The 288,358-nt window shown below is 36.8% G+C and overlaps 1 protein-coding gene across 1 annotated transcript; it reads left to right on the top strand.

Annotated features, from left to right (window-relative positions):
* Positions 1-66,058: 66,058 nt before the first annotated feature.
* On the top strand, positions 66,059-266,266 carry KCNH8 (potassium voltage-gated channel subfamily H member 8). Its single transcript, XM_072851445.1, has 16 exons — positions 66,059-66,134; positions 129,500-129,733; positions 145,376-145,507; positions 161,963-162,090; positions 164,780-165,020; positions 186,139-186,296; positions 191,997-192,204; positions 217,835-218,032; positions 222,592-222,791; positions 224,801-225,050; positions 229,557-229,771; positions 245,019-245,057; positions 246,795-247,150; positions 251,676-251,782; positions 252,854-252,930; positions 265,556-266,266. Exons 1-16 carry the CDS (start codon positions 66,059-66,061, stop codon positions 266,264-266,266), a joined length of 3,330 nt encoding a protein of 1,109 aa, XP_072707546.1.
* The last annotated feature ends 22,092 nt before the right edge of the window (positions 266,267-288,358 follow it).

Genomic DNA, 288,358 nt, shown 5'->3' with positions numbered 1-288,358 from the left:
AGAGCTGACTATGAAATCACTGCAGTTTAAGGCCATTAATAAGGTCAGTCTAGCAACATTTAAGAACTGATCTGTTAGTTCTTTGCTGACATCTGTGTTCATGAACCAATTGCCATTTAAAGATCCCATCTGACATTTTCAGCTGATAACCATTATGCCATTATGATGAGTCCTATGAGAAAGTTCTCTAGCCACTGTATTTATTATATTTTTGTCTTTCCCACTCGTTAAAAAAAGCCTTCAGGTTCATTATTTCATTGTTGTAAGGGTTGAGGAGAAAAAAATTTTTTTTTTTGGACCATGAATCTATCTTTCTTTCTAGGGCTTCTATTTCCCTTCAGAAAATAAAATGACCCCTCATCTGTAACTTGTTATAAGATACTATATTTTTTTTGAATCTGTTGGCTGGCATACACAGTGTTTCTAAATAAGGAATAGGAGATAAGGACTTTTGGACTTACTATAGTCAAAGTTTTCTTACAGGTTACACAGAGATGTTTTAAATGAAGCAAAATCAAATCCAATATAATAAAAGGCTGTCCTTTTATAAATCACACATAAAAATACAAATAAAGTAATTTGTAATACATATCTGCATATAACAGCATTATGTCCGCAAACTGCCTTTAGTAAAAAGCTATCTACTCTCAACTGCAGTAGAAGTATTAACTCTTTCTCTATCATTTTCCAGGAATAAGAACTAAAAAGCGAATAAAGTCTGCTGTATTTGGCTCATAGTATGTAACAGCAGTAACAATATTTATTAAAGAAGCAAAATCTATATTAGCCAGTTTATCCAAGAACGAATCTTTAAGCTGTTTGCCCTCTGATGAGTATCTGGAGTTCCAGCTGAACTGTCTGGGAACTAAGAGCACAATTCTGCAGGCAGGTGATAAGTTATGAATGCAAGAATACCACAGCTGGGCAAAAAGAAATCTACCACAAGGTCATCTGGTGAAAGTGAATACAAATGCACGAACTCTGATTAATGCAAGATAGAGCATGTCTTTGTGACAAGCTGCCTATGTTTAATATGTAGTATGAGATGTTTCTAAAAAAAGAGCCTTCACCAAGCATTTGCTTCATGTCGCAGATAGAAAGGATAATACAAAGTGTTATTTGAGTTTGTTTAGTGGTAAAGGGGAAGATGGCACACCACCTTGTCTTGAACGTTACACTGAATTAACGCATCTCCACCCTACCACTCATCCCACATTGCTTTCTATATATATTGTCTCTATTGACTGCACGCTATGGGTATTATCTCACATCTGCGGTAGAACATGCATTTATCCTACCGTTCATATGTGGTAACAAGAGTTTTGTACAGAATTCAGTACTTGCTTTCTGAGATTATATATCTTAGAGTGCTGAATGCTGGTTCACACCAAGTCTGTGAGGAGGCTTGGAGTCATACCCGTGATTTACGAAGACTGCAGCCTACGCACACCTACAATTTACCCATACTTAGAGAGATCATAGAAACCTAAGTAGATGGCACAGTAACCTAAATGTGTAGCACCTGGGGTTTTGCACGTTTTCTCAGGCCCTTTTAACTCTGCTCCTATACATTTTTTTTGCCATTCTATGGGTTGGCTGACCAATGTATGCATAAAACTGTGAGATGTGCTTATCATTTGTATCAGGGCCAGTATCTCACACGCACACCTACATAACCAGCAATGACCTACATAAATCCTCACATAAGTTGATTTAAATATGTGTCAAGCTGCAGGTGTTTCTGTACTAGTCAATAAAGGTTGTTTTTTCAACAAAGCTTGTTGTTTTCCTGATTCTTTCAGTTAAGAAAGCTTGATGAAAAAAATGTCTCTATGAATTTGCAGAAATAAAGGTTTTGTGATCCACTGTTTTTTATGGAAGTTGAGAATGTGCCGGTTCCTGATGGTGTGATGGCATGCCTTAATTATTTTTAAGCAAAATTGAGGGCAGGTTGTTGCTGCCAAAATTGATTTGCTAATACTGCTCCTCTTAACAACTTAAAGTACAGAGCTGAGTAGCTCAGTGCTGGGATTTTTGCGACAATAATTCTAGACCACAGCTCAAAGTGTTCTTTGAATCTTGCTTTTTTTAAAAAGAATTACTTTTTAGATAGGCATTGCATTGGTTGTTTTAAACTTTTAAAAACCTTTCTGTATTCAGATGTGTTCTTTAGTGCCTGTGAGAGTGTTGACACTAGGTCTGTCTTTGACTTGCATAGCCTGATTGGACTGCAGAAGAACTCAGAAAGAGGAATTACCCTTGGACACTAGGCAATATGGTGTGAAAGTGCATAGTAAATATAAAAAACAGCTTCCTAATAGCATGCAAACTTTTTTTTTTACACCAGTCTCACCACACTCGCTCTCAGGCAATGTGTGTTCTGTCATTTGAACTTGTCTCAGAGGTTAAATGCAAAAGAATAAAAAATAATTGTTCAACAGAAACTTCCTTTAAAGTTGTGCAGAGCCTTATACACAGGAAAAAAGGTAGGAATGACCAAAATAACCCACCACCCATTGACAGAGATGAAAATATTTCAGCTAGTGTTCTTTCAGATGCACTAGTTAAAAGTAAAAATCCAGCATATTTCCGTGCTGTTCCCTGAGGCTGATCTTGAATACCAATGAATTAATGTGCTGTACTCAGGTTCACATTATAAAACTGATTTTTATCATGGGCTTTAGTGGAGTTGGGAGCAAGAGTACAGTTGCCTTGAGTCAGATAATAACCAAAGAGCTTAAAAGTGAAAGCATACGTTATTTCAAAAGAGCATTGCCAGGCATGAATTTTCCTGCTCAACAAACAAAGGAATAACAGCTTGGGCCTAAACCCCTTCCCTGTAAAGTTGATGGGAGTTTGGGCCCTAGAGTCTGTTTTAGCAGTTTATATTATTTGAAAAGAAATGTGACAGACAGTAAAATTATCCTCCCTGACTAAACACTCGTAAAACAAAATTCTTTTGAGGGAAGGGAGAGATGAGATGAGGACAGGAATTTCAGTGCTTGTTGTGCACTGAAGTATTTTCTTATTTGAAACCCTTGCTCCATTTTGAGGTTAAAAATGTCATTCCATCATTGCTTTGTATATCAAGCAGGATACCCTCAGACAGCTGTCTTTTGATGGACCATGAGAACAGCAGGATACACATAGAAAGGTATTGCTCCATTGTAAATTTGCATGTTCTCCATGAAAAATTTCACTTGCCCTGGTACTTCATCTCTTCTCTCTACCAAAAGATTGCTTTTTCCCTTCCAATAAAGATGTTTTATAATGGCAATAAGGGGCTGTAACTCTAGAAGGTGGTATTGCTCATCTTTTCTTTGTGTCATGCAACTCCCACTGTATTATGATAGCATATGTTACCTCTCTGTCATGAGTTATTGGTAAGTGCAGGAAATTTTTATCTATATTTAGAAAACAACCTTCTCTCACAAAGAACCATGAGCAATGCTAGGTTGACCATATTGCATAATGGTTTCTATACTATGTAAAATAATTCCATTTGGTACTTCCTACTTGGGTTTTACTTCCTAAATCCTTAATTGGCAAATATAATCCTTAAGTTCTATGGGCATTTGAGGCATTTTTCCATGCTGTGTTGAAAGAACTATTCAGGCTGTCTTTGTACGTATGAGATTCGTAATAAGAAAATTTATTTTCAGTCCACCAGGAAAATAGCTGAGGTCAAATAATAGCAATTCCAGAAAAAATAGAAACATTAATTTCAGTTGTCTACTCCTCCACTCTTCCACAAACACTGAAAAAGGAACTATCAAAATGGCCTATCCTCAGTATTTTTAGATAAATTTTTGTAATCCCACTATAAAGAAGTTAAAGAAAATGGGGAAAGACATAGTATTGATTTGCCGCAATGAAAGTTCTACAGATTCTGAATCTGTGTTTTGTGTTATATATAACACTGAAACTAGCAATTTTTATGTAGGGTGTTTTGTATTTTCTAAATATAAGGACTCTTCACAGACAACAGGTGTGTGTTTATTTATTATCAGACTTCTGCCTGAGAAGGCTATAGTGTCTTAGAGTCTTTTCTTTTTTCTTAATTTAAAATTAACCTGGAGTAGAATATTTAAAATTTGTTAATGAAGAGACTTAAACCCCACCCCTGCAGTCTCAACATTGCAGGATGTAGAAGCAGAATTATTACCTAAAGCTAAGATGTTTGAATGCACACTTTGACCTCCTCTAACACCAGGGTTCTTACTCAAGTTTTTCTCCCAGGCAGTCACTACACCCTGACTGTGTTTTTAGAAAGTTCTTCCACATTGTATTTTCTTTTTTTTTTTTGCCTTCTACAAAGTTAAGAATATCACTGGTAAATAATTTGAGGCATCAAACTCTTAAGTTACTTATGACAGCAAGCCTCTTGTCATACAATAAATGCTCCTGTTCTCCTGGATGACTGTTGAGGTGACTGAATCTGAACATGTAGCTAAACACACTGACTGTGAGTTAAACTGTGTTGATGCAAGCCTGCACTGGGGTACAAGATTTAGATAAGCTTCAGAGCTTGAAAACAGGGAGAAACCCTCATCCCGTTCCATGCTGAATGAGAATTTTCACTACCTGGAAATGTGTCTACCTGGAACATAAATTTACCAGCTTCATTATGCTTGGCATGACCACAGCCATGCTTTTTTTCTACTCTTGCAATGCATCTGTCCTTGTAGGTTGTGTCAGAACTGAAACTTTGTGAGATTTGCTGTTCACTGAGTAGGGATTTTTGTTTAAATCATTTTGAAGCTGAAGAAGTTTATAAGTCATAGTAATTAAAACCAAGAAATACAAAAGACCTTGGGCAGTAATAATTAATTTCAGATATCTATAAACAGAGCAAACATTTTTGCAATTGGCAAGCAAGAAAAAGAGGTTCCCATCTCAAGAGTGGAAATTAACTGTAAATATTCTGGATACAAAGGAAAGTCAGAAGTCTGTTCAGAGGGAAGGTGCACTATATGTAGCCGAAGAGAAGGGGTTTTTTATCACAAAATAGATTTCTGGATACAGGTAGAACAAGCAAAGGAAAACCTACTGGCTGGTAAAATTAAGAAATTGTGAGAAATTAATGGAGATAACAGATTTTGCACAAGGTAGGTTTCTGATGAAGTACATATGGATTTGACTTACTGCGTGGAAACAAGATCAGCAGAAAAACATTAAGCTGGTTCTCATAAACTAGGACTGTATGAAATATAATGCCTGCATGATATACCTTTAATTTCCAGAAATAGTGACAGAAGTGTAATAAGAATGCATGCTCTCATTCTTCCAGATGATAAGTAAAACAGAGTAATCTTGCTTTGTGAGTAGAAACATTATGAAGAGCAAAACAGTAACATTTTTGAAAAGTCAGTCTGTAAAGCTTGGCAGGTCAAAGGTGATACAAAAAGGAAATTAGGGTAAATTTTCAGGCTAGACATGCTGCAATGTGTACTGAAATGTCTGCAGGCTTATATGTAGCTGATGCTTCCTATAATATATTGGTGTGATAATCAATGAGCTCATAGAGAGGTAAGCTTTTAACTCAAGTCCTGACAAAATGTCACTGTTAAAAGATAAATAACCACAAAAATGAAGTCAACTGGCTTGAATTTAGTACTACACTTAGTTATTAAATAGCATTGGCTTGTCATTGGTATATAGCATTTACCAACATTTTTCTTTGTGTTTTAGGAAAATCAAGTATATTTAGTCGTGTTCCCAGTAGTATCATATATGGTTATGGATTAATAGGTTCCCACTTTTGGGATACATACCATTGACTTCTATATTTTTCTTGGGGAAAAAATATCAGATGTTTGGAACATAATAACCACAAATAACCTTTCAGCATCTTCTGCAGAGGCCTCAAAAGTCTGACTACTTATAGAATTGAACCGACACAGTCCCAGCCAATTCACCAGGGGTCATTCATAAATATATAATCTAGTAATAAAGGCATTAATTAAAAAAAATCACAATTGTAAACTGCAATTTTTTCCATAATTGTAAACCATGATGAATGAGTATTTTTAGCTATTAAGAAAAATAAAATACCACTTAAAGTGCTGCAGTCTTTATATGTTCATTTTCTTCCTTTTAATTAGCAGCAGTTGTATGATACGAGAAGTCTAATTCCAATCTAGCAGAAATGCGTTACAACCACCATTGTATTCTTGTATTTCTAGGTAGGTTTCCAAGACACATGGTAACTTTAAGCCCTGATGCAGAGACAAATATATTCTATTTGGTTTGAAGTGATAAAGCTCGTAAATTTATGTAAAGTGTAATAAAAAGGAAAAGTTGTTGCCATTATCATTAAAAGTAGATTTACCAGATTGAGCTGAACCGATTGCTTTTGACAGCCCAGAGGATATTTATATTTTCAGTGAACTTTTTATATCAATTTTTCATCACTAAACTATTTACTCTTGCTGGTTTAGCTAGATTTTGACTCCCTTGATTGTTCATATGGGAAGTAGATGATGACGTTATATTTAATTTTCATTACTCCTGTGAGTGTATACAGTTTGAGATGCTTGGTGTGATGTATTCTATTCATATCATATTACTTTAATTCCTTCTTATCCCTCAGTTTGTACTTATATATTTTTATTAAAAGGAAGAAACCTTCCCAACAAGACAAAAAGTAAGGCATTAGGAAAAAAAATTGACGCAGATATGAAGAAAGGGAGTTTTAGCTAATAGAAGATGCCTTTTCTGTTCTGCTGGGTGATATTAAGCCTTGATCCAACACGCAATCAGTACTCTAAGTTCCTAATAACTGCTATGAAATTCCTTTGCAAACTCAGCAGACATCCAGGATAAGGAACTTAAAAGTGGATGCATATGCTAAAGAGAAGCTGAGCATACTGCAATACATTTTAAGCAGAGATTTTGTAGACCTTTTTAACAAATTTCATTTGGCTATACTCCATTCACTGTTCCATTTATTTTCCCCAAAGCTATTTCTCACACAGAAGAGTCAGGGAAAGATTGTATATTAGAGAAAATCTAGCTATTAACAAAACTGAATTTTAAATTTCAAGATACAAACATACATACCAAAAATAGTTACATAGTCATTCAATCAGAAGTTATAATAGTATCAGTGATTTTAAATGACCAGTGCAGCTGATTGGATGATAAACTTCAAAGGCAATACAACCAGAAGAGCTATATGACAGCATGCAAAACTATTCTGCCAGTCCTATTGTGGGAGAGTATGAGAGTATTTTTTATACCAATTTCACAGGAACTCCTAATTATACTCCTCATCAGCTTTGCCTTCAAAAGTGATCACTGTTGACCAATGACTTGTGATAAAAAAGATGAGATGGAAGAAAACCCAGAGCCCCAGAGAGAAAGATGTCCTCATCTGAGTCCAGATATGACTTTTAATATTCAAACAAAATTTGAGTTCAGTGGTTCAGACTCAGGGAAACAACATAAAAATCTGAAGAATACGTACTCTTTTCTGAAGGAATTTAGCCAAAGTTGCTTGAGGAATACTGTCAGAGAATGTTTCAGCTAGTGTTTAGAGAGTGGTTTCATACCATCCTAGCTAGAAGAAGGTTGACTCCTTACCAATAGCCCAGATAATATTATGAGAGGTGGATAGTAGGTGTTCTCTAGAAGAAACAGAAGATATTTCTCAAGAGCAAACTCTTACGGCCATTCTATTTACTACCTTGAATATCCAAAACAATCTATCCGTACTGCACGTGCTATGAGCAGTTGCCAATTTCTCTGGAACACATAACCTGCTTATGTTTAAAGAGAAGATATTCTATATATATGTCATGTGGAAAGTCATCAGTAAAGATAGCTCAGACGTATGTATAGCAAGAATAACCTTTTAAAAACGTCTGTGATGATTGAGACACCAAGATACCTATAGGAAATACACAAATATGAGTGTTACCTTTTAGTGCCATAGTTGTGAAGCTCAGATTCTGAGGAAGAATGAGGGAGACCAAAGTATGTCTCAAAGTCTCTCTTCAGGCACTGGAAAGAAGTCCGGGGAAGATAGATGAAGGACTGGGCATAACACCTGAATGAAATAGCGGTGCTCACTGCAGAAGGACTGCCAACATGCAGGAGAAAATCCAGATAAAACAATATTTATAGCCTGTTGAAGCAAAGCAGAGTGAGAATTTTGGCAAGAGATAAATGGTTCATGCTTTAGGCAATGATTTACAGTGTGAGGGATAGGAAAAGGATTATTTAGCCAGGGACAGATGTAAGGTTCAGTACAGGAAGTAAAGAAAAATAACTCCCAATCTTTTATTTTTTATGTCATGCTTATGATGTTCTCATTCCTGATTTTGAAACATATGCAGGTGGCAATACAGCCCTTAAAAGCATCAGTCTGGTATTTCTGGAGAGGACTGAAACCTTCTTTCTGCTGTATCAATAAGGAAGAACTTATGAGAAAAGGATACTGCCTGCTACAAAATTAATCCAATCCCTTCAGGACTGAGTAGGACTGAAGTAACCCTTTACGATAATGACATGTATCCAAGGTCTTTGTGATGTTTCTGGACAATAAGAGGTCCAATAAAATGGGGAGATAAACTTGGGTTAGTTCAGATCTACAGATTAGACATGTGGACTGTTGGACCAATCCACATTGTTTTTAAGAACAGATCTGTTACTTTACTGGGTCCAGTCATCTAGCAATGACAAAATGTGAACATTTGGAAAGGAGGCCTGATGGGCTAAGTGTCCTCTACCTCTTTACAAAAGGAAAAAAATAATGGTGACAGAAGAAAGCAAAATCCTCTTTACTTAATGTGGACCTCTGTCTCTGGTGTGTAAGTCCTCCGTGTCCAAAGATAATTAGCACTTTATAATGCTAATTATTATAATTATGTCTGAGAAAAAAATCATTAGGGGGTAGGCCTGTTCAATGATTTTCAATTGCCCCCTCTATTAAAAAATAAGGTCATTTTTCGATTAGCTAGTTTTAGAAGCTCAAAGCTGGAAACTGTGTTACAGAAAATCCTTTGATTGTTTCTTTCCTCATTTAAGATATTTTGTAAAGACTCAAAAAAGAAAAAAAATAAAATAATGTCATAAAATATGGCTGTCATAAAATTACCTCAAAACTTTCTGGCTTCATGCTACCAATATAAAAAAAATAAAAAGTATATATTTTTGTCATTTTTTGGCATGAGTATGTGAATCGTGTACTGAAAGAAGCTAAGAAAAGTCACCTTAGAGTTTCTTCTGTCACATATTTATTTGAAATACCAAAGGCAGTAGCTGGAAATTGAAAGGTATATGTTGTAGAACATTAATTGGAAATATAGATATGGATCAAAAGCAAAAAATTCAAAATGAGACATTATACTGGGAGTGATAACAACCAGCTGAATAGAAATTCCTTGGGTTTTTTGCTCTCACTCAGCATAACATTTGTACAAAGATAGTTTAGTTGTCAAAAATGATGATTTTCAAACTATTTTTAGGTGTACTTTGAAAGCATCGTAGAATAATATTCTGACCAGTACTTAAACTCTCAATGATGTTATGTGTTATGTTTGTTCCTGAATATAGTGAATTCATTTTAATGGGGAGCTAGAAAGAGAGTTTGCTGTGAATAAATTTGGCTTAGTTTGATTGTAGAGCAGGGAACCAAGTTGGGGGTTATTTTTCCAAGAGTATAAAGCGTTATGAGAGAAGGAATATGGTGAGGCTGAATAGGCGGTACTGCAAATGGAGTGAAAGAGGTGCTGATTTTAAAAATTTTGGTGAATAGGTGACTTCTAGAAGGCAACATAACTTAGTTGTCAATCCAATAAGCAAAATAATTTGTTAAGATAGTTTTGTAATACAGTATAATCAACTAGACATAGGGGCTAAAAGAAGATATGGTTCGTTATTTATACAAGATCAGATTAGAGAATTACACTAAAATGCAGCTTCCGTTTCTGACAAACCACAATTTTTTTTCTCATTTGGGCTGATATATCATGTTGTCTTAAGTATTTAAGGGTAGAGAAGAAATACGATATGACTTCTGCCATATGGCTTTACTAATGTTTTGTGACAAAAGTTGCTTAACCATATATACCATATACCATAAAAAACTGGCTGATAATTTTCCCACATAAAAATGTGTTGTGAAAACTCAGAAACGCCCTGAGGGAATTCTCAAATATTCAGAGAACATGAACAAACCACTTTTGCAGATTTGTTTTAAAGTGGAACCTAGGATGAGTGCAAATGCTTTTGCAGCCTGGATCAGACAGTTCCTTACAGCTTTAGAGGCTGGCCCCGATTTAAAAAAAAAAAAAAAAAAAAAAAGTTATTCAAGAGGAAAACATTTCCTTCCCAAGGTTGTGAAGAAGAAAGATCCTCACTGATAAGGTCTCCAGATGGAAATTAGCCCTTCACATGTAATTTGACATCTTAAAAGGAAAAGCTTCCCAGGAGAAAGCAAGATATTTGTTGCATAGATTGAACACTTTGAAAGGGAGAGCCTTGAATGAATTTTGAGAAGATGGCCACTTCACATTTTCAGAAGATTGGCACTGTCAAAAAAAGAAATGTAATGGAAAAAGCCCACTAAAAAATATTTTTTAAAAAAATCTCTTAAGGCCCTCCTTCCAAACACATATGCCAAATTTTGTTTTGATGTAGTAATAAAATATGCTCCGCTGCAGATGTGCTATATTTCTTTTTTAAAAAAATAAAACATAAGAACACTGGGTTAAGAATTATTTCAGAGAACAGTTTAAAAAAAGTAAATATCAAGTTAAAGTACGATAAAGCTGGTAAATCTTCTATCCTTCTCCCCCCTTTCAGAATTTCCATTATTATGACTTTGGAGAACCATCAGCAATTCTCTGTTGAAATCCATTTTAGTAAAGAACTCAATCATTGAACACCAATGAAAGCAATGGAATTACCTGCATACTTAAAGTTAAGCACACTCGCAAGTACTTGCTCCACCCAGAGCAGCATCCCTTCATCCCTGATGAAGTCAAAAGAGTCTCTTATGCCTAAAAATAAGATGCTATTCCTTGTATTAGTATCCTGGGGAGACTGAGGTCAAAAACTGGTGTAAATGCACCAGGCAGTCAGGCATTCCAAACTGCCTAGAGCTACCCCTGATTCTAGGGCGCCTCACTTTTAAACAGCAATAGAAAGTAAAAGTAAGGATGCTTTTTCCTTATCTGTTTTCTTATTGTCCTTGGCACTTCTGATTTGTCTTTGCTAGTGACCTTTTTTCCCAATGCACAACTCTATAGAAAGAGAATAAGACCTCAGCACAAGCACTCCAACCATATGTGATGTCAGTTGCCATCACAAAGGTATTTGACAGGTATCAGCTTTAAGCCACAAAGTTTTATCATTTAAGTGACTTTAGTTCACCTAGCTTATCAGTCTGGAGTACCTAAATGATTATGATATTCATTCTTTGCATCAGAGAAACAAGATGGACAAGAATGGTTTCTTTCAGTTAAATTATAGCCATGACAGGGACTATTCTCAGAGCTGAAGAGTGATTCATGGACCACTAGTATGGATGAGACCGTGGCAGGTAAGTCTACACCAGTCCGCAGATTTAGTGTGAACCTTCAACATTTATAGTTCAGCTGACAAATGGATGATAAAGTTACTTGTTTGCCTGTGAAGAACTGACAGGGATCTCTTGATCCAAAGAGGGAGCCTAAGGCAATCAATTTGTTCCACTACAGGCAGACTTTAGCATGCAATCACAGACTCACGGAATCACAGAATGGTTGAGGCTGGCAGGCATCTCTGGAGGTCATCTGGTCCAACCCCCCCTGTTCAAGCAGGGCCACCTACAGCCAGTTGCTCAGGACCATGTCTAGATGGTTTTTTAGTATCTCCAAGTATGGAGACTCCACAACCTCTCTGGACAACCTGTTCCAGAGTTCAGTTACCCTCACAGTAAAAAAGATTTTTCTTATGTTTAGATGGAGCCTCCTGTGCCCATTGCCTCTTTTCCTGTCACTGGGCACCACTGAAAAGAGCCTGGCTTCATCCTGTTTGCACCGTCCCTTCAGGTATTTATATACATTAATAAGATCCCCCACTTGAGCCTTCTCTTCACTAGGCTAAACAGTCCCAGTTCTCTCAGTCTTTCCTTATGTGTGTGGTGCTCCAGTCCCTTAATCATCCTTGTGGCCCTTCATTGAACTTCATAGAACATTGAATAAAGATAAATTTTCTGTTGACAGAAACATTGGTACCTTTACATGCCACAAAGGAAAAGAAAAAGTAGATTTTCAAAAGAAATGTCCATATACTTTGCTGTAAAGTACTCAACTCCAAGAAATTATTGGAAAGAACCATTTCATACCTGAATTGAATTTTGGGAAACATACAGTTCCAGTCATAATCAACCATCTCTTATTGGAAATACGATGTAGAGGACACAGCCAACCTTTTTTAGAACCTTGTATTTGTGGACAGATCCTGACCATTATTTTGATCACTGTTGCTCATTAAGCAAAGAAGGACTACATAAAGAGGTAAGAACTTCTAATACAGGCAGATGGTAGCTAGTCTGAAGAAAATATTTATTCATTTTTTTTTTCTTTGCTTCATACAGTGATTCTGCTATTGCAGGCTGGGTGCCAATAATTCAGGGTGGTGACACATGGGACTAATACAAAATGTGTTCAGTTTATAGCTAGGTTAAAATAGAAGCAAAGTTGAAAACAAGCAAAGTTGAAGTCAGGCAGTTTCAACTTTATAAACTTCCCTGCACTAGTTTAGAAAGATTACTTGTGATGAAGCAAATCTGTTGGTTCTGGTGGGTGTAGAGCCCCCAGTGCAAGCTGTGAGATCTCTAGCCCAAAGAATCAATAAATCTTCTAATTGTGTCATGCCACGTCTGTGATTTAGACTGGAATATATTCTGTGATTTGTTTAATAAACTTGCAAGCTTAAATACCATGCGTTTGTGGGATGCTCCCCTGGGATTCATCGTTAAGGTTGCCCAAATGTATCTCCTCTTCCAGTGACCTACGTAGGAAGTGACATGAGACATGTGGTGGTTTAATTAGCAAAATGTTGGCATCAGATTAATAAAGAAGAGAATATCCTTTTCTAGAGTTTCTGTTTCATATAAATATCTCTCTCAGAGCTCTAGTTCCATATGGCAATTAGAAGTACTTGTTAACATAGTTGTTTAGGTATATGAATAATGAAGGTGGGTTTTCTCCAAGCCTGTAAGAACTAGGGATGGACAGACTTGTTCAGATAAAATTCAAACTCACCCATCTATGTATAAATATTCATCCATTTTTTAAAACCCAAACTTAAATTGGAAGCTTCTGATATTCTCATTTCTTGTTGGGTTTTTTTAGTTATTATTTTTAATTAGTTTTTATTTCTTTCTGCATTGCTAAGGCTTGCTTGGAAATGAAAGCTATGATTCCATGAGAAAATCGCCGTTTCAAAGAAATACTCAAATACTAATGGCAGACTTGATTACCTGCATAAGTTGAGTACAGTTTTTAAATATAGTGAAACACTGGGTACTGGGTTTTAAATAACCCACAACATATAACTGTAGGTTCTTTGTTCAATAAAATTATCTTCTGCCTTTGGAACATCCATCAGAACATTAAAAAATTCTTGAATTTACATATTTTCAGTATCTTTCAAATAAGTTTTTTCAGTGTTCTTACTGTTTGATAGGTGTATTGCAAAAGTCTGCATTTCATACATGGTATTCAATGCTTTATTGATGACAGCAGAAGCCATAGAAATAACACGACTGTGCACATTTAGATGGACTAGAACTGCAAGAGGAAAATTCTTTAGGGAAACTTCAGTGTAGAGAAACCATGAATTAAGATTGCTCATGTATAATTTTTAACATTTCTTCCTGATTTGGCAAAAACCAAATTCTTAAGCTTTTTTGGGTCTGGAAAAGTATAGTCATGTTTTATATAGTTGACACTAAGGCTGCTAGGATAAAGGACAATAGAGGTGAACCTATGATGAAATTTTTTCACTTTCTCATTAGCCTGAAAGTGGAGTTTGGGAGTATCGCAGTCCTCACTCCATTAAGCTTTAAATTATCCTTTGCTCTTCCTTTTCTCATTGCAACTTATTCTTAAAAGACAGGAATAGCTCTGGTGTTTGTATGTCTTCCAAAGAGCAACTTTTGGCAACAGAAAAAGAGGACCTAAACAAATCGGAGACAGATCTTGACAAATTTATGAGACTGAATAGCCAGGCAGATGACTGAAATTCATGACAGAAACGAAGTCCTTTACTCTCCCCTATCCCCATAAAAGGACTGCCTCATTTCATTGGAGAAGTTCCATAATCCTCATAAAGTAATGGGCTAAAAATTTTGGTATCTTTCTGACTGAATTATTCCATATTTCTTTTTGATTCTTACATGATTATCATGTAAATAAATTTTACCTAGTACTGTTTTGTGTTACTTCAAGCCTTAATTCAGAATTATATTCTTTTTTGACATTCATCTTTTGATTATAGACATCTTATTATCAGACTTACTTGTGGTTGAAAGCTCCTCAATTTTATTTATTTGTTTTCTTGTTTGTTTACTGTGAGAGTGGTTGCATGGCTTTTGCAGAATTTCAAATTGCTTGAGCGATGTGTCAAATGCTCTTTGCATGCAATGAAATTGTTTTATTCTGCAAAGACTGTGCCCCAAAAAAGGGGAGGAAGCCCACTTTCTCTGTTCTTAAATGTATGTAGGTTAGCAAAAGTGTTCTTCAAAGGATTTGAGTGAGACTGATAGGACATGTGCGACTAAATTGTGATACTTGCAGAATCTTTCAAAGATTGTGCAACAGGATATGGTCTATATTGTTATCTATGTAAAACCGTAAACTCAAAGAACAACAGATCTGCAAGAATGGTTTTCTCAGAGAACGTCACTTACACGAGTTAGAAATTTGAAGCTTAAACATTGATTTAAAATACTTGGGGTTAGATTTAATGAAAAAAATAATAAAGAGTCCTAGTGTTGGTTAGTACAGACAGGCATAACATACACTTCCACAATTTTTATGTCTATTCACCTTGTCCTTCTGTGTTACACCACTGCTGTTCCAATTTTGAGCTTTGTGAACAGAGGCTTTTCTGTGTTCTGAACTCTACTGGTTTATAGAATAGTGATCCTGTTACAAAGGTAAAAGGAGAATAAAATAATCAGATTTTCTTTTTTCCCTTGTAACCTCAGTCCAAGTTTGAAACCAAATTCCAGAAATGGAGAGGTTAGTATCGTCTTCTTCCAAAGAGGTCTTCATGGACCGACTCCCTTTGAAATCAATGGGACTTTGTGAGAATCATAAATGGCATTTGCAGGGAGTAATTGCAGGGTCAAGGAACAGTGTATCAGAGCACTTACCTCTGATATATTTCTCTGTGCCTATCTGTTAGCAGCAACAAAAAGTATTTCTTTCTTTTTCTTCCAGCAACTGTGCCTTTTTAAATAGATGAAGAAAAATAAAACATTAATTCATTCTTACTCAGATTTGAATTGAATGAATAGAACTAATGTATAATCTTCTTTCTGCAAAGTGATAAATATTTACAGTGTATAATGAGATTTCATGTCAAAAATTGATGGTATTTATTGTGTTTTAATAAAAGCAGATTTGAAAATGTTAGTTTTATTAAAGAAAAGAAGTGTTGAAAATATTGCCATTTTCACGTTTGCTTTTTCTATGGAGACCTTATATGCAAAGACAGATTTTGAGCTAACTATATTACTATGGAAATCAGTTACAACAGAATAGAAATAGTATGAAATAATGAAAACATTAATACTTTTTTACACCTTGTTTCATTTATTTATCAGTTACACTCCCTATTTTTTTTTTCTTTGCTATTAAGGCTCACACATTTCAATATTAAAAAGCTTTTCCTTCTTTTTTCATAATTTCTTTCCTTGATTCAAATTTCCTGAAATTACAACAGGAAATAGGCATTTCATACTTGGCAGAAATCTGGAAGTTAAGGCCACTGCCGTGTGCAGTGTCCAAGTTAAGTGCTACACAGATATTTGTGTCTCAATGAAGAAATTATTTTCAAGGACTTATTGTTGCTAGAAAGAGGCTGTATCTTCTCTCCTCAATGATGAGTCCAGTCATCAGTTACTTCCAAACTGACTTATGGCAGTACCTTAACATATACTGCCATTAAGTAATCTGCTAAGTCTATAGAGCTCAGCTTTCTTGGGGATTTAAGACACATTAGTCAAAATATCAGTGCACAGGTGCTGAGTGCTTGAAAATATCTATGTGGTTCCTTCCATTTGTATCAAACTTTTAATCATTTAATGTTTCACAAATAGATGAAGCAGGTGATCAGACTTGCTTTTAAAAGGGTAAAAACTCTGAGCGAACTCTAAACTAGTTCAATAATATTTAGTTTCCAGGTCATGTAGCTGTAAAACCCATGTTAGCTGGTAAGGCAACAGTATTTATGTTAAATTAGTAAACCATTTTCAAAAGGATAAATACATGAGAACAGGAGTTTTTAATGTAAGTTAAAAAAAAAAAGGAGGAAAAGTTAGGGCAAAAGAGAGCAAGAGGTGTGAAATCTAGCCTATTTTACAAAATAATAATTTTTTCGATTGCATGCATGTACATGCATGTGTGTATGTGCATGTGTAACTCTTTAGATAGGCATTTTTGCTTCAGGCAAACAGAAGAAAACCTCTTACTGCATCCCTTTAACTGGCATGAAGCCAGCCTTGCTCATTTTCTGCAGCTGGCATGAAAATAAACTCATTTTTCCAGAAGTGACCCCCATTATTTCATTTTTCCTAGCTCCCAACAAGTTGATGAGCTATAATACAAAGCAAAGCAATTAATTGTTATATGGCATCTTTGTTAGAGCAGTAGTGGTGATCAGCAGTTGGGGAGGAGGAAATAGTCTTGAGCATGTGGTAAAATAAAGATTTTCAGCAGAATAAATGAGTAAAATGGCCTCAGATAGAAGTTATGTACTATTTAGTTATGGGTGGAGAAGGGAAGGGAGGTCTTATGTAAAGTGGACTAGAAATTTCTCAATGAATTGAGAAAGCTTTTAGGAGCTTTTTGGTTTTGCTTTTATGTTTGTTTGCTTTTTGCTTTCTAAATCTTCCTTCTTCACTTGAAATGCAATTTTCAGTTTTGGTAAGGATGGACTTCTCTTCTAAGAGGAGGTGTTGCTCTACAGTCCTGCTCTGTAACTGAAAATAACAAAACAGAGCAGGTAGTCACCCAATCAATCGAAATTAAAACTCATATAGACTGACACCAGACATAGCTTGAACTTCTGTCTTCAGGGGAGCTCCACCAAGCCAGTGGATATAAAGGGCAGATTTTTGTTGTATTTCCTGTTGAAACTTGTTCCACTCTATATCAGTAATTAAATATTGATTGGAATTGTACTTGAAGTTCAGTCTCTCATCCTGTTTCAGTATTGCAAACATGGGTCACTGGCTGTTCTGTTGGTAGCTAAGGTCTCTTCTCTCTTTGTGTCTCTCTTTTTCTCTGTATTTCCCATACTAAAAATGCACAGAACTTCCAGGAAATTTTAACTTAAGATCTTACAGCACTAGAGTCCAACATAACTCTAGTCTTGAACTGTGGACAGTTCATGGGAGGCCAAAATAGGAAGATCAAGTTAAAAGATAGGCAATATAAAGCAAGTAAGTGAGGTAATAACACAAAACTGCATAAACTTTGGAAGCAGAGATTACAACTCTGTTGTAGACTATTGCAGAAGCTGGGAAAGATGAAGGGAGGGATTTTATGGCAATGAATGACTAATAAGACAGACAGTGCTTCCTAGACAGAAAATAAGAGTAGGAGATCATTAAATTAAAAATTGAATAGTGCAGATAACACATTTTGACACCTGACATTTGTTAATGTGAATAGAAGAGAAGAGAAGAGCAGCAAGATGGAGGACTGTTGAGGAAGGTAGTAAGAGGCAATTGTGATCTGGATCATCTTCTGGATTCCATGGAAATAACTACAAATTAAGTCCACTCTCTAGGTTTCTTTAGAGGACACAGCAGAAAAGGGGCAGAGCCTGAGGAAGCAGGAATGTCACCTGAGACATTCTTTTTAGCAGCAGTATGACTAACAGAGTCAGGTTAAACCAAATTGGTTTTAGCAGGTTATTTTTAATCCTTGTCAGTTCATCACATTCCCCTGCTACTGGGCGCACAGCTGGAGGTAGAAATGGTGTGGGAGCGTTAAGCCAGGGACCAGAAGGACGAGAGGGAAGAGTCAGGCTGTTTAAAATGGTGCTGCTACCAAGATCAGTGCTCATCAGACTATGACTTTTCTAAGCGCCATGATGCAGTCCACATTTCTTTCCATGATCAAACAGCTAAAAACTGTTCCTTCCCTGTACCTACACAGAGGGACAGAGGATCAGTTTGGAGTTTGGATAAGTCACTTGATAGGAACTCTGGGTCCAAAACATCTCTCCAGTTAAGAATATTTATTTTACTGATTAACTGTAGGTCTTTGGAAGCTCATCAAAAGCTCTTAATACAAATTATATGTTAATGTTTCTCTTGGTACTTGTGGAAGGAGTTATCTTAAGCAGCAGTGATTTTCTCTATCTGAAGACCTTTCTTAATCTTCAGAATGAGCAAAGCTTCTCTATAACTGTATCTTGAACCTGGGCTAGAAAGACCCTACTACAGGCATAGAGAAGGTAGTTTGGTGTCTACCTGCATTCAAGGTTCTCATTACCTGAGATGGCTGAACTGTAGCAGATGTGGTGGTACGTACCATGTTTGGAACACCTGCCTTCTACAAGGTCACCTAAGAATGAGGTTTTTTCCCTTTTCCTACTATATCTTTTGATATATGTGGCAAACACAACAACTCTGAACCATGAACAGCTTGAATGGTATGTGTACTTGTTTCCCATAAGTGACAACGTTCTCCGTCTTGCTGACAACTGTTTGAACTACCCCACCTCACTACAGAAACATGCAAGTTTGTAAGAAATGTGTAAACTGTTTGATATCGGTGCATGAATGTAAGAATGACAGTAACTATGTTCAAGTGCATCAGTGAAGAAGCACCACAGCAGCAACAAGCAAATAATCTCTCTTTGGTCCTTTATCTTGTGGTAGAAACCACCTTCCTAAGGAAATCAATAAACATGTTGAGTGACAGGAACAAATGGAAAGACTGACCTGTTGGTTAGTCTCTGATGGGAAACAGTTGTTCCCTCCTATTACAGAGAAGAGCAGGAGTCTTGAAAGAGAAAGGAGGGGAGGGGAGATAAAGTGGTACATAAACAAAATGCTGATGAAGGGACAGTGATGCAGCTTCTTCCCTGTAACATGGCACACAAGAGGGAGGAAAGACCTACAGTACTTCTCTATCAGTAAATCCACTTACGAGAGAAGCAGTAGCATGGAAAGCAACAATTATTCAGATGAAAACCCATAACAAGAACTCAGTTAATGGTTACCCAATGGGATGGCACCAGAAATATTGACTGTGACCTTCTGCTTTAAGGGAGAAAGGAAGAAAGCCTGCTCTAATTGGAACAGTAATGCCTATTAAAATCTTATTAAAAATTTGTTAGCATTGCTATTATATTTAATAACAGCAACCTAGATGATAGGACTTTTACAACACTACTGAGACAGACTACCTATCTTAAGGCTATACCGTTGCAAACAGTTACTAAGGAGAATATATGTGACTAGTCCCCATACAGTCAATTCACAGTCTTGTGAACCATCACAAGAGTAAGTTACCCATATTCATAGGATTAGTAGGTCAGAAAAAACATAGCAGAAGGACATGACAATGCAATGGCAAGTGTAGAAGAAGGAGCGCACATAAAGAACATGGTATTTGTGAAAATATTGGATGGAGTCTGAGGGTTACATTGTATGTAAGTCAATAAAGTAGGAAGCTTTAAATTGTTTCTATGGTTTTAAAATATCTACTGATACTGAAATGATTTTCCGTGTTATTGAAGAACATTACCAGAACTAGTCAAGACTTCATAACTGTCAAACTTGTTTTTATGAAACTATATTTGTAAACAGATGCAGGAAAGTGTCTGAATAAATTATGTTAAAGGATCCATAACAACTCTTTTTTACGTTCTCTGCAAAATACAGTTGATGTTGACCATAGTCTGGGTAGCAGTGGGAAACTGTTTCAAGGTATTTTGCATGTGGCTTTGCTCTCATAAGTGATAAACCCATCCTAAGTTCAAGTGACAAAATTTCAAGTATGGAAATATTGCAAAGAAAAGATTGTGAAAACTCTAGCCCACCAATGAGATAGCTGACCTACATAAATCATATTCTACCAAGTTTCCCCTCCTTTGTTATCAACCTGAGATTTGCCACTGGATCAGAGCATTGATCCATCAAGCCTATAATCTTTTAACTGTGGGAGCAGCTAATACCCAATAAACAGTTAAAACTAGCCAAACAAAAGGCCATTAATTTAGTTAGTAGTGCTCCCTGTAGTGATTCTGTTCTGACCTTTCTTCTGATCATCTTATCTTATCATACAAAGGTTACATATTTTGTTCTGATCTCTGGTGTAAATCAAGCGTAAGTCCATTTCAGTAAAGAACGATGCAAACAAGATCAGTGCTATGTGCTGAGACAGACAGTCAGCCTGTCTCAGCTGGCATAAACTGGTGTAGTTGCAGGAGGGCTAAGTTATTTTACCCCAGATGAGAATCTCTTTATTGTGTCTCTCAGAATAAGCCTTTATTGAACCAAGCCCAAGGGGAGGAAGGGAGAGAAGAATGATGCAAAGAAGGAGACCAAAAGGTATGCAGGGCAGAAGTACACAAAACCCTCTTCCCCTATCACTGATTACAAATTATTATACAAGCTGAGCCCCATATTGTATACTTCATTTACAGTAATTGTACAACAGCTGTATAATAGGTGTAGTTTAAGGTATGAGTGTTGCTCAGAGTGTAGCTTAAATGTCCACAGTGAGATGTGAATATGAATATGAATGGTCCTGACTGCATAGTAATTGGTGGTATTATGGGAGTGAATGGAAAAGCTACATATGGATGAATGGGTGGGGCTAGGGAAGGGTGCAGCACAAGAGACTAATGGTAGATTTTATTTTCTCACATAGATGCCTTTTCCTTTAAATAATTAGCCAGCGGCAGTCGAAGCAAATGAAAAGAAAGAGAAGGAGACCAGTTTGGCACACAGAAGCTCTATACTCATTATATTAAATCATTCCAATTTCCCTCTCTTCACCCCACCTACCTACCTATTGATCCATCCACATTAAACTTATAACATGAACAACGGAAAAGTTCCAACCTGCAGGGGAAAAAAAAAAGATTTTGAGAATATGATAGCATTAAAACAAAAATGTGGTTGTGCAAAATGCCCTAGCACTCAGAAAAGAAAAAAACAAACCTGGAATGGAATAATTCTTTTCCTTTTGCCCACGTTACTGGCTTGTGTGTGTTGCTGTTAGGGTGTTACAAAATGAGAAGTGTATGCTGCTGTGAGGGAATGGTGAGTTAGGAGTCAGAGCTAAGAAGCAATTCATGTTGTATTTGTTACCATAAAATTTGGAAAGCATTGTTCTGGGTTTTGGGTTTTTTTTTTCCCCGCCTCGTCCTTATTTCTTTATCATTTTTGTGAATTCAAGTGCATGGTAATCTGTCCCTTTGATGGGGATATGTAGTTATCAGGCTGGATATGTAGTTATCAGGCAAATTATGAAATTTGGATTACTTGGGTGATTTGAGCAGTTTATTGCTATACCCGAAATTCTCTAAGTGCAAAGCAAGAATTAAACTTCAGGACAGGAAAATGACTTAAAAAGCATTGTGAATTATTTTGCATATCACAGATAGCCAATTATATTGACAGTTCATATGAACTCAGAGGTTGATCCTGCAGATGTTAACACTTCAGAGAACTTGAGTTCAGTGTGATTTGCTCACCCAGTACATGTACTTATGTCCACAAGTGTTTGTAGGTTCTAGCTCCAGCCAAACTGTATGAATCTGATTTTGCATTATAGGTTGTAGTGCAAAGCTGTATACTAAGAAGTAACAAATTATAAAGCAATTGAAACTCATCGTATATCACATTAAGACAGGAAATATATTTTGTGTTAAAAACTTGACAAATTGGTGTTATGTGTATCACTGATCCTCCAAATCTTTGTCGTTTTGATAATAATTTTTTGTTTTACCAAAGACAATTTCCTAAAGAAGACATTAAAACCAGAAAGCCTAGTATTGCATCATGCTACCTATTTATAAATTCTAAGGAATAAACACAGCAAAAATTAATTACAATTATTCATGTTCTTGAAAATGACAGTACATGACAAGAAAGAAGGGTCACTATTGCTCACTTCTTTTTTAAGACAATCTTTGTTTACCTAGTTCCCAAGTGTTAAGAGCCTGTACGGTACATTTGCATAGGATAACTAACATATACCACACCATTTTCACGTCTGCAAGTACACGTGAGTAACCGTAATTACACGTGACACCAATTACTCTATTACTTTGTATTAAATTATAATGGAAAATTCCACTAGAGAATTGAAGCCTAATTGCATCTTAATTTGCATAATTTTGCATATTAATTACATCTCAGATGAATAATAAATTTCAGCAGATTTTTAATTTATGCATAGACACAAAAACAAGTGGAGAAATGATTTACAAAAAAATACCAGCAACTATTACTTAGGGCATTCAACTAATTTTGCTTAGTTTAGCAAAACAAAACTTGGTTTGTTTAATATAGCATCTTTAGGCTGATTGCTGTTTATTGCACAATATGTCAGTTTTGAAGCACAGAGAGAAGCTGAGCCTTTTTAATACAAAAAATAAATGTTAATTCACAGCATTTTAAGTTGAGGGATTTTACATTTTTGAACAAAATGTTTGGAGGACACTGCTATTTAATTAATTTGAGAATGGGCTTAATTGTGATATTTTTTTTACTTATAAGACATCTTATTTCATTGCATTTTTTTAATGAAGGAATAAAAAATGGAATATTAAAAGAAAAAATTCTTGATGAGGAGGTTTCTCTGTTAATCAAATGCGGAATGTTTTCTTGTTTAAAGACAGCGGTTAAGCAACTGCAATTTTGATGACTATTAGTTTCAGACAAAGGGCAAAATTAAGGCCAGGAAATATGTGGAATTTTAAATCAACATATATTTAAATAATTCTGGAGGTATTGTGTTTATTTCAGAGTCATTTTATATACCAGAAAAATAGCTGCATTATCAAAATGCACAAAAACTGTAACTTGAAACTGCAAAGCTTTTCTTAACTTTAGAGGCAAGATAATACGAGTTACCCCCATTATATTCAGCTGGACTACTCACATATATGAAGTTAGGCAGACAGGAAAGAGCAGAGTCTATAACCTTCTTTCCTCTTTTTTGCTTACCAATTTACCTATCAATGTTAGTAAAAAAAATATATATTTTATATGTATATGTATATATTATATATTTATATGTATATCTATAGTTTATTTAATTAAAAAATTTAACAGTACAAATCTCACAAAAATGTGTGATTTTTGTGAGATTTGTGGCATGAATTTCAGACACATTATCAAACTACTTACTGCTTTTCAATCTAGTCTGTAAAACAGACCTCCCTTTACGCTGTCAATTCATCCCAGACGCTAATCTGGTATTATGCCTTTTGTACCTGCTGCCACGGTCAATCTGAGACTGCCTGCACGAAGGATAATTCTATTGATCATTTGCCAAATTGTACAAAAGGAATGGACGTCAACGCTCTAATAAATCAGGAAGTTGTCAAGATGAATGAACATATTCGTCTTCTCCTTTGCTCCAAAAAAAGAACCCCTAAAGAAGCCTATATTTTTCCAACTTGTTTTGTAGTTCTGCCACTGTAGGGGCTGGGCAGAATCCAGCAGGAGACCGTGTAATCTCCAAGAGTCCACTCTACATATCTTCTATTGCAGTAGTCTGAATTTTGCCAGTTGCAATGGTGTGGGAGATTGTAGAAAAGAACCCTTCAGAGCGTATGTTTGCATCATACAAGTTACAGATCATTATTTTTACTTGTCAAGCAGGAATCTGATCTGATGAATACCGAGCTATTCTTTTTATTTCTTTATTTTACAGTGACATGTTTTAAAATTAATATATCCCTGGGAAAAGTTTTCTTTTTCCTTAGAAAGCACTGAACGCAGCAAATGTGTTCTTGTTATGATGTCTATTGCTATCATGTCTCTCGTTTGGTATCAGGCGCCTGTCACTTGGTTCCATCTGCACAGCACACCAAATCCCATTAGTAGCACCATCTTTAGTGCCCTTCTTGTTAAAAGTTAAAACAGTTTAGCTTTCAAAAATAGCATTCTAATGAGGATCGAGATTGTCCTTTTACTTTCTGAACATCCCATTTGGCAGGGTTCAGATAAGCAGAGGGAAATTGCACTGAATGAACTGAAGAGGGGCTATGAATCTTCAACTGTTAAACAATAGTTCCCTCTCATGGACGATGTGGGCTACCACAGTTTGTGAAACGCATCTGGAGAGTCAGAGCATTTTTGAAAAAATTTATTTTACTTCTTCCACGTACCAGCCACGAGATATTTGCTTATAGAGGGGAGAAGCAGGGGTCCCTACAAAACTCACCGTTATCAAAATCTTGTTGCAAATGCAACTGGGAATGCAAGGTCTTTTCCACAACACTTTGCAAGGAGATGCACTTTTTCTTTTCTTTTTCTTTAAGGTATTTAAACTCTGAGACTAGATACTTATCAGGAAGTTTATAATAATATGTGTTGTTTGAAATATTTTATTCAGTCCTGATTCTAACTTAAAAACCTAGCATTTCATTTCAGTAAAGTACAAGTTAACATAAGAAACTTGGTCAAATGAGATTATGATGGATCATGTATTTTGTAGTTATACTTACAATCAGCCTTTGACATCTTGAGATGGTGTTTGATCAAGACAGAAAAACATGGATCCCCGTTTGGGATTTGGAAGTGGAAAGTAATTCCTATTCTCTGCACTGGGTGTGGGAATTCTATTCCCACAGTACCTTCCTTCTCCCTTGAATGCCCACTGCTATATTTTGGGAAAAGCTTACCTACTTTTATCTTCCTTAAAGTGGTGTTATTTAGGTCTCATGCTGACTACCTCTGTAAAATCATGTTGCTTCGTCCCTCTCCAGTCAGCTCAGTACCACACAGGACTCTACATAAGTAGAAGTGAACTTATCAGTATATTTTCTTTATCTGCTTGTCTTAAATGAATTCCTTTTAATCTTCTACAAATCTGTTTGAGCTCTGAGTGTTAACATTCTCTGGCTTTGTTTTGGAAATCAAGACTGGGTTGGAACTGCATTCTTGGAGAGGTGCATTTCAAAAGCCCTGCATTATCTCTCTTCTAGAAAGCTTAGATCAAGTTGACCAGTTAGCAAATGCATATACAAAAGACTGAGGACAGATGACAAATGGCATTTTTCCTGGATATAATTTTCAGTATTTGACCTTACATCAAGACAGATAAGATATGCTATTCATTACATTCAATTTTATCATGGTACAAGACATTCTTGCACATATGTCAACAAAATCAGTCTTGATTTCAGGTTTGCAAAGGTCATAATTAAATTTTTAGAATTAGGTTTGAAATCTAAAATATTTATCTAATGATTTTAGTATAATTTAGCATCTTTAAATGTCTTGTAAAGATTCTGCAGATGGAAGACTATGGAAATGCTAATGAAATGTTTAGACTACTACATAAAAAAAACCTGTTTCGGGGTTAAGAAATAGAAAACAAAGATTCCTGGAAGTTGAAGGAGCACCCTGTGAAGTGCTATTGCATGCTTACCCTATCCTTACAGGTTTCCTGGGCTTGTGTTACTGACTACTGTTAGAGACAAGATCCTGTGCTAAATGTTCTTTCAGTCTGGAGCATAACGATCAGACTTTTTAGAAAAATGAGTAAAATTCAAGAAATTAAATCCTCGGCATTTATCAAAAAAGGTTTAAACTATTAAAGATCCAATGCAGCTATTAAAATGAATGTAACACTGTTTGCGAGGGGGGAATTCCATTCTGACATATTGTCAAATATTTTGTTAATTTTCAAAACTGTAAGAAATTTGCACAAAAAAATTAAGGTGTGATTTTTAATGTAAATTTCAAAATTCAGGTAATGGACATTATTTTAAAATTAGTCACTAGTGCTTTTGACATTTTTAATATAATGTCATTATCAAATTAATGTAATGTTCGTAAAAATTTATTGCATGTACAAAATAAGAAAATAATAGTGCAAAAGCCATGATTCTGCAAGTCACGCTGTGGAGCTGTGTACAGGTATGGGATACTGATTCAAAGGCTTGACGAATAATTTCTACTGTTTGTCTATCAAGCGTGAAAGAAGGTGTGTCAGTGCTTCTCTAAACTGCTTTATCTTTGCTCTGATTAACTCAAAATTAGAAGTTAATTCTTGGCTTCTTTTCAGAAGGTGAACTATAAGTATCAGTTCCCACATTTATACGATGTGGATGTCTAGCTTCAGGGACATGAGTTAGAATAACAACTCATTTCACACAGGAGTATCATACATATAACTGAATCCTAATTTCCCTCCTTTTTAACTCTAATTGTCCCATTTCACTGTACTATGCACCTGTAATACTAGAGATAAATAGGTTTCTTTGAGGCTGTAATGTCAATTTTTGTCATCCCTGTCCACCTCCAGGAGCATCATGTCTGTTTCCACCAGCAACAGAAGATGAAAAAGATGAATTGCAAACCTGGGGCAGCCATGCCTTATGTAGGCATGATCTTGCCCAAGTGACCAAGCTGGATACCCCGCGGAATTTTAAAATTCAGAACTTGTTTGATATGATTCAGTTTTAGGGTGTTGCTGTGTTTTCCTTGACTTTTTGATGTTAGATGCCAGAAATTTGGGTGTTTTGTGAAATTTGTCATGTGCATTCCAATGTTGTTGAAGGGTAAGCTGTATTTACAACACAAAACATGAATCCATTCACTCTGGAGTCACAATACTAGAAAGGCAAAGTGCACGCGATACAGTCAAGGACTGGCTGCTACTCCTTGAAGCAAAGTAGCCCTAGGGCACAGACCCCCATCAGCAGCAGCAGTAGCATGTTCCTATCATTGATGTCAGCACCCTAGAAAACATCTGGCTCTCTGAAGCCACTTTGAATTAGATTAGGACCTGTGAGATGGTGTCTATAGGGTGGACTTTTGTACGGTAATCACCCCTATCCCATAACAACAGCAAATCTACAGCTTTGACTACATAGGGTTCTTCTCATCCTATATGGACCACCTCTGCCTTTACCCTTATGTTTATTTTTCCATAGCAGGGCATCCTGGCTTGGAGTTAATCTTGATCAGTCATCTTTGGGGTTGCAAAACTCAGTATTAACACACTGCTGAGAAGCCTGGTGGTGGGTCTGGTGTGAATAATAAGGCAATTACAGTTACATGCTTATCCAAGTGCTGGGAAATACAGGAAACTTCTGGTTAGACATCTGAATATGAGGCAGAAAATGCTATAGAGGTTTTGGGTAACCCTTTGTTTTCATTTATTGTTTTTTTTGGGGGGGTGTTTTCAGATGTATTTAAAACAGTTTTGTTCTTTGTTTTATCATTCTGGAAAGCTTGGAAGTAAAAACAGGAGAAAGAGGTGCTGAATTAAAACTGACCCATTTCTCAAGTTTACAAGCAGATACAGAGAATCAAATCCAGGAGCTGAGCCGATTACAGTATTTGTCATGTGGTTTTCCTTTACTCTTTTTCACTTATTTACCTGCAATGGACAGTATAGCAAGAAGCAACACTTCTGTCCCATTTAGTTAGAGAGTTGGAAGGAATGTTCAACATGCAAGGTACAAAGATATGAGTATCTCTCAGATGAATGGATGTTACTTTAGTCTTCAGAGACCTTTGGTCTACTCTTCTCCTTAAATTAGATCCTCATTCCTTATTCATAAGATTGCTATTTTCCATCCCTGCCTCTGCTTTCAAATCTCTCCTTTGGAAAGGCGAGATTTGCCGAGTCAGTCACTTTAACTGGAGGGGCTCGGTATTTTACTTTTTCCTGTAGTTTGTTATTAATATATAGCACCCATGAATGTTAATCAGGAAGGGAAGGTATTGGGGAAATCCTAGCCTTTCTTTAAATCAGCAAAGTATTAGCTGCGGAAGACTGAAAAAAACCCACAGTCTGATTTATAGCTGCCAAAACATTTTTGGGTTACTAAGCTGCTTGCCATGTTCTTTGTCTCCTATCCGGTAAATGAAAAGACTGTTTAAAAACTGTGTGAAAATTTTCAAAAACACCTTTAAAAGATTCCATTACTTAAAGTGATTTGGATAATTGTGTTCAATGGTAGCCATTATTTAAAAATATAATTAGTTGCTGAACTCAGAGAAGGAGGGAAATTTCTGCAGGTGTTTCTCATTATTTGCTATGCATACAAAATATCTGCATAAATTACCATTATTATTTCAATGTATACTAAGAGACAATAAAGCATTAGCAAGCAAAGAAAAATGTTGTTGACCCACAATCTGTGTTAGCAGCATACAGTTTTGGCCTTCAGTGTTTTTGAGGCACATGTGCAATGGCATTCAAGATTGAAATTACAGTTTTGCACCTGTAACAACATTAAGTATGTAACAAAAGTGCATCAGAAGGATATTGAAAATGCAAAGACATTAGGAGAAAGAGAGTAGTACATGCCTGTAACTGTGCGCTACACAAAACAGGTATTGATAGGCAGAGCTTTTCATTCTGTATTAAGGCTTCAGGCAAAGGAAGTCATCCCTTCTCATCCCTTCCATAAGGATCTGAACTTCCAAGAATCTCTTTTGCGATTTATTGATGCTGCTACAGAAAGATTTACATGTGAAGTACTGAGACCAGTTAGGACCTTCTGGCTTCTAGCTCTGGTTCTGAGCAAGAGATGTTCTGCAACTTTGGGAAAGTTTCTATTTCTTACTCTGTGAAATGGAAAAGTAGTAATAATGAGATGAACAAAAACCAGAAAAATTTAAATTATCTACTAGATTGATCATTTCAAATATATGCATTTTTTATGAATACAAGTGAGAAAAAAAATTCAGAGAACCTTGAGTTTCATAGAAATTCATTCAGTTTGGGAAACTTGAGGTTACTTGAGTTATTCACTGCATTATACATTAATTTTTCAATGAGCCCTTGAGAAAACAAGTTTTGATTAGTTTACTGGAATGTTAATGGAAAAATCAGCATTGATTCATTGTAATGAAAGTTTTATCTTTCCTATCTGAAAGTCTTTTATTTTCATCCTTTTATTTCTATAATTTTATCCCATAAAGGGGAAAAGATAATAATATGAAGTCAATACGTATTCATAAATAGTAAATCAATGATTAATCTCTTATTGATTGTGAACGCTTTGCATCTTGTCGCAGTAGGTGGTATTCAAAGAGCCCCACCAGGTAGAAAGAACTGCCTTGGAGGAAAGAATAAGACTTCTCACAGTACACATTCACAATGGAATGATCTCCACACGAGGACTATTTTTACACTTTAAAGTTCATAAATTGATGATGAAGTTATGCCCTGACGTGTTTATGCTGTGAGCAGACTTTGCATTTTACAATGGAATCCTGTGATGTTTCATTACATTAATGGAGATGCAGTCTAATTGGGACATGAGTCCACAAATGGTCTGGAAGAGTGAAGGATCAAAACTAGAACTGCTAACAGAAAATATTAATGTCTTTTCCAAATAAATATTTGTCAGTTTTTAAACAAGACTGGAAACTTCTGGATTAGTTTTACACAAAAACTTTTTTTTTTTTTTTCTTCTCCAAAGGATAATTGAGTGGTAATTGGCATGCATTTCTTATTAAAATAATGTGATATATGTACATGCAAGGTAACATAATATGAAGGAAAGGCTTTAGGAAGATTGAAATGATGCAGTGGCTATCTGCACAGGAATAAATTTCAATCTGCTCCTTTCCTTATTTCTGGGACAATGCAGGACCTTAAGCAAGGGTGTATAGGAAGTGACTTTCAACTTTTCAGAGAATTCTTTATTTGCAAGGCTCCAATGTTCTCACTTAGAGGATGGAAATTGATACAGGACTTCTTAAAGTCACTAGGAAGAGTCTTGATCAGGTTCAGAATCAATATCAGAAAGTCTAATGATTGAGTGATCTCTTAGGAGACTCAAAACATTTCACTTTTGAAAATCAGTTGTATTGGAAGTAGACATGTTAGAAACTTATTAATCATTCACTAGTAATTTTAGAATAGCTTAGTCCATATACTGACCAGGTTTTAATGACTGTAGTCTCCCATTGAGCAATACTCTTCTATCCTTACTATTCTGATTTTCCTTGTTTTCTGTAAAATATTTTATCTTAAGACTTTTAGAGTAGGTTGTCCACTTGTGTTTGTTTTAATTTTTAAATCCTTTGTAGTTTGGAAGGCCTGGGCTTTTTTTACAGATAATGGTTAAGAAATTATTTGCAATTAGTTAGAATATGATTATCTAAAAATGTAACATTTTCAAAGCTTAAGTGTAGGAAAAGCAAGATTTCTAGAGCACATGGCAAGTGTAAGCCATTCTGACAGTGTAATTAGGATAAGGATATACTGTGTAAAGGTGTCCAGCCAGGATGGCTATGCTATGTGACGAAGACTGTTTAGAAAGCACGATGTCTTTCATTTGCCTAGAAAACAGCTTCATTTAAAATAATGCATTTACAAAACTATTGCTCCTCTTAAAAAAATCCTGTAACTTAAAATTCCTTTTGGCATACTAATACTTTTAACAGTTCAAGAGAATAGCTTGATACTAGCCTTGAAATCTATAAAGGACTGTGATCTTGGTAATTTTGGTGGTGTATCACAGTAACATGAAGGAACAGATTTATTCATTCTTTCTTCTGAGATTAAATGTAATTGGTTTAAAGAGATAATCATTCTTTTGTTTGAGTTTTATGCATTTCTTATGAAGAGCTAACACATTTTTCTGCAGTCTGACAAAGTGTACAGTCTTTTATCCTCATTTCCCAGTGGATAAATACTTTGTTAATTAATAAAGTATTATACTAGCACTTAGTGTCTGCATTTAACTGTGGAAGGATTTTATTCAGATTATGTTAATAGATTGTCCGCTTTATTTTTGCATTAATTACAACCTTTTCTTGTGATGTTGTCATAAGAGAATTGTCACTATGAATACAGGGGGCTTTTTTGGAATCTTTTTTTTTTGACTGTTTTGAAATAATGCCTGTTACATATTGTTACTTATGCTATTAAACTGGATGTTTATTTACTGAGAATGATATCACTTGCAAATTCAACTTTTCTTCTGCTTCCTAATTGTTTACAAATCTGTTCTGATATACACACATATCTGTATATAAGTATTTACTAAATAGCATGTACAGATAGCAAACAAATTTGAAAGTGTTTTGGATTGTCTTGGTGCATTTTTTTCTGATTATTTGGCTTCTTAATATCAGCTAAATCACATTGTATAGTGGTACAGCTGCTGGAGAGAACGGCTGTGATTTCTCTTAAAGGAAGATTGAGGAATGAGGAAAAATAATAATCACTATGAAAGTAAAATTGCACCATATATATTTATCTTTGGGACAATAGAGTAATTCTACAGTTTTGCTGAATTGTGGCTGTCCAGAGAAATGTGTAAGTTCAGTGACAGATTTTCGCACCTAGTCTATAAGCAAATATATGTGGGAAACAGAGGAGCTTCACGTAATAGTACTGTGGGACATTCTTACTTAGCCTTTGCCCATGTCTATTAAGTGAGAAGAGGAAACAGTTTCATTTTTCAAAGCTTTTGGCCAAACTTCTTTGAAATAAGAAATTATTATCTTTGCCACGATGGGAAAGCAGCTTGTATTTCTTATTTGCTTTCATATTTCATAACTAAAGACAGAGATAGAGAAAGAATGTTTGCAGACACTAATGCTAGCCCCTGTCTTGCTGGACACTTAAAACTTGTGGAACCTTATTGCATTCTGTGGCACTCTGTTCACTAGCCTGAATATAGAAAACACGTGACATTTGTAGATATACTCAGAACAAATCTGGGAGAGACCTGGAGAGGCAATTCAAAATGAGCTGTGTTTTAAAATGTATTGCAATTAATTAATATTTTTTTCTTCCTCACTTCCCAATGATTCTGCTGAACTGTTGATATATTGGTACTGAAGGAAAAGTCAAGTTTTCTATTTAACCTTTTAGTATTCTGAGCTTGAAGTTCTTATTTTCAAATAAAAGGCTGTCTAAAGGCATAGTTTATTTAAGAAAAAAACCTGTCAGTAAGCATAGCAAAGATAATTATCATGAGTGCTTCACTAAAAATGTCTGAGGTACTAAAGATATGTTAGGGGAGTTTCCAAATCAGAGCTTAGCCCAGGTGCAATATTTCATGACTCAGAAGGCAAATAACTATCAATGGGCTATCATTCTGCTACCCATGGCTTTTTTATAATTGCATCTATTACCAGCATGCCTAAATAAAAAATAAAAATAAATTAAAAAAGACTAATTTTCATGTGTTAAAACTGATGATCCGTGCATCCCTATCTGCTACCAGAACATGATTCTCAGCACTCCTCATGTATCCACACCACGATAACAGTAGATTAGATGGCAGCCTCTGCTCAGAGTTGTCCAACCCTAGAACAACTGGAATTTTGCAAACAGGGATCAAGGTGCATTTGCAAAGCTACCTGCAAAAGCATGCACAACACGTGCCCGAGTATGCCTGGATCTAGCTGGACCTTTCTGCTGCTGCTTCTTATATTGCATTCATCAACTTCACCTAGGAAAATAGAGTTAAAATGGTGAAAAATATGGGTGCACCTGCAACTATTTTACAGCATATAAAACACCTCTACCATCAAAATATTGATATGTTTATTTTTTTTACTGACCACGTTCAAACAAAACTCTGAACTGAGTGTTAGATAGGGCCAAGTAAGTTCAGGCTTGGGAAGTCCTCTCTGGCAATGTGTATGACGACCGCTTTCTGCTGGTGGATCTGAAAGACAGAATATGTTTGTTTCATTTTTTGAGACATCATTTTGGCTTTTGAGTGCTTACAGAGTTTGGGATGCTAAAGCATGAAGAGACTTTCAAAGGGTACAATTACACTTGCATTTTTGTTCAGATCAGGAGCATGTTTTTGCAGTGAATCACCCAATAATCCCCACTTACCATGCTTTTTTTTGCATTTTGGAGTGGTTCATCCTTTCAGATGAAACTAAAGTGGAAGCTATGCTCCATGATGTGCACCTCATGCACCCTCAACAGGTGTTCAGAACAGGACAGACCAAACCTAGTCCAAGTAACCCCCTCTGAAACTCATATAGTGTTGATGTCAGATGTTTAGCATCAACTGTTTTGTTCCACAGATCTGTTCCTAATGTAATCTGTTCCTATTTGCTAATATAGACTTGACCAACAGTATAACTCAGAGGATCTGCTAACAACTGGATACTCACATTGCCTGAAATAAGAATACCACCCTCACAAAACCTTGCCACTCGCTTACCAAATGGGAAACCTATATTACAGAAAGGCTCTTAATCTTCTCCTGTTATTCAAGGTGATTAGTGATCCTTGAGAAGACGACATGTACGATATCTCCCCTGTGTTTGAATACTTCCCAGTTTCCTGGAGTACAGCTTGTGATGCTGGAGCCTTTCTCCAGACTGAAAGCTGCCTTCCTCTGATGGCATGGTCCTACCAGCTGCTCCTTCTTCATCTTGTTAAAAACACTGCTAAAGCTGTGAGGCAAAGCAGAAGACACAGGTAAGACTGACAACTACCAAGAGGGAGATGATCAACTAACTAAAAAAAAAGCCTGCCTTTTCTCATCAATGCAAGAGACAGGAGCATAAGGGCAGCTTTACTCCTCTACATCAGTGGTATTGACTGAAATGCTTGCTTGAAGGAAGACTAAACAAACCCAAAACTTTACAGTACAAAAATGATCTTCTGTTAGCACAAAACCTAATATTTCTGTGGTACAGAACTGAGAAAATCAGAATGTGTTTGTTCTTTGGAATGAAGTTATTTTTTTAATTACTGTGAAATGTTTAAAGTAACCAGCAGACCGGTATTAGCAACTTTTCTAGATAAGCAGGAATCTTTGTCATTAAGCATGTTAAAATCTGATGCTAACACATTGCTACCTTTAAAGTGGAACATTTTTCTTTATAAACCTCTAAATATTGTGATAGCTATCAGCTGCCATTCATTTAAGGACAGTGATGTAACATGGCTGGAATTTCAGAAGCAAATCTGCAGAACCTATTATATTTTTATAATATATTTGGAGACTTTCCAATTCACGCTGTCAGTATAAGACTGGAGATGGGCAGTACCATTTGACTATTTTTTGATGATGCAGTTTAACAGTTTGTTTGGAAGGCCCTGGGCAATTTGATTAGTGCTGTTTGATGGAGCAGTGTCATCAGCATGAAGTGGAACAGTTCTGCTTGTAAGTGTCTGGCAGGAGATCCGAGTTTCTGAGCATCACACAGGCATAAGCAATAAACAACATGTTATTGTACATTCCATTTTATATTTTTATAGCTGAAGAAAATTAATAATGCATGAGCATCCAATAGGTTTCCATAAGACTCTGCCTTCAAAATAAAAATACAAACTACAGCTTGTGGTAGTATAAATGTCTGTACTTTGTATCTGTGAATGCACTTTCATGTCTCTTGAGGCAACAAGAACCTGGGCTGAATTCTGGCCTTGCTGAAGTCAGAGCTCCACTAGACTCAGATGTGCCAGCATCTCATCCTGGTTTGTAGTGGTGAATTGTGGCAATATTGCTGCTCTGGAGACTACATCAGGTGCTGCTGCTAGGCAGTGCAGATGGAGAAGCATCTCTCTTTGTAATGCTCAGCTACCCTTTTGTTCTCCTGTGTTGGGGTTGCAGAACAGATATTGCGTAGACTTTCCTGCATCAGAGGGTAGATACGAATTCAGACTTCCCTATGCCTGGTATCTGAAAATTTGCCCCTTTCTGGACATTTCTTTTCTGCCAAGAAAAGTCTTCCAGGTTATTAATCATCTGAAATTGCACTAGAAGAAGGCCAGAGGTGTAATGGGGCTGTTACAGGTAGAGGCTTGATAGTGGCTGCCGCTAACCCTGCTTTTTTGTCCTGAAGTGTTACAAATGCATAACAGCTAGGCTGCTGAGTGTGCTAGTTTCCATACCAGGACCACTGCATGAACACTGCTTATCTGAAACTTTCGGGTAGGATTTATTGGTTGATGCATAAACAGAAAAAGAAACACCTTGGAATTGAGCATTATAAGTCAATGAACTAGTTAGCATTATTGCCAAAGTAATATTCAAAGTATTTTCAACTTGCATCCTGCAGATTAATCTCGCTTTGTTTCACAAGATGGAGCTTGGATGGATTGAAATGGCATGAGCACTTAAAGCCATTTTCTGCTCTTTATGCTACAGCTGCAGACAGCTGAAATTCTAGGTGTTAAACCTTGGATGATCTGCCATTGAATTAGATCAAATATTGTTTTTCACTTTGCATTACCCAGTTTCTATACATGGTTTACAGCTGTAGATGTCACATGTTTGGGTCTGTGAAGTGTGGGATTACTTCACAGTATACACTTAACTGAAGTTACGGTTAAATTGCTTAGAGTACATCGATCAATGTTTATATTGGTTGTGAGGGAACAGATAAAATCACATTTAGCATAACATTGGAGCACTGTCGATTGTGATACCTAGTCTAGGGATGAAGTCTGCCTGGCAAACTTACTTCCACAGTTTTTTTGAACAAACATGAATAATCAGAAAAAGCATATTCTAGTTTAGGACTTTATGTTATGGCTGTGGTGTTTCTACTCTACTTTGAAGTTCTCTGAAACCTGATTTACTATATCACATAAGCTAAAATAAAATAAATAAGCTCAAGGACAAAGCAAATCTAGAAAGTTTCCCTGCCTCTGGCAATGGAATAATCTTGGCTGTGTAACCCACCATTGCCAGAAGTCAGGCTGAATTCAAGCATTCTTGGTGTTATATAAAAACCTTCATTTTCACTTCACAAGAGCTGTTATTAGTCTCAGGGAAATTCCTTAAAATAATTTTTAAAAACAACAATTTTAAGCTGAAAGCTGGGAGGCAGACAGATTTAATTTTCATTTCTTGTGTTTGATTACCTAGAGTGACACCTGATGGCTGCATAGAAGATTGTCTTGATAACACACATTGTGATAGATTAACAGATTTGCAAACCAGAGGGATTCTTCTATTAATGTGAGCCACCTGCACATTAGAACAGACCTTAGCATTTCATCAGGTGATTCTTGTCTAAAACACCCTAAGTGAAACAGTGCCACTGATTGCCTGGAAAGCCAGTGGAGTCTTCAACAGGTTAAAGTGTTTCTGTAAAAGGATATAAACTGAATTAATGTGGCCCTATGTCTAGGTGATTAATGGTCTAGATGACTATTCTGCTCCTTGTTTTCCTACAATTTTTTGGTGTTGTTTTTTGGTTTTGTTTTGGGGTTGGTTTGTTTGTTTGTTTGCGGTGGTTTCTTTTTCAAGATGATTTTGGATTAAAGACCTCAAGGGCTAAAAAGTCTATGACCTCCATAGGTAAGTTGTTCTGGTATTTACATATATTTATTAACCACAAGGGTATATATCTCATCTGTTTATTTTTTCCTTCCACACATTTTCTGATCTTGGCTAATAATTCTGGAACGTAGGTATGATCATGTGAGTTTTTTGGATAATATTGCTTCCTCAAAAGGACCTTGGCAGGGCTGGGGGGGAAGGAAGAACAACTTGCTAGGTGTTTTCAGTGAAGACTAGAATTCCTCCTGTTCACAGTAGGAGCAAAGATTTTATAATAAAATGCAATTTTGGCTCTTTTCCCTGTTCACATTCAGTCTCTATGGCTGTAGACCCAAAGCACATCCTTATGTGTCTCTTCTATGTGATAAATAGATAGATATTCATTGGAGACAGAGTAACAATTTTCAGTCGATTTTGAGTCTTTAGTCTAATATACTAATTTCATTTCAAATTAGGGATTTAGCTTAATCTGAAGAAAATGAAGCTCAAAAACAAGGGAGTAAGTTGCAAAATCTACTTAACTTAGTTTTGATGTGGTTAAAAGTCTGACAGCTTATGTGTTTAGTAAGATAGATCAAGCTTTTAGACTTTTAAGTATTATGTTATAATGACTCTTGTATTTTATTATTGAAACAGTATTTTCTAATGTCTGTAGTCAATTTAAACAAAGAATGGTTAGAAGAGTATTTAAAAATGAGATGACTTTAAATGTAAACTGTTGAACTAGCTGGAAAATAGTTGGTCAACACTTATTAGCTGCGCTTCATTGTACCAATTAAGAGAAGACAATAAAGAACCCTTTATACATGAAGTATAATATTTTCAGAAGTAGTGTCATGCTTTTCATATTAATAGTTTCACATGTTTCTTAACTTGTACAGATTTTATAAGTAGCTGTACAAAAGCTTTTATGGTAATATATAGATCTGCCATGATGTTAAGGATTTAGATGACTTAAAAGTGAAACCAAACAAGATCAAAAATATGAGGGACAATGCAAAGCAGAGTCTTATAAAAAGGCTGCCTTTATAGCTCATCAGTGCAAATTTCTTGTCAAAATGCTCCTTGAGCTAAGTAAGGGTTACTTATTCATACGAACACCTGACTTATAAAATCAATCAAGCACTGATATCAAAGATGTCTGGCTTTTGCATCTATTCAGGTTGATGCTTCCATTAACTTAACTTCATACTCTAAAAGCGTATTTCATTTCTAAATATGCTGTGTATAACTCATTAACATCAGAGCCCCCAACAGTAATTGCGTGAAAGTGAGTAAAGAAAATCGGAAAAGATGAAGAGCTGAATTACCACTTAATGAAAGTAAGGAAAAAAAAAGACAGACATTTAAATTGACTGTCATGCAGTAGCAAGCCTCTTCTCTACGGAAAACATGCACTTTGGGTTTGTTTTTTTTTTAAGATTTTTAAACTGCATTTATAGTTTGTGTTGAGATGTTTAAAAACGTGTTAAGTAATATTAAATGCTACTTAAAACCTCAGTGTACTCCTAAATGGAAGTTTACTCAGGAATTCTGCTTGTCGATTGAGTTTTTTAGTGTTTACAATATTTTATGCTTCTTCACCTTACATACTGCTGTTATATCAGTCCTTAGAAAGGTCTTAAGAATTAAGTAAAACTCAATTTTGAGAAGGTGTGAAGTATGAAAAATCTATTTTTCAGAAGACTTAATTTCAGACAAAGCAAAAGCATCATTTTTATTATGATTGACATTCAGTAGCTGAAGTCTTTCGAGTCAAAGATAGGACTAAGGGTGTGCTTGTACATGTTTCTTGCTTGTGGCCATAGTGTCATGGTGGAGATGGCTTCTCAGCAGAATGTGTCAGTGTGGCTCCACTGGCTGTAATGGTCCTCACCTGGAGCATATCAATAAGGCTTCATTTGCCTTAGTGCAGCTGGATTGATTTTCACCAGCTGTGGATCTGGCTGGGCATGTGTGGAGAGAGCATTATGGTGTCAGACAGCAGCTTTAAATATTTTAACATCAGGAAGACAAACAAAGGTGAGAATAACTTTTCGTCAGCTTAGCAGGCTGTTGTGATGTTTAATTGTTACAGTGAAGGAAAAGGATGCCTTTTTTGTGCTAGGAGAAGCTGGGTTGAAACATTTTGCAGGAACTAATGGATTTGGATAGTAGACTAATTGTTGTTAGTGCAATTCGTATTGATTCCCCTGGTGCTCTTACTCCTGCTTTGTGCTAGTGTTGTCAAACCAGTTCTTCTAGATTTCTTCAGCTAGCTATTGGGGAGAAACAGGTGATATAGCAAACTGGTATGGCTTAACTCTAATTCTTTCACAAGGACTCTTATTACAGAATGAATATCTGGTATTCTTGTCCTGGAAACTAACACTTCAGTTTAATAATGCTGTAAGATTTCTTTTAAAAACACCTTTGTAGACACGATCATAGTAGGAACTAAATACTTAGGTATGTATATGCCATGTATTAAGAGTTCATTGGGTTTTTTAGTGACCATTTTCATCCTAATCTACTGCTGCGGTACAGAAGGATTAATGTTTAGGAAGATGTGTGTTTTACTGAAATAGCTCAAGAGATAAATTTCTCCCTGTAGCTTTACAGGGTGCTACTCAAAGAGGTATTTCAGGTAGAATGTTGTTTTTTGTTTTGGATTTCTTTCATGTGAATCAAACTCTAAGCTTGGCAGAGGCAGGAGAGGAAAAAAAAGACTTTTCATGACTGCTGAAGCTTAAAAAAAAAGAAAATATCCAGTATTTTCAAAATAACAGTAAAATTTACCTTTTCATCTTAGCTGTGAAATGAGGAAACAAGATATTTATTTTAACACTGCACCTGTTTCTGAGTACCTTCCAGTCATGAACAATATGATTCCTATCAGGCCATATGTCGCTAATGGTGGGTTTTTTTTCTCTCCATAAAATGAAAATTACATGTAGACTTTTCCCACATATATGTATGTATTTTTAAGTGTGCCAAAACTGGCCTGCATGTCTTTAAGCAGCAAATGGAAGGTTGAAGGCTGGTAAGCCTTTAATAGGAAGAAACAACAGCAGAGCTTTTTGTTGTCCTTCAGACCTGCAAAGCCTCATTTTACAGTTTTCAGTGTGCTCCAGCACAGTTGTGGTTTTCTCCTTGTTCCTCCCCCCACTAATTTCTATTGTGCCTAATTGCCACTAGTGTCAGGATAAGTACTGGTACTGTATATATTTCATAAACTTTCCTTGGATTTAAATATATTTTAATACTTCACTCCCTCATGCCTCTATCTCGTACACCTTCCAGAAATCCTTCTTTACTAGTTTCTCCACAAAGTCTTTTCAGGCAGCTGTTGAGCAACAAAATTTTGGTAAATCAGTATGCCCATTTGCTAAGGCACAGGCACAAGAATGGGGGAAGTATGGCTTGCTCTGGGACCTGCCCTCACAGTTGTCCAGACCTTGATGGCATATGTATTGTGGAGTGCCATTTTGGATGTACCTGATGGCACGTGCTTCTAGTGAGAAGACGAGGCAAGCTTGTTTCTACTACCTCAGTCATGCACTGTTTTTGAGCTTGTTTCTGCTACATCAATTGTGCACGGGGCGTTTTTGGAGGTGGCATGGGAGACATGGACTGAGAAAGTACTACTGTTCCTGTGCTACTGCTCTCCACTGTAGATAAATGCATGCTTGAACCTGTGCTAAAGGGTACCATGGAAACAGGATTTGTTCCTCATCATAGTCTGGGCTTATGTCCAAATAACTTGTATGAGATGAGTGTGAACTCAAGCATAAGGTTGGACTCATGTTTAAAATCAATCCTGAAGTAGCCATAGTAACCGCTCAACTAGCAGGGCTAAGTTTGCAAGAACTACTTTGTGCCCCTAAAATGTAAGCACCATTTATAGTACCTTTTCTTAGTTGGTAAGACTTGTATGTACACATCCTGAGGTAGTATTTTCTGAGAACAGAGTCTTTAAATCGAAAGACTAATAATTCATTTTACAGGAGGCAAGTCCACAATGAGTGAAATAAGAAGAATCAGCACTTTAAAAAAAAAAAATTAAATCTGCCAGTCTACCAACACCCCACCCCCCCACCCTCCCCTGACTATGAAGCTTATATAATTCCTTACAACATTCATTAATCTTAAATTGAAAATATGGGCCACAAATTTCAGTTCTCAACAGGTCAGGAACCTGTTAACTCTTGTTTTCATTATCATCTGCTGTTTGTTTTATATGCACATATAAAGATTCTAATCTGAATGTCCAAGTGTGTCATAAGTACTTAGATAAATAAGGCTCTTGCTCCAAGGAAAACAAAGTCTAATTTGGAACAAAGAACAAGTAATTAAGAGGAACAAAAAAGAGAACAGAAAGGAGACTGTAGATAACAGAAATGTGATCCTGCTGCTGTCTATGTTCCTATGATATTTTTGCTTCATTCTGAAGTTGTCAGATACTAATTGCTAAATAAAATCTGTTATTTCTGACTGCTGCACAAACGTGCTAACTGTAGTTGGCTGGGCTTGGCTACTGGACTTACTTTTGTCATGGTGCTTAAAAGGGGTCAATTTCCAAGGGAATAGTTTTGTGGCCAATTTAGAAAGTATTTTAAAATCATGACGAAAATACAGAAGAAAATGTTGGAAATGCGGGAGGAGCTGGCAATGGAGCATTCAAGACAGACATCATTAGTGGAGCAGCAAATATGTGCAAGCATGTCTGCATAACACAAGATGTATTACGTGACAGAAAAAAAGTGGGTTGCAGAGGAGAAACTTGTAAAGGGAGCATTTTAGGTAAGGATGAAATGGAAGTAGAAGCAGTAAATGAAGGTTTGTGTAGTGTATTGGGCCTCCTTTGGCAGTAGGAAGTGAGAGGAAACTATGGCAGATTATTTGCTTCCCATTCTATGCACAATAACTCTAAGGTAGTCTCACAGCTAAACACTTATAGTCTGCCTGCAGGAGACTGGCTGAGGCCAACTCTGTGTTAATTGCATGTTATTCTGAGGGTGAAAGTTTCAGTACTCTGCTTCCACAGGGAGTTCCCCTCAGATGCTTTTACCTGTAGTGTGGAGGTACTAGGCTTCCATTTGCTACTTTACTAAAGACATCAAATTGGAAAGATGACCACAAGGTACCAGAGACCTTCCTAGGTCCCAGGCAGATATTGGTTGCCATATGGTAGTGACTGAGATACATAGTCATGAGCCACTCCTCACCCATGCAGAACACTATAACCTGTACTGTGGGTGTGAAGAGATTGGTCAGGTCCAGTACCGAGACAGCTGATATCCCAAACAATTTGTTGTGCTTTACTTCAGCTCACATGGGATGGAGAGAATGGGTTGTTTTTTTCTACTTTGGCCACACCAAATCAGAAATCTCAAAAAGAGATGTCAGAGAAGGTCTGAAATACAGGACTGTCTGGCATCCAGACAAATCAGGAGGGGACATATTAATATTTTTTTATTAGGAGACATGTTATCACTGTTTCAGAATAATACTGCCTTCTTAAGTCCTGAACTTGCTCAGGTGGAGCAGAGAGAAGATAACAGTGTAGATTTCCCATGTGATCTTTGTTCCCTTTATTATGACTTTATATGTATATCATGAAAGAGAATAATTTTTCAATTGTGTAAGTTAAATTCTTTCACAATGTTCATTTTACTAGGTCTCTGTCAAAGGTAACACAGGACAACATATTGGATCTGGGGTGAAACACATCTGTCACAGACAACCCATATTGGATCTGGGATTTATTTAAGAACCAATGAGATTAGAGTTTTTACCCTACTTAATATATCAGACACTCACTCACCTCCCCCACCGCCCTCCCCCACGCCCTGGTTATGTTCACTAGGGAGTTGGCTGCAGGTCCAGGTGGGTCAGGTAGAAAGGTTTCTTGGTTTGTGCTGTGCAGCTGCTTACAACTTCCAGTCTTGGACATTACCAGCCAAGGTTCCAGAGACCATTCCCTTGGCACTTGTCTCTATCCATTCCTTGATCTTCAGGATCTTCCCCCACTTCCAGGATCTTTCCTCCAGTCAGGACCTTCTTCACCTTCTCTCTGGGCTCCCAAGCACCCCAGTTTTCCCAATCTAAATAATCTATGTGCAGAAGTACAAGACATAGTCAGCCTCCTAATGGGTGGTTCTGTCCTTTATCTTTCTTTATTAATCGGAGAATTGGGAAGTGTCTTTTTTGTTAGTTCAGGTGTTATCAAAATTTAGAAGAAGCCAGTACCACTTGCAGCTAGCAAGTATCCCAGAATCATTTAGGTTAGAAGTGATGTCCTGATATCATCTAGTCCAACTTCTCTGCTCAAGCAAGGTCAATGAGTGCAGATTACCCTAGGACTGTGTGAAGTTGGATTTTTAATATCTCTAAGGATGGAGACTGCACAACCTCTTTGGAAAACCTGTTCTAGTGTTTTGCCACCCTTTAGAAGAAAAAAACCCTTTTTTTTTTTTTAAATTTTTCAGATGGAATTCCATGTGTTTTAATTTGTGCCCATTGCCTCTTGACCTGTCATTGAGTACTGATGAGAAAAGACTGTCTCCCTCTTCTTCATTCCCTCCCATCAGGTATTTATATACATTGACAAGATTTTCTCTCTGCACTCCTCCATTCCTGACCTCCCAAGCTTTCTTTTATCCAGGATGAACAGTATCATCTTTCTCTGCCTCTGCTCACATCTTGTATGCTCCAAGCTTGATTGTGTTTGTAGTCCTTTGCTGGACTTGCTCCAGTAAGTTCAACTTTATTGCACTGGGGAGTCCAGATCTGGATGCATCAGTACAGGCATGGCCTCACCAGTGCTAAGCAGAAGGAAAGAATTGCCTCCCTCAACCTGCTGGCAACACTCTTCCCAATGCAGCCCAGGATGCTGTTGGCCCAGGATATCAAGGCACATTGCTGGCTCATGGTCAATTTGCTGTCCACCAGTACCCTAAGGTTGCTCTCTGCAGAGCTGCTTTCCAGCTGATTGGTGCTGGTGCGTATTGCTTACCACCCCCAAGCACATAATGGTGCATAGGGTTATTCCTCCTTGCATGCAGGGCTTGGCATTTTCCCCTTGTTGAACTTCATGATGTTCCTGTCAGCCCTTTTCTCTAACATGTTGAGGACCCTCTGAACTGTAGCACAACTATCTGGTTTATCAGCTGCTCCTCCCAGTTTTGTATCATTTGCAAACTTTCTGATGGTGCTTTCTATCCTATCATCCATGTCATTAATGAAGAGGTTAAGGAGTATTGGCCACAGTACCCTGGGTTACGCTACTTGTGACTGATTTCCAACTGGACTTTGCTGCTGATTGCAATCCTAAGCTGTAGGCTTGTTCCTCAGAGTTCAAAACTTGTAGCTTCCAGTACACACACAGATGTACACATGATTACCTGACACATGTCAGCTTTCACAATTTTTTTCCTATAAGTTTCTAAGCCACCTCTAAAAAGGGAAGATCTTAATTTGTCTGATTATTTCAGTGTCTTTTCTTGTTCTCATCTTTCTGAAACATGAACTACCAATTTTACATGGTATCCTGTAGAGATCAAAAGCAAGCCCTGCTCAGTACTGCTTCATGAAAACACTTGGGGGCTGCAGTTGCATTGCATGGGTAGATTACAGCCTTGCTGTTATGAACTATCAGACTTCACTAATTTGATACATTCGTATCGTTCTTCCTCTGTCATGTCTAACTGGCGATCTGTGTAACAGCAATGCATAGAGTGAGGTTTTTTGTCATTCCCTTGTTGCTCTTGCCATTAAATCAATCCTTTTTCTTTTGTACAACTCCTTCATCCTTCTCCTAGCGAAGAGGAGAAAGATAATCTGATGCCTTCGCTTCGGGTGCTAGATAAAGTTACTAGAAATGATGTTTAAAAGGCCAAATTAGAGTGACTTTTCAGCTGCTTGTTTTGCATTGTCGCAAAGCAGCTGCGGTGACTATGCCATGTATGTGTACGTATACATCCATGCATATGGCGATCAGAAACCTGGCCTGATGGAGGCCAGCCCGCTTTGCCGCCGGCCGGGGGCTGCCCGGGCCGGGGAGCGGCGCTGGCGGCGGCTGCAGTGCGGCGCGGGGTGCGCTAGGTGGGGGTCGTGCCACGTCAGCCGCCGGGACGTGGGCAGTGATTTCCCCGAGGTGTCAGGCCAAATCCTAGTTCGACCACTCTTTAATGTGATTCATGAAGGAGGCACGGGCAGCAGGGAAGAGATGCGGAGAGACCTCATTCTGGCTGAAAGAACACCCATAGCAGTGTTATAATAAAAATATGTGGGTAGTTGCTTCTTCCTAAACCTCATTAATCCTACTAAAACCATAAGTAACGCAACAATTTATTCTTCCTTATCTTTGTGGTTATCTAAGGAAAGCTTTTAGGCATGTGTGATGGGAAGTTAATGCTTTGGAGTTGTAATATATAACCCAAGCTTTCCAAGTGGAACACTTGAGTATGTGCTCGACTTGCTGATTCTCTATTGAACAGCTTGTTTCTGTTACTGGCTTGTTTTTGCACTTAGAGTGCAAAAACAACTTATTAATCCTTGATTAATAAATAAGGCTTGCACTTCATCAAATGGCTCATGCAAAGAATATGATACGACAAAACCAATTAAAATGTCTGTCACTTTGATCTAAAATCAAACACTGCTGTACCTTTGGGGAGGGTTAAATGGCACCGCCTTGTGCCTGGAGTGGGTCAAAGCATGTTTTAGAGTGTTTGGATGCTGTTTCTATAAGTTGAGTTCAGATGTGGATTTCTGTTCTGAGGTCATCCTTTCTGTTTGCAGAACACATGAAAGGCCTTGCTGAATAAAGGGTAAGGTGGATGTGGGAGAGAATAAAGCAGTGAGGGAACTAATAAACAGCCATGTGGAAAGAAAAAATCTTTTGAGCTCTCCCTCAAAAGAGGTTATGAATGTAGCCTTCAAAGTATAAATGCCGGTGAAATATTCTGTCTCTGAAAAGCAATAATGTTGAAAATCTCCTTTTAAACCTTAGACAAGTTTTTAATGGAATATTTTCAGTGTTCAAAATTCCTAATTTTGACAAGGGAAACCATCCAGCACTAGATATGGCAAAACTTCTCACTTCTTCTGAAACAGAATGGCTGTTAGGGAGCAAACAAAATTATTTTTGAGGTAATGAGGCAAAACATCAAAGGTTTGGGTTTTTTCTCCCAGAAAATTGGATTCCAGACCAGAAAAAAAGGCTTTGCTGGAAACGTTTTTGTAATTCCTGCCCATTGGAAGCAAATACGTCAGTTCATTGTGCATAACTTCTATTAATTTCAGTAATTAGGATTGGGCGATTAAGCTTCTTACTAGGTTTTGTCCTCATACTTTTCAATCTGACAGTCGATATTTGGAATTCTTCTACTCGTAATCTCCTGAAGTTCACTCCTAGGGTTAACATAACTACCCATAAAATTGGGTGAAGTGCAGGAGGCCTACCCTGAGTTTTTGAACTCCCATATTCACAGAATTGTGTATTTTCAGCCAACTCTTGTCATACCGCTGAGCAGTAAGGTTGTTTCACTGAATGGTTTCACACAGTGTTTTCCTGTACATCACTTCTGGTCCCTTTATGCACATGCTTATAATGGTATTATTTTGATAATATCCACAGCAGTTCCATTTTGGGTAGATTCTGAGGAACCATGTATGGACAACCTCATCCAACACAACAGTGAGTAAGCAATGCAGTTATGCAAGTGTTCTCACTTTATCCCTGAAGGAAACCACTGCAGGCTAAAGCAACACTATAAAGGACCAGAAATATGAAGTTTAATTATTGCAATTATGCAACTAAAACAAAAAAGTCTCTGAATGACATGGTGGATTGAGGATTCAGCATGGTAGGTGATTAGATACTAGAGTAATGATGACAATATCTTGGTTCGTTAGAGAGCTAATAATTTCAAAGTGAAAGATGTGGCGTTCGTTGGAGAATTTACAAGCTGCAGTATGTTTAGATACTGCAGTACAGCTTGATCCTCACGCATTTGGTTGCACACGTTTGGAACTTGTGTTCATGCTTGGTAATTAAAGCATATGATAGATGGAAGATCATCATGATATGCTTAAAAAACCTGATTATATATTATGTAGGAAGAACAGCCATTGCTTGGAATCTCTGGACCAAGCTGTTGAATGGCTAGGATGTACATGGCATTATAGCAGGGCTGTAATATAACGTCTTGTTTCCCCCAAAAGAGACTTTGCACCCTTTTCTTAAGGTCTCGATTAATAACCCAGAACAAACTGGCTATGTTTTTGCATTGTGAATTTTTAATAAAATTTCAGCCTGTTATATCTCTTAATAAGCCTGTTCATGCAGTGAGTGACAGAACTTTTAGGTGTATTAAAGCCGTTCCTTCAGTATGCATTACTTGTTGGGTTTTTTTATTTTTCAATTCAAATAAGAGAAGTTATCTGACTGTTACAGATGTAGCATGAACCTGGTTTAAAACTAGCTGAAGACAGTAGCAAAGTACTTCCCTGCACATGCACACACACGCACCCCCCTTAAGGCCAGCAAGAGGAAAGCTTCAAAATGGTCTGAACACCCTAGGAAAATCCTTAAATTAATTCTCCATCCTCTAAATCAGTAATTATTTTCCTTTGTAAACTATCATCTCTGGCGAATACACAAATGCTGCACTGAGGAATTGCACTCAGAATCACAAATGGAAGCAGTGGGTCTGTGCTCTTCATGAGCTCTGCTCGACCCTTCCCTCTCGTGTAAAAGATATAAAGCATTTGTCCAATTACTGTGGCTCTTTCCTGAGTAGAAGAGGTCACATGTAATTAAAATGTCTTTTATTTCAATTTGTAAGCAGAGGATAACTTTGCGAAATAACACTGTGTGCTGCCTTTGGTAGCAAAGCTGGCTTCAGAAATCCCTGCACCACCAGACCTTGTGCTAGGGATCCTTGCCCCCTGCACAGTGCTGGCACAGATGTTGGCAGGGTTACAATATAACATGAATCAGTGGAGCTGTACAGGTGGGAAAAGAAACCTGGTTTTAGAAGATTGCTCTGAATCTATATGAGTTTGCTGATCTGATTTACTGAGCAGCTACTCAACAAATTCTACTGGGAAAACTGAGAAGGCTGAAACACTTCCAGGGAGGTGGGAAGGAGCACCAAGCCAGGAACTTCTTAAGCTGGTTTTGTTTGCTTTAGGCTAGTTTTATCTTTTCTCATTGGCTATAGTAGTAATGGATATTTTTTTCCCTTAGGTTATATGAGTGAAGGCAAAGTAAACACTTACAGAATATTGTGCAGTTAGGAACATTGCAAACATTTATATACAAGTCTAGATATATTGCTAGCTGGCTTTTGAAGCTTAAAGTAAACTCCTTAGGCTGAATTGATAGACTTCATCTGTCTTTTTCTTTCTTTTTTTTAAACTGCATCAAACTTCTAGATATCAAAGCAAGCATCACCAAGTTCCCCACTGTTTGTAGGGATTTGATCCAAAGCCAACGACTGCCTCTGCTAACTTCAGTGAACTGGGGAGCAAACTTGCAGTTAAAAACTAATTTTATGTCACAAAGTAATGCTACTTTCCATGAGGAAAACCTTACCTTTGGTGTGCATGTATTTTTTGGGGTTTTTTTCAATTAACTATGAAGAATACCACTCCTTCAGCAGCAGTAGTCATACAGTACCAATTTTTACCTTATAAGCTAGATGTGAAGCTCTTTACTGAGAACTGGATTAGTGCAACAACATTACAAAACATTAGTGATGAGTGCTCTCAGGTTGTTTTATGTCGTTAGGAAATCGGTTTCTCTTATTTTTAATTCAGGGTATTAAGCAGTAGGTGGCATCCTACTTTAACATTATAGCAACCTGGAGGCTTGCTAGCATGTGTTATCACTTGGTCTAGAAAGTTCTTAGAATTTCTTTTCTAGTTGTACTTATGCAGTATTATCAAGGAAGGACTTTTTTTTGCTTAAAGTAAACAAGAATGTGTGTGAGTTCCGATGCAAGTACTACATACTGAAAGCCTTCGAGTACTATATACTGAAAGTCCTAGTTTAAATTTGAGTTTGGAATTTGTCTTGCAAGACTAGAAGCAGACCTTTATAAAACAGGAGAGATGAGCGAAATCAAATTATTAAAGACTTTTCTTAAAAGCTGAATTGGTTCCAGATCTCTCAGATACTTGTGTTCTGCCTACAGTGACAGTGGGAAGCAAAAATAATTAATCCTGAAAATTAGATTGAAAAACTGTTCAAGTTATGATTCAGAGCAGTAAAAGGAAGGAAATTCATTATTAATATTGATACGCTAGCCTTAAGTCATCTCATTCAATATCACAAAGTGTCAGGTTATATGCTTAGAAACAAGTCAAAAAAAAAAAGCTCAGACGTTTAATGGGAAGAATCTAAAATAAACTGTGGAAAGGAGAAGAGTTACTGATGGACCTAGGTGATAATGCAGAAGGAAATTGTGAACAGCTCGAGTCTTAGGGAGTGGATGACAGAGAAATCAGATCAGTAACTGATGCTGGTGTTGTAAGATCTTTATATACTTCACCAATATCCCTCTGACTTTGATTAGAGGTCCTTGTTTCAGACTCGACAAAGGTCCTCAGTGCTCCTTTAGCAGCTTCCAAAGAGGTTGCTAAACTTCCTTCCCCCCCCCCTTTTTTTCCTTTTTTTAAGAGTGTATGTGCATAGAAATACCCTTTCAGTAGAATTTAAGTGTGGATTGCTCAGGGACCCCTAAGAGTATTCTTTGAAATACCAGTGCTAACTCAGGTTTGAATGGGGACTACTAGGAGTAGGTGACATTTGAAACTCGGCAGCATGAACCGGGTGAGGTACTCCTTTTATTTATTTATTTTAGTATCTATTTATTTGTATGGATTTGTGCCAGGACAGATTTACCTAACAGCCTCTCATTCTCTTTCTAATATGATAATTGTATCATGCTGAAAAGGAAGAATGCTCGGTGCTTAAATGTTTTTGTGTATCTGGCCCTTGTGATGCAAATAAGCAGCTTTGGTAATATTCAAAATCACATGGGTGCTCAACATAAAAATTCATTTATTGTCTAATCTTTTCTCTTTAAGCTGATTACTTAGGTTTTGCATGTGAGAGCAGCTCTCTCTTAATAGGTGGTTGAAGAGTCAAGCCTTATTAAATGTTGCACGAAAACATACAAAGACATAAAGGCTGTTTAAAAACTAGTTTGATATAAGTTGTGTGTTTAACTTCATTATAATGAACTCATGTGCTTAACATGATTCACGTACTTATGTAACCACCTGAATTTGGGCTATGGAGAGACAGCTTTATGAAAGAAGTTATATGGCACACTTTTATTGCAGTATTTATATTTCTGAAAGGAAAGCACTACTGTAAGATGATAGGTCTTGAGCCAAGGCACTTCTGGTATTTGTCTCTTCAGTCTGCTTCGTTACTGTTACCTTTGTGAAATATATCACTTACACATTCAATAATAAAAAATAACACTGAGTTACATACTGTTCTGTATTGCAGATCAAGCCTTGCTAATGCCATAAACAGTATTTGGTGAATCAGAACAGCACTCCACAAATGAAATAATACCTTCCTGTTTATGTTTAGTCCTTACTAATTTACCATACATAATATAATTAGGAAATAAGAGAAAATATAGTTAGAAATGGGACATGGGACTTTCAATGTACCTAGGCTGTATAAAAAGTGAGAATAATAATGAAGGAAATATGGAATGGATTGTCATGAGACAAAATACAAAGCATATAAGGGAGAAAAAAACCAACATTAGTGTCAATTTTATGTTCAGACTATAGTTGGAAGTATTGCATTTATCTTTTACCAAATTCAACTGCTACATAACAGTTGCTGCAGCAATTTCCTTAAGGTTTTAAGGGAACAGAATGGATTGTTGGGTTAACAGTATATAAATAAAACTGCTAAGAAAAATGTATCCTTCTCTCAAAGTAATTCCATGCACATTTAAAAATTATTAGCTTTCAAAGCCTGATAAACTACAGATAGTTTGATGGATCATAATTATTCTAGGCAGAAATTGAATATACTAAGTGAGTCTGGGCAGCATTTTTTTTTTGAGGTTTTGTTTCTAGCTCTGAAAGCCCACCTAAACCCATACCCTAAACTTTTACATGTTCACCTGATCTGAGTCCATGACACCTGCAGTGACAGCAATAGTATATACATCCAGTGTGAACTTACAAAATGTGTATGTTGTGTAATGTTTAACGCCACGGGCTGGAAGCATGTTGTAACTCCAGTGCCATCAGTGCAATTACACCAGCGGAGAGTGGGACTTTTTGCCTATTCAGGAGCTTTCAAACACATAATTAACCAGGTCATGCTATGGCTGGAGGTGAACATTGACCACAGTCCTGGAAAAATGTGTGTTGAGAGTTTAATACTTAAGTATGCTTATCTTACAAAATACACTTGAGCAAGTGCTAAAAGTATTTCACTAAATCAGAGCTTAATGTTAAGCATATTACCAGTCCTATATTAGTATATGTTTTAAGTGTTTTGCTGGATCACCTCTGGAGAACATAAGCTTGTGCTTATAGGACTAGAGCATTGATTCCAAGTTCATTTTTTAAAAAGTGAGTTAAAAAAAAAATGCACTTACCTTAGCATGAGTTGTACTCAGAATACTTGCAACAGGCATGTATATATCACTGTATTGAAGTGTTTGGGCCACAATATGCATATACAAACTGTTTTCCTGCAGTTCAAACTGTAGTCAGTGAGAATATAAATTTGAATAAATTTCTGCTAGTTATACATTTCATAGTACCATATCGTCCAATTAAGCTATGGAAATGGAGGCACAGCTAGCTGTGAAATTAATTTCCAACCTTTTGTACCACACTTCCATAATCTAAAAGTACATGAAAGATGCAATTGATACCAATCAGCAGGTCATTAGCTTATATTTTCTCTTGAGGAAACAGTTTTACCAAATTAATATTTCACAGAATTTTTTTTAAGTTCATTCTTTTGAGACTCTCTTACATGCTTCTCTTATTCTCATTGAAAATGCTTCATGTGCTACTTACGGTAAGGCTGCTCTTTTAGTGACATTATTATATTGGAGAATAAGGGCCCAGATCACATACAACTCAGGCCAGATTTCTGAAGTGTTTAGGGTCTGACTACATCCTCTTTCGGCTGTTGGTCCTGGATGGCTGAAGAGGTTACTGCCCCTGACCACTCATCACTTCTGTCTGCTGATTTCTTTAGACTTGCCCTGAAAGGCACTCCTGGGAGCAGCCTGCCTTGCTCATATTTGTCAAAATGGGCTGGATAAGTAAAGATTAGGCAATGATTATGTGGGGGAATTGGGGAGATATTAAGATCCAGGAGAAGGACAATGAGGGGCTTGATGGCTGTAAATAATTTCCCTCATGCATAGGGGAGGAGAAAGTGAGAACACCTTCTCAAGTGCCCAATGGGATTTACAGAAAAAAATGAGGTGACCCCCAGGAGGTAAAACTATACAAGGTAATCAAAAATTTCTGAAAATTCTGTACCTTTCCTACCTTCCTCTTTAAGCACCTAAAAACCTTTGTGAATTTGATCTTTAGCTGTTAGTACCTTGAACTCAATGTTTTACCTGAATTTAATTGAAGTTTGAACAGGCTGAAGCTGATCCTTGCACTTTATTACTGTTTATTGACTAAAATATAGGGAGAGGGAGAAATTGGAAACCATCTAATAATTCTCTCCTATTAGTCATAAAGTGCTTTAATAAAGGTACAAATAGTCCAAATGTTAGCAAAAAGAAATTTCAAAAATTATTCAATTTCTTCTTCATAGTAAGAAAATAAGAACATAATACTTAATGTGAAATGTCATGGTGGTCTCTGTTCTGGTTCAAATGATGTTAAAGTTCAAGTGCAATCTAAAGTTTTGTGCTATTTTAGGTAAGATAAGAGGCCCAGAAATCAGAGGTGTTAGAATAACCTTGTTATTATGTGAAGTTGAATGAGGTTGGACTTTCAAAATAAGGACATCAATATTTAGCAGCTGTGGCAAATGTCAAATATTCATATCAGAGTCTGGAAATGTACTCAAATATGCAAATATCCCAAACTTGGAAGATGCATTCAGTGTTTTGAAATTAAATGTTTGTGAAGAACAACAGGATTAGCCAAAACTTATTAAAACAAAACTCTGAGAACCACAGTATCAATTCAAGTCATTAACTCTGCCAAGTTGTCTTGCCAAACATGACAGAATTAATTCTGTAGACAGTTAGGAAGTTGTGAATGACAATCTAGGCTTTGAGGAAAATATGGAGGCACAGAGAAGGAAAGGAAAAGTATAGCTGGAATGAGGGGAGGAGGAAACATTACTTCGTGCTGAAGTTCTTCAGACAAGTGACTAGTTGGTCACAAGCAGGTACTCTGGGGTGATGTTGGCTCCAACAAATGTTGCTCTGCCCCTATCTTGGAGACCTTACTGGATAAATAAAGTGTCTTCCACTCTTAGGCCATGTCAGAGATAGGTGAGCTCTTTTCTTTTATCCCAACACTGCAGAGTGCATTTGGTTTCAGGTTCACATGAAAAGGCTGGGCAGGTGGAGATGTAAAGGGAATTGTGAAGATGAGAATTTGGAGAACAAGATCTCACACTGATGGAGCTGTGACTCTTGGGAGTACGTGAGTGATGGTTGTTTATGGGTGTTCCAACTGAGGAAATGAGCTTCAGCTGCCACAATGAGGCTTAAAAGAAGATGATAGATTAAGCCATTTGGACTCTCATTTTACATATCTAATAACCTAATTTGGCCTGTTGATTCCCAAATGCTTGCTTTTCTTGTTTACCAGATATTATATCGGTACAATCCTTGGACTTTTTCAGCAGACATTTTTGTGGAATAATCATCACTGTTATAATAATTCATTTTTTCTTGTAACTGAAATAAACCTCCAAGACCCTAGTTTCTGCAACAGTTATGATCACGTGTTGGTTCTTTACAAATTGTCCAAGTGTTCATCCTCCATACAGTTTATCATGAAATATAAACTACAAGCTATACAGTTTGAATACAAGAGAGAAAATAGCAAAATGTCTCTTTCAACTGCTAAAAGAATATAACAAATTAAAACTTTTTTTAATGTCAGAACAAAACTACTGTGAGTGATTCTTCTCTGCCCAGTGCAGTAAGTTCTATAATGTTCTAGCTATAAAAACCTCTTTCCAACCATTTACAGAGCATGGATAATATCTGTTTGTTAGCCTGTTTAGTAAATATATGACCACAATTTCTAATGAGAAAACAGCTGTTTGGATTACAGGTACCTAGAAGTTTATTTGGAAAATACATTTTAGTAATATTAAATTTACTTAGAAATTGTAAGCTAATACCATTCAGATAAAATACACACCATAAACTGCACCTACATGTTTACATGTATATTCAGCTTCAAACAAAGCAGATGATAAACATAGAAATTCACGATACCTAGCCCTTAATTGTGAATGTTCCTCTTCTGACAGGTGATCAGATATTGGGGATATGTATAAGGACCTGCTCATAACATTAATATATTTGTTAGTTCACTTGAGTAAAGTTGTGATCCTTATTTTTGTGGGGCTTTTGATTGTTTTTCCTAAGAATAACCTGGTAGACCAACTTCACTAGAAAAATGGTACTGAAAGGTGGGAAAACGAATTCTGTTCAAACCTTTAATTTCAAGTTGCATATTTCAATTTACCTTGGATTTAATTCTACATTATTTGATCCCACTGTATTGCTAAGGATAGAATGATTCTTACCTCTGCTGTTTGACACTATCAAATGTATGAAGGTGATCATAGATTCCTGTCACTTACTGTGAAACAAATTAAGGTTTGGGCTGAAATAATCTGAACAGGTTTTTCGTCCAAGCAGAATAATAACCTGCTAGTTCCTGGAAAATAGATGTGTTTCAGAATAACATAGAAAATCTTTTCCATGGCTAGAAAACCTCCAAAAAATGCTTATAAAGTGCCCTTAGGTTTTAGTGTGCCTGTTTATTATGAGGCTGGAAGAAGCTGCGAGTCTTCTCGGGACAATGTCTGCAGTATCTATGTTTTAATACTTTAATTTCAGCTCTTCATGGGACAAAAAGTGCTGACACAAATTCCGTACAGAGTTTTAAACTGCACTGTAACAGCAAATGTCACCCTAGATAAAAGGTTAGTCTTGAAAATTGTACCAAGAATATGCCAAATAGTATATGCAAAAAGGATCAGGATATTAATTTAACCTGACTAGGGAGTAGATTATACTATAAATAGGACTCTGAGACTGCATCTACTGCAAGGCTGGTAATTTCCCATAAAATCCATTGCATGTATATTTGCCCTAATCCTGTTATGTGATCCCCAGTCTAATCCTTACACCTAGCTATTATGCTATACTAATTTTGCTATGCACAGCTCTCTGCACACAGAAGGCTTTACTTGCTTGGAGCCATTGCAGGATCAGAGCAAAGGCACTGCTTATAGATGGAACATATAGAAGCATATAAGGGATTTTATACAGAAGGTAAGCTAACAGAGGATTGAGACATGAGAAATCCCAAATTCTTGGAAATACTGGAAATAACTGAGAGGTCAAAACCTGAATAAAAACAAGGATTCTCCAAGTTCAAAGTGTCTTGTGTACTAGCGCAACGTATTTTGGAGCTGACTGGAGTTCAAGATTGATTTCTTAAGCCAAAGTCCAAAAATAACTGTTTGTTTCAGCCCTGTTGGGGGTTACCTGGGAGAAGAGTACACAAAACCAAGATGGACGTGATTCCAGTATAAAACTCACCTTAATCCTGAATTCCATATTCTTGCAATTGTTTCAGTTAGTTACAGACAAAAATACTGTACTTCCCCCCCCCCCCCCCCCCCCGTCCCTCCCCAGGCCTCTGCACAACTAGACACTGCCTGGATCTCCTGCTGTTCACTCTTAGACCTGGTGTGCTGCCCACTCTTCTCTCCCTCGATATCATCTCCTCCTACTTAGACCCCTTTTGCCTGATGTCGCATATGTTGCACTGCAGATTTAGTCTAAAGCTTATTCCTGTGCCAAACACAGTAACTTTCACCTATTAGATGTTTCCCTCTAATTTTCCTTTTCTATCTTCCTGCTTAGGATTTCTTTGCCAATAATGCCTTATTCTTCAACTGTATTTTTTTTCCCCTCCAAACTAACAATGGTGGGTTTTTTCTGCAGTGTTCTTTTTCTACCTCTGTCCCTTTGTAGTGTCTCTTCATAAATGTGTAACTCAAAGTGTACATTCAGTGAAGACATGTATTTAAGAAAATATTTCCAAAATAAGAGAGTAAGGTGTATGTTTTTCTAATAAGAATGAAAACAGAGGTAGTTTGTTTATTTATAAAGTTATAGAGTATCTTCTAGGGAGAAAAACGTGACATATGACTACTGAAGTATCTTTACTAGTTCTCAGGTTTAAGTGGCCTCATGAGAAGAAAAACTAATGAAACTCTTACTAAGATGGGAAAGAAGTTGATGAGTTGGAGAAGATTAAAAAGCAGATCAATCAGTATTAAGGCTGATCTGTTATACTCTTGGTGGATCAGGTTACCCTCTTGTTCCTTAATTACTTACAGTTTCTCTGTTGTCTTCTGAAGAACTTCTAATGTAGAAATAGGATTTACTGCACATGGAAAGGTGGGGGTTTTTAACTATCATATAATTGACTTAAGTGGGAAGAAAAATATGGTGAACATTGGTATAATAGAAAAGTCATATAACCTGAACTGTAGTTAACAAAAGTTTTATCTAAAAGCTGTGGAAAATGGTTTCTATTGTTTTTCCCATCTTTCAGAAAGGACATATATATTGCAGTATCTTTACCAATTTTATGTATTCTAGTTGATGCAAGGATTCTTGAAATAAGTCTAACCCACTTCAATTATTTTAAAATCGGTACTTTTCCTTTCCTCATCCTCTCCTCTTCACTCTTTTTCTTCTCCAATTAGGAAACAAGGTGTTATTACACTCAGTGTGCTGACAAATTTACTATTGCCTCAATTAGATGAAATACATGAAAGATACCCTCCCTGCTTTGTTTTCAAACTTTTCAGCTTGACCAGTTAACCAATAATAAGTTATTTGCACTATTCTGGTTGCAAGTTGGTTTATACACACACTATCTCTCTCTCTCTCTCCCCCCATATATTCGTAAACTCTCTCTATATATTCATAAATTTTTTTTTAATACTATACATATACCTGTGGAGTGTGGGGAGTTGTATGTGTGTAAGTACTTGTCTTTTGGAATTAAGGAAGGAGCTGACATGTAGCATTGCTGGTAAATTTGAAAGACTGAAGAACACTTTTGTATGTATGGGATGTAGTTGGCTCTGATTTGTAAAGCTCTAACACACTGTAGTTAATCCTTTGTGCTGTATCTTGAAATACTTGTGTTACTCAATTTTAGGTATCTAGCCATTAAGATACGTCACTTTTTTTTTTGTGGATTTCTTTTTTTAGTAACCATACCACTGTACTCATACTCAGGCTCTTGAATAAAGAATGACAACAATAATGTCTGATAAAAAGATGGAAAATAAACTCCAGACTGTGTTTGAAAACTGAAAAGGTGGGGAGAGGAACAACCAACCCCCTTCTGTTTTCAGTAGAGATGGCAAAAAATATCTTGGTGTGGCTGTATTTTTACTAATAAATTGTCTCGCTCTCTTTGCGTTTTTTTTTTTAAAGTGCATTTACACTTTATGGGCAGATATTTTGGAATTATGGTAATATATTTTAAGAGATAAACATGTATTTCTGTAACACTTTATGGAAGTTTTTCAGCCACTACTTATGACATTTTAATGAGATCTCAAACACACTTTTTGATCTCTGTGATCGTTGCATTTACAGTCTTCTATGGCAAAGATTAAAGACCTTGGCATACCTTTAAAGTCTATGTCCATTAAGGTCACATAAAATGTGTATTGAGGTAGAAGTTATATTTGACCTGCCATGACTATTAACCCTGAATTCTTGTTGTGTAAAACAATGCTAGAAGAACTGAAGTTCACAAACGTAGTCCATTTAGTGTTTAGACATTATGATAGATACTACAAAATACATTGATTATAACTATATAATGAGGGAAAACTTCAGCTTTCCCTGTTGGGAGCTTCCTAAAGTAAAACTTATTATCTGGCTTCAAATATCTCTGACTTCTGTGAAGCTGGCTAATTACAGCTTTGAGAAAATGACTTTTTACTGTTTACTTCACACCCAAAACAAGCCATATAACTGAGTGGTATCCATACTTGCCATAAAAACCCTAAATGTCTAAGAACTTGGACCTATGTCTCTCTGGTAGGATGTCTTTGTAGAAAAACTGTGTCAGGTCTAATTTATGTATTCATTTTAAATGTCTATTAAAAATACATTCATCATCATAGCACTAATTTCTGTGTCTTTCTGATATGAAGTGATAGAAATACTTGTACATTATATGCATGGAACTCCTGAATGCTATCTAACATGTTTAGCTATTAATCTTAGATTTTAATACGAGATTTTTCACTTTTTAAAATGCAGTAAAATCCAAGAAAGAAGAAGGAATAAAAACCAGTGATGCCACCCAGGCTTTTTATTAATTAATCCTCTGTCAAAGCAATTGCACTAAGAACAACATTGAAGATGACATCTAATGAAATACTAGTCTCTGCCTTTTGAGTTTTCTGTGTCTTGGTAGTCTTTTGTGACTTGCAGTGATTTATAAAAAACAATGTTGCTGTCATTTACTGCTCTCTTGTCACTTCATGAATGGCCACCAAAATCTTAATTTGAATTAGCACCGCAACACTGCTAGGGACCAGCATAGCTGTACTGTTTATTACTTTCAGCATTATCTGTGTTGTTTTGCAGTCAGAAATACTATTAAAGTAAAAACAGCTGGTGGGTCTCATCCTGCTCTTTATTGCACTGGTGTAAGTCGTGAAGAATACCACTGAATCATTTGAGTTATTTTAGTGATGTTGAGGAAGCTTAAGCCCTATATAAATTGTGTTCCAAAAATATCAGGTAGGGGACAGAAGAAATTATTTTCCATTTATGCAGTTTAATCATTAAAAAAAATAGGTGTACTTGTGAAGGAATCTGTGCTGTCTTCTGAGTTGTATTTTAATACTGGTGTTTGGAAAGTGATCATGCTAAACTGAAATTCCACTGATAAGAAATTTAGAAGCTTATTTCCCAGTGTTCAGGGGATTTCTGTGTGGAAGCATGGTAGCATAATTTCTAATGCTGTGAATCTGTGGGAGGAACCACTTTTTACCTTTGCATGTAGGAAGATCATGCTTAAGGCTTAAGAGCAAATCCCATATCTAGAGCTATGCTTGTGAGTACTGTCTTTATTCAAAGCATCCTACTATGGCTTCTGTACCAACAATATCACTTCTCTTAGGTTGAATTCTCCTTTGCTTTCACTGAGCATGATGTTACCTTGCAAACAATTCTGGTTTTGTACTCTCTGAATTCAAGCACATAAAAGATAATGGGTTATTTTTTATAATGAATTCGTTTTAAACTCCAAATAATAAGTGAAGTTGTGATATTACTATAAATAATACTCTCAACAGCTACATTTGTATTCACTAAGTATTCAAATAACAGAATTGGGAACAAAAATAACACTCATCATTAACAGGTGAACTGGAACAGCACCATTGTTTTGAGCTGTACAATAATCTACAAGATCATTTAACATCAACATTACCTTCAATGCCACAGTGAGGTAAACAGGCATGTGATGTCTTTCATATCCAGGAAATACACAAATAAGCCATTACTGTGCTCCAATCTCTTCTAAATACAACTTTCTCTCTATTTTCTTGCATAGATTTTGCGAAGAAAACTTCTGTTCCTATTTAGTTAACTATAAGCTTCAGCTTCATCTCCAGAAGTGTAGTGTGATTTTTTTTTTTTATTTTTTTTTTTGGAGGGTTTGGGCTTAGCTTGGTGTTTTTTTTGGTTTTGTTTTCTGATGGAAACCAAACTTGATTCAAACTAGATACTGCTTATTCAGCTTTGGATACTAATTCTGTGCATAGAGGTACATTTCTCCTTTAAGCGATATTTTTCCTATAAACAACAATTATTTTTTCCACTGGATGGTGCTCAATTAATGATAGAACAATTCAGTGTCTTGTTAATTCCTTGTTGTTTGAAATGTGGTTCCATAGCTTTCTGAACACTATCTAAACATCTCTTGAATGACAACTGCTAATTTGTTTCTAGCTTTATCAGATGTTTTTGTAAAATGTGGTTGTTACACAAACATTAACAATATCCACACAATCCTTAGATATGAGAACTATGATCCTGCTTTTATGGCTAGGAAAGTGGGAACAGAAATAGAAATTTTATAACCTCATTAATTTTGAGATCTGATATAGGCTATTCACCATTGACTCATTTTTGGTTTGATAACAAGATTATCTTGAGGTCTTAATTCACCTTCTACTTTCCAGAAGACATGAGGCAGCATCTCTTCTTTATACAAATCTGATGCACACTTGAAACCTGGGTCTGTGAATGTATGATGAGCTTTCTAACTATACAAAGACCAAATCAATATTGTCTAGACCATTATCATACTATGTAGTTGAACAATATGAATAATGAAATTAAACCTTATGTGTGTGATTTCCTATATATTTTAAAAGGAAATACAAAAACCTAAATTGCAGCCTAATATGCTGGTGATATCAGTACAACTAGAACCTTTTGAATCTACCACACTGATTTTTCAGTACATTAGTGAATGGCATGTCTGTAAACACTGGTAAGCTTGCAGCCTTTATTTATACCGGCACAAAAAGGATATGACGCTTTTGCCAAATGTTTCACAGGCATTTGCCAGTAGCAAAGGAAAAGTGAGGTTTGAATCTTTAACTTCATTCCAGGTACTATCATATATGGATTCTTCTGCTTTCTTCCCCTGTACTTCACTTGTTCAACCCTTTCCTCCCCAAATTGTCCATGATCCAATCCTGTCTTTTCACCATGTCATCCTGTTTAGCTAGCCAGCTTGTTTCCTTTCTCACTTTTCACCCTGTTCCTGGTGTCTTGCCCCATTGTTTCAGAGCTGCTCTGCTTCATCTCCTGCTGCTCATCTTCTATCTCGTTCCCACTGAGTCTAAATCAGCTGGGATATACTTCCTAATGACCTTTTTCATCTTTGATTCTCCTGATTTCTGCTTTCTGTCTAAGGCCTCAAGGGTTTCCAGGTTCCTCACAGAGCTCTGGCTTTTCCTTACTCCAACATCTACTTTCCATTTGCCCTCATCTGTTTCATCCCAATTATTAACTGTGTCTCAGGCCCATCCCCTAGTAAGGCTCCTCCTTTACATTATGTTCCAGTGAGTTTCTTTTTATTTGCTGAGATTTCTCGACCTGTACTCTTCCTTCTCACTTTAATATTAAAAATGGCTGAATTCTTTTTTATTTTAGCTGGAATGTTCCCAAGATATGCTCTGTCTGAAGTAGATTTCCACATTTGGCAAAACTTTATACATTAGAAAACAGGGTCTTATAGTAGGATTTGCTGGCAGATGTGTAATTACCTATAGGTCTCTATAACCCACATAACATATGAGCAGCACTTACTGGGTCAGACCAAGGGTCTGTCTAACCAATATCATTTCTCCACTGTTACTAGCAGCAGATAGTGGGGGAAGAGCATACTAACAAGACGAGTATTGTAACCCCTTTTTTTTTTTTTTGCAAGCTTTCCCAGTCTATAGCAACTTAGCACCTCTGGCTCAGAAGGTGACTATCTTTGCATTTAATCTTCAACCCAGACTGTCCTTTGCTTGGCAGAGCTTCAATTATGTAGCTTTATTCTTGAACAGTTCAGTTGTTGGCTTATGCACAATGAAAGAAAGGGACCAGCATTTCTTTAAGCACAATGGTCATTTATTAGGATAATACTCTTAACGCACACTACTTCAGACTAAATTAGCCTGTTCATGGCAGATGAACAGCAGGTTGCCATTCTTTGCCCTTTCCTAGTATTTTCAGACTCTCTCATAATTCCCTTTTTTCCACTGGATGCCCAGGTTAACAAACAAATAAGTGGGTGGCAATTTCAAGCACAAAAGTAAGCTGCAGGCAGTCCTTTCTGACTGTTAATTTGATTTTCACTGTTTTCATTTGCATAATTGTAGCAGGTAAGTTGAGGTCAAGTGCTTATGCCAGGGAAGGAATAAGGAGCTCCTAATTTCTTCTATTATGAGGTTATTTGTGGTACTGTGGAATATTAATCAGGAAACTTGGAAAATGTGCTTTTGGTTAAATTATAAATGATGAAAAGGAGGTGTGCAGTTATGACCAAAAATGCTACAACATGCTGCTCCTTGCATATGTTCTGGGCAAAACTCTCTGCCCATGCCCTCATTTCTGGGTAACTAGCAATATCTAAAAAGATTATACAGTGCCTCAAAATGTAATGTGCTATGTTGAATACCCAAGTAGCTGTGGATAAGTGGGAGGAAAAGTATGGCTGAGATTATATTTTACATACTGTTGAGTAATTTGAAGCAACAAACCTTATTTTCTTAGATTGTACTTCTAGTCTAAATTGTAAGCCCCTGACTAAATTTCATTTGCAATGTAGATGCTAATGGCAACCTGCAGTGTAGCAGCAGTGCTATTAGTCCCTAGTCTCTCAGCTCTGGTACAGTCTTGCTATACATTTTTTATATTTTTAATTTGGCAAAATGCTCTACAGTTAACAAAGAGGAATACAGGGAGTGGGCTTTTACCTAGAGCGATTATAGATTTATACACAAATATCAAAGTTAGATTTCAACTCTTGTTTATCTTTCCTTGCCAGTAAAAATAAAAGTAATCTTTTAAAGACAGTGCCTAGGTATTCTAGATACTCAAATTCAAAATTAATATAGCAGAATTAACAGCTGATTTCTTGAAAGAAGATAAAAATAATCTGGTTTTGTGTTTTACCTTTTCTTAAACATTAAAAAACCCCACCCTATTTCAGACTATTCAGAGTCCTTAGTTTACATTTTGCTAAAATGTTAAGAAATCATTTTCCAGGACTTGACTACAAACTTTCAGCTGTTCCTTCACCTCCCTTTTAAATACTCTCAGCTGTTCTGTCTCTGCTTTCCTGAACTTTTTGTTCTCAGCTGAAATTTCAACCTGCTAAATTTGTCTGCTTTGAACTACTCCAGACTTAATGTTTCTGTGTTTTGCAACTAACTCGCTGAAGTTAAGTACTAGTCTGTATTAAGGAGGATTACTCTTGTGAGTAAAGGTCGTAGACTATGCCAAATTCAAGTCCAAAATAGGTAGGATGCTACACTTCAGTTTCTCTTCTTATATAGTTTGAGGCTTTTTGTTGTGTGTGTATTGCTTTTATAAAATGTTTCATTAGTTCTACTTCAGAAAAGTTTGGGTGGTTATTTTGTGATATGTAGAACGCAAACAGATTTTTTAAGAGCTTAATTGTTACCAGTTGTTTATAGTACTTAGCTATTGTCATAACCAGTTTATAACAGTATGCCATGATTTGTAGTGAGTATTTGTAAAACACAACAAACTTCCTCTTTCCTGAAGTTCTCACAGTTGAAGAGGCCTTCACCATGTTCTGCTTATAAAGAATTTGGTATTGTCCCTCTGTCCTGTGCATCACCAGGTTTCCATTGTTGGTAGAGCTTTCATTGCTGTTGCTATCACCTTCTACTGGCCAGTGGTGCATACATTCCAATAACTGTAACTTGTGCTCACCTTTATCAACATGAAACATGCCACATAACGCCTCCAGCAGCTATCTATCCTTTTTGGCATGTGTATTTGTAGAATTGTTTGGGGCTTGTGTGTGTGTGTGTGGGGGGTTGTGGTTTTTTTTTTTTCTTCCCCAAGTTAAGACCTAAGGCTTTATTTAAACACTTTCTGTCTCATGGCTGTTAAGAAATTTCCATGGACTCTTAGTAAAGCTCTAAACTTACTGAAGCCGTTATGTCACAGAGCCCTCAAAAGAGCATGATGTTTACAGCTCACTGTCATGTGTGAGGAAATACAGTATTAGCCACTTACAGGCTAGGAGAGTTATTAGATGGCAATTTGACTCCCATGGAAAATTGTGTATTTTTTTTATTCCCCTTTTGTGATGATTTTTGTTGAGTCAAAACTGAGAAATACATTTCCATCTTTAAATGGATGCACAGGTTACTGTCTCTTGACTGCCTGTAGTAGGATTGAGAATATATTCCTTTCTCCTTCACTGTATCCCTACTTAGATGGCGTTTGGGGCAGGTCGTGGAAAAGAATGCAAGCTGAAACATGACCACAGTACACATATGTGACTCCCTTGGCAGATTTCAAAGGTTCAGGTTTACCTTAATAACTTCTGTTGCTGAGCACTTTGACAGAAGTGACGATCTGATCGTGCTCTTCTGGATTTTGCAAGTATTGGAACAGAATTTTCTTTATTTCACCAGCAGGGACATGCTGTAGAATCAAACCTAACTATGAGTGTGATACCTGCCAGTGAGACTAAATGGAAAGCTATTAAGAGAAATTAATTTTGGGGCTCTGCTGATATTGAACTGGAAAATGTGAGAATAATTTTGAAAAAGAAAAATAACAATTGCTGGTATTCAGTATTAAAAATTGTACATTCTAAGGACAAGGCTAGCAATTCCCAATGAAGGTAAAAGCCTGCCATGAACTTGAAGTTTATCAGCTAAGAAACTGATAGTATTGTGAGATCTTGGAGACTTCCAAAGTAATAGTGACTGTAAGACAGTCTCCTTTTTCACATGCCACTTCTGAAAACTGAGCTGGCAGCTCTATATCAGCTATTTTGTACAAGCTTCCAGGACAAGGAGAATTGGACAGATTAATGATCTTAGTGAAATACTGATGTGTTCTTCAGAGCCAAGGTGGGGTTACTGTGGGTAGACTTTATATTGTGCTATAAAACCTATGCATCAGCATTTTCTATGGTTTTGGTAGTTTTCCTTTAATTATCTGTTGTAAAGAAAGACTTTTTTTTTGTCCCTCCTGGAGCTTCGCTCTGTGCTGCTTAACCTAAAAAGTAGGAATCAAAGTCCTTTATCCACCTGGAGAAAGGGAGAAGCGCAAATAAATGTGAATAGCAAGAAATAAAAATAGCAATACTGTAAAATAGCAAGAGATCAACAGGCTTCCCCTCCATAATGCACAGTAGCTTAGTAGATTAGAGAGTGTACTCACACTTCTTTTCTCCAGTGTCTTTTAGTCTTGAAAAACCATGGAGAAGTTTTGCCATTGCTGCTACAGTAAGTGAAATGACTGTATGATGGGGCATTATCCCGCAGGGTTTAAAGAGCCACGGTACCAGCCTGAGCAATTTACTCATCCCAATCTGGGAGCAGCTGGTGTGCCTGCTTTTTTTTTTTTTTAATTTACATGTTAGACCTCCTAGGCTAGGATCTAAGTCTCTATTTTCTCTTTGGTTGGCAAAAAAAAAAAAAAAAATTTCTTCCAAGAACTTTTCAGGGAGGAATTTCTAAAAAATTATCTAGGAAATATTCACAATGAAGTTGAAAATGCGTCTCCTTTAAATAAATAAACAAAATAGCCTCAACATGCAAATAAGGCATGAGACCACACACCTGATGGAGCATTCTCCATGTTCTAGTCTCGCTCTCCAATTAACATCTACAGGGGCACTTGCTATCCATGTCAATAGTGTTTCTCCTTCCAGCAAAGTACGATCCCATGCTTTACCCTGCAGTATTGTTACTCACAAAACAGGGTGCGTGTGAGCTATTATGCCTGAAGCCTGGGAAACTTCTTATGTGCCAGAGCTGAGAGCTGGACGGGTCAGGCTGGGGATGGGGGGCAGAGGAGGGCCCGGCAACCCCGGGGCGGCCGGTGGTTCCTGGGCTGCTCCCGCCCCGCTCCAGCCGCAGGTAGATAAAGGTTGCTCTTCCTCCTCTCCCTGCCCTCTCCGCAGCCCGTCCTCCCTCACGGCTGCTCCCTGCCGGCGCCCCCCTCCCCCTTTCCTTCGCGGGAGGCGAGGGGAGGGGGCGCGGGCGCTGCTGGCCGGGGGGCTCCGCACCTCTGGGCGGCGGCTCCGCACCTGTGCGCGGCGCTCCGCGGCCGCCCCGCCCGGCAGCCAGCGGCGGGGGCGGGAGCGCTCTGCGGTGCCGGGGCTGACGAGCGGGGGGCTCCCGGAGCCGGAGGCGGCGCGGCGGCATCCCCATCCTCCTCCTCCTCCTCCCCATCCTTCCCTCCCTCCCTCCCTCCGCCTCCTCCCTCCCTTCCCCCGGGCGCCCTCTGCACTTTCTTCTCGAACCACCCTCGTAGGCAAACTTTGATGGGGAACCTCGCACCGCGCTGGAAAAATGCCGGTTATGAAGGGATTACTAGCACCCCAGAACACCTTCCTCGACACCATCGCCACCCGGTTTGACGGCACACGTGAGTCCGGGCTGGGGCAGCGGGCGTCGGCTCCGGGCGCCCAGAGAAGGGGATGCACGGGGGGGGACTGTGCATACGGTGGGAGCGTCCTCTTCCCTCCCCTCCGTCCTACGGGGGGCTTCCTTGGTATCAGAAGCCGGCAATGAGGAGAGGGAAGCGAGGGAGCTCCGGGCTTCTCCCGCTCTCCTGCCTGGCTTCTCCACGGCTTTGCAGGTGAGGAGGGTGCTGGGTCCCCTCTCCTCCCGAATCCCTGTGCGGGGGCTCCGGGAGGGCCGGGGCCAGGGCGAGCCGGGCTGCCGCTGGAGCCAGGATCTCTGCAGGAAAGTTGTGCGCTGGGCTGGGGCTTCCCCTCCCGCCACGCGCCCCCGGCAGCCGAGAGACTGCGAGGGAAAGGCAGGCTTCAGAGCCTGGGCAGGGCTTTGGCAGGAGGTTCGGGGATATTTTATTTTTTTTCTTTGTTACCCCCAGCCCCGCTATTAAACCTCCCTAAAAGCTGAATTCCTGTAAGCCGGGCTCAGCAGTGGCAGCAGCAGGGTGTTAGTGGAGGGAGGGAGGGAGGACGGAAGGGCCCTTCGGCGGCAGCGCGGCGCTGGCAGCGGCGTCCGGCTGCAGCACCATGGACGGGGCCCGGCCCCACGCGGGGCCCGGCGGGACGGCGCGGGGCTCCGCTCTGCTCCCCGCCGCGCGGGGCTCCTCCCGCGGCGCCCGCCTCGGCCCCGCTCGGCAGCTCCCCTGGCAAGGCGCTGCCTTGACGTGCGGAGCTGCCGCCCGTGCGGGAAGTTGGCTTGCTCCCCTACGACTGTGGGTTAGGAGCTGCCCGTGTCTTGAGTTTTGTTTCTTCTTTAGTGGGGCTCATTTAAAAATAAGAAAAAAAAAAAAAGGGGGGGGGGGGCGGAAGCAGATTTGGGCCAAAATGAACTCCCTTCCCTTTGAAAAAACCCAGACATCCAAAGTGGAGGAAAAACAAACTCAGATTTGAGTCGCTGTCAGCTGTTTCTTGACTGAAAACATTGCAATCTAATGTGTTTGGTATCTTCTTGATATGTGTCTATTGGCATTTTCTCAATGGTTCAGTTAGTGTGTGATTAAGACAACTGAACTGTGATTACTGTATCAATAAGTTTTAAAATGTCAAGAAAATGATATAGTCACTGAGATCAATTGCAGAGAAGCACAAAACTGCATTATAACTGCTCTGCTAGTCTGAGGATACATAGCTAATTATGATTCAGTGCTGTATGTAATTGATACTTCATTATAAAGCAATCCCTCTTAAGACTACTTAGATGTACCTTTAAATTCCTTCAGCTACAGAACTCAAAGTCCTTTTCTCCCATCCTCCACCCTTTTAATTCTACAAAGCATATGGGTATTATTTACTGCATATTGAAGCATGCAGCTCTAATAGGAGTTTTGTTGCTGATTCTGTCATTTGCCAGAAAAGCAGTTCTTCCCTGCTTTGTGCTCAGGACCCTCCCCCTTTACAATGGCTTCCTTTCAAAGGATGGAGAACACAGCCTGCGAGCTGTACACACAAACATTTCACCAATTCTGTATTGTTCTTCAAAGATCCAATTTAGCAAGCAACATTAGTGATGGCATGCAGGCCTTTTATTAAATAAACACTAGAAACATATCTGATCCCCATGTTCTCAGTGACACCAAGAGACAAGTGTGCTAGAAAGTTTATTGCTTAGCTGAATTCTATAGCCAAATGTAGCTACTTTTTTAAAGCAATAATTCTACTGACCTTCAAGAAGTCAATTGGGCCAATCTTTTCTTAAACAAGAAGAAACAGACCCCAGCGTCTTACTTTTAAATCTCTAATGCTAACAACTCATCTACTTTTTCCTGGGATGTAATTGAAAAAGAATTTAATTAGGTATTGAAGTACCTCAAGAAAATACAGCACATTATATTTTATTACAGGCAGTGACATTTTTCTTTTTGGCTAGCGCTTCAGAATTTGGCTTAAATATCAAATCGGCCTAATCTAGAAGTCATCATTGTATGATTATCAGCATCTGAAATATTCCTAGAAGTTCACAAGGGAAGACTTTTTATGAACTATGTAGTCTTACATCTAATAAAACTTTGGAGGATAGTACTATTCTATGGAAAACTGGTAGCATGTCTCTAAATAATAACTTAACATCTCTTTTAGAGTATTAGAGTAAAATGATGAATCAACTTAATCTTTTTCTGAAACAATGTGGATTGGTATACATAACTCTATAGTTCAGTTTAAAATCTTCAGAAGTATCTAATCTCCTTTGTTGCTTTGATACAACATATTTTTTTCCTTTTTAAAATGATGGATTTAAACATAAAAATATTGATTCTTTAACTGACAATTTTTTTTTCAAATAGAGAAACGCAATTTTGCAAAATGTGTATACGTATCTGAGCATCAAGAAGAAATGTTAAAGCAAATTTTATTTTCATTTAAATTGTCCAGGCAGTATTACTGAGGTTGTTCAGGTGGCTAAAGCTAGAAGTAATACTGATGGCTAATCCTTGCAGCAATCGGTCCCATGTCTTACTAGTTTTATAGGTGATGCAGTCTGTGAAAGGAATAGAACTGATACATGGCACTGAACCTGAGGCTGTGTTTCATGAACTACTTTGACCTTATACATGATGATATTTAAATGTTAAAATACGGGTTTGTGTCAAAGGGCTTTTTTTGTGGTTGTTGTTTTAACATAGTCTGTAGTTAACAGACCTCCTTTCATTTTAAGCCTCTGGGAAGGATATATTATGTTGTCATCAGTGATAGACTAATCCACCAATACATCTTTAATCCAGAAGAGGGATAATTCTAATTCTGGGCAGCAGTGCACGAAAGGATTCCAGATAATATTAGAAAATATGCTTTGCTTTGCACAGAACTCTTCAAAAATTCATTCATATAAGTCTTTTAATTTTACTATTGCAACAATCTATGTCTAATTAGCAATTATAAATCACATTACGAAAAAAATTGCATATCTTAAAAAAGTACAGATAGCAACTGTTTGACAGATAATTCAGCTGCTCAGAATTCTCACGGTAGATATTCTGTATTGTTATATGTATGTTACACATATATATTCTTTACATATCAAACCACTGAATATATGCTGAACAAAGAAAATTAGGTTAATGTTGGGGTGACTTTTAGCTGTGCAGGAGATTCCAGAGATCTCCTTCTGCAAAGTTCCCATTACTGGTGTTGCGTATGTGGTAGAACAGCATTAAGGGTTTGCCTATGTGGATTTCCATGTTAGAGCTCTTGGATCTGCCTCTGTGCAATTATATCTTCACCTTCTTACAACTCTGAACTGTCTTTTGTCTTCCTGACATCGTAGTTTAAGTTAATGCTTTCTCAAAGGGCTTTTTCTCCCCACTGATAACGGAGCACCAGATCATCCAAACGCTTTTTGCCCCCTCTGTTAGCAATGTGTTTATGTGGTTATTGCTCATTCAGAAAACAAACGTACACCTTTTCAAATTAGTAATTTGTGGTTTGGGGTTTTGGTTTTTTGGTTTGCGGTTGTTTTTTTTTTTCAGTTTTTCAAGACCAATATTATTTTCAAGTGTGAAAATATTTCACATATAAGCCTGTAATTAAACCCCCTGAATATTATGAAACTAAATGTCTGAAGTGAGTTACTTCAGTTCAAGCTTTTGAATGGAAAATTTGTACATTTTTGCTTCTCAACCCTATTTAGATTAGGAGAAGCATTCAGAAATGGGTGTGTCATAAAAATTATGCTCTCCTGCTTTCTCACGTATATATAAATACATATTCTATATGTACTATTTATTTATTCAAATAGATAAATCTACACCAGAGGTGGTTGTATCTGCAAATTTGTGATACTTTCTCAGAGAGCAAAGCTAAAAGAGATTCAGCAAATGGCCTCATTAATTTGTATTTTAAGTACCACCACAATTTTGTGTATGGTTGTACTATAAGATGACAGCTGAAGATCTATAATTATCTCTTGTGTCTATCAAATATGATCAGTTTCCAAATTAAGTGTGCACTTCCACATCCTTATTAACAATCTTGTATGATCAGTCTAATCTGAAGATCAAGCTGAGTTAGTTCCTTCTTGCTCACTGTCAATAGTGATAATTTGATAATTCCCTATTTGTAGAACAACTTCTACATTCAGATTTGTTTTCCAATTAAAAACTAGCTCAAGTATTAACAAACAACTTTGTACCTAAGCAGCAATTTTCATGACTTTTTTTTTTTGGTCCTTGCTAATCACATGGATTCAGTTTTCCAGTTGCTTTAGTTATCCTTGAGGGGTGATCAAAAAGTACTTGATGAGAACATACAGATTTAGGCATATCAAATTTGGTGTCAGCGTGCTTTCACTGGCATCGTGGGTAGAACCAGGTTGTCTCTTTCGAATAATCAGCAGTTGGTACAGAACTGAAAGCCTTTGTATACAGTGATCTTCACAGATTGCAGGGGCAGATAGCTTGCATTCCTCCCCCACTTCCCCCCCGGCCACCCCCATCATTTGCTTTTCATGCTCATAAACTGGTGAGGTCTGCCAGGTTGAGCCAACACACTAACACTTTCTGCAGCTTTGTCATCAAAATCTGTGTCTCATTCAGGTTGAATCCTATTCTCTCTAGGCTAGTCAATGTGCTGTTTAATCATAACGTGGTTATTGAAAAAATTTCAAAGGCAGCAAAGCACTTTTAGCTATCAGCAGTTCTCCCCCAAACTGGCTCAAGGAATTGTAACAGTGTTGGGTGTAGGGAAACAACAGCTGAGCTTTCCAGGGGCACGATGGTATTGACCAGACTCCAGGATCAGAATGGTCCACTTCCCAAAGACAAAAACTTGTGACCAAAGAAGGGTGAAAGACTCAAACTATGATAAGCACTGATCAATGTTAGAGAGGCTTTCAAGCAGTGACAGTGGAAAAGCTGGTGGCCTGTGAAACTCTCCCTCTGAAGGAGTGGAGGTGCAGTGAAGGCGGTCTAGTTCTTTTTGCTAGAGATCAAGTTAGTCAGCCAGAGGAAAATTTCCAAAGATACATATATAGTTGGTCTTCTGTTATGCAGACTCGTTTTGCCCTTTTGCTTATATCCTTGGGTAAGTAAATAATGTGTTGTTTTGAATGAATCATGTATTTGTCACTGCAAAAGTATACTGTCAACATAAGAAAAAAATCTTGCTTGTTCTCAGCTCAGAGCACAAAGAAAGCAAATGCTTTCCTTTCTGTACTTGTCTCCGTAAGACACGGCCTGTGTTGCAGCTTGCTGTAGGTCTGTTACTAAAAAAGGCAAATGTGTTTTTTTAATATAAACCAGGGGTCAGATGTTGGAATCTGTGTTGTGCTGTTGCCCACTGAAAGTAACCAAGAGGCTAGATTAAGCAGCTACTTGAAAAATCTTTTCCTCTTCTTTTGGCACAAGTGTTGGGGGTGTAGAACCTCATAATTTAAAGTTGTTTTATTTGGATGATCTTTGCTTTCAGCAGCTATAGTAACTTTGATTCTAACTTGAGCTGAAGTTGGACCTGAAAGATACAGAATTGGAGGGGTTCAGAGGCATCTTAAGAACACATTTCTTAACTAATTCTTGAGTGTTGGTCCGAAGGATCTGATTCAAGGAAAAAAAAAAGTGTGCAGGTGCAATTTCTAACATCCATTTACTGGATTATTCTTTAAAATAATGGAAATTCTTTATTACTCTCTGTTTTATTCAGAAAGCATGTTATTGCTAGAGAAAATACTGATGTTTTCGAATTGTCAGGTGGTGTTCTCTTGTTTTTTGCTAGACAGAAAGAAGTTAAAATCACAATCCTGCAGTGCATCCATTCAGAAGGCTATGTGACTTGTTAAGTGCAGCACTTTTAAATCTAAGGTTCCAGGTTAATGCTCATAAATGTAAAGTTAGACTAGTAGCCTACACTGTTATTTCAGAAGTAAACTGTATTTGAATTCAAGATGAGCATTTGAAATTTAAGAGTGGAAAAGAGTCATTAAATAAGGGATTTTTAATTTTTTTCCTGAATAATACAAGAATATCATCCTCACTATTGTTTCTGGATAGAATTTTGTATGTGAGCCTAAGAAACCTGATACTCAGTGCAGTGATCAAAACAAATCTGTATTTGAAGTGACATACATTTGAATGAATGTATACTTTGTCAATGGATTACAGAAGAAGCTCTTTAGAGGGTTTCTAAATCTTAGATGATTATCAGGATTCCCACCAGAGATGTTCTGTAAATCTACTCTTTTTCTTCTCCAAATGTATGATACTATTTTATTGTCCGATAAAATTTCAGTAAGTAAATAACTTTGTTCTGAAAATAAATTTATCTTATTGTTATCATTGCATTTATACATTCAACTTCTATTTTATCTTATTTTTATTTTGTTTATGCAGGTAGCAATTTTATACACATTCCCAGTCTTTTTGGATGCAAAGAAAGTGTGCTCAGAGAATTGTTCAGAGCAACAGAACAATAGAAATACAACAAAAACACTGCCTTGAGCACATGTAGAAGTGTAAGCAAATATATATGCATGAATATATTACAATAAATCATGAAAGGTATGGTTTACAGAGCATTAATTGCTGTTACTGCTATTCTAATGTAATGTATTTTTGAAAGAGAAGAAAGTTGCATGTATTTCATCAGCTGTAGCCTGGAAAAGGTGAACCCAGGCAATTGCTACAGTAGTTCTGCATTTTCACAAGCTAGCTTACGTTATCTTGTGTTAAAGTGACTAGAAGTAAAGACCAATTAAGGAACAACCTGTTCCAAAAGTAACATTGTTTCCTGCCCACTCAATCTAAAAATAAATAAATATGAAAGAGAGAAAAAAGAAAGGGGGGGAGGGATAAAGAAACAAAAAAAGCATTCTCAAACTGCAGAGAGGAGAGAGACTTCCTCAACAGTAAGAAAAGTCTTCTTTTGGAGTTTCTCTTGCCAAGTGCTTCTGGCTCCTTCTGTTTTCCAGGACTGATAATAGTATTCAAAGGCTCTGGAACAGGTGTTGTTCTTAAAATGCTAGCATATTCAACATTGAACTTGACATTACATATCTTCTGAGCGTTCCTAAAGCTTAATTCTGGGCTGTCAATCATTTCAAGGACAGCTGAAGACAATTCTGTAATGGAGAAACACCTCATCTTCCCTGTTGACCTTAGATGCAGGACTTGTTTTAAGAAATGTGGTCCACTATCTTACAATGTTGCAATGATATGCCCCTTTTCAAGGAAAGGTGGTTGGTTTGTTTGTTGGGGTTCTTTTTTTTTTTTTTTTTCATTGGTTGGGTTTTTTTTTCCCTCCTCACAAGTCATCTATTCTGTTTTCAGTGTCTGCTTAAGACTAGGTCTAGAGCTTTCTGATCCACTGAGAGAAACCTAGGTTGAGTCAGTTGTCCCTGGGTCTTCAAGAGACACTTTTCAGCAGAATATATTTTTAAGAGTACATGGCCAGTTTAATTATTTTCCATCAGATTATATAAAAAGCATTCAGAATTCTGCTGTATCTTATCCTTAAAGCAGCACTGCTTCTTTATGAAGATCAGTGAACTCTGATAGGTACACACTTATTTTTTGTAAGGAAGAAAGTGAAAAAGCTGTAACGAGGATAGCCAAGGGAACTGTTGCAAAAAACTTCCAAAATGTTCCCTCTCAAGTGGAATGAAGGAGGTAACTGGTCCTATAGCTGAATTTGTCCATCTTTGAGAAATTAGGAAAAGTACTGAAAATACAAATAAAACAGCTACCATTACCATCCAGGTTTTTCACAGAATTTTGTAATGGCAAACTGGCAGCATGCAAATTTAACCCAATTTTAAAAATTTCTGTCCTAACTCTACTTTCAGTGAAGCTGATATGAAATTTATTCCTGTTATAATAAAATTTTTGACTTCAGTGAGAGCAGAAGTGTTCAGGTACAGATTTTACCATGGTGTTATAGAATTCTGAAAATCCCTGCAGTAGCCTTTAAGAGTTTTGCAACTAAAGCCTGTCTCTTTCTTAGAGGGACTGTAGATGTATCCCACTGAGCTCATTGAAATTGTATCAGTATCTTATTAGGTAAATGAACAAGGAGTCTGGCCCAAGACCTTAAATGTCCTTTCCAAATAGTACCTTAGCTTTTTCTATTTTTTCTAGTAAAGGTATTCCAAAAATATTCATGCACTAAGTATGAAAACTTTTCCTTAGTACCAAGGACAAAATAGAAATGCAAAAAACTTACATCTGTGTTTGAGGAAATATGATTTTATATACTCTTAAAAACAAAACATGAAATATCAGGAAATTATTCCCTTTAGAATTCACAGTATTTGACAAATAGTAAAAAGTTAACACAAGTTTTAATGGAGAAAATTATTCATAGATCCAACAAATAGGAAAAAAAAAGAAGAAAATCTGTTGTCACAAAATGATTCTTTCCTTTTTTTAAATAGATTAGTAATAAAAAAAGTAAATACATCCATGAATTGAATCTGGATTAGACATTTCTTGTGTCAAAAGAAGAAATGGAAGAAAAACAACTGTGATGCAATCTAACTTGAATTTTCTTTATTAAAGACATTTAATCTATCATTACTTCTTAATTTTACCATAAATAAAAAATAATGCGAGAGATCTTGTTTACAGTAAAGGAGCTAAATGTCAGTATTTAGATGCATTACCTTTGAGGGGGATGTAAACAGTTTTGAGTTATTATACAAAGCTGTAATTGTTCCCTTTTGAAGAGAAAACAGCTTCCAGTGTGCTAGCATTGAATTCACTTTTTCTCTAGGCATTACTTATGACTGCTCTGAGTCCAGGTTCCAGCTCTTAGGACTTTTAAGGGTTGAAAGTTGCTAGGGTTATTTTGCTTTTCCTTCACTTTGAACCTATAGAAATACAGAAAGATTCATCTGGACAGCATGGACCTGAAACTCATTACTACAGCTTTTTTTTGTGTGCCCTTTTTTTTTTTTTCCCCTTCCATCTCCCTCAATGGCTTGTTATGATACATGACTAGACTTCTTATTCCAAATGTATGAAAGAGAACTCTAAGCTGGTTGTTTTGTCATTTATTTGATTTTTATGACGACAAAATTGTCCTAAAACAAATAGCTCGATTCTCCCCAAATGTGTGTGTCCCGTGTCGTGTGTCCGTCGTTCCCCCCCGCCCCGCGCCCCCCCCCCCCCCCCCAAATGTCAGATATCTCCTGTGATGAGAAGAGGATGTTTTTGCATAAATTGTGCCTTTTCTCACATTTTGGAATTAAATATGATAAGAAACATAATGGGAATATTGTATCCTTTTGTAGGAAAATATTTTTGTAGGACTTCTTTGGGGAAGATCAAACACCTTCTTTGGTGGGTAAAAGAACTTCAATAAATCAATAATAATCAGAGTATATCAGGAATAATTTGATTTTTTTTATGATCCAAATGAAAATACACGATGTTTTAATCTGTCTTTCTTTTGAATATACGGATTAAGTTTGTGAGATAAGACAGTCATTGCACTTACTAAACTGGATTGTTTCTTTATTGAGTTGAAAGATATTGATGCTAGGATTTTGGACTTTTCCACTTCAAGAACAGTGGGAAGAAGCACGCACCTTGTGAAACCTGCAGTTATAGAATCATGTGTTAGGCATTTCAATAATTAAAATTTCAATGTAGAAAAGTATAGTTAATAAATATTAATGGAAGAGGTTGAGCTACACAGTTGCCAAGAATAAGGAAAGTTCACAGGATCACTGATTTTCAGAGGAAAATATATAGCTATAGGTTGTGACTGTTTCAGTGATGTAATAACTGGGCAGCACGGAAGGAAAAAGATGAGAGAATAGTGCAGTTAGACACTATATTTTGGGGGCTGTTCAAAGTCTTATTGTAAAGTAGTGTGTGTTATTTTAAAATATATTGTGGCTTTAATGGCCCTGTTTTAGAGCTGTGATACAATACAATATGGCCAATTCTAAGTTACTTAGTCTTGCTCAAGAGTTGCTTTTGCATTGGAAACAGAAAGCAGGATGCATTAGACATCCTGAATCTCTTTATCTTTTTATATTTTTACAGAAATATTTACCTAAACTTTTTTTTTGAAAGTGGACTTATACAAGATTTTTAGAATTCGTCAGGAGAGTGACTCTGCTGACACTGCCTTGCAGAGTATGCATCTGAGGGTGGTTAGAGCACAACATGCTCCATGCATCTGTTACCAATAAATTCTTGTCTGGAACTAGGCAGACGGTGGCTCTTACATCATACTACATTGAGTCCTTCTCTAAGGAAAAGGGTGGGAGACTTGGTTACCTCACATCAGTTATGTGAACTCACTGCAGTGCAGTATAAAACAAAAGATGGAGGATTCATCCTTTCCACACTTACAGGTGTGCTAAAGGTTGTGCTGGTTAAAGCCTACTTCCAGATTTTCTTCTAGTAGGGTGCAGGTTTGCACCCAACTACTTCCAAGAGCTTTGACATCCCTATAAAAGCTTGTCATTTTTACCTCTTTGAATCTGTGATTTTTTTTGTCTTCAAATTCATTAGCAATTACGGATAATTATTTGTTAACTCATTTTCGTGTGTGCAGCCAGTAGCTATAAGTGATAAGTGAATTTTGAAAAAGCATGCTATTCTCTTTTAAGATGTACTAAAAGCCTTAAGAAAAAATAGATTACAAGTGACCTTTAAATACAAAATTGATTTATTTTTTTTTTTAAGTTTCATTTACCTTATGAACTGGAGTGGTGAATGATTTTCAGAGGGAAGGGGTAGTCTTGTGTTGTAAAGTGTACGAGTCATCCTTAGCCAAGAAAGAGAAGAGGAGGGAGCAGCTGCGAGGTAGCAGCGATTGACTGATGGGATTGCTGAGTGAGCAGCAAGTAGTGCTTTGGAATGAACTAAATGGCAGTAGCACTGTGGGAAGCTTCACTTTGGTGCAGAATACAGCCAGGGAAATGTTATTGTGAATGAGTATAGTCACAAGGGGATTAAAAGCACTGCCTTCTCTCTTCTCAGAGACCAAATTACCTGTGGTCCTACCTAGCTCTTGGTGGAAAGCCTTCTGGCAGTCTTGGGTGTCATAGGCCAATGTGTCTTCATTATCTTCCTGGTGAATGTTTAGCCACTAAAACCAATGAATTAAAGTCTTCATTTCATCTTATTGTAACTTCTAGCTGGTTGATATGGGGGAAGGGAGCAATTAGAAGTAAGTTAGATAGCTGGCTTGGTGAAAAAGCACAGTGAGGATTGACTATGGCAACTTGGTTTTTGGTTTTTTTTAATTTTATCTTTTTTATAAAGGATTACCTTTATAAATTACTACTTTTAAAAAAGAAACCAGGTTGTTTGTTTGTAAAAACAAACAAACAAAATTTGTTTGTAAAAACAAACAAACAAAATTTGTTTGTTTGTTTGTTGTTTGTAAAAGAGAAACCAGGTTGTTTGTTTTGTTTTAACTGATTTTAGGTTTTTTGTGTGGATGACTGGATAGCACATGATCTTATTTCTTCATAAACTTGCATATAGTGTGTCTGAAAGTCTGCTGTCATCCTCATGTTTGCCGTCTGTCCTGTCCCTCTCCCAGAAGTTTCCACTCCTACTGTTGGGGTGGATCGGATCCGACCAAACAGTTGCTGAGCAGCTACAGATTGCATCCTGGCAGTGAACAGTCCCAGCTTAAGTCCATGTGTGGGGCTGTGAATTACAGCAATTCGGTGCTGCTTCCCCAGGCAGCTGATCGATCCCTGCAGCAGAGGCAGCGATCAGCAAGAGTCAGGATAGACAGGTGGAAATTACCGCAGACATTTAATCTCATTAGTCATAATTCTTACACAAATAAAACAGGCATCTGTTGAGCTGTTTTCATACTGCTATGAGCAGGATCCAGATGGGGGCCTGGGATTTTGGTTCCAATTGCAACTCAGTGTTAATAATTGAAGCAGATATTGAAAGCAGTAACTCTTGGAGAAATGCACAGAGACTTTGTTGCCTGCCTCCAGTTAGAGCTACCTGAATTTCTCTTTTTCCCTTGCTTTTGTCCTAACTAAACAAAATAATTATGTATTAGAGATGAGCTTCCTCTTGACCCCAACAGTATCTTCAGAAAAGTGATTATCTGTCTGGACCTTTCAACACTTTGTACTTCAGGTATGTTTATAAATACAGAAACATATATGCAGGTGATAACCTGCTTTAATTACAGAAGAAATCATCCTTCAGTTAGGAGAAGTAGTTCATGTTAATCTTTCTGCTGAAGAGAGTCTTCTGGGAATGATTGCTTGAACTGTCAGGGTAGCTTCAGGCCTTCTGTTTGCGTCTTTTGTGGTGAATAATTTTAACGTTACTAATTTCTGCTGTCTCTCTTGTGGGTTTGTTTTTTAAATGTAAATAATCATAATCTGATGTGGTATCAATCTCACCTGAAATATAACAAATTACTGAAGTAAGGACTTCATATAAATAGGTATGATCACTCACAGAAATCATGAACTAAGGAAAAGATTTCTTCCAATGCAGACAACAGTCAGAGGGAAAAGAAAAACAGCCACTATATGCATCATTAAGTAAGGTGCAAAGTGTAGATAAATTGTACAACTGACAATCTCACAAGTGACAAGTGAATAGTACAAGGAGCGTCTCTTCCAGGGAAGCAGGAGACCAAATTCAGGGAATTATTAGCTACCCAAATAAATAAATAATCTGGAACTATAGTAATTCATTCACCTTTTACCCTTATTCTGCTTTGAAAAACACATTTCCCTTTTATGAATTCTCTGTAGGCAGTGTCTTCCCTCTGAAAGGAAGAAAGACAAAGGCCAACGATAGAAATACTGTATGACCCACACCATGATGGATAGATCTTAATAAGCCTAGTTTTGGGAGATGAGTGAAATAATTACAAGGAAAGCTAAGAGGTTAGAATTAATTGGGGGAATTGCACTAGGTTTTTTCCCCAGCCTGATGTGGTTGATATGTTATTTTATACAAACTGTCATCGAAAAAAATACTTCCAGGGGTACAATTAAAGGTTGTGAGACATTTTCTGCCACCTTTACACATTCTGTTCTGTGTTGGGCTGACTTTCTAAGTGAGTGAGAATGAAGGGAGAGAAACAGGTTTTTATATTTATAGCATGAAGGTATTGTCTCCTAACCTTTTTGATGGTCAGAAGTACATAAAATTGATTTCTCATGTTTAATTAAAATGTACATAGTAATTATTCTAATGAAAATACTTTTCTAAAGTGAAGTTAATGAGAAAGAATCTTTGTAATGGTTTTTCTTGGTTTGATAGTTGCTGTTTTTCCAGCTATTAAACTTTAACATATTGCTGTGCAGAGCACAGTGATTTTATTTCATCTGTTTTAATGCTCAGAGTATTGTAGCAGTTTGCATAACACTTGAATGTTTTGGTGTTCATTTATCATGGTTAATTCGTGGCTTCCAGGGAGAGTTTGTGAATGGCACAATAAACTAAATATAATAATAGAATAGTTTGCTCTTGAAGGCAGGTGCTTCCTGATTGCTTGCCAAGCCTGAAAAGCTAAGTTTGTGGCAGTAAACCACTGCAGTGAGCGTTCTGATAGTTTGGCTGGGGAAGAAAAAAGTCTGCTTTTTTACAGACCTCACCAGTATCTTCTTTGGTACATAAGACAATGTCATCTTGGGCCACGTGACATGGAATATCTCTTGGGCTGAGGATGCAAAGTGGGAAGTGCTCTCCAGCCAGACTGGGTCCAACTCCACAGCATGCCGTTCTGCTGCAGAAAGCCACCCTTGCACCATATCTATCCCATTCTTGCCATGAAACGGATGTATTTCACATCCTTAATTCTTTCTGTAGGATAGTTATTTTATGTGAATGGCTTATTCTGCACGAGAAGCCTGTTTCTATCCTTACCCTGTATTTCCAAAATTACACTCATAAAAAGATATCCTAACAAGACCAGGCTAGCAGAAAATGTTAAACTTGGATTAAACTATACTAGTGACAAACCTGAAGGAACAAAGCACAGAACGTGATAGTCTAGGTCACAGAAACTCATCCTGCATTAGAAACAGATAATATCACTCTTTGTCTAATCTTGGAATGTTCTCAATCACGGACTTTGAAGAAATGAAGAGGATTTTTCATGACAAGGGATTTGTAACAACCTACGCTAGGATGAAACAGCATGTCTATAAAGAGGAATTCTATCTTTACTTGCAACACATATCTTTCACAACATTAATGCTCAGTCAGCAGGACAAAAACTTTTCATATAAATGTTGTTTTAAATGTCCAGGATAAAAAGATGTTCTTATAAAAATGTACGTTCTACTTTCCAAAAAGTTGTTCTAACAATGCAGCTTTCACTCCAAAAGTAAAAAGAAAATTACATAAATGTTTAAAAAGAAACGGAAAACCAAAACTAAAAGAAGACAACTCAGGGAAGTGACTGTTAAACAAACAAGCTTAACATAAATAAAAATGTGGCAGTTAATAATACCTATATTTTATCACATTGACATGTTTGTTTCATAACTTTAGGATTTCTATGTTGTGTTCTAGCACGCTTTGTGAAGCATGAAGAGCACATGAGGAGTCAACAGTGTTTTTTAGTGGTATTTACTCCATTTACTGAGGCACAGCTCAAGTTGTTTTCAGCCTACTGAAAACAAAAATATAACTACAATGAATACTCTAAGATGTAATGGTCTGTCTTCCTGTTTTCAAAATCATCAAGACTAGAACCTCCTAGCGCTTTAGCCACATGCACTTACATAATTTGTTTCTCCAAGGTAGTATCTTTTGTGGTTCCTTCCACTTAGACTAGGCACCAGCAGCCCAACCTGCATTTCTCCCAAGGCAGTTCTTGACTTGGCTCAGGTCAGCTGGAAAATTCCTTTTACTAAGGAATTTAGTAAAAGGACTTTAGTAGAAAGGAATTTAGTAGAAGGACACGAGCTGTCCTCAAAGTGTGGGGACATCCAGTTGCTTACTTGTTCAACAGGCTAACTGTTTAAGTACTGAGACGTTTTATTTCCATGAATAATACACAGGTTCCATAGGTGTGTCATGTGAACTACAACGCTAGCCCAAATTCTTCTCCATAACTGGAATATAAACTCAGTGATGAGAAATGTGAACCTTTAGACCCTAGCCCTAAACTGGTGACTTAATAAGCAGTGATCACGGGATTAAATCAAAGGGACATCTAGAAAGTTTCTTTGTATAATCCTTTTTTTTATTAATATCTTTTGTTGCTTAATTTCACAAAGTGCTGAGATTCTAACATTTAGAAATTTGTTGAAGTATCATATACAAAAATCTCTCTTCAGCTCTTGCAAATATGTGAAAGGGGGAACAAGTGATTTTTGTGTGTCAAAGAACCAATGAAGCCTTGTTTCCTCTTGCAGTTGAGCTCCTATATGAATTTTCTGAAATCCAATAAAGTCAAGCTGACACTAAAGTTTTGTGAAAATGAGGCATGAATAATTTCTCTCCTGGCTGTTTTGTGAAGCTTATAGCATCTCAGCACCCTTCAGACCTCTTCTCCTCTGTTTAATATTGCTGAAAACAGGCAGGGGATTTAGTGTCGAGAAGGAAGAAGATGGGGGGAATAGACGTGCATGGGGAACACATTCACTTATGTTCTGTTTGCTTTATTACAAAAAGCAGCAACAGATTAAAACTTTCTTGAGAGATTCGGCAAGCATGGGCAATCCACAGCAGTTCAAGTATCACCCTTTATAACACTCAGAAATAGATGCTTGACTTACTCTGCATTGATGTTTTCCAAGTTCAGATGTATTTGGCTTCAGTATCCCAGAAGAAATGCTTGCTACAGTAATTCTCAATCTATTGCCATGAGAGAAGAAATGAATCAGTTGAAATGATAAGAAGATGTATAATAATCTTATGTACTAGTTGTCCTCCTTGCTATTTTAGATATGAGCCTTTTCTCAGGACTGCATTCCTCCCTTTTTAGCTAACAAATTTCTCAATCGATGCCCCTCTCACAAGTGTGAGTAGGAGGACTGAAGATGGGCTTTGTGTCAATTGGATATTTGGGAGTGGGCTTTGAGTGATTCACTTGATTCACTTTCCTGATGAAAGACACTCTGAAAGGTATGGTGAATTTGGCACTATTTTACTATTTTATTTTTCTTTCCTTAACTGGTTTAAGTTATTTACAGGATGGAGTAGGGGAAAGTGCTTTTCTCTCTTTTGACTGCAGAGGGAATCTTGCATTCCTAATCTTTAGTGCTTCTTGGATGCACTTTAATGAGAGGTCTAAAATAGACTATATAACTACCCTTCATAATGACACAAAACTTATGATAAGAATATCTTAATAGCTCCTCTCAAATCTCTCGCATCTGGAAACAGTGGAACCAATTATGTTTGAGAGTTACCTTTTTTCTGTTTTTATGGAAGGATCTCATATAACACCGTCAGCATTACACCTCTTTCTCTTAAGAGGACCGATGCAGAGAGGACAGAGTGGTCAAAAGCAAGGCTACTTTTGTTTTTTGTCTTGCATTTTTTTTCCATGCATCTGCCTGAGGCAGATGGAACTTAAGGTAATTTCATCAATAGAAATTACTGCCTAAGTTAACTGGAATAATTTATTTGCTTGAAACAGTTTATAAATAAATGACACTTAAAGAGGTTATCTAGCAACATTCATTTTTACACAGTTTCAGCTAAATCATATATTAGCACACAAAATGAAGCAGCTGGGGACAGCTGTGACATTTGAGAGAGGAGCCAAGCTTGTATCCATGAATTTAACCCATCTGGGTATTTTTAGGTACATATGATATAGGTAGAGTCTTAATATACACATAATGTATTTTCTGATAATAAATAATGATTGGACTATATATTCAGTTCTTTAATGCCTTTACTATTTCTGAATAGTGTTTTCTTTTTGCCTAAAAATATACTTGAGGAGTATGAACTTAACCGGTTTAGTGATGGGGATCATAGTCTAGGTCCTGCTTATGTATTTTTTTTTCAATACTAAAATAACTACTAACTTGATGACCAATGAATTGCATATTGCAAGATACTTCTAATCAATCATGCAGTCTTTGGTGAGTTATCCCCATGAAAACTCTTTCTTCCTAAAATAACAACATGATCTGGCATGCAGTGTCAGAACATCATGTACTACAGTCTCTGTTGTACTATGCAATGTTAAAAATGCTGTCGAAGTAGTTTCCACATAAACTGAACCACCTTGTATGCCATTAAGTATTTTAAAATAGTTTTATCTACTGTCAGGAAAAGCTATGTAGTTATATCATGCTTTTATAACATAAAGATCAGCATCACAAAAATACTTGTTAATATTATAAGGACGTGGGTCCCAATTTTTCCTTCAGAATCAGTGATTGTAGAATGCCAGAGCTTTATTAATAGGGAGTAAAAATAGAATTTTGTTGGCTTGGCCTGTATTTATACTTCCACGTGTGGAAATTGGGTAATAAGGAACAAGGCTTCCTGACAGTTCTCAAAACACAGATACAAAATTAGTTTATACATAATCATCCATCTCTGATCAGTCAGCATGCAATTTATAACTTGCAGTGCATTATATTTTACAAGTGACTTCATTCTTGTGAATATTCACCCGTAATTTTCAGATAAGTCTATGGAGTGAAGTCAATTTTAAATTAAAATTTGAAACTTCTGGAAGACCAAATGTCTCAGTGTCTTTATTACAAATGCAATTCCTAAATGGACTGCCAGACATGGGATAGGCAGATCCAGATGGTGTTTTTGCCATCTAAAAAGTGTGCTTCTCTCAAATGATTAGAGCAGAGAAATAAGGAATATATGTCTGAATGGGGCAAAAGGGAGCATAAGTGGTCTTTTCTCCCTGTGACTAAATGGCCATGGAGGAGGGTAATTGTGAAATTGTCATTGAAGAATATTGATCTATTTAAAAAAAAAAAATAATCTATCCATCTGTATATACATAAATGTTACAGCAAGTTCTAAGCACTGCAGTGATACAATTTGAAAACAGTTCAAAGATAACATGCTGTTTCAGACAAACCAAGTTAGTATTGATATTTGAACTTAAATCTACTGGTTATATTTATCATCACCAGAAGTTTACATCTGCAAAGCAACGTATTGAAAGCTGTTGGCTAAATTAAAACTGGGGACAGTATTTAACAGGGTTGCACTGATTTTACACTAGGTCTGAACTTGATTCAGTTCTTAATGGAGCTAAATTGAACATTAAACCCCCTGTATTACCCTTGCTTTTCAATGCAGAGATAGTTAAATAGAATAGATGTAGAGACAGATGAACATAGGAAGCTGCACAACATAGGAAGCTGCACACCATAGGTGACAAGGAAACATAAGTGGGTCAGGAGTGATTGGGTGGTTTTTTACCGTTTACCTCATGTTAGTTCATAATCCCACAGGCTGTTGGGAGATTACAGTGGAACAGAGCAGTCCTGTAACAATGCTCCATATAGTATTAGTCAGGAAAGGAACCTTTTTTCACAGAAAAACGGAAGGAGCACTGAGCAACCATCAAAGTGTATGCCTTCTCAGAGTGAGCCCTGTCAGGTTTGAAATACCACCTGCTTGTCACTGCACGCTCTCCATCACTGTTTCTCAGGAACTTGCAAGCCCAGCCTTCAAAAAGGTAAGAGAGCCGAAAATGTAGCTCCATAGGTAACACCTTTCCCGGCTAGAATATTTTCCATGGGAATGTTGTCCTCATCTCTCTTGATATTGCTTGCAGCTGTGCAGGTGTTTCATTTTACGATGTAAAAATACATGGCCAGTATTTGATGTCTGTGCTTTGTTACTTTATTATTACTTTAAGTCAAACTAACTTATATCATGTCTCTTGTTAATGAGTTTGCCTTAAAGACTGAGGTGTGGTCTGAATATGTCTCCAATACGTCCTCTAATTTAGGCAAAACCTGTATGTGTGAGCACTGCATGGTATCTATAGTGTGTTTCACATGCCCTGGATGCATTGCACTAACCAAGGTGACCTGCCATGTCCATATGATCTGCAAGGTAGATAGAGTGGGCATGGAGACAACTGGTACAGCAAGTGCTCACCAAGCCTCAAATGGCATGAAGTATCGGCAAGACTGCCTGTGTCCTGTAGCAGCATATCAAGTTAAGTCCAGTGAGACAAGAGTAATATGTACAGGAGACTTCATGTTTTCTGAAGATGATAATCCACATGTTGCATTGATGGTCTGTCCACCAGTAAAGGTTTTGTCCATGATTTCTGGATGTCCCATGGTCCTGCTAGCCATCTGTTCCTTTAGAAGTCTATGGGACATATATTGCAGATAAATGTGGGAAATGCTGAAATTCTTCCCAGGTAAGAAGCCTGGGTGGGATAAAAAGACAAATCTGAGGGGAAATTCAGATATCTAGTAGTTCTAGGTTTGAGTAAAAGGCTAGCAGACTGGACGATCTAAGTTATACCTTCATTCTGGCTCTTGGAGCAGTTATTGTTGCAAGGCTGAGTAATTAATAAAATTCCATAATTCAATTTTCTTCCATCTTTGAAGTGAGACATCATGTACACCTAACTTGCAAGGGGGCTCTGAAAAATATGCAGTGCTTGTAAAACATTTTGAAGATGTACAATGCCCTGCAAAATGTTAGCTATTATTCCTTAATACTGAGAAATTATTTATTTCCCAAATCTATTAGCACTGCTATTATTTAAATAGAACAGAAGTGAGATAAATTTTTTAGCTTTTGGTTACTGCTGTGAATGAATATTTTTTTCAAATAGAGAGTTCAATTAAACTGTCAAAACTTAAAAAAAAAAAAAAAAAAAAAATCCTCTTTACCCTGGTTAAACCTAAACTTTCCAAGGTTTCTCTTGGAGTGAGTGGCCAACGTCACCAACATAATAGTAGAAAATTGTCAATAGGCCTCACGTCCCATCCCTAATTAGCAGAGCAGTAAGGTTGTGCTAAGTTCTAGTGACTTCTGAAATAGTACTGTTTGCGAAGCTGTGCAATTACAGCTGTTGTTATGTCATCCACAGAGCAATAATGAAGATATAATATCGTTTATGCAACTAAACAGATCGTTTAGTTATGCAACTAAAAATATCGTTTATTCAGCTAAACAGAAATTTTGGGTTTCTCAGTTATGGTGTCAGTTGTGTTTTGAGAATCTTTATGGTTTCTACTGTACCTACATGTTCTCCAGTTATTATTACCAGATTAGTTGAAACAGAACCAGGTTGTGGAAAAGGGTTTATTTCCATGCCCTCTTCAAATTTTATCCATGGTGTTACTGTTACTTCTTATCATTTTGTGCCTCATACTCCTTTTATTGTCTGCTTATACATTTTTCCCAATGGGATTTATCCATTCCTTCTGAATGCAAAGTAATTTTTTAAAACATCGCAAAAAGAAACAAACTATCCTGTCACAGTGAGGGATTTTTTTTTTTCTTTTTTTCTTGTAGCTACTTCATTGAACTTATAAAGTTGCAGGACTCATGTTTTCTTTCTTTCTACCTTGTATAGCCAGCTACAATCTTTCTTTGTGTGAATGCTCCAGACTCCCTTTGTAGGAGTTAGAGTGATGGATAGATGGGATAGATCAGTGAAATAAATAGAGGGAAGACCAGAGCCTTTTATTTGCTAAAGACAGTCAAGGCTTAACCTGAAAATGCATACATGCTACTCTTTCAGAAACTCAATGTAGAGAAATCCTACTATGATGGACCTATTAGAAGGCCTATCCCTGGAATACTAATTTTCCTTTTTCTTCCTTTCCTTGACTTCTGAAAGTATTTTCTTTTTTTACATCTATTTAATGCTATTCAGTGTATCTTTCCATATGTATGATGTCTTTTTCACTTTTGCATAGAGGCTGGGTGTAAATGGGCAGTGAAGAGCAGGATTACAAATGCCGCCTTCTTCTGTGACCCACATGCTTTCCACCTGCGCAGCTGGCTGTCAGTCCAGCTGTTGTTCAGTTACCACATCCACTATTCTTGCTTAGAAAGAACTTAATTGGTTACTTGCTGATAAAGAAGCATACTCAACCCTGCTGACTCCCGACTCATCGTGGGCTGGGGCTTAGGCTCTTCCCTTCTTTTGAGCTATATGAATTTGTCTAAGCACATTCTTTAAGTGTTTGTGTATAAATCATGTGAATGGTGGCACTGGAAGACTTTGTCTTAATACATTCTTTAAGATTTGACCAAAAAGGTCTTTAAAACACATAAAAATAAGCTTTTACATAATCTTACCAAGAAAAATATCTTTTGAATTATAAAGGAAATAATTATTTCATGGGGATAAATTTCAGTTCACATTTATTTAAATCTTAACCTTTAAACCCTCTGAGGAAGCATAAGTATCCACAGGACACTGCAGCTCAGCAATAGCTTATTGTTCAGACAGAAACATTTCAAAACCTCCTATGCCTATGTGCGGCCAGAAAAATACGTATTAAACCCTGAATAGTGAACCTTAAAGTCAGCTTTCTATTTGCAAGGTAGTAGGAGAAAATATCTATTTATTTTTTTAAACACTTAATAGTTATAAGCCTTGTTTGCCATCCATTTTTAATAATAGGCTTTCATGTTAAGTGTTGCTATTTCTGCTGTTTCTTGGACAATTTCATACAGATTTTCAGATCAGGATGCACCATAAATATCAGAGTATAAATAATCTATCATTATACAGACATTTCATAAATAATGCATGGCTGTGACATGAATGAGTACGCACAACTTGCAAGTAACCTTTTGAAACATTGATAAACATATGCAAGAAAAATTTGTAAAAATTATTCCACCTTTGCAACACCTACACACTGATGTAGTAAGAAGACAAAATGGAAGTTTAATACATAGGAACAGAAGAGTATTCTCAGGCATAGTTAGTTGTAAATGCAGACCATAATTATAATTGTTCTTTCAGTCTATTGGGGTGCTAGGTGAGAATAAATACACTATTAGTAAATTAACTTAAGGAAAAAGCTGATATATATATCCTGCTTCTGAAGATCATACTGAAAACTAGCAGTGCTTTGTGAAATATTCTATGCAAACTTTTTTGGGTGTGTTGTTGCCAGATGATAAACACCAAAATGCAAAAAGTAGCATTTAAAAAGAATCTTTCTGCTCAAATATTGATTAAAAATGCAACTTAATTGTTTCTTACTGTTATTGATTTATCATTGAAGATCATTTTCATTTTGTTTTGTGAATATGAATCCTGAGTACTTCTTTGTCACTAACTATTTAGATTTCTTAAATGTATTTTAAATGGAGAACTTCTTAATGAAAAAAATCCCTTTGCCTGTTATCTCTTCCAGTGATGATATGCTCCATTCACTTCTGAAACTCTGTAGACTGTAATGTGTTCTCCCTGAAAACATGTTGATAGTTTCAATAGTTTATCTTCATGTTTGCATTTTTGTTTTAAACACTACATAATTTAAAGCAATGCAAACTAGAGGCAAAGACAAAAATATGTATGACAAATTATTATAAACAATATAGGCAGGTGAAAATAAGGCAAGGTGTCTAGAATAGATACTGTAGAATTAAGGAAAAAAGCTAACGGATAGAAGAAAAGGCAGAGATAATGAAGTATGTAGACTGCCGTGACCACATGCTTATTTTTATTGTGTATTGCTGTTTGTGTCTAACATTTACTGTGATTAAATCTACGGGTACCGTCACATATTTATAAAGCCATTTTCCCCTTGTTGCCCAGCCATTTCATGCCTTAATTTTATTTTTTAATTTTTAACTAGGAATAATGGAGTTGGAAACGTGTATTATGCAAAGATCCCAGAAAATATTGCTGAAAGTCTCGCACAAAGCTGTGATTCAAGTTTTCGTAAATATCACATATGATTATGTCTTAGAGTCTTTCAGCCCTGTTAAATGACATGGAGAAAATTTATTTTAGTAGAGAACAAAAAACGTTTAAATATCTTGCAGCATGCATGTCATTAAGGAGGCATGTATTATGCTTTTATTCAAGCAACTGCAGTTACCACTATACCATCTCTAATTTATGATATACTACTGCTGAAAACCAGGATCGTGACATACCTTTCACTTTAATGATACACAGGGCTCCAAATGCTCCACTTGTTTATCACTACATGATCATTCCTGTTTATTGTCATGTGTGTCTTTATATGTGTTAGGTAAGACATGCTTTTGGAAATTAAAGCAACACCACACACCTTCTGCTTTCCTGTAACATCAGCTTATCCAGTTAGCTTAATTATAGTGTAGAAAAAACATTACAAAGATATTCTATTTGTTAAGAGATTTTCAATGCTGAAAGGAGTAACAAGAACCAGCAATAAAGTGAAATTACCCTTCTAAGTGTTTCCAAAAATTGCAGTAAAAAAATATCCAGATGTACACATGGTTCTTCAATATAGCAGTACTTCTCTACCAGACAGTGCTATGCGTGGTAAATGGGGTAAAAAAAATCTGGGATTGATTGCATTGAAAAGCATAGTAAAATCCTGCATTTTTAGAAAACAAGGTGGGCCCTGATTATTTTGTCAGAGCACATATCTTTTGCCTGTAATCTGTGTCCCAATTGCTGGTTTTCAAATTCTGTTCAGCGATTTGGTTCCTTTGATAAGTGCCTTTATTATCAACACTGACTTCTCTTACAAAGTTGTTTATCTTTTAGTTCTGCTTTATCATGACACCAAGCATCTTCCCACTCGTCTGTCTGTAGGGAGATTTAGAATGGGTTTCTGCATGTATTTCAGATCCCGAGGGAAAGAGGACATCTTAAGGATGATAAATCACATTTCTTGTGCTTAAATTGCTTACCAAAGCCCTGATTTAGGGAACGACTTACACTTCCTGTCAAGTCTGTGCTTATGTCAAAATCTTGTGTCTTTTTTTTTTCTTTAATTACTACTTCAGTGGAAGAGGAAGGATATTGCATTAAGAGATGAGATTTTTTTTTTTTCTTCCACTCTCAGATTGTGACCCAAGCTTTTGGTTTACTAGATTATGTGTACTTAACTTATTTACCTTTGTTTTTTGAAATGTGGACCTTTGTGATATAGGTATTCCTTCCCATTATTTCAATGAGAAAATGTTAGATATTACTTTTGTGGCATTTAAGTCTCTATTTTTTACCCCACAAAAAAGACAGTCCTCCTAATATAGCTGCCTGATTTTTTTATTTATTTATTTTTTGATATTATTTAACTCAATAATCATTGCTGTTTGCAAGTTACTCAGGGTGTGTATTGTTTTGACCAAGACCAAAATTTGATGATTGGATCTTTATTGTGTATGTATAAATATGTATGTACATTTCATAACTTCATTTTGTATAAAGGAATTTGTATGAAACATTTGAAATGAGGCTGTGCAAATAATTGATTGTTTAATTTGGGGAGCCTAACAGAATTAAAAAAACAAAAAATCAACCAGAAAACCACTTTGGAGGTCTAAAAAACATTGTTTCGGGCTTTCATGAGAAAGTTTTAAAAACTGTGTCTATTTTCAAATCCTTTCACTTTCAAAAACAAAACTCTGTTATGACAAATATTTCACTTTTACAGAGCAAAAGGTCACCGTCTCTGGGATGAAACCAACCACAAAATTTGACCAGTATATGGAATTAGTTCAAGTTTATGCAAAGTGGCTCAGGGTGCACTTGTTACTTACCATTCTTCTTGTTGTTTGTAGTTTACTTTTTGCTAGGTTTAGCTTCACTTACAGAATATGTCACAAACAGTTTCCTGGCATACGCTGTATTCTAGGGTTATCTTTTGCACTGTGGTATGTCTCAGTAATGATGGACTAACATCCCCACGGCAATTACACTAAGTAGTGTTGCTGATGTATTTAATACGGTCTTATCTATTTTAATACAGTATAGCAGGTGGAAATCAGAGACAACCTGCTGTCAACACAGAAGTCCTCTGTGGTGTGTAAGCATTTCTGAGCGCTATATAGATAGTAGATAGATCATAATAAATATAAGTAGTTATATGAAGTTTAAGAATCTGTGTCAAAGTGAAGATAAATAGATAACATAATGGTCACTTTCTGCTTCAGATTCATTGATAGATTTAGAACTAGAGTCCTAAATGACAAAAGAGTCCCCAGACAAGAAAAAATATTAGGGTTTTTTTCGTCCATGTTACATAGTTATTTTTGCTTGATTTAGATGTGGATACAAAGATTTGTTTAGAAAATGAATATGTGTACTTAAGAATGTATAACTTGATTAGATTATATTTTTATGAATATAAACTTTTAAAAACAAATTTAATAGAAAGTAGTTTATCACGGAAGTATCCTGCTTTGGTATATAATCTTTAGAAAAAGGTAAAAAGTCTGTGAAAACAGACTTTAAGGAATACAATTATTAATAGTGGTCACAAATCCATGGATTTGGGTAGGTTCTAAATGCTAATGGAGATTAACATGCTTTTCTTTTCTAATCTGTCTATATGTTGCTGTGATTCTCTATATTTTTGAATACTCGAAATTCAGTGACATTCTCTCTCCCTTTTCAGAGCAAGATGCTTTTTTTAAAAAAAAAAAAAAAGACTGAGTTTATGGGAGTTTCCTTTCAATTATTTTGTTTTGTTTTTTTCTTTTCCTTTCCATACGGTCAAGGTTTTGAGTCACACACTAGCTGCTGTAATAGTTAATTACCTCAGTATTCAAGACAGCTCTTGAAAGCTTCTTCGTGGAACTTTCCCTGGCAATATGCAGAGAAAGGAGCTATCTCAGGGCACTGCTCCTTGCAAGTTCAACTACAGTTAGTGAACGGACATTTTATTTCTCTGGATTACTGGGAGAACAACATAGACAACTGTCTGGATGAACAATTCACAGCAAAACCAGTGTTCAGCAAATACAACTTTTTATTGTCTTTTATTTTTTTAACTGCACGTGAAATGTCTGTGATCAGATCACACTGTACACACATTCAGTATTTGAGAAGTTTCACACTTGGACCTATTTTGTTTATCTTCCTGACGTTGATTGCAACTTTGGAAAGGCTCCTTACAGGCATAGTGATTAGCAAGATCGGGCCTAACTTATCTTTTGATCCGTGTCTTTTGATACCCAGTGCAGAGCTGGGTATCAAAGTATGTGCGCATCAGTGTGATTAAGAATTTCACAGCCTCTCAGTCGTTATGTTCATGGCTCCAGCTGCGTAGGGTGAGATAAGCTATGTTTCCTTGAAGCATGCATGACATTTGTGTACAAGGGGACAAAAATCTTTTTTCAGGTCAAGAGCGTCTGTATTTCATGTATAATTCCAGCAAGCTAACTCTGCCGGAGAATGATTTTAAATGAATTTCAGTTTCACAAATAATAACAACAGGGCCAGAGCCTGCAACCATTCCCTTAAGCCATGGTCTAATGGTTATTGCACAAACAGCCATGGAGATTTACAGTGTCTGTACTCTCTTGGGGGTGATTAGTATCTTCACAGTGCAGCCAGCATAATGGATCTTATTAGTGTTCTTGATACGTTTCTGTGCAAAATCAGCCAGCATAGCTTAATCTACCTTCTGTGAACTTTGTAGTGAAGCGGTGACAAGTGCTCAGGTGCTCTTTCTGCTGATTGAGACAAGAGGTCATGGTTTCACTGGGTGAAGACAGATTCAGGGAGGAAGGCAACAACTTAGTGCTGATCATCTTATAATGACTCTGCTTAGTACCTTATGCCATTAATAATTCCGTTCATTTCCGTGGAGCCATTTGCAGAGCAGACATACACTAAGCCAGAAATTATGAGGATGGGCGATGGTAGTAAATGATCTATGTGGAGCTCCGTTTCTTCCCATTGTGGTCTCTTCCATTACTCCCAGTAGAATACTGAAAGAAGAAAAGAAGCTGCTTCTGTGGCACTGCTTTTCTTCCGTAGAGGCAGGCAGGTAGTTGAAGGAAAATACTAAGGAGCAACTGAGGCCTTGACAGCTCCAATCTCTATCATATATTATCACCAACTGTGAGGAAAAAAAGGAAAGGGGTTGGCACATCTTTCTTTCCTATCCTCTGCTTCCTTCCCTAAATCCCAAAGACAGGGGATGGTGGAAACCAGATTTTATATCTTGGAGGGAACACATATTAAGTGCTCTGACCTGCTTGGTGTAGTTATTGCTGCCTGTTACCCAAGGGGAACTGCAAATTGTAAGGTGCAAATCCAATTCAGCGTGAAGGAGGAATGCAGAATATGGCCCATTTATTTTTAAGTTTGAGGAAATAATTAAAGCAAATTTGTTGTGGTTCTCACCCTGCTCTAATTACAACACAGAACACTTCATATGTAGTTATTGCCAGATCTATTTCCATATTCAGTGTAAATTAAAATAATCATCCTGATTATCCGTCAAGATATACGTAAAGTGATCATAAAATACATGGAATACAGTATTCATTTTCTTACTATAATATGCTGTCTGAAACTGATGTGTTATGGTCCCAGGAGTGATATATGGATAAATATTAATCTATGAACTTGGTATTACCTTGTCACATCATGCTTGTAAGTTACAGGAAGGTAAAGTGTTTCATTCTGGCTTTGTCAGTTTTGAGCAGAAAGGCTATAAATCTGTGACTTGTCACTATGATCACTAATGACTGAAGAGTGTGGTTAAGAAATCGAGTTTCTGAGGAAAGTATAGTCCCAATATACTGAGCTAAACTTGTAAGAGTTTCTTTTAAAGGAAGTTGAAAATGTGAAATCAAAGTAAGGAATACATTCATTTTAAGGAACACATTCATTTTAAACAGATAAGTAAGGGAATAGCTAATCTTACCTTCAACTGTTTGGACATGTGGTCACAGTGAAGAATCTGGCTGTAGAAAGTCATAAACGAACAATACATCCATCTGAACTCTTCCTATTTAGATTCTACCTGGTATTTAAAAATCTTTTTTTTTTTTTACACTTAAAGATATGTTCAGAATTATAATAATATTGCTGAAAATTTTGTTGGACAAAACAAAGCTAGCTATGTCATTTTCAGATGAGTAAACCTGTTTTAAAAGAAAAAAGTATTTTGCATATTTTCTAAAAGTAGTCATTTTGATGTAGAAAGCAACTATGATTTTTTCCATTGTCTTCATTACCTCCTTTCATTGCTTCTCCATTTCATCCCTAACGGATTTTTTTCTAGAGATGTACACAGTGTAAATTTAAGGCACAGATTCTTCTAGACCTGCCTGTTCTCAAATTACTGGTTTAAAAAAGGTGGAAAGAAGGACACTTACATATCTATTACACTGAGTAGCAAACTGTCAGTAATGATGTAGATGCAAAAGGTGAAGTAGGAACAACAGAAAAATACATTAGAAATTACGGTCTTTTGATTAATCTTTCATGCCAGTTTTATGTGGTGCAACTTAATTTTTTTTCAGTGGAACTTGTTTACACAGGTTTAGAATAAAATTTATTTTAAAATTCTTTGTGAGTACTGAGTAAAAAGCTTAAATCTGCAAATTGACATGTAAGATAGTCATGTATACTCACACAAACAAGATTTTGTGGCTCTGAGTTCCCAATAAACTTCTCTCCACATATTCTTAGATTTACAGCATATGCAGTTATGATTGCAAATATAATGAATGCAAGTACTAGACAAAGCACAGATATTCACAGTTCCATTGAAGAAAATGGGAAATATGTCTGCTGCTAGTAGCAGGATTTAGCCTGTTCAGATTTCATTTAGTTTCTTGTTGGCAGTGGAATTGGTCTCTGCTTCTCTTCAAATGCTAAGCTCTGCTCCTGCATCCTGGCATAAGTGGAGGAAATGAGCAGCAACTGGAATGGTCTTACACTGGCTGGCATGGAGACAAAACAGCTACTGGAAACTGCCTTGGTAAAATACAGAGGAGAACAGCACTATGTGGAACCTAAAGCAATACTTGAGGCTTAAGATTAGGTCACAATCACCGGATTCATTGACTTCCTAAAAGATGTTTAAAAGTTCTCATATTTTGAGGTTTGTAAAAATTACTAGGTTTAGATTTTAGGGGTTTTCATAGATAGCTGCATTAGTATTTAGGGGGTTTTGTTAGATTTTATTTAGTAGAAATTGCTAAATTCATATATTTCTGTCATCTTCTTGAAGCACGCAAGATTAAATAAGGAAGATAAATATAAATCCATAAACTTCATCCTTTAATAAACAACGTCATCAGCCAATTCTTGTGGAACTTCTTCTGGGGCACAAAAATTGCTTATATGGTTTGATATTAAAAATGGGTTGGGCTGGTACAAGGAACAATGAATAGATATACTTGAGTTTCTACATCTTCTCCTATGCTATTAGAACTAGGTAGAAAGAAAGGGCCGGGGGGGAGTAAAAGAGAGTAATATTTCCTCTGAGCAGTCAGGAATTTAGGAAATGCTGATCTCCAGGCTAGAAGAGATGCTCTTCCATCCTAGCAGCTGAAATATGAGAGACAGTCAATATGTTGACAGTCAATGCTAGATATTATTTTTGGTGAAGCTTGCATCATAGTATCAGATAATATGTATTTATGATGGTGTCACTAGGAGATCTTGTGCTCCAAACAGAGGAACAGGCAAGGCTGTGCCGGGTTTTGTTTATACAGGTCCTTTCAGAAGTTCAGTAGGCTCAACCATTCCCTTTCCAACTCTACAAACATTTGCAATCACTCCGTTATGGCTCTTATGCAATGCCTTTTTGGTATGAAGATCTTATTTTTTGGCACTGAGTAGTTAATTTAATATAGCAAATGCTATACAAACAGGAGACAAGGAAATAACTATATAGCTGTAACTTTTACAAAGAATATAAACAGGGTCTTGCAGAGGTAAGGATTGCTACCAGTCTTTAAAAGGTGTATTTGTGAGGTGCTATCCTTAATGTTCCATCTTCATGTATCTTTTTTTTAAATATCTTAGTAGTTGAAGGATAGTGAACTCTTTGAGACACTCTGTAATTACCACATTTGTTATTAAATGATGTCTTGAAAGATTTACTATATTGAAAAGGAGGAAAACTCCCTTCAAAAATTTTCACACAGAAAAATTTCCTGGGTTTGACTTTGAGAGTATGTTTTTCTTTGGAAAAAAAAATCAGGAGTGGCTTTAAGGGATTATGTCATGCAGGAGAAAGAAATATTATTACATGGATTACAGATGCTGGAAGATTTGCCTCATTGTAAGGAGAAGAAATGTTTAGAAAACAACAGTATCTGCCTCTCACCTACCTGTAAAACATTTGATGCCATGTTTAGCGAAGTAGCTGTGTAACGAAATATTTAGGTGGAGGCTTTGGTCCAAAGACATTCTTTAAGAAATTTTGAATACTTGACAGCCTGATAAATTTTAGCTGTTCATCAGAAAAGGATACATTTAACATGTAGGCATGGGAACTGGATGAAGTGCTATGGATGACTGTGGTTAAACGATAGCAAGTGATCTTAGAGAGGTTCGAGTAGAAAGACTCAAAGCCCTACAGTAATTGTTCTAGACAGGATTGTGTCAAGCCTTTCGCTAGTATGTTTCTGTTAGGATAACAGGCCTTGTTGGAAAAGAGGTGCTGACTTCCTAACAGAAAAGGGATTAGCTTGTTTTGTCCAAGACCAGACCATTTCTGATAACTCCTGCGGCTGGTGAAACAGATTGATTCAGCCTGTGGCAAATACCCCTTTATCACTGCCTGGGTTAGGCTGTGAACCAAAGGCTCCACCAACTCAGCCAATTGAATACGCAGTTTGCTATGAGGATTTTCTTTTTATTCCTTTGTGTCTTTGGGGAAATATGTGGGAGATAAATGTGTGAGCACAGTCCTGATATATTTGTTTAACAAACACGGAGAACAGGATTGGATCAGGCTAACTGAATGTTGCAGTCCTGTCCCAGCCAGAAAAAACATCCCAGCTCAAGGGAAGAATGCTGCAGGAAAATGCTGCATAATTAGATCTTTAATTAATTTATTAATTCAAGGCAAACTCCTTCACTGTGTTTCACCTACCAGTAAGGGATTTTTCTATGTCATATACAATAGAATTTGATCTGGGTTTAGGCATAAGCTTTGCGGCAGAAGTTTCAAGTCATGTCTTTGAGGTTCTTTCCTATAAAGGTATAAAAAGAGGTTTCTTCTGAATCCACATCTCTCTCTCATATAAAATTCAATAAAATGTGACCCTTTTAATGAAAGCATTCAGTTTAACCTAGTGAAGATTATTCTGGTGTCTATCAAACTCCCACATTTCTTCCTCTGTACGTGTTACTAGCAGCTTCTTTGGAGAAGGGTGTAAGATTAAATAGCCTAAGTTTAAGATGTCTTTTGTGATTATTTTAAGGAAAATAACTTGCAAATGAAATAAACACACTAATAGACCACACATCAGAAGAGGGGTTTTTTTTCTTTTCCCTCTTCTGATTGTTTTTCTTTGCTTCATTTCATACCGCAAACCTCTCTAAGCCAGGCTTCTCATATCACCTTATCACTTTGGCTTTTGATGGCAATGATTGTCCTGGTTTCAGCTGGGATAGAGTTAATTTTCCTCCTAGTAGCTGGCATAGTGGTGCGGTTTGGATTTTAGTATGAGAATAACATTGATAACACACTGAAATTTAGTCGTTGCTCACTAATGTTTCACTCAGTTGCTCAGTAATGTTTACACTGGTCAAGGACTTTTTGGCTTCCCATGCTCTGCCAGGCACACAAGAAACTGGGAGGGGGCACAGCCAAGATGGTTGAGCCAAACTGACCAAAGGGCTATTCCATACCATATGGCGTAACAGGTAACAAAGAGAAAGGTAACGGACTCCTATGTAACTGCTGAATATTTACTGATGATAGTGCATGTACTTGAGAAGACAAGCCTCTGTGTCATGTTGAATAATAGCAATTCGGGAGCCAAGGGGAGAAAGAGAAACACTCCATTTTGTAAGAAAGAGGAATGAGTAGGTTTTTTGCAAGTCCAGTATGTGAATGTGTCTGTCCTTATGTCAAGAGAGTGAAAATGAAACTGTGAGCATGAAGGTCAACGTCAGATTTCAAGAATACAAATATTAGAAGTAAACTTTTATGTTTAAAGTAGATCACAAAATCACTTCTGTCTATAGGTATAACTTATTAATGTGTCCTACTGTAAGCCAGAGTAGTTTTGAAAAAGTATTGAGTTGGCATCACTAAGTTACAATACTGCCTGTCACCCTTGCTGTCTATCTGTTGTGATTTACACATTTGTTAAATTACTTTATGTACTGTTTCTAAATAGTTGAAATTTGTCCATTTCTTTTAATAAATTTTTTAATTTATTTCATCAGGAAACTTAGAATTTTAGTTTGGAATTTTCTTCTTTCATCCTTAATTCAAACTTCTCTTTAAACTGTTTAATTTTTCCAAGTATTATAAGTGCAATGCATTTTCATGTTCATGTGTCCTTAGTAGCAAGTTAGGATATGTTGTAGGTGAAGAACATTACATAGAATTGAGATATGTTAATATAAGTGGCAGCTATGCAGTCACAGCAAGTCATTCATGAACAATACATAAATATGAAACTACATTACATTTCAATGGATGATTTCATTTATTTGTGGTTTTAAATAACTATGCTTATTAGTAGATAATTTGTGACTAGAGAGGCATTTCCAGAGGGTAATTATTGTGAGTGTTTTTCCCAACTCTCAGGGGAAACAAGACTACATTGGTATTCTGAAAGAGGAAACTTAGGAAGCTATGACATTGCTATATCTCCAAATGAGTCTCCAGGACAGAAATACCAGCAATATATTGCAGTAGTGCTGCACAATAAAATGGTAAAGAACCACCATTTTGGTAAATACAATCCAAGCATGTCTTAAGCGACTGGCAGGGCCCTAAGAAACTTGTAGTTTAAGCAACTGGAAGGAAAAGAAACGATATTATAAAAAGATGAAATGACCTACATGTGGTGACACAAAAAACAATTGGTCATAATGATCAGAATGGGACAGTGGGTGTTCTTGTCTTGCTTTGCTGGTTTGGCTGCATTCATCAACACTGCCTCTAAAAATAAGTTTCTCTTCTGGAACAGAATAAACAACCTTTTTAAAATAGATAGAAATCCTCTTCAATGTTATTATGTATTCAGTATTCCATGTTAGTGTTATAACATTTGCTGTTAAGGCTCCTGCATTTTATTTACATGAAATGAACACCCTCCCCCTTCATACCTCATTTGCCATAGAATGGGAAATTCTGCAAGATGCTGCTGAGTTCCCAAGACCTGCCAAGTTCCATGTTCAGTTTCCAGCATCTGATTCTAATGAAGTTGCTCTTGTTTTCAGACCATTTTGTGCTAAGGAAAGGGAATGCAGGTCTGTAGATGCTTGCTTACAGGATCTTATTTACTTCTGCTTTTACATGAATTAAACTGTGATTCCACTGAGTTGAAGGAAATAGGATTATTTTATTTTTTATTTTTCTCCTCGTGCACTTATTGTTTTCCTGATTATCACATGGTTTATTGTAGGAAAATATAATATTCAATAAAACCTTTTACTTTTTAAAATTTAAAACTTAGTGAAATAGAAGGATAAGAAGCAATATGTCTGAGCATATCCATTTGAATGCATTAGTGTTTTTTTCTAAGTTGCTCTTTCATTATCCTTTTTTTGACATTTTTCTCTTTAAGATCAAGAGACCATGCCATTATGTATTGCTTTGTGGTGCCACATAAATGCTGTCACTTTTCTGAACTGTTTCTTTAGGTCTTGTGACTACTACCTGAGTTCTAAATAACCACTTTAGCAAGACCAAGAAAACTGTTTAAGGAAAGCTACATGCAGACTTTTCTCCTAATCAAGCTCATTACACATGTCCTAATTTAAAAGGATAGTGCATTATATTGTTACCATTGAAGCTCATGGCCCAACTCCTGCTAGACACCTTTAATATACCATCACGTCAAACACGCTTTGAGCTTATGCACCAGGCAAAGAACTGAAAAGGATTCAAGTGTTACTAAAACATTCACCTTAAACTTTCCTGTATTTTGCTGGTGGTATTTATTTTTTGATGTGGAACGCTTGTTCTCTACATGTATGTCACAATCGCCATAGACTGAAAAATTTTACAGGATGCTACTGAACTTCCAAGATCGCTTACACTTCTACAATTAATTTTCAGTGTATTATTTGTAGTGGTTTACCTTATTTTCAAGCAGTACGTGCTAAGGAAATTATACAAGTCTGCATATGCAGATCTATCACAGACCATCAGAGGAATACACAGCATAAACTCCAACACTTAGGCTAGCAGAGATGTTCCATTATGTCTAAGTGAGAGGGCAGGAGCTCAAGGCAGGTATGATCCATTAATGAGTCAGGATGTTACATCAGGATGCTGGTGTGCTTGCTCTGTTTTCCTCTGTTGCTGCTGTAGTCCACTTCAATTTTTGTTGGGCGACTCTTGACCAAGTCTGTCAGGGGCAGATTGGACCCTGTAGATTCTTGGATTGGCTCTTTTTTTGATTGTAGAATGAAGAATACATTTTATTGACCATCTCAGACTGTTTCCTAGAGTGTGCCTATTTGTGATGTGCTTATGGAAAAAAAGATACAGCAATGAGTTGTACAGATTTGCTTTTTTCTAAAAGTAATACATTGGCCTTTCATGTCAGCAGAAATCATATAAAATAACTACATCGGTGTAAGTACATATTCAAAGTAAACATACACCAGAAACATAGTTGAAAGTATCAGACATGTTGAGGTACAGAACCTTTTGCAGTGAATTAAGGAAGACACATGATCACATCTGTTTTATAAGGAGTCATTTAGTTCTGGAGATGGAGAGGTCACAATTTAAGGCATATGTAACCTCCTGATTCTTAAAGTGATATTGCTGTGGCCTTAATGTAAATCAGAGCAGTTTAAAGGATGTTTGTGTTAGCTGGTCAACACCTGCTGAAAATGAACATCACGTAGCTGTAATCTTCCATTTCTTTATGCTCCCTTCAAGCACCTTTTCTGTCTGCGATGGAAGCCTGCGGGCTGTCATTATTGACCCAGTTAATATTTGCTGAACTTGAGAGTCAAGAGAGGAAAACTCGCCTGGGCAGCAGCAGCCAAAATCTGGCATCTAGTTGTAGACTGTATGTTAAGTAAATAGGAAGGGAATTTCATTCAAACACGAACAGGTGATGATCTTCTATAAATGCTTTTGCTGAGAAATTAATTTTTGAAAGCTGCTTGCATTTATATTCAATCATAAACTAGAAAATGTCTTCTCAATGATTTTTTGTTAACATTGAAGTCTTTCCCACTGTGTTGAACTAACCAATTTCACAGTTAAACAACATACAGGCTATATCAAACATACAATATACAAGGGTGCAGCCCCCAATCAAAGTGGTGTGGTAGAAGGTTCCTGCTCAGTTTGTATATGTATATTCCTTAAGATTATGTTAAATCTGTGCTTTGTGATATATAACCAGAAGAATAGGGATGGATTATATATGCAGATTTACCTGTGAATCCTAATAATAAGTTTTACATGGATTTTATTTGCTTTAATTTCCTTTGCATTTTTTAACGGTAATATACCTTACACTAGCATTTCATTTCATTATAGAGGATTCTTTATAGGCTTCCACTGAAATTATTATTGCTATTGTACTCTTACATTGCAAGAAGAATTGTCAGCAAGTGTGGACTTGCAGTGAATTAATTTCCTCCCTATAAATCTAGACTCATGGTGACATTAAAACAAGACTAACTTATAATAAGCAAGATTTGAGATTTTTTTTCATTGCAATCTTACACTATAGTAGCATAACCTACTGGAACTGCATTGAAATTTTCCAATGTAGATTTCATGGATTTGAAGTATTATCTCCATGAAATTGTGTATGAATCATGAATTATCCAGTTTTTCCTTCACTATTTATGTTAATTTTTTTGTTCCAGATCAAAAAAAACCAAACCTATCCATATTTTAGACAAACTGCAAGCTTTATTGATCATTAGGATTTGAGGATATATATTTCACCCAAGTATCTAAAAGATATAAAGCTCAGTCATTAGTGAAAAGTGAGAGGTACTTTCAGGGGATGGTACATACTGTCCTGAGTTAGGTGTTTCCAGACTGTGATTCATCCAAGCTCTCCCTCCGCTTTGGCTTGTAGGTGTAGACAGTTTGTGCTAGAGAAGATGAGTCTCACACTTACTAGGTTTTTTTAATTGCATTGGGTTTCTGAGCATGACTTCTGGTTTTTATTTGGGTTTTTTTGGTGGCAGGGAGGAGTTAGTAAGCATTTGGAGGGGGATGAAAAATGAAAAGGACTAAAAGGCAAAACTGACTCAGTAGAGATTATTTGTGGATAGATGTAAAAATAATACATATGTTATTATCATACCAAATATGCACATGGATATTTAATTTCTGTCTTAATTGTATAGCGACAAGGTTAAAAGATTTCTAGATACCCAACTGCTGTTCAGATGCATTAAAGGACTGGGAAAATAAAAGGTACATTTCTCATACTCATGTAATGTTTTTTGGGATGCTGTTTTTTCCACTTGTATAGATCCAAATAATTTTTAAGTTATTCCAGTCTGTATCAACAGCTAATAAATTGTACACATGTTCCTATGAAGCTGAGTAGGCCTGACAGAAGGGAGCTGTCAATGTTTATTCTTTTTTTCTGAAGTGGTCCCTGCACCAACTGCAAGGAAGAGTTTATTTTGTCTTTTACCTCTAAGTCATCTTCTATAGACCTGGGAGTGCCTCTAATGGCTGCCTAAGCATATTAGCTACATCTTTACAAAGCTGTAGTGATATAAAGTTACTTCACTGCATGGCATAATTGTGGCCATAAATTCTGTTACTGTAAATGAGAAAACAGGCAGCTGAGAAGCAACCTGAAAATATTGTTGTGACTATATCAAGGAGAATTGCAAATACATATCAAAGTGGTCATGTCTTAGTCTCCAGGGACTACTAGTATGATGGAGACTGCAATGTAAGATCCAGGGTTAGGTAGCAGAACTTGGAATGTAAAGGTGGTAATTTAAAAGAAGCGTATAAAATCTTTCAAACTCCATGGTATTTTGATTATTTCATAAGAAATATTGAAAACATACACTGGATAGTAATAACATAAAAGCCATACTTTCTGTGTACTGCTTTTAAATTATTTAACCAGTATTTTTAGTCTCCTCATTAATGACTGAATTTTAGAAATTCAGACTGCTGGTGTGTTGCATGAATGGCTTTAGGTGTTAAAAGTATTTGAGGACAGAAAAGGAAACGTGTTGCCAATGTGTTCTCAATAGCCAATCTACTTTCTAGACTGTTGGGAAAGCAAAGATATTGTCAGTACAGCACAACCTGAAGTTTACTGCATCTTGTAGGAGACAGTGGGAAGCCAAGGCAGAAACCTGATGATGTGTTAGTAGTAGAACATGTGATGCTAGTCGAATAAAAAATCTTTTATTTTTCTTCTTTGCCATGTCCAGCCTGTCTATCAATCTAAATTCTTGGACTCATCCTTCTTGTATGCATGTTGTTTTTTACATATGGGAAAAGTCCCTTTATTTATATATCAGAAGCCTTAGCTTCATTCAAGTCAGTCTTTTAAATTAACTTATTTTCAGAAAACTTTGTCAAGATAAACCACAGTATATAGCAAACAAGGCCATATATAGCTAAAGTTAAGTCCTTTGCCTTGTCAGGTCTGATACCGTCTGTAAGAAAACATTTTATTCAGGGCCTGTTCTGCAAATAGTTTTACACAAGGGCACATTCAGTATTTCTGCCCCTATTTATAAACAACATGAATCATGCAAGATGACTCATGAGAATAACTGTATGTAGAAGTGTGGGACTGTACTGGGTAAAGTTAGACCACCGGTTCTTGCTCAGGAATAAGCCCTAATTTGTAGATTACTCGAGTGCTTCCTTGTCAATGTCATGCTGTGTGCTATGCCTGTGAGGAGTCCCCTGGAGGAGAGGAATCAGGATGCCAGGGCAGACAGGCGTCCTCCTTGCAGTTAACCACATGAGGCAATTAGTATGGACAAGCAAGCATATTAGCTGGTGCTGCTCAACAGTCTGGCTCCTGACTGTGTTGAATGCTTGTTCCAGGACAAAGTCACATGTGACCTCAAGTCATGGGGTGTTTGAACCACCTTTTGATTTTTGTAGTGGAATAGAGGAGTACTGAAATGTTTGTGCAGGTACACTCTATAAACAAGTATTTGTTAGTAGCAGGCACAAAATGAGCTTAACTTTTCAAACTCTTGAAGTTAAACTCATTTTCTGTGTCAAAAAATTGTAAAACATTTCTGAATAATGGATTTGTATGCCTGGGTATTGGCATTGATACCATGTTTTAATATTTGGCTTTAAAAATGTGATGTGATAACATTTTACCTGGCATAATCATTGTGAGATCTTACAGGAATGAAATAGCTTAATGGAAGAGAAAAAACGCCAAACCCCTCTACCGCATCAACCCTACTTTAATTCATTATTCAGATTTTCATAGACCTTGGTTTAGCTTCTCAAACAGTGGAGTGGATTAATAAATGGCAGCTGACCTCTGGTTTTCCATGACTTTTTGGAGTATATGAAATATGTTGTTTCTCCCACTTAAATAGCGCCCTGCATTTGAGCCATCTTCTCTCTTCATAGTGGATAGAAACAGACAACTTCAGGGCATGATTCATCTGACTTATTTTTGACATCTACATTAAAAGAGATGAATCATGACCATCATGACCAGGAAACACCCATTGCCCTTCCAACCATAAAGGGAGACCAGATGTCTAGTTCAGATATGAAGTACATTTATTCAGATGAGACTTAACCAAGGTTTGAGGAATGGACATTTTTAAAAGTACAGTGAATATATATGGTCTGCCTTTTCTTTCAGTTATATGGCTTAATATCAGTTGTTTCAGGCATACTTTGGGAAAAAAAATAGCTTGAAGGATTCTGCTATACAAATATGTTAGAACGTACTGTAATGTGGGTGGCAAGGACATGGAAAACTGAAGTCTCTGTTTATACTATTTATTTCATAAGACAGGTATTAGAAGTTATTAATCTAAAACTAATAAGCTTTTAAATGTTTGCTGTTACTGTCTTGGTTTTTGCAATGAATTTCATCATGCTTCCTGCCCTTGCTTTTAAGTGAGAATAGGTACATTTGTTAAGGGGTGCTTAAAAAGGAGAGAGCCTCCTATGTTAATAACCAGATACATTCCTATCAAAAATTGTATAGAAATTGAAGTCTTCATCTTTTGCTATGTTGATTTAACTTTTGAAGGCTTTAAAGTAAAACTCCACAAGTATTTTTGCAGACTACCTTGTACTTTCCAGTTCTCCATAACTAAAAATGTTAGGCTGCCGAATTCTTGCTTCCCTAATCTCTAGTGACTTCTTAGAAGACTGGGTGGTAGGATTTTTTTTTTCTTTGTGGTTTCAAACCAGTCCTAATGCTTTGAACATACCTAGACTACTAGCAATTTCTCAAAATTATTTATTTATTTCTTCCTAAAGAAGCCACCTATTTATTTTACACACAAGTGTACTTTGCAATTTATCTGTTATTCTTGCATAATTTACAAAGCTTAAAGATAATATATTATATTAAAAAAATGCAGCTTTTGAAGACTAAGGTGGCAAAATTATTTTTGCGTCTAGAAGATGGGAAATGATAACTGTTATTGGTTTTCTTAGCATGTGACTAAAGTAGCACGAAACTATTTCACTCCCTACAGATCACCTCTAAATGCCATTGTAAATGAAAATGTACACTTGATGCAACTTTACAGATATGGGAATTTAGCAATTAATGAAAATGGAGCAGTGGACATGATGGAAATTAAATATTCATGGTCTTAAAAGCTAAGGTTGTTGATAACTCAGCAGTGAAGCAGATGAAAGTTGTTACTGTATGAATTTTACAGACTGTATATATCCAAAGCTTCTAATACATGATGTAGTTCTTTTTCATTCTTCTCCTAAAATTAGTGATGTTGGAGCAGGTGCTAATGGAACAGATATTAGCAGATACTAACATAAAAGACTACCAAAAAAGTGTTTTTGAAGTTTCATGGTTTTGATGGCCACTGGGGACAAAAAAGAAATGTCTTTCTCTGCCATTATAAGAAATCTGAAATGGAAAACTACTGCCCATGTGTTTAAAAATGTGAAAGTCTTTATTGATATGGGAATAATTAATCGAAAATGTTCTAACAAAGAAATTTTCATGGATAACAAGTAGCTCAGCCCCAAACCTTTAGTTAAAAAGTTTTATTTGTCTCATTCAAAATCAGGTACTAGAAGAGTACCACCTGGATCACTTCAATGTTCACCGCAGTAAGACAGCTAGAAATATCCCAGTTTTCCCATTCCAGGGCCGATGTTCCTGGCACCTGTCTTGTATTACATCTTCTTCAGTAGGACCAGAATTTTAGCTCATAACTTTTTGTATTTAGCAGTTTCAAAAAAGAATAGTAATTTAGAATTAAAGGGATGTCCTGAGTCACTGGACAAAGTATCTTACTATTACAGACAACACATCATGTAATTTCTTTAAATTTTTTTCAGCTTAATCTTCAAACTGGATTTGTGAGGGAGGTGGTGTTCCGTTTCAGAGAGTGTGTTGTCCCTTTACACACACTAAGGCCTTTCCAGAGCCTGATTTTTGATGGAAATTAGAATAAAGTTTCCAATGCATAACTACATAAATAAAGACAAAATGTTTTCGTAGTTTCTATCTTTCCTTACTTACCCCGTTAAAATCTCGCAGCATGGCTCTAACATTATTCAGGACTTCTAGAGCGTTGTGATAGAACAAAGCAAGGTCAAGGCAGTGCAGTAAGAGATTCACCTTACTCATTATTTATAGAATGTATACCATAGAATAAATACCATCTGTATAGAGCTAATCTTCGTATCAAGTAGAGACATCTAGCTGGCTGCAATCAATGGTTGTTGGTTCAAACAACTGATAGGGCTGGCAATGATTTTGTGACTACTGTTGACTGCTTAGTACTTGGCATTGGTACCTTTAATTGGCCCGTTTTATTTATCAGTATAGACTTAGTCAAAATTCCTGAAACAGGGATTTCTCCTATACTTGTATGATAGTTAATATGCTTTATGATATGGTTTTGGCCCAAACCAACCTCTGTTTTCACATGTAGTGCCAAAGAAAGATTCAGGGAAAAGGCTTGTTCTCAACAGGCAGCAAGAATAAGGCTACCCAGATGTTTATTGCCTAGGGTTTTTGTTTGTTTTGTTTCCAGATTTGCTCTTTTTGTTGGGTGGAAGCTAAATGAATAGGTGGTAGCTATATAAATAAGAAATGTGCTGTACCATTGACCTCAAGGTCAGAGAGTGGTCCCTGATTTGCATTTTTTTTTAAATATAGATGCAACCTTTGAGATCTGCTTCATTGTTAAGCCAAGCGAGAAAGCTTGATCTATGATTAACTGTTGCCTTCATTTTTTTCTAAAATCCTGTGTTTATTAAGTCTGAGGAGATGCTCACCTGTAATTCTGTCTAGAAGAATAGGTCTAGAAGATGTAAACAATACATTACTATACGAGTCTTGTTTTGGTAACATTTTCTATTCTCCACACTAGAAAAAGCTCGAGCTTTGTAGAAATAATTATAGTGCATGCCAGGCATCAGAGAATTAACATCAGATCTTAACAAAGATGGTTTTTATTCATAATTACTTGTAACATCAATATGTGTGTAATGCTTTTCTCTTTCAAAACACTGTATAAATACAAGCTAATTAATTTTGGAATCTACTAATAAATATTCCATTGTGCTCCAGAAGTCTGGAGAGTCAGACTTGTGCAGGCCAAAGAGGAGCCTACAGTGGCAGCCACAGAAAGACATCATTTACAAGGCAGGCGGCCAAAATCGTCCTTTGTTCCAATTATTAGAACATTTGAAACTATGCTATTGTCGTTATTAAAAATAATATTATTATACACACAAGGCAGCTTCTTCTTGTGCAGTCTTTAAAAAAAATATTAACAGACACATAAGTGATACTTGTTTAATTCCAATTAAAATTTTCAGCTAAAGATAATGAGAACAAGGTGAGTGATGTTAGGCTATAGATGTAAGACATATGGGGTTTCTTTTAAATGTAGCTAGCATTTTACAGCAAGTCTGAATATCAGGAAGAGGTTGAAGATGGAGGGAATAATTTCTGTTTTGAGGCCTCAGCAAAGAAAAATGCCCATGTCTACCATCCTGAATTACTGTGTTACTATTGGGACAATACTCACAATAAAATCCAGTTGAAAGAGGGAGGTTTGTATGTAACAACTTAAAGAATACTGGTCTTTGAAAACTCCCAGAGACAATTTAGTCCGTCTATTAGCCTCTACATAAAATTTCTGGAGGAATCAGAAGAGTTAGGGGTGACTCAGACACAAAATGCACGACAGCCTGGGATATTGATGGCTATGATCAGCTCTGTCTCTCTCTGACTCAGTGAATATTATCCTTCATGTGGAACAGACAAGACTGAGAGACAGAAATTGAATACATAACCTGATAATTCAGGTACTTAACAGATACAACCAGTTTGAGATCAAATCCTGCATGCCAGATGAGTGTCCCATCTTCTCAGCTTCTGATTATTGGGAAAAAGGAAAAAGGCAATCAGGGCAAAGACACATGCAAGTCTCCCTTTCTACTTTGGGGGCGGGGGCAGGGGGAGGCTTATCCTGTGGAACAAAATCTGTATTTCCAGATGCCAGCATTTCTTACCAAATTGGCTCTTTGTTCTTAGGGTGCTCCATCCCATGGGATTATAGGGCTTTGTCTGTGAGTTTCCAGTCTAAATCTTTTCTCAAGCTTGCTGTTGGAGTTATAATTGACAATCACCGCTGTGACTTTTACATATGCTTCTTGTTGCCACTCAGGTTTATGCTTCTATGGTGTAATAAACTTGAATTATACACTGTACCTAGAGACCACTTTCAAACCACACTTAATAAATGCAGCCTCTTCATAAGCATTGCTTTTAAATAGGAACTGACAAGGTAGGATATGTAATAAACGGATACTTAATTGACTGAACAACTCTAATTTCATTCATTCATAGAATTACATCCAGAACAAATAGATGTCAGTTTTAGAGTAGGCATGCCCTGCCTGTCTGCTACTTTTGTTCATACATAACAGGCAGTCTGATCATTCAGAAATGGGCTGCCATATCAAACTTAGCCAGTTTATTGATATGTCTGCTTATATTGCTCATTTTAATGCAGGTAATTGTTGCATTCCTACAAGTTTTTATTAGCTGACTTGGCAAATATTTTTAAATAATTGGTAAGTAGTTGTTGCAAGTGACATAATGACTGCTTAATTAGCACTTATTTCTGTCTATGTGCTTGAAGAAATGTAAGACCACATTTTCTACTTGACCCAACTTCAGTTAAAGGTATTCTACTTATTCTTTTTAATCTTGAGGTTGAGCGCAATGTCTCATTTCCTGTAGCTTAAAGCAAGCTATTAACTTTGTTCAGCTTTCCCCAGTCTTGATGAATCTCTTCAAGATGACAATCTACTTGCGAGATAGAGGAGTGGGTAAATATTGGTAAGGAAAGCTGCCTAATGTCCTGTACATATAGCATAGAACTGTTGTTTTATTAGTGGATAAAACAGCAGGCTGCCAGGAAGGTTATCTACCCTTTGCTCTCTGAAACTGTTGTAATTCACAGTATAACTGGCTGCAGGAATAGGTCACAAACAATTAATTTCCAAGCTCAAATATAGTCCACAAACACTAACTTCAGTCTTTATCTTCTGGTTTTTAGCACAGTTGCAGGCAGTGCCTTTGCATCTTTGTTCAGTAATCTTCTGACTGGGAGGCAAAGTGGGAAGGGAAAATGGCTTGCATTAGCAGTATGGAGCTGGAGAAAGTAATCAGAAAGAATAAATGAGAAAAATGAGGGAGGAAGTAAGGAACAAAGGAGAGATACTAGAAGTCAGAAAAGTAAAATAAACATAAGAGGTAAAGAAGAAGAATCAGTCTACCCCATGTGGAATAAAAAAATCCCAACCCCCAAAGCAAAAAAAATCCAGATGACACCCCCACTCCCCCCACTGCCAATATAATAATCCAGAGGAATCCAGTGATTTGGGAAGACTGAAACCCATTTTGATGTAATTCAGTCTGAGCACTGATTCTCAAGCACAAATCTACTATAATTGTTTCTGTTTTTTGATTAGTTTTGAATTTTCTGTTTACTTCAATTCTACTTTACTTAACTTCTGGTGAAAGAACAGCTGCTAAAATTGCAAAATAATCTTTAATAATCAGGCCTGTGGACTGAGTATTAAACAACCAGTCTCATCCAACAGACCTTGTATGCTGGAGCACAGTCACCTCAGACAGCACAGTTTAATCCAGACACGGGTCACGTAACCCATCAAAAATCCTGCTACCTCTTTTCTTGTAAAAAGGTTGCATTACTGGTAATGAAGGATATGGCCTTGCTCTCCGAAGTGTTTTTATTTTTTCTACTGTTAGTGATTTGCAGATAGATGCAATATTGCAAAGGTTTGACACCTGTAAGAGTGAAGAAGTTGAATTAACTTCTGGTCTGGTGTCAGGGAAACTGTTGATTTAGCTACAGCTTTTGGAGAGAAAAAAAATTGGAGTTTTTAAGAAATTGAACCAAGAGAGTTGTTATTTGGCATGCAGTTGCAGGGGAGATCTCAAAAGACACAAACACTCCAATCTAAACTTTATGTAATGCTCAACATCTTAGTGATTGGAAAAATCATATGATAAATGAAATTGCAAAAGTCACAAAAGTCTTTTATCTGTATGAAATGTCTTTTCAATGAAAAATCTTTTGAACAGTCTATTAATGCACTTTTAGAGATGTCACTGGTGTTGCTTTTCTTTTAGAGTTTATAAATGTCCAAAGTGTATTAATTTACCAAGAAGTTTGTCCATTTGACACTGTTGTACTTTCTCCCCTAAAGAGACAGAGATGACAAACCTATCAACACATGTTTTAAGCTTGTTGTATATTTTCTGATTGACAGTTGGATGTTGTTTGGCACCATTGTTTTGCAGGGAGAAGGAATTTAAAAAATGAAACAACAACAAACCAAAAATAGTAAGAGAATAAATAGTGTAACATCTGTTCTAAAATAGAATAAAACAGTTTATAAAAGACAGAATGTGGAAGTTTAGAAACAAATTCTATTTATAGACACTAAAATTAACAGCTACCTAAATTGATTGTCTTAGATTTGTCTAAATTGTCTTAGTTACCATTTCACTGTTTCTCTTTGATAACAATATTAGAATTTAATAAAATTGGTTAATTGCTAGATTGTGATCCTGAAATTATTGTCTATCCTTGAATCTGCACAGAAAATATTTTCTACAAGATGCAAATGAATATTATTGAAATCAGAATCTAATTTGCCAGCTGTCGGGGGAAAAAGTGTTGGATTCAACTGAAATACTTTTAAGAAGTACTGAAGCTTAATCTAAGTTTCCAGATTTCCATCTCTTCTGGAGTAAGATAAATTTATTACTGTCAAATGAGTTGCCCTGGAGATATACCAGAGTAACTGAGAGCATGGAAAATGAGATTTTAAATACAGATATCTAAAGATGAAGATGATAAACCCATTTTTGAAAGTGGAAAAAACATATATTGATTAAAATGGCATTCATTCCTTCTCATTATGAACTTGTTTCTTTAGGGAATCAAGGAGAGCAAATGATGATGCATATCAGGAAAGGTTTTTGGTTTGGTTCTGCGCCCCCCTTCCCCCCCTTACTTCTTACCTTTACATTAAGTAGTAAAGTACATTTGAGTAGCAGTAGCAGAGCTTTATTATCTTTTTTTATATAAGGATTTTGGTGTGCATGCTTGCAACTCAAGAAAAATCATGAAAGGCCAAACAGGTTACACTTGAACAAGATTTTATTAGGATCCATTCTACTGAAGATTTTCAGACAGACTCAGCATCTGTTACATGGAAAATAATTGTGGGAAGCGAAAGTGAAGAGTTTAATCGTAGGTTGCTAATACCAAACTCACAAGAACAACCTTTTTTAATGTATGTTGTGACAGGCAATATAAGATGATAGGTCTAGAGACAATTTTTGCAACAGTTTGAAATAAAAATTAAAAAAAAGGGGGGAGGGGGAAATAGTAATAACTGGAACAAGGGGGTATTTCAGCACCAGTGCTCTCACTGCTCCTGCATGAATCCTATGAAGGAATATAACTAGGATTTACATCTCCAGTCAACAGCAAGCTATTTTAGCTACTACTTTCTAGTTATGGATGTGCTATCTTTGAACCATTAAGAGTGGCATTTAATTTTGAGCAGATTAGCATCGCAAAGGAAGAATTAGGTTCACAAATCACATCTGCTTGTGGACAAATACTCTGAGGAGAGTCACATCTGATCTGGACTCTCCTGGCCAGTAAAATTACAAAGGTATATACGCTGGACACTTACACCGTACAAAAATACTGTGCAGTGGTGAACTAAAACAAAAACCTTCAGATTAGCAAAGACTGAGCATATTTAACAATTTCAGCAAAAAGTATGCATGCATACTCTGGATCAGAATGCTGTTTTTACTAATTCTGTACAGGTCTCAACCTATATCAAGAAAACTAAGTTTGTTTAGAGATTTTCACTTTCACTATTTTCATTATGTAATACCATTGCAGCATCATCCTAAAATTCTGAGAGGAGGATTAAAACTAATATAATCATGGCAAGCACTTCTTTTTGTCCTGGTTCCAAGAAAACAAGATGTGTGCTGTATATACTCTGTCAATTCCCCTCCTCCTTCCCCAGAAAATAAACTTGGGAACTTTCTGGATGATTTAAGAAATACTAAGTTTGTGCAATAGGCCTGCAGAAGAAACAACCAGAAGCCATATAAAATATTGCAAGCCCTTTGTTTTGCTCTCAGCACCTGAGAAGAAGTTCCACTTGGCTTACCCATGTCTCTTGGGTGGAAGGTGTCCAGCTCCTGTCCCCCCAGTAAACCAACCAGCATGCACACCTTGGCAGGCCAGGAAAATGTACTCTGCCTCTTCGTGTGAGAACTGAAAGCAAACTAAAATAGATAGATACATGAAGAAGAAAGGGAGGGACTGGGGGAATTGTGAGGGGTGTATGTAAGGAGTACTGCAGTAGAGAAGGAAGAAGGTTTAAGTACCATGGCATAAGGAAGGGAGTTATGAAGATGCTCTTGTCATAGTGGACTGCAGTTAAGAAGTCAGTGTGTAGGAGCTGCAAATTCCATTAAAAGCCCCCAAATTTTAGTTCTCTCACAGCTAATAGTTAAGGAGCTTCTATAGTAGACTTGCTAAAACTCCTTCGTGAAAGGCCTACTTGGGATTTTTTTTTTCCTTGTAAATATTCCTAAAGTTTGATATCAAATATAGAAAATGCAAATACAAAGCTGCAAGCATGCATGCACCTCATCTTGCTTTCAAAACAAAGCTGGCCTGGATGTTGTTTGGGTGAAAGCACCAGGTGGTACATTGATAACGGTGTCAGTTAACCATCAGTAATTCTGCATTCTGAGAGATGGGGCGCTGAACGCAGCGGGACATCAATGGGACACATCTGTCTCACGGCTGAGAAACAGGCTTCTTGTGAATTATAATATTCTTGAGATGTTTTATAGATTGCATATTAATCTTGTTATGAATGTGTTCTCTGTTTTCTTGTCATTTTGCACAGAGAAAATCCTTTAAGAAATGAAACATCTCAGTTGCAGAAATATCTTGTCATGATCAATACAAATCTCATGTATGTGCCCATATAACAACATAAGTGTTTTGCCAGATAATGGGGGGGGGGGGTGTTGAGATTTTTTTTTAGAAACAAATCATGGGTTTGGAAATTAAAAAAAATGAGTCATTTACCTCTTCTAATTTGGTTTCAGTTACAGAAAGAGAAGTAAGACATAGTCATTAGTTTTACCAGCTGAATAGGACTGGCTCAATTAACGTCAGCTCCTACTTCTTCAAGTGTGAAACAGCATAACTAAAAGCAGTGCCTGAAAATGTCTGGCATGTTAGTAAGAAATGGAGCAACAGCTAATTAACAGAAGTTAAACATTCAAATTATTGTGTACAAAATATATTGAAAAATGTGAATGTTGCTGGATTTTAATTGAAAACATGCTGACATGATATAGGAATATATTTGTAAGTGAAATCCTTAAGGTTGCCTCTCTTTACAAAATAAGATACTAAACGTATCCTGTATAGTTTCCTTCACCTCTTGTGGAAGCTGAAATTTGTACAGATGATTGCTAGGTTATTCAGTTTTCTTCTGTGGGCATATAGCTGATAGCAGATTATGCTTTTGTGATATCTCTTGAAGACTGGGATAAGATCAAGGAGACTAAACTCCTAAAAAGGCTACTCATTCTTTTCTAGGAAAGCCTAAATGGAAGAGAAAATTGCTCAGGAAGAAGATTAGTTGTTAAATGCTGAGAAGGCAGGGGTCGATGTGGCTAACATTTGTGTCTTATAACCTTTTAGTACAGTAGACTGAAGATCAAGAATATGTGAATCTCAGATCCTTGCTTAATTCAAGTTTGAGGCAAATGCTTTTTCTATTCCACTCTAATTACTTCCTATTTCCTAAATCTAGTTAGAGACATCTACAGTAAAAATCAATACAAAGCCCCTTTCCTGGGGATTCAGACTGCCCAAAGAAATAGTGATAGTTCTGGGGACTACAATGGCAGTGGAGGCCACAACAGGTGGGTAAATGGATGAGAAATAAGCTTCTCAGTTGTTTAAAGCAGAGGACCAGGATGACCTCTCTAACTGAAATAAATTGCCAAGAGCACCTCTGAAGAAGGAAATGTAGGGCCTATGGTATTTTGGTCCTCTAAATGCCATTCATACTTTACCAATCTACTCATTTATGAAAACTGTGGGCAAAAAAAAAAGCCAAATTGAAAATCCTTTCCTGAAATATCACCAGTGTATTACTTTCCAGAGCACCAAGCATATTTACTTTTCTTGCATGCTGCAAAAATGTTGGTTAAGCCATTATTGAGGCTATATCCCGAGAAGAACAAAAGCTTTGGGAAATAGTTTTCTTTATTTCTATTCTTAATTGATTTTTTCACTGTGTGCTGTTTTACATTTTCATTACTATGTCATATGAAATGGTAAAAAGAAATAACTTATCATTATTACTTTTGGTTTCTTTTTTTAGAAAGCCATAAAAATACTTTTATTTGAAATTTTGATATATCAGTTTAAACTGTTGCATTTCATGCATGTTTTATTATTTGACTAATTTTTTTGAAGACATGCCCTTCTGAAGCAGAGGTCATATGAACAAGGTATTTTTAAAAAGCAAATTTAAGTGTTAATTAAAAGCTAATTAGTAGTACTTCCAGAGAAATAACTAATATATTTCCTGCTTCTGAAGAGCCCTTTGACATATAGTGGATTAGTTGGTGGGTTAGAAAGACATGGAATCGCTGCTCTTGGACAAGTTTGCAAACCCCAAAATTTAGTCTTATGATAGTATTCCAATTAACTTTAAAGGATTATAATCAACTGAACATTTCTAGATATTGAAAAATAAACTTCAAGATATTCTTGAAAAAAATTACCTCTTATAATGGTATTGATACTAAAAATATTTCAATAATATCTACAAAACACTGTTTATGTAATTTTCCCTTTGGTGTTTCTTTAATGAAGTAGAGTGAGGAAGCAAAGCAAAGAGGTTAATGATCTGACCTGTGCAGACAGCTGTATCCCACAGCATCCTCTAGAAATGGCAAGCTAATTATATTGATCGCAACTGTCTTTCCTGAATTCCTCTTTTTTTTCTTTTTTTTTTCCCCTCTTTCCACCTCTTTATTGTCTCTTAAGTTACATTTTAGTTCATGATTTAGGCAGTTTAGAGCTTTTTTTTTTTTTTTGATATATGCTCATAAAATGTCCTAGAACGTAAGAGTCTAACAAAGTGCAAGTAGTTAATAATACTGACAGAAGTATGCCAGCACCACCAGCTAGTGAGGAATGAAATAAACAGCAATTAAAAAGGGAAACGGAACCAAGTTTCAGAGTTCTGTCTCTCCATTTCTTCTGCCTCCTGGAGTGAAAAGAAGTGAGTCTTGCTTACTTTAGTATTCAAGGTTTTGTTAAGAGAATGGAAAGTTAAGGCAATGGACTATCTGTCTTTCCTGAGAGACAGAAGGCTGATCAACTTTTCCTGAAGCAAGATAAGTTCTTGGGCAGTCCTTTGAAGGGTCTTTCCATCTAAGCTGAGGCTAAAAACTATTTGAAAGTCTTATGAAAGAGAAATATAAAAAAAGTAAAGCCTTGGAAGTGTTCTAAAAGGGCTGGGAGACTTTTATCCCTCTTCTGAATGAATCCTAATTTATTACTGTGTCAGATGCTGGCTTGTTATTTAGTGCTTGGATGATTGCCTTGATGAGAGACTTCATTTTTCCCTGAAACATATTTTCTTTTTGGCTCCTGCTGTGGCTGCTCAGTTTTCCACTGACGTGACTCCCACACAGGAGTCTATATTAATATAGAAAACAGTGCAGCAGCATTCGGGTTCTGACATGTTTGTTAAAAGAAGCCCCTTTTCTGGAATACAGTGTCCCTGAGCTGCTCCCTAAATTGCTCCCTACCACAGGCTGCTTTGACCTGAAGTGGGTTACATTTGTTACCATACACAGAATTAGCCAAGCTGCCCTACCACCTGCTGACCTCTAAAGGGAGAGATCTCATGCCTCCTCCTCCATGCTGCTCTTCCCCTGTCCCTTGCACTGAAGTTCTGCTCTCATCTGACTACAGGATTCAGCCTGCTAATCCAGCAGGGCTTTAAACCAAGATATTAAAAAAAAAAAAAAAAAAAAAAAAAGAAAGAGAGTACTTCTTTACTGGGTTAGTTGATGAGGTCGGCTAGGTGACACAAAAAGCATGAGGGACTGGGAAAGTCTGCATAGGCAAGAGCAGAGGCTGAGAGTAAGGAATGAGCAGGAAGTTTGTGTTGCACAAAATATGTTGAGACAGGCTTACATGGACAGAAGTTTTGCAGTGGAGCCCACAGCTGATGGCATACATTGACATGATTTTTCACCTTGTTTTCCCCTAGTGCTGTACACTTTTATCAGGACCTCCTCTAACCCACCCCCCCTCCCCCCCCAGCCCCAGTTGTTCCCACTAAATGATAGCATTAGTGCTGATTGGGATGCGTGAATTAGCTGGCAGTGATGTGTATTTATTGCTTGTTAAGCTTGTGTGTACACCTATTATGGGTTAATATTTATTGAATATTTAAATTACTATTATCTACTTGGTTGTGCACAGTGTTTTGGTTCTCTTTTTAATAAACTAAAATCTATGAAGTGAGATAAGGACACAAGGGGAAGGAAAGGGTCAGTCTTAGACCAGTGATAGGTGCTTCCTGCGAGAACCCAGCCCTATTTGGGCTTGCAGGTGCAAGGCTGTGAGAACAACAACATAAGAACAAAAGCATAAGAATAAAGGAAAAATAATACTACAGAGGCTCTGAAAACACTGCCTCAACAGTGCAGGTAAAGGTTACGGGGCTGCAAGTAGCAGTCACATAGCATTACTAAGACTAAGGCACTACAGTACCTAAGGCACTGCACATTTGTTACTATTTCCAATATAAATCCACTATACTGTATGTTTTCTCTGCTTGTGTGAGAGTATTTGTTTTAACAGGCCAGGTTTCACGCTTTTTGTTTGTCATTTTAACCAGAAACTGTAGATTTTGTGAAGTTTTCACCCAAATCTTTCAGTTATCATTATTGCTGTTGTAACTTAAGAAAGTTAATTTATGCTGTTGTGCAGAATATGTGAAATGACCCTTTTTACTCATATTTACACATACGGAGAGGTCTGAAACGGAGTGATTTTCCTACGCCACAGTATAATCCTCGAGGTCAGATTCCTACCTCATGTACCTTGTTTTGTTAGAATAAAAAGAAACCCAACAAAAACAGCAATGAAAAGCTGTGCCTTTTTTCTCTTTCCTTAGAATAATTTCCAGTTAAGGAATTAGTTCTACAGTATCTCACCTACAGAAGTTCTTTGCCCTTTATTTGCAAGAAGGAAAGACATGGGCAAGGTCAGGTTCATTTAGTCAGTATTTAGAGCTTACCTGCGTATACATAGTACAGAAGGGTTCTTCTGAATTCTTTCATGGCTTGCTTACTGATATTACTCAGTTTCTGTGCTTTAAGAGAATGTTCAGTCTAGCTTAGACATGAGGGCGTTTAGTCCCCATATGGTCCCCATATGATAAATATAGGTCCTTATTCTGAGTAACCCCTTGGAAGAAGTCACTTCCCACTGTTCCTGTGGAGATGAGGCTCCTGACCCTGATACTGAGGTTCAGTAGGCTGAAGGAGAGGTTTACACTGCCTTGGTATTGTGGGCCCCTGAATTGAAAAAGGTTATGAAATGGACAAAGGCACTTCTGCTGGGGCATACAATGCTGGTGGTTAAATTCTCCAACTCACTTACAGTCTCTCTGAATTATTTTTTACATTCAAAGCAGTATCTAGAACAGGAATGGATTTCCAAAATTATAGCATCAGGTCGCATAGGAAACGTGGCAGTATAATCATGTCATAATTTATAGCTTTCTTCTACTTTTGGTGTTTTCAGTAAGTGTAATTTGTAGAACCTTGCACAGTTTGTGCTAAAAAAACTTTTTTTGTTTGTCTATTTTTAGTATTTTTCTCTATGTTTGCTCAGTGCCACTTCTACTTGATGAGATAGAGGACCAACCCATGGTGTAAATACCTGGCTTTCTACAAATTATTTCAAAACTCTCCAAATGAATGAGATTATTCTCTCTTGAATGGAAATTTTGCAACCAGATGCAAGCATCTGCTGCCAGTTGGTCAAGACATTCTTCATCCATTTCTTTAAATTGGGCTTTAGAGAAACAAGGCAAGACTTCAAACTACCTCCCATAACAAGACTGGAATTTGATTGCAGCATCTTTATATTTCATTCCTGTGGAACAAAAGTAGTGTTGACATTGTCTTGCAAGTATAGTGGCAACATTTTTTTTTTACGTGAAACTATTTTGGACCAGTAAGAGGAATTCAGTCAAAATGTGAGATGTAATTTGTATGTTTTGACCAAAAAAATTTTCAGAAAAGTTACTTGGTTCCCTAACGACACTGATTCACTGTAGTACAGTTAATAGATAACATTTTCCTGGGATGTTGGAGGTTTGGGTCTTGCATTAATTACCGAACACTGGTCTATTGTTCTCTTTCCGATGTAAGTTTTGTTTTATTCCAGCAGTGTTTTGGGGGCAAGGGGGAAGGAAGGGAAATTGGTTTTGTTCCACAGCAGAATAAAAATAACATTTGCTATAGAAATGCCAAAGGTTCTTCTGTGCTACTTAGCCTCCTTATTTCCTTTAAAAAAGAACTAGAAATGAAACAAAACAAGCAGACACAAAAAGGCCTAGGTTTTGAGTAACGAAGTATCTTTAGTCCCTTCATGATTTTAGTGTGTTACTTCTCTTATCTGCACTAAGTTCTTTGAGGTTCAATTCAGGGATTTTTTTGATAGAAAACTTTTCCTATGCCTAATTTTCTTTTACTGAGACCATACTTAGTCGGAATCATTTTCTTCTTCTTCTAAGGTAATCAAAATCCTGACAATTTTATTGCATATTTATATCTGTATTCCTTACCGCAAGGAAGTTCCAGATGCTTTGAATTTCCCAGACCATATCCACTTCTTCAGCCAAAATCTGGATTTTTCTCCAGAAGACCATCTTATGGCAATGTCCACCTCAAGTCTTTCAGGTTCCCCAAGCAGCTTCTTCCTTGATTATTTGGATATCTTACATAAATCAGTAGATCTAAGCTCAGGTACTCCTGCTCTAAGCTATACCAATCATTCAGGAGGTCCATAGTAGCTTCATTATAAGAAATAATAGCCTATGTCTGCTTCAGGCATCTACTTTACTTTTCCGTTAAGGTTATTCTGCTTGTTTGTTCAACAACACCACTCATCCTTCCACAGTTTTCGGCATTTTTCCTCTGGATTTTTCACAAGGTCATTCTCAGCTGGCAAACCCAATACAAGATGGTTTGGTTTCTTTTGAATATGATAACTTAATTACATTCTCACATGTAACCTCCCTCTCACCCTCTTCCACCCCAAAAATATGGGGTTTTTTACAGATCTTGCTCAAGAATACAATGTCAATGATGCCTATATTGAGATTCTTAGAATTATTTTGATTCGGAAAGGGTGAGTTTGGGGTACACAGTGTAATTCTTTGTTACAGTAAATAGTGCAGTATAGAACTCTACCTTTTCTGAAAATGACATTTCCTGGAGACTGTTCATCATTTTCTGAACCATTTTTGGCATAATTTCTGTCAATTTGTCAGAAGAACATTCTTTGAACAGACTTTCTTTTCCACAGCATCATTTTAGATTAGTGCATTATTTTAGATAAGTGTTGCTTCTCTGAGAAAACTGCATGCAGAAATTGCAGTTTACAGAGAATTAATTTCACTGGAATAGGCACATGGGAGTCTGCTTCTTCTCCCCATTAAAATTAACTCAAGATTACCCTTTCATTTCAGGGACTGAGAGGAGCATATAAGCTGCAAAGGCTCAAAATAGTTACTTTTAGCCATAGAGTCCTGGGACCTTAATATTGCAGTATAATAATTATAGAGAGAAAAAAATACAGTAGAAGTCACCACAGGCTGGCATGAAATTGTCATGGGGGTCATAGAGGATTGTTAAAGTGACAGTAAACAGCCCAGGAACAATGTGTATGAGCTAGCATACATGAAAAGCAGCTTTGAGCTACTTTGACTAGCAGCTTCAGGGTAGCATAGCACTTGCATGAAATGAATGTTTCTTATTCAGAGAATATAATAGTAACATGTGATATTTGAACAGCCAGTGCTTTTGACATGAGAAAGGTATGGGTATTGTTATTTGGGTATCTCACATGTGGAAATGAAAATCGTATGCAAAAGCTGTGTGCTGTTACTATGTGCAGGACCAGATGCATCTGTGATAGTGATGGGTGAAAAGCTGAGGGTGCTGCATCACCCTCTGTGGAGTGCAAGTGCTGCACTAGGCAAATGGTGCTGAGGAAGGATGACTACTGTCCCTTTTGCCTTCACATTAAAACCAGACCTGGGTCTGTGTCTGTTTTGAGGATAGATCATTTTGTCCAGGTGAGGAACAGTGGCATGAGATGCCCCACTGTCGCCAGAGGAGAATTAGTACGTTTATGACTCCTGCCTCACTGGAGTCTCTAGCATCCAGAGGGCACAGCCTGTTCTCGGCTTCTTCCATGGCCACTTCCAGGGCTGCAAGTGTCATTTGTTCTCCTTCATTCTTTCCATGAATAGTGGCTGAAATTTCCCTGTGCTCAGCATGTGGATAGTAAATAGCTTCAACTGGCCTTGTATGGTAGAAGCAAGGGGAAGGACCACGAAGCTTTTCCACTTTCTTTGCACTCAGATCCCTTTATATTTCTGCATTGAAAATATTTTCTTTATATGCTTACTGATAATTTTCTTTTGTATACAGAATCTGCTGTACCACAGAGGTTAACTTTCTTTTGTATACAGAATCTGCTGTACCACAGAGGTTTTTTCCATGGTCACTTCCAAAGGGGGAACAAATTTCCACAGAATCTACTCATTTCAAGTGATAAGATGAAAGTTTCTTAATAGCAGGTAAATAGTTCTTTAACCCCAAATCATCACATTGTAAAGAAATCCAGTTCCTTATTTCCAGTATAATTGGCATCAGGATATTTTTCAAGCCCCTGAGCTACCACTCCATAATCAACATAGTCTCATAAGAAGAAAGGAACGTTAGATTTCAAAGAGGCAGGGAGACAATCTTTTAAAGACATTTCACACTGGGTTCAAAATGTCTAGCTTAAGTTCTTCCCCTCAGGTGTGCAGGAATAACAGCTCGTTAAGGTATTTCCTGTATTCTTCCACTAGCTCTGTTAGCAGCATCCGTAACATCTGGCTGCTCAGATATATTGCAACATCAGTGGCAGTACATACATTGAGGACAAATATCCGAAGTGCTATCCACTGCAGTAGTATTATAAACAGGTTCATCAGGCATAATATTTAGTAAAGGTATGGGTAGGACACTAAAACCACAAAATATTATGCAATGGTGAAAATCTGGTATGTCTGTAAACCGAACACCAATCATGAGTAGGTGACATAGTGCTTAAAACAGCTGTAAACAAACCAGCTTTCAACTCCTTATTTAATTCCTATTTCAGACAAGTGATAAAGGAAGGTATGGATAGGATCACATTGGTAAATGTGACAAGGATGTTTGTTTGGTTCTTGCCTTTGAAAATGTTTCTGTTCATCTGCAAACCTTTCTCTCAGTTGATCACGTGAAACCAAGTCATGATCTCAGGCTCTTAAATCATTAGGCTATATGATTTAAGCATATGAGAGCTCAATGTGTTAATTTGACTTACAGCAATTCCATCTCTACCATTCCAGGTGAATTCTAAATCAACAGAACAGTCTGAAAAAAACAGCAAATTAAATATAGCTGGGTTACACAAACAGCCCTTCTGCCTGGTGGATGAACTTAAAATTTCCATGTATTTTACTGGAGAAATTGCAAAACATTCTTCCTTTAGAGGCAGGACTCTGTGCAGTTTGCTCTCCAGTGGGCAACCACAGAAAGCACCGAACAGCAGCTGAACTCCTTTGTCAGGGATAGAGGGTTCTGTTCTGCCAGGTAAACAAGCACCTTCAATTCCCATTGAGAAAGTTCTGGATGACACCGTGCGTTGTTACAATATGCTGGCGACTCATGAGTTGCAGTGTCTCTTCACTGCTAATGTCTTCTTTTGTCTGTCTTTTCCATCAGCAAGTACTGTTTCACTTGCAGCATTTCAATGCACATAAAACTGCACGCTAGAATGTAAATATTTGACAACTGCAATATAGCTGGTTTAGTTACGTCAACACTGTGTGCTGGCAGTCACTGCACAACCAATAACATAAAGCTGGTCAAATAGAACGTAATAGTATTTTACTGAAAAATTAAATTTTGTCAAAATCAACACAAGTGTGGGAAAAGAAATATTTCATTGCAACCTTGATTCAACTTCATCTATTGGATTTAAATTGTTATTGCACATAATATGTGTGTAATGTGAATTTGTAGTGCTGGGTAAATATAAAAAAAAAAGGGTAAAGAGTCATATCTTAGACTAGTTAATATTTCCTTCTGAGGAAAAGATGTAGATGTCTGCTTCTGCTAGTGGAGTTTAATTTTGAAGAACTTCAAAGCCATCTCTGCTAAAAGTTCCTCTCCTTTACTTTAGTAGTTTTCCTTTATAGTTTACCCATTACAATTGCACTGATTGTTTATTTGAAAGGTGCTCTGTGATAACAAATGAGCAGTAACAGTGTTGCTACTATTTGAACAAAGTCCTTTTTTGATCCTTATATGTTGGAGTTCAGGTAGATGCAAATGAGATTGGGATTAGAAAAGGAATAGGAATTTATACAGAGATTAGAGATTTCTAATGGAGAAGCAAATTTTTTTTTTCCTACTCCCCCCCCCCACCCTCCCCAATCTCAGGAGCCCATTTCACCATGAGGGTTATTTTTTCTTTTATTTTTTATTTTATTTCCTGCTGATACTGTCTGGCTTTTTGGTCTGCTTTGTTCTAGGAATAGGTACTTTGATTGGTCATGAAGAAAGCTGCAGTCATTATTCTAGTATTGACCTGATGCACTAATGGCACTGAAGGCTGGGTTCGAGATCGTTAAACACTGAGTCTCTTAAATGGCTTATGATTTGTGTTTATCAATAAGACTAGGAGATAATTTAGCATCCAGATGCCCAAGTTTTTCTTGGATGTCTCTACACTGAACCGCATTACAGATTAACTCTTTTTGTAGCTATAACTATTGTATACAGTAAAGCATTTTCACTGTCAGGCTAAATATTATTGTAAATGCAAAGTGCAAGGTTGATTTCTTAGCAGCTGAATTCAGAACTTTTCTACATAATGGGAATTCATTTTGGCAATGCATGTTAAGTGGGAGCTACGGCAGCTCACCCTTGAGCCCAGTCCAGAGAGCTAAGTACTTCAAGTATTGTTTTGTACTCTGAATTTGTAACTGTTACCCAATTTTATGAATACATTTCCTTGTAATGTCAGCCTTTATTTGAAATGACTTGGCTAATTACATCAATCATACAGCTTACAGTGATGCGTCCTTTGTTCATCAGTCCATACTTGTAGTTTATTATGCAATAGTTCTACCTTTACTGTACTATTGTAAATTCACTGGAATATACAATATTTTTTAGTGAAGAGTGGGAAGAGGTACCAGTATAATCAAATTTCTTTCTTTCTGACTCACCTAGATCTGGGTAAATCTTAACCTCACATTAGCGAGCCAGTTAACTGTACTGACATTTTCAAGAGGAACTCTAATAGTTGGAAGTATATGCATTATAAAATAATTTTGGTCTCAATCAGATTCAAAGAATAGTAGTTGGTAAATGAGCTTAAACTCTAATTAAACTCACTTGCATCTAAATGTGCTGACATAAAGCTAAATGTTTTCATATGCTATTTTAATCATTCAGTTAGGTAATCTTAACTGTTAATGTGGTCATGTTCTCTGTAACAGTAATTTGCGTGAACCTGGAATGAGACTTCTCTTGTTAAGTTGCCCATGTAGGAACTGTGGAGTCAAACCTAAATGTAGTAAATCCTTTCATCCAGAAGAATTATGGACTGTTCTGCATTCGACAGAGTAACTATGTGAGTCACCTGCTTAATTAATGCAGCTTCTTCGATTGCTAGGGATTTTTTTTCTTTTGCGTTTTCTTTTTCTTCTTTTTAAATTCATAAATAATTTAATATTTAAAATTAGAATGGTGGTTGGCTCTGCTCAGTTGCACAAGTCAGATAGATGTTCTCTTCACTGATAAAGACGAAGACTTGCAGAAACCATCTGGACTTTGATTGAAAGGAACCGTTACAAGAACTGGGGAAGCACAATGATGAGATTTATAGCAGACATAGCTACTGTATTAAAGCAAAACCCCTTTTGTCATTTTTCACTAAATAAGATGACAGTAAGATTTATCAAGGGAGTGCTGAGTTTAATTGTAACATGGTCTCATTACAAACAGTCAGATAAATTGTGTGCATTAATTATGAAGCAGAGAATTGCATAATAGCCTTTGCCTTTAATTATCTCAATTCTAAAACTCTGTCATGGGATGTTTAATGAACCTGTCTCTCTGTATCAGATGGCATGTGATATAAATTTGTTCTGTTTCTTAGGTTATAATTTTTGGGTATCAGGTCATTGAAACAGGGCAATGTTGTGTAAGCCTGTGATTGAAGGTGTAGTTAGTGTGGGTGTAGTTAGGTGTAGAACTAGCGTTCTAGTTCAGCTTGTTTACTTGTCTCTGAGTCTACGCTATGTGTCTGGCAGAAGTTTCTGGGAACCATGCAAGTCTTCTGTTGATCAATGTCCTATCCACTCCAATATGTCCTGCTTCCAAAACAAATGCAGGCATGCAAGCTCCTAATATTCTTCCTTCGAGCTTTCATGTGGAAAAAGTCATTTGATCTTCATAGAAAATGAATATAAACAAAGAGAAGCAGAGTTAAAATAAATCTGCTTTTAAATTGTGCTGAATAATTGTGGAAAACCTCTGTCATATTCATCCATCTCTGCTGACTTGCTGCTAAAGGAAAACTTAGTGAATGTTGTTGGATTTTTTTTGTGTCTAGGCTTCTTGTCCCATCTTTAACAGAAACACTTTTGAATCATCTGTTACACATCACACACACAGGCTCGAACATACAGCCAAGTATTTTTATCCAAAGCTAATATACAAATGCACCATTTCAGTATTTTTATTTATTTTGCACAGACTTACAGCACTTAGCAATTTCTGACCTGAAGAGTGCTACTCATGGTTTTGTCAAAATCTGTTCTTCCAGGTTGTATGCAGATTTGCAGCAGTTTTACTCTATTGTTGCACATGCCCTGTACTCCTAAACAATCCAAAAGACTCAAGGTTGCATCGTTCTCAATAGGTCTTGAATTTAGCTTGGATGTACTTTCTTGTCTAAAAAAAAAAAATGTAATCCTATCAGTAATCTAGTGCTGTCTCCTGATCATCAAGTCCAACCAATCTGAATAAAATAACTCAATATTCATGCTGATGTGTTGAACGAACAATATGGAATTCAATGTCTTCTATATTATTGTGGAAGTGTAGCAATCTACATATGAACATATACCAAAATATACAGACCAATAGGTTTGTATCACTCATTGCAATTTTCCTACTGTAAGTTCAAAGATAAGCAAAAGTGCTGTCTTCCAGTCCATAGATTTCTAATAAATTATTCTAAATAAAATGTCATTCTTCCTACTCTGGATTTTAAGATCTAACTAGCTATCACTGAAGATCATCGAATTAAATGCTGGGTTTGTTATTTGTGTCACACTGAAGCCTGAATGATATAAATTTCACCCTCAATTCTTGGGTTTTTTTGAAATATTTTATGGTGCTTTATATGCACTAGGAATAACAAGTGATATTAAAGATTCCGAGCTATGAAAATGAATTACAGAAGTAAATAAACTTTGAACCAGAATATTTTAAGATATGTTTGAAGAAAAATTTTGCTTTGTGTAATAGTTAAATGTTAATTATCACTTAATAACTATTACTGAAGAATTTGGTGAAACACAGATGATCATTGCATAAAATTAGGTTGCTCGATCCTTAAATGTTCCAAGGAATTTTTTCAATAAATTATTTAAATATTTCCCTTAGTCTACTAGTTTAGGATTACAAATGCATCTTTCATCATTTGATTTTAACTTCAAGTTCAAGAAAAACAGAAAATATAATTCTGATTGTATTTTCCTGAAGCTGATGCTCTGCTGTTGTACTCAAAAAGTTCAGCAAAATTAGGCTTACAAGCCTTATCAGACATCCACTGTTGTTAACAGAAAGATTGCCTCTTATTCTAGCTGGCACTGGACTGGGCTTTTAGAAGTAAATTGTTTTCTGCTATGAATGTTAAAGTAACCAAAAGTATTCTGGTTTTGTTTTGATGTAAATGACAGCAGAGTTTGGCTATCTTAAATTTTTCATAAAATCATTATATGCTTGGCAAGCTCCAGTGTATTCCTGTTCATAATGATATTCAAACACTCCTGCACTCTGAGAGCATCCTCCCTACCCTTTCAGTCCTTTTGGTGTTCCACATTCTGCTTCATGCAATTCACAACAAGTAGAATTGCATGTGAAAAAATGCATGTGAAAAAATTCTGTGAAAAAAACAAGTCTTTTCATCACATAATTATATCTTAAATAATAAGAAACCCAGGAGTAAATTAATTTGATAGCTATAGATGCATTTGGGATGTATGATCTGCAGGTCTTACACTGTAACACCGTCATTAAACTGCAGTGCAAGCATACGATTTTAATTCTTTTGGCACTGCAGGGATTTAGTTTCGTGTTGACGGGGGAGCAGCATGTTAGTGCATGAATGGTAATGATACTTATTCCCTAGTTAGGCAAACAGAAATGACAGGCTAAGTCAAGCACTGCACTGAACCAGAATGCATTTTTAAATCACATTATTTGGTAAATGAGAAAAGTCTGGTTTAATATAACCATCATTTATTGAAAGACTTTAACTAGATTTAAGCAAAAGGTGAGTAACTGAAGCAAAGTCTTAAGAGCAAATTGATCATTTAATTAACCTCAGCATTGTCTTTAAAATACTTGAATCTTAGCAGTACCAGTCGTAGTATTTTATCCCTTGGGTAAATAAAAAGTAAAGTAGCTGAAGTTGGAATTTCATGGATAGAACTCTTGTGACAGTTAAGGCTGAAACAGACCTATTTTTCCTCTATTTTATTTTATGAATTCTGTCCCTCCCTTCCCCATTCATAAATAATATATCCCTGTATGGGGATTAGGCATATCAACCTGAGTTTTCCATTAAAATGGTTCATCTTTTCTCTTTACATTTATGAATACTTATCAAGGGATTCTGGGTTAGTTAATAGTATTTTCCCTTAATACATACACATGAATCCACATGCACATAATTCTGAAAAATTAGAGGTATCTGTCTTGGGACTAGACTGCACCTAAGCTCCCACCAGCAAGCTGTAAGGTAAACATTCCTTAATAAGCAATAGGCAAAAAATAGTCTTTCCTCCCTCGAAGTGAACTATAGACAGATTCTTCCCATAAAACTTTATTTCCCCCCCCCCCACACTTCAAGATAAGGAAACACAGGCAAAAAAACTGTATGAGAACTTTATATATTATCTGGAAAGGGTCTCTATGCTAATTTAAAAGGACTGCAGAGTGCTAGAGCTGTTGACATAAGCTGAAGATGAGTCTAAGGAACAAAACCTTCAAAGACACTTCAGCAAGGGATAGAAATGAGCTATCAGGCTGCAAGATTTTCCAAAGATTTGAACTCAAATTAGAACATCACTTTTTGTTGATTGATGTCCATGTCAATATACTATTCTTGAATTTATCATACATGATAGCTGCATTTTACACACACTGAAAAATTATAAAGTGTGTTAAGGTGTAACAGGATGGTAAATCTTTGATGTGCCTGTTTCATATGGGAGAAGTATGGTGGGGCTCTGGAAGACAGCTGACAGTGCTTTTGGGTGAAATCTTTTTCCCTCACAAAAAAAAAGAGAAAACAAAGGATAAACAATTTCACATAGCCCCGGAATGTCCCATAACTCTACTTTTAAGGATTCCCCTGCAAAATTATATAAAAGAAATTAGTTTGAGTGTTGATAAAGATCAACTTTAGCTTATTGAGAGCACAGAGAGATTAGCTTTTTTTAAGATATAGCTGTGTCTGTTCAGACTGCAGAGTAGTCTGAGTGGCAGCATAACATAGCACCTTTGAAATTTCTCCGAAGCCTCCATGTTTATCACCAGTCTTTGGTCAAGTGGTTGTTTTAATGTGCTAACATCCATCTCAGAGGCAGTTATCGTAACTTATTGCTTGAGGATGCAATGAGGCAAGCTGTACGTAGCCATGAGGAACCATCGTATGAAGGTGCTCTGTGGACTGTTAGACTTGATTCCATTTCAGACTAATGGTCTAAAACCAGAAGTTGCATTCTTATTTGCAGGCAGTTGGAACTTTGCTTTTAAATGTATGTCCAGTTGTTCCTTCCTATGAAGCTAAAGGAAGTATTATGTCAAATGTTGTCGAATTCAGACTGTAATTCATGTTTTACTTTTTTGTTCTTCTGCAGATAGTAACTTCATCCTTGCAAATGCTCAGGTGGCTAAGGGATTCCCTATTGTTTACTGCTCAGATGGCTTCTGTGAGCTTGCTGGTTTTGCACGAACTGAAGTCATGCAGAAGAGCTGCAGCTGTAAATTTTTACTTGGTGCTGAGACAAATGAGCAGATGATTCTTCAAATTGAGAAATCGTTGGAGGAAAAGGTAGAATTCAAAGGAGAAATCATGTTCTATAAGAAGAATGGTAAGTTTTGTTAGTCCCAAAGAATGAAACTTAATGTTAATGCATATGATATACAGTGTGCATTTCTATGTAATGATTTTGTATGTCTATGATCAGACGTACAAGAATAGATTTGAATAAAGACAGCTGGGTACACATTGAGACTATGTTTATATTAGTGTTACTGATTTTATATAAGTATATGACAAGTTACAAAGCTGCGTAGAAGAAAGTCAGGGTCCTAAACTGCACTGTGAGACACTGTGTTATCTGCACTCAGTATGACACTGCGTTTTCTACTTTTTCTTATATTGAAGTTCTTACCCCTTATTGTTGAAACTTGTAATTGTAATTAAAAAATTAATACTCACCATAAGGTAGACAGCGGCTACGTGAAATTTTCAGTCCCATCATAAAATGCTCAGAACTTTGAATGATCCAAGTGACTCATTCTCCACAGCCTCTATATATAAATACAATAATAATTATTTTCAAAAAGTGGGTCAGTATTCTAAGTAAAATTTATACTTAAGTATGTATTGTCACATTAAAAAATTTCCAAGCATTAAGCAACTCCATTGTCTTCAGTAAATCTCAAGTTGCACCACCAAAGCTTTCACTCCTATGGTAGAGCATTTATAAGCATAATTTCATAGTCAAGATGAGTGAGCCATGGAAGAAAGCACACCATGATGCACACTTACCAGCTTGTTTCATTTATATCAGGCTGCTTCAGTATACCTATTCTGTAAGCGTTTATGCTGTCATCATTCATGTGATCTTCAAATAGGTGACACTAAGTGTGATACTGACAGGATTGCAACCACCTCAGTGCTATAGGAGCCTTCACATGTGCTTAATGATTCATGGGCTCAATGGATCCATGGGTGCCTGTTGAGTCTCACCTTCTGGTTTATTATATGGCTAGAATTTCTAGGCATATGTTTAGGCCCTGTGTTTTCCCCATAGATCCTACTTACGTCTTTACTAATGAAACATTCTCCCCTCAAATATTATTACTATTATATTAAATACATTTAAAAGTTATTTTCTAAAAGTAATAACTACATATTGACAAGAAGATAGTCAGTGATTTAGAGTGTTAGGAGAAGGCAGCTGCACTTTCCCTGACATACAAAAAAGAGAAATGTTGCTTAGTTGGCTTGTGTTTATGACTGCTATTTTTCACAGCATGAAATTTTGAAGTTACTCTGAAGATGCTGCTAAATGCTTCCTCCTCTTGTCTTTTTGGGGAGGCTTGCGGGGGGGGGGGGGGTGTTCGTTGTTTATTGTTGTTGGGTTTTAGCATTTGGAAGAGACTCCCATAGTTCCTTGAACACATGTTTCAGGAAGGTTATTCAAATAAAGTAGTTTCAAATTTGTAAATCATGTCTGTATATAGGGAAAAAATGATCTTAATCTGGAAGGATAAGAGCTACTTTTCTCCAGTATTGTATAGTGATGAGTGGGCACGGTGAGAAGAGATTTCAATGTATGTAAATGAAAGAAGTAAAGCTAACATATTCATTTCACTGTCTTGGTCCTGAATGATAAATTGTGAGTCCTTTGCACTATGAAGGAGTGCTTCAAGCCTATAATAGATATTATTAATGCAGGCAGAAAGAGATTGCAGGTCAATTTGCTTATCAGTGAAGTAGCTGAACCACAGATAAACAGGTAAAGAGAAACTGTTTAGGATAAAAGAATTCCCACAATCTATCCTACTTGCATCCATGTGTATAATTTGACTGGAAGCCATTCCAAGACATTTTCTGAGTATGAATAAATTTCCCAGACTGCCTATTATATTTTTCATTTTCATATATTTCTGTACCTCTGGGAAACAGAAATTAATAGGTATTAAAATAACATGAGACTGCTCTTGAAAAAAAGCAAAATTTATCTTAAAAAATAATCTTGTTTTTTCAACAGAGCTGCAAAGTGCAGACACCAAATTTGGTAAATCATCCATTTTAGCTAAATGTTTTGGGTTTGGGGTTTTTTTCAAAGAAAATTTGAACTTCTGAAGCAGTTAGGCTTATTCAACATTGGCAGAAAAAAAAGGAAAAAAAAGTCTTTGTTGCAGAACAATGTTTTAAAAATATTTTAAGACATAAGAACTTTGGGAATAATGGCCCCCAAATGACTGTATGGATATGTTCAGGCTTACCCGATATTGAAAATAATTGTCAGTTGGGTTAGTGCCCAGTGTAATGCCAGGAACCATAGGTCAGTGGGAGACAAGTAACTAGCAATGTCTAGTTGTCATAGGGTTACATTTCAGTGTCCTGTTAGGACTTTAGGGTGTCAGAGTGAAACTAGATATCTGGCTTTAGTCCACTATTCAGAGGTACAGCCTTGCTCTGTAGGCCTAGCTACAAGACCAAATGAACACTTTCAGGGATAACTTCAGAGATAGAAGTTCAGCTTCAGGGATCATTCTGAGCTCACAGAATAGACTGAAATGTCCCTCAGCATACTTCTTAAAAGCTTAGTAATGAGTACAACATTATGATAAGAAATGACTATGAGGGAAATGGATGTATGAACACAATAACTTATTCTCGATTTCTTCTTCTGGATTTGATCTAAAATGTAGAAACTAGAAATTTGTAATTAATCTTTTTTTTCTTTCCATGTCTGTCTCATCTTTTGGGAAAGAAATTCAAGCTTCCAAAACTGAATATGGATTGATTTCCTAATTGCCACATTTTTTGATATTTTGAATTTGATTTAAACTTAGTTTAAAACTAATTTAGTTTTTATCATTACATTAGATTGTTCATTCTAAATAAGTAGTGATTCAAGCCTGGGACTTAAAGTTCTTACTAGTTTTGATCTGAATTTAGTAAGCTTGTATATAGGGCCTTTCACAGTTACTTAACCATCATTTAAGAATTGACATAGCAATTCTGCTCAGTAAGTGTTAGTTAAGGGAATGATTGTTATAACCAAAGGAACTCCAGCAACCCACCTGCAATTTCATGGAAGTTCCAGACTGCTCAGAGCTGACACTGCAGCAAGCAAGAGTGGTGTGCAAGGAGTTGGGTAGGGAACTGAGTAAGATGAATTACCTGTCTGTGGGATGAAATTCAGGATTTCATTGTCTTTGTCATTTGGGTTTGGATCTTAACAGAAGGATGATCTTCATCAGTTGTACTCTGACCAAACTAGAAAACAATCCTCCTGGAATGACTAGAAGTGGATAGGAACTTTTCTCTATGTGTGTTCTCCTTTGGCATTTTAACAAATCCTCAGAATAGGATAAACTGGCTGTACCTTCTCATCCAGGATATTTTCTGCCATGTTAGCACAGAGCAGTATTAGAACTGTGGCAGCAGCAACAGCAGCTTCAGAGAGATGTCTTTTGAAAATCCCACTCAAAATACACTTTTCATCATAGTTTCAGTATTTCTTTTGGTTCCTTAGTCAGTTTCTAACTTTTTATTCATCAGAGCTATACTGGTTTTTTGAAGACAAATAGAAAAGGAAACTATTAAAAGACAAGGAATTTTATGACTGTTGCTTTCCTCAGAAAGTTTTAAAATTATATATCTTAGGAGCTAATTTTTTAAATGTTTTTTTTTTCTCTTACAATTTCTACACTTTCTTCAAAACATCTGCAACAAATTAAGTTGTCAATTATGATAATGGAAATGCAAAGTAACCTTTTTGAATTCAAATGAGTTGTGAGAAAAGAACTCACTCCCTGGGTCTCTTTTTTGGAGTAATCTAAAAGCAGATGGACACTATGCTGAGGAACTACGCTTAGACAAATCCTTCTTTTTCTCCCTGCCAGACCACTGCAGAAATTTATCAATAGCAAGTACATGTAGTTAAATGAGGTCTTCACAATCACCCAAACTGAAGTACAAATAAGCAGCAGTGTGGATTTTTTCCTTTTCTGTTACAGTGTAAGAGGATGGTACAATAAGCCCTATAATCATTGACTTGGTCCAGTCTAAGCTCTCCATCTTCAGCTACTGAGAAGGTCATACCTTGTTCCCTCATGACCCCATCAGACTCGTTTCCTGTGTCTCAAAAATCAGTTTGTAGTATTTAAAAAGAGGTCTGTTCTTACACACACCCTCTTAAGACCTGCAGTAGTCCTACAATCTTCCTTCATTGAAAGGAAATTGGCCTCTTTCTGTGTATGTGTAACTTGTGTGAAACACTATGTAATCAGCAATGGCCACTTCTGACTTATGGACGTTTGAAAGGCTTCACTGTGGTGTCCGTTGCATCTGTGCACCCCAGCAACAGGGCTGTTTGCACAGGCAATTAAAAATTTGGGCAATTAAAATTCCCTGCTGTAAGAGGACTGGAGCAAGTGGGAGTCGCTGGAACCACCATTACAACTTGCCTTAGGACTTGGCTGCAAGCAGAGTTTGCTTCATCTGTGATAGACCATGGAGACTCAAGGGACACTTTGTCATCTTCTACATGTAAACTAATTTAAACACTTTATGAGGTATGTCTTAGGCATGTGCCTTGTAGTTCTTGGCCCCTAAAGATTTGGTAAGTAACTTGTAAGGTCAGGAAGGCATGATATAGTTATTTTCTTAATTTTTTAATTTTAAGAGTCAGTATGATTAAATCAAGGTATTTTGGCTCTTCTCATCAGTGTAGGAGAATATGTGTTTTAATAAGTCTGTATCCTTATCTGGAAGGTCACGACCAAGGTATTCTTTCAAATGAGCAGAATATGAGTGCACAAAAAGTGCAAGTCAGAGCCTCTTACTGAGTTACTGGACACAATCAGGCAAAAGGACATTCGAAGTCTAGGTGTAACAGTGTTCTCACATAAGCAGCAATGACAGCCACAGGCAAATGAAATAAGGCTCAAGCTATGAGACATCATCTATAGCCTTTGCTATGGTTGCAGTTGAATCATGTGGCTACAGGATAACAAAGGCTCTATTACATTATTTGCAGTTAATACATGACCTGCATTAAGCAAACAAAGAAAGCTTTTTTTAGATGATGAGCTAACTTTTCTATAATTTTAAATAAGATTAAATTAATTATAAAGAAATTTAAGGAAAATTACTTTCCTTTAAAATGAAAGAAAAGTAGGTTTTCTTAAAGCTTTTCTTCTCTACAAAAAGTACTTTGCTTGTTGCAGAAATAGTATCCCTTTTTTCCAACAAGAAGTTAAAAAATCTACTTTTAATGGCTGTCTGATAATATCCTGTATCATTTTGAAACATGGGAGTTGTATGATACCTTTTTAATACGAACTGACTCCCTGCTTTAGCATTCTCCTGAAATCCACGTCTTTGGGAAATGTTAAGACCAGCAGTTAGAGAAGAGGCATTTATTAGAATTTTCTAATTAAAAAAAAATTCCATACAGAGACATTGATTTTCTAGTGACGTCTACGAACTAATGTAGAGGAAGTCCCTTGACAAGTTGCTTGGCAGGATAGTTCATAGCAACATGACCTCGCTGCTGCTCTGCCTTAAAAACATGGCCTAAAAATAAGAAAGCTAAAAAGCTTTTGTGGTTGGTTTGTTCACATTATCTAAATTACAGTACAAAATACAGGAGGAGGGGAATAAAAGGAGCAAGCAACACTGAAAAATTAATCTGATGATAATATGTAATTGCAATTACATGAGCCATAAACAATAATTTGTATCGTTATAAAAACATCCTCTTCCTTCTTCCTTCTTCCTTCTTCCTTCTTCCTTCTTCCTTCTTCCTTCTTCCTTCTTCCTTCTTCCTTCTTCCTTCTTCCTTCTTCCCTTTTTCCCTTTTTCCCTTTTTCCCTTTTTCCCTTTTTCCCTTTTTCCCTTTTTCCCTTTTTCCCTTTTTTTTCTTTTCTTTCATTCCCCCATACAGCTCAGTAGGCATTAGGAAGTTTTACTGATCTTGGGGAAGTCTTTCTCTTAAAAAGCAGTATAGTTGTGGATGTAGACAGAAGGCATGTCCTTATTTTCCTCTGTTTCATGGAAGAGGGAATTTTTTGGCTCCTTTTCTCTCCAAAGACTTCATTTGATTGACCCATGGCCTCTGATGAAAGGTAATGTGTAGCCTTGAAGTGTGTAGATGTTTTAGAGACAGTCCCAGCTTCTGCAGCAGAAGAGGAAGATGGCAGATTTCTGCTCCTCTGGAGAGCCCTGGTTTAAAACTCTGCAGAGTCTTGGGTGAAGCGATCAGACAAAGCCTGCGAGGACACAAAATGAGGGGATGAACTTCAGTTAGAAGGAAAAAAAAGGCAGTAAAATCCCCTGTGTGCAATGTGATCTAAAACATCTGAGATTTTTTGCTGTAATTTAATGAGACTTCAACAAGACTGCTGCTTACTAAATGGCAGCACTGATACTTTGTTCTGATAGCACTCGTGGTGACATTGGCTAATAGCTGCTTTCAATAGCAACATGATTTATTAAAAGCATAATTCACTGAGAGAAAATTTGTTCTCTTAGAAGCACATTGATAAGTAAATAAATCTGTATTTCCGGCTGCTTACTGCATTGTTACAAAATGATGGGCCCTTCATTGCTTACAGATGCTTACAGATTAGTGTTTCCACACAGGCACCCTGGGCTTCCAGCTGCACTTATTACGAATGGCTGTTAGTAATGCTGTATGCACTTTTAAATTTTTTTTAAGATATATTTCGTTATGCTACTTTTTACACATCCATTTTTAGGAAGAGATGTAGGTATTTATTTTGCAGGGGGATGTTTTTTATTACATCAGGCCAGTCACTCTTCTCTTCAAATTTTCTCACAATTTTATGGCCACACTGAGGCTGCTGATCAGCTATCTTTTATATTTATGAATTTAAAATCTGGCTTTAGCTAAAAGCTGACTTGTGTCCCCATGCTTCACCATGAGTTAGGCTGTTCTTTGCTTAAAGAAAGAACAAAGTACCATTTCTCCTGATGACTACCTGCCTCCCTGCTGCTGACGTTTCCTTATTTTGTTCATGATCCCCAAATCCACGTACTGGATCGTGGTGCAGACTAATTGCCACCTCCTGTGCTGACAATTGCAATGAGTTCTTGCATTAGCTCCATAGTTTTTTGGAAGAGCGGCAGGAGGCTCATGTTAGCACTGTCTATTGAACCCTCTCACTGATTTGGGTAGGGAATTGCAAAAGCAGTCTGACTTGATAGAGCAGTTAAGTAATTAAAAGGTTAAAACCTACTACTTTCCAACTAGTGGGGTTACTATAATTCTTTTCAGTACGCAGACTCAGAGTCTGTTTACAGCATGTGCTCACATGGATTCAAGTGGTGAACTTGCAAGATTAATCCTCTCTACAGCGTTATGTAATTCCTCAGTGTGTGTGTCAAAACCCAAACCAAAAAGCATAAACCTGACAGGATGGAGACATCAATCCAGATCCACAACTCGACTCCTTCTCAGGTCCCAGCTTTAGCCCCTTCCTTCCAGAAAGGTGCCAGTAGGCAGCATATCAAGTGCAGGTTGAAGTTCTTGAATCATGGGCTCAACAGAAAATCCTCAAACTTGCTTAAAACTGTTGATGAATATTAACAGATAAAACTAAAATAATAGACAGGAACTATAGAGGCACTGATATTCTTATTAAGAAAAAAACTTCTCTGACCTAACCTTGTGGAAAAAGCAATGGAAAATAAATGATCAGTTTCTAAAATGGAGATTTGCAATATAAGTGGACAACTAACCAGCAGAATCCCCTCTTTCTCCATGTAATGTCTGCTGAAAGCTTTATGAATAAGCATGAGGCTGTGACCAGCACTTCTCCCAGCGCTGGGAGACCTCCCATTCTGCAGACTCCAGACCTTCTGTTTCTAGGGGCTGTCACTGCCAGAAACACCAGAATCAGGGTCACGAAAATATCTTGCACAAAGATATCTTTGTTTATATTTGTTGTGGTTTAGCTCCAGTCAGCAATAATAAAAGCAAGAGATACAACTGCTCACCACCCACTGACCCATGCCCAGCCAGTCCTGGAGTGGCGATTGCTATCCCCTGGCCAACTCCCCCCAGCTAATATATACTGAGCATGATTTCATATGGTATGGAATAGCCCTTTGGCCAGTTTGGGTCAACTATCCTGGCTGTGCCCACTCCCAGCTTCTTGTGCCCCTGGCAGAGCATGGGAAGCTGAGAAGTCCTTGACCAGTGTAAACACCACTTAGCAACAGCCAAAACATCAGTGTGCTATCAATATTATTCTCATATTAAATCCAAAACACAGCACTATGCCAGCTACTAGGAAGAAAATTAACTCTATCCCATCCAGGACAATATTGTTATCACATGTTATTTGAAACTGAAAAAGTGGAAAATTTTCTTTATAAGTGTAGTGGTCTGTTTTGGTATTGGTGTGCTTTTGCTTACAGGAAATTTTGTGTCATCTTTGAAGCTTCTTTTTAAGAGAATGAAATAATGAGCTTAAAAGCATAACAACTTCATTTGAAAACATGGTTGTGTTCAGATGAATGTGGGCTACACCTCCTCCTGGTGTCAAAATATCAGACACAATATCAAAAACATTAGGTACCTTATAGTGAGAAACTGAGAGAAATGAAAAACGTGTATATAAATACATTTTTTTTGTATATATGTGTGTGTGTCTATATGTAAATAAATATGCACCCATACATACATACATGTATATGAGAGATCAACCTGGCTTAAGAAAATTTCTTGCCTTTTTTTTCCAAGGGACAAAAGTACATCCCTCAGTAGACTGAGAAGTCATATTTACTGCTGTGATTACATCGACATGTTGGATTAGGAGCTCTGAAAATCCAAAAGGAATAAGGACCATAGTTTGTAAATACAGTTCTAACAATAGACTTCAAAAATACAGTAATCAAGGGAAAGCAGAATTTGCTCATTTTGGGATTGCTCAACTCAAAGCAATGAAAAAAGCAGAATTCAACTGAAGAAAGTAAAGACTAGACTGCTCGGGAAGGATTGAGCCTGACTATTTCTGAAACAGTCCATACGAAGATATTGAAGAAACAGTATTTTGGTTTGGGTTTTGTTGGTTTTGTTTTGTTGGTTCTTTCTCCACTTTAACTATAGATATTGGATATTTATTTCTATAAATAGACTGTCCTAATTAGCACTTTCCCAGGAGTTAGCTGATAAATGCTGAATGCCTTGTACTATTATGACCATGACAGAGTAATGATCATTGGAGGTGGAAGAAAAGTAAGGTGCAGACTGATAATATTTATGAATCTGCCCTGAAGCTTTTTGCATTTAAACAGAATGCATTTCATTGACTTAACTGAGTTTTTATATAATCCTGTGTATTTTGCTAATTGTTATATATGTATCCTGGTAAACGTATTACATCAGGGAAATATTCATCTCCTTAAATGCAGTTTTCTTTTCTAATCTGGATGGAGATAGGAAAAGGAAATTAGAGCAGACAAAAAGTAAGTGGTACACATAAGGATAATTAATGTCACATGACTTTAACAGGCATTGCTTAGCTTCTCTGCTTTTGCTCAATGAAAACTCAACTGTAACTAGAGGATTTTGAAACGGAGTTTCATTAAGTAGGAAAGATAGTGGAGTTATAAAAGGAGAGACAGGAAAACTGAATAAACAAAGCTGAAATGTAGATGTGCTGGAGCTCATAAATTAGTTTGCATAAAATGTGTACTGCAGACTATGCTAGCTGTGGCATACAAAAAATGTAAAGAACACTAAGGTTGGAAAAGTCACGCACTCAAACTAGGAGCTGCCATAATAGAGGCAGTCTGTGTCCACACAGTAATAAATGGACACTTTGAGGTGGTGAGTTAAGCCTCTTTCTGCTTAACACTGGCAGTTTGCAGGAGAGGCAAGGATAGGAGATTGCTGTGCTGGAAAGTGTGTCCTCTTAGAACATCCTTTCCCTCTCTCCCTCTCTCCATCATGGCAGCGATGGCAGAAAAACTTAGACATGCTGGGCAATATGATATATGAGTCACTGAATTACCTGGCAGTAGAGGGAGCAGAGCATAGGGGCATGGAAAAGCGGGTGGAAACACGTGGAGGGGGGATTTGCACATTCTCTGATAAGAGGAGATAGATTTGAATAATTTCACATGGTACTCCATAGCCTATACAGAGGGATGCAGGGACATTTTTAATAGAATTTTCTAAATCAGCTCCACAGGATTAACACTTACATACTTATTCATACTGAAATGCAATTTTTACTTTGTTATTAAGGTATCATACCTATCACCTTTCCTCTACCAAGTTCTTGGCATACCACTGTATTCTGGTTTAAGATATTTTGGAATGGATTAACATTGACTGTTAAAACTTGTAGGGAGAGTTACTTGCAGGATATAAGCATGATCTGTTGGCCATACAGAACCTGGATAAACAAATTCTCGAGCCTTCTTTACTAATCCTATGAAAGTGTTAACACAACCATCAGTGAACATATAACTCAGTTACCTGATAGCCCATATGTGTTCTTGTTAGTTTTCTTGCAGTATCCTCAGACCAAAGACTGTCACTAGGATGTAGCACACAGGCTGTCATCTACAGTAGCAGAATTCAAGGAAAAAATTGATAGATTTTGTTAATACATACATGTGATTTCTGCAGAGATGATGGAGAAGAATGAGCTGCTTATTTGCTTAAAGCGGCAAAACCTTGTATTAGCTGTGTTAATTGATCATTGTCAAATATGTGATATTTACAAGAAAGTACTCTAATTATAGCTATACTCTTTCTTCCAGCTCCATTTTCTTTCTGTTTAGTTCAGTTGCATTTTTTTTAAAGCTTTGTTTTCTTTTTTGCACTTTGCTCTCCTCAACAAAATGTTGACACCTTGTCAAAACCACAGAACATTCAAAACCAAATGTCATCAGTGACACCAGGAATCTTTGGATAAGCTAATGAAAGAGCTAGTTTGGTTTCCCCAGGCAAAATCTTTGGCATCCTCATCTGTCAGTCTTGGAGTCCACACTTTCTGCAGTGGAAAAGTGGAAATGACCAGGCTAAAATTTCTCTGGCAATATCATGTATCCAGCAGCAGTTTTATTTTGCTAACAATTAGTAACTGTAAACGAGATTGTGTTGCAATGCTGAAGATTTAGCATCAACCTTATTGACAAGTTATTACAGTTGTTTATACGAAAATATTTTTATTTTTGTCATTTACATAACAAATCCCTGAAAATAGGGTGGTGTGTTTAATTTTTTTTTTTAAAAGGCTTCATTTGCATCTGCCCAAAAGAACATTTAGTTCACTAAGTCAAGTACTGAAATGTAAAGAAATGTGCCAGATTTATGATGTCTTGTGCAGCCTAATTCTGCCCTCCTATGCATATATATAATGATAATTATTATTTGAAGAGTGATTGTTTTGTGCCACAAGACTATGACTAATATGCAAAACATTTACACTTTCTTTTTTTTCTTCAGGTACTTGGTTTCTTAGACTATGAAACAATCCATTTGGTTAGTCTTGTATGTTATGTGCAGATGCAGAGCTTCGTGAAAGAGCTCTGCATCTTAATCCCTCTTCCTCTTGCCACAGAGAGGTGGAGATGAATCACGGAAATTTGTTCATTTGTTATTTCCTGCCCTTGAGTGATGGAAGGGGCAATACAAGCTGGCTCAGTGTCTGTCTGGAGGGTGGTGTGGCAAGCAAAGTCCTGAGGAAGTGAAAGTCTGGAGGTGGATATAACCACTGACAGTTGATGCATGACAAAAAAAGGAAGACTTAAGCTTGTCTGCCTGGACAAAACTACTCCCAGGCTGCCTAGAGCAAAAGGAGAACATAGCTTTGCATCAGTATCACTAGTTCTAAGTAACTCATAGGAATATGGGTGGTTAAAAAGATACTTACTGCAGAAAAGCTCAATTGAAATTTTGAGGAGATGGATGCAGAACTTAATTATTTTACTAAAGAATTAAATAAGCTGGTTGTCAATAATCCCATTCTATTTCTATATTATAATACCACTGCAATACCCAAATATCCACCAAAGATTTCCATTCTGAGTATTTCATTGAGCATTGTCTAGGGTGGGCATGACTAAAGATTGAGTATTATTGTACATTGAGTACACATAGCTCATCAATAGGGCTAATGGTCTGAACTGTTCCTCGGTTTAAGCAGGCCTTATTTTGTGGTGAAAGGAACGCTTGCCTCTGAAGGCTATTGGCATTCTGATGGCAGGGTCTTGTATAAAATCTCCGTTTTAAATTCCTTGGTCTGTTGACCTTTGTTTTTATTTCAGTCTGTGGACAGACTTCTAGCTGTCGGAGCAAGGAAAGGTAGAAAGGGTTGTTGAGAGAGTGACCATAAAGCACACTCTTTTTTTATGTGTACATAAAAGGTGGACTATAGCCAAATTGCTTTGTGATAAGATTCTGCTTCATTTGGTCTCTTTTCTCCTTTCCTGTGATGTGCTTATATAAGCCTTGAGGATATTAAAATATATTTTGAACCTTTGGTTCATAACGCAAGAGAAAGATTAGACTCTTTCTCCAGAAGTGGTGGCTTGGAGCAATAAAGAGAGTTTGTATATAAATAAACCTCCAAAAGAAATTTCTTTGAAAGACGACTCTTGACAATAGAGAAGACCTTTGTATGCACCATCTGAAGCAGGGAAGGAATTTCTGTCTCACAGATGAGTGCACTCAAAAGAACTGTAACAAAAGAGGGCAGTACTTTTTCTGATGAGTAGAAAGTTCTTCTTTTGGCTTGTAGAATTCTATGATGCTGGCTTTCAGTAAAAGCTATGTAACAGATTGCATTGGATCAGTATATTTTTCCAAGAATGCTCCTCAATAATGAAAGATAGCACACTTCTGTTCTTGACAGAGTGCAAGCACATATTGACCTAGTCTTGACCTAAACTGGATCATCTCCTCCAGTCCTGAAGTGTACTCCATATTCATTTGCTCCTTTCAGAGTAAAGATGGAAAAAACAAAAAAACAAACCAACAAGCTCAACTTAGGACTTCTGAAGATCGAGCGTATAAGCAGTGCCAAGACTGGCAGCTCCACCATGCATGGCACTAGCCTGGAACTCTTCAGGAGAGAAGTAGCCTGTGCATGTATCGGATATGTGTTTTCTTTAGTGGTGCATACCATTTTTTATCCATATTTGCTTTGCTTAGTGAAAATATTTTCAGACATATTTACAGAGGAGGAGGAGGAGAATGAGAAGGAGAATGATAATGAGAGAAAGTATGATTGAAGAGAAACAGCAAATGACATTAAATGATAACAGGATGTGGAATGATTTCAATGGCCAGTGTTTACCTGCAAAGAATTCAAATGTACTTTGATTATACAAAAGAGGAAATGTATTAAAACGTGAAACTTTAAATGGATTTGTCTCTATTTCTAATGATGAACCATGTTACAATAACTTCTCTAAACCTATAAATCTATCATTTCAGATAATATTACCAGGTGTGCTTCTTAGCATAACTGAGTTAGGTTTGTTTGAACATGACTGGTGTCTACAACTTTCTTCAAGGAGCAGCCTTAAATATCAATTTGCATGTGTGTGTGTAGAAAAGACATGAAACAATTGAAAAGAGTAAGATATGTTTCTATTTCTGGAGGAGATTACAACATCTGTTTAAAATAACTGCGGCTATTGGTGTTGTTTAGAAGAAGGAGTTGAGAGTGACTTCTTGTCCAACTAAAACTACTGCTAGAACGTAGCCAGGCAGAATGTAACTTTACAAGAAATAATTTGGCCAGTTTAAGAGTTATAATGATATTCTGTAGAGATCTGTGATTCTATTTTTAAGCAGGAAAGTAAAATTGCTTAATGCTGCTTCTCTTTGAATGCATCACTTCAGATTCATAGGGTGATGGCTCTCTATAACATTTGTGACAGTAACAGCACTGAGCAGTTTTTCCCAGAGGTTTTGATAAAAGTCAAGTCTGTACAAAAATGAATTAAGGACAGAAAATTAAAATGGAAAAAGGAACAGTAGAAATATCTTGCTTCTGACATCAGTTCTACCTTCTTTTAAAAGGGCTTTTTTGCTTGCTCTGTCTTCAACCTCAAATGAGAATATTTAAACCCAATATAAAGCCAGTCTCCTCCTTCCCATGATTTTTCTCTCCTTCTCCAGTCTTCTTTCCTCCTGTTCCCAGTTCTCCCTGTCCCTTCTTTAAACACCTTAAGTGGAAGCATTACCTGATGACTGAACTAGTAATGTTACTCTCAAAGCTGCCTGTCTGCCTCTTGGAAAGTTTGACCAGCATGGAGAGGACTAGACGACCTTCAACTGTGGTGGCCCTTCAAAAGGAAAGCTGCTGTTTCACCTCCCATGCTTGCCTACAGCCTTCAAAAGGCAGTCAGGGAACTTCCAGTTGAAAATTTAAATTAGAAAGCTGAATTGTGATCTTGGTGTGTCCAGTTTGTTTTCAAGATTGCAGAGTTCAGAAGACAGAGAATAGAGTAGGAAGTGACTAATCTTCTTGCTTTTACTAAGGACCCCTCCAAAGCTCAGCTGATCATTTGGCAGTAGTCAGTTGTGACAGCAGTGGTCCAGGGAACTATTTCTGTTTCCTTTTATGAGTGAAAGTAGGCTTGTGTTTGTAAATGAATGCCAAAAATAGTATGTTGGGAAGGAACATGATTATGGAAGTGTAAAGACATGTCCAAAAAAAGAAATTTAAAACTAAAAAAGTAATGCTGTAGCAGTACTTGTATATCTTATAAATATTATAAGGCTGATGGTGTGTGGAAGTAGTTAATGTTGATACCCCAAAACTGAAAAACACAAAAGCCTGGCGCTGGGCTGAATTATCCCAGAATGGATGGGATTGGGATCTTGGGTGTTTGCTGAGATGTCCGTTATACTTCCAGTACATTACCAGCACCTAGGCATTCATTATCTTCTGTTCTGACTGGTCTGCATTAATGGCAAACTTATGAATGATGTCATTGGAATTGAACAACATGCCTTGCAAACAGGACACGTGACGCAATCAGTGACAATAACAATTTATTTTAGCAGTATAATTATGTGGCAGGTGTGGGCAGAGAAAGGTTGACATGACTTAAAAATATTGCTAAACTCAGCGTTGTCTAAGTCTTAGCAAGGTGAACATTATAGACAGTAAAGAAGATAGCTGATATTAATTTTACAGATTGTGTGTGGTATTATAAATCTCACCATCTGTAAGATGCAAGGAGTTAATTCTATTTCTGTTCTAAGTTTGATGTCTGATTAGTTTAAATACCTTTGAATTAGTGGAATGATGCTCTGACTATCAGGTCTTCTGTCAAGAGATTTTAATGAGTATCAAGTCAGATGATTAAGGCAGAATGATTCTATAGTAAACATGGAAGCTTCAGATGTCAAGTTAACAAAGTGAAAGCTATTCCAGTAAAATAAGCAACATCAGTTGAGAGTTCAAAGGAAAGCATGGTTTCAGAGGAGTAAGCAGCTTCATTAAACTCTATTAATGATCCCTGTAGATAAATTTTGCATTTAAATTAATGCCTTGCTTCTAGAGAAAGCAGTATTACTGAGCTTCAACCAATGATGCAAAGAGATTTACATGAGCTGAACATCTGTGATTCCCTGACTACTGACCTCCTAAATAAGATTTTTTTTTTTTTTTTTTAGAATTACGTTAGTTGTAGATTTAGTTTACTTCCCCCCCCCCCCCTCTCTGCTAAAAGATATCTTAATTAAATTCATTCTTTATCCTTGCAGGGTCTTCGTTCTGGTGCCTACTGGATATTGTTCCTATAAAGAATGAAAAAGGAGATGTAGTACTCTTTCTGGCCTCTTTCAAGGATATAACAGATACAAAAGTGAAGATTGCTGCAGAAGACAAAAAGGAAGGTTTGTGTGAATTATGTTGGTTGATAAGAACCAACATTGCTAAGTTTTTTGAGATTTGCACCTACGTGAATTCTCTTATGTACACTTTTCAATATAGAGACCTAGCTTTCCAAACAAGAAATTAATATATGACATGGAAGGATAAACAATCTGTTGAAGTTCTTATTTGTAATTTTTTTTATTTACACATTGCTCTACATTCTGTAAACATAGAATACAGGGACAGAGTACTTTGTCCTCAAAATTAAATTTGTTTTAATGTACCATGATTTAATTTATTTACTTTCTGGACTTTCAGAGGTACATATTGGAACAGCTAGACGTTTTCAAGCATTCCTTATGCGAATCTGATTTCAACATGGCTGAGAGATGAATGAATGCATTTTTTCATGCTTTTCTATAAGCAGAACATACATCTTTAGAAATTATTTTGCCTATTAACAAGCATGACTATTCTTGTGTTGTCTAATTTTCGTTACATTATATGAAATTATAAGATTTATTATGTCTTTAGGAATATTCAATAGTATAAGAAATACATCCTCACATTTATTTGCTTCTGAAAGGAAACAATGCAAGGATCTTCTCATGAATTTGGAAAAAGATTGTGTTATGCTAATGATTCACAGCTGCCACAAAATAATTTTGACTGTATATTGTAGTCAAGTTTTGCTAAATTCTGCTAACACAAAGCAAAGACAGTGTGGAGGGATGGAGGTTATGCAGTCAGCATTGACCTGTGTTGTGTACCAAAGGCAGTGAACTTATTCCAGGTTTACATTTTGTAAAGGTATACTGAACTAAGACTTTAAGTTTGCAATTTTTCAGTGTCAAAGGAACTGTCTAGAAAAAGGTTCTCTGTAGAGGGTAAATTAATTATGTGAAATTTCATTACTGCTGAATTTTCCAGTTTGGTACTACTCTGGGATTTATTTAAATTTTTCACCCTGTGATAGCCGTTTGATCTCTGCATACTTCAGAAACAACGTTGATATGGCCTTAGGACACCCTTTCTCCTTATAGGTTTCTGAAGTAGGGGAACAATTAGTACTCAACTTTTTCTGATTTTAAATATTAGCTTTTCAATAAAATAGTTATATTTCAGTTATAGAGAAGCGTAATTCACCATTCTTTTACAACATTTCAATACTTTAAACCAGAAAATATTATGCTTCCCTGTGCTACTGGACATTCTTAAATCAACATTTATGCTAACAGCGTCTGCCTCTTCTGTACATTTGGACAAATAATTTCATCTTTGTTGTACTTTTCAAGCCCTGAGTAATGGAGGGGTTTTTTTTGCATCCTTCACTTTTTGTACTGAACATATTTGAGAATTTCTGAGCTGGAAGACTGAAGAAAGGCTTTGAAGTAGTACACAGGTACATTTTGCAGCTTTTCCTTACATCCAATTTCAACCAATCACTTCGCCTCGAAGTAAAATAGTTAAAATATGAAACATATTTTATCTAGTTTCTTCTTAAACCTTAGAAAACCTTACACTTATGAAAGTTTTAGGAAAGTAGTTTATTAAAACATCATATGGGGGGCCATGTAGAAGAGAGTTTGTCAGAACATCTGTGCTCTAAAGGCTAATGATTTACCTTATGAGAGATGCAAATTCTCAGGATATACTCAGTGAGAAATCACATTTAGTATGCCAGTGATGACTTGAAATGGTTATATCACTGATTGCTTGTAAAATGACAGCTATTGTTTATCTGACAAACATTTTATAGCTGTATGCTTATTTTAGGACGGATTAAAATGATCTTCAGCTTTTGATGTGGGTTCATGTCAAATTGTAAATCTAAGCAGATTTTAACTCATGTTTGCTGTTGCACATTTAAAAATTAATACTCCTACTGCGTGCTGACAGAGGAATACACTTATGCAGAGCTACATTACACCAGCAAACGCCTATTCAATTGCTATAAGCTTATGAACGTTGACATTTAGCTGTCTTCCGTGATGTACTCTTTAGAGCACAATCCTGAAACTTGGTTGTTTTCTCCCCTTTGTACTCATTTTAAAACCATGGCAATCATTTTATGCTATGGTGATACTTGTTTGCATCATGGCAACAGAAAATAACACTTAGTGTGGGGCTTTGCCAAATACACAGTTTTATATAATATAGTGAGATAAGAAACAGGATTTAACCATTTATTCAAAATATTTACAAACAATTCTAGAATTTTAGTTTTATGTAAACCTACCTAGCTATATAAAAATAAATTTAATGGTGTATTAGCTCTTTGAGTAACATTCAAATTCTTCCCATGCAGAGTGATTCATTAGTCCTCCAGTGGTGAACATCATCTTCATTGTCACAAAAGAATTCCCAGTACAGTCTATGAAACTGATTCAGTATCTGAAATTTCAGAATGTTTCACTTCTAGAAGTAATTGGTTCTTCTTTACTTAGACCACAACCACTATCAGGCACGTAGGATGCACCTCGTATTAACAGAAAATTGAGTTTGCATTCTGTTTAGAGGTATTGAAGATCTTTTTTTTAACATTGAGTGATTAACATCCATTGCAAAGTGTTTGATACACATTACCGGATATTATTTTCACAGTTAATATTGCTGAAAAGATAATGTTACTCTTTCAAAGGTTACTGAATTTGTCCTTTCAAAAATCAGATAACTTATAAACTTGGAGTTGAAAGCCAGCTCTTGCTATAAGATAATTGCCATTATGTGCAGTTTTCTATTGCTGTTTTGGCATATATCTTGCGGTTAGATTTGTGTATGGGAAGGAGAACTTAGATACAAACGTGCTCAGTGTGAAACTCTTCTGCCCATGCAAGACTGTTGTATTAATGTTTTTGTTTCTGTCTCTCTCTTCTCTTGTTCTGCCCAGACCAGACTTTGATAATTTGTATGGAACATTAATAGTCACATTCCATCTCCCTTTAATTTCTAAACTCCTTAGAAAGCTTATCTAACAAAATTCCTTCATGTTTCTTTTCTCCTAAGTCTGCCCTGGACCCTCTGGCATTCCACCAACACTCTAAGGTGGAATACACTCTCACTGGTTGCATCTCCAAAAGCCTTCTCCAGACTCATTCTTCCTCATGTCTTTCCTACCTTTGATACCATCTGTTTCTTCTGTAAAATCTTGTTCTCCTTGTACTTTCACAGTGACACCTTCCTGAGCTTTATCCCCTGGTTTTATGGCCTCTCTTTTCTTGTGGATTGTCTTTTTACTTTTGCAGAGCTCAGGAGTTGATACCTTCTTCAATTCTCTGCAGACTTTTTCTTATCTATTTTATCTTATCTGTTCACGCAACTTCAGTTGCTCCTTTGTGCCAATGCACCTTGCAAAAGTCCACTTCTTTGCCTGATTTCCCTTAACCCAGCCCAAATGTCAGATGTTGTCTGTGACCTTTTCTTTTGAATGTCTCATTCTAAATACAAATTTAACAGAATTATTTTCTGCTTTTCTTCTGTATAAAAGTTTCCAGTGAAATCAGCCTTATCAGACAATGGGAAGAGTAGACTTTGTCCTAAGACTTTCAAATAAGAAAGTCTTGCCTGAGAAGTTTGACAGTCTTTAAGAAGTGCTGTGACAGTCAGCAGCTCTCATATGGCTTCATTTGCTTGGTTTGTGTTTTTTAAGTTAATTTACCATCCTCCTCCCCCACCCCTGCATCTCTTTTAATTGCAATGTTCTTAGAGGCCTCAACTTTTCAGTATCAGTAATTTGCTTTCAATACGTGTTTCCCCTACCTGTAAGTTTATTGTAGAAATACACTCTGCTTTCCATCTGCTTAATAATACCTATAATTTACTGTTATGAAAAGCTACTCAACAGCTTTTCTTCCTAAACTTGGGCTCTTTAATCAAATTGATGGTCTTTTTTTTATGAATACAATGATTCCTTCAGAAACTGTTCCTTAACCAGTTTTATGGGAGACTTATTTTAGCATCCTAACTTATGATTAGCTACATTTTGGTAAACTGGTTAAGAGTTCCATTGTCCTTTGGGGGGAAAACTGATTAAACTGAAAATACCAGACTCCAAATCTGGACTCCAATATGGTATGACTGGGTCAGTGTTTTTTCATTTCTGCATAGGTACTTTCCGTAATACACTTGGACACGTGCTGGAAGTTAGTGAGATTACAAGAATCCAGGTAGGGAAATCGGAAATTAAATTAGTCTGCAACTACTTTTAGATCTCTACTCTGTATGTGAATATGTAATCATATGTGTTATATAGATATAGAGTTCTACTGTTATAATCACTGCTAAAATTCCCCTGTTGAATTTGACTTGTTCCAAAAAGTTTCCTTTAGCCTTCATTGTTTAGCCTTCATCTATTTGTTGTTTTTTTCTTTGAGAAAATTTTTAGCTCTTTGTTTGAAAACAATTATCTTAGGACACATTTTCTCAACTTTACTCCAGCATTATTATAAAAATGTGTGAGATAGATAGTAACCACAGAATCACACGATAGTTGAGGTGGGAAGACATCTCTGGAGTTTGTGTACTCCATTGCCCCCTACTCAAAGCAGGGTCAGCTAGAATAGGTTGCCCAGGACCATGTCCAGATGTGTGCTGAATATCGTGAAGGATGGAGACTCCACAAACTCTCTGGGCAGCTTGTTCCAGTGTTTGACTGTTCACAAAGTAAAAAAGCTTTTTCTTATACTTAAATAGATTTTCATATATTAAATTTTTGTGCCCTTTCCTCTTGCCCTTTCACTGAGCACTTCTGAGAAGACTCTGGCTTTGTCTTCTTTACCTCTCCCCATCATGTATTTATACGCATTCATAAGATCCCCCACTGAGGCTTCTCTGCTCCAGGCTGAACAGTCCCAGCTCTCTCAGCCTCTCCTGCTATGTCGGATGCTTCAAAAACCTCATCATCTTTGTGGCCCTTTACTGGATTTGCTCTAATATGTGCATGTTTCTTTTGTACTGAGGAGCCCAGACCTGGACCCAGCACTGCAGATGTGTCTCACCAGTGTAGCAGAGGGGAAGCATCACCTCCCTCAACCTGCTGGCAGCGGTCTTCCCAATGCAGACCGCAATGCTGTTGGCCACCTTTGCCACAAGGGCATGTTGCTGGCTTATGTTAAACTTGGTGTCTACCAGGAGCTTTGGGTCCTTGCCTGGCAATCTTCTTGCCAGCTGCTTGGCCCCCAGCCTGTCCTAGTGCATGGGTTTATTCCTCCCAGGTGCAGGACTTTGCACCTACCTTTATTGAACTCAGTGAGGTTCCTCTTGGCTCATTTCTCCAGCCTGTCAAGGTCCCTCTGAACCTTCTTGCAGCACAAACATCTGATGTAACAACTCCTCACTCCCAGATTGTATCATCTGCAAACTTCCCGAGAATGGACTCTTTCCCTTTTTCTAGGTCATTAATGAAGAGGTTAAACAGTATTTGCCATAGCATCAGTCCCCCAGTCATAATGCTATTGAGTGGCTTCCAGCTGGACTTCATGCTGTGGATCACAACCCTCTGAGCCTTGCAGTTCAGCCAATTGTCAGTCCACCTCACCACTTCCTTACTTGTTTGTTGGTCATCATCTTCTCCTTATATTGTTCCTAGTTTGAAGGCATCCTTGCCAGGTTGGCCTGCCTGTCGGCAAAGACACTTTTACCCTAGTAATAATGTGAATTAAAAGCTGGACTACAGCCTTTCCCACCACAGATTAAACTAAGCTGCAGTGTTATGGTTTAACTGGCTAGCTTTTTCTGGCTTCTTATTAATCCTTAGGTCTATACGAATTTCTAGGAAAACAGATTTATTTTGATTATGCATCATTTGTTGGAGGGAGGGGTTGTTCTTTTCAGTGTGCCCGAAGTGAAATACCATGTGCCAAACATTTTGCATTCCAGATTTTTATGTAAAAAAAAGTCTGTTGGCGGCAGGGATGGGCTCTTCTTCTAAGAAATTCTGCAATGTGCACTTTGATTTGTTCTGCCTAATTACTGTCTCAGCTACTTCATGATTGCTCAAGCTACAGCAGTGAATATCAGGGCACAACTTTTCATTTTAAAGCTCCTTACACATGTCAGGAGGCAGGATATTGAGAAGGAGATGTACAGTCACCTAGATGTACAGTATTCAAAGCAGATTAAATTGTTTCAGGATTCACGGGGTACCATGCAGTTCTGTCGATGGAGGAGGTGGGCTAGAAGCACAGTTTTACCCCAACTTTCCCACTGCCCAAAGGAAGAATGTATTGGGGAAGCCTTTATCCTGCAATGACTCAGTTACATCTTCTCTAGGATGACTGCTCCTGGCTGACCATCAAGTAGGAAGGGCCTGCATCTCTTCTGTCCTCAGTAAAGAAAAACTGCTTTCCTCCTGGTCAGCGCATGAGAGAGTAAACACTTAGGGGACAAAAATAGAGCTGCCTTTCTATTCCCTGTTCCTGCAGATACATGTGAGCACATAGGTGCTCTCACTCTGCCCTTTCCACCTTCTTATGTGAGCAAATAAGTTGTATTTGAGCCTTGAAGGTTTAGAGATGTATCAATCTTTGTGGCCATTGCTTTAGCTTTTTACCAAGTGTTAAATGTGAGTGGCAGTTCCATTCCAGCAACTCTCAGAGAGGCACAGGGTATGTTCTGGAGGTGAGAGGGAAGTGTCCTTTGTGGTATATCTTTGTGGAGCAAAAATGAGAAAAGACAAGCAAACTCTGATTCTTGACCAAATACAGAGGAGCAGACTGCATTCTGGGATATCCTGGAAGGGTGGGAGAATATATGCATTTGCAACCAAATAGTTCATAGACTCACCAGTTCCTAGATAAACTCATGCAATAACCTCTAGATTTTCCTCAGAAAGCAAATTATCAAATTATGGGGGTGGTGAGGGAGGATTTGTTTGTTTGGGGGTTTTTGTTTTGTTTTGATTTTCATTTTGGTGCTTTTCTGTTTGTTGGACTGGGTTGATGGCAGACTTAGTGGAAAATATCTTCATATTTTCCTTTTAGAGTTTGCTAGCTCAAACATGTAAGACTGACAACAGAAAGCGTGGAAGGAACAGGGAATATGTTTAGTATGTGCGTTGCCAATTAGAAGAGCTCTTCAGAGTTGTGTGTGATAGGTGGTTTTTTGAGGTTTTTTGGAGGGGCAGAGAGGTTTTTTTGAGGAGGTAGAGGGATTGCAAACTTTTGGACATAAATGTCTTATTTCTGTGGAAAAAATCTGAAAAGGAAGAAATGTCTTTAAAGACTTTCACAGATCTAGACACAGCCTGGTATCTTACATTTTATTAATTAAGGGACCATGAGGACTAGAATGCATATTGCATATCTACTTTGCATTCAGAAACACAAATAAGGGGACTTGGACCATTTGCAGAATTCACCTGTTATTGCAGTTACAGTGAATGTAGTTCATGCTGTAGCTCCTCAGAGCAACTCTGAGGTTCTATAAAGACTCAGCAAATAAGACCTATTACAGGTGAGTTTTGCCTAGCTGTAGCAAAGATGGGTTTAGAACTGCCAACCATCCACCCTATCTTGTATAATTAAGGTTGTAAAACAGTTTTGGTTTATGACCAGTCACTTTCATAGCCTGAAAATCTCATTCCTTGAGAGATAATCAGACATACTTTCTGGGAGTTTCAATGACCACATGAAACATATACACAGACATTATAGGTTTTTGAACTTATATATGTCTTATCTCTTTAAACTATATTTTTTTAAAAGCTATTTTTCCCCCCTTTTTAACTTTGGGCAGTTGCACTGACCACAAAACATTTTTATAGGTGACTGATCTGGTTCTGAATTGTAGATAAATATATTAAGAAAACAAGTCTTCCTTTTCAAAAGACCTGCTTTCATTACAAGATAGAAATTATTCAGGTGTACATATTCCTATTTTCACTTAAGTGAGCAAGGTTATACTTTACTGTCAACTTCTGTGCAAATCTTTTTTCTTTTTTAAATTAATTTGTGCAAAGAACAATGATTGTGAAATTATGATCACCTCAGATTACAAATAACCTTCCTCAAATATTCTGGAGGAGAAAATATCACTAAATAAAGTATGTGATTGAATTAATGGAATTAAAGGAAAAAAGAAAACCTTTAGGTTCAGTGAGATTATGTCCTTAAATACTACATCCTTGCATGGAAAGACAGACATTAACACGCGCTGAAGTCAATGAAAAGTTTCTCAGTGACTTAAATAATTGGAAATATTTAAGCTCTAGGGTTTTTAAAAAAATATTTCAAATATTCTCTGTATTATTACCATTATGTTTTTGTTCATAATGATAAATGCGCATATCACTTTGCCATGAGCTATCATTCACCATGGGAAATACAACCTGTTCCAGGAAATAAAAGTCACATCAAAAAACAGCCGAAAGAATGAGTGATGACCCAGCTTTAAATTCAACACTACATTTTGTTCTGTAAGAACTACATATGACCACTCACTTCAGTTAAATCAATAAACATGTTTTAAATTTGGTGGCATAATAAAAGTGACAATTTTCTCCCTTGTGAGATGACTCTCTCTAATGTGTAGTAATAAGCTGGTAAATAAACTATTTTTACACAATTATGAAATAGTTATTTTTAAGATGGAATATTTTACTTCATTATAAGAGATTCTGTAACTTTTTAGGTAAAACCTGGGAGAAGGCAGTAGTATTAATAAATGGGGAAATAGCTTAAAGTCAATTCACCTTCAGAGTTCTTCTACTGAATCTCAGTCTATTAGAAGTAGTTGAAGAAAGTTGTGTCTACTTGGATTTTTTTTTTTTTCTCCCCATTCTGAATTGTATGAGATAGGCCCAAATACTGGCATCTAAAAAAGAAGACTTACTTATTTAGGAGTGTACACCCATCAACTACCAAAATGGAGGTGGAGAAAGGCCCTTTCTTGTGGTATTTGTGTGTCTTTTCCCCGCTACCCTTTTTTTCTTAATGATGGAAGAATCAGCAGCCCAAAATGTGGTCTTATAGGCATACCACTGTTTAAAGGTCTTTCTGATCCATGAAACAGTAGTAGTAATGTATACTATTGCTTCTTTTCTCTGTCTGTTTGAAACTGAATTTTCTCTGAAGGCACAATAGTAAAATGATGAAAATCATACAAATGACTCTGTGTAAAATTGGTCCCTTTAAAAAATATTCTATAATAATGTTTACAGTTTTTCAGCTGTTATGTGCATTAAGTGCATCTTCTTATTGAATCAGTTAATCAGTTAACAGAATAAAAAAGTGGCTAGCGGCTAGCCTGGATCCACCATACAGTTAGTAGTTCTGTGAATATTTGGTTGTTGTTGACACAAAGAATGTGTCATACAACCAATAGACCTCCTGCAGCCTATTGCCCATGGTAGTGCTTTTATTCTGTCATTAAGACCAAAGCAGGCTTTTATCAGTTTTCTCTTTATTGACAACTGCTGGTGTGCTGTTTGTTAGAGAATAATATCTGAAAGTTAGCTAAAGATTTTTAAAAGCCTAGAAAAATTCATACCAGCCTTCCATACAATCTGTTTGTGAAGGTTTTTGTATGTTCATTCAGAATCCTTTTGTATTGCTTTATCCCAATTGTCTTCTTCAGAATTTACTTGGGTTTTTTTTTTGAGGACTGCCTATGAAATAAATGTATTTTGTGTTAGTGATACTGGATACGATTAAGTACCATTGTGTTTCCTGTAGACATCATTGTATTTATTTTATGGCATGTGGGCTATTCATGGGTGTCTATGCAAAGATCATACTTTCTGCTGTGGTTTTCCTTACCTTATGATGCAAGTGATGAGGGTTTCTCAAGACTTGTATTAAAAGAAAAAAAAATCTTGATTGCACTTCTTACAGGAAGCCTTTTATAGATAGAATTGTAAGATTAATAAATGATTGAGAAATTCTTTAAGAAATGGTTCATTGAACCCAGGATCAAAAAAGAACAGTTCAGTACTTTTAAGATATCCTAGGTAACAACATCTCACTGTGCGATTGGGCCAAGTGGCTGGGTTATGACACCCTAGAGAAATAAACAGGAAAGTTAACGATGGAGGTTTATTTCCCTGCCTGATTTCAGAATACAGCAGTAAGAGATATCATGCAGGTACGTGAATATGCCACTCCCTCTGTGTTTTGAGGAGGGGAAAGCTCCAACCAGCAGTAGTTTGAAGTCACAGTGTTAGCCCAGTTACTACCTCTTTTCACAGTGCTCCAGCATGTACATGGAACAGCATCATGGATCTCTTCAAGTCTGTCCATATCTGGATACTTCTTAGCAATGAAGAAAGTCCATTTGTCCTGTTCTACCTTTTTTTTGTTGTTCAAAAGGAAATTATTCCTATAAGGAATATTATATTCCTATAAGGAAAAGATATTATTTCTATGACAAAATTTCTTAGGTGGGAGCTGGCATTACCTGCTGTTTCATCTCATGATTGACTTTAGCTTTGTAAACAACAAAATAAATAAAAATGTCCTTAGCTATTCTGCCAACTTATCCAGTCCTCTGAGTAAAATGTTAGTAGAATAAAAATTTTATTTATTCCTCATACTTGCTCCTGGACCTCAAAAGTGCTAAGAAGAAGTCATCTCATTATTTTAGGCAAACCTATTTATAAAAGTATACACTACATTATTAAATAAACCTAAAAAATATAATTTTTCCAGATAGCAGGCACTGTAGGGTTGACTGTTCATGTAAATCTGGAGCCATCTGATTGTAACTCACTGCTTTTCTTCAGAACTCTTCCTTGCAATGTGTTTAGAGATAGCTATATCTATACTATCTTTCCTATTTTTGCCCACGTGGACAGCCAGGTTTGCTGCATGTCATGACTTGAGATAGTCACAGAATCAGACTCACAGAATCGTATAGGTTGGAAAAGACCTTTAAGATCATTGAGTCCAACTGTAAACCTAACACTACCAAGACCACCACTATACCATGTCCCTAAGCACCTCATCCAAACGTCTTTTAAATACTTCCAGGGATGGCGACTCAACCACTTCCCTGGGCAGCCTGTTCCAATGCTTGATAACCCTTTCAGTGAAGTAAAATTTCCTAATATCCAGTCTATGACCTATCTGGTCATATTTATACTGTTTGAAGAAGATAGTCAATGTGTCTGAATCAATCTTACCCTAAGCATAACAGCCCCACCTGGCAAGCAAACAGGACTGCAGTGGCAATCAAGTAGTTGGGGCTGGAATATAATGTTGAGCATGGAGCTAATGTGGTTGCGGAGATGTAAAAAAGCAACAAACGGTTATGGTCTTTTCCCTAGTGGTGATATCTATCTTTTCAATGGCTACTGTACTCAAAGGAGTGAAAAAAATTGCAAAAATACTGCTAAGAGGTCCAAGTCTGTAGCCTCACAGCCTTTAGGATAACTCTGTCCTATTGGTTTTTGGTAGAACTCTTTTCTGTGAATAAAGTTACTCAGGTGTGCATGTGTTTCCAGGACTAAACCCTCAGACTACTTTACCTTGCCCCTCTCTAATGCATTCACATATTGTCAGTATATTGTGTTGTGGATTAAATCTGAGAGGTGCTGGTTGCTTTTATTCGTTCTCTAACTTTATGATTGCTTAGGTAAAAACAGATAAATCTCTTGGATTTTCCTGTATAATATGAATGAAATGCTAGATATTAATTTTCTCTTTCGTGTCCATGAACACTTGTGTAGAAAACTTTCTGTGGTTATGATCCATGATCAGACTGGGAGATGATTCTGTAAAAGAGCATGTTGGGCATTTAATCACACCAGAGGGAAATCTAGGTAGTGGTTTTAATTAATGCATATTCTGTTGTGATAATGTATAATCTGAGGAAAAAGTGAAGGTAGTTCTTCCAAAGGGATACAAATTAATGCTGTGAAAAATGAGGAAATATACCAAGGCTGAGACATTTTTTGTCAATAATGTGTAACCTTTCTGGCCAGAGCAGGTTAGCTTATTTCAGTATTTGGAAAGAGATGGATTTCATGGTCTCTCTCATGTCACAGCTTGTCTGCTATAGAGTGAACATAATGCTTCTGGGTCACAGAGTTACTCAGTGTAGACAGCTTGAGTCCACTGCACATGGATGTGCAAAAGATGATGGTAGTTTGCTTGTATGTGATGGATTTACTTTCCAAGGAAGCTCCTATACCTGCGCAATTACAGCCAAGCATGGGGCTGGAGACCTAGAACAAGAGCAGGGTGGTATTCAGATGCAGCCTGCTCGTGCCTGTGGAAGAGCTGCTGGGCCATGAGCTGGTTCCTGTCACTGTCTCAGCTGTCCTGAGAAGGAAGGTCCCTGGGAGCTGCCATGCTGCAATGGGCTCCCTTGACCATGTGTTGAGCACCCCTCCTCCAGGTCCGGCTCTGCCTCAGGAAGGACTTGAGATATCTTTTATTTGTTACCACCTGGACTTCATGACTGAAAGAACAGTATGAGTCTTATCTCCTATTTGACAATTAAACACTTTCTTTTACATTTCAAGGATTTAAATGTATCATACTTTATCTTGGGAATGAGAACATTATAAACCATAAAGCATTCTGGACTATGTCCAATGCTACGCTCTGACTACTCTGATGTGCTTTGAAGGAGAGCAGACATAGATTTGGTTTTAATTTGGTCAGTAAGGCTGAGTTTACAGTTCTTTTGCATTTCTGGGGCAGCATATACTTAGCAGAGCTAATCAGAAGTGGCCAGGTTTTATTTTTCTGATTTATACATAGGGAGTAGATATATTTTTTTCCAAAGGGACAAGGAAATAGTTAAGACTCCACTTTCCATTAAGTGGAAGATGGATACCTCATGTTCTTACAAAAACACAAACAGAAAAGTCAACAGTTAAAAAGGCGTTTGTGTCTGTGCTTTTTTTACTGCAACCTTCCCTTACAAGATTATAAGAAGTCTTAAGCTGTTATGAGACTAATGTTAAGAATGGCAAAAAGGCGGTGTTAGTTTCTTTCCTTAGAAAAGACTTCTGAGGTTGCCATGTGTGATGGTCGTGGTGCTATACCTAATCTCATTTGAAAGAAAAAACAACACAGAGGGACAGCAAGAAGAGTTAAAAAACGTATTACCACTTTTCTGAGCAAAGAAAAGGGGAGTTAAGACTAAATTGCAAAGCATCCTTTTTAAGGGTTGTTTTGGGGGGAGATTACCATCACACAGGAAGGGGTGTGTAGAAGCACCAGGAGATAGAGCCCCAAATCTGAGCTTTTTTTAGAACAATGATTTCTCACAGTATCTGGGGAGATGAGAAAAACTTTTGATTTTAAGCACACGGTAAAAATAACACAGCTGTATTTAAAGTGACTTTCTACTTATGGTTGGATTTACTATTGTATCTTTTTGCTAAGATCAGCCATGGAAAGACAAAAGAAAGTCTGTCAGGTACCTAAAATTATTTTAAGAATCAGAAAGAAACAGCTGGGTATTTATAAAAAATAAACTGTCTCCTTCAGAATAGTGATCTGTAAACTGAGTGTGACAGTAGAAGAATGAAGGTTACAGACAATAATCGCACACATACAAAGGCAAACCTGGTGAACAACGTAGTTTACTAAGGATCAGGATTGCTTCTTTTCCTAAAGGCACTGGGAAGATCAGAAAGCAGGAGAATTTGCAATTGTCATTCATTGATTTATGTTATAAGCTATTGACACATGTTCTCCAGCTATGGCATTGTCTGATGGCATCTTATCTGCATAGGCAACTCGCATTTTTTTCACTGCTAATAAGTACAATAAAAAATCTCTACCATTTCTGTTTAAAAAGAAAAATATTACTTCATAATGAATGTCACACTTTCCTATTTTATCTGTTCTTTGCTGTCTCTAGGAGTTGAGTGACTTCCAATATTAACATAGAGGTAGCATTAATCCTTTGCAAATAGTGGAATCAGCATGTGATGGAAGTCACTTGCTCTGCAAATATGCAACTAGTATGATTCTAAGTGCCATATCAAGCCCCACAGCCTGAGCAGGTTAATGAGCACAGAATTCTTAGTGGCTGGAATGCTAAACATACGTAGGATAAATGGGATCCATCTAACGCAAAACGTTATCAGGCTGCTGGCACATAAAATTAAAAATCTTATAAGGAACATGTTTTTATTTAAAGAGTGGACAGAAAATGAAAAATCAGTGTCAATAAATACACAGGAAAAAAGAAACAACTTTAACTGAATATGTGTACATCGACTGTCTCCATAGTAATTATTACCATGCTGGAAAGAGACGGAGTTGTGGGCAGCTTTCAGCTCAGTGCTCAGCAGGTAAGAAAAAGGCAAATCTGAGGTTAGGAGCTATTAAGAAAAAAACTGAAGGCATTATTACACTATTGTATCAGGCAATTTTGTATCCATATCTTGATTGTTGCATGTTATTCTGGAAAAAAAAGGAGCTACTAAAAAAGACCTCTCTAAAAAGACACAGGAGATCTAGGAGGGGTAAAGAGAAGGTATTCAAGGTTGACCAGAGATAGAGAGCTCCACTTCCACACAGGAAGAGCCTTGTATTGCTGGGGATGCTGAAAGTACTCAAAGAAACTCCACCTAAAGGCACCGTACCTGCCTTCTGCAACACAGTTCAGTGTGGGTCTCGCAGCACATCACCTAGGCTGTTATACCTACCACCTACCAGGATGGACTATCTTGTGGTTTGTAGGCTAAGGACATGGAGAGGTATTAGATGTGAGACATCGTGAGGATGAAGCCTTTAGCTAAAGAGTCCTGAAAGCATTGCTGGCCAGAAACTTTTGTCGGTATTTGCCCACTTTCTCAGCCTACTTCATAGCAGGTCTGAAGCATGTTTTATTGATTACTTTGGGAGGCAATAGAGAAAAATGAATAGCCTCATCCAACATGGCAGTTTAGGTTTAGAAAGGGAAGAAAGAGAGGCCTGTAAATAGTTTTAAAGGGAATTTCAAAGTCATATGATAAAAACAGACTACTACAGCTATCCAATACTACGGTGGAGACCCAATTCAATAGACTTAAATTTGTTTTTACTCAGAGCAGCAGATAAACACTCTGCTCTCACCCAGAATTTAAGTACCCTTTTAAAATATAGTTTGAGTTTTAAATGGTTTGGTGATTGAGAGATGAAAGTTAAAAAAAAATGTTCATTTAGTTGAGTATTTTCTGAAATAGTTCCTTCTGTTTTACCTTCCTTTGTTGTAGCTGGCACCTGTATGTGTTGTAGCTCTTTAAACCACCTGCAGGTACCCAGGTTGGAGATGGGGAAGTATGGGGCTTCTCCATCTGCCTCCCCCATCTTTCCAATAGCTATTTGGTTTTGCAGTGCAATGTTTTTTCCTTCCTTTTTTATTTTTTTTCTTTCTTCTTTTCCCCTTCTCCTCCTTACTGACATGTAAAACTTCCTCAACTGGAGAGGGCTCTTGCATGAACTACATGAAGCATTCTTCACTGAGAAGTTTGGAAAGTTTAGTTTCCTACACTTTTTTTGTTATGTATGGTTTTGTGTCGTAGAGCCAAAAATACACCAGTCTTCTATAATTCAAATCTTTCTTGCTTTTCTAGGCAGGTTTCAAGATGTAGTTATTTTGCTTGTTGTTAATTTCTGGCTGTGCTAATTAGTTTTTGGGGTTTTTTCCCACCTTAATTTATATGCATTGAATTGAATTTAATTAAACCTGTTTGACAGACAGCTTCTTCCTTTATTTCCATAATTCCTTTTTTCTTAATCCCAACACATCACAAAATGTCTGCTTTCATTTACCCTGGCATCAATTCACTGTAATTCCATCAGAGCTACTGGAGTTACTTTGAATTTACTGCTGTATAAGCAAGAACAAAATTTGATCCCATGATTGACAATTACAGACATCTGAATGGAGGGAAAAAACACGAACCTTTCCAAAATAGTGTTAAGTCTTTACTTTTAATGGATTTCATGTCACTAAGGAATGTGTCAAGTGATTATGCCAGTGACCATGTGGTAGGACAAGAAATCTAAACACAGGAATATAAGAATTGGATATTACTAATTAGCAAGGTTGCAAATTAGCATATTCTGACATAATGGAAACCTAGTATGAGTCAGATTCTTTGTTTTTAAAAAGTACACCATGAGATTTTTTTTTTTATTTCCCTGAAATAAAAGAGAGAGCAGGAACACCTTGAGGATATTTTAAGTGGTTACTCCTAGCCACACTTGCCTCTGGTCAGTAATCACTATTTCATTTTCTGAAACAGTAAAGAGTACATTTTTCTTATCTATGAAATCGTATGTTGCAATTAATTGCTTCTGAGTTGCATGAAAGCATTTGACAATTAAAACTTTACAGTGATTTTTATTTGCCCTTCAGGAGAGTGTTTTTGTTTTCTTAACTGCAAAAGAGTAAGCAAAACTAAGAAAAGATGTGTATAATCTTTACATCTAGCCCTGTTTCTACCAAAGTCTAAAACATCAGTAGTTCAGCTGCCAAAGGTTAAAGTGCCATTTCCTGATGTTTAATGGACTCTCACTTCTGTTCTGCAGAAAAATGGAAAGGAAGAGGAAGAGCGGGGTCACATTTCGAGTCAGCACGAAGACGGAGTAGAGCTGTCCTTTATCATATCTCTGGACATTTACAAAGGAGAGAGAAGAACAAATTAAAAATTAATAATGTAGGTGTAATTCTTCTATTTTTCAAAAATATACTCTTTGTACTGTCATTTTTTTTAAAAAAAAAAGTACTGTAAAAGGTCAGTGGGTACCTGAGAAATGTCCTAATCATAATTTTACGGTAACAAAAGGAGTAAAGTGCAGTTCACTTAAGTGCAGTTCTGCCTACAAGGGTATTTGTTACACTTCATATATCAAGACAGTGCATTTAGCTATACTGTAAACAGACATCTATTTAACCTGAGGAAAGCCACATTATAAAATTTCTCATAACTTAATTTTAGGTTCCAATTTACCTTACCATCCCAATTATTTAATTTCAATAATTACTATTTGCCAAAAAAGAAACTCAAGGTATTATTCTATCTGAAAATCTCTATGCTGTGTAAGCTCTAGGAGGTCACACTTCATTTAGGCAACTTTTCATGTGAATGTCTCCAACTTTGTGCAGAGTAAATTTATCTTTTCATTTCCTAATTGCAGTAGTAATGTTTATTTCTTTAAATTACTTCTGTGTTCCTCTAGTAACTATAACTAGTAAGTAAGTTCGTAAACACCCTGTGAATGTTGCAAAGCCCAAATCAAACAATAGACAAAACCAAAAATATAGCAACAGAAAGACTTCTAAAGAAATATGCTCAGGAGAAAGAATTACTTTCTTCTCTATGGAACTATGTTTCAGGAGAAAAGTTAATGCAGAGGAAAACTAGAGATGCATATGAAATCCGTATGTACATATAAAAATTTGATAGAATAATGTCTGAGAGCCTGTTCCAACAGTGAGAGCCTATAGTTATTAGAAGCAGGGGTAGCAAAAAGAAAGAGTTTTTCTTAAAATCTCAGAACAGTATTTAGTTTCTTGTTTGTATATCATTAGGATCAAAAAGCTAAAATCTTTGACAGAGCCACAAGAAGACAATGGTCTTTTTTTTTTTTTTAATTGTTAGGGGGAGGATGGAAGACAGAAAATTGAAAAAGTAGCCAATGGATATAGATCATGAACACCCTGCAAAGATGATCTGACACTGGGCATATTCCTTTTATTGGTTACCAAAATTAAGCAGCAGTGCGGATACATCAATCTAGACATTATTATGTTAGAAATTAAAAGCAGAAAAATCTTGGTATAGATTAAGGACACAGCTGGTATATGTCTCAAAGGGCATACAGTCACTTTCATTGAATGTAAATGTTAAAAAATGATTAAAAAAAGGTTAAAAAGCTAAAAATGTTAAAAAATTTTAGATGTTGAAAAAGTGTAAAAATAATTTAAAAAAAAATCTGCAGAGTATGACCAGGTCTTCCAGTGATATTTTCATAGCACAGTAATATTTCTTAGGAACATGACTTTTAAATAGCTTTTGGTGACTTTCCTATACTGTCAAAATCCTAGTGCAGATGATATTATACCAGTTTAAAACATTTGTTGTCAGACTGATTTACTACCTTTAGTACATAGATTTTTAGAACTATGAATTTAAAGTCTTAAGAGGAACATTTTCATCTCTGTGATTAAAAATGGGCTGACACTAACAGTGAGGATTCAGCCCCTAAGATTCATGAATGAGAACAAGAATGGAGACGGCAAGGACATCAGTATTTCAAAAGAAACACACAAAGAGAAATGCTGTGATAGGCAAGGCAAATGTAATTAAGTCTGCGGTCACGCAGTTGTTGTCTTTTTATATTCATAGTGAATAACTTCAAGATCAGAAGTAATCTTAGCTTGCTGAATACACAATATTGTTTTGTGAGGCTCTTCATTACTGGAACAGCATTAACAAGGGGCACAATGACAGCGAGCAAGAATTTTGTTAGTAAATTATACAACACAGTTCATGTAGCACATGCTGCTTTTCAGGAGGGTAGGTGTTTTTGTTAAAACACTGAAGGATGAAAGCCAAGAATTTATAAAACTGGTGCATGAGTGAAGTCTTTGTTGCAAAGACCTTTGCTGGTTAGGTGACAAAGTCCCGAGATACATGAAAAAGCTAGGTATAGTCTTAACGGTAAAGTTGGATGGTTCTGGAGCTGTACTATGGTGGGTCTACATTAGTATTTTGGTTTAGATCAGGAGTGCAATTTTAAAGAGAATCAAAAAGTTATTGCTACTAATTGTGCTTTGGTTCATAGCAGTCTGGGGCAGACAAACTGGATTCCCTCAGATGAAACTAAACTAGGAGAGGTGCTCCAACTACTTATAGCTGTTCAGTCCACAGGACCAGGCTAGAGTTAGTCTGAAACAACCTCCTCACAGCTCTAAAATATGTATAGGAAGGATGTTTTGTCTTCAACACCATCTATTCATTTCTATATATTTATTCCTATTTACACGTATACAAAGCTTTAGCCTATCTGTCCAGCAGAAAAACATTGCTTTTCAGTCAGAATTCACCCAACAGAGGAAGAAATAGTTTGCCAGATTCAGTTCCCTCCTCATTCTATTTAATCTGTCCCTCATTAATCCTCTTCATGCCCCAACATTCACAAAACTTATTCCATCAACAGAACCATCTGTCTAAATAAGTGAGGACTACATCAGAAAAAAAATTAGCATTAGTTCTTGCCTGCATAAGAGTATGTCATACTTCTTTATGCTTTTTAAAAAAACAAATGGCTGCATTGGAAGAAATGTATCTGTATGATGAAATTATTGTTTTGTCTCATTTCATTTTTTTCTCTCCTTTTCAGAATGTTTTTGTAGATAAACCAGCATTTCCAGAATACAAAGTTTCAGATGCAAAAAAATCCAAATTCATATTGTTGCATTTTAGCACTTTTAAAGCTGGCTGGGACTGGCTTATTTTACTGGCAACGTTTTATGTTGCTGTGACTGTACCTTACAATGTTTGCTTTATTGGCCATGATGAGCTGTCTACAACTCGAAGCACAACAGTCAGTGACATTGCAGTGGAAATTCTTTTTATCATCGGTAAGATATGTTTGGGGTTTGTTTGGGATCTCTTTTTTGACATTTAAGGTTTTCACAGAATGTATAATACAGAAGAGGAAATAATCATCACTTTCATGATTTTAAAGAAAATCAATTTTAGCTGTATAGTTTCAGATTTTATCTGAACTTTAGATCACTTTTTTTTTTCTTTTTCACTTTAAATTGATTCGGGTAGTCCTGCTGTTACTTGAAAGGGACCTTTGACCTTAAGGAGGGTTGAAAACCAATGTTTTACCCTGTGGATGCCTAAAACCTTCCCAATGTAGGGGTGTGCCCCGAAATTACTATAGTGTTGTTCATCAGGTACTTTTTTTTTTAATTACTTTTCACAAACACTTAGAAGACCCGTGGGCCACAAGTTGAAAATCACTAGATTTTAGAAACTAAAGACATAAGATTAAAACTCATATTGCACAATGTCAGTATCCTATCCTGACAACTGGGATAGAATTTAAGAGGCAGAGGTTGCAGCTTGTCATCTGGTCTGTTCTCTAAACTTTTTATTTCAATGATCCATTTAATTCTTATACCTTTAAAGAATTAAAAAGAAGACAAGGTCATATAGTGGCCTTGTAGCAAAGGAATGTCTTTTTTGTATTATCTTTTTTTCATTTCTTTGTGAATACAGAAAAGAATCCCTGACTAGAGTCACACAGATTTTTCCCCCAGGTTTTTATTGTTATAATACCACTCAGTGCTGTCACACTGACAAACCATAGCTCAGATCTGTTGATAATATGCAGGTGGAGAAGCTATTATTTTAAAGAAATAAGCAAAGTTGAGTATGTCTTTCTTGAATATGAAAAGCCTTAGGACAGTTTCTAAGAGAGAAAGAAAATTAACAAAAGGATAAAATCATCCTCAGATTTGGAACTTCTTTTTGTACTTTACTTTTCTCTATTTTTTCCGGAAAAAATGTAGCTTAACTCATACATTAAAAGCACTGTTATGATCTTCTTTAGGAGAACTAAAGGAGATTGAAACTTCTTAAATGCTAAGCAACACCTCGGAATGTTTTTAGTTTAACAGAAGTTTTTCTTACAAAAATTTTGAAAAGTTTATTCTGTTTCTCTGACAGCTTTACTGTAGACAGTAAGACTAGTAGGTGATGTGGCTGATGGAAGAATCAGATGTCATGATGGATAAATATTTGTGTTTCCTCCTTTGGGCATTGATTTGTCATTAGATTTAAGGTCTAATTTTCCCCTTTTATGCTCACTATTAGATCTTGGTGGACTCTTTCATGTTAATGCAACCAATCCACACTGAATCATACTCAAACACTGCAGTAGGAAACATATGTTCTGCAATGCAGATCATGGAAAATCATCTTTTGTCTTGTGTAAAAGAGCAAGGCTCTGACTCTAGTCAGTCATAAATGACTCCACATTCCATTTAGGAATATAAAATGAAATAATTCTGCTTGATCTACCTGTGTATCCTTATAAAAACAGTAGACTCAAGGTTAAGATATTTTGATAATGGTTGTATCCTTCACCCCACACCGGTGTAGATAACTGGTTTGTGTTATGAATGTGTTTATTAGAATCTGAGCACAAGAGCATATAATCTGTATCTAACTGATTTATGTGCAGTAGTATTCATTTGAAGCAAGACAGATGGTGTACTGCTTAGTGCTACTTTTCTGTTTATATCCTTTGCTGGAAATATAGAATTCTTATATCAGTAAGCCAAAAGCAATAGTATCTCTATGATCAATAGAGTAGCTGGGTAAGAAAAATAAAAGGAAGAAGATTTTCTGTTAATTTTACTTCATATTTTCTGGTCAGACTTTTGGGCCTGTCTTCCAGGAAATCAAACTATGGTTGTAACTACATACATTCAAATAAAAGTGTATAAAGTACTAGAAAAGACTTCTTTGCATACTTATGTTACTGGTAACAACAAATGCTGTACTGTAGCATACCAATATTCCTCCCCCACAGTTTCAATTGTGGCTCCATTCTCCCCAAAATAATTATTTATAAAGTTATTATCTGTTTTTAAATTTGTGGCTCTAGGGAAAGGTTTGAGTATTTTCAGGACATTCTCATGCTTTTAAATCTCTGCAGTGAATTTAAAGAAAATAGTGTGTTTATAGTCACATCTCAATGGTCCCTTGTCTGTTAAAATATTGAATGAATATGCCTCAGAACATATGTAAGATTGACACCATACATAAATTTAAGCATAAGTTTCAAGGCATTGTTGCACCATGGCTCTGACAAGCACATCTTTGATGGATGATGTATGCGCTTTGAGAAAAGTCAATGAGAATCGTTGAGTAAAATTATTTTTATGATGCTGCTGCTGCCTCAGAAAGTCAGTGGGGAGATCTGTCTGAGATGGGGCCTTCAGCTGTATTACAGCTCTGTAATCACGGATTGAGGTATTAGAACTCTGTAATCATGGATTGGAGAAAAAGAGTCTATCTGCTTTGATTTTATTCGGATTCCTCAGAACAGAATAATATTCCTTTTACGCACATAACTTGCATAAACTCTTATTTGGACTTAACAAGGTCTTCACTTTTATCTGTGTTATTAAAGGGAGTGGAGACATGACAATAAAAGGGAGAGATGTCTGCTCATCAGTTCAGGGGAAATAATAGGGTGGAAGCTAAGGGTTTCCTTTAAGCAGAAGAGTTTGAATAAATCTAGTGGCTAAAAAAAAGATCTTTTAGGCTTATCCAATTTGTGATTCAGCACATGCCTAAGCATGATAAAAATACATATGGAAGTGTTCTCCTGACTTGGGGTGCTTATAAGTAAGACTGTTAAGCTGAATTAAATTACTTATGAGAAAAGAGCACATCGAGCTAGAGGTTTAACTGCTTTATTAGCCTTTAAAGTTCTCTAAAACATAAACAAAAGATAAACAATAATAATAATCCATTTTGTGATGTCTTTGGGGAAGGGGTTGGAGAGGGAGCATAATTAAGGCTTCTCAAATTAAGTTAAAATTATTTTTCACTTGATGCTTCCTGTATATGCTAGTGCTTTGATAACTTGTGTGATGTGATGTTTGAGTGTACTTTCAGATCTCGTCCTCTGTAACGTGTGCAAACTTTCCCTAACATTGTCCTGTAAATAAATCTTTTGTTTCCTCTATCCAATGATAGTTTAAAACTAGTTTAGTTTTAGAATTTTTTGAGTGTTGTATGTATCTTAAAATCATAAAGAAGGGGAGAGAAAAACTTTTTAACATTAGTGGATTTAAGCAAACACATTAAAAAATTATCCTAGAAAATGTTTCATCTGGTGAGTGAGATTACCTGCCCTATTGCACAATTTACTTCAAAGTTTATGCCCCTTAATTTGCATAGGCAGAAGCTGTGTCCTTCATTTGTAGATATGCATGTCTGGGCAGCTAAAGTTTCAATATTTCTAAGCATAATGAATCTTGGTTACTTTTCAATAATATTTGTAAAGTAAAGTTTTCTCTTTTTTGGAGAGAAAAGCTGGCAGACCAGTTCATTCCATTTTATTAGTAATAACCTCCTGATTGCATAATTTTTACTTTTCCATAACTATCCAGTGTCGTGCTTTTCTTTCTGTAACTGTTTCATTCTAGTTTTCTGATATTGTCTTTCTTTTTTTCCGCATTTTTAAACCATTATTGAATGCCTTAATTGAAGAAAGTAACATTACAGAAAAAATTATCAATACTTTATTGCTAAATGCTCAGACTCACTCACAGGATTATTTGAATAGGATGTCTTCAACAGGAGTTGAAATCAATGCAATGGTTCAGAGAAAATATATACAGGCTTTCAGGGTAATGGTAATACATTATTTGCTGGATACAGTGAAAGGTGTCTGGGCATTTTGTCTCCTAAGGTGGCCAGGAACAACTACAGAGAGAAGAGCTATAAGTGACCTTTAACTTTTCATTTTAGTTTTCTATTTGTGGATCATCCAGTTTCTAGTGGAAGATGGAGAACCCTGGATACTAATTATAGCTATGAAATTATACTCTTTATAAACATACCGGCAACAGTAATTTTAAGTGATTTTCCACAACATACTCCTTTGCCTATGTGTGGAAAAAAAACCCCATACCCATCCCTTCCCTCACTCTCCCCACACACACACGCTCGTCTGAAGATTTGATCTATGGCTTGCACTTTCAAGAGAGAAAATTAATCATGGTTACTAAGATCACTTCTCTTTGTATGTGTATCTCTCTCTCTTGTTAAATACTATTTAACGAAGTGTTTTATCAGCAATTTCAGTTTTTAAAAGCAGCATGTTTAGAAGCCTTAAAGCTGTGATTTGTGTTGCATGATACTGTAGCTTAAAGTGACTTGTTGGCCCATTAGTGTCTATCACAAATGTAAATGACTCAAAATCTTTCCAAAACTGTCTTAAATCATATGAAGCTCTTGAGTTTCAGATGTTTAATATGTAGAGATTTAAAAATATGGTACAAACCCAGTAGAAATTCATATCATTCATGACTTACACAGTCATTCAAGTGTGCATATTATTGCATTAAAAATAATATATGTTAAACAAATTTTGTTTGAATCAGATGAGATAGTATTAAATGCTATAAACTTTATTAGGTTGCTTTAAATTAGAAGGTTTGTTTTCTTTTTTCTCTCATGTTCTTTTTCATTATTACAATGATTATCATTTCACATCTTTGCAAGTACACAGAAGGTCATGTAAAACAATATCTGTGTCTAGGGGACCTCACATCTTAAGAGGACTTGTGCATTTTGAAAGGAAATGGCAGTGTTTTGAACCATATTTTAGAAAGTGTGCTTTCAGACCCTAATATGCTAAAATGCAGGTAGACACCAAGGAAGTGGTTTGAATTTATCTCTGGGAATTTACCTCTGAGCATCAAAAGGTCTCATCTCGTAGATGAGACTGATATGAACAAAACATGAATCTGGATAGAGTGGCATTGTTGATACACCTAGTATTAGGGAGGGAAGGTCATAATAAATTGTTCATGGACTATGGACTACCTAGTAATGTGAATAAACAGTACAAAATGTTTATGTTGAAAAGCAGTAATAAATTTCCTAAAGATTCTCACTCAAAATGTCAAACTGAAGCTGGCAAGACCACTATATTGTTAGAAATTTTTCCAATAGCCCTCCTTACATACCCTTGTAGGGAGGACAGATGCTAGTCCACACACAAGATGGTGTTTCCAAGCTCAGAAACATCCATCTGGACATAAAGGAGACAAGCATAAGCCACAATAATTTAGAAGTGATCATCAATAATTTAGAAGTGATCATTTTCATGGAAATATTTCTGTATCTTCAGGTAGATGCAGATAAATGTTATGATAGCGGAGGCATCCTGAAAATGTGACTTGTATTGGCTCTGCTGACTCCTCTTCATTTGCAGAGGTGTGATGTCATTGTAACACATTGTTAGCCAGCTTCTCATAGAATGAAAAAAATGTATGCTTGTAGATCTAACCAAAGTTATAAGAAATCACTGCCCCAAAATGTTGCTTACTACTCCTGAAGGTGAGAGATACCTTACAGTTAAGACAATAAAACTGCTCATCTGAGCATTCCTTCTTTTCCTGAGGCCACAATGAACCACATTGACTTAAACTACTGGTGAACTCGTTACAAGAAGGGATCCTTATGTATTGTGCCACGTACCATCAAAGTTAAAGGTAAAATCCAAGAAACAAGTGCCACGTACCATCAAAGTTAAAGGTAAAATCCAAGAAACAAGTACTTAAAGAAGTACTGAACAGGTTCCATTCTGAAATCCGATTTTGTGAAGGAATACCGAAAACAAAGCAAGTGGATTACGCAGGATAAAGGCCTTTTAAAAAAACACATGTAAGATGATGGGAAACTCATGAGTATGGGCTGAAATATGCAGCATTTACCATATGTAATTCCTTACTATTCTGGGGAGAGTTCTGTAGGCAGCTTATAGCTGGGTCAAGATATTCTGCATCTGTGCTTCTGGCAAATATAGTCACTGTTCCACTTCTCAGTTTGCTGAATTAATCTCTTCAGACAGATTATTTTTCTTTCCTACTTCTTATTTCACAAAGAGACTTGTAACATTGGAATGACAGGCTTCTCAGCACTTAAGAGTGCTAAGAGCACTTAAAAACTGACTCTTTATCTTTTTTGTCTAAGTTGTGCTGCTACCGTAAAAAAAAAAAAAAAAAAGCAGTGTGACAAATCACTTCTTTCACCTATAGTCAATCCACACATTGGGAAATGCTGTAGTAATAGTTTTGTATGGAATTTTCACTCTGCTATGTTTCCTTTCAAAAGGTATACAAAGTTAAAACTATCCTGTTATACAGAGTATGACTGACTTGCATTGTAGCTACAATCAGACAAAGTTTGTATTTAGGTTTACTAGCCTATAACACGATGGTAAGACAACACTATATTTTTCAATAAGATTAAAGTCTTTTAATTAACCATCTAGGCCATTTCCAAGGAAATGCTTAGATGGTTAATAGTTTGCCATATTTCTTGTGAGCTTGCATGTGATCTTTATCTTTTTTTTTTTTTTATGATTTATGGATAATGTCCTATGTATATGAATTGTTGTCAAGCTGCATGAGGTAATTTCTTAGAAAAATATTTCAGGTTTCCCCCTTGGAATTGGTCAAAAAATTTTACGTGCACAAAGTAGTTGCCCCATTGCCCACTGAATGTTTTACTTATTTGATCTTTTCATTGTTGTCTCCAGCATTTGTGTAAAGTGAACTGTGTTCATGAAATACCTAACAACTACATTTGCTTCACACACATTGAATTTAGTGAAAAGTTAAGTCATATGACTGATGTTTCTTCACTCTTTGGAATTGCTTCTTTCTGCCATATTTCTGCAGGTTCTATTAAGAAAATTACCCATGTAGAAACTTTCACACTTCTGCAGTCACAAATACTAGCTGCTTTTAAAAGCAGAGCTAGCAGTTCATTTTTCAGAAATATTTTTGGTTCTTTGCTTTTCTTTCAAGACTCCAAAGTCTGTATCTTCCTTTGTGGAAAAGTCATTATAATATATTTTAGTTACTCAATATGTTCATGGATTGAGTCTGTTTTTAAAAGGTAGAACATAGTTTATAAAAAAGAAAATCTTTCCAGTGTTTAGTATGTTATTGTAAAGTTCACGATATGTGATGCTTTCCTAGTGTATCAGCTACTAGAACTGAGATTAGCTAGTCCCTGTTTAACACCCTCATAGTTAAGGAGAGCAACTTGAATAGGTGAACCCAAAAGGCTGCAAGTCAAGGAAGCAGATAAAAGAATACGACTTCTTATTTTTTAAGTTAGTGGTCTTTTGTTCAATTTCATGATATTGGGATTTGAATTCATGGGCTCTCAGCACAGTAAGGAGTTGCAATTAAAACCCCTGTTTTAACGTTGGTGTGCTGGTCATTCTGTGTGCCCCAGCATGCCCACAGTAATGGGTACAGCAGCTTAAGTATGGTGTTCGGTAGAGCATACCATGCTAGTGCATTAACACTGACCTTACTATACTCCTGGAAGGAGTGACTTCTGTTATCACAATAGCCATTCAAACCACTAATTCCTTCAGTTTTCAGTTTTTTATATTAATGGATAATTTACCCAAGTAAAACAGTATTTCCACTTGGGTATGACTTCAATATCCCATTACCTTCCACTGTAAGAACAAATAGTAAGGAAGAGCAAATCAGTCTGTCAGTTACAGATGGATTTGGGGAATCAGTTCTGCTATGATACCTGAGAATAGATCTTGCTCCATTAAAATCACTACAAATGTTTTTGATTTATCAAACTGTAATGGAGCAAGTCTGAGAACATACGTCATAACACTGCCTTAGAACAGGGACCGTGCCACTCCTCATGTGCTGTACAGTGACAGGCATCTTGGTGTCCAATCGTAAATAAACCCTTTTCACTGGCGAAATTTGACTGGTAAAACAGCTTAGCATATTTAATGGTGACTTTAACAGAACAAAGTCTATGAATTATATTCATTCCACGTTAACAGAAGCTTTTTTTCAGAGGTCCATCATATTACATTAATGCAATATCGTTGTGCCGAGGATTTTAAGAATTTGTAGCTTTAAACTATGTTTCCATTGTTCATCTGAATGCTAGTCATCCAGCTAACGCCACAAGACCTCTAAAAAAGAGTTTCTTTGAATGGAGGTGTAAAGTGTCTCTGAAATGAGGTTCCCAACCTCTGTGACTACCCACACAAACCAAACGGGGTTGTTTCCACAGTATTCTGGAGTGCTAATGGCCAGGAGAAAATGTTACTGGGGGTTGCACCCAAGGAAAAATAGGAGGGAGAGGTATACTTGATAGCCAAATTTTACCATCTTAAATGTACTGTTGCTTAAGGACTAATTCTAATCCTTTTACATAATTTTCTTTAATGATCATGCTCCTCAATAAGATCTTTTTTTCTGTTTAAGCTGTGGAAGAGAACAAATTTTTCTGCTTAACAAAATGCCATCCTGGTGGTACAATGGTGGCTTTTGATATTCCTTTTTAGATTTCAAGTCAATTGGGACCTCCACTTTGTATCTTGGGATACTTCATTTCTTTAATTTCTAGCAGTATAAAATTTGGGCTGACTGCTTCCTTCTCACTGTTACCTATGTCAACACAATACATCTGAGATTTCAGTTATATGTAGTTTTATATGACCTTTCAGTTCATAAAGATTCTGATAAGAAAGAAAAATTTTGACCATCTAGTTCAATCCTAAATATAAGACAGTATATTTAGTCCAGGTTTTAATTTTAATTCCAATAAACTGTGTTTGGCTAAAGCATGTTTTCCTGAAGGATATCAACTCTTCTTCAAAGACCTCAGAGAAAGGAGAACCCACAACTTGACTCATCTATGTCTTGTAAATTACCTTTTTTTTTCTGTATTTTTTTTCATCAACCTGCAGAAGTGATGTCTTGTTAAGTGTTTATTACTACGGGTTTAAAACGTTACTACCTGCTGATTCTTAGGATACACTGGTTTGTAATTTAGCATCTGATGTGATACAACCATGCTTTGCTGCTCCATTCCAAAATTAGATAACAAGTATTTATTGAATACATCTGTTTTTTCTACAAGATTATTAATAGCTTCTTTCATAACGGGATGCCACTAGTACAAAGGAACTAAAGTTTCAGATTAGCGTTTCTTTCCTAATACATCTAAAACTGTAGTTTTGCTTCATCCTGGCTATCAATGATTTCTTTCTCTTTCCCAAACAGGTCTAGATTTTCTTGTTAAATTTTCTGTAGTTTATATTGATTGTTACTTAGTACCATTTGTTTTATCTTTCTTAAAAAGAAAAAAATCTTTCTTAAAAAGAAAAAAAATGCCTTTCCTTCAGCAGCTGCAACAGGCTGTTATAAAGACTTATTATTTTGTTATATATTATTATTTATATATTATATATTTTATTATATATTATGTATTTATTATATAAACCCCCTACATTTAGGTTTTTTATTACTTAATCTCTGTTGCTTTTTTTTCTTGTACACTTTACCTGACTTCATAATAGCCCAGATTCCCTAGCAACAGGTGTAAAATAAGCATTACTTTCCTTTCCTATGTAAAACCAATGTCATCTCCCTCGCCTTATCATGTCGACATCTAAAAGAAAATCATCAAGCTAATTGTGGTAATAGACATTTTGAGGGGATTTGCTGAGTTGAAAAATCACACTTCCATTTGAATAAATTCTTCCTAGGAGATTTACTAGGAACATCTCCGTTTATAGCAGCAATAGAATAGAAAAAATAAGACTTTATATAGGGACAGATAAATTGTTCTTCAAGCAATATAGCACTAATATTTCCTGGAATCTTTCCTAAAAGCTCTCTGGCCAGATTCTAATACCATTATCCATATATAATTAAATAACACTGGCTCAAATAATCAGATAGATCAAAGAGCTTGGACTTTGGGGAAAGTATTGCTAGCTAAAGACAATCAATGTAAAATCACTTAAAGGAAGATGAAAAAAATAAAAGAAATAAGAGAAGAGCCAGTCATACCATCTAGAAGAGGGAGGTGGTGTAGGAAACTGTCTGCTCTGAAAATCAATGGGGTTAATATACCTAAATCATCTAGGTCTCAAGCACAAGATTGAATTACTGTAGTCTAATAAGAAATCATGCATCACCCAATCCCCTGGTTACTGCTTATATGTATACTACTTGCCCTAAAGGTGCAGGATTTTTCAACTTCATTTAGTTCACAGTAAAAGAGAGGTAAACTGAGTTATATTACCTAGCATTTGCTGCGATCTAAAAGTGTGCCATGGGCAGTTATTGAATCATCTGACTTATCCTAAATTGTTATTCTGCTGTAGCTTGATCATATGTCTAATCCCAGCAGGGTTTACTTTTAAAAAATCAAGCCTAAAGCGAAAAAAAAAAGTTGGCACAGGAAAATCAACTGCTTCAGGTAAAATAATCCTGTTTATGGGTAAAGAGGTTCAGCTGGCTACCAGATAACACGTATTGTGCTTTCAAAATTGGAAAATAAGTATTATTCTGGAAAACATCTTAAGGATTAATAGGATAGTTTGGTGAATATCAGTTTATGGTTTTCACTCTTTTTAGATCATTTAGAATTGCAACCTGCATTATGCACTAGGTAGAACCTCCATTTTTTAATGTAATCTTTTTTTTCCCTTTGTTGAGCACCAGTTTAAGTTGGTATTTTTATACCATTCCTTGAGTGGATGTGTCCGTGTGTGAATGTGAGCATGGCAGATATCTAGAAAGGGATGGCTTGGTAAAGGATGTGATGTCCTACAGAGCTTTAATTCAAGAGAGGTCACCAAACGGTTCGAAAACCCTATGGACTTGCTCAGGATTCCCAGCTCATTTATGCCCAACTATGAAATAAGTTGTCTTTTCATAGGAACTGAGCATAGCTAGGGCATGAATTTTCACGCTGGAAGCTTGTGAAAAGGAAAAGGGTCACCAACGTGTGAGTAAAAGCCATTAGATCACTCAAATAAGGAAAGGAATAAGTTAGGGCTTTTCAGTTAGATCATGGTATTGGCTTTAGAAATTTTGAATCAAAATATCACAAAAGCATGTAGCCATGGTAATTGCAAACTTCGAAGACATTAGGGTAATGCTGGTCCCAGCCTTCTGGGATACTGCTGTGGATACTGTGTAAGAGCTTAATTGGAGCAAAATTTATAAATAAATTAGGAACTGCAACTGCATGTAGATTAACATTTTTTAATGTAGACACGTTCATAGCTGAAACAACTGGGGTTTGTTTTTTAAAAATTCATTTTCTTTAATCTTTCAGTGTAAATTCATAAGAGTTTTAGAGCTACCACATGTCTTACAACAATTTTTTTTTTTAAAAAAGGGATGTGTCCCCTTATCTTATCAGTAGTGGAAATAATAGGCTGAGAGAATCCATGCAGGTTGAGCTAGTTAGCCATGGGGTCCAACCAGAAGGTAAAACAGAGTCAAGGTTTAAGTTTGAAGTTAACTGTACCAAATGGTTTTATGAGATTTGTCAGTCACTATTTATTTTCTCTGCATGCATCTTAGGGACTTAGTGCCTAACAGGGCTTCTGGTTTGCCTTGTGTGGAGTTGGTAGGGGAAGGTGATCAATCTGCAGGCTAGAGAGAAGGAGGAGCAGGACTGAAAAAGCAGAAAGGAGCTGCATCAACAGGCACACTTGGTCAGAGTGTGTGGGAAGCAGAAGCCCGTGTTCAGACACAGCAGCGCAGCAGTGCTGGAGGATGTGGGGTGAAAGCAGCAGGCGTGTAAAAGATAAGGTGAGGGGATAGGGAGTTAAGAGATTTGCCTAGAGAGACTACGTAGAACAGTCTTTCTGAGGGTGATTGGCCATTGATTTGCCATTGAATTTTTCTTAATATGAAGTGATTCTGCATGACCTGGGTGTGGAAATTAGAGCTGAAATAACTGAAAAAATGCTCTGTTTAAACCTTTGGAGGTGTGTGTGGGGGGATGCATAGGTGATGTGATTGCTTGTTCCAGACCTGTTGAAATTGGAAATCTTGGGTTCTCCCTATTGAGTGCTGCCAGGTCAAGTTCACCTTTGTGTTTGACAGCAGAAAAATTACTTGCTGCTTTGTGGACTGATGCACTTTGCTTCTGTTAAGCTCACAGGCTCACCTGCACAGCAGTAAGTGGGGAAGAAGCAAAAGTCTGCAACACAGGTCAGGGCTGGCTTAAAATGCATGGGTGTTTGTTAACAAAACAGCTGTATCTATACTAAAACATGGCAAAAATCAGAGGAAAAAAGGCACCTTGTAGCTTATACATGACTTAAGGGCCTTTCTTAAAGTCAATAGGATAGTCTAGACTTTATCTTGATCTTTAATTCGCTTGAACTCTGACTTTTGCTGTCTAATTGTAACTGAAATCAAATTATCTAACTTGACATAAGAACACAGTTTTTTTCATAGTGAAGACAAGAATACAGGGGCTTCACCCTTTCCTTCCTCTCTACATCAAGTATAAAGATGATATTCTAGATATGCGTGCTGTGTCTCAGCACAGAATGTAGTGAGTCAACCAATTTGATATTATCTGCTGTTACTCCTGCTTTAGTTTTAGGTAACTTTTTAATGACATTGTTCATGTCAGAGACATTATTTATGTCCCCTATTCTGCTTTCCTGAGCACGTGGCGTGATGTATGTAGCTTGCAAGATCATTTAAAATTATGCTTTTCCAGCCTACATGGAAAAAATTTGCAGTGAGGAATTTTTTTTTCTGTAGTAATAATGCTTCTTATTAGTGATTTGTGTTATGAGAGCTGCTGAAACAGAAAACAGATTGTAGTTCCTGTCCCAGTCTGAAACAAACATATCAAATACAGCTTTAAGGATGAAGCTTGCACAGGCTGAAGTTTGTCGTTAGAGCATACTTAAAGATAATATATTCCAACGTACCTCTTGTAGAAAACTTTTGACTCACTAATTGTCCAAAGATATTAAAGTCACTTCATGTGTGCTTCAACAATCAGCTCTGAGATTAAATATCCCTCTTGCCTGTTTTACAGCTGTAATCTGTAAAATTTTTGCCCTTCCTTGTCTGGAATCTCCAAAGCTTTACAATATTGATGCTTGTGTTGAATTTTTAAATGTTTTTTTGATAAGTTAGTGTCATTGGTACGTAAAAGCCAGTACACAGTAAGATTCACAAACAATTTATAACATGTTAAATATTCCATGAGTATTTTCAGAATAGATTATTGAATTTTTTGATGTTTAATTTTTTAATTAAATCTTTGTTGCCTCAATTTGCTTACCATTCTAGTTGCTCAAAGTCTTAATGATAAGAAAATATTTATTTTTAAAAAGAAAAAAAAGTTAATCTTCCGCTTTTTAAACAGCGAACCCAAAAAGACCGTGGAACATGTAATTTCTAAAAATAATAAACTCTCTCAGGAGAAATGGTCGTTACTCAATTTGCGTTAAAGATTTTGTTGTGTTTTTAGAAGTTTCTTGCCTCAGGAGTTCTGTTTTAGTTTTTTTTTTCCTTTGCAGCTTTCTCAGTAAGTACTTTAGCACAGCAGTTAAGATGTAAATAAGGTTGCCCAGATGAAGAAACTGTTTACACCCAAGTATAGCTCAGAAAGCTGTCAAGAAATAAAAGATGGATCACACTCACCTAACTCCCTCTGGATTTTTATCTAATGAGTTGGATGCAGAAAGAAGCACTTACGATTTCCTATTCAATTTTATATATTTAAATGTTATCTGGGGCTGTTGTCCTAAATTGCTTTGATAAGCAGGCAGAAAGGGGTGCTGTGCAGAAAAACCTCTAATCTCCTCAATCTTGAACAGTGAATTCCATATGCACATTGATAAGCCTTTGGTGTACTGGATGGCTTAGGGGAATTTAAAGCAAGCATTTATCTCCTTTTCTGTTAAAGCTTTAGTGTTTCACAAATGCTAATGTGCAATAAGAAAGTAAATCCTTTTTCTAACTTTGATAACTACACACTGGAGGTTTCTGAGACAAACGAGAATGAGAAGTTTCAAAATACTAGTGATGTAAATATCCTTATCTTACTTTCTAACCTATATCAAGTTAATCTGCATGAAGTAGTTATGTATGTGTCTGGTGCTACCATACTGATCTGTAAATGTGAATAGTAACCCACTAACTCTACTAAGCACCTGTGGAGCTGAACTGACCCCCTTGGTCATTATGAACCATAAGAAATCATGCTAATTTCACATCTTAATTGTATTACTGAAAATTTCAGAACATTTTGTAGCTTTAAGAATGCAGGGCCAGCTCAGACTACTTGGTGATCTAATTGAAAATTTTCATATCTCCGATTTTACTTGTATCTTCTGTTCAGCCTTCATTCATTTTGTTGAATGAAAACAGTAGTTCTTAAAGCATGAACCAATTATAACCTGCAAACCTCAGTCTATGGAACCAGATAGCCTTGGATATGTGTCTAGGTCACTTTGTGTTAAGGCTTTGCACTAAATATTGAAAAATTTGAAGGATCAACATTGTGCCAAAACAATGAGAACTCCCCCAAAGATTTCATTAATTTAGGAGACTCAACTCTAATGGGTAAAAAGGAGGGAATGGCAGAGATCAAACTGTCAGAAATACCATAGATCACTACTAGCGGTGTACAGGTTAACTAGTATATGTTAAATGATCATAGCAGACTGTCTAGCTTCAAACTGCAGAAGGCAGCATAAAATGTTTCTGCCAGTGAAACCTGGGAAGTAATTCTTTTCCAGCTCCAGATCTGGCATTAGAACTGGGCATTTGATCAAAATGCATCCTAAATAAATCTTTTCTGATACCTCAAAGGAATGATCCAACATGATCCTCTCTCTGTGCTGAGTCTCTCTCTGCCTCTTCTCTTTGCCCTCAGTAGTGTATCAGTGAGGGAAAAAAATTGCTTCCTGGTTTCATGTGTATAATGGCTAACAGACTTGAAGATAAGATCTTACTTTACCCAGTCTTAGTGTAGCCTACCTAAAGAACATGTAAGGAGAAATGCAAATCAATCTTTTTTCCCCCTAAAGCTATAAAATGAAGGGAAAAACAGAGTAACTCAATGCTGCGAAGGGTGATCATGACAGTCAAACCTGCCTTTCTTCTCCCTAGCACATCTACATATATATATTCACCTCATGTGCATAAGTTACATGAGTCCACGTATATGTGTTGTGTGCTTGAATGTAACTTAGATATCTTTAGTATGACATTGTGTTATACAGTATAAGAGTGTTTAATGTGAATCCAAATGATGCAAGTTCATCACCTCATTTGCTAAGCCACATTTGATTTCCAAAATGAATTTACCTAAAGTCAATGTCTGCCCAGGGTAGGCTGTTTTGCCTAAGTAGCCTGTCAGTGGATGAAAACAAGTAAAAGTCAGTTCTCCTGTTAGTATTCTGGAGCTGAAGAAAGTTGAATTTATAACATCCTGTAAAGTGAAATCCAGGTAGTTTTTTGTAGTTCTTCTCTTTGTGTTTTCATTTGTCTCGAGGTGTGGGTGCTAGAGTTGTATGGCTGTACTTGCTTCACCAAAGGCACGAACTGTTTTCCATTCACAGGCGATATTCTTGGTTTTGCTACAGCTTTGTACTAAGCCCATACTGACACGCTTAGCTATTAGAAATTGCTTTTGGTGTCCTTGTTTTCCAAGCCAGAATCTCCCCTTCTACAGATATCTTTTTCCTTCCTGGATGTTAGATGTGTTTTGCCTATTATATGGAGACATTTGACCCATTTTATGTTTGGATTTGGATTGGCCACAGTCATCCATCTTCTTTGCTAAAAACTACTGTATCACTGTGAACGTAATCAGCCAAGATGAATCCTCTAGAAACAGTTTTGTTTATAAACAAACCCATAGTAACAACATTTTGAAACTGAGCAGAAAACCAGGTTCAGCTTTTGGTTTATGTGACTCAATTCTGGTTAATGCAGACCTTCAAATTACGATGATAGAGGATTAAATAACTTGAGCAAATCTAAGTATTCTGCAGCAATCAACTAGTTTGATAGCTGTATCAAAAAGACATAATTTTCTTAGCAAAAGACGGTGTGTTGATTTCACACCCTCTATGAACTTATGGCATTAGTTATACTTTAACATGTATTGTTATTACTACACATTTAATATATATGCCAGAATGATCTGCTTTTCTTGTGATTAGCAAATCTGTTGTTTTCTGGATCATCACTTTTAGTCCCTCCGCCCCCTCCCCCAAATTATTAAAATTATAGTGGCAAATTCCATTTCCTTGGCATTTCCCCAATTTTCTGAGATTTCATTAGAAGTTAATATTGGTGATTCAGAAAGTGTCTCTCAGCAAGTTCCACTTAGACTATTAGGTGGAACTTTGTGTTCAAAAATCTCTTTGAAATGTCTAATGCCTCCTTTGTTATACGATAAGCTTCTGTACCATCTACAGCATCATTTAGAGTGATAAATCTTCCTACTTCATTCCAAACCCAGAAGTTTAGTTTTCTTCCTTTTAGAAAATAAGAGACAAGTGGACTATAATATTCTATACATGTCTTCAATTTCATTAGTCATTTAAACTTTATTACATTTTGTTCTCACTTTCAAACTTGTAATTTTGATAGTCACTAATCTTTTCTGCATTTTAGTTACATTTTCTGGGTTATTTTGTATCCTACAATTTTGTGACATTTTTTGTTTGGTTGTTTTGGGGTTTTTTTTAACTAGGAAGGCTTATTGTTTTTCTTAATGTCCTGAATGTTAATTCATGCTTAAAATTTGTTCCCAACATATGTGTTGGTAAACCACTTGGGGTCTTCAAAAAAGTTTCTTTTACACTTCCAAGTGCACCTCTTAGATTATGTCATATTTTCACCATGTCAATGTATGATAAGATCATGTTTTCCAGATCCAAACAATAACTGATTATTAGTTAAAAATAACGTTTTTCCCCCTATTAATATAGATTGCAACACTAATTTATGCCAAATTGCTACAACACATCTAATCCCATGTTAGGTAGTTATTATTTTTTTAGAAACTGTTAGGATTTTTTATTACTAACCTTTAGAACAACCAGTATATATCTGAAACGGAAGGCACTTATGATGCTGTGTTATTATCCTACATAATATGAATAGATGATATTTTTCAGTAACTGCCTCTCTTTTTGTGGGCATGAGTTGTCCTTGTAAAAAAGCATACATTCATTGTTTCTGCCTGTTTCACTGCCACAGTAGAACACCCATACAAGTGAAAGACAGGATGAAATGTAGCTGAAAAATAATTTCTACTATCCACATTGAAGAACTTGAAAATAGTACACAGAATACCAAAATGTTTTAGAACCACAGCTGTTAACATTTACTTGTTATAAAATTGTAAAAATATGCAACAGAATTATCCTTTCTTTAAGGGTGAGGAATATGTATATGAAAAATATGCATATGGCAATGAAATTGATTAAATGCATTTGTCTTACTACATGTTAAATGAAACTCTAATAAATATTTTATAGAAGCTGATCTATCATAGAAGTGCTTCTCTGATTATGTTATAAAAAGTTTAAGAAAAACTCTAGGGACATGAAACTTTGAAACGTGGTTGGGGGTTTTTCAGTTAAGAGGAAAAAGAAATCAAGGGTATATAATGAAACATGACTGTTTTATAGCAGCTATGAACTTCATCAGATCCTTTTGTGGTTCAGGGCATCATCTAACGTAATATAAATTCACAAAATGGGTATCTCAATGCAAATCTGAGCAGAATTATATGAGATGGTAAAATTGACACTTTTGTAAAACATTATACCATTGTTTGGCAGTGCTTTAGGCAAACCTTCTTATGCCTTGTGCCCCAGCAATATAGAGATCTTTAGTTCCAATTCTTCATAGCTTCCATCACTACAATGTGCAAGCAGCACATCACAGCAAACATGGAGGAAAGCATCTCTACAAGTACACTAAAGGAAAGAAAGTTTGATATTGCTGTTCTTAAGATGGAAATGCTGTCATGGATATTGAGTGACCGCAATAGATCTTCTGCTCAAACCTGGATAAGAGTTAGTAATTAATCTGAGTGTCAGCTACTCCATTGTATTTCAAATTAAGTGTAAGCAACAAGGTAAAGTTAGTAGGTGGATGGATTTAATTTTCAAACTCCTTTGCAAGAACAACAGTGTGAACTCTGTTGTAGGACTTCAACAGTAATTTCTGTATGGATTGTGTGGCTTGTCTATTTGAGTATCTGTATTCATAAGGCATGAAAAAGAAGCTATAAAATACTGGATCTGCCTGGTCCAAATGTAGACAATGCCAGCCCTAAGCATTTGAGTGCTGTAGGTACTACTCTCCAATGCTATCCTGGTATAGGAGGTATAGGTATATTACTATATCCTGGTATAGTAAGAGTCAAACTATTTCCATTTTTAATGTTCTTTTAGTACCAAAAGTTTCTAAAATAAAATTCTGGAAATGAAAAATTGCTTTAATATAGACTAGTGGCAATCCATGCCCTCTCAATGAGGCAGCATTTTCCATTGAGCTTTTATAGCATGTCAGATTGTTTTATATCAAGTTGATTTACTCAGTTAAGATCAACCTGGTCAGATACTTTTTCTCTTCCTCTGCTTTACAGTGGTCTCCTTTACTGTAAGTCTATGTGTTGGCTGTCCTCATTATACTAACAACATTATTGAAAAGTGTCATTTCCAAAGCCTTCTTAATTCAGAAGTAATGGCACAGAAGAAAAAACTGCAATAAGAAAGAAAGAAAACATGGGGAAAAGTGAAAAACAATGTCCTTGATAAATGGGAAAATTCAGGAAAGGCAAAAAATACCTAACAACCAGAACTTAATAAAATCTGGTTCATTTAAAGAGAGCTGCATAAATGTTTACTTATTCAATTTTCAGTGTACATGTTTTATATAAGCATAAGGTATTGATTTTTAAATTTTTGATTTTCAAATAAATCTTGGGGGGGGAAATCTTTTCAAGCTCATTTTTGCATTTTGCTGTCTAGGTTATACAAAAGCCTGCAAATGGGACAAATCTCACCCACTACTCTCTTTATGGCTTTAGTGATAGCAATGCTCTGTGTGTCATATTCTGGAAAAAGTATCCTTCAGTTTTGCTTTCTGAGGAGAGTCTGTTTGTTCATTCATGCTGGTCTTTGCAGACATTTCTTACACACTGAATGAAAAATGCTGGATAAAAGGTATATCAGAAATTAGGCATTCTTTCTCATGTGTGTATGGCATGAAGAAAAGTTGTCAGGTCCCAGAAACTGCCTACAAAACCAAGAGCAGATGAATCTACTAATCCTACTAGTAATCTTACTACTACCCACTTTTTAGTCCTAACTTGATTTGCATTAAAACCAAGTTACAGTGCTAGTACTGTTAGTGTTCATTACGTTTTAATTATGAAGGGACAAAAGTTGAGGTATGTTTAATTTTTAGGACTTCATAGCTTTCTATTTTTCCGGGTATATGCTGTATTGGAGCAGGTTTACATAGCACACAAGAAACTAGCTGTAAGAAAAGAAAATATCTGCATCCAAAGAGAAAACAAATCCCTTAAATAGACTGAAACTATGAAATACGTATATTCTGTGTTTATTTCCATTTGCAAGGCAGTCATCATCTTCCTTATACTTTCACCCTGCTGGTGGGCAAGAGGCTGAATTTCACTTGTAGGTGCTTCCATTTGGTGTTTCTACCTCCTCTTCTCCAGAAGCTGTAAGAAACATCTGTTTGGGCAGTAAACAGTTCCCAAACATCTGCACGTTCCATGTTGTATATGGCGTGGAGCCAGCCCCCAGCAGCTGCTGCCACCTCCCTGCAAGAGCAGTGTGTAGAAGAGGCAGCTGAAGGCGTATCTTCCTGTGCATCATCTAGCACACAGAAAGAAGTCAGTAGTCAGTGCTGCCCTTGCTGCCATAGACAGAGGCAGAGGGCACAAGAAATGCAGTTCTCTCCTTGTAACATTTAATAATAGGCTACCTAGATTACAGATAACACAGCTGACACGTCTATTACACACTGGACTAGGATCTAGAAAGCTGCCTCTCCTAACTTGGACATTAAAGAAAGTCCACTGGCTTTCAGGCTGCCAAGACCATCACCCTGCAGTTGTTATTTTTTAATGAGAAAAAAGTCAATCACACTCTGAATGTCTTCCTAACACTTGGGATCACTTCTTTCTCTTTTATGAGATGGTCTTCAATATGAGGCATTAGAATTTGCAAGGCAGCAGGCTAATTATCTTGCTGTAAAACACCAGCCTTGATGGCTGGCTGCACTCTTTTCTGACATTGTAAAAGTTACACAAGTAGTTCTTACTAATGTTGGTAGAAACTGGGTGCATAGCTCGAGGACAGATTATAGTCTTTGTCTTGTAGGACATGAAAATAATTGAGACTCTGTTGTCAAAACCTGAGCTTTTCTTTGAGTGTTAATGTGTTTTGGCAAGACATGTCAAAACTATATCTCATATTGAAAGACACTCATCCTGGAATGTTAGATAGGAACATGCAAATACACAAGCCACCAAGCAATTCATATCTCTACCATAACCCAAAAGCCATTTTTTTCAAGTGAGTTCAGCACTTTTCTGTTGAGAAACACAAGATTATCCTTGAGGATGACATTTGTTCTCTGTGCTGGACAGTTATCACTAAAAGAAAGTTTCAATTACACCTTTTAAATAAAGTAATTAATGATTTTTTTATCTCAAAAGAAATGTAAATATGTTTTATGCACAACAATCATACCCTCATTTATCATTAAGAAAAATACTGTACCAACATTTGGTACTGTTTAAAGAGCAATGTGCATTGTTTTGTTTTGGTTTTTTTTTTAATTCAAGCTGCCTTTGAAATCAGTGAGTTTTAAATGTTTTAAACATTCTTTTTATTCCTTACAAAGAACAACTTTGTGCATCAATTGGTTTAACTCTATGTATGTAGATCTCTTACCACTGTATTTTATTTGTTTCTGTATTAGATTCTTCATCTGTTTTTTGCCATGCATAAGAAAAACAATCAGTGTTATGGCGGATTCCTGATGTTATCCCCAGTAATCAAGAAATCACTGTCTCTGATTCTGTTCATTCTTTGTCAAGCAGATATAATTTTAAATTTCCGAACAACATATGTCAGCAAGTCTGGCCAAGTTATATTTGAAGCAAGATCTATTTGTATCCACTACGTGACTACCTGGTTTATCATTGATTTAATTGCTGCACTTCCTTTTGATCTCCTTTATGCTTTCAATGTCACTGTGGTAAGTACTAACTTGTCTTTTTTAATTGTTCTTTTTTCAAGAGGGTTTTGTTGGGGTTTTTTTCCAGATCTGGAGACTAAAACTGAATGAACTAAAATACCTTGGTGTCTTTTTCAGCTTTGTAGTGTATTTTCACATTGGATGCTGAAGGAAGGAATACAGTGTAATTGTACATGTTAATTAAAAGAATTACAAGATTGGGTATCAAAGTGGCCATTCATTATCATGAAAGACACCTATGTACCATCTTTTTAAAATTAAACTATCTTACTTTGTAAACAGTCGCACCTATGTTAGCTTCATTTTTACTTACTGTACTCAAATACATGTCCCTATGGCTTTTGCTCTCTTACGTTGCATAAGTTAAATTAATTTTTCAAGACTCATAAATTGTTACTGTGATAAAGTAAATCATTGCTGTGGTCCATATGGTCAGCATTCTTCACTCAGCCGGGAATCTTTCTCTTTATGTCTGTATTCTAGTGCAAAAATTACAGCATGATCACCAATTTTTGTGTGCTCTAATATCTATTACTTACAATTGTCATTAACCTTGGCCTTGCTTTCAACTCATCTTTTTTAGGAATATAATGACAAAATGTTTAAGCTGCTTTGAAAAATGTGTGGGTCTAATGTTTGATGATGTCACAATCATGATGGGTTAAATTTCTATTGGTTTACTTATGCTAAGACAAAGGTTTTTCTTCTGATAGAAGTATTAGATTTAATAGACTAAGAATCTACTAAGCAAAAAAACCCAAAAAACAAACAAACCAACAAACAAAAAAAAGCCCAAAAACCCCAAACACCCCTTCCCCCTCTAAATCAGAAAGTTTAATATTGGAAAAAAATGTTGGCAGAGGTTTCTCAATTTTGTGGATTTTTCACATAAAGGACTTGGGCTTTTAAGCTGTCCACTTCCTAATTCTCAGAATTTTGATCTTTTGTGAACAGATGCACTCAGTCTCATTTTCATTAAATGCGAGTTACAGACAAGTACACAGATGATAGGATAGACACATATCAGAAAAAAACATAAGAAAACACTAGTCAGGAAGCCTCCCATGTAAGGTATCCTCTTTGGTTTTATCATTTAGTTCCATTTCCTTCAATGATCTCCCTTTTCACTCCATTTGTTACATTAAGAACCGTCAATCTGATGCTAGTGCAGTAGCTTTTAAAACCAGACAGTTAATAGTTCTACATGCTTCAGTCACTATTTTTTTATAACCAGTGGGTAATCCATTTAAATACACTACTATCTCAGTTTATCTCTTACATTAGAACCAAATACCCAGCATAACTGTGCTGCTTTAATTTCAGTTAAGAATTTTTCATTGAATGAACCAGTCTGATCTTTTCCTTCAAGGAGAAAATTAAAAAACCAAAATTGATCTTTTTTTTCTTTTCCATTGGGAAGACTGTTATGCTTTCCATAGTGAATTCTGGAAAATAAAGTATTATGCAATAATTATTTTTACAGTTAAAATGTCATAATATTAAAAATACTACCGTAATATGATTAATACACATCTCCTGTCTGTTGTACTTTTAAAATTTTTTTCCCTAATAAGATCACTAACATGGTGACTAAGAATATCGACGGACTTTGAAATGTCTCTCTGTTAGTAGTGGATCCTTAATGAGATAATTAATGATAGATTAAGTCCTAATGTTAAGCCCAAGTAATAAATTATATATAGCCATGTTGATCTCATAATTAACATTGACTGACAGGCATAGCTTTCTGCATGCTCCAAGAGTTAAATACCTTGTTAAAAGTTTTTGCAAGGTCCAGTCTTCTTTGGCCCAACTTTGGCAGCTAGCTTCTATATGGCAAAGACCACTACATAGTAGAGAGTCAAGGGCCAACCCTCTCCTCTCTCTGGTAACTGAGAGCAAGTCCAGAATCTGGGAGTCTGCACCCTGCATTCACCCCCCAAAATTCAGTTGTTTTGTTCTCTATATGATTCCTCAATGGGAACACAGTGCCTTACTATATCTTATTTCCTATCATGGCAAGACTTGGAAATTGTTATATAATCCTCAAGATAACAATGACTATCAACTGTTTCAAGAGCGGGGGGAGGTGTTAATCACATTCCACTGTTTTCAGACTTTATTATTTAATAAGCCATTTCCTCATGTCTGTTCTCAGATTTTCACTCCATCGACTCTCAGATGTTGCCTCAACAGAACGGTGAGAAGGGGCATCAGGGAGCATCTCACTCCTTTGCTGTTCAGGCCCAGGCACAAAGGCCAAACCTTTAGGGATGCTCTAAATTCTGCAAGCTATAGGTATAGTGCCATACATACCTATGTATGTATGGCACATAAACGTCATCCTCCAGTTGGAGATTTGTGGAGTTAGAGTGCATGAAAAAGCTGTGGAGTCTCTCGCCATCCTTGGAGATATTTTGAAAGAAAAAAAGTGAAACTGTATGAGTTGGCGCTACTGCCTTTACACCTTACAGGGATTCTGCCCTACCACTAAATGGGTGACTCTTCAGAGGTCTGAGACCTGCCTAACCTCAGCGCCTGCTGAGGCCCCAGCTCCTTCCATCCTTGTATTCATCTGACATAAAAGATCCCTTAATCTGTGGAAATGTGGTGTGAAATGCTGCCAAAGTAAAAAACAGGCCATTAAGTACTAGTTATAATGATTGAATTTGCTCCTCTCTGTTGGTGGTTATAGAGCAAGAGTATCATTGGTAACTATTGGTGGTTATAGAGCAAGAGTATAATTTTTTGAGGAAAACCAACTGACCAAGCAGACAAAAAGGATTAAAGATCCCTGCCACTAGTCATTTCTTAAAATGTATCATGTTTCCTTATTAATTCCTTTTTGCCGTAGGAGATTATTCTTCCAACCAGAGAATTTCATCACTAGTTTGTAGCACCTTTATTTCTCAGTACTTCTCAGCGCTATGCTATGATTGAGTATGTGTTAGTTTTAGATAAAATTCTGTCTCTGTCACTTTGACAGAAAAAGGTTAACCCAGCTAGTCTAAAAAGATTAACCAAATGGAAAATTTAGACGGTTTTATATCTGTGGGCAAAGCAAAATCTAGGCAGGCACAAGTATAAGTGCTGACTCCTCATTTTGTCTTTCTAAATTTGTGACATAGAAAAGAAAGCTGCCTGATGGCATTTCAGGTCTTCCAATGACAGATTGGACACAATACAAGAAGAATGTTTGGCATGACTAATTAATGAAAATTCAGTGTAATTACATATTATTAATTACATCTGTGTTCAAATTTATGCAGAAGTTATTTTGAAATGAGGTGGTCTATAGGCCTTAAAATGAAACATGTCTCCACCTTAAAAAGAATATTATGATATATGATTCACTGTTTTTCTATCTATCAGTGTTCTGTAACTTAATAAAAATGGTCAGAATTTAGTCACAAGTGATAACTGGCAGGGCACACTTATTATTGTAACAGCCCTTTTGAAATTTATTTTTCGTAAGAGTCTAATAAAAAAATAATTTCACCTAAGTTGTTATTATTTGTTTGTGTTGTGGTAGATACATAGGCACCCATGTAAAGACGAAGGGTCCGATGTGAAGGCCATAGCACATATACAATCATTATATATATATGTTCATATGTTACTACAACGCTTTGAAGAGTCAGTCGTGAATAGGGACCCCTTTATATTAAGAGTGCAACAAAACCATGTTTTGTTCAAACCAGCTGATGAGAGAGAAGAAAAGGAGGCTTTGGGAAAAGAATTACCACAGAAAAAGAAGCAGTTGGTATAGTGGCATGGCATTCAATTAGAATAATTATATTTTAATAGTTATATGATTGTATTAATACAAACATGGCAATTCTTTCAAATATTTTGCAGCCTTCTGCCCCAGACTTGCAGATGTTCTTGTGCTTAAGGCTACAGATGTAACTAATTTCACTGACTTATTGTAGATGACATAAGATGGATAAAAGAAATGCAAGAAGAGAAGACCCTGTAATTGTTTGTGTGCTCTAATGTCAGATCTTATTCCTGACAGCGGTGAACTTCAAAGTATTTTAAATAAGTGCCATGTTATTGTTGATTTTCTTTTTTTCTCTGCTATGTACATGAGAAAAAATGTAAAGGTTCTTGAGAAAAAAAATGAAATAATGGGCAGTAAATACTGCATGAAGAAGCTCATGGGAGAATTACTTATGCACTATCAAAACTATAGTAGCAAAAAAAAAGAATGTGGATTTATTATTTTCTTTTTTACAGGTTTCCCACTGACTTAATTCCTGAGACTGGAATAAAATCAATTAATTTTTAAGTCTTCACAAATAAATCTAAAATACCCCATGTTACAGAATTTATCAGTCAGCCTGGACCTAGCTGTTAGTGAATGCACACCTATAAAATTAAGATTTCAGAGTATTAGTTTTGGCAACAGAAACAGAAAGGCTTAGCTTCAGGTTATTCTGGATTATCAAAAGCAAAAGGATGTTGATCGAGCTGTGCTTTTAGACTTTCTTTTCAGAGAGATCATTCCTGTGCTCTGGGAAGGCTGTGGGAAGACATGTCAAGTTTGATGTTATTTTTCTAGCTGATGCGTGTATCCTGTATCAGCCAGGTACCTAGTAGGCATTAATCCTAATGCCTCATTAATGAAGGTGAAGAAAAAGCTTACTGTTAATGAAAATTATGCCTATTTAATCTTCAAAAAAATTAAAATAAAAATATTTGGGATCCTAATCTGCATATTGTTTGCTAACTCTACCCAGCAGCTGAAATACGAGCCAAGTATATTCCATGCAAAACTAGGAGCTGTGCACACTCTGGTGTGGATGCAGGTTGGAGGATGCTCTGGAGGGCATGGGGTCATCCAGAGACTGCTCGCTTTGTGCATTGCTGCATCTCCTCTCCGGCCAGAGCCTATATACTTCATAAACTGATGTACCCTTAGGGTGCTGAGCAGATTAGGTGCTGCTTTTGCCACATACACTTGAAAGGCAGTAATATTTTAGGTAAGGAACTTAAGAAGTAGTATTACAAGTTTTAATACAAGCTCTTTTGGACTCCGACTTAGTACAGAGCAGTAAAGTGTTCCCAGGCCCCTGAACACAGGTTTAAATCTGAAGAACAAATCTGTCTCCACTCACTTCTCTGCTTCCTTGTTTTGCAAAATATCTGCTATATGTTATTGCCTCTTCCAGGCCTAATTATTAAGCTGGTTTCATCTCATACATAGTTGCTTTAGGCCTACGTTTTGGCTGTTAGCAGAAACTGAAAATAATCGTGTGCTTGAAGAGGTTTATTTTATGGTTTCATATCGGAATCAAGTGAACATTGGTCAATTTGACAGTTACATTTCTCTTCTAGAGCAGGGAAGGAACCATTTTTGCACAAACACAAATTTTTTAAGTTAAATTCGAAAGACAACTTTGCATGAAAAAAGACAAAACGAAAGATCTCTCAGTATTTCAAGTTTGTTTGGTTTAAATCAGAAATAGTAAATAAGTATGTACACAGCAAAAGTAAACACTTTTTTTTAAACCATCTTCTTTGCTATTCTCTGCTGTCTTAAGATTTATTCTAAGCATGATATGCAGCTATGTAACTGAATGAAGAGTGGGCAAAAATTCGTAGAGCTTTAGAAGACAGTTTCCTTTCATTGAAACAAGAGAACTGTGTGGTAGAAGTCAACTGCTGACAAGTTGTTTTTTCTCCCTGTTCTCCTAGGTTTCCCTTGTCCACCTCCTAAAGACAGTGCGGTTGCTACGCCTCTTGCGACTCCTTCAGAAGTTGGATCGTTACTCCCAGCACAGCACAATTGTTCTCACGCTTCTCATGTCCATGTTTGCCTTGCTTGCTCACTGGATGGCCTGCATTTGGTATGTCATAGGGAAAAGGGAGATGGAACAGAATAACCCCCTTACCTGGGACATAGGTAAGTTCTTCTTTCCACCTTATACAGATATATGTACACATATGTGTATATATGCATATATATGTATGTAAACATATTAAAACGTATATATAAGTCACTCATATTTCCTTTTTTGTTTAATCTCATACAATTATTTAGTGCTGTTTGTAGAGAAAAGGAAGAGATCAGTGCTCTGAATTTCAGGTCAATCTGAAAAAGAGGGTTAAAATGAAAAGAAAATGGGAAAAGTCGAAAACAATGAGATCTTTAAAAGTGATTCAATGTTTGGGAAATTGAGGATCTGGATAGGAAAGGGCTAGACAGGCTGTATAGAAGAGTAGATGAGAAAGTTCAACCTGTTTTTGCAAATTAGGCAAATTCTTCAACAGAGGCATTCCCTCAAGTGTGCTGATTATTCCTTACTATACATTGAAACAGATAGGCCCTGAAACGCCTTCAAGTTAAAAACTCCCTTTGGAAATATTGTTTAGCTAGTTTGCAGGCTTTGCTCTTTTGCACAGCAGATGAGGTGTTTATCAGTGGAGAGATGGTTTTGGAATGCTCAATTTTGATCCAGCGTTTAGTTTCTACCCCAGCCTTCATTCTGATTTCATTGAGTGTTCCAGATTGACTCTTTAGATTTTAAGTTTTTTCCTTTTTTGTTTAAGGTTTATTATTATTTCTAAGGGTTGTACCCATGTGCGATGGTACAGTGGGGAAACAATATACCTTGTATAGAAGCCTGGCATCATCAGGTACTTGTATGCTGTTGAAGGTGTGTTACCTGCTGGTGCAACAGCTGATACTCCACATCTTCCTATGTGGGTCATTCTGGCTTTACTCTAGAGGTGCATTTCTTTTGCTGTCTTTCTCAGATGCCATATCAATATCAAGCATTCCTTTTTCTCCCTTTCCTTTCTGGTTCCTTGTGTTCTATCTTTTTAATTCTACTTGTATTTACCTTTAGCCTAAATCTACTATGTGTTCATTGAATCAGGAGAGGAAACAAGGCCAGCAATAAAATTAACTGGAAGGAGGAAGCCCTGCTAGATACTAAAGACACGACTAAAAAGCATATGGGTAATTTAGAATATGTAAGTTATCTGTGAGAGGAAAAGAATGCACGTGTGTCTCTCATAAACAGAGAGTATCTAATGGTGAGACAGAGTTTCCCAACAGGAAAAATATTTGGTGCGGGAATGATGCAAACACCTGTGACCAAAGGCTCAATGACATGCATTCAAACTGCAGTATGCCCTATTCTTATCTCCTTTAATTTCTTTCTTCTCTCTTAACCCCATTAAATATCATCTAGTAATGATAAGTCTGAAGGAAAAATGACAAGTATGTTAAAGGTGCCTGACCTCAGATGAGGTGAGGATGCTGGGTCAGGAAGAGGAAAAGAAGAAAGTCCAATAAATACATGTCTCCAGTTTGTCCATAGGTTCCTGAAAGCTTTTTTGTGTCTTTTTATTCTTCTAGTTGGTTGTTTATTTCTCCTTCCCTTTGTAAACCAGGTCTCTGACCTGCTGCTGAACTCCTCATAGAGTGCAAAACTCTCAAAGAAAAGACTGCAGCTGTAGGGGACAATATACAAAGAAAGCCCACTGTGCACAAATTGGTCAAATACTGATAACAGAAAAACAAATCCAGATAATAATAATAATAAACAGAAGAGTCTCTCTAGTGGGAAGTAGCTATGAAGACACATTGTCAGCTTATGTAGGCCACAAACGATAGCTGATTTCAAAGCATTCATTGCAGTCCCAATGATGAAGATGGGCTGCATCATTGCTCCCCCAGTGGGGCTGCTGGCAGCACTCCCCATGCAACCTGTCCGTCTCCCTTTTTCCCGATCCAAGGCCACATTGAGGAAATTCTCCTCATAGCCCCTGGGGCTCTTGGCATTTATTGCTATGAAAACATTAACTTTCACCCCTCAGTTTTGTCCTCTCTTGGGAAATAGCAGTAATAAGCAAATGTCCCAACAACCTCATTAGACCCAATCCCAGTTTAACTGGAACAGAGCCATTTCACAGAAGTCCCATTTGCGTCTCAGTGAAGAGTGTTGTATCTGGGTTATCACACACTGATCATCTTCTAGCACGGTTCCTAGGCAGGAACTGCTCCTTAACAGCCTCTCACCACTGGCTCGTCTCAATGTGAGACTCTGTGGCCTTTCTTGAACAGCTGCAGGCAATGCACCTCCCTGCTGGATGGGCCAAGGCACTTCTTAGCGGTGTGTACTCTTAGGCTTTAGCCTCCTACCTGGCAAAAGAGCTTCGCTGTTGAGCTTACAGCCTGATTTTATTTTAGTTTCTTCCCAAAAGCGTGGTTTTGCATTTTTGTCTGCAAAGCTGTTCTACCACCTTCATGGATAGTTTCTAAAATATTTAGAAGCTATAAATGTATAATAAAAATTATACTTAGAGACTCCTGCAAAGCTCCTACAGATATTAGTTCTGTATCTGTCAGAATGGTTATTTCTAAAGTTCTCTATAGCACTAAGTTAAATATTTTATGGCTTTGGGGATTTGTTTGGGGTTTTTTATTTGTTTTTTTAACGGAAACAGCTTTAAAATGTTAAAGTATTAGAAACTGGTTTTAAAAAAAAGAGCTCAGAAAACTATAGATACCTGGCATGAAGCCATTATTTTGCAAAGACCACTTCAGCACTGATAAAATTTCTGTTTAAGCTTATGTGTCACATATATGAGCAGAAAAATAAGACTATGTAATTTCTTTAATCAGTGCAAATTCTATCGCTCTCCACTTGCTGGTGAAACATAATGAAGTTAAGTCTTGGCCCTCTGTGTGCTATAATTTTTGCTACTCTCGTGATACACAGCTGATTATATGTAGCTAGCCTTTCTTTTCACCTTAAGAAAACTTCAAATGACCAGTCCACTACACCTTACAGCATCCACATAGGTGGTATATTGAGGGGAGAACGGTAGGTGTGATTTAGGGTATGAGTGATTAAGCAAAGTAAAATGAGATTTAGAGGTCATAATCAATCACAAACAAATAATGCACACAGGAGAAATCTTGCTTGGGCAAGATAATAAAGGCACTGTTATTGTAAGACACTGAGGATATTCTGTTCTCCTGTATGAAGGCCTCAACTGGAAATTTTTGTGCCGTTTTGGAGAGGATGTAAAAGAGATTTCTTACTGCAGGCAAAGCAGTAGAATACGATCCTTAGTCTTGTATTTACAGGTTTTAATTTTTAAACTTTTAATTTTATTACATTACTACCAAAACTGGAGACTTGATTTTCTATCAATACATCTTATACAAAGTTCATTCCAGGCATTAGGAGGCTTTCTAATTGACAGCATTAAAAAATACAACATAAAAAATAGAATTCCTACACTTTTTTATTAAAAGGAATGTGTCTTCCCTTTGGAAAGTATGCTTTTTATTCTTCACTGAAGTGTCTCAGGTGGTGTCTGCTTGAAAAACAGGTACCCTGGATATGGATGCTGCAATGCATATAACTGCTGAAATATAAGGACAGGTTTGTTCTAAGAAAGGAAAACCATGCCTGGAATGAAAAGAAGATTTCTTTGCTTTTTATGTTTGCTTCTATTTTTGTGGGGAGAGGCAGAACGAGAAAAAAGCTTTTAGCAACCTCCTTACTCCATTTAGTGCTTCCTCAGAAAGCCTGTGGCACAGATTTCAAGACAGAGGTTTTGCTAACACTTAAAGCAAACATTTTAAAGCTGCAGTACTGTTAACATAATACTTTGGACCTTGCTGTGCCATCAGATATGCACCATAGCCCAGATCTCACAACATTGACTTTAGCGGGAGTAGCATTTGCTTCTGTGTATCTATTTCTCTGGCTAATTTAAACAAATGAGGTGCTTAATTTACATTTGGATTGGGGCAATGGGAGTGATAAAGTTCTCCCTGTGAAAATACCCAGAACCGAAAAGTGTATTTGCTTTGTTCTTGCTGGGTGTAATTGTAAGACTTTATTTCATTTTTTGTCCTTATTCTGGCAACATTCTCATTGCAAATAATTTTAAAACACAGTTACATCCACAAATTTAGCCATGTGGTTGCACAATGAGAAAGATGTACTGTCTGGGAATATTATTCATGAACTGTCATGATGTGGTGGCATTGGGACATACACCAGTGTAGTATAATGTTAAAATCTGGATCTCTTGCTTAGCTCTAGTATTGCTACTTTAACTGATTACATGAGGTATTTGGAAGATATGCAGTATGGGCACTGTTTTCAGGTGCTAGAAACCTTTACCTCAGCAGGTTCTTCCATCTCAGGAAACAGTTGTTCCACATGCAGCAGCTTGACTCTAACATCTGATAAAAACATGACTCCTGGACTGGTCATTCTCACCCACCTGAGACAGTGGTACACTCCTTGTCATGCTTTTCCCTTCTAGCTTTTTCAGATCCCTCTCTGTTATATTCCACCTTGTTCCCCTCATTATTGGTGAAACAGATGTTTCCCTGAGACTTGGCATGATTTTCAGCAACCTGTAAAAATAAGATTAACTTTCCGTTAGCTGACACGGAGTAGAGGCTAGACTGTGTTGACGTTCCTGAATGATCCTACCACTCTAATTCCATTGACTTCAATACATTGGCTCTCATTTCTATAGGTTTAACTGGTATCAGATTTAGGCATAGATTCTCTATTTGCTGTCTGCTGTTTTGAATTAGTATATACTGAGCTATTCCCCTTCAAGTTCTTATCAAATATGAGAAATGACTTTTTGATCTGTCTCTACAGGAAACAGATAATATTGAAAATGTTTCCTGTTGCTAAAGGCATTCATTCTGCGAGAACCATATGAGCTGTTGAAATTCAGCTGTCTTGAGTGTAGTGAGGAGATTAGGAGAATACCAAGAGTCAGGATGCTGGTTCCCTTAGATAGTCAAAGCTGTCAGGTATAATTTGTCTAATTGTCTCAAAAAAAATTCTTTCCTGTCCACCAGAAATTCAGCCTCAACTTTTTATCCGCAACTTTAGCCGCAACTGTTTATTAGTCCACCTACAGTAACACAACATTCTGACTATGGAGGAGTTGTTATTGAAGCAAAATTAAAAAAAAAAAAAAAAGTAAAGAATAATTTATGTTTTTATAGAAAATAAAGTGTATATGTTTACTTTGGGAGAAGCTTTAAAGTCAGGTCTGTAAAGGGTATTCTTCAGCTATTTAAATCTGTATTTCAATAAAATACCTCCACTCTCACCTCAAGTGTTTACTCATTTTCTTTTAGTTTTGTAATTTACAGCACTTCTGAAAACAAGAACTCAGTCATGACTGAACCACCCTACTTCACATACTCTGCAATATAAAACTTCACACACACACACTTTGTTTATCACGCACTTGCAGTCAGAGCCTTTAAAGGGACTTGGATGCCTGACTCCCAGTGAAAGATTTATACCCTGAATTATCTCTCAGGCCAATGGGTGGCAGATTTAGGTGCAGAAAGAAGTCCGTAGCACCTGAGTGGAACCAGTAGGAAATGCTGAAAATAGGGGTTTGCCTTCAGGCCCTTTCACTCGAGGTTTTTATGCCTCACATTGGGCTGCAGGGAAGTTATAAGCCCTTTTCACAGGCATTGAAGGACATGTATGCTTCATGTAGTGGAATTTAACATAGAAATCCCTCAAATAGTGTTGATCCAAACTGATAAATCTAGCAGTGTTGGTTTTTCTGAAAGTTCACCTGTGTTTGTGCAGTGTTGCACCTGTGCTAGTAAGGATTGCCCCTTTCTGCAGCAGTTCATGCACTTCTCTGAGTCTGCGCAAGCAGCTTGGGGTTGTCTCCATCCAGAGCACAGATGTGAAGTAGGTTGTTCTGGTGAAAAACAAAACGAGAGGCCACTGATTTCTTTTGGCCACAGAGGGAGGGAGGGGTGTTGTTATCGAATTTCACTTTTCTTCAGCATGGGGTTCAGGCACTGGAACTTGTGTCTACGGTATGGAAGATACAGGTACAAGGCAAATCTCTTTAAGAGAGCACCATATCCTGATGCACGGGTTACTTCACTCAGCACTCTTCCTGGGCAGCTCTCTTCCTTGAGTCCTGGTTGTTCTTTTCCTTCCCAAACTGATGTGATTTCAACAGAGGAATGGCCAATGCCTGGGTCTCTACCCAGAGTCTCCAGTGTCCAGGTGAAGCTAGAGATGAAGGCTTGGACTCTCCAAGGCTGAGGAGAACAGAGATGTGAAGTCTTTCATGTTTCTTTTTACCAGTGAGGTATTAGGTGAAATGACAATCCACATACTCTTTTGCAATGAAATTTGCTACAGCAATACAGTGATGAGTGAGAGAGGAAGAACAAGAGTTCACAACTACCTTCCCCATTGAGTCCTTCAGGGGATTTAGATGCAGAGGCAACGTGGCTGAAGGATCCCCACTGAGTGCAGATAGGAGAGATGCTCTGAGTGTCTTAATCATGCAAAGATAGTGGCATTTCTGGCCTGATGCAGGAGTTGGCAGATATGGACTATCCAAAATGTAGGTGTCTAATGTCCTAGATGCAAGCTTTAGGTTAGACTCTTGAGTTTGGGTTCCTGAATTCTGTCCAAGTCCTTTGTGGCACCCCCCGAAGCTTCAGTCGTGTCAGAATTTCATAAGTCAGTATCAAGCTGGAATATCCATTAAGAGAGCCATCACCCTGTAACTCTCTTGAGTTTCAACAGCTTGGGAAGTTTTCAGAGCCCCGAAGCTCTTTCCAAGCTTATGCTAAGAAACCTGAGGCAGACTTTGTTAGTTTTCTTAAGGTCCTGAGCAACTTTGCCAGGAATTCTGAAGTTGCAGATTTAAGCATATCCTTGACAACAGATGCTTGTGGCATTGGTACATTTATTCAGGTTAAAACTCAGGCTATCCTCTTTTCAGAAGAAAGACTATTTTTAGGTATGTGTATCTGCTAGTTCTTCCTCAAATAATGTATGTTAGTGAACTAATACAAGTTTCTGGTGCTCTTGAACCCAGCATAATCAGAGAGTAAGTAATAGGAAAAATCAGTGTCATTACTCCCATTCTTGGTCAACATAATATATAATTTGTTAAAGCAATAATTAGTTAACTCTTAACTCTTAGTATTTTCATATTATATTAATCCTCATAATGTATTGTAGAAGCAGGTAAATGTATTCATGTATCATGAAGTTTTTGCAGAGCAGTTTAATGACTTAAATGGCTAGATGTGACAAAACGGTTGGTATCAAAGTTGAGATAGAGGCTTAGTCTTTATTTTTCTTTTTTATATATGAATTGTCTTAACTATTAATGACCTCAGATTATTCCAGATCTGTCTCTGTACAACGTTTCCTTCTGTTAGAGAATTAATAAATTTGTTTTTGAATGTGACCTGAGCAGTTTTTACCAAATCCAAGCATTCAAAAAACAGAACAAAAAGAATTTTTTTTTAAAAAGAGAGTTTTAAAACGTGTAATTGTCAGTCTGCTTTTGAACTCTCTGAGATTCCTATTTTCAACATATTCTTAGCAACGTTAACAACCAGGAGCTTAATTTTTAAAAGTTATGAAAACTGAGATTTTGCGTGATCACAGATCTCCAGGTACTGGGGCTGTCTGTTAGATCAGCTAACAAAAGACACAGGGTAAAATTACAGTGCTAAGGAATGATCAGGTTTTGGACCCAGGTCATGTAAGTGGTCATTGCATGCAGGTATGTGTACCTACTTGCAGGTATGTGTACCTACTTCTGGATTCCAGACCTACCTTCTGGAGTTTCAGTCTGGACCTATGACAAAACAGCTTCTAGTAATTTCAATAAGTGTTCAGCTTAATAAGAGCTAATAGTAAGGAACTACAACTGGAGTCTTGGGAAAGGCTGCAGCTGGCATCTGCTCTCATGCTGCCAGGCAGGTGGCAAGGTTCAGCCCAGGTCGCCAGCACTCCCTGGTCCATTTTGATCACGTCTGTTGAGGGTGGGAACAGCAGTTCAGTTTGTTTTGTTGCATTGATAGAACTAAGCGGATCGTCTTCACTGCCAGAAAGAGTGCTTATAAATTTCCAAGGCTCTTGGCCAAGAAAACTGTATTCTACTATAAAATATTGGTCAAGTTTCACCTCTCCAAACACACACATCCATCAGGTTAGAATTGGCATGTGTGGACTTATGAATCCTTGCAGGGGAGGAAAGAACTTCATGCTGACTAAATTGCACAGGACATCATTCACTAGCCATGATCAGTTGTTCATTTCAATCTGTCATCTCTGTACCTGAATGTTTGATTTTAATATTTCTTTCAGTCTGCTTCGTTATGTTTTTGATTATCAGTTTTCTTAATTTTTTGTCACTGGTAATAACAAAACCAGTCACTTTGGAACTATGGTCCTTTCTGATTTTAAAGACACAACTTTAAGAAAAAGAATTTTAAAAATACAGTTGTGTCATGCATGAGTGCTGACATCTTCAATTTAGTAAAATGAAATATAATGCTCTGTTGACCTGAGGTGTCTGTATTGGAGGTCCATTGTGTGGAACATACAGACCTGTATACTCACCTGTCTATTTTGGATATCTGGAAGGAGGGAAGTGAATTAATCTGGCTGGAAAATAATTTCTAATTAATACATGAAGGAAACAGTTTATGGTTACCACTCTTGTGAAGCATTTAGGGGCATCAGTATCTTAAAGAGTCAGCCAACTAGTTTGGGTTATTTCTTGCAGCACTTATATGAAATAATTAACCCCTGGACTGTCATACATGAATAATAAATAGGAATAAACTATTAGAATATAGGAATAGGAATAAATTGTTAGAATAGGAATAAATTGTAAATTATTAGACCAAAATAAGACAATCACTTTGAAGCTATGAAACTTTTCAAAGCACCCATCACACAAATAATTACAAACTGAACTTGTTACATTGTACATCCTTTGAAAAAGGTAAGGAGGTACCACAGTACTGAAGCATTTCACAGTGATTAATTATTCTAAGGCACTTGAAACAGAAATTTTAAACCCCAGGAGAATGCCTTACACTAGAATGCTTTTCAGTATTTTCAGTGTTTTTGAATCGTCTTGAGTTTTACCTCTCAGTAAAAGTAACGCTTTTATTGTACGCACGTGTACATTTTCCATGAATTACCATTTGATGTACATGATTTCCTTGTAAGAACTAAAATAGATAAATTCATTACAATCATGAAGAAATTGTAGTGAGTAAATGTACTTATTTGTTTCAAAACAACTGTGAAATATTTCTTTAAAGTCTGCTGGATACCTTACCTGAAAGGTTAAAACAATTCTGGTATAGAATACTATATATGAGGCCCAATCTGGAGAAGCTTATAGTGTGAAATATTTATGAAAGAAAACTTTTTCTGTTATCTGATTGGGTTACACTTTTGAATAAGTATAATTGGGGAGGGAAAGTTCATCTAGTTTTTGAAGAGGAATTCCTATTTGCAGATAATCACAGTTAAGTACGATTTTTAGTACAACATGAGCAGAGGCACATAGTTTTTCACTTGTTTGTCAGTCTGTTAGAAGAGACACAGAGAAAATTAACTGTTAAAAGGAGCTTTTATATGCACAGCTGTAATCACCTGGACATATGCTGGAAGTGTGTTTGGAAACCTGCCTGCCCATGGTAAAGGCCTACACTTGCAAATGAAGGTCTTGTAAAGGTTTACCTGAAAACCTAGCCCTACTTTTCTGCCTGCTTTATATGTAAAACATACTTTCTAGGAAAAATTTTCTTTATTAACATCCCTTATTTCAGACCTTGTCAGGACCTTGTTTCAGACCTTGTCAGGATTTAAAATTTAAATTTAAATTTTAAAATACCCATAGAAACTAACTTTGTGGAAATCATTCAATTTTGCATTTGAAAACCCAAACCACTATTTTTGTGATGGAGCTGTGCCAAACCAAAGTGTCATTTGTTGAACTGAACTGAAACCTTTCCCTTGCATTTAATTTAACATTAATTTGTATCTCAGCTGCTTTGGGTCTTAGTAGGTTTTATTCTGTCATTCTTCCCTGCTGTTCTTTTCTACAGGCTCGGTTCCTTGATTAAACTATATTTTCCTTTACGCACCATACTTTGTCTTCTGACTGAACCATTTTAGCAATCACGAAATACCCCAGGACTGAGGTACCCCATTGGATTTGCAGCCCAGAAAAAAATAGGCATGAAAGTACCTTATTAAAGGGAGTGTGAGGTTTTTATGTAGTTATTAATACATTTCCAAGGTTTCATACCTAGGACAAAAATTTTGGACAATTTTTAAGTGAAAAGTAAAAATCTGGTGTGTGGATGAAGCCCCTGAGATTAGACAAAGTTGAAAGCGTCCTGCTGTGTCTAACTGCAGATTACCTACATGTCGTTCATTAATTCTACAAAGTGGTTTTTATCTCAGTGGAAAAGCTGTATCTGGACCAATTTCTGCAAGCGTAATAAAAATTCTCAGTGCCACATGTATGGGGAAAATCTGCTCAGTGTACACCCATAAGAGGGAATAGTCCCAAGAGGTGAAATAACACCGTGATCTTTCCACATGGCTTCTGTAACAGAAATACCATAGAGTATAATTTATTGAAAGTTGCAAATATTGTGTATAAAAACCTTGTTCAGTCAATTAGAAATTACATCAGACTCTTTAACCCTTAACTGCTGTACTTTAAATCGTAGAAATGTTGACTGGAGAGAATCTCTGGGGTTTATTTAGTCCAGCCAGCTAGTTGAAGCAAGACTATCACCAGCACTAAATTGGGTCAGACACGACTTGCTCCATCCAAGTCCTGGAGAGGCCTCCATCTCTTTGGTAGCTTGTTCTAGGGTTACACTACCCTCCTTGGAGAGCTTTGTACCAGTTTGCTAAAACATTAGTGTCTATTACACGTTGGTTTAATAGCATGTTTTGTTAGGATTTCTCAGAAGTTAATACTTCTGGTTTCAAAGCTCGTGGCTTGGCTGTTCAAATTACAATGTCTCAATCCAGTTTAAACCTCCAAAGCCTTTGTTATATATTTTGAAATCTTTTCAGCAGCTGCTTCAACATTTGATTGGGCTGCCACTTTCAGCCCCATCACATAGGTAGAGATCTTAGGGTGTTAGAATGTTATATTGCATTCCACAGGCATACCATAACAACTAAAATTGCTTCTCTTTTCTTCTATAGCACAAGCATGCCTTACATTTTTAATCTAGAAATGCCCTTTGTGCATATTCCTATTTTCTATTTATTTATCCTTTTTCCTGCCCTTTAACAGAGCAGGTGTTTGATAAAAGAAGCATTTTCCTGCTACCAGAATAGAAAATCATTTCCATATAAGAATGAAGAAATTATTCAAGACTCTTTTCGTTCCAGACTTTCTTCCATTTTCAAATACCTTTGAAAATATTCGTGCTTCTTTTGCACTTTCAAGTGACAGTGCTTAAAGTTAACTTGTAAGTACTTTCAACAAAAGAAACCGATGTGGAGTTGTAAGAGTATGTCATAGCATTTTACAGTCTATAAAGTTTTACACAAGCCAGATTCTGTAAAAGTAATTATACCTAATTATTCTAAATCATTTTTCATTGTCAGATCTAAGATAGCTATAGATAAAAATGCTAATGCTTAGGATTTCCTTATGTCATGCACTTCAAAAAGACCTGTCAGATCTGCAGACACAGATGTTTTATTTCAGAACTGCTGTAACTTTAAACATGTAGTGTGCTTTCCCATTAAGACACTAACTTTTTTCTTTACTTTTTATTCCTTTTTTACATCAAGCCTTCATTAGATTGCAAATTCTTGTTTTGCTATTATGCTAAGATATAATCTGGAGTAAAATGTTGTTGATTTTCCCCTCACAAAAGCCAAATATGTTTGGACCTCAATTTCCTTGATTCAAATGATATATAGAAAAAATCACATTGAAAAATGTTACTTAGGTTGTAGATCCAAGGATTAGAAAATTAAGACAAGGCAAGAGCAAATAAAGTGTTAATACTGTTTATCGTATGGCTGCCTGGTTGGGGCAGCATCCTGGTCCAGAAAGCATGCAGTGGCTCCTTAGGTAAGAATGCAGAGGAAAAGACTTAGATGATATTGAGAAATCTATGGAGCAAGCAAGGAGAGGATTGTAGTGAGGGTTAGCATACTTAGCTGTTATCTAACTAGCATGGATGCTATTAGTGTAGAAGACAAGGAGAAATGGATGTCATGTAGACTGCAACAGTCTATCCTGACCCGACTGAACTCCATACTGTCATATCATCCCCTGTGTGATTATGCAGGCTAGTCAGATGAAAACTAGCATGAGTTTGTTGCAATTCTGCAATTACCCTTTCATTTGTAATTAGACCTACTAAAGAAAATAGCTTCAGTGCTGAGGCATCTGCTCCTGTTTTACCAGGTTGGGAGGCTGCATTTGAACAGGGAGAAGCTGCTGAAAATTGTCTTGATTGCTGGAATGTGGGAGATGGCAGGCAAAGGGAAGGTATCGACTGACAGGGACCACCTATTGCATTACTCAGCTTTGAGAAGCAGAGAGGACTCTGTAAGAGGAGTCCAGAAGTAAACAGCCTCACTCTCGCAGATCACTGGTGGTTAAACAGGCAGTATGAAAATACACGTAGCATATTTCACTGCTTTTATAAAAAATATAGTCCTCTTGATATCTTGCTGCTGCAAATAAATAATACTTTCTTTTACAGAGATTTTAAGATGTTGATCACCACTGTCATTGCCCCCAGAAGAATCTATTTGAAGATCCTGAGTCAGGGCTGTTGATATACTCACTGTTAGGACTGAGAAATTGCCATGTAAATAAAGTACTGAAAGACTTTAGCCTGAGTTTCTCTGATGGTGAGATGTGAGCAGGTGAGAACATCAGGGCAGAGGTGAGATTAATTTACCAACTATGATAGGAGTTAGGTAATTAGATTATGCCACACTGCATACATGCAGACCCAAAATTTTGCTAGCAACCTTATAACTGACATTCTGCAAGGTTTTGTTTTGTGGGATTTTTTTGCATATTTTGATAATAAAAGTTTCATTTTAATGTTATATGTATTGCTATATGGAGGAGGGTACTTATTTCTTAAAAGAGACAGGAATGTATCACCTGTAGTAGCTCAAAGCCTTTTTGTCATGATTTGGACTCCGAACACATAAAATTGCAAAGCAGGTTTCTAATTAGCTGACAGCATTAAAAAAAAAGTCATTACCATTAATTTTATTGCAACAGCACCTGGTATCCTAGTTATGGGTCAAGACCCTCTTGTCTCCATTGCTGAATTAACACAGGATAAAAAGGCTGCTCTTGCCCAAAAGGGTATTACACTCTAAATAGAAGATAAGAAAAGCTCTAACAGATGGGTACAGACTGATGGAGCACAGGGAAGCAAAGAGGGCATAGATAGACATGCTCTTTGCACTGAATGGACTAGAAGCACTAACATTTCTAATTCCAAGCTTAGCTGCAAGGCATTTGATAGCCTGGAAAAGGACAGTAACAGCCAGTTTGCTTAGGGAGCAGTAATGTTAAATGCTGAGACTCTTTGTGAAATGGCAGTGTGACCATCTTCTTAAAGAAGATGATTTGCAAATTATTTATATACTTCTAATGATATGCTTGCAATTTTATTTCTTAAATTAGCTATATGTTTAGACTTGTATGTTTTACCTGTAATATAAAAATTAACATTATACAATATTACAAAAAAGCAGTTAATTTACTTATGTTATTAATTTCTTTTAGCTTAAGAACCCTAAAAAAAAATCTTGAGGTATGTTTGAGCAGGGACAAACCAGGATAATTAAAAAATTTAGAATGCATTTGTCTTCACTACAAATATATTAATGGCATTAGAGTTGTTTATAAACTATTCCTAGTAAAAAGAAAAAGTTTAATTAAAATAATTAGCTATATATAGTGCTTTGTATGTATTGATTGCCAGAGTCATGGGAAGCTGATATTGAAAATATCCTTATCTTGTAATTTCAATTAAGTGGGGAAGGGAAAAAAACCTGCTGACTTGCAAAAGCAAGAAGGATTTAAATCTCCCACATATCCAAATATAGCCATCTGACAAATTACTGTTGAGAAGAGCTGTACATGCTTACCACAGAGAAGAAGAGTTTCCAGTACATTTCTTTTCTAAATTTACCTACTCCTTGATAAATGAGACTGAAGGAATTTATGACCTAGTTCTGCAGGAATGCAGGTGCACTTACCATGTACACTGGAGCTTCTATGCAACAGTAAGTATAAATGTTTAGAGCATTATCATAAAATATCTGTTCCTTGCAGATCTGCTGAATTAGCTCTTAAAATTCTTATACATAGCTCTTATATGTGATATAGTCAGGTCTCTACCTTGGAATAAACATACCTCTACTGTAAGGGAAATCTTTATTGTGTTATACTATGGGAGTGTTGCAAAAGTATAGTGGAGGCTTCTTCATCGATATGAACAAGAGAGCTGTGCAGCTGTGTGATTTGTTTAGACATCTACAGAATACCAGTTGTATGTCCCAGAGATGCAATCTGCAGCCTTATGTGGCACCTGTAACACAGACAGGGGTGAGAGGGACTAGCCACCCAAAGCCTGCCCAGTCAGCCTGCACAGCTGGCCCACCAAACAGGACAAGTTCAGCCATGCAGTTCCCATTCCACATGGCAAATGGTCCTGGAGGAAAAGTCCTCCAGTAATAACCTCTACAGTCATGCAGAACACCAGCTAGCTTTTTGGAGACTGTCTTGGAGCTCCACTCAAAGGGACATGTTTCCCCCTTCTTTCCTCTCTCACCAGAATATACTGCAGTTGTAGACATGAAATAACTTCTCTGGAAAGAGAGTTTTTTACCACATGGTGAAGGAGAAATGTAAGTAGCTAATTCTCATGAACTATCTACCATCTTAAGAAATATTTGGGGCTCTGACTGTGGAACTGTGTCTGGGCTGGTCCTCAGGGATTTGTCCAGCCCAGTAGAAGAAAAAGTAAAAGAGCAAAACCTTACTTTGCAGACAAAAGAAGATAGGAATTCATCTAGAAATGTTGATGTTTAATGCATGAACATAGTTAGGTTCTAGCTACAAACTGGGGCTTGGAATGTGTGCAGCTGTTGGTAATTCATGTACACGGTGTTTTGCAGAGCGTTTATGTAGCATTTTGCGTCAGGTGGAAGAGCTGCAGACCTCTGCTCTGTTCTTACTTGTGACTAACTAAATATTTTTTAACAGATATCTTTCCAACATTGTTGGAAAAGAAAGTGCTAATGACATGCTAGCATTACAAGTATTTCATATCAGGCTTATTGCTCTACCACTTACAAGCCATGAACGTGCCAAGGAGTGATTAATCAGAGACACTATGGAAATTATAATCCATGCACCTATAGTGCCTTCACTGGTGTGGATTACAAGCTTCCTGTAGGATAAAAAGTATCTTTCCTTGCACTTATGGCCTTCCAAAATCACAGAATCACAGAATCGTTTAGGTTGGAAAAGACCTTTAAGATCATCAAGTCCAACTGTAAACCTAACACTACCAAGACCACCACTACACCATGTTCCTAAGCACCTCATCCAAACATCTTTTAAATACCTCCAGGGATGGCGACTCAACCACTTCCCTGGGCAGCCTGTTCCAATGCTTGATAACCCCTTCAGTGAAGTAAAATTTCCTCATATCCAGTCTAAACCTCCCCTGGCAACTTGAGGCCATTTCCTCTTGTCCTATCACTTGTTACCTGGGAACAGAGACCGACCCCCACCTCTCTACAACCTCCTTTCAGGTAGTTGTAGAGAGCAATAAGGTCTCCCCTCAGCCTCCTTTTCTCCAGGCTAAACAACCCCAGTTCCCTCAGCCGCTCCTCATCAGACTTGTGCTCCAGAGCCTTCACCAGCTTCATTGCCCTTCTCTGGACACGCTCCAGCACCTCAATGTCTCTCTTGTAGTGAGGGGCCCAAAACTGAACACAGTATTTGAGATGCGGCCTCACCAGTGCCGAGTACAGGGGCACAATCACATTCCCTAATGAAAATATATATTGTTTAACAGACCACACCTTGCTGATGACAAGAAATTAAATGCTCCCCACAAAGGAATTTTGTCAGTATTTCCAAGGGGGCATCAATTCTACCATGAGAATATAGAAATTTTGCTTTCTTATCCTAAGCAGCGATACTTGCAATTTAGAGTTGAGTTTTGTAAGATAATTAAAGCTTAATTGTCAGGTTTTCAGCACTTCTGTGGGCTCAGCTCTGGTTTTGTTGTTATCAGCAACATTACAATTAGATCTTAGATTTTTTTCTTTTTTTAATCCATTGATTGAGCTCCTCTTCTTCCTGAAACTACTACATTCATTGAATATTTATTACACCATGAAAACTTCATTTTCAGTGAGCACAATGGGTCAATATTGTGTTATGACTTTGTCGACTTACATGAGTTAAAGCTCTACAAAATGTAATTATTTTTGTGATAGCTTCTAAGTACATATTCAATTAGAAATACAACAGCCAATTTATTTACAAAGGGTATTAGTCAGCCTTACAAAAGAATTACACAGGATGTCACTTTTCAAATTAAATTAATTTTTGGTAGACCTGACAAAGGTTAAGCTTGTATCTAAAAATGCACTAACCAAAGGGAGTACAGATTTAGGTTGGAAAACTCTATGGGTTTTAAAAGTCTTTAAAACATCTGTCTCACTGTATGTCCCTAGATAGTTAAAAACTTTCCCTAAGGATCTAGGGAAATATATAGTTTCCTCTAGACCAGTGTTCAAGAAGAACAGTCAATGTATCTGCAAAGGGTACTCCATCATTTAAGGCAAGCATTAAAAAGGAACCAGATATGAAGGTAACCATTTCACTTACGTGCCTTTGACTATAGAAGTTGGTGTATCTTGAGCGTGCAAGCTTCATGGACCTCCAATTTTTATCTTTGTTTTTCTTTTCTGACTGCACTATGTCCAAGTTCAAACTTTCTCTGGATGATGTTACAGATGCTCGAAAATCAGTGGTAGAATTCCCAAAGTCTGGCAGAGGATTACAATTTCATCTGACATATGTTCAAATCCTGATTTTTTTATTTGATCCATCATAAAGAAATTAACTAGATGCAAAGATATGGCCCAGATCTCAGCATGTTTGTGCCTTGGATTTTGGCTCATGCCCATCTCTTACTTCATTTGTTAATTTGGGAAGATCCTAAAATTTGCTGCTCATGAATCCTTATGTATAATTTTGGAGAGAAGATGTCATCTCATCAAGCTTTGTTACTGAGAAGGGCATGGTTTTGAAACTCTCACCTATTTTTCTTTTCATTTTAAAATATTACATTTCTTGTCATTGCCATTGTTTGCAAGCTGCCCAAAACATGATGTTAATGATTTCATATGGAGGTGTAAATGATATAGATAGCACTTACATGAATGAAGGCTTTATTTTGGTTTATGCATTAGGCTTTAAAGAGATCACAGAATCACAGAATCGTATAGGTTGGAAAAGACCTTTAAGATCATCGAGTCCAACCATAAACCTAACACTACCAAGACCACCACTACACCATGTCCCTAAGCACCTCATCCAAACGTCTTTTAAATACCTCCAGGGATGGTGACTCAACCACTTCCCTGGGCAGCCTGTGCCAATGCTTGAGAACCCTTCCAGTGAAGTAAAATTTCCTAATATCCAGTCTAAACCTCCCCTGGCGCAACTTGAGGCCATTTCCTCTTGTCCTATCACTTGTTACCAACCCCCACTTCTCTACAACCTCCTTTCAGGTAGTTGTAGAAATCTGAGATGAACATCTCAGATCTGAAGTATGAAATATTATAAAATTTTTCCTCTCCCCTTTAAAGATTTTATCTACTTTATAGAAAGAGGCATAGAATACTTAACAGAGAAGGGGTCATTTTTTTCCTCTTTGATAAGATATTAAAGGGATTTTTTTTTTTGTGGGTTTTATTGTCTATAATGTGGGTGTTCATCAAGCAAAAGTGTATAAACTTTTATACATATCTGTAGAAAATGTTCTGTAGTTGCCGTCATGGTAATATCCACGTGCCTCACTTCTATTGGCACTTAAAAGTCCACTGAGCCCAGAGGTTAAGCATAATCTGTACAAGGTTAACAGTTAACTCTTCATTATCGGGATAAACGGGTGCAATGAATGCACCAGAATGATACCAAGGATTATGACCCAGACAAAGAAAAATGGGGGAAAATATTAAAAAAGACATAAATTAGATTTAAATTTATATAGTTAGTGTGGTCTGAAGGAAAGAGAAAGGTGGTGCTAGGAACAGTAGAGGGTAGATACATCTGCCATGCGTTGTTCTGAAGCACTAATCGCCATACTTGCTGCATGCACAGCAGTTCCCAGCCACCATGGCTCATGCGTAGGCTCTGGTCTCAGGGTCACAGAGGGCAGCCTTGAGTGGCTTTCTGTGCCCCTACCACAAGGACTCCAGCCACAGGCAGCTGAGATAAAACTATGTTTCATATAGTCCAAGTTAAATCTGTTTCTTTTCTATGTTATGTCAAGAATTTCCCTCCACAAAATTTGACTAGGTGGATTTGACTGCAATAGATGTTCTTCTAGTTCTGTCACACTATCAGTCTCATTCATAGCTGTGTTATGTGTCTTTCTAGTTTAAGAAAAAAATTATAATTAAATCCATCATAATAAAGAATATACTCCATTAAGGACAATATTTTACAATGCAAAAATAAGAAAACACATTTTTAGAATAAATTATTTTGGGAATGACTTTAATATTTTTGAGCAGAGTTTCAGTGCTTGAGAAAAATGTTAATGTCTTTCCTTTATCATATTTGTTTTCTTTCTCATTTTAGGTGTCTACTGTTTGCAGGAAAGTGTGCTAGCAAAATAAAGACCAAGGGGAGTAGATTAATGCTAACTGTTCCTTATTGTCATGCAGCCATTATGCTTGTGTCTGTTGTACTAATATTGAAGTCTTTCTAGTCTAAATTTCACGCACTGCCACTTAACTTTTACTTATTTTGAATGCCAGCTAATTCTCTTCTTCAAATATAGCCTCTAGGCCAGAGAAGTTCCTTTGTAGCCTGTACTTGTTGACACGCCGTATAGATGCACCTCAGGTTTCCGCTTACACATATAACATTTATTTATTATCTTCATTTTGAAAAGAGCATAAACTCATGGCCTGTATTTTACTATTATGCAATTATGCCATTTGGACACACATGATGGAGCTGCGTTTTCAGAGTCTTAGAGCCTGCAGCTGTATGACACCTTCAGCATTGTGGGGTTTTCTATTTTTAGTACATATTTTTTCTAATCTGTGTGAAAGAAAAGCCTGGTTCCATGTTGTCCTTGTGACCTGGTGCAATAAGGCCTGCCATATTTACAGTTATTTAGAAGCAGTGGTTGAAAGTATGATTGCTCCTGTCATCTCTGGGGGTCTTTAATCCTTAAACCATCTGCTCTGGTACCTGGAAGCCTCTCCTAACGTGACAGGCAAAATTCCATCATAGATTAAACCTGTAAACAAATGATCAGGTTTTGTGACAATGAAAGGGTAACAGCGATGTTCCACAGGATTAAGAAGTAGGAATGGTGCTGTTTAGTGCATTAATAGTCTGGGAAAAAAAATGCAAATGTTTTAGCAGGAAAAAATTGCAGATGTCAAAAACATTTTGGCTAGACAGGGATAAAAAAGGCTTTGAGGATCTTGAGAAGAACTTGAATACCTTAAATGAGTAATCACCATTAGAATAGAGACAATGATTATTCAATAATGCAGAGTCATGCACACTAGAAGAAGTAAAACAATTTGGTCTTCTTATATACCTCTAAATTTTGAATGCATTTTATCAGCCAGAAACAACTAGAAAGTAACCGTGCAAAATTCTTTGGAAGAAAACCAAAGCTAATGTTTTAATATCTTATGAATAATAATTAGGGTTTGATAAGGTAGTATATATTCATTATAATGTTATATGAAATTATGGTAACATCTTATCTCAAATAGAGTATTAGCTCTGGTCTCCCCTCCTCAAATGCTCTTTAACAATAGCATATTCTGAAGAAGCAACATGGACAGTTGATGGAAATGATTGGGATGTGTAAAATCTATCTCACAGAGACTGTAATCACGAGTGCTTTTACCTAAAAAGAAGGGAATTTGCTTACTTGTTCTATCTTAGCAACTGTTTTGCCCTAAGGTTTATTTTTTGGAGGTTAATATTTCAAGGCAGAGTAGAGAGAGATATAAGTTAAAATCCTGGCTTCATTGAGATCAGTGGGATCTTTGCAATAGTTTTCCCCCATTTAAAATTGAAATATGAGATGATCATTTGCAAATCGGAGTGTGCAGCTATGTAACGAAGGGGTGGTCTGATTTCCATGAAAACCTACAGCTCCTGCCTGACTCTAGACATGAAATTAGTAGCTATCAGCAGTGACCAGGGACTGCTGCAGTGGGAGCTAACATAGCTCTTAGGGCACACAATGATTTTCATTTAAAAATGCATTCCAGTGATGAAGGATCTAATTTCTTTTGTATAGCTTTTATCTTTTCCTTAATGACCCTAAACTGTTCACTGCAACACACATTAGCAGGCATAAAACATACAGACTTCTGTGTTAAAAGTTATAATCTGTTTATATCAGAAGGCTGTATGTTCTCCAGTTCAGGACATTTTTTTAAAATTATTTTTCACTGTTTGGTGACTTATTTATACTTTTTGTCTTTTGTTCTCCAGTATTTCTAGGTTTTGTTTGGTTTTCGATGGTTTTGTATTGCCTGCTATTTCATAAGGTACAGTTCTAGGTTTTGGAGAAGTATAAAGAAGACATGGCATCTAATAAAACCATTGCTATCTTTTGTGTTTTCATTTAGAGCTCCAGTGTTTTTCAGTTGAGCCAGAAAAACATAACTCAGTCTGAAACATAGCCCTTAAAGGTAACCCACACTTGACAGCATCCTTTAATTTACTCTAGCATTACTCATTACATATTCTCTTCCCCTACTGTACTGGTTTTGGCTGGGATAGAGTTAATTTTCTTTATAGTAGCTAGTATGGGGCTATGTTTTGGATTTGTGCTGAAAACAGTGTTGATAATACAGAGATGTTTTAGTTGCTGCTAAGTAGTGCTTATGCCAAATCAAGGACCTTTCAGCTTCCCATGCTCTGCCAGGTGCACAAGAAGTTGGGGGGGACACAGCTGGGACCCAACTGACCAAAGGGCTGTTCCATACCATATGATGTCATGCTCAGTATATAAAGCCGGGGAAGAAGAAGGAAGGGGGGGACGTTCGGAGTGATGGCATTTGTCTTCCCAAGTAACCGTTACGCATGATGGAGCCCTGCTTTCCTGGAGATGGCTGAACACCTGCCTGCCGATGGGAAGTTGTGAATTAATTTCTTGGTTTGCTTTGCTTGCATGTGTGGCTTTTGCTTTACTTATTAAACTGCCTTTATCTCAACCCACAAATTTTCTCACTTTTAGTTTTCCGATTTTCTTCCCCATCCCACTGGGGGGGAGAGAGTGAGTGGCTGTGTGGTGCTTAGTTGCCAGCTGGGGTTAAACCACGACACCTACTATCAGGGTAACATTGATTACTCTCTTCACTAATGCAAAAGAGCCAAGTATGGTCTGGCCCTAAATAAGGTCCAAATACTGTTTAAACACGAAAAGGTGATGATGTGGGAGCAGATAGGCTTTTCTACGTTAGCATTTCCCCTAGGAATACTTAAAGTCCCTGAATTTGATATGGAATCACAGTGGAGAGAAGGTGGGCCTTTGTCCCACCCTTTCTCTTCCAATGTCATCACCACTGGTCTATTGGGGGACCGTTCCTTCTTTCAAGGCATTCAGGGATGCTCTAAGAGATACTCCTCATCCATTTCTCTTTGCATGTCCTGACACAGTAGTCCAGAATAAACTAGAGAGTTTTGGTCTACTTTTTAACTGGAAAAAATGTATGTCTGTATTATAGAATAAATGCCGTATTATAGAATAAATGCATTAGAAAATGCAACTATTTTTTAAGTTGTTGAAATGACAACAACTTAACAAAAACCAGACAGGTTTTTGTTATGTTAAGTGTCTGGCATATAAGGAAAATCTAAGTAGTAGTATAGAATGAATCTGCAAATTATAGAGAGTGATATACCTGCTCAATGCAGTGCAAGCACCAAACTGAGGGAAGACTGAGTTTCTGGATGTCCAGTAAATGAGATAATGTGTTTTACATCTGGTTATAAAGTCTGTCATCTACGGATGCTTAAATGCTTGTTTATGTTTCTGCTGGTACTTGAGCACTTCCCAGATACAGGTAAATGAAACTCAGTACAGATCCAGCAATTTTCAAAGTAGCCTAATGGAGCTAGATATCCAGTTTCTACTGACTTTTCCAATGGGACTTGATTACCTAAGTACTCTTTTTCCCCTTGAAAAATCTTCCTCTTAATTATGCTAATTGGTGCTTAAAAATGTTTTCAAAGCCATACAGCTATATCTAGATAATGCTAATTCAGAACCAGACAAGATTCGTAATGTTAAATTCTAGGAAGCTCCCTCTGACTACAAGGTATATTTATTTTTCTCTTCTTCCCTGAGGGCAGAGATTAATTACTCAAGTTTGCCAGAGAATCTGCTGAGAGCTGTTACCTACAGGAACCAACAAAATAAAAGGCATCAGTCAGTCATGCTATCTCATGACTATTTCCACTGGCTAATTAAAGTATTTACAGCCAACAGCAACTTGTCTCTATCCCCAAATGGAAAAAAAATGTAGTGCTATCAACAAAAAGCTGAGAAGTATAGTTGATCTGGAAGATCTTGCAGCATTTTATATACTTTGGCTGAAACCTCATCCTATATAGTTTCTTCAAAAGGTCCTGATTAGGATCATCTCTAATAGCCAAAACAGAAATGAGAAGCTGTAAACATGTCCTTATCTACAAATCAGAGGAATATATTTATTGGGTTTTCACTTTCAGAGATACATTTTCTGTTCCAAATCTCATGGTCCATCTCTAAAGAAAGTTACCTAACAGCTTTTCTTTATATAGTGGGCATTTTTTTAGCAATTGTTAACAATTGCTAATAATTGCTAACTGCTACTGTTGTAGCCCAGTGATAAGCCATTCATCTTACTGATTAAGATAATTTGTCTGACCCTCAGTTATGCCACAGAACTGGGCACAGAGTGCTGAACTCATCTCAGATACTGGTGTCCTGGCCAGAAGTGCTCGTTAGCAACTGTAAAATGCTAATATTGTATTTGGTACTTTGGTGGTAGAATTATATTAGAAATAGTATAGGGACTTCTACTGTTTGATATAATGTAGGCATTTATTTTTGTACCTTACCTTCTAGCAGTACCTAAGGTACCTTACCTTACCTACTAGCAGTAACACATCCTTTGGGAACAACGATGTTTCAGTAGGGTTGGGTGTTTTGATTGATAATGTTAAACATAAAGTGTGCTGTAAAGAAACCAGTTTACATATATCTATCAATTAAAGAATGGAGTCGTACACCTTTTCTGGATAGCATTGAAAATGTAGTAGTCTGAAAGTGAGGCCTGTAATGTTTCATAGAAGTTACGACAGGTAAATTCAATTTTATTTTTTTGTTTGATAGCTAAAACTGAGGTGGAGAAACTTGCAGTGAGATGCGTTATGACCACCAGGAACAATGAATGTGAAATTCATTCAGATAACAAAAGGCAGAAAAATGGGAATACAGAAACCAAGAATCAGTGGCGTTTAGAACACTCCCAGGAAAGAGATTTTCTCCTAAGAGGCATTATTTCAGTATTCACACATCAGTTACTGTTATTTAAAATAACTTATTTAATTTGTTTGAGTTTCGCAGTTTTTCATATGACTAGAATAATTTCAAAACCTGACATTGAACTTTATGATTGTATTTCTTTACATTAGGTTTAGACAGACTTTTTTAATGCTATCTACTCTCTGCCAGGGATTTTCTGAGGTTTTTATTCTTTATTCTTTAACGTGTGGGATTATTTTCCCTAACATGAGCATAGAAATGAAATCTGCTGTACAAAGGGCCATATTGTTGTTGCGGAAATGTAGTGTAATCTCAGGAAAACAGTAGTGCACAGAGAGAGGACTGATATTGGTTCAGTTAGGCTTTTTTTTTTAGTTTTGCTTTTCTTTCATTTTAAATAATTGGGAGCCACAAATATAAAATAGCCTCATGTGATTAATACTTTCCATCAAGGCAAAATCAAGGAGATTTTCATATGCTTTCTTGTCCGTGGGCAAGGTAAACCAGCCCACTCAGTACTGCCATCTTATGACAATGCAAAGCGCTTTCATTTATGCTTTTGATTATATTCACTGGCCTTCGTAGAGTGGGTCGGCAGGGTCATGGCTAGACTTTGCGCTGTCATGACCCAGCTCTTCTGGCTTAGCTTTTTCTGTAGGAGAGCGTGCAAGAGAGTATGGAGCTGAGTGTAGTAGCAGCTGTGGCTCAACAAGTCTGCTGTAGGTGGTAAATTCTTACAGACTTTTTCCCCAACTTAATTGGAAGTGCTGGGACAGATACTTTAAATTTCTCCCTACCTTTGCAGATATTCTGTACAAGGGGATTTCCCCTAGTTCATACTTGGATTCATCCAAAATGAAGAAATGGATGCTGACTGAAGTAGAGAGAGAATAAGCTTCAGGAGATGATTTGGTCTGTCAGGTCTCAGACTACAACAGGTGGACCCTGAACCAATTTTTCTAAAATAAAACCCTGCCTGCTGGGAATATTTTGTTTTGGTGGTTCTCCCTGAATATCCAGGAAAGATTCCCACTCTCCCAAGCAAACCGCTTAATAGGCAAGAGTGGGCACACAAATTTATTTTTATCTTTTTTTCCCTATCTTGATTTTTGTCAAGCATTGTGTTTATGCAATTCATTCAGGTCGGTTGTTTTCCTTTTCCAAAAGAGGAACTGCATACTTTTTCCTGGTTTGTTGCTTTGGGGTTTTTTGTTGGTTTGTTGTTGTTTTTTAAATATCTATGAGGCAGTAGCTAATTCTACCTTCTCTAGCACACATAGACTCATTTAGCAAAATGGAAGGAAAGATTAAATGAACAATTTAGAAAATACTTACTGAAGCATCTTTTGAAAATTAATTCTGGTTTGTGAGTTATGTTTAGTTGTTTGCATCTTTTCTACTGTAAAAAGAAACATGTAAAAAGCTCTAAATATGTAATTATTATTATAACATTTTAGTCTTAGAATCTCAAAAAGCTTTCCAAGCATTAATTAATGGAAAGAATCAAATCAATGTTGTATTCTTGCTGCAGTGTTATTAGGTGATGATTTTTTTCTTTTCAGTGCCTTAATGGATTTTGTGAATTATCTAATTAGATGTGTAATATGCAATTCAAAAACACTTGATTTCCATACAGAAATACAGTTTTTATCATGCATAAAAATAATCATGCATAAAAATAAATACTCCAGAGACACAATCCTTTACGTGCTGTATAAATTCCTACAGTTTAATGTTCTTTTTATTCTTGGAATTGTGTGAATAATGCAGTGTCTTCTAAATATTTTTTTTTTTTTTTAGAATTATTTTGTTTTACAGAATATGTAGTTTTCATGATGTCAGTATTCCTTAATAGTTCTTTTTATGCTTTGTTTTTCAGGTTGGCTTCATGAGCTAGGAAAACGTATTGAGTCTCCTTACTATGAGAATAATACACTAGGAGGCCCATCGATCAGAAGTGCCTATATAGCTGCCCTATATTTCACCCTCAGCAGCCTCACCAGTGTTGGGTTTGGAAATGTTTCAGCCAATACTGATGCTGAAAAGATCTTCTCCATTTGCACAATGCTGATTGGGGGTAGGTACAAATGCTAAGCATCACGTAAAACCTTTTGGGGGGGTAGGGGCAAGTAAAACAAGAGCTGAAATTTTGCTAAGTTTCTTTAAAAAAAACCACACACAACAGAAAGTTTAATTTAAAATGGCAAAAGAAGGAAATAACTTTGTCGGTTTTACACTAGATTAAACTCTCTTAAGCAGATATATTTCTAACCTTTTGATCACTTATGGGGACAAAAGACAGTTGTCACCCAGTAAAATGCAAACTTACGTTATTGTCAGTGAGTGTGGCCCAGCCACATGCCACGGGAGCATTTTGGTTACGTGCCAGGCGCTTTTCCAGTCAGCCAAGTAATAGGTGCACGTTCAGCTCCAGTTCAGTCCCTGCAGCATCCCTGGGGATGATGGCGAGAGGCAGTGGGCAGCTCACTTGTGTATCTGGCTGTGAGCTGGTGCGTATCCACATCTGAAGGACCAGCCCAGAGAGAAGGCAACAGAGACAGGACAGAGCCAGGAGGACTGTTTGGTGAGCCGTAGGTACTCTATCATAAACAAAAAACAGTTTAATTATCACTAAGTAAATTTTACCACATCACTGCTTCAGATTAGAATCAAAACGCAGTGTTTTTGTCATATTTGGAGCTCTTAGTGGTATTTTTATTTATGATGTGAATTACCTAATCGTACTGTTGGGGAAAGCCATGTGCTCATTTATGGTCACCGTCTTTCTGCTGAGGCACCTGGGCACAACCAGTGAGCTGGTGGCACCTGCAGAGTTTGGTAAGCCAAGACCACTGGAGAAAGTACCTGCAGCTCTCTCTACCTTCATCTTCCTCCCCCCAAAAATTAGCTGTGCTATTTCATAGTGTGTACATCATACAACTCAAAGATGTCACAGTGGGTGTGAAGATTAAAAGCAAATCACTGCTAGAGTACTGCCCCCCTCATTTTTTTTTTCTGCTTCCCTAATTTTTCTGGAAGTACTAGTAGGTATTTCTCCAGGGCCACTCAGTAAGGCACTGGTTGTCAGCTTTGCAGCATATATTTTCCGGGGCAAAAATAAATTGGCAGCTTGACACTTGAAAGCCAGGGAACACAATGAATGACCCATAAACTATATATTTGCAGCATCAAGTGGTATAAAAAGTGCTCAATGACTTATTGTCATTTTTCCCAGTCCTGAAAATGATTGGCAATAATATAATGAATCATCCAAGAATGATATAATTTTGATTTTGACAATGTCACAAAAACACAAGCAGCTCATTAATTGCTTTTGCTGGTAGCATAAAGTTATAGTTTTAAAATACAGTGTGGTCTCTGTGCTTTGGGGCTTTCACTACATAAAATCTGTTCAAATGAAGGAAGGAGTTTTCATTTCTATCAAGAAATCAAGAGATATCCTGTGTAAGGCGATGATGAATATTTAATTCACTTTGATATAGCAGAGCTTTCACAAACTTAATAGAGTAGAATATAAAAGTATCCTATACTTTAATTTAGTCCAGTTATAGCAATTTCTTTTTTATTTCTTATATTATTGAGTGGTAGAACTAATATGCTTGTGCACCGAATAAATTGTGAAGAACTAGTCAACTGAATGTATTAAGAGGGAACTGAAAACTGACAGGCAAAGTTGCTCATAGGCAAGCAGGTAGAAGAATGACTTTAGAGCTGGGAAGGTCCGGTGAACAAGATATATCCAGGTAAGAAAGCAGAGCAGGCTAGTTTGCAGGTATTTTCTTAAGGAATTGTATTTAAGATGCTGTTTAAGAAATTCAGCAGAGCAAGGAAACTTGAAGAAGGCGTTAGCATCATACAGCGCAGAGCAGTGAGCACGCCTCAGAAAACTCTACTAGGAATAAAGTACTACTCTGTATACTTTAGGCCATAATACGTTTTCATTTCTTAAAACATGTTTTATTGTATACTTTTGTCTGATACTTAATTTTAAAATTCCCTAGTGGAAAGTGATGTCTTGAGAAAAATTGATGTAAGTCTTTTACATTTTTTAGACCAAGCCATTAGTTTATGAAATTTCAGGTGTAATGGATAGCATGATTTAGTTTATCCATAGTTTGTCTGTATCTATTTAACGTGTGTCACTGCAAATTGAAAGAATGAAGTGAATTTATTACAACCTTAAAGAAAGTTGAAGCCCCCCCAAAAAAAAACCAAACAAGTGTTAATTTAATAGATAAATAACTTATAATAGTCCTGTCTGATTGTTACCTGCCTCTTGGTATTAATTTTTGGTTTGCATTAATTTGAAATTACAATTTAAAACAAGTAAAATTGTCAAGATAGAACATCTTATTCTATACAGTATTTCTTCTTAAAGTTGGAAAGAAAAGTTACTTATTAAAATTTAACCAGAATTCCTAGGATACCCAGCATCTGTAAAATATTAATCAGATCTGTCCTCCTGCAGATGACCATACCATGTGCTGTCTTGTATTCTCCGTGTTCTTTGAGCAAAGAATGTGCAGTTTTGTATTTATAAGACTGGAGGCCCATTCTAGTAGCTCCAGTCCTTTCTGGGATCAGAGGTGTTCCTCTGTTCCCTAAGCAAGAAAAATATAATTTAGAATATCCATTAAAATCAAGGCCACTTTATGAAATACAGTTCCTGGAAGTTTTTAACTTGTCCCACTTGGTTTTAGAGAATGGATTAATAGATTTCTTACAGAAAGTAGGGTGGGTCTGTGATTATTTGATAAAGAAATCTAATGTCTATCACAGCCAGGAATAGCTTGTCATCATCAGTAGCAGTTGTCTTCCAATGTACATACACAAAGACAGATTCTCCCATAATAATAAACAACTTGATGATATTTGTGCCTATAATAACATCATGGAGATCTCTAACTGTCCAGCTCCTAACCCTGGAGGCTGTTGGGGACTTATATCACATGTGATTTTTACATATGTATCCATACACCACCTAATGCTTTATCCCCTCCCTCCCCCCCTTTAAACTGACATCCTTAAAGAGGCTACACCATCACTTTAGCCTATTTAGCTATGTCTGGCTAAATTGTTTCAACTCTAGCTGCCATATTTCTATTCTAAGTACACCATTCCCTCACATTTTGTTGCCTAAGCTTCTGACATTAGTGACTTAACAATTCACTGCGCCATCAGGAACACCTAATTGACCCAGCTGATTATTCTTAGAAATAAATTTCCAGTTATGCTTACATTTTCTTTCTAATATTCCTATCTGATCCTTTTCTTTCTGCCCTGCTTTTCATTTATCTTCTTTCACTAATGGACTTGTATTGACTTAATGTCATTGGATCACATCTACAAGAATGCATACTGTATTGTGAAACTACATCACACTGCAGTCCTTTATCTGTTTATCTGCACTCTCTTCACAATAAAGACATATATATTGTAACTAGCTCCTTTGTGTTTTACTTGGCCTGTAAAAATTTTCAACACTCCAAACTAAAGATTTTTCTGCCTGTTTCTACCATGTAAAAGCATTATTAACCACCAAAATGCATCCTTTCCTCCTCCTGTTCCCCCTTGTGTCTCTTCACTCACACTGGACTTCTGTAAATTGCCATACAAGGTCAGCATCTTGTTTGTCTTGTTTATAAACTAATTCCTTTGCCACTCTGAGGAGTCTGTCAGCTTTCTTTCAAGCACTATAAAGATAGATGTCCCTTAAGAGTAATAATCAAGTTCTTTAATAGTTTTTTCAATAAACAATTTGTAAATGTGTATATTATATACCTCAGATCAATATCACATGACAGACAATCTAGCAGTGATTTTTCCCACTGATAATCAGCAAGCACATTTCTGCACAGACAAACCCAGACGACCTGTATCTGTAAGCATTTCTTCAATTTGGCTTCTGGTCTTTTTATTCCCAAGCCAGTCTCTAATTGCAGACAAACTCCAGGATGTCAGAACTTTCTGATAAACAATTTCATACCGTATTTGACCTTCTCAAGCAACATAAGAAATCAGATTGTCAGTTTGAATTTATCTTTTTTTTAACCTGAATTTCTGCTTTACAATGGGTTTTTTCCATCTTTTAAAAAATATCTTATTTCCCAGAATATGATACATCTCTAAATGTTGTTTGCAATCTCATTCCACTACACATGGTCCCCATTAGTAATTGTTTGTATTTATATGAGGTCTCTGAAATCTATTACATTCTATGTAGTTGCTAACTGATCATTTGAGTGTAGTTTTCATACTGATTAATAGTTTCTCCTTATTTCCTGAACATGCCTGCCTACGTGTGTTCATCTGCTTCCTTTTTTCTTAGACTATAAAGTTAATTTGGCTTGGGCATTCTTTTGCTTGGTACCCTGACTAGACAACATCAGATGTGGTTCTACCCTGTCCTATGATTGTGACTGCTAGTGACACAAAAAATGGAAAAGAATAATCGTATGAATACTACTGTATATTACTCATGGAGTCTTGTATTCACAAGCTTTACTACATCTATCAAGCAGGAAACTGGTTTTCTGTGATCCTGTTTATTTTCTGTGTTACATTTTAATGACCAACAAGTCACTCCACATTGCGTATAATTTCTGTCCTCCTTAGCTCTGATGCATGCCTTGGTGTTTGGCAATGTGACTGCCATAATTCAGAGGATGTACTCCAGATGGTCCCTTTATCACACAAGAACCAAGGATCTGAAGGACTTTATAAGGGTCCATCACCTGCCACAGCAGCTAAAGCAAAGGATGCTTGAATATTTCCAAACCACGTGGTCTGTCAATAATGGAATTGATTCCAATGAGGTAACCAAACAAGGGAGGTTGTGTGTTCGATGGTTTTGACTATGGACTTAGAGTCAGGGAGGGGGAGTAATTTTCCATTTGTGATGCTGTGTTTTGTGTGAAGTTGCATATAAAAAAAGAACATGCCTAAAAATAAAGCTGGGTTACCCCAGGAAGAGGGTATGCTATTGAAAAATCTGGTTTAGAACATCAAAGTCCTCCATAATTCTGAAATGCTGAAAAGGCATTCATCAGAAACCTTTTGGATGATGCCAGCAGAAACACCCCAGTGAGCAGTTTTGTCTTTCACCAAACAAAAAATCTACTGTGTTTTTTAGATGTTTTTTAAAAGAGGGACTTCTTCATTGCCCTTTCCTCCCTCCTTCATTTTCTTTTATTCTTTGCAATACTGTAAGCAAGTGGTTTGGCCTGAATTTTTATGTTATTCATTTCCCTATATTTTTAAATATTTCACAATGTAACAGAGAGTGAAATCAAAAGACAGATTTCTGGTCGTGTCTTTGCTTGCTTGTTTTAAATGACTTATCCAGGTTATGTATTACTATACTGCAGGAGGAATAATGGCTTCTCTCTGCTGGAGTGTTATTTGAATGAACCATTCCCTTCAGAGTTCTTGTTATATATGTCATTATAAAACTCAGTGGCCTCTAAAGATAATGTGGAAATAAGCAGAAAGATTTGGGTTTGAGAACTTTATTTTCCTGATAAGTTCTTTTTGTGGTGTGCATAGCACAAAGAATGGGATTTTCAACAGCATCCTAGCAACAGAAGGAGCCTAGTAAGATTTAAAAAGGCACAAAAACCACTTAGATGTCAAAGCTTTCCTAGATTCGGTTAAGGATCACCTTCAGCTTCTGTATCTTTAGTAGCACTGAAAGTGAGTGACTGCTGTATTACAACAGCAGCCTCTGGAGAGACCATCAATATTTCATTATTTGCCTCCCATCCACAAACTGCCTTGTCTAAGCCCACTTGGTCAAATGTTGGCTGATTGCATTGCTCACATGCCAGATCCCCTCAAACTACAGAGGAAACTATGCTTGTGGGCTTGCAGCTTGCATGGTCCAGAGTTCTGCCCATAGGCAGGCAGTATAATTTGCATCAATGGGACAGACACTTGAAACCACTTAAACATTTTTTTAAAAGCTACACCTGAAATGTTTGATGATTTGAGCAGTTATATGCCATTCTTGGAAGACTGACTCTGAGCAGAAAGATGTTTCTCTCAGTTTTGTCATCCTGCAGCAGACCTTCTGTAAAACATATATAGATAGCATTAAGTTTTGGCCAGGCTACATTGGGAATTTGCCTAAAACTAAGACCAAGGAAAAATGGGAAGACTTTATGGTCTTTTAGTTTCCATAGGTTCTTCTACTGAACATGCACCTTGTCTCCATTCCTTTCCCAACTCTCCTTCAGTGTCCAATTGCATCATTAAAAAAAAAACAAACAAACAAACAAACCAAAAAACACCCCCCCCACACACACACACACACACACACAAAAACCCTTAGAGGTTTACTACATAGAAGGGTTTTTTGAGTCATTCCTCTTCCGGTGGTTTTACCATAGAAGCAGCAATATAGCCTATTGATGAATTTTATACAAGTATTTTAAAGAAAATCTAAACGAAGTTTATTTTTGCTCTATTTTCAGTGTATATGCCACTGTATACAGCCTACTGTGTTCTAACAGCTGAGAACTTGGACAAGGTTAAATTGTGCATTAGGGGGAATTCCTACACACAGTGTTGTTGACTTTTTTTCTTGTTTTTGTATAAAGGCATATTTTTATTCCTTTTTTTTCCTGGAATTTATCAGTGTTTATCAGCGTAAAGATTTATTAAGACATAGCACACAAGTCTTATGAAGGGGATAAGAAAAATCAAAGGGAAATCTTTGCATCAGTACAACATGCAGCACTACTAAATCAAATCACTTCTGCAAAAGAGGAACCAAATTATTTTACACTTCTTCTCTGTTTTGCCCCTTTTTCTCTTTTTTGGACAGCTTTTAAAAGACTTCCCAGACGAGCTGCGTTCAGACATCACCATGCACTTGAACAAGGAGATTTTGCAGCTCTCCCTTTTCGAGTGTGCCAGCCGTGGTTGCCTCAGGTCTCTGTCTCTGCATATCAAAACCTCCTTCTGTGCTCCTGGGGAATACCTCCTCCGGCAGGGAGATGCCCTGCAAGCGATCTACTTTGTGTGCTCAGGTTCCATGGAAGTCCTGAAGGACAGCACGGTGCTGGCGATTCTCGGTATGCTCATAATGATAGCTTCAAAGAGAAAGAATGGTCCTCCAATGTAGGAGGACCTTCACTACTAACTGATGGCTTAGTGTGTCCTAGTAGTCTGATGAGAAAGAATTAGTTCAATTTTAATCTGCTATTCATACCTATGGACATCCCTAATTTTTTTACTTTAAACTTACTTATTTTTTGTCCTAAGGATCTTTCAATTGCTAGAGTGATAGCTGTGCAATACTTCACTTGTATCCTGATTTTCTTATTCTCTCTCCTTTGCATGTAAGGAGTTACTTGCTAGCTTTTGATACAATTTGCTGCTTTCAACTAAAATTGATGATCATATTGATAGCTCAAAGGACATTGGTTATTAGTTCCTAAATCTTTCATGAAAGTTAGTGGCCAGGCAGTGCTCCCACTAATGCTCCCAAATGAAAGAAAGCAATGTGAGCCTACTTTCATTCTTTGATGAATGCATATAAATAACTCTTGCAGGACAGCCATGTGATGAAAAACAAGCATGGTTGGCTCTGCTCCCCAAAGAGTTACTTCTTCAAGCTAATTGATCCTGCCAGCAGTCATCTGAGTATATCAGAACAGAGAAAGGCCAGAGGTTCTGTTCTAATAAATTTTGTTTAGTTGTTGTTTGCTAGATGATTGCTTTGGCTTATCTAGGGGTAAGCATCTCTATCTGTAAATTTCAGTGATTGGCCTCAATCTAATGCCTGCTAAAGAGATTACCTTTATCTTCAGCTACAGGATGATTAGACTTGTCTGAGTTAATGTTTATAAAGTGTTTTGATAAAGTAAAATATAAAATTTTACTCTAAATGTAAAGAATTCTTTTATTATTATTTTAATACCTCTTTAGATTTAAAAGTATTCTTCTTTCTAATAACTTTTAATATTCTTATAAAGCGGAGTTAAAAAGAACATTTCCCTTTTTCCTTCTCTTCCTGTTTTGTGGGATTGCACTAGACTGTTGATAATGCAAGCTTCTGTTCTTCTGTAACTGAATTTCCTTTATTTTACTAGCATGTATTTGATTGGTCTTTTTTTTAGAATATAAATGTGATACATGTCCTATTTGTTTCATAACTCTTTCATTCCATTGGATTGACAGTCCACATCACTTCATCACTCATTTGTAATTAGGAACTTTTAGAACGCCTCGATTTTATGGGATCACATAGATCAAAGCTATAAAATATGCCTTAGAAAAACCGTAAGCTTAAATATAGCAAAAGGTCAAGAGCTACCCCCATTGGAACTATGATTTTATTAATGATCCCATTTTCAGGCACTTCTGAAAATGTTAATGAAAGCATCATTGTGTAATGGTGACAATGAAAACAATAAGAAAGAGATTAGTGGATTTCTGAGAGAAGTTAATGAAATTGTAATGCAAAAACATAAACATAATACAATGAAATAATGTTTCATTACAGTGAATGGGAGCTTCATCATTTAAACCTAATTAACACCAGCAGAAGGTGAATGCATGAAACCTGTAGGTCCCTACGAGAAACTGTGTTACTGATGTGATGTAAATCCAAGAAAGCAGGTTTTGCCCTGGCAGTGCGGGGTTACTTACAGTTCCTAGACCACTATTTTATAATTCTGTCAATGATTCTAATTCTAGTGGATTAGTCTTTGTTTACCGAACCATTCTCACTAACAAGCAATACAGCAACAATACAATGAAATGCTCTGATTAAATACAGCTGTTTGGTTTCTCTATAGACTATTACTTGATATTTAATAATGACAGGATATTTTTAATAGGAAAAAAATTTTTAATATAAGTTATGTACTGTTTGAACATACATCTTAGATTTGTTAAAAATGTTAGCCATAAGTGATTTAAAAGATATCCATAAAGAGAAGAAATTTATAACTTTGACTGCATGTCCCATATATAGTAACAAACAAGATGTGTTAGCATAAACATTTATAAATAAGTTTGTTCTCCAATGAAAAAGAAAGAAAGAAAGAAAGAAAGAGCTACTAAGAATAACTTACATGATTCTGTTTATGTAACAAATGTTGGTATTCAAGGTACAATCATTTCACTGCTGCAGTAATTCTACATGAAACTTCAGCTAACTACCTACAGCCTTTGCTACATGATTTTCATTTGAAAAGAAACATACATTAGCATTACCAGATCAATTGTAGTGTCTTTCGGGCTGACATTATTTCATCAAACACTGTAACTACAATCAAATACAAATCTAACATTTTTTCCAACTTATTTATGCATTATTGATACTAATACTGTTTGTATGTCTAAAAAGTTTCTAATTAAGATGTTTAAAGATCAGGTTTGGTATATTTGAAATATTTTTTCCCTTGTCCATATTTACACAGCCAGCAATAGATTAACATTGCTAGCCCTCTGCTTAATATAGTCAAAGAAATCTAAAGAATTGCTGATATTTACAGTAAAATGTAAAAGTGAATTATTGCTTAGCTTTACACTGCATTTGGTTATGTAAGCACTACATCATGTGATGAGCAATGACAAATGTTACTGTCATCTATCAGATTTACCTTTCCCAGATTGACCTAAACTAGTATTAGTGCTTATTTATAGTAATTGCAATTTTTAAGAGACCCCAAAGTAGCATTAATGTATGTGTATGCCTAGCATAAAAGAAAATCCCTTCCTACGCTGGGTTTATGATAAGCACTTTTGAGAAAGTTGTACAAACGCCATGTAAAGAGAAAAAATTACCAGTAGTATTTTAAAATATAAAATTATCTTATTTAAGCAGCTTCAGGGACAGTTGGCTGCTTAGTTTAACTTACTCTTCAAGTACACAATTTCCTGTGCAATATCCAGTTGGAAACACATGCTGGGTGGATTTTCAGATTTTACAGTCTTCACTTATTAATCGCAGAATAATGTAAGATTGGAAGGGACCTCTGGAAGCCACCCAACCTAAACCTGCTTAAAGCAGGGCCAAATTAGCTCAGCTTGCTCAGGGTGATGTCCAGACAAGTTTTTAACATCTCCAAGGATGGCAATTCCACAGCCTCTCTGGGCAGCCTGTCCCACTGTTTGACCAGCCTCATGGTGACTTTCATTTCCTGATTTCTAATCACAATTTCATTTGTTACAACTTGTGCCCAGTACATCTTGTTTCACTGTGCACCCTGAAGAGGAGTTTAGCTCTGTCTTCTCTACACTTTTCCATTAGGCTGTTGAAGACTGCAATAGTGCCTTTTCTTAAGGCATGACAATACCCATTTTTTTCAGCCTCTCCTTGAACACTAGGTTCTCCAGTCCCTGATCATCTTGGTGGCCTCTTCTGGACTCACTCTAGTATGTCAATATTCTGTCTTGTACTGGGAAGCCCAAAACTGGACACGGTACTCCAGCTGTGGTCTGACAAGTGACATATAGAGAGGAAGAGTCACTTCCTGGGACTTGCTGGCTGCACTCTTGCTAATGCTACCCAGGATGTTCTTGGCCTTCTTTGCTGCAAGAGCTTGTGTTCAACTTGTTCTCTACAAGGATCCCTGGGTCCTTTCCTGCAGAGCTGCTTTTCAGCTGGTTGGTCCCCAGCCCATACTGCTGCAGGGAGATTTCCATCCTGGGTGCAGGACTTGGTATTTGTTTTTGTTGAACTTCATGAGGTTCTTCTCAGCCCTCTTCTCATTCATAGGGGTTCCCCTGAATAGCATCTTTGCCCTTCAGCATATCAACCACCCCCCCCCCATTTGGTATTGCCCATAAACTTGCCAAAAATGCACTCCATCACACTGTCCAAGTCTTTAACAAAGACAATCTGCATTAACTTTTGAGGAAGACCTCTGGGTCAATGGTCACTCTTTGGACTTTATACCTCAGATCAGATGCTTATGGAAGCTTTTCATTGTAAAATTTTTGTGTTCTTCAATATATGATCAGTTGTGGTTTTTAATACATCCATTATTCTAAGGCAGTCTTGCCCATAAACGACAATGGTAATGGCTTAAAAATTAATTATTTTTTCTTGACAAGATGGCACAGCTACATCATGAAGTGTAGTTGTGCAGCCATAGCTATCATAGATTGCGCATGTTTTACAATCCAAATTCTAAGTAAAAGGGTCATTTGAACTGATGATCTATACTTAATCGTGTCATTGTTAAAACACTATCTTAACACCTGTTTGTTCTAACAAAAAACCCAAGCTAGAAACATAATGTTCACTTTTTTAAATACATTGCACCTGCTATTAATTACTAGTAGAAATCATAACTTTATATACATATTTACTTGATTGCTCCCTTAAATCAGGTAGTTAAATGTCTGGAAATTAGTCTGTGTACCTCCTATTAATTGCATATAAGATTGAACCTGCAAAAAAAAGACAGCTTTTAGACAAAGATCCTTTAGAATGTTACTAATTAAACAATGAGGTAGTAACAATGGGATTTAAGATTTAGCAGTTATGTTAAACAGATTTATGATTCAAAAAAGAAGTAAAGAATTCATGCTTTGAAGATTATTAATTTCGTATTTTCTTTTAGGTAAAGGAGATTTAATTGGAGCAAACCTATCCATTAGGGATCAAGTTATTAAAACAAATGCAGATGTTAAAGCTCTAACGTACTGTGACCTCCAATGCATTATCCTCAAAGGTCTCTTTGAAGTGCTCGACCTTTACCCAGAGTACGCTCACAAGTTTGTTGAAGACATACAACATGATCTCACATACAATTTAAGAGAAGGCCATGAAAGTGATGTAAGTATCTTTAAAGGTCTCTGCAGCTATTGTTACCTTTAAGATGTTTCTCATACTTTAGCCAGTTCTCATAATGTTGTCACAGTAAAGAAATAACACACAGATTACATTAAAAGGACCACTCATTCCATTTGTTTGATAAGTCAGTCATTACCTATATGAATTGTTTATCAATTGATTAGATCATAAACAGTGAACACGTTCTCTGCTTCTAATTTTTCCATAGAAAACATCATCCATGAGAGAACATTCTTCTTTAATGTTTTGTCATTTTTTACTTATGTTTAAAAATAATTCATATTTATGTAAAGCATGTGTCCAAATAAAGGTATTTAACTATACCTTTTCTAGAAGCTCACGTGCCAGCCTAATGAACATTCATTTCAAAGATCACTGATTATCACTTCTTAGTTAAGAATGTTGTCACACACATTCAAAATAAGAAACAGTTTCTCATCACACTGCAACTAAAATGTGTTTTTCCATTTAAATGAGCAATTTAATGTGACATAACAACAAGAAATTCCAGATAAAGCACTGCTGAAAGACTTCAGTATAGACTTACCAAAGTACTTTCACTGATACTATGTAGCAAATATTTATATTCAGATTTTAATAGTGAAAATATTTTATGACAGCTCTCCTTTCCTGACTTAACTATGTGAGCGTATAGTGATAGCCAAACTTTCAGTTTGGTTTTTAACAGTTCAGGTATTTGTCTTTGTATTGTGCTTCTCCTTACACACAGAGAGAAGTAACATTGAAAGCACATGACTGGGGACAAGGATAATATCAAGACAGTGGACAAATGTAATGCCAAGGAAGCGTAAAAGGCAAAAAAGGTTATCTGTTTGGGCAGACACCACAAAGAGCTCCAGAGCTTAAAAACTCCACACCCTGTGTGGCAGTTATCCTCCATGTAGCATAGGCAGACACTCACTGTTACAAAAAGTGGCCTGTTGCTTGGCTGGTTTGTGAAGAAAAATGTCAATGGATGCCCTGCATGCATGCCACTCCCGTGCTACAGCTTCCCTGGTCATGCCCACTCACGTGTGTTTCTGTGCAGAAGGTTGTTGCGAGTTCTGTGCCGCAGTAGTCACCCAGGGAGAGTGTTGCTGGCCTGAGGAACCTCTAGGCTCACAGAACTGCTCTAATGCATGCAAGAACAGTGGGCCAAAGTCCTTTTTCAGCTCAAACACTCAACGAATGTGTTATATAGGTTGATTTTTCTATGTAAGCTTCTTACTAGGTGTCCTTTGGCACAAGTGTTTCCACAGCAATGCTCTTTAAACAATTGCAGTAGAAAGGTGTAAATATATAAATGCAAACTTGTAGAGAGGAAAATAATCAGGGCATCTCATTTGTTTGTCTCTTGAAATGTCCCTAAACTTCCTGCTGCTGAAGACAGCAGCTGAGAGAGTACACATCTGTTCTGAGAGCTCAAAGATTAGTTTGTGTAACCAACACATTTTCCTTGGGGAGGAATGCTTAATCTGAAAAGGAGTATAACTCCATGTAAAGATAGGGTTTGAAGCTGATTTGCATTCTCTCCAGTTTTGTCAGGGACCTTGATGAACCTCCACGATGTATTGCTTCATGCTTTTCTGTATGCTGACAAATCTGGGGATCACCATATCAATTGCATACACATTCAGCTTTTATAAAATCAGGGACAACTCTTCCCAGAGTCGGCTGGGTGATGTACAGACTCTGCTGAGAGCAAGCCTACACCAGCCTTGAAGGTGACTGCACAGACAGGAAAAGAACCTCCTCACACGCACTGTGGAAGATGGGATTTAAAGCAGTGCAGGACATCATTTTCTGCTTTAAAGAGGAAAATATTTGCAGAATTTGTGAACACACACTGTATTTTCATGGTATAACCCATGATTTTAAAATTAAAGGGGGAAAAAAAAAGATCCTGACACTGAGGAGCATCCAGTGTCACAAGCACATAGAGAGAACCCAAGACAGCTTATCGGTGTCACTTTTTCCTACATCCTTGGGTTAACTATGCCCTCCCACTAGTATTTCTCTTGCAGCAGAACTAACCTCGGTCACTTCTGATTCAACCATTTTACTTATCAATAAGGAAAAAGAGCAGGAATAAGGTGGCCAAAAATTGTACCACCACAAAAAGAGGGCTCACCAAATGAAGGGAGATACCTATGTAGGAAGTGTGCCTGGTCAACCACTCACTTGCTCTGCTTCACCTAAAAAATAGCTGGTCTTCATGAATATAACTTGCACACAGAAATTAGTTAACTGATGGTTTACTCTCACAGAATAGTAAGAAGAAGGTTTTCAGAAGTACAGTTTGTGGGTATGAAAATATGACCTTTTTTTAAAAAAAATATAGCATTATTTCTTGGGAATGGTGCTATGGGAGAGTTTGGCAGCTGTGACACTGTATCTGGTGCGCACTCTCTCTCTCTCCCCGCTCCCCCAAGGGAGATTTTACTTTTGCATGTGTCTATGACTTCTGCAGCTTTATGGAAATTTTGGGTTTGGAGAGCTTTTCCATAGTTAAACAGTAGATTGATTCATTTTAATAAATCGGTTTCTCGCTCTCTTTTTCCTTGGGTGATTTAAATGACTGCAAATTTGCAACTGAATGTGAACTTAATGCTTTTGAAAATGGATCAGTAACAGTATTTAGGGTCAGGTGAACTGCGGGGTGAAATAGCATGAATTTCCCCACTATGGCTTGCCAAGTGCCTTTCAGTCCTGACCTAAAACATTATTGCATGTTCAGCCACAGTCCACCAAAAGTGCCTTAGTTTGTAGATTTCCTGACACTTTAAGCCAGCATTAAAAAGGTGAGGCTGTAGAAAGATACAGTCCTGGTCATCCATTATCCTCTTCCTTGTGCTGTTTGAACTTTTCATTGCACACAAAACTGAATAAGAGATTTGAACTGAATTAAAAGTAAGTCATCGGGAGTTTCCTGATCCTGGAGTGTCGAAGTTGGATACTTAGCGCTAGACCATGTAACTACCCTACCCACACAGAAATCTCTAGGAAAACTTTTAAACTTTGTTTTCTTCATTCATTTGCAAGTCTAAGAGTGTATATAATGATGTGCTCCACCTGCATTAAAGTCCAAGTAAGGTGTAATGGTGGAAAAGGCTCCAGGACTTCCATAGCCATGTCACTTTTCAGTAAAACAAGGAGGAGCTGTAACCAGATTTCCCAGTAACAAGTAGAAACTGTAGCTGTCTGGTTATAGAAAGATTGAAAGTGCTGTTTAAGCAATCTTGGAAGAAAAGCTCAGGAGATTTTAACTACAGGAGCTCGCAATCGTGTAACTATTTCAGCCTCTAATGAGTAACAGAGAAACAGAAAGACACAAAAACAGGGAGATAAAGTTTCAGTGTTTCCTCATGGTAGCTCTAAACCCAGCAATCATTAAGTAAGTGATTTATGATTATAACCATTAATGTGTGTGCAATCACACAGGCAGCACTATTATGCCACCTTTTTATATATTCTCATCACAGCGAGATGCAAATTAGGAAAAAATCTTTATGTTGATTATATATATTCTGTCCTTTCTTTGCTGAATATTGCTCAAGAAACTCGTAACTGTTTTTGTAAATGTACTGAATGATTTTACAGCAGTTAGGAAAAGCTAATCTGTTTGGTAGCTGGAGTTGTGACATTAAAACAATTCAGCCATTCAGGTGTTTCAACCAATTTTTCTAGGCCTGTGACTATGATGTCATAGTCATGAAATGGTTTGCTAAGTGACACAGATTTTGACACCCCCATCACCCCACCCATATAATTTTGCGTTATATATTACAGATTGCATATATAGCAGGCAGTGAGAGAGTCCGATATCCAATTTGATAAAGATAAGAACTCATAAGAAGGTTCTAACAACATATAATACAATTATATGAAAAAAACCTGGAAATTATTTTGCTATCTACCAGCCCTGGAAAACATGTGCTATTTTATATATCTAGAGAGCAGTAGCAGATGCTCATAACTCCGAATAATCCTATAAGAAACTCCGAATAGGCAAATATTTGCACAATATCTTTGTGGGCTTGGTAACAGTTTATTTTTTCTCATTACTTCTTATGTCTATGCAGAAGCGTCTACAGTGTAGACATCATTATTCATCAAAAACACCCCAAGGGCTGGTTATAGCCAGACTGATACAAAGAACAAGAGGCCTCCTTGACACCTATGCCATCCCTCAAGCGGTAATGAAGTCCCAAAGGAAGATAAGACCCATGCAGGCACAATCTTTGACTCACTAGAACACTAACATGTGTCATTTTCAAAAAGAAACGATGATATTCTTGAAGATTCAAAAATCTGTCTTTGCAGACAGGACTCATAATTAATAAGTATCTACTTTTCTTTTGAGGCCTTAAAAGCAGTGTTCTGCCTCTTACAAGAGCTTCCTTTCCCCGTCCCCCCAAAGGAGAAGCTACTCTCTTCAAAATGAAAATACTCAGTCTCTGAAGCAGGGGGAAGGACTGCTTCCTTCAGTGTATCCGCAGTGTAAATGAAACATAATCACAAAGATTGCACAAGAAAAGTGGTAGATTCTTCTTCCAGTTGGGAATATTAAGTCTTACTGCAGCTTAGCCAGGCTCCTTGATAATAAAATAAATACATAGACAAATAAATTTTAAAAGGCAACCAAGAAGCAATAATATTTATTTTTTTTTTCCCCCAGAAAGGCATTTTCTGACAAAACAGGACTTAATTCTTGTCCTTTGGAGAGGCTGGTGTTTAGAATTTATTAAATTTTAATGACTGAGTTGTGGGCTTTTTTAATATAATAAAGCTCAGGTTGCTATTAGCAATACCAAACAAATTACAAGGGATGTTCCTCATTTTCTACTGGGAAACCAGACAACTGGCCAAACCAATTGTTCTTAAAGGTGAAAACAGCTCTAAGCTCTGGAGCATACAACAGAGGGCACAGATTGGGAGGAAAAATATCTACAAATTCTAATCTAAAATATGCTGTTTTCTGGTTCATTCTAGCTAAGCATTAAACAAGTATTTTAAGAGCATATAGGTAATTCCACCTTATTTCTTTTTAATTGGTTTATTTCTAGACTTTTATCTTTCTTTGTGCCAACTGGTGGTATAGCTCCTGTAGGCAGAAAAAAGGATAGCAAAAAATATCTTGAATGCAAGCACAAAATTCAGCTAAATTCTGCCTAGCCATTGTCTGTTTTTCAGCTAGTAGATTACATATTTGACATACATTCATTCTTGCCTCTTTAGTCTTGCTTTTTCTAGATATTCTAGTATAGGTCTGTTGAATTTATGAATGCTGCTTTCCAATATAGTAATAACTCAGAAGGAATTCTGTCTGTTACATATTTGGTTATCTATTATGAACCAGCAATGGAAACAGCATGACATTTCTGATTTTTTTAAATGCATCCTTCTTGTCTGCATAATAAATAGTATTTTGCTTTAAAGAAAAAAATCAAAGTTATTGTATTTGCAATTCTATTAAGGAAAAAATAAGCCTTTTTTAAAAATAGTTGCTTTTAATTTTGGCAAGTGTTATAAAATACGAACACCTGATAGAAACTTCAGTCACATAATTACTTATTGATGTGTTTAACTTTCAGAGCCAAAAAAATCCTATTTCTTGGGTATTACCTATGTGTTTATAATAAAAGCTATGCATTGAAAAAATTAATTTCCAAACCAACTCTCACTATGCTGCTACACTTAGTCATAATTCCTCCACCCCAGCTTAGATCATAGCTCATCCTGTACACTGCAGGACAATCACAGGTTGCAAAAAATTTTTCATAATAAATAATTTCCATAGAAGATTTCCCAAATAATCCCAACCACCTTTTTAATAGAGAAGAGGGTTTTGCCAGCAGCTGTGTAGAAAGAAGTGGCTTACCTTAGAAAAGTTAAAAAGCCCTACTTTGACATTTAGAGGGGGGTTGGATAACTTTGAGGAAAACTTGTCATTTTTAAACAAACTTACATGGACTTAAGCACCCACCTTTGCCAATAGCTCGTCTGGCAGAAGATCGTGTACTATTACTGCAGGTGTAACTCACTGGTGTTTATTGTCTGTGGCACAGTAGGTATAAATTCTGCAAAACAGGAGACCAGTCAATGGCAATTTTTGTGTGTGTTTACAAGCATTGTTACAACAGGTGGAACAGAGAAGTGAATACATCACCTAAAGCAACGGAAGTCTAATACTTTATCTGCACGATTATTCTGAAAAAACAAAAACAAAAACAAACAAACAAAAAACAAACAAAAAAACCCCAAACCCAAAACTTAGATTCCTGTTTATTATCTTTCTCTTTAGTCCATGTGCGTTTGGCAGCCACACAGAACAAATTCCCATTTTTCTATTAGAGATCTTAAGTGACTGCTGGCTGTGCATCCACTGCTTTCTACCAGTCAGCCACATTTCCATTTCTCCTTTATACCTCTTTTGATACAAGACAGATATGAGATGGAGTCTGCAAACTTCTCATCTTCTCAGTGACTATAGTATAGGAATGAAGGTGCTCCTCATACTATCAAAATCTGAAATAATTTTAAAACTGTGAACATATAATTAACATTGAGACACAACTCCTGATGTGTTCATTGGAGTAGGTCTCTTATGTGTCTCTGTGCATGGACTACTCTGCAACCAGTGCTGCTGTGAAATATTGCTCCGTGCTCTTTCACATTGTACAAGCTACTCAGATTTTTTGTTCATGCTTCTGGGACCACCTGGATTTTTTTTTCCTTCTTCCCCCTCTCTCTCCTTCTCCATCTTCCCAAAATAAATTACCCTATTGCTGAACAAGGCAGCACTCATACAACTTCACTTACACAGCTCAACTTCTATGTTTCTATGGAACAAGTAACAGGATTTTGTAGGTATAGAAGGGCATGACCATTGACAAAAAAACCAGAGCAGTTCCTTCACCTGTTTTACATTTAAAATCATTCTGATTTTAAATGAATGAGAAGCAGTTTGGGAACGAGCTTTGTCAGCTGGCTCTCTGCAAGATATTTCACAGGTCTCCTAGCTGTATTCATGACACTAAGCATGTTTTGATGGATCTTTGGCTATTTAAGGTGCATGCTAGTTTCAGACAACTGATTCTGCTGCAATACCCTCCTCGCTGTGCAGTGTTACAGTGAGTCCTTCCTCCGCTCCCTCAACCTGGCAATTACCTGCTTCACTCAGCGTGGGAGTGGGGCTGACCTGGAGCTATAGTGCGAGCCAGGTTTCACTCCTTTTTGTTGTCTACTAACTCATAAAGCTTGTTTACTTGCAGTCATTGGTGAGCATGTTGTGTGGTGCCTCTGAGCCATCAGTTCATCCGGTACCCCTCAAGATAATAATCTCACTATCATTTTTCTAATATATCCTTCAATATGGTACACCTCTGAGAAATAATGCAATAAGGAAACATAATTCAAAAAGGACAGACTGATATGCCTTTTCTCTTGCAGGCTTGGTGGCCTCTTCATTTTCTTTCCTAGTATCTTACCTGAAGAATTTTTTTTTTGCTGGTATGCTCCTGTCTCATTTCTGTAGCTTTCAGTCGTTCTAATATTTTTTTTAAATAACAACACACAGCCACTGATGCTGTCTGTTTTTGTCTCTCTAATAGTTTATTCTTCTGATTTGTGGTTCTTTTCCAGTTAGAAGATTCATCCCACCACAACTTTTTGACACAATTATGTCATCCTTTCCATTAATTATTTGTTTTCATTAGTTCTTGTGCTTTTACAAGTCTTTTCCATTTTACACCTAAAACAAATAGACGATTGGCTGTAAGGTTGAATCCCACAAGACATGGAAGAGGCCAAAGGGGAGGAGAGGAAAATAACCCATTTAGTTTTGTCGGGTAATATATTACACATGTGACCCATCCCAAAACTGCTACCCATGTGGTCACTCTTTTGTGAACGGGTTAAGAGACAGGAATTATGATCATTAGTTACACGTTATTTATAACAAGAGTATTCAATGCATGTATGTAATTAGGATTTTCACAATTGGACCTTAGCACTTTCTTGACAAAAACAAACAATTTTCACTGTAACTAGAAATAAAATGTTTAAATAACCAAATTTTACTTCTAATTATAGCTTTTGAGTCATTTTGAGCACTCTCCATTCTCATTCATTTCACTTCCTGGGATTATTGCATTCTGCATCAGATTATAAAGCTTAACCAGAGGGTTACATGTTGAAAAAAAAATCCAGGCTAGCAAAGCAGCTTATTGATGTTTTTAGACTGTGGTGTCAGGAGGGTATAAAACACTGTGTCAAACAGAATTTTAGCCAGGAAAAGCTCCTGGCTTTCAGAGAGTATTGCCTTGGAATCTAACCATATTTCTATTTTAATTACAAAGTGATGCTAGATGATAACTTTTTCCAGTATGCTTCACTGTGCCTTAGGAAACATGATAATTTAACTTTTACAATATTAATATTATATCTTTGTCTCTACATTGGAAAAAATCAAAAATAAAATTAATCCTAATGTATCTTAACCTTAAAATGGTATGAATTTAGAGGGTGGATTTTTTTTTTCCATAATTGCTTTTATTTTACACTGATATAGCAACAACCAGATAGTGGCCTTAAATTTAGAAGCATTCTTACAGTAACCTATCCTTTTATTATTCTGTGTAAACTAATTTGTGAAGGGAATTGTAATACTTAACACAATTTCTTCTATAAGAACACTGGTTCTGAAGGCACAGACTACCTTGAGCTGTAATGAGCATGTCAGACTGGCTTATATGGTAAAGTAAAGTTCCTATAACACTTGCAGAGTCATTATAACCTCAGGATACATGCTGAAATGTGTGAACTTAAATATGACGTAGTCTTTGAGCAAACTGTCTATAATCAGTGCAACTTGTGTTTCAAGTAGGCATTCCACATGAATATAAGTATCCATTCTCAATTTTATTGAGCTGGCAGCATTTTTAGTGCATTTTTTTTAAACGTCATAGAATAGTAGAATAGCTGATGTTGAAAGGGACCTCTGAAGGCAATCTAGACCCAACCCTCTGTTCAAAGATGCGAAAGCATATAAAAATGAAAACCAAAAATCATGTATGTACAAATGCACTCTAAGATTTTACTGATATAAAAACAAATATACCAGCATATTTTTCTTTTTAATTATCTGTACCTTCACTCAGTAAAACCAGAGCTACAGAAGCTTACCTACGTAAGTGTAACTAGAGGTCTACTGAAAATTTAGTTCTTAATTTCTCTGACACTGGGTTTGGTTTTATATCATGGTACTTCAAAAACTGAAGCAATTTTATTCACTTATTGAGTGTCCATGTTGTCTTAGTTTCTAACCTATGCAGAACTTCTTGAGTAACAAAGCTGCCAAGAGCTCCCAAAAGCTACATGCTCAGCTTTTCCGTATTATGCGTATATAGAAAACACAAATTGCATCTCAGGGGAAGGAAAATATGATGGCTCTCTTACTTAACAAGGTTATATACCTAGACTTCTGCTGATATCTTCGCATGCCAGGAGATGACTTCTTGCCCCGAGGTGAAATCATGCAAATCGTTTTCACAGGTACTGTCAGTCTGCTGTCTTCCCCAAAGTTTTAGCTCTGAATATGTCTAGGGGCCAGATGTGTGCTCAATTTGCACTTTTTTTCCTTCTGGGAGAATTGGCTAGAGGTTAATCTACTGATCAAATTGTCACACAAAATGCAAAATATTCATTATTTAGAAGAAATGTTTCTGAGAAAAAACAAACAAACAAACAAAAAACAAATCAAAAAACAGATTTTAAAATAAGGAAACAGATTATGCCTGTCCCTGCCGCCTTCTTTGTAAGGTTTAGCCTGAAAGCCAGAAACAGGTGGACTTTCTTAAAAATTCTCCACAGACATGTTGCTGTCCTCAGTGAGTCACTTATTAACATTCATCCCACTGATTTGGCCTCTGAGTGCTAGCAAAACAGCTGGGCAACATTGGGGATGCTTGGAAATAGGCAATTAGCAGGTAATAAAATTCTTTGGGAGAATATTTTTCAAGATCCACTTCGTTGTCTTCCTTTTTTCAAGAGCCTCTCTGAAGTTACACATATTTGCATAAAAAGTAGTATGAAGTTTCATTTAAAGATAAAGCTAACCACACAAACTTAAAAGCAACTCTTCTGCAGTATCTACAGCCTCGAGTTGAGGAGTCTAATTGGATATCAATCCACAGGGCCAGTCCTGCAAATATTTACAAGCCTGTGTGAAATCTCGGAGTTAGATGAAGCTAAGCATATACCTGAATATTTTCAGGAAGGGGAAGAATTTTGAGTTTTATTGCTTTGAAAGCTATTAGCATTCATTGTAGTTTCTATTAATAATATGTAAATCTTTACATGACTAATCAAACTGTAGGAATATTAAAATGTATATGTTTTGTCTGCAGTAATCTGCAAGCTTTTCCAAAAATGCAACCTGCCAGAGCAATGTACAGTCAGTGCCAGGTCTATTGTCTATTTTAACAATTCCTCCTTTTGCCTTCTTTTGACCTTATTGAAAGTCTCTTCCTTCATTTTTTTTTTTATTATTTTTATTGGCACAGGTTTGCTATGAAAGATATATGTTCAGAGCAGTTTGGGACACTATTTTTTTCTCCTGTTTTGAGGTGTGGGAGAGGGAAGTAAGAATATAGAAGTAAAAATGACAAATTATACCATCCACATTTACCATTTATTCAATTCTTGATTTGGAGCACGTGACAGAGACAGTGTTTTGTGACATGATTTATCTTTTTAACACAAAATGCAATAGATCGCTATTGTTAATAAACAATCAAAGTATAATTAAAAATTTTTGCTAATGAATCCATTGAACTTAACATCCAGGTTTTAAAGAAATATATGAAAAGTAAACTTTTAATACTAAATATGAAAGCTCATGTGAGAAATTTGAATCCAAGAAAGTATTAATTTGCAAAAAAATTACCCAAAGCTAACCACAACCAGCCAGTTATTGAACACTTGTCCTAACTTCACAGGCTACAATAATTTATTCAAAAGATAGGAATGATGTAGGATAACGACTTAACAGAAGACTGCAGAGCTCATGGCAATTCACAGTTATTGGTCACCTAGGATAAAATACTAGTGGCAGACCTGCTGTTCAACGTTTGCTGCTAATTCAATATACTCTATACTGTAAGTAGGATCAGAGAATGCTGAAAGCATCTGCTTCCACAAAATAAGTTTTCTTTATCTCTCCATTAAGCAAGGAAAAGAGATAAGAATAAACCTGATAAAATATAAGAACAAGCCAATGGACTATAGAAAGTCTTAAAAAGAAAAAAAAAGAAAAAGAAGGGGTAATTTGCTCAGTAAATATAGATATAAAACAACTATATCTAACGTGAGAAACTCTTTGCGAGTGATTGACTCCTTTGTGATTTAAAGGATTTGTGATATTTCATTGAAAAATTTCCTGATTATGGAAAACTGAGGCCTGAACACATGTCCGGCATTAAGCTTTTCAGCGGTACAATAATCCCTTGTTATGTATTTGTATCTTTTCCATTACCATACAGTAAATTTGCAAAGAATAGAACATATGGCATGTGTTCTTGGGGTTTTTTTTTCCCCACACTGCCAATGCTCTTAAATGGTTTTTTCCTGTTTCCAAATGCTGACTAAGAACATTAAAATTCTAGTTTGATTTCAGATCCTTTCCTGAAAGTGTATTTTATCCTTCTGACTCCTCAGATACAAAGAATTATGCATATATTTTAGGATCCAAGAGTTACAAGCAAATCAGTTAAATTATGTTTCTATTTTTGTTCCCACTCCTCATGAAGGCAACAGGAATCAGGCCAGTAAAAGCTGATAACATTCTTTTGAGCCCAAAAATGCAAATTTACTTGCCTGGACATTTAATGTATTAACCCCAAATTTAGCTGCATGTCTATATTTCTCTTTTTAGGGTTTTATAATTGGAATTCATCTTGAATTATTGTACAGCTAATTACCTGGTTTGGCCACAATTCCTGGTAGATATTCTTCTATTAAAAACTACTGTCGCTTGACCCTGGAAAAATCTTCAGATCACTGGCTTTTGACAGCAAACCACCAGTGTTTTCAGATGAAGAAATGTTCTTTTTGTGCTTATAATAAGCAACAATGAATTTTTAAGCTCTATATATTGACATATTAAACAATTACAAGATTATAGATTTGAGATTACGTACATGGAAGAATTCGATGTGAGTCTGCTTTTGGTACATGATCTATTATTGTTTTATCTTGTGAAATTAAATTTAATAGCTACTTTCACAAGACATAAAGAGACACCAGGGCTGAAGTTAAAAATTTAATTAGACCCTTTGACAGTATTTCACACAACTCATGTTAACATCAGTCTTGGGTTGTTTTTTTTTTTTCCTAATGCATAGCAGGGGAAATATCCATGTTTTTCTTTCAGCAGCCTTTATCCTTTAAGAGCTGTACTTCATTTAAAAAGACTAGAATGTGAGCTCTTTTGCATCCTCTTTTTTGCGTAAGAAAAAAAAGCTTTTTTATAGAAGGCTATACCAGTGTGTTGCCCTAAATAAAAGGTTTTAGCAGATCAGAAACTAGGACAGCACCTCATAATTGTTTACACTGATACTCCATTTTTACAGAGATAAAGCTATGTGCATGGTGAGGTCTTTAAATTTACTGCCCTTTGACTGGCTTTGTCCTTGTTCTTGTGTTTATCTTTCTTTTTTCTCTTTGAGAATAGTATTTTTGCAGGGAGAGAGAGAAGGGAGTTGCTGGAGGAGGTTTAAAAACAAACTCTTGAGAATTCTCTCTGGTCACAGATTAATTATAGTTTCTTTTACCAGTTTTCAACTACCAAGCCATAAAGTCCAGGCCCCTGTTTTATGTGTGCAAGATACTGTGTTCAAAATTACAAGCAATAAACATGGCTGCAGTGTATTAACACAGAAGCACTTACAACACTCTTTACTGTGGTTTCCGTGCTATGGAAAAAATAGTTTATAGGTCCAGAGTTTATCTAAAAATATCAATTTATCCAGACTGAAACTGTCCCCAGTAGGTTAAAGGGGTCAGTTTGGGGAAATGAAAGAAGAAAGTCTGATGAGTAGTTTCTCACGTCATCTGCTCCTTGTTCCTACCTAGCCTTCTTTTCTGCTACCCTTCCTCCTGAGTACACTCCTTCCCTTCCCTGCAAAAACCAACCTGCCTTCAAAAATCCCTTTACCTTTCTGTCGGTAAGGTCATAAGGCAACAAAGTGCTGCCACTACCCCCATTTCCTCCGCAGCCAGTTTCCCTCTGCTGCAGTGACCAGCAAGGGTAACACTGAGAGCAGAGGAGGACCGATGGGTGGCTGTGGCTGCTGTGGTGACGGGCAGTGGCGTGAGCGGTCCTGGCAGCCGGGGAACAGTGCTCCCAACTGCTCATGGAGCCGAAAGGCCAGCCCAGCTGAAAGACTCCAGCAGAGCTGTGGGAAATCCCACCAGGACATCTAGGAGAAACCCATACACTGATTTCTTTGTCTTTATTTTTCAAGATGGACAATCAGGATTAACACATGTGCTCAGGAGAAGAAAAAAAAAAAAAATGAGGTGAAATCTTCACCCACATTACAAACTACAAATGACAAGTCACGTTTAAAGCCTTCAGCAGGCAAATTTGTACCTTCTAAGATCTTTAACATTCATACTGCACCTGTGCCTAGAAGCCAAGCAAAGTGACGCCCCAAAATTCTGGGCACTATTGTAAATTAATCTTCTTAAATATATGCACAAAGTGGGCCATTAGTACTTCCTAATTCTGACTTTAATATTTTAGTACATTTCCAGTTTCCTGTTCTCCTGAATCTTGAAGGATATGGTGTTTCTTCAATTGACATAGATTACAATGCAAGCTGGGAGATTTCAGTATCTGAGATCTCATCCTCTGCTAATATCATCTAGTACTTTATCTAACTCAGGAAGAACACAGCAGGTATTTTATTTACATAGCCTAATTATTGCAGTTGTTCTATTTGGCAGTTATTAGAGTGTTATTGCCAAATTTATTGATACACCTGCTACTGGCTTGGCTGCTGTGGAGTAGGATTTCTGCTTACACAAACTTAAATATTGTGTATTTGTATATTATACCACTACTAGTACCCTCACTTTTATGAGCAACTAACAAACAGTTTTCAGGTTAATCTGAAAGACTTATGAAGAAGAAAAAAAAGAAAAAGAAAAAAAAAGAACACAATTATTTTTTCCAAATCTCTGCCTAAAATTTGTGTATTTAGGAGTTCTGAAGACTTTTATCAAACAAACTGAGAAGTCTCAATGATTTCCAGAAAGGCTTAACAACTTCTACCTGAGTTTGGAGAAAAAAACCTGATGCGACAAATTTAAAATTGATGGGTGTTAAGCACTTTTTATGTTGACATGTGGGTTTAAGAAAGCTGAAAATCACTTCTGAAAATTCTACCTGGCAGACTAAAATCTTCCTATAAATACAGCCTGTAGGCTGCCAGAGACTTGCCCATGTTCAAGGTGTGAACATTCAAATAAACAACAGAATGTTCATTACAGATATTATTCAGCAGTTCCAGTGGATTTTATTAGAAGTAGTCACACATTAAACTTGCATGATTTTTTTTTCTTCTTCCTTTTCCTTTGTCTTGTTTTCTGTTTAATCCAAGAAGGGGAAATGTCATGACCTTGAATAGCTGTTAAGCACGTATCTCCCTCAGGATTATATTGGTCCTACTTGCTTCAGTCCCATCACTGCCTTTGAAAATTCCCCCAGGATGCTACAGTTAGATCATCTACATGTATGGACTAGGCTGGCACAGGCGCTAAAGCTACAATGAGGTAGGGCCAAAGCAGAGCACTGTTCCTGCACAGGAGTCTATCAAACCAGCACTGAAATCCACCAGGCATACATTCACCCATCTACATTCATTCACAAGTTTGGAACCTTGACCCAACTTTTTGTTAAGGTAGAATGTTATTTTTGGAGGAACTATCTTTTTAATAAAAATAAAACATTTTTTTTTTCTCACAGCATCTGTTTCCAAGTTCAGAACTTAGTCCAATGCTATGTCACCATTTAATTTAATCATGAGATTAAATCAGCTGTTTTATCATTAAATTCTTTTCTTGTATCAAAATAAATGTTTTGGTTTAGATGTTTGTATGCTCTTGGAAGCCAATACTGTGCAGATGCACATATTTGCTACTTTTTTACTTTTTTTTTTTTCAGGTAATATCAAAATTATCAAACAAGTCTACGCTATCTCAGGTATGTTAGTCACATTTTAAATATGCCAAGCTTGACTTTGAAACATGCACACAGTTATGGCCAGAGCAAAGCTGGAAAAACTCCAACTGACTTCCGTGGTTTCAGAATGAGACTTTAAATAGCACCCTGCAGATAGTTCTGCCACTGTCCATTTTATGAGTAACAGCTTATGATCTTTTCTTCCAGGTGCTGGATTTGGATATCCTACTACAGCACCTGCATTTTAAATACATGGTTACCCAAGCCAAAGTTTTGAATATGGGTAACGCTCATTGTCTGGAGAGTATAGACTGCAGCAATGCCAAGAACTGTACAATTTGATCAACAGGATAGCCTTCCGATGACTATTATGGTTGACAACAAGGCTATTATATTTTTATGTAGACAGGTCTTTTGCTACTGTTTTAAATTCTTACCTATTCATACATCTCAGATGGAAAGGACCTAGTTCATTAAATTTGTCAATGTATACTAAGAGAAAAGCATTCACTCAATGGAACTGTGCTGTAGCACACAGCAAAATTAAACCCATGCTGCAAAACATTTAGGCAGATACTAATAGGAGCTTAGAACATTGGGATAAATTCCTCAAGTCTGCATTTTCACCCAGCCAATTTTACTTGGCCTGAATGTGAGAAATTTGACTATACAAGCTCATCTGAGCTTTTCTATCACCTAAAGTTAACAGTGCCTCAATCAAGCTTGATTAAGAGGAGTAGCCTGAAAAAAAAAAACGAATGGCAACGTTTTCTGAAACCATGAAGTTGCATTTGGCTGTACTCTTCACTGAGATGTGTGGAGTTTGTTAATTTGACCTGGAACCTGATTCTGCCTTAGTCCATTCACCTACTACCGATAAATACAGTAAGTTGTACCATAGGAATAAATGGAACTGTTTTTGAGTTATGGCCTGATCCTGACATGAGCACCATGTTGGCATAGCTCAGCACTCATGACCAGTGTATTTTGTTACCATGAAACAATAACAAACAATATATTGCTCTCTTATACTGTATTTCAATTAGTACATAAAGTAGAGATCCCAGGTCTATGTTGCCTCTAAATTGCCTTGGTTCCAACATGGAGCATTCAAATTGCACTTTTTTAAAAACAGATGTAGCTCTGCTTTTCTATGACTCAGTTCTGAAGTTGACACTGTCACACCACTGGTGCATTAACGGGACTTTGTGTAAACTGAAAAAATCTGCCTACTATCCCAGCAGTAGTTTCAGTTACAACAACTAAGAAGGATACAGAGGACATTTGGGCTTGAGCTGAACTGGTGTAAATGCTATTTATACATTATAAATGGTTCCATATGAAAATGTGGAATTATACGAATTACCAGCCTCAGTTCTTTCCCTTGGTCCACCGGGAGTCTGAGAGCATAGCATTCAAAAGAAATGGCCTCACTAAAGCAAGATTAATCTGCTCAAGTGTACATACAGCACATGGCTTGTAAGAACTAGCCATGTAGTCTTGGTAACAAAATACATTGTATTGAGTTCACTGGCTATGTTGCTAGTGACCTTTTTTAATTTGTTTGTGTTTCAAGTATGCACATGTAGCCATAGTTGAAGACAGAAGCTATGGAAGAGTTCCAAAAGAGCTATCTCTAATGAGAAATGAAAGCTGTGCTAGATCTGGGTTTGTTCCAGGGTGAACACCAGAAGAAATTGTGTTTCTGCAACATCAGACTCTGAATTTTACGCTAGTATGTATTATCTGCTATTTTAGACAGAACTCAAGGGAAATGGAAATATAAAGAAGAGACTCCCTTCAATTGTGGAAGACGAAGATGAGGATGAGGAGGGAGAAGAAGAGAGCAGCACCCTTTCACCAATCCATACAAGAAGCACAAATTGCTCTGAGCAGAAGAAGGCTGGAAGCAATAAAAGCCACCTAGGGAGAAACTTGAAGCAGTTGGCCTCAGGAACGGTGCCCTTTCATTCACCCATCCGTGCTTGCAGTTCGAACCCCTCAAGAACCAAACATGAAACGGAGCTCCATTACTATTCCAGAAGGAAGGAGAAAAACCTTAAGTTACACCTTTCAGCACTGACCACCAGTGGTCCACCTGACCTGAGCCCAAGGTAATAGTTATGAACAGTTATTTTCTTCTCTATCATGTAACTCCTATTAAAAATATCATTATTGTAACACTATAAAATATTTCTTTTTCTTTAATAGTTGATACTTTTGTTCATCACACAGAGAAGGAAATGTCCTCTTATTGTAGGAACTGTTACACACTATGCAGAATGGTATGATTTCAGGACTTTATTGTGAAATAAAGTGTTTCTACCAGTAAAAAGGGAAAGTATTGAGCAATTATGAAAATTACTATTTAAATAGTCTATCTTTATGGTATAATTTTGTCCATCTATAATAATATGCATTTCCACAACAGCACTGTGAAACATTCTGAGTCCGTTAGAGAGACAGCAATTTAGAAAGCAAGTCGATGACAATACAGCATAGCTGTGCAAATACAAAAATTACTGGAGAAGACGACTATAATGGAAAAATATTGCCTAGCAATTTTAGAAAATATTTAGAGTTTTTTACATTAGAGAAAGGAAACCTGATAATGCAAGTTATGTAGAGAGTAAATATGGAGTTGAGAAAATCTGTTTTGCTGTGACTTTTGGCATAAACAAAAGTCATAGAATAGTTTACTGTGGTATTATTAGTGTATACTTTTAAAGATTTTACTTGTATGTTACTTGCAAGGTGATTTATCTTTCTTATTTCTAAATTGCTGCAATATAATAATTAACTATTAACCAAGAGTTTTGGGATTAGTTCTTTACAGAAATCACAATCACTTTTTCACGAGGTGCTCCAGTACGAGGTGCTGCAGCAGTTGATCTTCCAGTTCAAGTTTGGGCTTCTATAATTTGAACTGTTTTACATGTTCGAGAACTTCCTTGATTCACTAGAGGCAGAGTGGTAGTTTCAGCAACTTGCCATTGCAAATATGAAATAGACACAGCTTGTCCAATATTTGTTTAGCTCTGTCAAGGCACCTGTCCCTAAGGATGCAATCACAAAAAGGACATGGAAGACTATACAGAAATCTTTCCCTCGCATCATGTATTTGATCAGTACAGTTACATTTCAAATAGGAGCAGAGTACAAACTGATCTTAGTTTTGTCAATATAGGGGAAAATAATCTCTGGAAAACCAGCTTCTACACTAGCAAAATTCAAATGCATAGAGGATATTTTCTCTTTTTTTTCATAGATCTCTCATTAATTTGGTTCAGGTCAGCTATGAGTAAAGGTCATTATCATTTGCATAACAAGTGGTAATTCAGGGAAAAGCTACCTTTCATATTTTCTGCTGAAATGTAATCTTGCTCATTATTGTTCTGAACATATGCAGGCAGACATTGGCACCCAAGGCTGCAAGAGCAAAAGTGAAACAAGTATTGTTACATATATTATTATTTCCTATTTCCATTCATAATTTTATAACTGCATAATAATACTGTTAATAGGCTGGAAAATTGGCCCAAGAAGTGTGTGTTTTTCAGACTTTGTTTTCCAGGCAAAACACTCATATTATTTCCCAAAATGAGTTTATATTATCAGAACATTTAAACTGACAAGTTAAAACCACTTTAAAAAGAGCCTTAAATGTTTCTTAGTAAGTATTAAAGAGAAAATAAGACCTTAATTAAGATCCTCTCTTTTGTTTGCTGTTGCACAGCAGTGTAAGGGGAAAGCAAGACTCTGGTTGAAATGTCCAGTCAGTGCAGTTGTGAGGTGTATAACCACACTTTGTCAAGAGAATATACTTTATCTGCTTAAGAAACTTGTTCTACTGTGATTGTTCCCTAGAGTACCAGAACCAGAACTCTTCACTGGTGCTTCAGATTCTTTCCTTGCGTACCACAGTGAAGGCAATAAAACACAGAGACTGGGTAAAATATTTAAGTAGTTCTTGGCGCAAGGAATAGAAGCCAGCACCCTAACTTCTAGGATACAGTCATAGTCTTCCCAATCACTTTTTGGGTACTGCCTATGAAGTAGAAGAGCATCAAAAGGAAGACAGTGTAAGTGATAACAAAGGCAGTCCTGGGAGGAGGCATTTATGGATTTGAATCTCCTCAGACCCACATGGACGAGTGCGCTCTAGCCCTCATCATCTGGGTAGAAGTCACATGTTAATCTTTTCTGACTTTTTGGCTTCTAGGAGTGGAGGTGTCTGTCTTCGGGAGAAAATTCAGAGCTGTACAATAGCTAATTCAGAAAGGGGTGAGACTTATAAATTACTTTTGTCCCCTTGTGTTTTCAACTCACTAGATTATGTTGCTCCACAGCCAGTTCCTTGTATATGAATAAGTATCTTGCCCATTACATATCTCCCACATAGAAGCCTGTCTTTTGGCTCTCCAGAACTAGCTATTTTTGCTACTATGGTTTCTTTCTAGTCTGAATCTTTAAACACTTTAAAGAATATAGCATCTATAAATTCCAAGTCACATCTGAGTAGGTTTTCCCCTGTGTGCTTTAAAGGCAGTTAAAATGTTAGCATGTTATATAATTAGAAATCTCTGCAAAAGGGATATTGGTGTTTAAAATTTGCTTTTTGAAGCAGTGAGGCCAGATGACATTAAATAGGTTTTATAGCAAATTTCAAACAAAGTAATCATTCAGGTTTTCAGCTGCAGATAACAGTATAGGCCAGAGCAGCTCAAGCACCACATTTGAGTCTCATCTCTTCCCAGAGGCTGGTTAAGATTAGAGTGAAGTCTAATAACATCCAATTGGCATCATGAACACTCAGACATGATACAGAGTCCTAAACCCATATGAAGAGCCAATAAGGCCAAGAATATATGGTATGTGCAGAGAGCTCTGTTACATGTGTCTTTCAAACCAAATACACCACAGATATCTCTGTGTTGTCTGTTTTTCCTTTCTCCAAACATTTCCAGTCAAGAGGTTTGCTTGAGAGTATCGTTATTAGATGTAAAGTCTAATTTCCATTATCACAAAGTTATCACCATTGACTGAGAAGCCAAGAACTGTCTGCTTCAGCCCTTCCAGATTAGTATTTAACTCATCTGCCTGCTGTAAGACAAATTCTGAATCTTGTGCCTGGACAAAACAAGAAATTGATGCTCCACATCTGTCAATTGGCAGTTTTCTGAGTCAATTCCACTGACTTTAAAACAGTTCCCTTTATAGCACAATTTATTATAAATTATAACAAAAATATTCATAATTACGCATTTTTAATAATGTGTATTGATTCCTCCACCTGATACCAGTTCGCTATTCTTTTTATGCAGCACTTGATTATTGTATAAAATGTTTCTTTTTTTTTCTTTGGATTTCTTGACACTGCAAACTGGAGCTCAACTGCAGTACATGAGTAGAAATAACTGACTGTCATGGTTTAACCCCAGCTGGCAACTAAGCACCACACAGCTGCTCACTCGCTCCCTCGCAGTGGGATGGGGAAGAGAATCGGAAAACTAAAAGTGAGAAAACTCATGGGCTGAGATAAAGACAGTTTAATAGGGAAAGCAAAAGCCACGCATGCAAGCAAAGCAAAACAAGGAATTCATTCACTCCTTCCCATGGGCAGGCAGGTGTTCAGCCACCTCCAGGAAAGCAGGGCTCCATCACGCGTAATGGTTACTTGGGAAGACAAACGCCATCACTCCATGTGTCATCCCCTTCCTCCTTCTTCCCCAGCTTTGTATACTGAGCATGACGTCATATAGTGGAATATCCCTTTGGTCAGTTGGGGTCAGCTGTCCCAGCTGTGCCCCCTCCCAACTTCTTGTGCACCTGGCAGAGCATGGGAAGCTGAAAAGTCCTTAATTTAGTAAAAGCACTACTTAGCAACAACTAAAACATCCCTGTGTTATCAACACTGTTTTCAGCACAAATCCAAAACATGGCCTCATACTAGCTACTATAAAGAAAATTAACTTCTATCCTAGCCAAAACCAGAACACTGACAAAAATGCCTTTTCTAGTAGTTAAATCCAATACCAATACTAATGTAACTGGGACATTGCAGGCTGGGCTAAATTTGCAAACAAGATTGCTCTGCCTGAGCTAGTTAGTTTTAACTGAATTTGAGAATAGCTATTTGCATGGCAACAACACTTTTGACTGTGGTTTACAGAGATGCTTTCATAAATATATCATGTTCAGACTTAGGCTCTGCCTAAGTAAGCCTACTATAAGAACCTGACTGTTATGTGCAGGGAGATTAAAACTTCAGAAGAGCATAGTGAAGCATCTTTAGTTTGTGTAGAAGAAAGAATGGCAACAGATTACTTCAGATATGAAAAGCAAACTATATTAAATACAGCTTTTGTTAGGACCCAAAATATACTGCAGAAGTAATGAAACTTCAGTTAATTATGTTTGGCCTCACATTCCTTCCTCTAACAGTAAGTTTAATCTTTAGTAACTCACAAGAAATTATACCAATATAATAGTTTTTACTTTTCTCTAAACTTAATTTTGTGCAAAATTTACCATTGCTTACAAATGTGCCCTTTAGAGTAATTTTGATACCATATTATGAATGTGATGTTTATGAAACTGTTTATGAAACTGCTCCATCACTCCGATTTTGCTCAACAGAATTGTTGATGGGATTGAAGATGGAAACCATAATGAGGGAAGCCAAACCTTTGACTTCAGCTCTGATCAGCTCAGGCAGGAATCCAGGTTATCTCCTACAATTGGAGGTGAGTTTTGCCTGCGAAAATCACTCTTTAGAGAAAACAGTTTTCATAACTGCTTTTTGTTCCCTTTTGTTTCTTCAATTCTCAGAAGTGACGTAAATGGATCTAACATATATCTGTACTTTCGGTACCGTTTCTGTACCACAACTGTTCTGTAGAAAAATATAACAGGGTCCCGAAGGCCATTTGTTGTTTTCCTGCTAACAGTCATGATAAAACAGCTTGCAGAGAGTACTGTATTTTCATGCATTGTATTTTACCAGCAGTATTGTAGGTTTGGCCAGGAGCCTCACGCTCCCAAACCTTTAGGCATGGAAAGTACTAAACACAAGGACAAAATTCAACATAAAAACATTCTAATACCAAATAAAAAAACCCAACAATTCCTAAAGAGCCATATGCCAACTTGGCTCTCATTTTTTGTTAAAGATATTTACAGAAGTGGAGGAGTATCGAAGTACCTAGATTTTTAATAGTAAGAGAATGAAAACCTTGAATAGAAAGAGGTTTTAGGAAGCCTTAAATGACCTACACTCTGAAAAGGCTGATAAAATAGCACCACAGAAGAATAGAACACGTCAACATGGGGGGCGGGGGGAAAGAAAGAAAGAGACAGAGGGGGAGACCAGTGGACTAATGCTGAAGTGACACAACTAGTGCATCTCAGACTGTTTCCAACATCCCCTCTTTTATGAGTAAACAGTCCTCACATAGTTATATACTTTTTGCATGGAGGCTCTTAGGACACTTTTTGTTCCTCTTAAAGACAAACAGAAAAATAATAATAGAAGCTTAATTGTATCTCTGATTTTTAAAAACAGTTGACATGTCACACGGTTGGCACCAGGATTGTCATTTTCAGTCCTTTCAGGTTCAGACCGAAGAGAGCAATACGAACTTTATTTGTCACACTTTTCTTACACATTATACACTGAACGTTAAACACAAGATTGTATTTTCATTCTATCCAAGTGCAAACTAGGTTTAAATTTAAAGCATCGGATAAGTGCAAGAATAGCATTTCAGTTTCCAAGTTATTATACTCTCATTTACATGCATTTGAATTATTTTCAGAGGCCGAAATTGGTGCTGCTGTGCTTGTTATCAAAGCAGAAGAGACCAAACAGCAGATCAGCAGGCTTAATAATGAGGTAATGAGCTTTTGTCGGGATTGGAGGATCATTAACAATGATTCAAGAAATGCTGGAGAAAACTCAGAAAACTTATGAATATGATAAATGTGTGATAAATGAGTTTGCAAAACTGGATGGGGTTTCTACATTTAGGGCAGTTTGGGGCTTTTAACTCTTTCCCAGATTAATTTTCTACATGAAAGCTATATAAAAGTTTGTGTCATGTGCTAGAGCTAAAAACAAAGTGAGTTTAGCATAGTTAGTGTATCTAATTTTCTTAGGACTTATCCTCTTCTGTACATGCTTCTATTTCTCTCTTTCCTCTCATTCTTTCCCCAAGCCCCTTCATCCAACTTTTCTTGTTTTGGTGAATGCTATGCTTTTGGAGAATTTCCTTGAAAGAAACACAAAGCCAGTCATGTTTAAATTCACATCAAACATTTCAAATCACTTTACCTGTGCCTACTTAGAATGAAACAGAAGTTCATCCATTCCTGCTCAAGCAATACGACCGGAGGAATGCATGGCAAATATTATTCAGTGGTGCTTTCTATTCTTCCCTTCTAGTAACTTCAAACCTGTAATCGACTATCAGTCTGACACTAAAGAGGAGATGTTCTCTGGCTAAACTGTTTCATATATCCAGCCACTGCGGTACTTTGGCTAACAAGATGAAAGCATCAGACTTTAACTTCACAGTTATACTGCAAGACTAAAATCTGTTCCCAGCATACTCTGTCTTTCAGTATGAAGAGGTTAGAGACAATTTCTTATGATTCCGCATGAGGAAACATTTAAATAAGTCCAGCCACACAGTTTCACTTCTTTTTTCCTGATATCTTTGGTTACCAGAAATGCCAAGTTTTATTTTATTTTTCCTTCTCTATTGCGTACACTTAATCTAGTTATCCTTTATTTCCATATATGAAGTATTGGGCTTGTAAACCTCTTTTGTCCTGGGTCAGGTTACCTTGGTCAGATAACTTAAATGTCCTAAGCAAAGACTGCATGCATGGTTAGTTAGTCACTATGAATGCATCACCGCATTTGTATGTCAAACTGTAGAGTTCAGACAAAATTCTTATGCCCCATTGACTACAGTTTTTTTATAAGGCTTGGTCAAAGAACTCAAAAATATCTCCAAGATGTTAATTGACAGCACTATTCCGATATAAAATTATATTTCTTATATAATACTTTTGAAACAGACAAGTCATATTGATTCATCCCTTTTGACTTTGAGGAGGACAGGTATTTTTAAAATATGAAGATGTATTACATGGTTATCCGCAAGAGGCAATTGGAAGATACATCATGGTGGCAGATGTGCTAAGGCAGGCGTCTTGTGGATTAACCAAACATTTCAACTGCAATAGTTCTGGGCTTGTCATTGCTTTTCTAGTGAAAAGCAATAAATAAATCTTGGAGCAGGGCATTATCTTAAACCAAAGAAGAAAAAAAAAAAAACAAACAATGATGAAGGTAATTTCTCTCCTTGCATAATCTTCATTTTTCCCTGCTAACACTATCTGAACAAAACGTTACACAACTTGCTTGCTCACACTGACATAAAAAGGGAAATATGACCATATGCAGTAAAACACTAAAGTTTCCACACAGGGAAACAGAATCCAAAATCCAGAGACAAACACCTCACTATTCTGAATATGGTTCACTCTTTTATTTTAAAATTGAGGAGGGAGGATCAGTCCATTTTTTCAATAGTATGCTGCCTGTGAGACTTCATTTGAAATAAGAGGTGCTTACCTCCCAAGACTTCTGCAATCTCTCCTGGGATAGAAACAGATTTGAACTGCTAATTCTTGATTAAACAAGTCAACCATTATTTTGTCAGACAAAAAGAAGTCATTGCCAGCAGGTCCTTCTCTTCTTTCCACAGGAGTGTGACAGAAGTGGGTTCATCTATAGCCTGTGTCTGTTGAGCAGGTATTAGGAGTCCTGTAAGTAAGAGGAAGAGAATCTCTGGAGATTTAAAAAGAGTACCACCCACTTCTGGATTCTTGCTAGCTTGGTGTGTGAGACAGAATTTGTTTTCACACTGTGTAACTGACTGGGGCCTGCACCAACACGGAGTGCTAAGTACTAAAACTGGAAGCCAAACAAGGTTTTGGTAGGTTCAGACATCTTTTGGCAACACCTGAATTGATTTACATCTAGCCTGGTTAGTGATAAAACGACATTAATAATAATGCAACCAGAAGATACAAATAACACAATAACATTGAAAAATTTCTGAAAATAGTTGTACTTACTGTTTAGCCACAGCAGAGAAAGATACCTTTCTCTGATTACAGAACCTCATAGAACTTACAGAAGGTTATAGACCTATGTGAGAGTACATGAATGATTATAGAAAACCCTGCACTCTGGAAAACGCACCAGAATTAGTCTAGGAACCTAAGGGAACATTTATATTCAATTTTGTAGTATCTCTAAGATTAATTTACTCGATACTGTATAGTGTACATTACATACAGTACATTACATAGAGTACATCTACACTAGTGTAGACATGTTTAAGATGAAGATCGTTGTTGGTGCCTTGCAGTACTTGGAAGGAGTATTCTCTACTTTCCAAGCTCATAGTTTGTTTTCTAAGAAGTCCCCTAGCAAAGAAAAGAGTGTTCTGCATTCTGACCAGGCAAGAGTCTTGAACATAGAAACATTTATATACATGAGAATTCTCAATTCAATGTGACAATGCATGGGCATACAATATGGACAAATATTGGACTGGGACATAAAAAAAAGCATGAGGAGCAATTCTAAACTGGTGTAGATTTAGATTTCATAGGTAACATTCTGGGCTCAAATCCCAGAGACAGATGGGTATCCTTCAAGTCTTTCCATGGATCAAAATCTACATTGAAAAAACTGCATGACTATAAGGCTGCTTAATTGCATATTCTACATGTATTCAAACATGCCCCATCTGGAGTTTCTGAACTGACAGTACTGACTTGGTACTCACCCAAATGAGCCTATGAGTAGCCTTGACAGAATACACTAGCTGTTCCTTGGGTTTTTTGTTGTTACATTAAGTATCGAACAACAGTTGTAGACCCAGTGCTTTTTCATCATTCCATCACTCGATGATGACCATTAATGGAAGATTATGACTGACACTGCAGCAGACTGCTAGCAGTAGTTAAAATACCAGCAGAGTTAGAAACAGACTTCTCTATTAAGACATGCAGCCTCCTCCTGATAAAGAAAATATGAGAAAACAGGTCACAAGTAGCCAACAGCAACAAACACTATCATAAATACATTTTCCAGTGGAGATCAGAAGTCACTCAACAAATGCAAAAATAACTGCTTTCATGAAGGGCAATTGTATTACAACAGTTCACTAGTTAGCTTAAAAAACATTTCAACTGTTTGTTGGGGGAACAAAGACATGCATCTTCCCATTCAGATGTTCAATACAGTCTGTTGTTAGCAAAGCAAAAAAGAGTTACCCCAGAGATAAATCTACAAAACAAGCTATACCCAGCTTAGATACCCAGTGGAGCTCCTGGCAGTATTTTAGACTTATGACATTCACTACATAATCCAAAGGAAAGTTCATTTACCTAAGAATGGGACTAACAGAAGACAGAGCTTTGTTTTCACTTCTCAGAGTTTGTTACGTATTAACTTTAGGACTAATGGATGCACAGCCTTCCTCTAAGGAGGGGTAGGCTCCAAAGCCAGCACCGCCACCTTATTAGAAACTTCAACATACCCCAGATTCCTACTGTATAGCTCCATGGTTTGGCTACTCAGCCAGTTACCCAGATTCTTTATTTACTCACCTAACCTCACTTCTCATTTTGAGCCTGAATGAGATCCAAGCCGATAAAAGGAAATTTCCCTCTGGTTTGGTATTGCAAGGTGGAGTGGAATAGGACTACTTAATCTCCTACACTATTTGCCTGTTCCACGTAGTCTAAATAACCACTGAATAAAAAAGGCATGACTTTCATTATAGTTCAGTATGTTCAGTATGTGTCAGGCAAGAGAGTTAAGGTTCAGGTTTTTGCTCGTATTAAAATGCAATTATTTACGCAATAGTTTCAAGATTAAGTGACTGGATGCCCAACAGCATGGCACATTTTCTGAGCTGGGGAAAGCTTGATTCAAAGACCTGCTCCAAATTAGGCAGAGTGAGAGTTTAGGAATAGATCTTCTGCCTTACAAGTATGCATCCCTCCTTTGCAGAGATCTGCATGCACATATGCATACATCCTTTGCAGGTGTACATCCCACCTGGTCTTTCCAATGCATGTGTCTGCAAAGACTGATCAGATGAGTGTATCTAAACATTCAGCATTTTTTCAGATGCATCATTTACCTGGTGCAATCACACATAACTACTAAGGAGCCCAGAAGTAAAAATAGGAAACCACTAAGCAGATTTTCTGAGATATACAGATGGCCATAAGTCTAGATTAAAGCACCTGCCTATCGCTGTCCCATTGTCTGTACCCTACTATGCTTTTAGCTCTCTATCATTTGAGTGCAATTATATGAAAAGAGCATGGAAATACTTCTACTTTGATTCAATGTGCAAAACCTAAATCTGAATTAGTTTTAACTGGTCTATGTTTTAAATAAGAACATACCCAGATTTTAGTCATAATTTTCTCCCGTAATTTGCAGAGTGCACATGTACATGTTCTCCATTCAAATACACAGGTACACAATTTCATGCTCAGGTATACAGGACAGCTTGCGCAGTGCACGCAGACAAACTCAGATTTCTTTGTCATATCCCTTGTTCTTCCCATATGCGACCCAGTTCCAGGGCAGCCTCCTTCAGCTTCAGAATTTGGGGGCTGATTTCATACTTTACCACATCAGTAGACCCCACAATTACAGTACTAAAACAGTATAATGAACAGAGTACTCACATTTCTCCCATTCAACTGAAAACCAAACAAACATGGAGAAATATGAATAGGGTCAGGTTTTGTACTTGAAAATTGTGTTCTATTTAGCAGCATGTTGGAGCATTTAGTGGAAATTCAGCTATTTTTAATTTTAGGGTTTTTTAGATGCAAGTGCTTAAAATACTCTAAGTATTTGGCACTTATTCAGAACACAGAAAATGCATTCACAGGGATATTTCACTTTCATCTAACAAAAGGAACAATCCTAAATAAATGTTTATTTTCCAGATCACCTAAAGACATTTTATAAATAGATTATTTTAAAACATATGTCACATCCAGCTGCCAAAAAACAATCTCATTCTCCTCTCAGAACAGGGGAAAAAAGCATTTTTTTTAAGCAAAACATATTCCTTAATACTAAAAATGTATGCACAAGATGGAAACAGTAACTTTATAATCAGTGCCAATGAAGAAAATTTGGTAAAGCAAAGTTAATCAGGCCTTCAGTTTTACATAGGGGATGTACTGTTGAAGTTCAATTTGCAGTTTGAGAACTCATATAAAGGATTCCCCTGCCTTATAGTAATTAAAAACACATTATTCGTAACAAATTCATAACTATATTACCACATGAGAGAAATCACCTTGCAGCAAGGCTATCCCAATAATTCACTTTGGAAAACATCCTTCAATCAAGACAAATGTGGCAAAAAGTGAACTAATGACATTTATTGATGATGAAAACTAATTATGACTAATCTATCCATTTTGAATTTTAACCACGTAAATTTAGCATAAAAGTCAAGACATAAAAACCAGTATTATTTGTGTTCAGAAATAAAAGCTTTCTAAACCATAAACACTAAGTAAACACATTTTTTTTCTACTGAGATTTGTAAAAATATATTTTCCTTTTAGCATTGACATTCGTATTTCCAAAGAACTCCTAACTACTTGTTGTTTTGCCTCTCTCTCTGCTCTTGAACTTTGATGATTGTAGAGTAGTCTTTCCAGCTATTTTTTCCTTTCTTTTAATGTTAGCTTAATGGCTGTTGGCAGATGAAGGTAACAAAAATGGCTGATGTTCTAAAGCTTAGGTTAATTTCTTTTTTAAGTAGGACATAACGGCACATACAGGGCATAAGTCCTATATGCTGTGGTGTCTCTTGCACTTTTCCTTGGTGGAAAGACACCTGAGACACAGAAATTAATCAAGAGAGGAAGCAATGCAGTGTAAAAATCAACTGAGCACCAAAAGCTGACTTCAGATTTGAATAAAAAATATTACTACCATGACAGACGATGGCTATTATCCAGTTAACTCTCTAAGAGGCATTTCAAAACCTTCCTGTACTGAAAAGATCTATTTTCCCAACATCTAAATGTAAATCTCTGTTGGTATGCAATTCACTGCTTTTTTTTCTTGTGCCTAGAAGATATAAGAAAAAGCTGATTGCCATTCTCTTTCTAAAACCAATTTACACTGGAAACATGCTGTTCCAGCAGATCTCAACAAACCAAATTCATCTGTCTGTCTTTGCCCATCACATTTTCTAAAACTTCATTGGTAGCATTTTCTTTTGGATTGTCTTTGGTTAGATCTTTTAAGTCACTGACAAAGTACATGATCTCAAGCTGCACCAGCCTAGGTCATTCCTAGTGAAGAGAACCCCCTTCCTGTGTCCAGTTACAAAAAAATTGCTGTTGATATATCCTGAGAGCATGATTAATGTATGCAAAGTGTGATTCAGCAAAACTCCTCAGACATTTTTCTGTAATACTCCACATAGGCAGGGTATTATACTTATATTCATGCCTCTGACATTTTCTTTTCAGATGCAATATTTAACATTTATCTTTGTTGAATTTCATATTACTGATATTTAAAAGTGAACATGAATTCGATTTAGCGACTAAAATTAAACATTAAATAAAAACAGATCAGGATAGGCTGCTAAAAAGAATGGCTTGAAATGTCCTGCCAGGATGACAGCAAACCACTGATCATAAACCATTCCAATCATGTGTGAATCCAACTCACGGTGATTACATCTCGGTCAAATTTTCTTAGTTGGTTTAGAAGAATGTCATGCAGACAGTAACATCTGAGTAGTCTTCTGACAAGATATATATTACGTCTACAGCTTCTTCTTATCTATTAAACCAGTTATGCAGTTAAAGAAGAGAATTAGATTGTTTTGCCATGGTTTATTCTTGAGAAATGTATGTTGTTCTCTTTTAACTAATTAATTTATGTTCTTTTTAACTAATTTAATCTTTTAACTAATTAATTTATATTCTCTTTTAACTATTTCTTTAGGCACTCACAGAAATTGTTTGCTTAGTATTTTTGCCCAATATCATATATTACCACCTCAGGCTTTCATTCAACAGTACACATTAACAGATTCTCTTCTCCCAGCCACCCGGGATTTCCATTATCCTCCATTTGCTCTCAAAGTCAGTAGCTACTCAGTCAGAGTTTGTCCCCAACACTTTCTGAAGTCCCTGAGGCAGTAACTTCCAAACCTGGTTTTCTTATTGCCACCATCATGATGACACTGTCCTCATTCTATGCCAACCTGAAGGCAGCATCCATAGCCAACTACGAAGAGCCACAAATTATTATTAGAACTGCAGTTTGGGAACACTTTCTCTAGACTGAATATCATGGGGAGCCCTGTTGACTTGAATACACTTAAATTATCTAGTCCTTTATACTTTCCTATTTCGTCCTTACTTGTTTAATAGCAATAATCTTAGTGTCCCTATTTACCCAGACAGACTGGTTGCCCTGGAACTACCTGAGAGCTGGCTAGCAAGTCAGCAGAGAAACCAGCAAATTTTCTTCTACTCCTGCATAGAATCATAGAATCATTTAGGTTGGAAAAGACCTTCAAGATCATCGAGTCCAACCGTAAACCTAACACTGCCAAGTCCACCACTAAATCATGTCCCTAAGTGCCACCTCTACAAGTCTTTTAAATACCTCCAGGGATGGTGACAACCACTTCCCTGGGCAGCCTGTTCCAATGCTTGATAACCCCTTCAGTGAATAAATATTTCCTAATATCCAATCTAAACTTCCCCCGGTGCAACTTAAGGCCATTTCATCTCGTCCTATCACTTGTAACTTGAGAAAAGAGACCAACCCCCACCTCTCTACAATCTCTTTTCAGGTAGTTGTAGGCAGCGATAAGGTCTCCCCTAAGTCTCCTTTTCTCCAGGCTAAACAACCCCAGTTCCCTCAGCTGCTCCTCATAAGACTTGTTTTCTAAACTCTTCACCAGCTTTGTTGCTCCTCTTTGGACACGGTCCCGCACCTCAGTGTCTTTCTTGTAGTCAGATAAAGCCAATTTCACAGCCTTCCAGATTTCTGGATTTATTTCACTGAAACTGAACCTCATACCATTACACAAATCCCATATATTTAATATGAACTCAGATTAGCTGCACTGGATTTTTTTTTTTTTCTTCTGCAACTAGCTTTATTCCTGAAGTGCCATTAATCAGAAATGTCTGTCACCATAATACCAATGGCCACAGAGATGCTGATAGATGATCAGTGAAGAGTCTGTCTCAGCTCAGTTCTCATTTCATTCATTCAACAATGCACTTATTGGAAAACAGTATCAGCAGCTAGTTAATGTGGGCCTCCAAAGACAACTCATTCTGGCTGAAAGTCTCCTTAACTTTATGAAGCACCAGAATAGAAGAAGCAATGAAACACCGAGCAAGGGAGTAGAGAAGCTGCCATATGCCATGCAAGCCAGCTTCTCTGCATTGCCAAAATACAACTTCCATTGCCCAAGAAGCAAATTTTCTTCTCTACTTCTTCGGGCATTCAGAAAGAGTCATGATAGAAAGACGTCTGGGTGAAGTTTGAATTGCAAAAGGGAGTAAACCACAGAGAAAAAAAAATAGCAATATATTCTATTAGGCTTCTAATCAGGAAAGAAAAAGCTTATTCCAGATTTCTCCAGGAACAGTGATGAGAGAGGGGCATTCTAGTACAAAATTTATCATTAAAAAAAATTAAAATGTTGGAATATATAATGGAAAAACAAAGAAACTGTTTAGCCAATACCATTTAAACAAAGCAACAATCACCATTATCATCTTACATTATATAGAGCTTTTCATCACTTTTATGGAAAGGTTTAAATACAATTACCTCCATTCCCACTTAACTACATGGAACAAAGTATTCAAACTGCACAACAGTTTAATACTGGTGGTAAAGAAAAATACTCTTTCTACTGAAACTGTCGAAGTAATTTGAAAATGCAAAATACAACTATTAAAACTTATATTGGTCAGGACATTAGAAAGTGTTATTATTAAAGTCCATATGTTAAAAAAAAAAAAATATGTTTTTTTAACCTCTGTTTTGAAAGATATTCTTTCTTTATAACACAGTCTGCTAAAAAGGTACCACTGCATTGCTTTTGACCAGCCTGAGAAGCATCTCCTGCTAATTCAAGCTAAATCTGTATAAATCCCAGTTTCTATATCAGGAAACATTGCAGTATCTTTTTCAAGTCCTAGTAACTGTTAAGGCAGCATTTCAAGAATATTTGGGATCTCACAGATCGTTTTAAAGCTGTCTGCCTAGCACAGCAGGAACCATTTGTACAGCTAGCTGTATTGCCTAGCAATAATCACTGAACTCCTGAAACGAGAACAGCCTTACCAGCATGCAAGGAATTAGTCCTTTTGCTCAGGAGGAAATAGTACTGCTTTCAATTTCTGTTTCATAGACTTAAAATTTCTTTTGCTTTTAATCTCTGTTCTTTTGCACTTTCTGGAGCACTGTGAAATTGTTAACATTATCAATAAAATTTTTCCCTGTTACACCTCCTCATTTGCATCTGCTCAAGAATCTCTGCAGGGTGTAAAAAGGATAGCATAAACAGTATAGTATTGATAGTAACAGCATACTATAAATAAATAAGTATAATAATATAGAGATAGGTGGCAATTAATAGTAGTACAGATATTGGAGGTTTAATCCAGTAAGATTAAAAGTTTGTAAAATCCAGGAAAGGTTTTAAATTATCTAGAAGATTACATATTTGCTTTGCTTATGTGTCAAGTAGTATTGGTCCAAATAGATCTCATTAAGTGGTGATCAATTTCTAATGAAGTTTAGCATAAAAACTTTGGATCTTAAAGTGTCATACTACTGGAAACTATTAAAACATACATCAAAGGCTCTTTATCAGGTCAGTTCCTATGACTGTGCGAGAGCAAGCTTATGAGAAGACAGCACTCTAAGAGCTGGCTGATATATCAAAATAGTATCTGAGCACTAGAGCAAGTTGTAATTAACAGAAATTCAGGACTGCCACAAGTACTGATGCTGGGATTGACTTTTCCTGTATTGTCTCAATGAATTGACAAAGAAACATGTTAAAGAATAATTAAACTTTTAAAAAGCCTTTAAGTAATCAGAAATAGAAGAGAAAAACATGGACCAAACCAAACAAGATATTTTAAAGTTGCAGATATTTTCACACAGCATTCATAGTTTGGGTAAGGTGCATACTCATAAGGTAGTATCAATCTTCCTACCTGCACGACTGCAGAAAGCCCTGTAAAATGGATGAAATTTGGGAAATTAGGCACAGAAAACAAAGTTGCTTTATCTGCTAGGAGCAGAGGCAACTGATCCTAAAAAAGAACTGATGACCACTGAATCTAGGTAGCCATGGGTTTGGTTGTCCTTCTTCCCCCTTTCTTCCCAAATAAGCTTTTGGAGGTTTTGCAATGCCATCTCCCAGTTCCCAATGGAGCACAGAAGTTCTTGCATGGTCGATTTGTCCAGAAATTTCATAGCGTGTTTCCTTACAGTCTGACAGTACCAAGAACCTTCTCTGGCTTCTCTGACCCCAATGGAAGCCTGTTCACAAATCACTTTCCTAACATATTTTAATCCTTCATTTAACTGAAGTTCAAATGAGCTACCAGGCATTCAAAGCTTAATCTCAGCTGGCAGAAGGAGATCTCATGGTTATTTTCTGTCTAGCATGACTTAATTAGGTACAAGGCAGAAAGAAAGAGAGGTGGAGAGAGACACAGAGAGAGATCCTGTAATGTGCCACTCAAGAGCCTCCTCCCTTTAAGCATTTTCCCTCCAGGGGTAACGTGATCATTAAAAACTATTAAACAATATGATGGGTTTGAACTCTTAGCTCAGCGATAAATGAACAGCTGTATAGGAGCTTCCTACTTTCCTTCTAACTCGGAATTTCTTTATAATTATTGTGCCTGTAGTAACTCAGTCAAACTCAGCCTGAAATGTCTTTTCAGCAGATTTCTTACTATCCTGTTACAAAAATGAAAATTGTATTTCTATTTCTCATTACATGAAAATTAATCTGTGTAGGGCACCTAATCAGTGGTGTCTTTACTTCAGGGCAAAGAAAGGCCTCATGAATTAGCCTTTTTTCTTTTTGACAGGTGGTTTATCCTTCTGAAGATAAATGTGCAGTCATGTCTTTTTTTCAACAGAGTATTTTCACTAGCATCAGTATGAGAAGCACTATTTTAACAGTAATGACAGTGGTTTGACCTAAAATAGATTGATTAGCTACCATGGAGATAAAGTTCATTTCTACCTCTTGATAGGTTCATTTCTCTTTATTAAAAATAATTGACTGATTTTAACTTCCTACAAACTTTTCCTTAAGAAGGAAAAAGGAAAGACAAACACATCTGAAATGGTGAGTGGGTCACTCTTATGTTTGAGTTAGGCTTTTCATTTCCTAAAATGTCCTTATAATGTCCCAACGGATGTCCCCATTAATGTTCAATATATCAATTCACTTAAAACACATATTCAGAACCTGTCAATCTGATCCCCACCCAAACCAGCAATTTTGGGGAGATTAAAGACTTCATGTAATTCATGTAATTAATTGGATGCTATCAGTGGTTTCAGCATTAAAAAAAAAAAGGTCTAATAGAAAATATGATTCTTCCTTTTGCACACACACCATCTACGCTATGGATTACTATCTCTCTCAGTGTTATGTGCAATACTTTTCAAGCATAAACATAACTACATGGAAGCAAACTGTTTCACAGACTTTTATATTGTTTAAATGCTTACAGGTAGCAAGTGGGTTTTAGAGTTTCCAGTTTCTTTTCTTCTTCTCTTTTTTTTTTTGTTTTTAGTAGTAGTCCACCAGATTTTCATGTAACTACTACTTGCATCCAACAACTTCGGGTATGGATTTCTTTTATTTTGCTATGAAGACAGCAGTATATTTCACATGTATATTTCTGAACAAGATTTCACAAGACCACATTTTTATATCATTCATCAGTATAAAATTGGTTAATAAAAAAGGTTTATGCATTAAAATATTTAATGATTGACCAAGAAGCTGTTGATGTCATATTGCCACTGGAAATCATCTCAGTTCTGACCCTAAGGCCATTCTTTATGTAACGTATCATCTAAAATCAGGTGAATTATGCCTACGGTGTTTCCATCACACATTTTTATTGAGTTGCTTTAATTGTTTCATTATGCCACAGGAAGTGTAATATATAGCTATGGTAAGGTAGATGGAAGGACTATTTCCCACACATATATTAGTAGAGTATATTTCTTTAAAGTAAAGACACTGTACCACAGATCACAGCTGATATTGTTGGAAGGAAAAAAGGTATGTATGTGTTCATTTCAGACATGATTGCATAAATAAATACTGTGATATTTTGCCCTGCCATAACAGGTGACAACTTTAACTCAAGAAGTCTCACAATTAAGTAAGGATATGAAGAACGTGATGCACCTTCTGGAGAACCTGCTCACATCCCAGAAGCCTCCAGGGTTCTGTGCTGTGCACGGCGTATCTCGAAGTCCTACCCTGGAAAGTCTGCAGTCTCGAATGGCTTGGACTACACATCAACCTTGCACGCACATGCAAGCTGGGAACTTTACTTGCACCAAAGCACAACTTTGCCGTGGCAACACGTTATGTGACATTTGGAATACAGACCTGTCTTCTGTAGGCAGCAGTCCCCAAAGAACTGAACCCAACCTGCAAAATTCTATGGACAGTGAATTTTATTATACACCGGGCCTTCACAATTCCCCCTCCCAGTATCAGGTAATTCAGAAAGACAATTTGCAATTTTTAAGATGCACCTCTCCCCGTTCAGACACTACCTTGACTCCTCTTCAGTCTATTTCAGCAACACTTTCTTCTTCAGTATGCTCTTCATCAGAGACATCATTACACCTCGTGCTCCCCAGCAGATCTGAGGAAGGTAGCTTTAGCCAAGGAGCAATCAGCTCGCTAAGCCTTGAGAACCTGCCGGGATCATGGGACCTGGAAGGAACAGCTGGAGTAGTTTCTGCACAGACCCCAGATTTCCCAGTAGACATTGTGACCAGCACAAGGGATGTTAAAGATAAAGATTACCAAGCCATAGACGTATAATGAGAAACAGTGAAGTGGTACTCAAAGCATGTTCCACAGCTGCCAGTTTTAAATTTAGAGAGTACTGCATGACTGCTTTATTTGACCTTTTCTCTGGCGATCACGGAGACTTACAAACATGAAAATTCAGATTTATAGAAAGTAAGAAAAGGTATTGCCAGTTCATACTATAGGGAAAAAAAAAATTCTAGATTCTAGAAGCATGTTGAAAAGCATTTTGTATACAGATATAACTTACTGGTCTGTTTGGCAGACTTTTGTGATAGTCCAAAGACCCTGAGGGTCAGAGCAGCTGGAAGTCTAGGACAAAAGAACTGTCATGGGTGGCTTTTGTTCATCGAAGCAAAGGTTTTCGCTGAGTGTCTGACTGTTGTTCCCAAACAATATCTATGGCACTGTTTGCTTCAGGTGATCGTGGGTCCTGCTGGTCTGTTTGTCAGTTCTGTGAAGGCAAAGGGACAATTATCGCTGCATGTCATCTAGACAATCAACCAAATAGATCTGGTAGAGAATGGTTATCGTTGTTGCACGTTATTTGTCATGTAAACGAAACCTCTTAATTTATCTAAAAATACTATTTTTATATACTTGGTATGAAACATACTTAAAAATTATTTAAAATATTTATAAGGAGAATAAGAGTTTGTTTTCATTTTGGTAAAGGCTTGCAGTTCTAACGAGAAATGCACTACCATCATGTATTAGATTAAATACTATTTATTGTTAAGATATTATGTAGTTTACAAATGGATTTCCTTTTATGTGCATGCAATTTGCAATGAATGTATTCATGCTGGTGGAATACAAATAAATTAAGGTATTATTTTACTTAAATAAAACAGCTGGAATGTTGTATCCTATACTAGGTCAGCTGTCACTACTTAAAATGTGAATTGTTAACTGATAACATTAAGTATCCTTGGTTTGTGACTTAGTATTGCAGTGTTATTGATAAGACCAAGTCAACAATTACGTATCCCTGCTTTGGAATTTTATATCTGGACAAGAAAATTAAGAGGGATGAAAACCATTCAGTAAATTAGGATTATTAAAAGATAAAATTGAAATGGTTTAATCAGAGACAAAGGAAAAAGTTTAAAAATACTTATTTAACTGATGATTTTTACTTATATATGTAAAAACTAGCTTTGACCTTTAGCCAAAAAGAAAAGAGAATATAGGTTTGCAAATGTTTTAATCCAGAACGTGATTTAATGCCCAAAGAAAATTTGAAGTTTTTTTCAGTATTTAATGTTTTAGGAACTTATATTGCTACAGTGCAACCAGAGCTACTGCTTTGCATTGGAATTTTGATTTATATATTTAAAGATGCACAGCATGCATCATATTTGCATGTTCTTTAGCAAGCTTTCTAAAAAAAACATGTTTACAACCCAAAATAAATGTTCTAAAATGGAGAAGTAAATTAAGTTACATTTAATAACTAAAAATTAAAATTTTTACAGAGCACAAATTTATGTTTAACTTCCTTAAGAGGTTTTTTTTCTGAAAACTTCAAAGACCAAGTTTATTGTTAACATTTGGGTGCGCACAGGAACACAAATCCCAGCTGATACTCTGTGCCTGACTTACATCCTTTCACATCCTTTTTCCCACTGGTACAAGTTAAGGGCAAAGTGTCATCTCTCATTTTGAGCTGCTTGAATTTTGTCAGTGCGTCTACACTTCAACATGAGTGTTATATATAGGGTTTCTTATTTCCCCTCTATTCCAGTCTTCACTTAGTTTAAGGTTAAATAGAGAAGTACTGGTTAAATAAGGCATATCCCAGAAATTAAAAAAATGTATAACAAATACTAGCAAATACAAGTCTACAGTATTTCTGCAAACAATTCTGGCTGATCTTTAGCAATCTGCCATCGCCCACCCAGCTGCAGCACAGAGCAGGAGGACAGGGCTGGGGGAGGCTGCCTGCCCCCCACACCCAGGGCAGGCACATGCTGGCAGAACCCCACTTGCCAGAAGTCAGGAGCTGCGTAACGTGGGGCAGCAGGAACGAGGTCCCAGCAGAGCAGCCAGAAGCTCGGTGGCAATATGGCACTGCCTCGCCTCCACAGCTGGCCAGCACACTGTATAGCCATGCCCCCCTCCTGTTCTCATCGTAAAGTGCAGATGCTGGTTCCTTGGGATGCACAGGCACATGCAGCACAGCTGTCTGCAAATCCTTATTCTTCATTGCCACCTTCTTCGTGCCACACAAGGTAACCTGTCCTCAAACTACTGCGTTAGTGAAATACACAAGCTAATCTAAGCTCACCATATGCCAGCCATTGACTGGGGCTGCATAAACACACTATTTGTTTACCATGCTTAGTTCCCAATATAATTTAATAATTTCCATTACATATATAAATTGGGAGCAGTGTTTGTGTTCTCATTTTACAAGCAATACATAAACCATTATGTATATGCTTTAAAGTTTTGGCATTTTTTTTTCTTTTCCAGTATAAACGCTAGTGTTGTGAGATTAAAACTGGATGTTTTGTTCTGGATTTTTTGTGTTAGTTTTATACAGAAGTGTAAAAAGGTCAGTGGAAACAAAAAGCCACTTTGCATAAATAGCCATAACTTTCCTGTTGTACATTTAATTCTCGAATAAAAAAATGCATGTGCAGTAATTGAGAAGAATTAGCACCAGGATATCTGTCCTAAGTAGTTCCTTGTTTCTGCAAGTGTCAAATATATCCTACACAAAGTTAGCCTATACAAATGGCATAGTGTTTGCCATAGTTTCAGCGATTACCTGGATTGCAGAGAGTCTGTAAGATGGGCATCACACAGATGAGCATACTGCTTCCCAGGGGAAAGCTCCAGGGACTTAGGAACGGACAAGAGTTCATTCCAGGCCAAAACCAAGTAAGGAAAGAGGAAGGTCAGCAAAATAGAAATCTGGATTTGAAGGGTGAGTCTATTTTAAACTCCCTGACACCATTATATTATGAAAGCCTCAGGAAAAGCATCCCGCAAGCAGCTTTTGTTGGAAAATATCTGGCAACCAATGCAACAAATTTCAGTTTTGAAGGTAAAATGACAATTCATGGGGACAAATGGGAAGGCACATGCATTTTGGAATGGAACAATAATTTCTGAACAGGATTATCATGAGCAGAATAGTTCTATACACGGCGTGGCCATGGAGGATTTCCAGTTTTAAAGCAACAACCACTGTAATATTCAAGTGTTACCCTCAAAAGGTGTCCCTTATGAACATCAGTGCAAGCATCCCACACCCTAACATCCAACAGCCCAGCTCAGACAATTTACTGTATTCCTTTTTGCACAAAGTTTTACAAAAATAAAAAAATATATTTCATTTTTGTCTAAGGATTGTTCTTCCCATCTAATTCTGCATCAATTTGCTTCCTAAATTTGCTGCATTTTCTTCCTTTCTTGCATTTTCCATCACTGTTAGTTTCTTCTTCCGTACAGTAACTGTTCTCTCATTTTATTTATTTATTTTCCCTCTTTTTTTCTCACCCATTCTCTTTTCTATCCCCTTTGTAACACCATGAAACTCAACCATTTATTTCCTCATTTCCAGGTCATTTCCCTATAAAGAACCATCCTAGCCTGCCACTAATGAACTAAGTGGTTACTGAACTCGGTCATGCAGTAGGACAGCACATTTGGTCTGTGTCAAGATTCAGGTGGTAAACCACCAGTCTCTAACCAATATCTCATGCACTATTACCTTCTCACAATGCTGCAGTCGCCTCCATTGACAATGGGAAAAAAGGCATTGAAAAAAAAAAGGCATTGAAAAAAGGAAAAAAACACCCAAAAGTAAGATCCCCCATTAATTTTCTCCTGTTTTCTGCTTTTATACCTTCAAATATATTTTTAAAGACATGTATTTGTGTTGTGCTCATGATAACTACTAGATTCAATTTAAGAAACACAGCTTATCACAAATTCTGCAAATACTCATCAGTTTTTTACAAGTCATACCCAGCTCTTCTGATAACCTTGCTTTGACCCATCTGCTGGTTTTCTACCACAAATAATTTACCCTCTAATTAGTCCATCTGCTAACTGTACATGAGATTTTAAAACATTTTATGAGGCAATTTTGTAACACACTGTGTCAATAGCCTCACCTGGTAGCTTGTAAAAAATCCTGTTTCGCAAATGAAGTTTTGGGATGAAGCAAACTATTCTCAACCTTTTCCACATCTTCTTTCCTTACTTAAAGCACTTGGTACCAAAACCCCTCTCAGTGGGACACATTGCAGATATTTAGTGCTGCTGGGCCTGCCACAGAAAGTGCACAGTCACATTCCCATTTTCTAGAAAAACACTTCTAACAACTTACCTCAACATTAAAAGAATGAGGCTATAGCTGGGAAATTGGGCAACAATGGAGTGAGCGATGAGAAAAGGGAAAAAGCTGATGCTTGGTTTCTTGGCTCTATCCCCCGACTCAGCAAGGGGAAGTTGCACAGCAGTCACCAATTCCAGCAGCCTACATGGTATCGAGTCTTCACTCAGAAAATCAGATAAACCATCACAAGAAACCTAAGCCCATCTCCCTCAGTATCTGCAAATAGTGAAAATAGTCAAATCCTATTAAAAAAAATGCATAACTGCCAAGTTTGTTAAGATGACACCATAGGCAAAATCAGTTTTATCCTTTCCAAGATGAGCATAAAAGTTATTTCATTATTCCCAGACCAACCACTGACCTCCTCTGTACTTCATAAATTTCTCTTCCCAGGGTCCCTGTATTTCTCCTACCATGCACAGTCAGTGGCAACAATGACAAGAAACAGCAATTTCCTGCTTCAAAAACACAAAGAAATGCCACGGATCTGATCCTTTTGTTTAGAGAAACTGGCTGATGAAAAGAGAATTTTATTTCATATATACCTTGATACCAGAAGTCTCCCAGACTTTGGAAATCTCTCAAAGAACCAAGTTAATGAAGGTTAAGAGTTGAAATACTCATTTCAGTCAGAACTCAGAACCACTAAAGTTGTGCAAGAGGAGAAGCAGTACCTTCCTCTTTCAAGTTGTTTTAATGTTTAAGACTTAGTATATAAACTTACACTTATGTCTTGATGGTATGCTTTAAATCTTTGCGTTTGTGTACAAGAGATTAACACTTGAATTTATTCTCTTTCCACAGCTCTTCAGGAATGTGTTAATTTTTGCCATGGTAAATTCAACAGTCTTATACACAAGCAAGAAACAGCCCAGTACAACAGAGGCAAGGTAGAAAAAAGAATAGTAAAGATCTTAAATGATACTGAATTGTACAAATGATGTATTACAACAGTAAATGGCTAGTAATTATCTAACCATAGGATAAAATGTCAACAGAATTAATCTCACATGGAATAAATGCTTCCGCTAACTGGCTTATGAGAAGCATTGAAAAGAAGCATATTTCCTCAGTTTTCTGATTTCTTATCCTAGATGTTGTGTTATCAACCTCACATATTCAAAATACTCTGATAGGATCCGTAGAAGTTACAGTTTCAGAGAGCTATTTAAATTCATTCCTTTTACTTGCCTTTGACCTATTGGAGTTGATATGCCAAAAAATATAAGGGCCAGAGTAGTGCAAAAGAGTTACTTAACACTGTCGTAAATCACAACTGTAGTAACCACTGCACTAAGGACACCCAGGCATCATAAGCATCACAAAGAAAATGCTCAGAAACAGGGAAAACCAGAGTTTGCACAGATGAATCCTAGGGCCTTACAAAACAATAGTGGAAGTACTAAGTAAATAAAAAAGTGGCAGAAGATTTATCAGGGAAATATGCAAAGATAGAGAAGGATTTTTTTAATTAAAAAAAATCACAAGCCTTCACATTTAATAGTCCACACATCCTAAGGATTTAGGACACTCAGCACAAATTTCCAAATGTGTAAGAGGTCATCTTATCTGCACTTAGATTTCGTATTTCATATATAATGGGTGATATCATATGTATATATTCACCCTGTCCTGGCCTACATGGTAACTATTCTCATTCCTTATTTTTAGTACATTCTACCTCTGATCTCTTTGTGCAATTAAATGGACTACTTCTTCCTTTGCTTGCCTTAATAAAACACAAGATAACTGCGTAGTCACTTCAAATCCACATACTTGGAGAATTTTTTCTTCATAAGGCACCTTAAAGATTTTGCTTCTTGCTCTAAAAATCTAAGCAAAAAGAAGGAAAAAACAGGTGTTAACCACCCTATGTACAAACAATCAAATCCCACGCACCAGTTTCTTTTTGATTCTGCAGTCAGACACAATGCAAAAACAGCAACACCATGAGACAAACTGGAACCACAAGTCTCAATAGGCGGCAACTTTACAGACTAATTATGCCTTCTTAAAGGCCAACATTGTCAATCATTTACTTCCTGAGTTTCCTTCCACAATATTGTAACTTAACACATATACCTAGTGCTGCTGGATTTTTTTCCCATCCCTACACAGCACTGACCCACAGAATTACAGCTCACGTTCTTACTAGGAAAATTTCAACATTATTTCAGTAACCACACAAATGGCTGTTAAACAGATTTTTAAAGCCTGTAGTATGTGAAAAATATATGGGTTTCTTGTATTAGACTTGCTTATAGCAAAGGAAAGGAAAATTAGAACCACATAAATAAAAATATTTTTCTTCTCACTCACATCAGTCTGAAATTGTTTTCCAAAGCCAAATGGCAAAGTCCTCTTCTGCACCTTTGCTTGCAATGAAATCTAATAGATGTGGGGGAAAAAAAAACCCAACACGCACATTCTCTGAATGCTGCACTGTCTCATAATAGCATTTTAAAATGTTACTGGGTCATGCTTGTCAAGCAGCTATTGTGGGTTTAAAAAACTGTGATCACCTGCTTACTTTTCCCTATAGAAAATTACCAGTTTGCACTACAGATTGTGCCACAGAATCTCTGATGAATGTATATATACAGTGTACTAATAGCTACCGGCACTTCTACCATATCAGAGATAAGGCAAATCTTCCTTATTTACCACCTCTCTAACAGGCAAAGCTTTTTTAAAAAGAAAATTGCTGGTTAGTCTTTTGTAAAACATTATACTTTTTTTTAATATCCTTAATAATCTCTTTTAGGACTAAATTATCTTAATAAATAGCAGCAATATGCTAAGTATAGAGCATCCAATACTTGGGAAGCTGCCTATTTCTGATGCAAACCAGTATGTAAACGTAAGTGTTCTTTGAACTGTTGGTAAGAACAGAGTCTTTCAGCAACCAGCTGTTATCAAAAGCTTGTGTCTATATAGCTACTTACTAGCAAAAAAAAATAAAACAGGAGAATTGTAAAAACTCTCAGGGACATTTGACAATATCCTCACTAGAGCCATAGCACACAGTCTTTTGAAGCATTGGTCACCCTTCAATTCAATAAGAAAACTGTATTGGAAAATAAACGGCATCCTATGGAGCTTAGTTTAGCAATTATTCACATCACGGTAGAAACTGGAGTGCCTAAAAGAGTTCAGGGGTCTGTTGTATTCACCACAGTATATGGGGATAATACGAAGTTCAGAGAGCTTTCAGCCTAACAAAGCAAAGAGTAGCACAAAAAAAGAGAAAAAGGAGCATGAAAAATTTATCAAAGGTCCTACAACGGCTTGTGGGGAGGCAGAAGCAGGGGACCTGGCTGCCTGGGCATGGACCCCTCTGCCCAGCCCGGTGGCACCAGGCAGGAGTGGCCTCCCTGCCTGCCCTGCATGCAGCTGGAGCAGGGAACAGAGCCCTAGGAAAGCAGAAAGTGTTTCCAAGCCCTACCACCAAAGGATTCCCAGCACTATGCTTTGTACAAAAATAGGTTACCTACAAACAAGACGTATGGGAGAGCTGTCTGTGGTCTGAGCTATATAGCACAGTGCTATATATGTGAGAGTGCTTGTTAAGTTTGAGAGCAGGTGCTTGAATTATGCCAGCCAGTTTGATAATTAATTATCCTTTTCATGTGTGCAAGATGGAAAAAAGGTAGCCTCTGAAGGACTTGCGTAAGCTTTGTATCGCACCTGTAAGCCCAGGTTAGCAAGAGCTGCAGAGCAGCCGTTTTCCTTAATCTGCTATCAGACATAAAAATCACATCTGGACAATACCTGTGCATTTTAGTGCCTGTGAGGATAAACTTTGCCTCAGTCAGGTATTTTCAGAGGCAAGAAGGCAGGCAATGTGTCCTAGCAATACACAGTACATCTGCTGACTCTGCATATACAGCTGCCCAAGCCTCACTGCTGCTACAGCCAGCCTTCCAAGCAAAGGCAGTCAAGTCCTTGAGAGACATTTTACATCCTGAGCTTTCACTTCTTCTACACCTTTTCCCCCAATTATTCTGCAAGCAGGAGTAGAAAGATCCCAGGCCCTATCTGAAACCAGAAACAAACTATAGCTTGGGAAACACTGTAATCAAAATTAAACAAACTGGGAAAAAAGGAAAGAGCGTGTCCAAAATCGCTTCTGAGCATAACCTTCGTATGAGTTAATATACACTGAGGCACCCACCTGGGTAAGGAAAAAGCTGGCAGCTTTGGGAATGGGAACAGGCTCCCCCCAAATCAGCAGCAATGAGGTCCTTTACAGTTATTTACAGCCAACCTTCATGTTTACAATTTGAATAAATTCAATATTGTTAACAGAGTTTGATAATTCACTGTTTATCTATTTTGCCAGATGATGCTGAATAGGCTAACATAGTCACAATTTCTTGTGTGAATGAATGATGTTAATACTGCAGCCGGTCTCTAAAAATGTTGTCCTCTTTCTAGGAATATGGAGTCTAGATATTTTGTTATATTTTTGATTTGAGGAAGAGCAAAGCCTCCTCTGTGTTCATACCCTTGAGCAACTTAGGTTCAACTAATTTCAGACTGTCATATACATATCCTTTCAGACTTTTATTTTCCATTTAATTTAAACTCTCTGCATGTGGTCAGTTGGTCCAAGGTTACCTTCTGCAATGCCCCTGCTAAAAGTCTAAAATAGACCTGATACAGGACCTTCCTCTTGTTCTTTCAGAGACCATTTGGTGATTAAATCTGCCAGCTGTCATCTCTCCGGCATGTTTTTTGCCTACCACTGTTAGTGGCATTTGTTCTCCAAACTATATTTGGGAAATGGAAGTTTCCCACAATGAAATAGTTCCCAGTTCTCTCTCTTTCTCACTAATAATGGCACTGAACTTTCCAGCCATATCCAAGTCTAGCCTGAGACTTTATGACAAGTTCCAAGTATTTCTAGGGTCCCTTGCCAGCTCTAAGCTGAGTTCTGAAGAGTAGAAGAGCGTTTAATTTTTTTTGCAGTCGTAAATGTCAGTGGCAGAAACCAATCTTTTTTTCCTTAACTACAGTTTTATTGTAGTTCTCCAGCCTGGCTATGACTTTCATCCAGCCTGAACTTTCATGAGTGAGCTCTTAATTCTTAATATTAGTGTGAATCCATTTTCATTTTCTACTTTCCTGCTATTGTTTGGTTTAAACCAGAATGTAGTGACTTAGAGATAACCTTTTTCCTCTCTGCAGGGACACCTTTTCTGATCCTGAGCTTGTTTTGTTTTATCTTGTGTAAATTCTGTCATGTGAGTAACATCAGCATAAAATAAATGGCTTAAGTGTGAGATAAAAGAATTTAATTGTCCTATTCAGAACTTCAGCTAAATATTAAAGGTGCTGATCCACACAGAGTGTAAATATATTATTTTTAAATTGGTGCCAAGCAAACACTAGTTTTATCATTCATTATATGTATGTTAAGTGTCTGTTACAGACTTAATTTATGACACAGGTGCAAGGTAGCCTGGAACAATCTGCTTTGCAAATAATGACTATGAAAAAGCCCTGCATTTCTGTTTGTTATTGTTCTTATTAATAAATAAACAAGCCCTCAGAACAGTGGAAAGCAGAACAAAGTAGCACACGATGATTCATTGCCAGCTGCAAAACTTGTAACAAGAAAAACTTGTAAAACAACCAAAGCCAGAGACTAACTGCAAGGGAGGGGAAGGAATCACCACCACCCAGGAAGAAGATTGCAAAAGCCTGCTAACTATAATGCTCAACAGCAATCTGTAGGCATTACCCTGAGGTTGGGATGGATACAAGATGAACCTCAGGACTTAAGTTTTTAGGGACAAATTCTTCTCCTTTAGCTTTGGTAACAAAAATCAAAAATCAAGACAAAAACTCCAACATCCTTGTTTTCAGCTAATGACCCTCAGGAAAGCAATGACAGAAAACCAGGACCTGCCTTAAGTTGTCTAGTGGTTTAGGGTACATCAGAATGCAATTACTCAGAAAGGCTTCTCCCCCCCCAGGTCACACTTTTCTTGATCTTGGGTCACAGTTTTGTTTTTCTGCACAAATTCTGCCATATAAATATCACCACCACAGTGTAAATGACCTAAATGTGAGACAGAATGCTTTTATGGGCATCCATAATAATTACTCTTCTATTTTCACTTGAATTATGCTACTGCCTAGTAGTGGTTACCATAAAAAAAAAAAAAAATATTTCTGGCGTTTAGCTTCCATTCCATTTCAGGAAAATCCAATTTATAACCTATTTTTTGTACTTTTTTTCTTTCTTATTTGTGTTTAGTATCTTCAAATATCTGTAAGGCATTTATTTCCCTTGAACAGGCACAAAGTCCACATACTAAATCTATATTAAAGTGCTTTTTAGAAATCTTCATAGGAACTATTTTCTCCTGTGAAAAGCCCAATTTGCCTTAGTAAGAGTGCCTGCCACAAAACAGCACAAGAATGAGAGAGATCTGCAGGCCACTTGGAGCTCCTCAGGGAGAATCCATGCCTATTAGACTATTGTCAAGCTTAATTTGCATTCCAGTTTGTTAGCTCACATTTTCCTAAAAGCAGTTTTGTGGGTTTCCTACCTTTTCTCCTAAATCCTGGGTTATTCTGTTACATACCTTTAGTACATTTGTCTCCTTCATAGTAGTTGTTGCCTATAAGAAAAAAAGTTGCTTAACTGTACATTCTCCAGCTCACCAAAGAGGGCACCTTGCTATCCATCAATAGGCTTTATGGTTTCCATATTAAAGCTAACATAACCTCTGCTTCAGGTAATGAGAAAATTGATACCTTTCTTCTGCTTTCTACTTGTTATTCTTTAGCGTGCAAGGCTGAACTAGCGTTAATATTGATGTGCCTCAAAAGCAGTCATATGCTACTTTCAGAAACACTAGAATTAGATTTCTGCTCAAACTGGTGGGCTAAAAGTTGTTGTTGTGGTTTAGCCCCAGTTGGCAACTAACTACCACCCAGCTGCTTGCTCACCCTCCCCCCTCCAGTGGGATGGGGGAGAGAATTGGAAGAGCAAAAGTAAGAAAACTTGTGGGTTGAGATAAGAACAGTTTAATACTTTGAACAAAATAATAATAATAATAAATTGTAATGAGAAGGAAAACAAGGAGAGAGAGGAACAAAACCCAGGAAAAAAACAAGTGATACAACCACTCACCACCCACCGACTGATGCTCAGCCAGTCCCCGAGCAGTGATTGCTGCCCCCCGGCCAACTCCCCCCAGTTTATATACTGAGCATGACGTCATATGGTATGGAATAGCCCTTTGGCCAGTTTGGGTCAACTATCTTGGCTGTGCCCCCTCCCAGCTTCTTGTGCACCTGGCAGAGCATGGGAAGCTGAAAACTCCTTGACTAGTGTAAACATTACTGAGCAACAACTAAAACATCAGTGTGTTATCAATATTATTCTCATACTAAAATTCAAAACACAGCACTATACCAGCTACTAGAAAGAAAATTAACTCTATCCCAGCCAAAACCAGGACAGTTGTGCACTAATAACTTAAAGACAAATACAGCAATTTATTTTATGCACTCATAAAACGTGAAGTTCTGACAAAGTCAGATGCTACAGAAGTATGCTGAGTACAGCTCACTGGGAATTTTCAGATGAAACAGACTGAACTAGAAAATTTGTAATTATTGAACCTGAAATGCCTTCTAAAAATATCTAAGTTGCCATTGATGTTTAACAAAATATAGACAGTTCCCAGACAATTAACCTAATAGTCTTTGGTCTTTCCAAGTCTGCTTTTCCAGGGCAGCCCCTGCTGTACAGAATACCACAGGTTTTCACCTTTGCGACACCAAACCGTGGGGGCACTGGAAATTTGGACCATGTATACCAAGGAACCCTAAAATTTAATTCCTAATCTCAAGGACTCTGAGAACTCAGCTTTAAAGTTTCAGAAACTATGTCATATGCACGGTAGTAAATACTTTCATTTTAAATAACTAAACAAGAAAAAGGTTTCAAAAAAGCTGCTGTTTGCTTCAGATACAGCTCAAACACCAGCTCCCCAGGTTTCCCATAGAACAGAAATTCCAGCTTTGGACCAATCTAGCTCAGGTATCTCAATAATGTGTACTTTACTGATACTACCTCAATAAATGCATGGGTCCTTCTTCGTTATGCCTTTTCTATCCAAACATTTAAAAAATTATTTGAAGCTGTTATTTTTCCATTAGTAACCACTATAGAATGACTGCAAAATACTTGCCATCCTTGCTTGATCTATTGTGAAAAGACCATTTTCTTTCTGCAAGTGCTTTCAATTAGCTGGGTGTTTGAAGGTCAAGGAAGGATGTGTTCACTCTGCGAGGGAAGCCAGCCTGCGCACCATAGATACCACTTTCCTATTATCTTCTGGTCCAAGCGGGAGCATACATTTTTCATCTTTTACAGGAGTCATAACCAGCTCACTCTATAAGCAGCAACTTTTTGAGGAGACTTGAAAAGTTATATTAACCCATTGTCTATGGAGAGACATGTTTATACCCGTTAGCTCCAAATATAATACTTCACTCAGATGACTGCCAATTAAGGCCTTATAATATGTAATTAATCTCTCTTTCCTCTACCCATGCAGTCAACATGCTGCCAGAATACTTTTTCACATGATTCTCAAAAACTATTTTCAGATAGATTTCTAATACTTTGGGTGTTATTAACAATTTCATATTTTCTTTCTTTTGATAATTCCTTGCCCTTCACTTCTGAAGTAATGTGTTGTAGGGACAGGAACACAAATTTCCAATTGCAGGTAGTTTTCTGCTTGTCTCTTTATACAATACTTTTGTCATCAGGTGCAGTTCCCTGAGAAGCCTGAACTGTCACAGCAGAGTTTTTGATTAGCTAAGGAAAGAATCAGATTCCACCCTAGGCAGACCCATAACAACAATAATAAAAAACTTCACCCCTCTCACCTTTGTCCCTGAACTCTCTAAGGAAGCATTAAGCATCAAATGGAGAGAGCAATCACCTGAATAGCTAATAAATGTCATTAGAACTAGAAACCAACATTTCCTGAGGTACTCTCCACTTCAGGTAAAATCACTGAGTTACAGTTTCCAGCAAAAGTGACAGGACTTCTAAGACTCCAGTGCTGTATCAAACATATAGCTGTGCTGTTAAGACAAGTTTCTTGCTGTTTCAACAGTTCCTTTCCACTCATTTTAAAATCAAGTGCTAAAAGCCTGAAAGCAAAACACTGCACATCTACCCAAAAGATAATTATTTTCAAACTTCCAGTTCAGCAAAAATTTCAAAACTAATTTGTTCTTGTTCAAAATTAGATAGTCCCCACCCCATCATTTACATTATCAGGGAACTGAAAACACATTTATTTATTTTTGCCTTCTACGTACTTCTGCAGTTGACGATAATCAAAATATATTTAAACTACAAATAATTCAAGATTAGACTAAAATCTGCTTCTGGAAAGTTGAGCCAACCTAAGGAGGGGGAAAAAAAAAAGTAAGAGAGAGAATTCAAAGCGAAATCAAAACAGGCTGCCCAGCTGGAGCTGAAATCCTTTCCTACTTTCTTCTTATTCTCCTACCTATTTTCTGTCTACTCCATTCCACACCACACTCTGTTTCACAAGTGAAGGAAACTACCAGCCCCCAGATTAAGTTTCCTTAAGCAATTCCATTAATAACTGGATCAACTTCCATCAAATTATCTCTACTCAGACTCAATGGCTCCTTTCCTCACACAGCAGGTTTTGTCATTGGGATCTGAATACACCTGTAAGTAAAGGACTTCATAGCCTGGGTGATCTTTGGCTACCATTTTAATTTGCTTCCTAGCCTTGATAATCCTTCAAAAGAAGAGCCACAGAAGTAGGTAGGAAGCACCAGCAATAAGCTTCTGGGAAGGGAGACACCTCTACTCCAAGAGGAGAGGAGCAAGGAAAACCAGGTGAGAAGCAATAACACAAAAATTCATGAGAGCGCTTTATGTGTGTTAAAAAATAAGGGCCGCAGAGCTGGTAATTGCAGGGAATGGCAAGAAGCAGGCAGAAGCCCTGAAACAGGAATGGCCACAGCAAAATATTCTCCTGGGGAATTACAAAAGGTTTTGACAGTTAAAAAGTCTCCAAGATTTTTGACAGCAGCACAGGACCTGACAGCAAGGCACAAATGAACTGCATGCATGCATAGTCTGTGACAATCCATACCTCCAAAAGCTTCCTTTTTAATAGAGAGGGTACATAAATTGCCAAAGCAGCAGCAGCACAGCCAGGAAAAACAACTTGCTGGTGATAGTTACCCTGGAGTGAAACCAGAAACAGGCATGAGGTCTCCTGAGTCATGGGCCAGCTCCCCTCCAACAGCTCAAACTGACTCTCAAACTTTGCTAAGCACTTAACACACCAGCTTGGTCTCACCCCACCTTGGTACCAGTGTACACCATGCGTTTTGTTGAGCAACTGGCTGGCCACCAACACCCACAGCCCAGCCCCCTGCTAGTTTGCACAAGCTGTTCAATTGCTCAAGAATTACATGATCCAGCCAAAAAGTGCACCAGCCCCCAGCACTGAGTTCCAGGAGACACTCAAGGTGGCGGCTGTGACCTTGTTATCTTACTCAATTACAGTAAGGGATGGATGCAACATCTTTCTGCTGCTCTCCAGGCAATTTGCACATTTCTTGAAGGCAATTTTGAATCCTAGTAACACCCAATCCCTGTCATAGAACAAGTGACAAAGCAAAATAAAAAAAGGTAAAAGCAGTCAAACAGCAAAAGCACGTGCCTAGAAAGACAATAATGTTATGAGTGTCTCTATCAATATATGGATAATAGGAAAAAAGTTGGAGAGCTACACAGTGATAAGAAAACTTGAAATAAAACAAGGGTATTTAACAAGGTCCAATATATCTAGACATGGGGATTGTTTGTTCTAACACCACAAAATTGGTAAGACGACAGCATCCTCTTTCATGGGGTATATGGTTTTGATGACGGGGGATAGGAAAAGCATATGCAGAAACTTACACGAGTACTAGCTGGAGTGCAAAAACTGGTGACATCACGTTTGCAGTGTAACGTCAAACTTTTTTTTTTGGAAAATGAAGACTGAGTTCATTAAAGTTATAAAGCCACCACCGAAGACTCTTTTTCAGCCTGACACAAAGATTTTGCACAGTGTTACATTCAGGTAGCACTTTATGGCCTCTCTTTGACACTGCAGAAGAAAACTTGCACACATTTCATAGTCCAGAAGAGGATTTACACATCCTGACACAAATTTCCAGCCTCTGCTCCTCTCCTGGCTGCTGTTAGCATTCTGCCCTCTTCACAGTCCCTAGTCCTCCGATCCCTAGAGACCATCATGCACTGCCTTACATGAGTCATCCGCAGTCTAAATTGCATCCATGTGATCTTTATTTACACAACTGAACACTAATTTTCACAAGAAACCCTTGCTTCTTTTGTGCTAGAGGGATGATGCTGAGGTTCAAGGAAGTTGTCCATTTCTGTCATGTCCCTTGAGAGGCTTATAAACTTCAACAAAATAACAAAAATAATAACTATGTCTTCTCCATCACTTTTCCTCCCTTTAGTACTCTCCCTGTTGCCACTCCCTTACTACAGTTTTATTATATTTTTATATTTCCATATTTCATGATAAATTTATCACATCCAAATACCGTCCAATTTTTTTTAATAGTGGATGCTACACCAAGAGGAATAATTCAGGTCCAAAAACACTTCTAGCTCACTCATGCATCCCTAGCAAGTGACTTGTAATAGTGGTTTGTAATAACACTGTGTACTGCAGCATTTTTGAGTGGTTTTCAAAAGGACTTTATCTATTTTACTCCCCTTTTTCATCTCTCACTTTCATAGGAAATCCTGGATAGGAAGATTCTCATTTAAGTGTCTGCCACTTCTCTTAAGCTCCCTAAAGAACAAAGCAATTACTGCATATGCCGCTGACAATTTTACTTACCTTTAATCTGCTCCTGAAGATCTACTTCCAGTTATCAAGAGAACCACCACATAAAATCACTACATGGACCATAAACGCCAGTAGATGGCATCCACCAGTAGATGGAGCATCATGGCATAATGAGGAGCATCCAAAAAACATATCCAAGCTAGTTAGTGTCTGAATGAAAAAAAGCCCTTATACAGAGTCATGATGTCCTTTTCCCCTCTTGCTGCCTTGTGTAATTATTCAGAGAAACTCAGATACTGAGATATTAGAACCAAGTAAGAAACTTGGGCCTGCATACATAAAGAGATTCGTGTATGGTGACACCTGAGAAATAGAAATCAGGCAGTTGAATCCAGTACCTATATACAGTATACAATGAACAGCAAAATGTTTTACAATAGGCTAAGGATGCAGTGGAAACAAGATCATATCTTGTTTGTGTACAGATCATATCTTTAGTAGACTACTGAATGCAGTTTAAAACAATGTGATCTGTATTTTATATTTGGAGCCTTTCCAGCTCTCTGAGGCTGAAGCTTATCTCCTGCTGACTAATGAAAATGTTGTCATGCTTCCAGAGAAACAGGGGCAGGCTTGGATGCAGGCCACTAAGCGGTATGCATAGTTTGGTACCCTTTGAAAGGACCGAGACCTTCATTTGTTCTGAAAGGTAAATACATTCTGCCTTCATAATAAGCCCAACCCCATTATAGTAAGGCTGACTGCGGCAGACTTGCATGAAGAGTGGTATTAAGAGAGCAGCAAACCAGACTGCTGAGCCACCTCAAATAGCAAGACTCACAGGACCTCTGGAGGTCTGAAGAGCTGCCCAAAAGGCTTGTTCGCTGTTCTGAGATAAGTCATTATGACCACATTCTAAGTGTGCCATGTGCAATACTGCACTCAAAATACAACTTTAGATACTAGGCATGGAAGTGGATCAAAGCACCTGTTGCTTTTCGAAATCTTTCCCCAACTTGCTACTGCTCTTCCCCTCAGCTGCCCCATACTTAATATGGAGTAATGACATGAAAAAGTTTTGAAGATAATTTCCTTAAAATTTCAGGGTCATTTTTCCTTCCATGCAAAATACTGTCTTTATATCAGGTCTGTTCTCTTTTTATAACCTTCTACATTTCTCTCCACTCTGTCTTTTCTTTCCCCTTCACATCTTTCTCCTAGAAATCTATCCATCCACATGCACTTCTACTCTGCATGCCAAATTATTCCTGTCATTGCATTACCCAAATGACTGTTACAAGAGATAAGAAAAAAACATGATGACATCCATAGCCTCCTAGCACCCTTATTGTCTCTATTATACTCTATACTCTTACTGCAAGGGCATGATTTAACATGCATCCCCTGCCCCAAGACCCCAGCGTGCAACGTCATGTACTACAACACACGTGCAGTTGTAGATGATCCCTGTCCTGAAGAAAAAGACAAGCAGACAAAAGGAGGATAAGACAGGAAATGTGAAACACACTATCTGAGTGGGACAGTCCCAGCCCACACCCCCTCACTTCTGTTTCCACTCAACTATTTCTTCTTGTGCCACGTCAAGTCTTGGATCATTAAACTCTTTTAATCATTTAGTGCAGCATCTAGGTATTATCATCTAATTCTTAAAGGACTGCGTGTTGATGAGTTGTTTTTATACCTGCATGCCATCCCAAGCATTCGAAAGAAGCATATGTTTCAGCTGAGGCAAAGATAACTGTCAGTGAAAGGAAGTCTTCAGGAGTCAAGGAAGACTCCAGTACTATGGATTTTGCATGATAATCTACTTTACTGGATGTAATAGTGGTTTGCAAACACCTCTTTCTTCATAACACACAACTACCTTTTTCTTAATGACCTTTGTAGTACCAATATTTCTCTTTGAGCTGTGTTGCATGATCAGCTGAGTTATGGTACTTGAGCACGTTATACTTGCATAAACCTTCTAATGATTGACTGTCAGAGTAGTTAGATAAGATTCTTCTGTGAACTTGCAGACTACACATCGCAGGTATTCAGATCTGAATAATTCACAGGCAACAAAAGCAGAATTACTCGCATTAACATTTTACACGCTGCATTTAAGTCTAAGAAAGTTATCTTGAAAGGGATTAAATACTCCAAGTGGAATACCTTGTCTCTTGCTATGCTTGACGACATTTACAGTAAAGGGATTACTGGCTGTGTTAAAAGAGATGGGTTTGTTTATTTACCTTCTGTATTTGGTATTCCAGTATTTCTAGTGATATACTGTAGAATACATGTTGTAAAAAGGATAGCTCATCTCCTTTCGATTAAAGTAGTCAGATGAAATGTGATGGGAAACTTGCAAGTAAGATAGATTCTTGAAATCTGCAGTAGTCTTATGGTGTTCAGGTGTTATTTTTAATTACAGCAGTATTGTCAAGTGGTGCCATATGGCAGTTGTATGTAATACATCACCCCACTACGTTGTGACCTTCTGATAGGAGACAAAAAAACCTGCCAATTTTGGCACTCCCCATAGAGATGGCCTGTCTTCATCTGTGATCAGCACCGGTGCTGTCAAAGAGACTGCACCAGGGTTCTTCACTCTCATCTCCCTTCAAGTAACTCTTCTTTTCCAACAGGTGAGCAATAAAGATAAAAAGCCCTCCCCTTCCTTATTATACCATGGACTTAGTTATTTGCTTGCTGACCAGGGCTTACTAAAATCAATCCCAAGACTGGGTGGAGTGTTTTGCTTTGGTTAAAGAAGCTGAAGCCTTCAGTCAAAGTTCTTGGTGAGACAAAAGACTGATCTTCTCCTGACACTCTTTAGTTGCTGTTACAGACAGGTAAAAAGTCAGCCTCACCCCACAATATTTCTGCTTTCTGTGCACCCCACTAAGCCAGAAGCAAATGAGCAGGTTTTGTTCTGGCCTGACCTCATGGCACCAGCCTCGTCATTCAGACTAGCAGTAAACCCCACTTGCAGAGGATGCATTAAGCTCAAAATCCAGCCTAAGAAAGAGAAAACCAACCTGAAAAAGCTGGTTGGGGCTGGTACCAAGTGGTGGGCAGCTAACTGCCAATCATTACCGGTTACCGGTAGTTCACTCACAGGAATCTCCCTGAACTCCCGGAAACAGAGTCAGTGTGAGAATCTGAGTGATATGAACAGCGTATTCAATTCTGACTACTTTCACTTAACATTATAATAACCATGATAACAAGAAACCTTGTATTATAGAATTTTTTAAAGTTTTTTAAAAAAGAGGTCTCAGTAGCCAAATCTTTAGGGCTATTTCCCTACTACCTTATCAAAAAATAACCCAAACAAAAAAACAAACAAAAAACCCCACCCCACACATATTAGGGATATTTGAAAACCAAATATGGAGAAGAATTGAAAAGAATTAAGAAGTTAACCAGCAGGTAACCCAAAAAAGCCTGCACAATGTCAATCCCATACAACGAGCTGTTGAATCAGTCTACTATCAAAGACTTTATATCATTGTTCCAATATGTGCATCATGATCCAAAACTTTTGATTTGCAGGCAGATCATTATATAAAGAATATAAATCATGCCTCTATTTAATTTTATTATATACTGTTAGAAATTTTTTTATCCAAAACAATTTGATAAATTTTCAGTTTACCTGTATTTTATCAGCATAAGCCATACTTCCCAACACCAGTGTGGCCAAAAGTGTTTCATAACTGTAAACAGTAATATAAAAACACCTTATTTAAAAAAAGAATACACTGAGAATAAACACTGTCTTTAAGAAATTTAAGAGGAAATGCAGTATCTCATTCAGTTGGCTTGAGGCAAACCAGCTAAAAGGTATAAATCTAAATTACATGACTGCTCCTTCACTCACCCACAGAAAAATGTCAGATTGCAGACGTAGATTTTTTAAAAATTGACAAAGACATGGTGTTATCAGAAAGTACATTGCATGAGCCTAAAGCAGTTCCAAACAAACAGACAAAAATCTATTGAAATAACTGAGGACTTGAATGTCACCTTGCCACTCAGTTCTACCATGCCAAGAAACAAGACACACAAAACAGAAAACAGATAGCACCCTTCCTGCATTATTTGTTGTTATTGTTCTAAGATCTATTAATACTCATTAATTAGGGAGATGCAAATCTTTGAAGGCTTGGGTGCTGCCTTTGTCAGCTTTGCGTATGCATCAAACTTCCATGCACGGCCCCTCCTTTTGCCTCCTTGACACTTCTCTATACTGCTGATATTAGCATCAGCTTCCTCGTCTCTTCCTCCTTCCCTCCAGTCCTTCTGTCAGGCTAATCAGCAACAACCTTTCCTTGGCATCTGTAGCCCTTCACTGTTAAGCAGAATAGCTGTTTGTTTTTTAAGACTCACAAGCTTAGTTTCTTTTCCACAAGCAATTTGCTTTCACATTTTAAATGCTTGAACCAATTTAATAAATGTGAGTGATAATCTGACAAACTTTTTCCCACTGAACAGAGCACACATGGCATGCCAAAACAGAGCAAAGTTTCTTCAGCTTCACACCAATATGCTTTATTCCTCAGATGCTAAAAGCAGCTCCAACCACTAATTATTGGGCCTTGAAGAAAAGCCACAAGAATGTGAATGAGGTTCATGTATTATTCAAGGTGCTCTGAGACAGACTTCTGGTGAAGAGATCTTGATCTCATTTAACACAAACCACAATATAATGAACAGTTAGTAATCACCCAGCAGGTGATCTATAAGTATAAAGCCCTTAAAGTGGTAAAAAATTTCTATAGAAAGTTACTCTCCTATCAGCCATCCCTTTTTTTTTAGTATGTTTTTTTTAAAAGATGTGGAGGGTAAGTTCCTTACAAATACCCCATTCCTTTTTAAAACCCTATCGTAAGTACTTTCTACAGATTATATATTATATACATATCAGCAGTTTCCTTCTTGCACTGAGAAGTGATGTATGACTCTGCAAGAGGAGCTGCAACAGCATGTGCTTGGCTCTACGGTTTTGATTTATTACATTAAGTCGAAAGAAAACAAAGGTTACCTCAAAGTACTTTAGCACATATGTTCATAGAGTTATTTTTGGACTTGCATAGATTTAATCTAAGAAAACAGGTTGGCGTATGCTGTGCTGTGTGCACACCACAGACTGCAGACCCGAACATACCTGAAGAGTCTATAAACTGTGTGATTTCATTTCAAAAGTGAATTAAATAGAAATGATACGACAGGGAAAGATTCATAATTACTGCTGTATTGCCAGACATCTGCCAACAACTGTTCAATATTCTGATGAGCACCAAGATGGCATTGATGCTGTTACTGTTAATTAAACTTAAATTGATGTGTGCCATGATTGGGAAAGATGATTTTTACTTTTAGCATCAACTGTTTGTGCTTTTGAAATCATAATATTCCAATTTAATTTTATTTTTTCTTTCATTATACACTGGCAATATCTAGTAAACATTCATTTTTGTTCTACTAAAGAATTTGGTTGTGGAAGGGAATGACAGATTAAATAGCATATCTACTAACAAATATACTTAAGGGTTGAAAAAGTGGGAATATCATTGCAAGCAGGTTCAGTTCAATGCATTTGGTAAAAGGCTCCAACACTTTCTGTTTTGAGTTGTTGAACTATTAAAAATTTGGGTTAGTGATGCCAAAATTTTCAAACCCTTGTTTTTGTTTCAAGTTAAAATTTATTTATTCACTTAGGGTAATCTCATGAGAGAGGCTTTGTGGTTTTCCAGAACAAGGTTGAGAAGCCACACTTCTATGGCTGTCTCAGATTGGAAGGCTTTGTATCATAATTCACTAAAACTTTTATTCTTTAAA

Source organism: Ciconia boyciana, chromosome 2 (assembly GCF_034638445.1).
Source record: "Ciconia boyciana chromosome 2, ASM3463844v1, whole genome shotgun sequence".
NCBI classification, from domain to species: Eukaryota; Metazoa; Chordata; class Aves; order Ciconiiformes; family Ciconiidae; genus Ciconia; species Ciconia boyciana.
This window is presented reverse-complemented; position numbering and strand designations above follow the sequence as displayed.

Excerpts from the sequence above, each read along its gene's own strand:
- KCNH8 (XM_072851445.1), top strand. The coding sequence starts at position 66,059 with ATGCCGGTTATGAAGGGATTACTAGCACCCCAGAACACCTTCCTCGAC. Across the intron at positions 145,508-161,962 it reads TGCAGAAGACAAAAAGGAAG|AAAAATGGAAAGGAAGAGGA; the intron begins GTTTGTGTGAAT and ends TCTGTTCTGCAG. Across the intron at positions 225,051-229,556 it reads CACGGTGCTGGCGATTCTCG|GTAAAGGAGATTTAATTGGA; the intron begins GTATGCTCATAA and ends ATTTTCTTTTAG.